The 268,205-nt window shown below is 38.4% G+C and overlaps 1 protein-coding gene, 1 long non-coding RNA gene and 1 other non-coding gene across 4 annotated transcripts; 1 reads left to right on the top strand and 2 right to left on the bottom strand.

The window, feature by feature from the left end:
• Window positions 1-25,484: 25,484 nt before the first annotated feature.
• On the bottom strand, window positions 25,485-209,870 carry LOC134675440 (uncharacterized). Of its 2 annotated transcripts, XR_010099741.1 has the most exons (9): window positions 209,631-209,870; window positions 95,343-95,504; window positions 88,272-88,388; window positions 64,264-64,360; window positions 61,088-61,194; window positions 59,092-59,196; window positions 38,285-38,383; window positions 27,195-28,651; window positions 25,485-27,054 (listed from the first exon to the last, which is right to left on the bottom strand). XR_010099741.1 is itself a non-coding variant. In XM_063533708.1 (8 exons), exons 2-8 carry the CDS (start codon window positions 95,501-95,503, stop codon window positions 28,531-28,533), a joined length of 807 nt encoding a protein of 268 aa, XP_063389778.1. In that variant the 5' UTR covers window position 95,504; window positions 209,631-209,870; the 3' UTR covers window positions 25,485-28,530. The 2 variants fall into 2 exon arrangements, 1 of the variants encoding a protein (XP_063389778.1); XM_063533708.1 differs by having other exon boundaries at window positions 25,485-28,651.
• Trnar-acg (transfer RNA arginine (anticodon ACG)) lies at window positions 62,429-62,501 on the top strand. The gene has a single exon. It is a non-coding gene; the product is annotated as a tRNA-Arg (tRNA).
• Window positions 209,871-247,258: 37,388 nt separating the features above from the next.
• LOC134675538 (uncharacterized) lies at window positions 247,259-247,676 on the bottom strand. Its single transcript, XR_010099761.1, has 2 exons — window positions 247,410-247,676; window positions 247,259-247,366 (listed from the first exon to the last, which is right to left on the bottom strand). It is a non-coding gene; the product is annotated as an uncharacterized LOC134675538 (long non-coding RNA).
• Window positions 247,677-268,205: the final 20,529 nt, after the last annotated feature.

Below are 268,205 nucleotides of genomic sequence, written 5' to 3'. Positions count from 1 at the left end.
TTTTTCAAGCCATTATTGATACCTGCAATAGAGATATTTTTAGACACGCCATACCAGCGTTAGATTCAGTGCAATAGTTTATTTTTTAAAACAATAAATAAGTCGTCCCGAAATGTTTACACTATACATGATCATTCGTAAATGTAGTTTTTAAACATTTTAGGACGAATCATAACCCAATATAAAAGTACAGTCAGTCAAGAAAGTGGTTTACCACTTTTCGACTCTATCAATCAGATAATAGAGTCGAGAAGTGGTAAACCACTTTCTTGGCCGACTATACAGATGTACTGCATAATTATTATTCATCGTTTTTTCACGGAAACGTACGAACGTGTCTTGCAGTCCGCCAGTCAGTGTCGGTAAAAAATACCGGGCAAGTGCGAGTCGGACTCGCGCACGAAGGGTTCCGTACCATAATGCAAAAAAAAAAAACAAAAAAAAAAGCAAAAAGAAACGGTCACCCATCCAAGTACTGACCACTCCCGACGTTGCTTAATTCTGGTCAAAAATCACGTTTGTTGTATGGGAGCCCCATTTAAATCTTAATTTTATTCTGTTTTTAGTATTTGTTGTTATAGCGGCAACTGAAATACATCATCTGTGAAAATTTCAAATGTCTAGCTATCACGGTTCGTGAGATACAGCCTGGTGACAGACAGACGGACAGACGGACAGACGGACGGACGGACGGACAGCGAAGTCTTAGTAATAGGGTCCCGTTTTACCCTTTGGGTACGGAACCCTAAAAAGTACTGAGGTTGAATGGATTAGCATGACAAATACGAACGTTTCCGAGAAAATACGATGGAAAACGATTATGCACTATATCTGTATGGAAATAGATAGTAGTATTTTTTTTCTATGAATCGGAGTGTGAATTTCTTATTCCTATTAAATCAAGTTTATGGTCCAGTATTTTTTATTGTAATGTAATGTAATGTAATGTAACTATTATACATGTGAAGACTGCTTTTTAGTGGTTTGTCAATTAAGAAGATTGTATATTGGATTGCGTACTTACCGCTTTACCGACTGGCGACTGAGGTCATAATGCCATCTCTTTCACTCTTAGTTGGTCTTAACAAGGGTAAAGGAGATAGCATTATGATCTCAGTCGCCAGTTGGCATTGCGGTAAATAGTCGTGGCAGTTTTACTATGAAAAAAAAACAAGGATTTTTGAAAACGAAATGATGTAGGGGTAAATACATATTACAGTTAACGATACAGTATACCGTATTTACTCTTTACGTGAACAGTCGTCACCATTTATATCGGAGCGGTCAAGGCGCTCACAAATATGTGAACACGCCTATTGTTAAAGTGCTTATTACGCCTATTGTCAAGGCGTTAAAGTGCTTGTTCAGATATTTTTGAGCAACTTGGCCGCTCCAATATGTCTGATAGCGATAGCGACTGTAATAAAGAAAACATGCGCAGTACCATGTATTACTCTGTGTTTCTACGTTGCCCTTCGAAATAACATTGTATTACTAACGAAACATGACTCAATTTCGTATGGCAAGCCAATAATATTATAGTAAAACTGCCAGGTCTACACGTGTTATGTTAAATGAAGGTCGCAGGTTCGTCCCGGGCCTGCACACGGCGGTGTTGTGGGTGTTAGTGAAATATTACGTATTAGGTAGGATACGGCTTTAGTGCGAAATGCGTAGAGCGACTTGGTGGAGCAGAAAGTTAAAAAAAACTGATAACTTACCTGAGAGCCACGGAATGCATGCTCTGAAACCAAACTGAAGGCCGGGGTCGTAATTACGCCATCTATTTTTGACGATTTTTGACCCCCCCCCCCCCCCCCAAGATCATCCAAAAATCATGCTTCAAATGATCCCATTTCCTCCTACTTCATACTACCATCATCCGATGTCCAGACCCCCCCCCCCCCTAATTTGAAATGACGTAATTTATGAATAGCCCCTAAAGCATCTCACTCACACTTGCGTAACCCAAGATCATCCAAAAATCATGCTTCAAATGATCCCATTTCCTCCAACTTCATACTACCATCATCCGATGTCCAGACCCCCCCCCCCTAATTTGAAATGACGTAATTTATGAATAGCCCCTAAAGCATCTCACTCACACTTGCGTAGTCGTAGGACGAGTGAAAAAGAAGAAGTGAAGGAGTGAGTGGAGTGAAGTGAGCGAGTTTGGTTATATGATCTCGGTCGCCATTTTGGTTTGCGGATAGTTATAATGCCGAGCACCATTCTTCTTCTTCCTGGCGTTAATCCCGGCATTTTGCCACGGCTCATGGGAGCCTGGGGTCCGCTTGACAACTAATCCCATGATTTGACGTAGGCACTAGTTTTTACGAAAGCGACTGCCATCTGACCTTCCAACCCAGAGGGGAAACTAGGCCTTATTGGGATTAGTCCGGTTTCCTCACGATGTTTTCCTTCACCGAAAAGCGACTGGCAAATATCAAATGATATTTCGTACATAAGTTCCGAAAAACTCATTGGTACGAGCCGGGGTTTGAACCCGCGACCTCCGGATTGAAAGTCGCACGCTCTTACCGCTAGGCCACCAGCGCTTATCCAGCCGAGCACCATTAATATATAAAAAAAAAAAATTACAATATATTTACACGGCATTACAGATAAGCCAAGCCTATAAAACCAAGAAATAAAACATTGCAAAATATACAGTACCGTACATATGTTTTAACCAATGTGCCGATCGGCGTCAGGCTCGGGGTTTTACAAAAATTTGTATGGAACCCTAAAATTGGATGGCAAACCTTTATTGTATAGTATTTCCACTCCTAATTCTTAAAAATAAATCTTGATTTTGAGAAAAAGTTAAATATAACTGTTCGTGGAAACGCCTTGGAATATTTATTATTTATAGATGTAACAGGAAAAACAGATTTCCTATTCATAAAAAGATTACTAAGCTCTTTTGTGATTTACAAAAGATTAATCCAGCTGACGCATCGAAAGATTATAGTATTTTATACAATCGTGATATAATAGAGAGCTTTTCAGTCGAGTACCGTGTACTCAGCAAGCTTCGTTGCCTACTGGCATCTAGACATTCTACAAAAACCGGGCAAGTGCGAGTCTGACTCGCGCACGAAGGGTTCCGTACCATAAAGCAAAAAAAAACAAAAAGAAGCAAAAAAGAACGGTCACCCATCCAAGTACTGACCCCTCCCGACGTTGCTTAACTTTGGTCAAAAATCACGTTTGTTGTATGGGAGCCCCATTTAAATCTTTATTTTATTCTGTTTTTAGTATTTGTTGCTATAGCGGCAACAGAAATACATCATCTGTGAAAATTTCAACTGTCTAGCTATCACGGTTCGTGAGATACAGCCTGGTGACAGACGGACGGACGGACGGACAGCGAAGTCTTAGTAATAGGGTCCCGTTTTACCCTTTGGGTTCGGAACCCTAAAAACAACTGTTAGAGAGGTGGCGATAATAGGTAAGTTCAATTTACTTTCTGTTCACAAGTCTCTCTAATGCATTTCGATATTGGATGTCTCTGTCTAACTGTAAACGAGTGAGCGAGGCGGGCGATGTTTGTGCGACCGACGTGCCATTTAGCTTAGCTTCGTAGTTAGTTCAAAATATACTCATAGCTATAGTTTATTTCAAATCGCAGTAGATAAATACAATAATCATTGAAGTTAGTTAATATAATAGCGTTTATTTGCCGATAAAAATCATATATGGCCCAGGACTGTCTCTTTTCAAACGTAAACTGAGAGAATCATACTGTCTTTGTCTTACGCTAGTACTAGCACCCAAAAGAAAGGGATGAGTATAGTTTTCCTGGTTCTTACTCACTGACAAGTTGTTTGCCAAACTATATGTTTATTATAAGGATTTATTGATGCTACGCCTTAAATGCTCGTACGTTACGATATCAGATTTCTTATAAAAATGCTAGTTCAATTTTATTTTATCCATCCTAAAATAGCGTCCAGATAATTAAAAAAAGATAGATAATTTCTCATTTGAACTGAAATATGAATCCAGTAGTTTTGTGAAAAGCTAAGCAAGTCAATAAATATATAATTCATTCATGTATTTGTTTACATAGAGTCAAAACACAACACCAAAAATGATAACACGATTCTATGAACAGCTGACAAGGAACGGTGAGAAAAACTAGAAAGTGTAATCATTTTCAATCGTAATCTGAGAACAAGAAATGGTTACTGTTTTTTCAATCACCTGGGGTCCTAGCCAAGATGAAAAGCTTTAATAAAAAACGCCAGTCGAAAGTTAAACCAATGTATGAAAAAAAATGTATTTATTATACAAAAAGGTTAATGGTATATAAATATTCATACAAAAGTAACTTAAATCTCAATATTAAAATATTTTAGTCTAAAAGACCTCCGCGGGCTGTACCGGGTGCAAAGGTGCCCATGATACTTGCCGCGTTACCACGTTGGATAGCGATGGCCAGCCTTTGCACCAGGTACGAGCCCGCGCGAGCATCAGAGGTCCTTGAATGAAAATATTCACGTGACTTTTCTTCATCTTCCCCGATTCCTCATGACTGAGGGTCTTTTGTGCACCAAGGCTCTCCATTCAGGCGATTTCCCGCTCTTCTAATAAAAGGCCCCTGTGTAGATCCCTGGCAGGACTTTCCAGTGTCCACCCAGCGGGTTGGTGACGTGACTTTTCTAGCGTCTGTCTTTCAGATACATTTTTTCTTTTCTATTGGCGTTTGTCTATACAGTGTGGAAAGATAAGTCGGGCCCTGGAGGGAAACTACCTTAAATCCTTAAGCTGGCTCATTTTACTTAAAGGAGACATTCCTTTATTTTTAAAAAGAAACAACACTGCATCAAATGTTTATTTCTTCAATTAGGCTTGTGTAAAAAAATCTTGAGTACTAATTATTAGATTTTATGGATATTTTGTATGACAGACGAGTGTAAGAGCTAATGTTTCTTGGAGAAATGATATCATTAACATTAACTGTATCTACTAATAGAATAAAATTGCGAGTGTTTATTTTTTGTAATTTTTAGTCGGTTCGAGTCCCGGGCGAGGCAAGTGAGTTTTAGAATATCTTTAAATGCAGTTTTGTTTCTTTTTAAAAATAAAGGAATGTCTCCTTTAAGTAAAATGAGCCAGCTTAAGGATTTAAGGTAGTTTCCCTCCAGGGCCCGACTTATCTTTCCACACTGTATACGATAGTCATTTTGGCTAGGTCTTTTGATGATGTGTTTGGCTCTTGCATAGAACTAAATAGTGCCTTCATAGTTGCGTTTTATTATTGAATGAATCGCGCAAACATCCCGCCGGACGTAACCAAAGAACGATAGGAGTCATATGGACCTGTGTCTAACACTGCCGAAACGTCGAGGTGAATTGAATATTTGTATGCGATTGAGTTCCGTTAAAACTAAAACCTATGTAACATCCTACTAGGAGCAAAAAAGTGCCTTCAAATTTATATACACTTTTCCTTCCTTTCCGTTACCGTCATACAAAGTTTATGAGAATGGTAGCGGAATGGACATAAAATCATGGACACGATTTTTCTCCTATTATGATCGAAAAAGCTCGTGATTTTGAGTAGAAGGGCCCACTGATTAACAGTCCGCCGGACGGTATCGGCCTGTCAGTTGTTCGGAACAGTCAAAATTTTGTTCTGGCAAAACTGACAGGCCGATACCGTCCGGCGGACTGTTAATCAGTGGGCCCCTTAACAAAAATATGTATTGTACATACTTAGACTCCCACCACGTTAAGTTTGTACAGACATAGCAATGGCAAGGTAGGAGCGCCATACTTGAGGTAATATTTTACATACACGTAACATTCTCGGCTTAGATAAAACCTTATCTAATAATAATTTATTTGCTTACAAAGACTATTTGTTAATTTGCCGATGGTCGGCCGATGCTACGGCATAAGGACTGCGTCAAGCGAGACATGATCTCCTTCAACATCCCGGTTCATAAATGGGAGGAGCTTGCCGAGGACAGAGATAAGTGGCGCAAACTGGTGTTCGATGGTCGTAAAATCCACGATGACGCTTGGTTTAAGACACTCGCAAGTAAGCGAGCCAAGCGTCATCAGCCCGACATCTGTTCGCCACGGGCACACTACACCTGCCAGTTTTGCGGTCGTGGTTGCCGCTCCCGTATTGGCTTATACAGCCATGAAAAACGTTGTCGCCCTGCCTGACACTGTTTGTATAGTCTGCTATAGACTGAAAGGCCTATGATGACTATTTGTTAACTACAAAAACCGGGCAAGTGCGAGTCGGACTCGCGCACGAAGGGTTCCGTACCATAATGCAAAAAAAAAACAAAAAAAAAGCAAAAAAAAAACGGCCCCCATCTAAGTACTGACCACTCCCGACGTTGCTTAACTTTGGTCAAAAATCACGTTTGTTGTATGGGAGCCCCATTTAAATCTTTATTTTATTCTGTTTTTAGTATTTGTTGTTATAGCGGCAACAGAAATACATCACCTGTGAAAATTTCAACTGTCTAGCTACCACGGTTCGTGAGATACAGCCTGGTGACTGGTGACAGACGGACGGACGGACGGACGGACGGACGGACAGCGAAGTCTTAGTAATAGGGTCCCGTTTTACCCTTTGGGTACGGAACCCTAAAAAATTAGCACCAATTCATTGGCGTGAACAGTTGCCACTAAATTCCGGCAAAATCTGCATTTTGGCACACGCTCGGTATCAGTATGCAACACAGTGTAATGTCTCACTGAAACCGGTTAGGCCAGTTTGGCACAACTTTGCCTCATTCAACGTAGTTTTGAATTTTAAGCGGCTTGGAAGGGCGCCAATAGGTGCGCTTACCCTAACAGTAGTTAATGTAACTTTTGAGTGGACTAACGTTTTCATTACAGTTGTTTTCAAATATTAATAAAATAACACTACGTTTTACTCTTCCTCGCATGGCCGCAACTTAATCGGCTTGAGGTAAAGGAGTTCGTGTAGGATTTTGATTGTGATTGTGAGGCTTATTCTGATTGTAATACATGGTTATGAATTTGATCTGGACTAGTTATGGATTTCATTAACCAGAAATGTCATTGACAGTCATTGTTGACAGCTGACATCATATCAATAACAAATCCAGATGAAATTCATATCCATTTATTATAATATTTATAATCAAAAGAAGCCTTAGTGTTTACATATCATTTTAACATTTTATTTTAATTCACAAAACTTAATGGAACTTTATCGTGTATTCATAAGTGTTATAAAATATTCCATTACACATTGGGTCCTTATGCTTTAAATACATAAGTACCCTTCTCTGACGGAAAGCCACATATATATAACCTTTTTTGGTCGAAGGTTGGCTAGATAAACACAGTTCGATGTTGCTTCTGCTCTGTGTAGGATAAGGTCGGAGAATGTAATGTGACCGCTATTTAAATATACTATAGTGTAAGTGTAATTAATGTAATTATGTTTACTAACGAGACCGTCTTCTGGACACAACCTTTACACTGTATATTATAATTAATATTGCTATTATTCCACGAATACTTAGGGCGACCCCACACTAGCGTCTTCCGAGCGTCGGCGTCTAGCTAACTATCGCTGCTGCTAGACGCAACGTTGGCGCAACTGTGTGACGCCATTATCCATAGCGCTGACTACACGCCAACGCTCAAGACTCTACTGTGGGGTCTCATAATGGTAGTTGGCGCTTACGTTAATAACGTAAACGCCATTCACATAAGGTTCTTTCAGCGATAGGCGAAATTGTCTTGTGTAAAAAAAACCTTCGTGTGAAAGATCAATTGTCGTACTTTTTCATTATATTACATATCGTTTATACAAGGTTATTTGGTAAATTGAGCCAAGTGAAGTGCCATCCTATTTCCATATATCATCACATCCTATCCTCTGACTTCACTCATCATCATCATCATCATCACGCATCATCGCATGACTGAAACTTAAAAATATTGATAGTTTAAAAGCGATGCCCTTAACTTTATTCGAAATTAGGTAACCGATGCTGCTGTTCAATCGATTCCTGGATCAAAAGTTGAAATCAGATACACAATATCTCTTAATTAACAAATTGTAACGATCTCTTTGATTTATCGGGACTGGTCGGGTACCTGCAACTTTTATTATTTATCGAAATTCGCGTAAGTGTGAATTAGTCTTTAACCTTTTGAGCGCTACGCCTATCGTACGCGGCGCGTAATCGTGAACTTTGTAGGAATGCACGAAGTTCAGTTTGGTGGTCAAAAGGTTAAAGTCAGGTTGTGCTCAGACGGCCGGGTGAACTTCTTCGTATTCGTATCTGGCTCAAATTGTCGTCTCTAGGTAAGCGTTGTACACTTTTTTTGAACAGTGAGTACCGTGGTGTGGGAGAATGGAGAAATGATATGTGCAAGTTTATTAAAAGGTACTATGAATAAATAAGAAAAAACTCGTAAACCTACAATCTGAGAAAAGAATGCTTGGGTAAAGTAGATACTACATACTTACATGTTACTGTATACTGTATGTTGTGATTGTTATACGTTAACTACAACCACCAACACGCCACTTTTCGGATGTTTGGTATGTCTTTTATTTTCATTGCCAGTCTAATTTTGAATTTCATTTAAGCAGAATAGTAATAAGGATAGACTATATATCTGTTTCTCACTCTCCCATCCGCAGTTGTCTGTGTAATGTTTAAATCATTCATTGTTGACTAATACGATCAGGGTAATCATGCAATCATGGAAGTCCCTCATGTATTACTAAGTTGTATGCCCAATGCTCGATCACGGTCGCCCGTTAGCCAAGGAATTAGTGTCAGCAAAGACATATGTAACTTCGTATAAGATGAATAACGTCTAAGGAAAAAACGTGCCTCGGAAATCAAGAAGAAGTCATTCTCGGATAGATGCCGCACACACCTTTAGCCTATGCTCGGCTAGATGGCGTGACGACACCGTTTCATATTTAACAATTTTAATTTTAACACATAGAGTGAATGAACATGGATCAAAATTATAAAATCATTCATCCATATATATACATTTTTGTTGATAATTTTACATGTTTTCATTTTGAGTTTTAGTCGTGTGTCGATAGACGGCAGTAAATTTACTGTGACTACAAAATTCACAATGACAGGACCCCTCTATACTAGGACCCCTCTATCTATTCTTTTTGGTGTCAGTAAATCATCTTTACCTTGCTTTTCCACCGACACTAGTTACTCATTGTTAAAAAAAAGAGAAGCACTATGATGGCTGGGAAAAGGTTTTGAGAAATGTAAATAAGAGTTTTAGACGACATGCATAATAAAATAATGAATTTAGGTACACCTATGTATTATTATTGGGAGCCTGTTGTGTCCCGATGCTGGGTAAAGGCTTCCCCACGTTTTTTCCATTCTTCCCGGTTTTGAGCAGTCTTCGGCCATTCTTTTAAAAACCACCACACACCTATGTCATAATGACTGAAAATTCAGTTTTTTTTTCTACCGATACGATACTAAATTTCTTACCAAATAAATGTTGACTACCAAAAATACCTGCATCACTCATATGATTTTGGATTTCCAGTTGCAATTTCCATAAGTACAGTGGGGTTCAAAAGTGCATGGATAGATGTCGACCGTAATGCTTTAATGTTATGGTTGAAACATCTACATGCACTTTTTAACACCAGTGTACCTCTCAAAACCTTAGGGGGTGTCGTATTTACACATCTGAAGAGAGAATTAATGATTTGGGACCAACGGCACCCGAAGTATGTTTACTTGACCTAATTCTTGACTGACGGAAGATCGAACTTCAACTTCTGTGCAAGTGTGTGTGTATTTAGTAGACACTTGTGTCTTAAATTTATTGGGCATTTTTTACAGATCGCTAAGTTAGGTATATACCACAATATTATCTGACCAAGTATACAAACATAAATTAAAATGAAATTTTGACACAATTACGGACGCTTCTTCAAACTTTTTCGTATTCTTTGTAATCGTTGTTACAGTGAAATTAGTTTGAATTATGGGTCACTTTATAGTCTTGTTATATTATTATGTGGAATTTTGTTTAAAATGCCTTAAGAGAAGTTTCTTAATGGTTCTTCTGTTAATTGTGATTGTGAAAGGTATATTATGGTCCTGAATTCATATTAATTGACCGTGTGTCTTATTTATTTTCGTCACTCTAGATGTGTAGGGCATGTAAATAATTGTTTAGATCAAATATACTATGTCAGATAACATTGTGTTATTTAAAATATGGTCAGTGTTAATAAAAACTGGTACTTTGGCTCTTGTATGTAATTTTTGCTAATTAGTCGAATTCATTCAAAAACTAATATTTCATATGGTGACAGTGGCACGACCAGTTTTGGACACTGGTATAGTAAACTACTACATAAACGCACAATTAATGTTTTTTTGTTTGTATTCACTCAGTGTTTTGAAGTAAAATGTGTTGCGTCTAGTTTAAAAAAGGGAACTTATTTAATGTTTAATCTCTATAATGCGCTTTGGATATTATGTCTCGTTCCTCATAAAAATTGCAGCAAGGGTCATTGGCGCTTACGTCAATATAACTAACGTAAGCGCCAAAAGTCCTAAAGGTCCTTTTTATGCCATACGAAATATCCAAAATGCCCTAATTATTAAAATAAAAATGTTCCATGTTGTATGTACGCCCGAGAGTGTTGCTAGTAGGTTGTAAGGTGTAAAAATGTTGCCAGGTTAAAAAAGAAACCTAACCTATATTACCGCCTCCGTACTATTGTGCCAATTTTTTAATACTTCCCTACCGAAAGAGCATTCCACTTTATGCCAGTTTATTTTTAAGTACAGTCTGATACATTCTTATTTTACTCATTAACACATGTAACTGATTTGTAGTTGACTGTATACTCATGTTTCTTTATTGTGTTTCTAGTTATGCATTGTGTAGAGTCGCGTTTAATATTATCAGAAAATTGGTTTTCAAACATGGTGTACTTGACACAATTTTAAGCTGATAATATTAAGTCTGACTGTACGATACTCAGTTATTTACACGCATTTTAACGCTTTTACGTTACGACATTTATTATCTGTTAGATTTAGTTGACTGTACTTTTATAGTGTTCCATTTCTGGGCCATCATGACAATTACATTTAGGGTAACTGAATGGCAGGCATTGGTAATAATTATTTTCAATTATATCTGTGTTTGGTTGCCAATAACTGAATGAACTGAAGTTACCCTATGTTGAATTGTTTGCAAAGCTATTTTTCTTTTCAAGTTGTAACTTAATTAAAGAGGAGTTTGTGTGTATCTTTCTTGAATTCCACCATTAATAAATAGGAAAAACCATGCAATATTTGATGGATGAAGAAATGATTACTGCAACAAATTATTTAAATTCTTATGCTGATACACGAAATACCGGCTTAATTTTAGTTAATAAGAAATCTATTATTTAATATAAGTGATAAAGTCACTTGTGAAGTAACTTCTTAGTGATAGCACAAATTTATCGAAAGAAATGTTTAAACTACAGGATTATGCGTAATTTTACGGCCCTCTATAGTTTATCAATGATATGAAATAGCGATGATATTTATTTTCATTTGAACGATTTGCACAATAAGGATCTTAAAGTGGATTGGCGCTTACGCCATGTTTAATGATGGTCCAATGACGTAAACGCCAATCCGCATAAGGTTCCTTTTTGAGGTATTGACACATTTATTAAAGTAACATGGCTAGCTGATATAAATATTTATAATCTTTTGAGGACTTTCATACAACGCAATATGCCTTCTCTTGTAGTTGACAGAAATGTTTTCTTTTCTCTCGCTTTAATATACGGAATTTCTATTTTTTTTTCATACTGGTACTGTTCTATTAGTCCGTTCAGTAATGGGCACTTTACGTGTCATACTGTGATAGTTATGTTAAAAGGACATTATACATGTAGCTGGTAGAATATTGTTTTTTTTTTAATACTTTATGTACATTGTACAGTAACGCGTATTAGATTAGTTATTTTCTGGCATTTTTTGTACATCACACGTTTGAACATGTAAATCATACGAAGACTTATTTATTTATTATGTAACCGCCTGTATTATTACCTAATTCGAATGTAAAATATATAAGAAATTATCTAAATCTGTGTTTTTTTTCTATCCTTTTTCTAAATTCACACCCGCTAAATTCATTCATTAGGTACCTAACCAATTTACCTTACCTTACCGAAACATAATAGTCGATATTTAAAACATGCTGCAAACATACTGCCGTCTTGTAACTTGAAAATGACAACAGGTGGAAAAAAATAATTCTCGCTTAAAATTAAAAAAAAAACCTAGCAAATTTTTTTTGCATATGTAGTGTAATAGTTATTTACAGTACATATGGTCCTATTTTCCCGCACTAGTGCGTAAAATAGCACTTTTCGTGCGATGTCAAAAATTTTAAGGGCCATATGTACTGTAAAACGTTGTACGATACTCGTGCGAATAGATAATTCGCAACTCGTGTCGATTTAAAACACTCCCTTCGGTCGTGTTTTAATTTATCGCCACTCGTTTCGAATTTCCTCTTTTCCGCACTTGTATCGTAAATAGCTATTACGATTCAAGTGCGGAAAAGAGGAAATTCGAAACGAGTGGCGATAAATTAAAACACCTTTTCGCACGTGTATTGTACAACGTTTTACAGTAAATATGGCCCTTTTGACATCGCACGAAAGATGCTATTTCATGCACTAGTGCGGGAAAATAGGACCATATGTGTTGTAAAATATTGTACCTACTCAAGATCAAGTCATGTTCATTCAACCCAACACAAAATTCCTACTCCCCGAGGGGAAATTGCGTCGCGGAAATGTACGGCGCGGCGATAAAATAACGCGGAACAAGGTGGTTACATCAAAGGCAATAGGTATTTTGCGAAACTATGTGAGAATATCTTGAATATCAGATAGGGTAAGTGCGTAACAAGATATTGTTGAATATGTTGTGAATACGAAGGTATTCGTGGCGAGGCAACCTGTGTCAAGTGAAATTAGGTAAATTGTAATTGTAGTTTATTTGACATGACAGGCATTTAAATACGAGTGTTAAAGAACCCCCCAGCAAATTCGGCCCAATTTCATCTTCCCAGAGAAACGGGAGTTTCGTTCTCATTTTAAAACTTGGAAACGTGTTGGATTGTAATAAAACTATGCATTTACAAAGACATATCTAGTCCTGTAATTAATTTATACCGGGTGTGGCCGGTAACATGAGCATTAAATAAATATTATCTTCAATGGACGCCATCGCCACGCCATATTGTGATTGATGTAGCTTGTCACACCTTAAACATAACAAAATTCGCAATACATTGCGTCTTAGAATAAACTTTAAAGTGTATTAACAATCAAACCACAAGTTATTTTTAAAAGTCGCTGAACAAATGTGGGTCAGTATGAGGAGTACACCCTACAGTTTAATTTTTTGCTCATATTTCAGGCCACACCCGGTATAGTTCCAGTTCATAGAGCGAACGAAATAGAGCAAAAATAAGTTTTGTATGAAAACTTTTAGCTGTATTTTTTTTAAATATGGTATTTGAAGCTACAAAAATTAGTTACAGGACGAGATATACCTTATCCTATTGTAAGTACAAAGTTTCAGAGCAATCTATTCAGTCGTTTTCAAATGAGAGCGTAATTACGTTTGTATGGAGAACAGTGCTAGCTGCGGAGACCTAGTAAAATTGCTTACCTGACTTACTCCATGAAACCGCCGATCCCGGCGAAGAACTGGAAACTTAGGACAAGGCCATCCGTATTCGCTGCGGGGACCTGCCTCAACAAATCAGTAATATGCACCTACTAGACACACCACATATATAGTTCGTTTTTTTAGCATTAGAAAGAACTCTACAGAAGCAAGCGTGCAGTTTTGATCAGGCTCTTTAATTGTTAATAATTATTGAATTATTATTGAGGCCTATGTTCAGCAGTGGACGTCTTATGGCTGAGATGATGATGATGATTGAATTATCTAATGTAGCATGGTCAATACATATAATTTACTTCAAATTATTACCGCTAAAAGTGCCGGATTCGGAACCACAAGCTTACTTCTGCGAAGTTTTTTCTAATGCTAAAAAAACGGACTATAGCTTCTATTCAACAAAGAGCAACCGGCCGCCAGTATTTCTAGCGAGGACCGATTGACTCACACAAATGATACAAATTAAACTTGCTCCGGATTCTTTTTAATGAAACGAACGTGTGGCGAAATAAGCCCCAAAGGGCCGATTTTTGAAGTTCGATCGCTCGGTTTTGTGTTTTCCTTTAATAATATCTCCAATACTAAGTAGGCATTTAAATTCTACTACTAATTTCCATTGCTCGTATTTCAAAAATATTATATACTGATTTTTGACTGACGAACGGTGACACATAAGTAATTTGTGTTTCATGTCAATAGAGTTGAATCCTCAAGGTCGAAAAGGTCCAAGGTCACTGTCACACAAATATGGAAAAGTGATAGAGAGACACAAAGCGATTCGACGGCGAAGCGCAAGCGATCGTCACCTTGGCTAGGCCGCCAGTATCCTATATCCGTAGGGTCGGCTATAAAATCTCATTTTCAATATGTTCTATGAAAGATGCCCTTATGGGGGGCTAAAAATATTCCAGCGGTGGGCGGCACGTCGTCCATACGTGATGTCTAAGGGTCGCTCACAGTGAAATCTATATTATCAGTACCTTAACTGCTTGACCAGTAGGCCGAGCACATGATTGACGTGACAGTATCTCGCGGCGAGATAGACTACGCAGCTTTTTCTATCAGCGCGATTCAGGAAATTAATTAGAGATGCACTAGATATGAAATAGTAAAGAGATGTGACGTTCCACGGCAAAAGGTACCATATTGCCCCAGCTGAATATTGGAGCGGCGTTAATAATAGCGTAAGCGCCAGCCGCCATAAGGTACCTTTTTCTGTAGATCGTCGCATATCTTTACTATTTCATATCTAGTGAATGTCTAATTCATTTCCCAAATCGCGCCGTATATTAATAAAAGAGAACGGGTAGTCTATCTCGCCGCGAGATACTGTCGCGCATATCATCTGCTAGCCCGGCAGGGGCCAAATTCGACATAATAGACCCACGCCGAGTTTAGAGTTAAGTTTTGGTTGTACCAAATGATATGTGACGTTATCTACGAAAAGGGACTTTATTGTCGATGGCGCTTACGCCATTATTAACGATGCTCCGATATAAATACAATGTCGCGCGACGCTGTGCGGCGTAAGCGCCATCGACAATAAGGTCCCTTTTCATAGATAATGCCCCATATTGATAGAATCAACATGCAATAAAATCAACTGTTGGTTTGTCGTGGATGCAAAATCTGACTGTTGTACAGTCAACAACAGAGCTATGACTACAGGCAAAGTGTCAAAAATATGTATACAGAACTTTATTGCCTGTACATTAAGGTCGTGTATACATATATTTTTGGCACTTTGCCTGTATTCATAGCTCTGTTGTTGACTGTACAACAGTCAGATTTTGCATCCACGACAAACCAACAGTTGATTTTATTGCATGTTGATTCTATCAATATGGGGCATTATCTATGAAAAGGGACCTTATTGTCGATGGCGCTTACGCCGCACAGCGTCGCGCGACATTGTATTTATATCGGAGCATCGTTAATAATGGCGTAAGCGCCATCGACAATAAAGTCCCTTTTCGTAGATAACGTCACATATCATTTGGTACAACCAAAACTTAACTCTAAACTCGGCGTGGGTCTATTTGGTTTGGTTGTCACCTGCGGATTGCTGATGTCAAATTTTGACATTGTACGTATTCGAGAACTTATGAGTTTTCCCAAATCCACGGGAGATCAACACGATACGACAAACGTAGCTTGTCGAGTAGGGGTCCAGCACTCGGCTGCAACTACAATTCGATTCAAAGAATCAATAGTAGTCACATAATCATCCACATTCACACAAACAATCAGCTTGCGACGAACTGTTTAAGCGGAACCTAAAGTTATATTTGTTTATTCTCTCTTTCTCTGACTGCAGATCGTGTTCGTCCCTGGATAATCTAAATGATATTTATGATTTTATTTTATTTTGTATGGTCTGATATTTGTCTCCATCGGGTTGTATGCATCAACGCTTTACAACTGAGCGAAAGTTTAGTCGTTCAACTGATATGTCGATCTGTACGGATATGATGGTTGTTTTTGTCTACGTGACAACGTGATAAAACGGATCACTTTCTATCCCGCGATGTAAAAAAGTGACAGTTATTTTATCACTTGGGTAAAATCAACCATAATTCGCCGGCGGCTGGTCAAAAAAAATCGGCCACTATGCTCGCCTTCTGTTGTTGTGGTTGTTGTGGTAAGCCAGCCATATTAAACGTGGCAGTTGTTCAGCCTAAATAAAGCCCAAGCACAGGCCAAAAATATAAATTTCCTGTCTAATAAATAAACTACCTGCTTACTGTGTGAATTCACAGTAATGTTAACGATACCATTTTAAAACTTGCAACTTGAGAGTGATTTTCGCAAATTGTATGAAGTCAATGTGCTGGTTATTGCAGTATCGTGACGAGGGCGGATAGGATCAGTAATTTATTCTCTAGTGCTCTCAATTGATGGCGTATTGTTATTGGCTACAGTATTACCTCACTTTTATAAATGTAGAAGCCGTAATCGATATAGAGATACAGCATACAAATTTTTGACAATGTTGTCAAGTGTATTGAATATCTATCTATCTGTCGGCGGCCGATCGTAAGATCAGGCAGATCGTAATGTTCCTGTGTATTGTTTTGAGGATAGTCACATTAAACCAATATACATATAGGTAAGATAAGTTTGTTAGGTTGCCTCAGATGCCCGAAGGGTAAACTGCCCAGAAATAGGAGCCCCAAAGAACGACTCAAAGATTTTCACGTTTCACGATATGCCTAGGAATTTCACGATATGCCTGATCTTACGATCGGCCGCCGACATATCTATCTAATACCTTTAAACGAGTAATTCTTGTTTATTTACAGGTGTATATATTTCGGGGATCTCGGGTCTATTTCGATGAAATTTGCTATAGAGGGGATTAGGGGGCGACAAAGCCATCTAGCTAAATCTAAATAGGTCTTAGCTCTGGGAAAATGCGCATTTTTGAGTTTTTATATGTTTACCGAGCAAAGGTCTGTCTCCCAGATTTTAACTGTAAACTGGCATTTAGGTATAGGCACTGCACTGGTCCAACCGCGAGCTAGTAAGCTATGAGCTATCGGCTATAAACACGAACAAAAGATAAGCACTCCCGTGTAAATAAAAGAGACACGGCGATATTTATAGTTACTCGCCCAGCGGTGAGCTATAAATATCGCCGTGTCTCTTTTATTTACACGGGAGTGCTTATCGTTTGTTCGTGTTTATAGCCGATAGCTCATAGCTTACTAGCTCGCGGTGGGACCAGTGCCGTAGGGTGCATTGTTGTTGTCCACCTACCACTGATCCTAATAATTATAGCGATTTCCCAGTTGAATTTCTAATTTTTTTTCAATCGTGGTTTGCCGCTCACATGCTTTTGGCAACTGTAGTTGCCAGCTGCCACCCTTATTTTATAATAATAAAAGAGGTCACTGAAAATATCAATCATGTGGCCAGCCACATGATAACCAGGTTATTAAAATCAGAATACGCCTGTCAGTCTCGTGTTATGTTACCTTTACCTTTGGCACTAAAAGCCAAGGTAGCACGAGTTTGAGTAACTAATAGGGTTGTACAGTTATGACCGAGTTTACCTAATAACGCGTCACGTGCAGGTTTCTCAAGGCGCTTCAGAGCCAAGGTTATTCTAAAGTTTGGGATATACTTACTTGTTTAGTTGGATATTTAACTTGGACATAATTTACTGAATATAGTTATATTAGGAATTTCACGGACGTTTGTTAGCTTCCGGTATGCCTGTAACTAGAAGATCCCTCTTAGGGATAAGTTCGCCTTTGTACTACACATTTATGTTTTATCTGATGTAACTAGCAATGCAACGAGGAGAAGTTTCTTAAGTTGCGAAACTTCTATGAAGAATATTCTCTGGAACTTAAATTCAATAAACAATCTAATCGTGTCAAGACCGACGTAGACACATGCCATTTTAAATATTTCGCCTGCCCGCTTTACTGTTATGTGGCGTGTAATATTATACATATATGTATTACACAAAACGTTAAAGTTCTCATTGGAACATTCTCACAGAGAACTTTCTAAGTTTCTTTCATGTAATTTCTCTGAAATTTCCGAGAACATTTCTGCAATTTCTGCAATTTGTACATTGCTAGATGTAACCCATATTCCTTTCTATTCGTACAATAAAGTGATTATTTACTTACTTTCTAAAATGTAACAACAAAGAGTAAAAGTTAAATTAATATAACTGTTTGCCTTATACAAGAAAAGCAACAGTAAATATTAAAAATTGTTTAAAAAGCATAAGTTAGACTCAAGAAAAAATAAAAATGTGCATGTGATGGGACTCCCACATAGCCAGCTTTTGTGCTTCTTCTTTTTCATTAAAGTGCTAAAATCTATTCAGAAAGCGACGCCTACGCTTCTGCATCACTTAACCGAAGTGCCACAAAAACACCTGAAAAAAGACGTGCTGCCGTATTCGAACTTCAAGATATTCACGAGAGACAACACGTATTAGATCCATTCTAGATACGTTACAGTTTAGATATCAACTAGTTCTCTTTTGCAGCGCAATTCGGGCAACCAATGTCAATTTTACGTTAGATAGACTAAGATATCTATTAGATGTGAATTGGATCTCTAAGTCAGATCCTGTGGAAATCGTTCAAGAGTATCTCCAGAATCGCGCAAATGTCAAATTTGACAGGTTAGATCTTAAACATATCGTTATCGTATCTTGGTGATGTCTAAAAGATATCTAATAGATGTCTATTTTAAAATCCGAATCGGGCCCCTATCCAATTTAAAGTGTTCGTCTAGACAGTTTTAAGACTATTACAAATGAAGGAAATGGGAGGCTTATTCCGACCTTCGCACGTCCGGTCCAAGTTGTTTTTTTAACCTCTTTTCTGTACCATCTCCCACACTGTTAACTGTCCATAGAATAGGTGGACCTTATGCCTTTTGTAATAAGGTCTACCGATGTACAGCTGTGTTGTTGTTGTGGATGTTTGTATATGATAAGGATCCCGTAGTCAATCAGTCTCACTTTTTTACAAATCACCAGAGGACTCCGGCATATAAAATGTATTTATGTAATAAGTACGAGTATGGATATTATACAAGTATTATAATGAAGTATTCTAGAAATCTGTAGGTATGGATGTTCTCCTTCTTCTACGTAGCGTTATCCCGGCCTTTGCCAGGGTCCGCTTTCCGACTTGCTTTCCTCCACTTTGCGCTCCTGGGCGTCGTCTCGTGTGAGCCCGTTCACGCTCATATCTGCTTTCACGACATCAAGCCATCGCTTTTTAGGGTTCCGTACCCAAAGGGTAAAACGGGACCCTATTACTAAGACTTCGCTGTCCGTCCGTCCGTCCGTCTGTCACCAGGCTGTATCTCACGAACCGTGATAGCTAGACAGTTGAAATTTTCACAGATGATGTATTTCTGTTGCCGCTATAACAACAAATACTAAAAACAGAATAAAATAAATATTTAAATGGAGCTCCCATACAACAAACGTGATTTTTGACCAAAGTTAAGCAACGTCGGGAGTGGTCAGTACTTGGATGGGTGACCGTTTTTTTTTTGCTTTTTTTTGGTTTTTTTTTATGCATTATGGTACCCTTCGTGCGCGAGTCCGACTCGCACTTGCTCGGTTTTTTTTGGTCTCTCTGGATCTGGATGTTGTCTTATGAATTTCAATTATTCATAATTATCACTGTATCTGCTTTGCACCATAATAACACGACGCGGGCGGACCCATTAAAGATGAGTCACGTTAGACCAGGCCGTGTCCGGGCCGGAGCTTCCGGCGCATCGTTTTCTATGGAAAGCATCACGTGATCACCTGTCATGTCATAGGAAAGTAAACCGCCGGAAGCTCCGGCCCGGACACGGCCCGGTCTAACGTGAGTCATCCTTTACAGCCAACAACGAGTCTAACCATAATACGTCTCTTGGTTTCAATTTTGCTTGATTCCTGAAATAGACAAATCGATAAGACTTACAAAAACAATTTAGAAGTTTATACCAATATTGTTACTGTAAAACTTTCTGTGAACTAAATTCTGCCTGACGGCCCGATTAGAACTTTAAGATACGTCGATTAATAGATCTATAGTTCGTTTTTTTTAGCATTAGAAAGAACTCCGCAGAAGCAAGCGTCCAGTTTTCATCAGGCTCGTTAATTGTTAATAATTATTGAATTATCTAATGTAGCATGGTCAATACATATAATTTACATCAAATTGTTACCGCTAAAAGTGCCAGATTTAGAACCACAAGCGAACTTCTGCGAAGTTCTTTCTAATGCTAAAAAAACGGACTATAGTAACGATATGGATTATATATGTGACACTTCACATGTGACGTTTCTTCAAACAAAAACGTCACTTTTGACACTGACACATCTAATTCATATCGTTTCTAGATCTATTAATTGACGTAGATCTTGAAGTTCGAATCGGGTAGGTATTTCAAATTATTTTTAGAACTTCACTAGAGCCTATACAAACACCAAGATTTGGTAGCTATTTTACTTTTAAACATGCGAGTAACAACACAAACATGGGACCTATTGCATAACAACTTGTAACTAATAGTATTAGCGAAAGTCTCTGTTTAATCAAAGGAATTGGAAAGAGACTTCCGCTAATATTATTAGTTACAAGTTGTGATGCAATCTGCCCATGGTCGTAACTGAATTTAATTTAGCTTCTATCCATACGACTACTTTTTTCCATTAAAGTACAGTCGCCATTAGATATATCGGAGCGGCCAAGATAAATAAATATCATAAGACATTTTTACACAAATTGCTCTAAGCCCCACGGTAAGCTCAAGAAGGCTTGTGTTGTGGGTACTCAGACAACGATATTATATATAATATATAAATACTTATATATGTATATAGAAAACAACCACGACTCGGGAACAAATATCTGTATCATCATACAAATAAATGCCCTTACCAGGATTCGAACCCGGGACCATCGGCTTCATAGGCAGGGTCACTACCTTTTAGGCCAGACTGGTCGTCAAGGTGCTCACAAATATCTGAACACGCCTCTATTATCAAGGCGTTAAAGTGCGTGTTCAGATATTATTGAGCGCCTCGACAGCTCCGATATATCTGATGGCCATATGAGGAAAACATGAGCCTCTTCCATTTGTAAACGCGATTCTCTCTGCTTCCCTAAAATACCTGATTTTCTAAATTTAGTAACTGCCTTATTCGAACTTCAAGATATTCACAAGAAACGACACGTACTAGATCCATTCTAGATACGTTATAGTTTAGATATCACCTAGTTCTCTTTTGCAGCGCAATTCGGGCAGCCAATGTCACTTTTACGTTAGATAGAGTAAGATATCTATTAGATGTGAATTGGATCTCTAAGTCATATCCTGTGGAAATCGTTGAAGAGTATCTCCAGAATCGCGCAAACGTCAAATTTGACAGGTTAGATCTTAAGCATATCGTTATCGTAACTTGGCGATGTCTAAAAGATATCTAATAGATGTCTATTTCAAAATCCGAATCGGGCCCCTAAAATCCTGATTTTCTAAATTTAGAAAATCGAATTCGTTACTATATTTTCATAATATAATTATGAATTACTGTAATGCCTTTGATTAAATCGGCGGGTAATCAAGGCCCGTCGTTCAGAAAACTTCGCAAACTTTCCCAGGGCTATAACCGCGAAAATCGAAGTTCGCAAATTGCGAGCATTTTTCTCTGTCACTCTTATTGCGGCTTCATTGGAGTAAAAGAGAAAGATCCCCGCAATTTGCGAATTTCGGTTTTCGCGGTAGCCCCTCTGGGCCCATATTGTCGCCGAGTTTTCCCAATAACATTGATTTGTTTTGATACCGGCCCGCGTGGGTCGGTTTAGGGTTCCGCGAGGGATCTGCGATACCTACTGGTGCAAGCGAGATGCACTGTGAGTGATATAACCGACGACCGGTCTGGCCTGGTGGGTAGTGACCCTGCCTATCAAGCCGATGGTCCCGGGTTCGAATCCTGGTAAGGGCATTTATTTGTTGATGATACAGATATTTGTTCCTGAGTCATGGTTGTTTTCTATGTATTTAAGTATTTATATATTATATATATCGTTGTCTGAGTACCCACAACACAAGCCTTCTTGAGCTTACCGTGGGGCTTAGTCAATTTGTGTAAGAAATGTCCTTTAATATTTATTTACTGATTTATACTGAAGATTCCTCCTGTGATATTGGCACCGTTGCTTCAATTTCTATGTCTAACTAATATGAATTTTGTCTCACATTTTGCTTAATGAGGGAAGAGAAGCGCTGGTGGCCTAGCGGTAAGAGCGTGCGACTTGCAAACTGGAGCTCGCGGGTTCAAACACCGGCTCGTACCACTGAGTTTTTCGGAACTTATGTACGAAATATCATTTAATATTTACCAGTCGCTTTTCGGTGAAGGAAAATATCGTGAGGAAACCGGATTAATCCCAATAAGGCCTAGTTTACCCTCTGGCACAGAATAAGTAATAGTATTATCATACCTCTGGGTTGGAAGGTCAGATGGCAGTCGCTTTCGTAAAAACTAGTGCCTACGTCAAATCATGGGATTAGTTGTCAAGCGGACCCCAGGCTCTCAGGAGCCGTGGCGAAATGCTGGGATAACGCGAGGAAGAAGAAGATTTTGCTTAATGAGGGAGTGAGATGCAATGACATTGGACCAAGATATTGGACACATGGAATACCACCCCTGGCTCCTCTTCACGTTGGGCCAACGCCAACGCCAACGAGGGACGCATTATGCGAGGGAGCAAGTGATTTTGCTATCTCATTCTACCGTATGGCTGCGTCCCTCGTTGGCGTTGGCGTTGGCCCAACGTGAAGAGGAGCCTTTACGGAACTTTCGATACCTACGCATACCCGACTGACGCGGCCTAAATTGTGAAATGTCACAGTTCACAAGGAGTCATGGCTACGGAAATATACTTATTATTTTTAGGGTTCCGTACCCCAAGGGTAAAAACGGGACCCTATTACTAAGACTCCACTGTCCATCTGTACGTCTGTCTGTCACCAGGCCCCAATTTCACATCGGTGACAGGTGCGACGAATTGTAAAATCACTGTTGCTGACGTCACAGGCATCCATGGGCTACGATTACCACTTACCATAGGGCGGGCCGTATTCCTGTTTGCCACCATCATTGTATTATTTAAAAAAACTTTATTATATCGAAAAAAAAAACAGATATTTCTCTTGCGAAGTTTCTGACAATTGTCAAAGATTTAGAAGAATTGTAGGTAATTCTTGACAGGTAATGAGTTATATGTCGGAATTTCGTGACAATTGTAGTGTTTCTTGTCATAAACTTAGCAAGAGAAATATCTGTTTTTTTCCGATATCATAAAGTTTTTTTTAATAATACAATGATGGTGGCAAACAGGAATACGGCCCGCCCGATGGTAGGCGGTAACCGTAGCCCATGGATGCCTGTGACGTCAGCAACAGTGATTTTACAATTCGTCGCACCTGTCACGTTGGTGAAACAGGGGCCGGCTGTATCTCATGATGCATGAGTCATCATTGCATAGCTAGAGTTACATAACAACAGTTGAAATTTTGACAGATGGTGTATTTCTGTTACCGCTATAACAACAAATACTAAAAAGTACGGAACTCTCTGTGGACGAGTCCAACCCGCACTTGTCCGGTTTTTTTAATCGCAATTACGCCATTTGTATTATAATATTTATACTGCTTAACTACGTCCGCAAAAATACGAGTAAGTACCTAGTCATGAATAACTTCTTAAAAAAAGCAGCCACTTGCACAGTTTTTTTTTATACCACATCGGTGGCAAATGAGCTTTTGTTTTCATATTTTTCAACTGTAAATGTTAGGTATACTTAAGCGTTTTCAATTCTGTTTCGATCAATCCAACTTTTTGTTATAGGTTGTCGCCAAGATGTGTCATATTTATTTTAACCGATTATAAGTTAGTTTGTAACACTATCATCGCAATATTACTTTTGCCCGAGTTGACAAGGGGCCCTCGTTAATCAACTTGTAAACCCGATTCGAACTTTAAGATACATCAATTAATAGATCTAGAAACGATATGGATTAGATAATATCTAATCCTATGTCAGTGTCAAATGTGACATTTCTTTAAACAAAAACGTCACTTTTGACACTGACATATCGAATATCGTTTCTAGATCTATTAATTGACGTATCTTAAATTTCAAATCGGGCGGTATGATAAATTATTGTTAAACTCGCTAAGATACTGCGCGGCTACGGCGTAGCACATTCGTAGCAGCTGCTACAGTTCTTGAATGGCACATATTGCGTGCAATGCCATAGTAAAACGAGTAAGTTTTCGTACACAAAAAGAATATGTATTAATAGTTATTTGTTTTGCAAGGGGAAAAAGTTGTTGTTTCACTCCTCCCTCATACTTATATTGATTATTCCAAAATGAAAAGTGGAATTTTGAACTTAGCGAGGGTTACAAGGCACGAGGGTCATACAAACTTTGCTACCAAATGAAATACAATGTTTTTCACTACACCAGGGCCAGCATAATAGTTAATACAGCAAATCAAATCCAAATGAACTCTCTTAATTATTTATCATTTAAAATCATCACTAAAAGTCATTTAATTTCCCCAGCCAACATGAGGAAACAATTCATTACTCCTAATTACGTTGGACCCTTTTTTGGATGAATGCAACATTCTCATCAGTTAATAAGAACTATACTTCGTTTTTCTTTAGCATTAGAAATAAGGTAAACAATCTTGATGTGTCTTTTTATTGAAAAACACGTTTAAAAAATAAGTCACGGCAAATATGTAACAATTATGAATCTAATACGATCATTTATATTCTTCTGCTTTCATAAGTTATCGTTACTGATTTTTAAAAAGCGTTTTTCAATTAAAAGACATGTCAAGATCGCTCCTTCTTGCAAGTTCTTTCTAATGCTAAAAAAAACGAACTATATAATGTAACTATAAACAGACATCGTAAATGTTATAAGTACTATAAGTATAGCATTTTTGGTGCAGCAGAGTGGTGTTAACGGAATTGGTATAGATAATTACTACTGAAATGGTAAATTAAGGTTAATATTAACGCTAATTAATTATTAGGGTTGAAATTGTTTATACCAATTCCATTAACACCACTCCGCTGCACCGAAAATGCTATAAAATTCACGATGTTTGATTATAAAACAATCAAAATGGAATAAGGTAAAGGGATCCGTTGGTGTCAAACACCAACATTAATAGATCATTCTGCTCTGGAGTAACTATCTTTATTTTCAAAAAAACCACCAATTAATATAGTTACATTTCAAAACATTAAGTATTATGGATAGGTTACGTGTACATCTATTCGACAGTGGCGGTCTGGCGCAAGATCTTACACTAACAAAGGTTCCCCTTTGAGTTATTGTCGATTATTGTCCTTTTAAATTATTGTCCCTTGTCGAGACCGCACTGGATATTTAGAGTAACATCTATTTATGTTTAAATAGCTAATTTATCTTTTGTCCAGTTATACAGAGAAATACTGCTTTATTAATTTTATCATCTTTACTAGATCAAGGGTTTACATCCAAGACAGGAATGACCTTTTTCAATTTCCCTTTTAGATATTTTTATTGTCATATTTTACCAACACACGCGTCCTTGATATACTTATTTGTATATTGATATACGTCATATGATATGATTATTAAATTTCATATGCTACTTCATGATATTTCGCAATAGTCAAATTAATGACGTCACTGTGTTTTTTTTTAACGTAATTACAGTTAATTTTTGTGCGAATGCGGTTTTATGATATAAGCCGGCATTCACCCAAAGTGAAAAATCTTTATACGATATTTTAAGTTCCCATGATTATAAGGGGTACTCGGTATAGACGAAATGTGTAGTTTTCTATTTGTAGTGACGTCAGAACAACGCAGCCATTGCAAACTGCGAAACCTCTACTCTTACCGAAATGTTCAAGATTACATAATTAAACACCTATTCAAATTGCAATACGCATTCAGTAAACACTACTCATTTGTATTATACGCTAACTACTTAATATGAGTTTTAAAAGACAATAAAATAATTTGTAAAACTCTACAGAATATTGTTAGAAAATTATATAGTAATGTTTCGCTAGTTGTAACATATAGGATAGTCGAGCGGAGCCGGGCCGAGCTGTATTCGGCCGAACCTGGTCAAGCCTTTGAGCCTTTGGCTAAGCCTTCAAAAAGGTTGAGCCTTGAGCCGAGCCTTAAGGTCGAGCCGAGCGAGGCCAAGCCTTAACTCGCCACAATAAATAGAAGTTAATGAATTCATTGACTCGCTTAAATCCATAATACATGTGTAATATATTTTAAAGCCAAATTTTATAGTCTGTGAGGTTAATCGACGTATCGCGTCGATACTTATCAAGTCGATAGATATAATAAATATAGTACACAAATAGGTAACAACTTCCTTAGATTACAGCCTTGTCTTTCAGTGCGAAAAACGGTATAGGAATCATGTCAACTAAACTTGAGCGTTTTAATAATACATGCATTTATTGTCAGGACTTTTACAATTTGAAATGTAGGTCCGATCAGGGCAGCCATCGTGACCACATTACAGTACATTCCACAGATTAGATTTTTTTTCACGTCACCTTAGGCTGCGTACACCTACACCTAGGATACACAGATACTAAAAAAGCCGCGCTCGCACGAAGCGCCGATTGCTAATTTACAATATTTACTATTACAATAAACATGAAACATTTAATTGTAGTTAAAGCATTTATGTGTCGGACCTCGGAGCTAAACGTAAGTGCACTCAAAGAATTTAATCTCCGTACCATTCTGTTCCTTGTCACAGTGACAAATTGACAATCAATACGAGAGTCCCTTGGGACCATTCTATTGTCACTGTGACAAGGTACAATATGGAATTGAGATTAAATTCCTCGAACCTGTTACTCGAACATTACATCGACATCTGATTTGTCAAAATTTACAAACAATTTTTAAATGGCAAATTGTGATCATAAAGTTATGCTCGAGAAGAGGATGTTACTGCATTCAACTCACTGGGACCGACTAGCCGTCTTGAAGGCTTTTGGGATATTATACAAGGTAACGATATACTTAGCTCTAATCACAACGATAAATTATACGGGTAAAACGTTATAGGACTACAGTACTTTAAAGAATTAATTTAATTATGCTTCACAGATATTTATTATGGAATTCTATTTGAAGAATCTATGGGAATTAACGGGATTAGTCATTTATTTTAATACTTCAAGGAATTACTTGTATACTCGTACGTTGTGTTGTCATTTTGTAATATCTGAGACAATTTGGTAGGCAACAAACATGTACGTATTACGAATTAATATTACAAAAGATATATGTACATAAATTGTAAAATATACGTATAATTAACAAGCTACTAAGGTACTACAGCGATAAATTACAAGTAAAATAGTATCTCTTAACTTATAAGATACAGATGAGCGTGTGGCTCGAACAGAGATCAAGGTATGAGGCCGTCGGGCTCTGACTGTACCTCCTAACACAGAAATAATAGTACTAGGTCCACAAGACTCACTCTTTAACAAAACGCGTCTACGATCAGGACAGATACGCTAGGCGGCGACAGCGCCACGCGCGGCTTATGGCTAGCCACCAAAATTGGTGTGGAACCGATGTACTTTTAGCAATCTGTCGCAAAGCGACGAAATCGCGGAGTGAGCCACGCCTGCTCCTAATAAAAGCATTGCGCGAAATTCGCGACTGTAGAAAACATAGATTACAATGCTGACGAGCAACGGCTGTTGCCGATTCCATTATCATACCTTAATATAATAAGGTTAAATCTTCTAATACTTAAACTCTAAACACCGATTGTAAAACATACAGATTTATTGTCAGAATATTCCATACTATGTTTTTTATTGTCAAATTCGTTACAATAGGGAATTGACGGATAAAACGTTAATTGCACCTGTATATAACGTGCCGTTATTGTCGTTTGGAAGTCCTGTAATATAAGATTAAAGGCCGCCTACCGCGGCCGAGTAAATTCCAAGACCTTAAACCTATCGAAAAATACTTGATTATTCAAAAAGGGTATATTAAAATGGAAAGATTGCGTATCTACATCGCAATAGGAATTTATAAATATAAAAATATTGCGGGTTAGCTAGACAAGCTCGCGAAGCGGCGTAGATATGCTCCTGATATGGGGAAGAGTTAAAGCCCGAGTGTTGTACGTTGCGGGGAGGCCCCGTGGAATGTGGAGTTCTAGAAGGATCTAGAAGTTCAGTACGCGTAGGGCAGGGGCACGTAGTCCAGGTAGGGGTAGGCGCGGCGCGAGGGGGGCAGCATCACGTCGGAGTAGCGTGAGAACTGCGACACCTGGCGGCTGCCGCTTTGCGGTTTCCTGGGAGACAACATTAACAGTTATTATGAGTTATATTCGCCTAAAATCTAAGATAAATATAAGGTAAGGTAAACGTACTGGTACTCGACGCGGTCCCAGTACATGTCATCTTAGACAATTAGGCCATTTTTGAAGGGCTCTAGCGCCTTAAAAAACAAAAATATCAAAAAAAGCAAAACGGTCCGACACAGATATTGACAATATTAATCTGTGTTGAAAAAATCATTGCTCTAGCTTCAAAAACCACGGAGGAAAACGTGAGTACGTTTGTATGGAGGAGTGACTACTCCTGTTGGCTCTTAAGTCATTGTCAATAGAGGTGTCATCTATTGGACATTAGCATGTCAAGCACTAGTACGTTTACCTTACGCCAAAGTAGTCTGCCATCATGGCAAAGTAGTCTGTGGTAAATCACTATACAAATTGTCAATGTTTTGGATTAGCAATTTTTTTAAAACATTACTAACGATACATGTATAGTTTGTTCATCTACCAAATCATACATAAAGGATAACTCACGTTAGACCGGGCCGTGTCCGGGCCGGAGCTTCCGGCGCATCGTTTTCTATGGAAAGCGTCACGTGATCGCCTGTCATGTCATAGAAAAGTAAGCGCCGGAAGCTCCGGCCCGGACACGGCCCGGTCTAACGTGAGTGATCCATAAGTCTTCTTCTTCCTCGCATTAGCCCGGCATTTTGCCACGGGCCCACGGCTCATGGGAGCCTGGGGTCCGCTAAGTCATACATACATAAGTAATTTACGTAAATTATTAATTTATATTTTGGTTGTGTGCCCGAACCAGGAAAAAATACGCAAATAATAACGAAATGATTACAAGATACATGAGTTATTCCCAGGTTCGTGATTGAATTTAATATTAGATAGATAATAACCTCTATCTGCCCAGAGGCCTATAAAAAGGTCTCCCGTTCCATTGTAATTTGAATCTTTATTTTGACAAATCTAAATTGCATTTGACCTGGCACGTTTTGACGTCTGGGCGGCTACAGGTTAAAGGTAACATAAACATTTTACCGAGAAATAAGCGTGCTAAAGAGTTCTTGAAGATATTGCCATATTTCTAATAATAATTTATTTCATGCTCCGGAAATAGTCAATTGATCATTATTACTTCTAGACAGTTCTGGGAAGTAAGGATTATACGCATTAATCCCTGTTTGGAAGAGTTGTCCGATTTATCCAACGGGTAAAGGTGAATCTTCTGTGAAGATCACAATTTATTAATATTAACTCACATTTATAGACGGGTCTAACGCGAATAATATTCAATAACCTTGATTTACCGACGTTTCGACACAGGTTTCACTGGTCGTGGTCGCGGCTGACTGATGTCCCAGCAAAATGTCAAAACAGAGATTATGTGAGTTAATATGTGTTCAAAACGCGAAAGTTTAAAATACAATTTATTAAGTTGTCATTTTAGTCTATTGCTATGAACAGGGCCGTCTTATACTATGCTGGGGCCCATGGGCACACAAGAATTTTGGGAGTAAAAAAACGAATTAAACTAACATTTTTCTACTATGATCTATTTATTATGGGTAGTCAAATATACTGTTATTGTCTGTCCTTCGGGGCCCCCTGAGGATGGGGGTCCTGGGCACGGGTCCCATGTGCCCTTATGCTAATGACGGTACTGGCTTTGAATTGGAACAGGGCATAAGTATCGGATCTACTGTAATGCTGTGTAATTCTGAATAAAATAATTTTGACAATCTTTTTTAAATTATGTTTTATATAATTTATCGACTTCTTGATGTTGAAAAATTATTCTGTCAATCTATTTTTTACCCGACTACGGCAACGCAAAAGGAGGGTTATGATTTTGACCGGTATGTATGTGGGTATGTATGTATGTATGTATGTATGTTCATCTGTTCCCTCATAACTTCTAAAGTACTTATTATATTTTAACAAACGATGTGTCATTCGAATCGTCTTAATCGTCCGCTGGTTATAGGCTATATGGCGTCACAAAAAAATGAACAATGCGCCCTCTAGAGGTCATAAAGTCACGAACCAAAAAACTAAAATTAAGTAATGATGATGTGTTATACATCATTGGAAAGAGCTCAATTAGCACATTTCAAATATATAAACATTGTTAGCTTTTGCACCCAGCTTTGCTTGCATGAGCCAGATAAAACATTAATTTATCGGTTAGGTGATTCGAACTATGAATCTACATGCGCTCTGGATTCTATCCGCGTGTTACGCGACTACGGCGATACAAGAAGGTTTTTGCAAAAGAAATTTGTTTGGCTGCTATACATGGTGTTTTTTTAATGTCCTGCAACATTTTATAACGTGAATAGGTATAGAAGTCCTGATCAGCAAAAATGTACGAGTATGAAACTGTCAATTTTTTTACAAGATACGTACGCGTTCCGAAGCCGGGCGCCTTCGGCGCCCTCATACTAAAGGAGTCGGGCGGAGCCCGACGTACGCGTTCCAAAGCCGGGCGCCTTCGGCGCCCCCATACTAAAAGAGTCGGGCGTAGCCCGACGTACGCGTTCCAAAGCCGGGCGCCTTCGGCGCCCTCATACTAAAAGAGTCGGGCGGAGCCCGACGTACGCGTTGCAAAGCCAGGCGCCTTCGGCGCCCTCATACTAAAAGTGTCGGGCGTAGCCCGACGTACGCGTTCCAAAGCCGGGCGCCTTCGGCGCCCTCATACTAAAAGAGTCGGGCGGAGCCCGACGTACGCGTTCCAAAGCCGGGCGCCTTCGGCGCCCTCATACTAAAAGAGTCGGGCGGAGCCCGACGTACGCGTTGCAAAGCCGGGCGCCTTCGGCGCCCTCATACTAAAAGTGTCGGGCGTAGCCCGACATACGCGTTCCAAAGCCGGGCGCCGAAGGCGCCCTCATAATAAAAGAGTCGGGCGTAGCCCGACGTACGCGTTCCAAAGCCGGGCGCTGAAGGCACCCTCATACTAAAAGTGTCGAGCGTAACCCGACGTACGCGTTCCAAAGCCGGGCGCCGAAGGCGCCCTCATACTAAAAGAGTCGGGCGTAGCCCGACGTACGCGTTCCAAATCCGGGCGCCTTCGGCGCCGTCATACTAAAAGAGTCGGGCGTCGCCCGACGTACGCGTTCCAAAGCCGGGCGCCTTCGGCGCCCTCATACTAAAAGAGTCGGGCGGAGCCCGACGTACGCGTTGCAAAGCCGGGCGCCTTGGGCGCCCTCATACTAAAAGTGTCGGGTGTAGCCCGACGTACGCGTTCCAAAGCCGGGCGCCTTCGGCGCCCTCATACTAAAAGAGTCGGGCGGAGCCCGACGTACACGTTGCAAAGCCGGGCGCCTTCGGCGCCCCCATACTAAAAGAGTCGGGCGTAGCCCGACAAACGCGTTCCAAAACCGGGCGCCTTCGGCGCCCTCATACTAAAAGTGTCGGGCGGAGCCCGACGTACGCGTTCCAAAGCCGGGCGCCTTCAGCGCCCTCATACTAAAAGAGTCGGGCGGAGCCCGACGTACGCGTTGCAAAGCCGGGCGCCTTCGGCGCCCTCATACTAAAAGTGTCGGGCGTAGCCCGACATACGCGTCCCAAAGCCGGGCGCCTTCGGCGCCCTCATAATAAAAGGACGCAGTAATATAAAGTGACTTCAAAAAGTTAGTAACGAAATCATAACCCCAAAATTAATTAAATAAATAATAAGTTCAAAAACTAAAACCCGACTACTGCAAATCGCGCTCTAAAAAGTATGAAACAAGATAGAATTCTTATCTAAAATTATCAAGCAGGAAATATTATAATTGTTACCATTTTTTTATATAAAAATACAACATAATATAATTTACTGATTTTTATATATTTACAGAGATTCAGAGGATCGCCGTGGTCGTATGCCACGATTATAAACTTAAAAGTAATGTGGCATACGACCACGGCTATCCTCTGAATCTCTGTAAATATATAAAAATCAGTAAATTATATTACGTTGTATTTTTATATAAAAAAATGGTAACATTTATAATATTTCCTGCTTGATAATTTTAGATAAGAATTCTATCTTGTTTCATACTTTTTAGAGCGCGATTTGCAGTAGTCGGGTTTTAGTTTTTGAACTTATTATTTATATTTGTAAAGTAATGTGAAGAATTTTTGCATATTTTTATATTTCATACACAATTAATACTGGTTATGAATACCGAGACGAGCCAAATACTTCCCACGTGAATCCACGTATATAAGTTATTAATAACTCAGGGGCTTTGACTTTCTGAACTCACAGTTCAATAACCTTGGAATTAATACATGTAATACAATGATACCAAAGACATAGGCATGTAACTTCGTATAAGATGAATAAAGTCTAAGAAAAACACGTGCCTTGGAAATCAAGAAAAAGTCATTCTCGGATAGATGGCGCACATACCTTTAGCCTATTCTCGGCTAGATGGCGTGACACCGTTTCATTTAACACATAGATATCAGTGAGTGAACATGGGTCAAAATGATATAAAAATAATAAAATCATTTATCCATATATATTCACGTGTTTATTTTGAGTTATAGTCGTGTGTCGATAGATGGCAGTAAATTTACAGTGACTACAACATTTACTATGACAGGACCCCTCTATACTATCTATGCTTTTTGATGATACTATGACCAGTAAAAATTAATTAGTTCCACTGTTTTTGAATACTAACTTAAATTAATAATGAGTCCTACAAGCTTGCCATTATTGCTAGAATAATATTTGGTATTGAAAACATTAATCAAACGTCAATTGATTATAACTATTCAGTTCAATATAATTTAAGATTTATTGTTACAATTATTACTTACTTACATTTCAAAGGGATAAGTTCGCCTTTGTTTTCTTACTAATTGTATGTTATTTTTAGTATGTCTTTTTGTACAATAAAGAGTTTACTACTACTACTACATTTCAATTTACTTAAGTCAAGTCAAAGTCAAGTCAAGTCAAAAATACTTTATTCATGTAGGCCTAGTAACAAGCACTTATGAACGTTTTACATAATAATATATTATCTTAAGCTAATTATCAGAGCAATTTATTGAAGTTAATATTATTCCATAGTAATATTGGATTATTATACAGATCAAATTTAATACTAAGAATTTCACAAAAAGATCGTCGAACATAAAAAAAAAATTGTATAAAAAATACTAGTCTAGAATGTTTCTAGAATAAAATCTAAATGTCAATAACAAATGTCAATAAAACTTAACAAAGAAGTACATACATTGAATTATCTATTTCGAGTCACAATTAATCCCACGTTGTTTTATCACTCATGTAGTCTTGTGTGGTATAATAAGCTTTAGAAATAAGTTTACGCTTTACATAATTTTTAAATTTATTAATTGATAATTCAGTAATATGGTTTGGAAGTTTATTATAAAATCTTACACAATTACCCATGAATGATTTTTTAATTTTATGGAGCCGTGTGAAGGGCACTGCGAGCTTATGTTTATTTCTAGTATTAATATTATGAATGTCACAATTTTTCCTAAAATTAACAATATTTTTATGTACATACAGAATATTCTCATAAATATATTGACAGTGCACTGTCATTATGTCAATTTCCTTGAATTTATCTCTAAGTGAGTCTCTATGGTTCAATTTATATATTGCTCGAATAGCCCGCTTCTGCAGAACAAAAATGGTATTTATCTCTGAAGCACCGCCCCACAGTAAAATACCATATGCCATAATGCTATGGAAGTAACTAAAATATACTAATCGAGCTGTTTTCACATCAGTTAACTGACGGATTTTGCTCACTGCAAAAGCTGCAGAACTCAGTCTACTCGAAAGAGTAGCAATATGGGGACCCCACTGAAGTTTAGAATCTAAAGTTATACCAAGAAAAACTGTACTATCAACTAATTCCAATTCCTCATCCTTCACAATGACACTTGTTTGCACATGCCTTACGTTACTACTAGTGACAAACTGAATACATTTAGTCTTTTTCTCATTTAACAATAAATTATTAACATTGAACCAATTTACTACCTTTGAAATAGCATCGTTTACATCATTGTACGCTTGTTGCTGTCGTTTGACTTTGAAAATAAGTGAGGTGTCGTCTGCAAACAATACTATGTCATGGTGGGTCTTTACAAGGAATGGCAAGTCATTTATGTAGATAAGGAACAGGAAAGGCCCCAATATTGACCCCTGTGGTACACCCATAGAGACCAATGACCCCGGTGATCGCTGTCCACTCACATCGACCCTTTGTATTCTACCATTTAAGTAGGACTTAAGTAAATTCAGTGCCGATCCTCTAACTCCATAATAGTGTAGTTTCCTGATCAATGTTTCATGACAAACGCAGTCGAACGCCTTAGACAAATCACAGAAGACACCTAAAGCATCTCGTGACTCCTCCCAGGCATCGAAAATATGCTTAATTAGCTCAACACCAGCATCGGTTGTTGAGCGACCCCGTGTGAAACCAAACTGCTTATTATGCATTAAATTATTGCCGTTAAAATGTCGTACTAATTGTGAAAGAACTAATTTTTCAAAAATCTTGCTGAATGTTGGTAGCACAGATATCGGTCTAAAGTTAGTGGGGTCAGAGCTGCTACCAGATTTAAACAAAGGAGTTATTTTACTATGTTTCATTAAATCAGGAAACTCGCCGCAATCGACACTGTTGTTAAATATAACTACCAAGTCAGGCGCTACAATTTCTACTAAGGATTTGACAGCATGGACAGAGACTCCCCAGAGGTCATTCGTTTTTTTGACATTAATTGATTTAAACGCCTTTATTACATCTGAGGTACAAACATGTTCAAAATGAAGGTCTCTACAACACTCTGGAGCGTTATCTTTTAATAATGTAACAGCAGATGAGGGTGATGAATTTAAATCCTTAGTTGTGGATACTGGTACCTCGGTGAAAAATTTTTCAAATTCAGTAGCTACTTCTAAATTGGAATCTATAATTTTGTTATCAATATTTAGTTTCAGTTCTTTCATTGTGTGTTTCGAGCGACCAGTCTCCACATTAATAACTTTCCAAGTTGCTTTAATAATGTCCGGACTATTTTTAATTTTCTGACTTAGATAATTCCGCTTAGCTATATGACAATCTATTTTAAACTTCTTCGAATATTCCTTGACATGTTCTTTAAATTCATCACTCGTATTAAACCGCCGTTCCTCATACAAAGCATACAGTTCACGTCTCCGTTGATGTAAGTAACTTAAATAATTCATCAGTATCTTTTTATCAAAGTCAAAATACAAATATCAATCATCAGAGCGGTCTCTCTAAGAATTAGAGGATCGAGAAGAAGAATAGAAAGATTTGGATCTGTAGACGGCTGTGGAATACCCATCCTTGAAGATTAGATCTCTCTGCTTTCTATCGCACAACTGTTTTTTAAATACGTTTAAAATTGTATTATTTAACGTAATAAATGTGTTATCTCTCAGTATCTATTTTGTGTTCTTTATTAATTTACATTAACTGTTGTTATTTGGGGAAAACAGTAAATATTTATTGTATTGTATCTGTTCGCGTTTATGTCAAGACACTCTGTATAAAGTATCACTGTGTACCTACTATATACAGGTCGATTTTAACCGTAAGCTATATTTCTAGGTGAATACGTCAGACGGAATATGTCGTATAATGATATAATGAACGACTTTTATTGCGGGTCCATGGAAATCGCAAAAAATATCGGAATACTTACACCATGATTCGAAGAAAACTAATTACATCTCATATTACAAAAAATATTTTACACTATCCATTACCTGTCAAATACAGCGAAACCTTCAAAGATTTTAATATTCGAATTACGCAGATGATCGTAATCTAGCCTCAATTTAGGCGATACCGAACTTTGCAGTCTTAGGCAAAATGTCCTATCTTTATACGAATATAATGTGAGTTACGACATTCTTAATTTATCAGTCTCGTGTACATAATACCGTACTTACACAAAATGCGTTATACCGGGTGTGGCCTGTAATATGAGCAAAAAATTAAACTGTAGGCTGTACTCCTCATACTGACTAACAATTGTTCAGCGACTTTTAAAAATAACTTGTGGTATGATTTTTAATACACTTTAAAGTTTATTCTAAGACGCAATGTATTGCGAATTTTGTTTTGTTTAAGGCGTGACAAGCAACGTCAATCACAATGATATGGCGTGGCGATGGCGTCCATTGAAGATAATATTTATTTTGTATGAAAAATAGGGAGTCTAAATAATTCATCATTTTTAAAAGTTGTAGAACAAAAGTGTCACCGTTTGAGGAGTACAATCTATAATTTAATTATTTGCTCATGTTACAGGCCACACCCGGTATTTTGTACGAAAAAGCCGTGACTTACGTCGTTCTTCATTTGTCAGTGTCATTCGAGATTCAACTGACGACTGACAAGGGTCGTCCCGATATTCTAATACGCGGCCAATTTTGACGGGCTGATTAAGACGGCAATTGATGTCGATGCCGAAATTATTTCGACAATTTTGTAAATAATCTGATCTGATCTTGATTTTGTGTCTATTAGATTGTCGAGTTTTATTCGTATTTGAAAAATGTAAATAATTTAGTTATGGGGGCGAAACGAGTACGAAATGTTAATCTAATTTTATTGTTTAACTCACGTATTTTTTAAAATAAAATTAACTTTTGTCACCAAAAAAAAAAATATAACCACTACGTTTTTTGTAGGTAACGAAGAAGTTGACACAATGTCAGATATCGGATATTTAGAGTTGCAATAAGAATAAATGAAAAAAGTTTTGCAATTAGGTCATGAAAGGATGACTAACGCTCGCTTACACTAAAAGAATAAGTTACATTAATGTTATTACGAATAGCAATCGCGTTCTATAGAAAACGCTGTAATCGATATTTATGTAATCACAAGCACTGGTACATTTTTGCCCCCGAAATCCCGGGCTATGTGTATGACTTACTTGTTGTGCCTGGTGCTGGGATCGTCTCCGTACTCCGCCTGTAGGTTCTGTAGTAGGACGGGTACTGATTCACTGTATGACGTACTCTCGTGATTGATTCACTGTACACTTACTTGTTGTGCCTGGTGCTGGGATCGTCTCCGTACTCCGCCTGTAGGTTCAGTAGTAGTACGGGTACTGATTCACTGTATGACATACTCTAGTGATTGATTCACTGTACACTTACTTGTTGTGCCTGGTGCTGGGATCGTCTCCGTACTCCGCCTGTAGGTTCAGTAGTAGTACGGGTACTGATTCACTGTATGACGTACTCTAGTGACTGATTCACTGTACACTTACTTGTTGTGCCTGGTGCTGGGATCGTCTCCGTACTCCGCCTGTAGGTTCAGTAGTAGTACGGGTACTGATTCACTGTATGACGTACTCTAGTGACTGATTCACTGTACACTTACTTGTTGTGCCTGGTGCTGGGATCGTCTCCGTACTCCGCCTGTAGGTTCAGTAGTAGTACGGGTACTGATTCACTGTATGACGTACTCTAGTGACTGATTCACTGTACACTTACTTGTTGTGCCTGGTGCTGGGATCGTCTCCGTACTCCGCCTGTAGGTTCAGTAGTAGTACGGGTACTGATTCACTGTATGACATACTCTAGTGATTGATTTACTGTACACTTACTTGTTGTGCCTGGTGCTGGGATCGTCTCCGTACTCCGCCTGTAGGTTCTGTAGGCCACGTTGCTCCTGCTCGCCGTAATAGTACGGGTACTCGTCATTGCTGCAACAAATAAGAATATTTAATGTTTGTCGTCCCCAATATTATAGGCGAGACTAAGGCTCACCGTCTTCGCTGGCTTCGCGTTTTGAGAATGGAGGAGGATCGCGGCGCTAAGCCGGCATACCTGGGACGCCCGGTAGGGCGGAGGCCGATCGGACGTCCCGGGTACCGCTGGGGCGACGCGGTTGAAGCGGATTGGCGCGATCTCCATGCCGATAACTGGCGGGAGATGGCACAGGATCGAGACAACTGGCGTGTACTCGTGTCGGAGGCCAAGACTCTTTTTGGGTCGTTGCGCCATTAAGTAAGTAAATAATGTTTGTCGTCATAATAACATCAATGCTTATTTCAATATTTTAGATAGATAAAATTTTAAAAGTTAGAGGGAGTAAAAGGGTCATTTAATCCATTCTATCCCGAATGATGTACCCTTTACATTAGGCCCTAATGTCAATTTCGTTGTGTGTGTGATTATTAAGGTGTCATACAGAGCACTTTTTAACTAAATAGGTAAGCGTTCAAACATGGTAGTGTATTAACCAATCATATCACTGTCTATGGAACGCCAAATCGAAAATGCATTAAACGAAATTACAGTAAATACGTTTTTGTTGATTATAAAATATTCGAAAGCGCAAAAACATGTATGATCTATTGAGTTTGATTTGATGATTCTGTAAAATAATTTATTTTTTATATAGCAACCCTGCTGTATATTAAATACACCAATTGCCGATATGTCGGTGTCGCTATCAACATTATATTGCTTAATTTGAAAGGCCTACAGCAGCGGTCGGCAACCTTTTAGCAGCCAGGGGCCACATAGTAGTTAAAGAAGTTGACGCGGGCCGCACTTTGTTAATATTTATGACTTTATCAGACATAGTCGTTTGTCAATATTACATGCAAAATAGCCAGGGAGGCTCGCGGGCCGCAAGTGAGAAGTTCGCGGGCCGCATGTGGCCCGCGGGCCGCTTGTTGCCGACCGCTGGCCTACAGTCAAACGGAAGTGTTTCAAACAATTGTTGATTTTAGATACTTCAGATTAATTACCAATTAGTGTCGAAAGCAGTCGGCTTTGATCGCAATACTTTGAAGACTGTTTTTCTTATTCCAAACAAGAAGGTCGTATCTCTATATAGGTTTTGTAGTACTTTACGACTTTCCACTGTAGGTCGATGGACTTATATCGCTAATTCTCTCAAATTTTGTGTTCTGAAGTAGCAAAGTTTTTGAACAATGAGGTAAAAGGCTGCTTGTTCAGCGTGACAGATATTAGGATTGTTTCATTAAGGGTCCTTTAAAAAGAGCTTACATTAAAAATAACTGCCTAAATCACTTTTAAAGTTTTCTTTATTAGTCTAAGAATAAACATTAGCAAGTCGTTTTTTTAGGGTTCCGTACCCAAAGGGTAAAACGGGACCCTATTACTAAGACTTCGCTGTCCGTCCGTCCGTCCGTCCGTCCGTCCGTCTGTCACCAGGCTGTATCTCACGAACGGTGATGTATTTCTGTTGCCGCTATAACAACAAATACTAAAAACAGAATAAAATAAAGATTTAAATGGGGCTCCCATACAACAAACGTGATTTTTGACCAAAGTTAAGCAACGTCGGGAGTGGTCAGTACTTGGATGGGTGACCGTTTTCTTTTTGCTTTTTTTTGTTTTTTTTTTTGCATTGTGGTACGGAACCCTTCGTGCGCGAGTCCGACTCGCACTTGCCCGGTTTTTTAATGCTTAAAACGGAAAATTAGGTCGCGCAGTCGGTAAAGTCCGTAAACGTTTAGAAAGAGTTATGTTCCTAATGTTCCTATTCTGAATTGAACAGTGAACGCATATATTTAGTATGGAAACCGCCTTTAGGAACATTACCGTTCAAATTCTCGGGCCAAATTAGCACACATACAAAATTACGCCTACATTTAAATAAGACGACGCGTTTACAGAGCCTGTAATCAAAGCTGGTAAACAAAATAATAGTCATCTTTTTTACACTAATGGTACATATAGCTAAGTGTAGATGAAATGCATATAATGTCAATAACTACCAATCAGCGACATTAATCCGCTAATAACCTTCTTGCTATACGTACTGGCCGCTGAGAGTTTGCGGTTCATATTTGATTAGAATATGACTTGGACAGGGATAGGTTTATGCCATACATTGAAGAACCAGTCAAATAATACACGTATAATAATTTAATGCAGATTAAAAGATAACTAGTTAAAATGTTGTTGTGAAATGACAGACTAACTCAACATAAGTAAATAAATCATTGTTGTATAAATGTATTCCGCTATAATAAGTATTTTGTATAATAAGTATTTTATTATCAATTTGTATGGCAGTGCGAAGTCACATTCAGGTATAGTCTGTCCGTTTTTCTAAGATCGAGTACGCCATTGTAAATGTATGGTAAACTTGATCTTAGAATTCGGACTGGCTATACAGCCTGCAAAATTTACATGGGTAGGTACACGAATCGGGTCAAAAATATTGAATAGGCGGAGTCACAATAAATCCCCACTTTCAGTTCCAATGGAAATATTTTATATGTATATAGCCGCTCAAGCAAGTTTGTCAGTAGAAAAAGGTGCAAAATTAAAATTTTGTATGGGACCACACCCGTTCGCGCGCTTACATTTTTTAAATTTGCAGCTCTTTTCTACTGATGGAAATGGCTTGAGAGAGAACCTACATATATGTGACGGTAGAGGGTGGATTCGAATGATCAACATTTTCAGATAATGTGTGTATTTGTACAATTAATTCAGTGGAAGTGTATCTACATATAGAAGACCGGGTATGATTATCTCACGAATTATATCTCATGAATAGAACATATTCTAGATATCTTTCCAGGCATCCACTTAATTTCATGTCTCTCTAATTGGACAGCTTTTTTCCATAGTTCTCTGCGAATAGCATCTTGTGAAAATCTGAATGGAAAGTAATGTAAAATGATAATATCAAATTTGATTATTAATTTGAAATAATTAGGTAGTTTTTTACAGCTCCATTTCATGAATTAAAAAAGGAAAATACAAATCTGTAAGAAAGAATTCATTACTACATTTATAATTATATAGAAAATACCTAAACCAAGCACAAGTTAATAAAATAGTCTACTTCATTTGGCATAACACCATCCCTATTATCCTCGCAATTTAAAAAGTCGTATGTTGTTATGAAAGTCGTATGCAGTTATTACGTTTTAGCTTAGCACGGTAGTATTGAAAACAAATCGTTATGTTTATTCCAAATTTTACTGAAGTTATCTGTTTACTACAAGTGAAAAGTGATTCCACTATCCTTGGTATGAACTAAAATAACTTCTGCACCACTTCACGACACATGAAGACATTTTTAATTACAAAAAAACGTTGATTTTATAAATCAATTTAGCCATCCGTCACTGACTGTCATCTCGGACGAACTGAAGTTGCGAATCGAATAGTTTGTAAGCACCGCCTACAATCGAATAGTTTACGTTGGGTCATAACTGAGTGGACAGAATACTTCCATGTATATCAGTTCGCTGGAATTGAAGGATTGTGTCGCTTAGTTTCAAACTCGGGTAAATCTATTACTTTTTGTTATAACTTAAAACCAAAATCGCATAACCTTTTACCAGAGTTTGAAGTTAACACATTCACTGCCCCCGACGCACATGTGCGTCCACCGTCATACAAGTTGGTTCCCAGGCCACGCCCCCTGGCAGTGAATGCGTTAAGCGACACAATTGTGAAGAAATTCGGTTGTGTCATCGCTCAGATGGTTATCCTTATAGGAATACACGCCAACCAATAAGTAATAATTTCAACCAGACTAAGTTACTTGCGCCTAAGATGGCCCATCGTTATTATTATTTTTTATTTTGCTTATTTTTAATATCAACTTGCACTTTTGTCTATACTAAAGCGAACATAAAATAAACACAAAATTTTAACCTATCTCTTATAAAAGTATGAACTTTTGAAATTAGGCAAACTTAAGAACTGGGCCATCTTTCTTTCTGATGGAAACGTCCTTATATGCACATGAAGCAGTGAAAGCCACATTTTGCTATCTGTACGTGATAGTGAGGAAACCTGCATACATCTGCGAAGAAATTCAAAGGTGTATGTGAAGTCCCCAATCCGCATTGGGCTAGCGTGGGGACTATAGCCCAAGCCCTCTCGCGCTCGAGAGGAGGCCTGTGCCCAGCAGTGGGACGTATATAGCCTGAATTAGTATATTATTATAACGTGCACACTAGCACCGCTAAATAATAGTGATTATTTAAATTTAACGACAGGTATTTAAAAAGGGGGGCCGCTAAGCCGCTATGGACTATATTGCATGCGTCCAAAGTTAAAACGGCCGTTTTTGTTTTGAGTTCATAGATCGACGAATCCAGCAACATAAAAACTAGTTTGATGTATTCAAAAGGTACTTAAATACACAATACAGTACTTAGCGGCCTCCTTTTTTAATACCTGTCGGTAAATTTAAATAATCACGATTATTTAGCAGTGGCGCTAGTGTGCACGTTGATGGGCTCTTGAGCTAGAGCTTAGTGAATCCTACGCGGTCGGTATCGGCAATTAGTCTGAGTGTTCGTGGACGTGTCTATGATTAGAAATCCGCCCACGTTAACATTATAGGCCTTATAGGGTCGTACCGGAGATATAATCGGCTTAAGGATGACTCACATTAGACCGGGCCGGAGCTTTGTTTTCTATAGAAAGCAGAGCGTGATCAGTTGATCACCGATCAGCCGTCATAGAAAATTACATGTCGGACGCCTCGGCCTGGGCACGCTCCGGGCCGATCATCCTTTATGGCTCCTCTACACGATGGGCCAACGCTGGCCACTCCAAGGGACGCAGCCATGCGGTAGAATAAGATAGCAATATCACTTGCTCCCTCTAACGCATAAATGCGTTCCTTGGAGCGGCCGGCGTTGGCCCATCGTGTAGAGGAGCCATTAATGGCGTCCGCTAGCTGGCGCGGGTGCACGGAACGGAACGGGACGCCGCAAAATTTCACAGGAAAGAAAGGAAACTTTCATTTTGAAAATGGTTAATTTAAATTCCCATACAAAAATATACCTGACCACACATCCAGGATAGATTGAGGATAGACGTACGAGGAGGCCCGACCCCAGCGGATCTGGGAAATGGGCTGGACAAAGAGAAGAAGGAGGAAAATTTATGTTTCCGAAATTCTGCAAATTTATATTGGCACATCAGTAGTTTTGCCGTTTCATAATAAGTAGGGGAGACCGAGGTGAGTTGTGACAGAGGCGAGTTGTGACATCGTCGATTTTTTGGAATCTACTAACTAAAATCTAGGTCGCAATAGCGTGCGTTTATTAGTTCAAGTTACGAGCTGACAAACGCGTCACAACTCTTCTCTGTCACAACTTACCTCGGTCTCCCCTACCTAGCTGATTTGACTCGATAGTATTTAGTATAATAGCCTATTCCACCAATAAATTATCTTGACTGTACAGTAACTTCAATGAGACGTTAACAACAGAACACTGACACTTGGATAATTATGTAAATAGATGAATAATTGGCATAGTTTCGGAGACGCCTGTAATCAGTTCCTAAGCCCTAAAACAGATGGCGTTATGAAATACTTTTGGTCGCTATTAGCAAAAAGAATAGATAGTATAGAGGGGTCCTGTCAAAGTAAATTTTGTAGTCACGGTACATTTACTGCCATCTATCGACACACGATTAAAACTTAAAATAAAATTGAAAATGTATAAATGAATTAAAATATGTTTACGGATATATGATTATTAATTTTTATTGTTCCACAATGACCCATGTTCTTTCACTGATACGTGTTAAAATTGTTAAATATCAAACGGTATCGCCAACGCCATCTAAACGACAATAGGCCAAAGGTGTATGGCGCCATCTATTCGACAGTGACTTTTGCTTGACATCCGAGGCACGTTTTTTTCTTAGACTTTATTTATCTTATACGGAGTTATATATATCTCTGCTATTAGCTTAGCGGATTTTAGCCCTTTACCAGGAATGATATATGTATATTTTCCACATACAGCACTCCAAACATTTGCTCTACAGGGTCATTAGGGTTCCGTACCCAAAGGGTAAAACGGGACCCTATTACTAAGACTCTGCTGTCCGTCCGTCCGTCTGTCTGTCAGCAGGCTGTATCTCACGAACCGTGATAGCTAGACAGTTGAAATTTTCACAGATGATGTATTTCTGTTGCGGCTATAACAACAAATACTAAAAACAGAATAAAATAAAGATTTAAGTGGGGCTCCTATACAACAAACGTGATTTTTGACCGAAGTTAAGCAACGTCGATCGGGGTCAGTACTTAGATGGGTGACCGTTTTTTTTTGCCTTTTTTTGCATTATGGTACAGAACCCTTCGTGCGCGAGTCCGACTCACACTTGCCCGGTTTTTTTTTAAACGTCAGCCTGGTAAAGGGTTAACCTTATATCGCGTATAATGAATTTTAAAAGTTTTATTTCATGAGTAACTATCGTGGTAACCTAAGAAGACAATACAACAATAACCATTTGCTAAGTAGAAAAGGTGAATACGTTAAATAATATTCATATAAAGCTTAAATTAGTTTAGATCGATCGGATCTTGGCGTATTTAATCATATTATTTTTACTTTTTATAATATTTATTTGTTCGTTGTAACACTTGTAAACTTATGGGCCACAAAAAAAAAAGACTTGTATGGAGGCCCATACAAGGAAGGGCCTCCATACAAGTCAACTTTTAGGCTAAACAGAACAGACATTAACTTATATGTGGTGCTTAGTTTAATATCTATTCTGAATTACAAAGTACGTGTGTACACATGCGGGCCATTTTGAGGCCGATCCGAGCCCGAAAACCTTGGAGACGATCGTCGATGATCGTTATTATCAAAGGAAGATCAAAACCGTAACAAAATAATTTAGTTACTGTTTTCCTAATATTTCCTACAGGGATCATCCATTAATTACGTCACACGAATTTCTAGGTTTTTGACCCCTCCCCCCTCCTTGTCACACTAGATCACATTTTGTAAACCCCTCCCCACCTGGTGTGACGTCACATTTTAGGTAATTTTGTTTTCAACGAAATCGGCAATACTAACTATGCATTATTAAAAAAAAAATTTTTTTGGTTAAAGAAATATTAGTAATTTTATAACAGAAAACCAATTAGGAACGAAAATTGCCTACTTCCAAAACCTCATTATTTAAATGTACATCGAATAAAAAAATATAAATTAATTTTCAGTTACTCATATAGTGATGAAGTTAAAGTGACGTCACAATGTTTGTGACTCCCCCCTCCCCCATGTCACAACATGTCACATTTTCTTAACCCCCTCCCACCCCCTAAACGTGTGACGTAATTAATGGATGACCCCCAATGTGAAATATCATACGGTATTCATTTTGGGAAATAAATATTTTTAATCTCTGCTAAGTCTCTGCCTACCCCTCCGGGAAATAGGCGTGATTATATGTATGTATGTATGTATGTATGTAAATATTTGTAAAGTCGTCATCACACTCCTTACATATTTAAAAAGTTTGAAGCATTAATAAATAAGTTTGAAGTTAATGTATGGGCTTTCAAGCACTTGATGTTTAACTTTTACCTTCAAAGGTGAAACTTAAGACAAAGTAGACAAAGCTTTATTAAGTTAATCCTATAAATCAGCTTAAGTAGGCGCCGAGATAAATGTGTTCGCTTATATTAAACACATGATAAAACGTAGGTATAAGGTTTAGAAACGTCTCGAATTCTACACCGTGCCATAGAGAAATATACATACTAAGAAAACCGGGCAAGTGCGAGTCGGACTCGCGCACGAAGGGTTCCGTACCATAATGCAAAAAAAAACGGAAAAAAATGCAAAAAAAACGGTCACCCATTCAAGTACTGACCACGCCCGACGTTGCTTAACTTTGGTCAAAAATCACGTTTGTTGTATGGGAGCCCCACTTAAATTTTTATGTTATTCTGTTTTTAGTATTTGTTGTTATAGCGGCAACAGAAATACATCATCTGTGAAAATTTCAACTGTCTAGCTATCACGGTTCGTGAGATACAGCCTGGTGACAGACAGACGGACGGACGGACGGACGGACGGACAGCGAAGTCTTAGTAATAGGGTCCCGTTTTACCCTTTGGGTACGGAACCCTAATAGAGTACTCACTCCATACATCAGTTTTAATACCAAAACGACTATTATTTTCACAGTCGACATCTAGCATCGAGTAGCGGAATTATCAGTACCACTACTTGATACTAGAATTCTCTAGTGTCGCGACTCACGAAAATTATATTGAACAATAAATATTAACTGAAAATTGTTGAGCATTCGACTTTTCGGTCGTCGGAGCATCTATTGTTAAGTAGCAGTACTCATAATTCCGCTACTCAATGCTAGATGTCGAATACGAAAATAATAGTCGGTTTAGTACTAAAAACTGATGTATGAAGTGAGCACTCTATGTATTTTTTTCTCTATGACCGTGCTAAGAAGTGGCGTCACTTCTAAATAAGTAGAAGTATTATTGAAACGTAAATGAGATTAGATATGTACCATTATATACCTATCTAAAATTCCTAAAACAATAAGATGGAGAAACCAATGTAATTTACCTATCGAATTATTATGTACCCCATGAATCATATGATGCAATATTATTACAATTTCCAACTTTACAAACATTTCATAAAGGTAGCATACGCACAGCAATTTATACGTCATAATTTCCGGCTCGATTCGGGAAATGAATTAGAGACTCACTAGATATGAAATAGTAAAGATATGTGACGTTCCACTGCAAAAGGTACCTTATGGCGGCTGGTGCCGCGATTCGGGAAATAAATTAGATATTCACTAGATATGAAATAGTGAAGATATGTGACGTTCCACAGAAAAAGGTACCTTATGGCGGTCGGCGCTTACGTCGCATAGCGCCGCAATAAAATTGGAGCGGCGTTAATAATAGCGTAAGCGTCAACCGCCATAAGGTACCTTTTTCCGTGGGACGTCACATATTTTTAATATATCGCATCTAGTTAATCTCTAATTCATTTCTCGAATCGCGCCGTTCATAGAAGTTTGACTTTTAAAATAACACTCTTCTTTTTTTCTTCTTTTTTTCTTCTTCTTTTTTTTCTTGGTCTAACGCTGCTCGTAGACATACTGATAAGTATATTTTATTTAAGTATACACTCAATAGGTGAACATAATCCTACCTTCTTTGTCAATGCGATGGAAAAATTACATTAGGCACATTCATAAGCGAAAAAAGGTTAAATCAAATAACTTTCTTATATAAAAGGATTATTAATTTTAAGCAAATATTTTAATTAATCGATCGTACTCAATCTTTAAATCCCTGTTGAACGTGGGCGCTTAATTAGAAGAAGATTAATATCGAAATAGATTTGCAATAACTCTATTCTTGTAATAATTCAATCAATGTTGTCTTGAATAATCTATGGCGTGGGTTTCGGTCAGTGGTCGGTATAAGTCTTAGAGGATAACCAAACGGAGTAGTCATAAACAGGCGTTCCCCTCTGTCGCAAATAATTGTATGGACTGACGTTTATCTGACATGCCTACTCGTTTTTTACGTTACCTATGCATTTGACGTAAAAATCGGCAGACTGTTTTATACTGAAAATTGCAGACAAGGCGTCTCCGTTTGGTTATATCCTCTAAGATACAAGTGGGTCGTAAAGGAATTATATATAATATACTAGCGACCAGTGGCGGCGCGTCAAACATATTCATAGGCAAGCCGGGGCTAATTTGGCTTACATATTTCCTTTACAACTCTGCATAAACGTCCAAAAACAGGCAAGCCGGTGGAAATCGGCTTTTATGGACGCGCCGCCACTGCTAGCGACCCGCCTCGGCTTCGCATGGTTCACACAAAATCTTAACAAATTAAACACCTAAACATTCCTCAAGAATCATTTTATTGATACGTGAAAACCGCATGAAGATCCGTTCAGTAGTTTTCGAGTTTATCGCGAATATACACACAAACAGACAGACGCGGTGGGGGACTTTGTTTTATAAGGTGTAGTGAAGATTATACGATTAAGGATGACTCACGTTAGACCGGGCCGTGTCCGGGCCGGAGCTTCCGGCGCTTACTTTTCTATGACATGACAGGCGATCACGTGACGCTTTCCGTAGAAAACGATACACTGGAAGCTCCGGCCCGGACACGGACCGGTTTACGTGAGTCTTTATTCAGAAATTATGTTATAGATTTTTTGTAAGTACGAGTTTTTAAGAGCCCATCAACGTGCACACTAGCGCTGTAAAATGAATGTCAATATCGAATGCCAATGAATTGTCAAGGAATGTCAAATTATGTCAAATGTAAGGAGAGGTGCCGAAACACCAACGAAAAGATGTCAAATATAAGAAGCGAGTTTTTACTGCAAGGTTAGAAATTACAATGAATACAAAATGTTGATCTTATTAATAATTACAGCTAGGTTGAGTGGGAAATTGCGATGCGTGTGCAAGATGACGCTCTACTTTTTGGACAAAGTACAGATGCATCGTTTGCACGGAGATGTTGTTTTGGGTCAGATCATAGTGCACATGCATAGCTGCAGAAAATGTACATCTTTGTACATAGTGGCGACTCAGAAAAGGGGCGCTAAGTTAATAACAAACAGAAGTCAGGTCGAACTATATAAGTTAAAATACATGCATATAAAATCTAGGTAATATGTAAATCTAGAGTCAAATATAAAACAAATAAGGTTTGAGTACATTTAAACACAAATTGAATGATTTAATTATTAACTATAGGTAGACACTTAAAGGTTCGTACTTGAGTCAAAAACCACCTCAGTCGGGGCGGTTGTATGTTTTCGCGCACTTGGTACTGGTTCACTATACACACATTCACTTTTTTCACTATCACTTGTTTCTTTTTTGTCAAGCGGTTGCTGCCGTTCCAATCTCCAGGTTCCCGTTCGGTATTTGTAGTATACGTACAAAATAATGACGAGTATGGGTATGCTGATGATTAATGATGTTCCGATGGTAATGTATTGGTATCGGTCATGAGAGGACATCTCTTCAAATCTGGATTGGGACTTAAGCAGTTGTATCTCACGATGAAGGTGTTGAAATTCTTGTTCATGCGTTTCATTATTGAATGTCATGTGAATGATTGATGTATTCAGTACATTATTTAGGGGGGATAATTCTAATAAGATATTATGAGGTTCTAAGTCAATAAGTGTTTTCTCGATATAATCTTTGTTAGCATATAGCATAAAAGTGTCACCTTTCAATACACAACCTTGACCGAGCTGAATCAGTCCGTTGTTATGAAGTGCTTTCGTCGCCAGGCCGTCTGGGCATAAAATGCGAACTAAGCATTCTTCGCAGCAGGCGAATAGCCATGTGTTTTGTTTATGCAATTTGTACCATCTGTCGGCGCAGGGTTTTGTTTCCGTGTGGCAATAGGAGTCATATTTCTTGTGATGATTTAGGATTTCTGTGTTACAAATAGATTTGCCTTGTTGTACGTCATAGATGGGATTGTTCAAGTGACATAATAACTTTTGTTCGTTCATTTGGAGGCATGTGTTGATATCAGTGAGTTCCATTGGGATGAACGTGTCTTGATTAATGTTAAATGCAATTAGTTCGGTTCCGGGAATGACCTGTATGATGTTGTCACGTGATGCGTGTTGCGGGACACTTATTAATCGGTCAATTTCATATACTTCGTCGCTTAGTAAGGGGATTTTGACTTCCATTATAAGATATTGGTCGGTTATGCGAGCGTGAATTTTAAGTAACTTGTATAAGTTGCGTATATTGTCATGAATCTCAGGAAGGGCTAATTTGCTGGCTAGGTGGCGAGCTATTTTATTTAATTCAGTTTGCAATTGGTTTGGAGATAGAAGATGGACGTCGACTTGTCCGTGATACATATTAGTTAATGTATTTATAACGGTTTGCTGTATGTTTTTCAGATGTTGAAGGATTCCGTTTGCTGCCATAGAAGATGTCATAATGTACAATGCATTTTCGTGTTGAGTATAAACATGTGTTGTTTCCGTTGATAATCTGTTTAGGTGCTCAGTAAGAATTTGAAATTGCTTGCTCATAGTATGTTCGTTGCGTTTTAATATATTGCCTTCAGCTTCGATTATGCTAGTCTGATTTTTTATTAGTTGTAGTAAATGTTGTTCGTTGTTTCGTGTCATTTGGATGTCATTTTCATATTTTTCGGCGAAACGTTGATCCAATACCCCAAATAGGGAGTTTGCAAGGTAACCCACTCCGTCAGCTAGCCCTCGCCTGTACCGAGGATTTTCCATAGGTTGATTTTTGAGTAACGTGTTGTAGTAGCGTAGTTCTCGCATGTCTTGGTCCAGCTGATTAACAATAATATGAAATTGTTCTAACATCTCGGGCCGTATCGAACGTTTAATCTGTGTCACATATCTATTCAACGCGTCTATATTTTGCCAGTAATTTGTCATGTTATAATATAGAACGATTTTCCAATCATCTTTGATTTCTTGCATGTCAGATATCCTGTCGAAATATAATGTTCGATCAGAGTCCAATGAAGTTATTTTGAAGGTTCTTGCATCGGCTTGAGTAACAGGAGTGAATAGTGTCATCATTAGTAATAGAGAGTAACATAAAAGTGACATCCAGGACGTCTTGCGGGATCTCGAGGAGGGGTTTGCATTGATAGAGGGGGGCGATGAGTGGTTATCGTTGTCATTTCTTGTATTGTCATTTGAATTAGTGATAAGTGGTACGAGTTGCACAATGGGCCGCTTCATGATGGCGTTTTCTGTTTTTAGGGTGACCACTCTCGTGTGTCCATCTTTTCCAGGGTGGGTGTCAATAACTCGGCCTAAAGCCCATCGTCCAACAGGTTGATTGCTTCGAATGCACACAATATCGTTCAACTGTAGATCGTCGGTTGGCTTCTGCCATTTATTTCTCGACTGTAATTGTTGTAAATATTCTCTAGACCAAACCAACCAAAAGTCACGGGTTATTTTTTGTACTAGTTGCCATCTCTTTCTTAGATCATAGTCCGAATCGATGGGTTCAGGGATTGTCAGGTGGGCGTCTCCCACGATTAGGAAGTGACCCGGTGTGAGGCACTTCAGATCTTCAATATTTTCAGTCAGGGGGCACAATGGTCTTGAGTTAAGACATGCTTCAATTTGGCACAGCAAAGTCGAAAATTCCTCGTAAGTCAATTTTTGTTCTCCAATTACCCTTTTTAAATGGTATTTAGTACTTTTAACACTTGCCTCCCATAGGCCGCCTGCTGAAGGCCAAGCTGGGGCGTTAAAGTGCCAGGTTGTGCCCTTGTCAGTAAGACAGTTTATTACTGTTGTATCCATGCTTTGTAATATTTCCTTATGTTCTTTTTGCAGTTGCCGATTAGCGGCTACGAAATTGGTCCCATTGTCGCTGTACATGTCTTTTGGTGCTCCACGTCTCGCACAGAACCGGCGGAATGCTGCCAAGAATGCACTGCTGCTGAGTTCTGATACCAATTCTAGGTGTACTGCTTTTGTTGCAAGACAGACAAATACGGCTATGTAGGCCTTCAGTGTCTTTATCCCTCTGCCCTTGTTTGCTTTAATGTCAACAAATCCTGTAAAATCTATTCCCGTGTGTAAGAAGGGGCGGGATGGTGTCACTCTCGGTCGAGGTAGGTCTGCCATAATTTGTTGTTGTTGTGCGGCGTTGAATCTCCGACACGTAACGCACTGGTGGAGATATTTTTTGACTGCTTGGTATCCCCCTACAATCCAGTATTTGTCGCGTAGGTGCACTAGGGTTAATTTAGGACCACCATGAAGGTTTTCTAAGTGTGCTCGTTTTACTAATAATTCTGTCAATCTGCTATTTTTTGCAATAATCATTGGATGTTTCGTGTAGTCATGGAGAGAGGAGTTGTTCAGCCTGCCTCCTACTCTCAGGACATCATTGTCATCTAAGAACGGATTGAGTTTTAAAATGTTACTTTTCGTACTGACAGTTTTGGTTGCACGTAACTTCCTTATTTCGTCGGGGAAGTCGTAGTGCTGAATGTGCTTGACAATGACCTTTTCTGCAGTTAGTAACTCGGCCACTGTTAAGTAGAATAGCTTAGCTTGCATAGTCCGCATTCGTGTTATTGCAATAAAGCGCAAAATCCATGCTAAGACTCGAGTGATATGAGTCATGTTGCGATGTCGGCTTAGTAATTCCATTATTAGCGACGGTGGCTCTGATTGCACAACATTCGCTTGTTTTGGTTTGACTTCACAATCTGTCGAGGGTATCTTGTTGTCAAGCGATGTTTTGTCAAAATTTTGTAACCATTCTGGACCTTGCCACCAAAGCGAGTGGGCTTTCAAGTTAGATACGCTAAGACCTCTTGTGGCGCAATCTGCGGCGTTATCTTCTGATTTGACGTGGTTCCAATGCGCGCTAGGAATAACGTCGAGCACTTGTTTGACTCTGTTGCTGACGAACGTTTTCCATTTCGTAGGGTCGCCCTTGAGCCAGCTTAGCGTAATCATAGAGTCTGACCATGCAAATGTGTTGTCAGGTAAGCACTCCCACTTAAGAGCTTGAATCACCTTTTTCATGAGTTGTGATAAAAGTACCGTGGCACAAAGTTCTAGTCGGGGCAAAGTCTGTTTTTGACTTTGGCTTATGGGGGCTAATCGGGATTTAGCGGCGATAAGAGTTACGACGGTTTTGTTCTGCACGTCTGTCGTACGGACGTAGATGCAGCATGCGTAAGCCTTTTCTGACGAATCGCAAAATCCGTGTATCTCGAAATCGTGTGTCATGTCACCCAACCATCGTGGTATTTCTATGGTTTCTATGTCACGTATGTCAGTGGTAAATTTGTACCAATCATTTTGTACTTGTTCGGATACTGTATCATCCCAGTTGCAGTTAGATTGCCATATAGATTGAAACAGTATTTTAGCCTTTATTGTCAAGGGGGTCAGGAATCCTAAGGGGTCGTATATTTTTGAAATTTCCGATAGTAGGGTAAACCCTCCAGTGAATGAACACCCCCCAGTGAATGAACAAAATCACGTTTTTTGTCTAAAATAAGAAATATAGCAATTTCTTCCACTTGCCTTATTTTTTTTCTTATTAACAACTCTATTTCCTATGCAATGACTACCCGTAATAAATTTATTTTCGACCAGTTAGGATGTGACTGGCGTTTGAAGTTTACGTATTTCTGGATTTGAAGTTTTGTATGGAAATATTAGATCCCAGATAAGAGCAGTGTACGTTTGGAGCAACATATGAAGTGCTTATTTAATCTTTACCAGTACAAAGTTTAGTTATTTGGTTAGATTAAGAGTTGAACCTTCTATTTATGTACACTTTGTCGGCATATTATGCGATTAAGTCTTTATTTTTTATAGTTCCATTACTGGCTCATCAAATGTTCTGAAACCAGTAAATGAACAGTGTGTTCATTTACTGGTGTCGCGTAGATTTCGTTTTTTCCCCAAATGTATATATAAACGCAATCGTATTGAGCTTGTTTTTTGTGATTCTGCATAGAAAACGATTCTGATTCATTTAGCCAGTATTGGAACAAACCAAATTTCTATAGTCCATTTACTAGATTTGTCATGCCTATGTATGAACAATACAAAATTTGGCTTGTTCATTTATTGGATTTCTACTAATTCTATGTATGAACAGTGTAATCACGAATAATGCAGTGACAAGTTTATTATTTTAAGCATTATTTGGTGAGCATGACCCCCTTTAATCAAAATATGCACGTTGGTTCTTATTTTAATGGTTAATATATTTTTTTCCTTTTAATATGTAACGGGTTTCTATGTTATTGGTGAATAACCATCATTTTATTACATTCTAATCGATTCAAAGTCAATATGGAGGGATAAAAAGATATAAACGCTATTGCTATACCTATTAAAATAAAATTAAGAGCCGGAAACGGTGTTTGTGATAAAAATGATTTTATTATGCTAATTAAAAAGAGTTAAATAATGTTCATTCACTGGGTTTTTCGGTGTTCATTCACTAGTTTTTATGTTCATTCATTAGGTTTTTGGGTAGTTTTTGGTAAATTCTGTTATAATTCAAAAACTATGAAAGTAATTAAAAATCGCAGAAATTACTTTCTTATTCATTAAATGAGGATTGATTTAATTGCAGTTAATCATTCCAATTATTAATGAATGCTGAACAATGATTTTTCAAACTTGGATAATTGCTTAAGTGTTCATTCACTGGTGGTCTTACCCTATAATGCGTTTTGTAAGTTTCCCCTTGGGTTTGTCATTGAACGTGTTTTTAAACGAGAAAGTGTCACGTGCGGGATGCCATTGTAATCCGAGCGTTTTAGTCGCATGGGCATTGTTGAAATCGATGACGGTGGGACTAATGCTGTCGTCCGGGATATTTTCTGGCAATGCTTGCGTATTGCTCATCCACTTCCTTAAGTTAAATCCGGTTCGAAGGACCAAAATTATGTAAAATGAATGTCAATATCGAATGCCAATGAATTGTCAAGGAATGTCAAATTATGTCAAATGTAAGGAGAGGTGCCGAAACACCAACGAAAAGATGTCAAATATAAGAAGCGAGTTTTTACTGCAAGGTTAGAAATTACAATGAATACAAAATGTTGATCTTATTAATAATTACAGCTAGGTTGAGTGGGAAATTGCGATGCGTGTGCAAGATGACGCTCTACTTTTTGGACAAAGTACAGATGCATCGTTTGCACGGAGATGTTGTTTTGGGTCAGATCATAGTGCACATGCATAGCTGCAGAAAATGTACATCTTTGTACAAGCGCCACTGCTAAATTATCGTGATTATTTAAATTTAACGAAAGATATTTAAAAAAGGGGCCGCTATGTACTGTAGTTTGTATTTAACTACCTTTTGAATATATCAAACTAGTTTTTATGTGGCTGTATTAGTCGATCTATGAACTCAAAACAAAAACGGCCGTTTTAACTTTGGACGCCTAGATTGACGAATCCAGCAACATAAAAACTAGTTTGATATATTCAAAAGGTACTTAAATACAAAATAAATATTTTTCGTTAAATTTAAATATAAATATATGTCGTTGAATTTAAATAATCACGATAATTTAGCAGTGGCGCTAGTGTGCACGTTGACGGGCTTTTAACATGAGAAGTTAAGAAAGACAAGTTACCAATACCAAAAAGAATATATAGTATAGAGAGGTCCTGTCAAAGTAAATTTTGTAGTCTCGGTACAATTACTGCCATCTATCGACACAGGATTAAAACTTAAAATAAAATTGAAAATGTATAAATTAATCAAAATATGTTTACGGATAAATGATTCTTAATTTTTATTGTTCTATACTGACTCGTGTTCTTTTATTGATATGTGTTAAAACGTTAAATATCAAACGGTGTCGTTAACGCCATCTAGCCGAGAATAGGCCAAAGGTAATGGCGCCATCTATTCGAGAATGACTTTTTCTTGTGGTCCGAGGCACGTTTTTTCCTTAGACTTTATTTATCTTATACGGAGTTATATATATCTCTGCCAATACCAATCTACCAAATCGTTTATTCACATATTTGACATTATATATGTACATTCTATTGTAGTTTGCGTTTGTAACAGCGCCATCTCTTAGGAAATTTGGATATCAAACATAAGTTTTGTCATAATGTCCCGCTCTTCGCCTGTGTTCTGTAGCAAGCCCAAGCCTCTAAGCTAAGCCAACTTAGCGAGTATTATAGTGGATCCAACTTTGTCCCCTGTGCCCGTCATTAGACTTGATAGGTAAACCCGCGTAGGAGCCTCCAGGGCACGCTTGCTAATTAACTAATGGCATTTCAAAGTTAGTAAATACCAGACATTTCAATCTCACCTCGCCCTTTGTGATCTTGAAACTTCATGCGGTCTAAGGGCCCCCCCACATCTGGCGTCTTTCGAGCGTCGGCGTCTACAATTCTATGGCCGACGTCGACGCAACGTCGACGCAGCGTCGACGCAACTGCGCAGCGACATCATTTTCCATAGCGCTGGACCGACGCCGACAGACGCCGACGCTCGAAAGACGCCAGATGTGGGGGGGGCCTAAGTGCCTGCCTACAGTCAGATACAGAGACTTCCAAAACACCTCTAGATATACACGGTGTAACATGAGGAAACCGAATAATTTTAACCACGCATTTCCGAGGTCAAAAGAAGGAAAAAATTAATATAAGTTTAGGTCAAAATTTCGCGAAATAAAATTTCTTTGTTGTTTTTTTTTTTTAATTTTTTGAATGTATTTGAACATAAAAAAATAAATGTTATTGGTAAACTTGTCACTTAAAATTGATTTTTACATTTTTTTTTTCGTAAAACCTACTTTTTGCAGTGTTACTTGTCACTTTTTGACATCTATCAATAAGGATATTTAGATTACGTCCCGTAGCAGCAACATCACCATCAAAAAGGCCTTTTACACTATGTAACAATAAAAAAACTTGTTATTTTTTAGACGAATTTCAATAAAGTTTATAGGGCATTTTTGTCTCTAAATATGATCAGGACAGGAATATGCTTTTAAAATTATTCGGTTTCCTCATGTTACACTATGTATTCTAAAGAGGGGCCAGGTATTAGATGACAAAAGATATGTATGGTGAGCCGCGGGAAATTTGCGAGGGAAGAAATGGTGATCGCGGGGATTTTATTTTAATTTTAATTTCTCTGAAAATATACCTTTGTTTAAAATTTTGCTCGTCAGACTATCACTAGTAGCTATTTTATATTAATAGTATATTGTTGTTTATGCAGTGTAACGATATACAATTGAAATAAATGCAAAATTAGACATGTATTCGTGTTTCTTTATACATATAGAGACAATTTTAATTTAGCAAGGTTTTGCTGTAATTTAGTTTCTGTGTGATTGCTGATTATTTTAGATGGCAAAAACATGTAAGAATTCAATATAAAATACTACAATTTTGCGTAAGCCTGATATAATAAGTTTAGTACCTACTTTTATTTTTATCTCTTTAAAAAAAAATCTTTTATTTCAGACAAAGTCCATATCCACATAATAAATTAATAACTAAGTACATTAAAATTATAATTAAAAAATTACATAAAATAAAATACAAATTCAATTAAAAATAAAATACAAATTATTACTAACTATTATTTACACTAATAATAAATGTCATACACAACCTTATAGTTATGCTGGGCCATACAACAATGTTTCACATATGCGCAGTAAAACCTGCTCGCAATCATTTTCAAAATGCTGTTGGCGCTCGTTTAAAGTTTCTTTAAGACAACATTTGAAAAAATTCCAATCTATTTCAAACCGCTGCTCTAAGGCTTCAGGATTTCACTACTTAGATACCAATATACCTAGATTCTCGTTAGCCTAAACTATTCTGATATAACTATGGAGAGATACTTCGACAGCACTCCCAAAGTTTTGGAGCAGGTTTTCAAGTTTCACGGTTCGGAGAATATGAGTTTCCGACTGCTTATCGTTTAATGCATTTCTCTAGTTATATTAGTAGAATACATATCTTAGGAGGATTTATTCAACGAGCTACCCGAAATGGGGTCCCTTTGTTTCCCATAAAGTTTTAAGTCATAATGTCTTGTTAGTCATATTATCAAATAGTCATAAAACTGAAACCGTTAACTTTTCAGGATTTTCGTTAGGTTAACCTATATATATGTCGGCGGCCGATCGTAAGATCAGGCATATCGTAAAACGTGAAAATCTTTGACTCGTTCCATGAGTCGACGGCGCCCCGCTACGCGGGGCTCCTATTTCTGGGCAGTTTGCCCTTCGGGCATTTGAAGCAACCTAACGAACCTATCCTACCTATATATTGGTTTAATGTGACTATCGTCAGGAGTGTCTCACTCCGCGATTTCGTCGCTTTGCTACAGGTACCTAAAAGTATATCCGTTCGGCCTCAATTTTGGGGTTTGCCATAAGCCGCGCGTGGCGCTGTCGCCACCTAGCGGCCATATCTGTGCTGATCGTAACAGACGCGTTTTGTTAGAGAGTGAGTCTTCTGTACTTAGTACTATTATTTATTCTGTGCTATCGTCAAAACATTACACAGGAACATTACGATCTGCCTGATCTTACGATCGGCCGTCGACATATTATATATATTAGGTTAGTTTGTGTTATGGCAATCCTGAAAAGTGGCGCGTTTCTAAACCAAATAAATTATGACTAACGAAAATGAAGGCAAACAATACATTATGACTCAAAACTTTTTGAGAAACAACCCCCCTGAAATACTTACTACCTAGCGCCTCTTGTACCATCCCACTAACCCGGGATTAACCGGTTAAACCTGGTGTTACCATGGTTACCAGTACAATTTAACACTGGGTTACATTGCGGACTGTTGGTTACGTCCAATTCAACCGACCGATCAAACACCGCAATGTGATGAAACTCGCATGCGAGTTCTCGCATCGTCTAAATGAACCCTTAGCGGCTACCGCGAAAACCGTAATTCGCAAATTGCGGGGATCTTTCTCTTTTACTCCAACGAAGGCGTAATTAGAGTGACAGAGAAAAATCCCCGCAATTTGCGAACTTCGATTTTCGCAGTTATAGCCCTTATCCTAGTCACTAGGACCTAGTGGTTACCTGCTGCGCCCCGTAGCCAGCTCCTTCTGTTTTTGTTCCGTCTCGTATTTCCTCTGCAGCTCACGAACGTGCTCTTGTCTGATCAGCTTCTTCAGGGCCTCGAACCTGCCATCAGATAGAACGATTTATTTACAAACATTTTTACAACATAATAAAAACACTAAAACTTATAAATAAAAAATTTGCCCTAAGCAGGCGTGGCTCACTCCGCGATTTCGCGCGCGCTAAAACTCCATCCGTTCGACCCCAATTTTGGGGTTTGCCATAAGCCGCGCGTGGCGCTGTCGCCACCTAGGGGCCATATCTGTGCTGATCGTGACAGACGCGGTTTGTTAGAGAGTGAGCCTTCTGTACTATTATTTATTCTGTGCCTTAAGTCGTAGTCCGTAGGTGTGGTGCCCAGAAGGCTAGGCCTGGCCGCATTGCCCCGCTGGATGTGGCAGTGCTGATCCGTTGGGCAAATTATTGGCCAGCCCTCTGGTCACCGGAAGCCTCTATGAGGCGCTTTGACATTGAATATTAGCTTCTCTCTCTCTCTCTCTCTTATGGATTTATACAGAATTTGGCGAGGTCACGAAAGTCGGTTCACACAAATGTATTAAAAGTAAAAATATACATAATGTCAATATGCAGGGAGAAAAATGAGGACTACGTTTGTATGGAGAAGCGGACGGAAGTCATCTATCATCTTACTTAAGACCTCCTTTACCCATCTCTCTGCGGTGGTACCATGAGCCCCCCTTCATGGTGGTACCCGGGGCCACGACGGGCCGGGAGTAACGCAGGATCTTTCCTGAGATGTAAAATGGTGGACAGACTGTTGTTAGGGTTCTGGACACAAAGGGTAAAAACGGGACCCTATTACTAAGATCGGTCTGCCTGTCCGTCTGTCTATTTGTCACCAGGCTGCATCTCATGAACCGTGATAGCTAGACAGCTGAAATTTTCATATATGATGTATTTCTGTTGCCGCTATAACAACAAATACCTACTAAAAAATAAAATTAATACAACAAACGTGATTTTCTTACCGTTTTTTGCGTAATGGCACGGAACCCTTCGTGCGCGAGTCCGACTCGCACTTGTTAGTATTTTTTAGGTACCTTAGTAACTTCTTAGTAGCTTTGAAAAGCTGGTTCTAGTTGGATGCGTCAAAGGGAGAAGAAGTAGAGGCAGGGCTCCAACTCGGTGGTCTGATGCCATACGCGACGCTACGGGCGTCAACATCCAGGAGGCAATACAGCGGGCCCAAAACAGGGAGGTTTGGAGAGCGGTGGTGAAGAACTGCACTCCTGATGGTCACGACCCTCAGCCTTGAGGAACCGACAAAGAAGAAGAAGAAGAAGTAACTTCTTACCTATCTCTCTGCGGTGGGACCATGAAAGTTGGCCCTCGTGGCCGCGACGGGCCGGGAGTAACGCAGGATCTTTCCTGAGATGTATAATGTTCGACACAGGTTTTTCGGTACCTTAGTAACTTCTTACCTATCTCTCTGCGGTGGTACAATGAAAGTAGGCCCTCGTGGCCGCGACGGGCCGGGAGTAACGCAGGATCTGTCCTGAGATGTATAATGTTCGACACAGGTTTTTTCGGTACCTTAGTAACTTCTTACCTATCTCTCTGCGGTGGTACCATGAAAGTTGGCCCTCGTGGCCACGACTGGCCGGGAGTAACGCAGGATCTTTCCTGAGATGTATAATGTTCGACACAGGTTTTTTCGGTAGCTTAGTAACTTCTTACCTATCTCTCTGTTGTGGTACCATGAAAGTAGGCCCTCGTGGCCGCGACGGGCCGGGAGTAACGCAGGATCTTTCCTGAGATGTATAATGTTCGACACAGGTTTTTTCGGTACCTTAGTAACTTCTTACCTATCTCTCTGCGGTGGTACCATGAAAGTAGGCCCTCGTGGCCGCGACTGGCCGGGAGTAACGCAGGATCTTTCCTGAGATGTATAATGTTCGACACAGGTTTTTTCGGTACCTTAGTAACTTCTTACCTATCTCTCTGCGGTGGTACCATGAAAGTAGGCCCTCGTGGCCGCGACGGGCCGGGGTACCGCAGAATCTTCCCCGAGGTGTGTGGCACGTTGAGCATCCCGAACATCTGGAAATAAATAATAGATATAAGTAGGGTAATTCGCCAGTAACTGGCCAATATTAGTAATTGGCCACCCTAAACTAAAAATGAATTCTTTTCACTCATAAGTAAACAGAACTCATTTTGGTATAAGTATGGCCAGTTATTGAAACCTTATATTAAAATAAATTCTATTTATAGGTGAATAGAATTCATTTTTAGTTTAGGGTAGTTAAGATTTATATAGTTAGTGAAAAATTTAAGTTACTTTTATGTAGCTAACTCTTAATGCAATTATGAGGGTTTTGGATTTGCTATTTTGGCTACCGAGTCCTAAAACTTAAGCTAGTATTTTATTTTATATTGTACCAAATTCTGATTATTATCAATTCAATAAGATTTAAAACACTCCAAATAATAAACCCGGCTTATAAAACAATAAAAGTAAATCAATTACTTCATAATGGCGTGAACAAAGGGCGTATAAATAGCCAAGGCGCGTTCGGAAACTCGTAACGAACGAGCGAAACAAAGAAATCACTTCAAAGACAACTTCGAAAGCTGTTCGTGTCGCGATTTTTTTTCTATTATTAAGTTTCTGTAGCAATTTGTTCTGTAAAAGACCGCTTTGAAGCGAAATTCAAATCGTTTTTATTCCTTGAATGGGAGCTTGGTTTATTTTAATGTCGTTTCTGCGTTTCTGCTTTGCACATGTATGGCTGATTAGTTTATTTTAAACTGTTGGCTGAATCGATGGAATATAAAGATAACCAGGTAGGTACGTAAGATATAAACTGTAACACAACTTACACAACTGTATTCCAAAAATACCGGGTGTGGCTTTAAATAGGAGAAATATATTAAACTGTAAGCTGTACTCCTCAAACTGACCAACATTTGTTCAGCGACTTTTAAGAATACTTGTATTTTGATTTTTATTACACTTTAAAATATATTTAAGACGCAATTTGCTATCGAACACACGGATGACAGCGGTCATTAAAAACATTATTTTAATTTGTCTGAAAAAGAGAAAATCGTCAGAAAATCAACACTTCATCATTTTTAAAAGTTGTTAATCAAAAATTATATCGTTTGAAGAGGTGGATATTTTTTATTATTTTTTAAATTAATAATTTATCAATTTTATCATCTTGTAATTTTGTTAATAAGAAGTTAAATGTCACATTAAACAAAAGTATACAGCGGTTATGAAATTTACTTGCGAACGTAACCCACATTTTCAACCTATCTCGCAACCGGCCTTGTGGCGCAACGGATAACGCGTCTGACTACGGATCAGAAGATTCCAGGTTCGAATCCTGGCAAGGTCGCAATATATACTTTTTATTTTTTTATTTTTTCAAGTCACTTATAATCAGGGGTCGGACAAAAAGTGCGGATGACGTAAAAATGACGTAATCTTGCACACAGGATGATGTTTGAGTTTGTATTTAAACCTCCTTGTGACACGTAGTAACTAAGTAGTATTAAAGAAGTAACAAAATAATCGTAAATAAATCCATGGAATTAATAATACAGGTGGTAGGGTGATGTAGTGAATAAAATAAATTTCACGAATAAATGTCTTTTAATATTGCTTACCTTCGTTGGTATATCTTGATTACAGCAAGAGCAGTATACGTGTTTGTCACGTACCTCCAAAAACGGAAAATTGCCACAATATTCGAGTAAAGATGACATTTTAGAGCGTTTTCTTATACATTAGTAAATATAAATTTTAGCTAAATATAATCATGAAGATACAATAGCTAAACAATAACGAAGTCAATTTATTGTTCATCTGATTGACAATGCGTCAGTCAAAAACGTACTTACTCATTTCAAGTGGCGATATCGTTTAATAAAGAGGTTGATAAATGATAAGTGATAATTGTTTATGAAAATCAAAAATACTATTTGAAATCATCCTATAAGTGGTTTGACGTCATCCGCACTTTTTGTACGACCCCTGCTTATAATATTTACATTATATTATAATTTTATAATAAGTAATGGTATTTAAAAAAAAAACTTCATTTAACAAAGTATAAGTGCGAAGTAAATAAACTCAAAAAACGCACTTTATATTCCGTAAATTTTACGTAAACATATTTTGAATAAAATAGGAATAGGTATACTTGGTCAAGCAGATCTTGTTAGTAGAAAAAGGCGGCAAATTTGAAAAATGTAGGCGTGAAGGCATATCGTCCCATAGAAAATTTGAATTTCGCGCCTTTTTTTACTGACAAGATTTGCTTGACCAGCTTATATGTTGACTTTAATTTTGACTCTGTCTACGACTACGGTATGGAATTTATCTGACAATTTGAAATCCGCTAAATAGTATTTCATGTTTTGCCCATGCTGTGAGTTGGCGTAGCTTAGGTGTTTCCCTAGCCAACAGCGAAACAGTCTATAAACTTCGGCCATAAATTAAACGCACGAGGGGCGCCCACGCAGATTAAAGCAACTAATAGTCTATACAAACGCAAATACTAGCAACTCTTTGTTCCACAACAATTATATTAATAAATTAATTTGTTATATAAGTGCAAGTTCTATTTAAGGATTAATTAGGTATTTGGGCGTGTGGGCGACATGCTAGATGAAAATTTGTTGAAATAGTACACCTTTGTTATAGATAAATTAAATAAGAAAATATGCTTGAAGTGTTCACTGAATACCTTCATAGATAGAAATCCATTTATAATAAGTTATGAGCAAGTTTTACTAAAACTTGTTTGTGACTAAATTAAGGCTTAAAAAAGTATTTAGTTTCAAGCGTGTTTCAAACTTATTAAAAATACGTTTTTCCGTACCTCCCTGTTGCACCATTCCACTAAGCCGGGGTTAACCGGTTAATACGTTAACCCAGTGCCAATTGTACTGGTCCCCACGGTAACTCCAGGTTTTACCGGTTAACCCCGGGTTAGTGATTGGTGCAAGAGACCCTAAGAGTCACAACAATTGCTAGTAAGATTTTACTCTCTTCACCGACGCCATCAAAACCGGATCAAATTGTTAAATTAGAATCGACCTCCAGGAGAGAAGTGACTCCAGGGGACAAGTGACTCCAGGAGACAAGTGACTGACCTCATCGTAGTCGGGCGTGCGGACGACGTTCGGCGGCGCTTTGGTGACCACTCGCCCGAACGCCTCGCGCGGCACTGACGGGTACTGGTATCTGAACCTGCAACAACGGGACACCATTATAATTAAATATAATGTTACATACAGGATGATTTCTGTGTCGTGATCCAGAACCACTTTTTCTGACTGTGTAAATGATCCACATTATCATATGGTAGTATTTGATTAAAAGATAATAACTTTAATTATTCTTATTTTTCAAATAAAATTAATGTTATACTAAGTAATTATGGTCACCCTATGACTTTTGACATACGCTGTATGGAAAGCGAGAAGACGTCACTTGAGTAGGGTCACCAAATTGTATGCAAAAATGTTTTTTCCTACTTGTCATCTGGAAAATAATCATCATTATTGGTGATAAACAATAATTAACAACATCATTAGGCTCATCTTTGGATTCTGTATGATGTCTGGCTCTCTTGCTCCACGACCCCGAAATCACCCTGTATAATGTACATATATAGCTAAATCAATCGGCGAAGTCATCATCATCATCATCATTCTAGCCTCCAGTGGCCCACTGCTGAGTGTAGGCCTCTCTTAGTGTACGCCACTTATCCCGGTTCTGGGTTAGTCCCATCCAGCGGGCGCAGTTTGGTTCCGTTTTTATCGCCTTTCACTATGCCCGTCACTTTCACACTTACATACTTGTTAGAACGTGACAGGCATCGTGACAAGCGATAAAAACGCGACCGTGCTACCGCCGCAGTAGTGTCCCGTGGACGCGACGAGCCAGCGGACGCAAGGCGCTTCTCTCATCCGAAAGCGGCCACCATTGGTTGGTATCTGACCGATCATTCATTGGTTGGTATTCAATGCATAATAATAAGCCATATGGCTATTTTCAAAATGTTTAGAATCCTTATTGTTTGCATTTAGGTATACCTGAGGCCACAATCATGGAAACGGCACACACACACACAGCCATGACAGACACGACTAGACTGACACTGACGGCTCGATTCGGAAAATGAGTTAGATTTCTACTAGACTTCAACAAGTTACGATATGGATAATTTAAAGATATTTGTAAGATAAATATGTCAAATTTGACGTTTCCGCGATTCTGGAGATCCTCTTGAACGATTTCGACAAGTTATGACTTAGATATCCAAGTCACATCTAGTCGATATCTAATGTAGATCTAGTTGATCTCTAAATCGTCTCTAGATCTTGTGATTATCTCGAAATCCGAATAGGCTTGTTAGAGTGTATTAGAATATCGATTATCAATCATTCCATTTTGCACGTGAGTAGAATTCCTACCTAATATAATATAATATGTTGCGTTAAATGTTACAAAATTAATACATAACTCCGTTAAAATTGCGAACAAAGTTTAGACCTAAACAAACTTTCATGAGTGGATAAAATGTTTGGTAAATATTGACCGAAATATTTTTGGGTAATATATTTTATGTGCCATTATATTAGGTATTAACTTTGTGTGAAATTATATTTATTGTGGCAGTCGTTTTGTTGTCGCGGTTTGTTAAAAACGAAATAAGTTTTCAGGCAGGTAACTCAGGCAGGCTAACCATAGGTACAGTCAAAGTCAAAAATATCGATACGAATCTATACACTGCAGTGGCGGATTTGCAGTCTTTGCCGCCCTAGGCCCCAGGCCCTGTAGCCGCCCCTTTCTCAGTACCCATCATATTGACTACATTTTGAGTTATTTCTTGTTATCATCAGCAAATTTTTTGTCACAATTTGCTGCCCCCAAAAAGCTTGCCGCCCTAGGCCCGGGACTTCTTGGCCTTAGGGCAAATCCGCCACTGATACCTTAAGGCCGTGTACATATTGTACTTGTGTGGCTCTTATTGTATCTCAAATTAATTATTTACGGAGTTAGATATTTTATTATATTAAATATTTATGCCGCTAGTGCCGCTACAAATGATAGGTATCGCACTGTACCTATTTAAAATAGATTAAACATGTGAAACTAATATAGCGGCTTCCATGAACGCAGTGAATGGACACAGAAATAGTAGTTCATAAAATACCGTTTCGTTTCATAGCACCCACTCTGCAGCTTTCAAATGAAATATTTAATTAGTCACAGAGGGCGTATCCCTCATTCAAATCAAGACTAAAACAAAAGAGCTTATGTCGCTTTGCATCGTTATTGGAAATAAGACCTTTTGGCACTCTGGCACACTAGAGACGTTATTTTATTAGGGTTCCGTACCCAAAGGGTAAAACGGGACCCTATTACTAAGACTTCGCTGTCCGTCCGTCCGTCCGTCCGTCCGTCTGTCACCAGGCTGTATCTCACGAACCGTGATAGCTAGACAGTTGAAATTTTCACAGATGATATATTTCTGTTGCCGCTATAACAACAAATACTAAAAACAGAATAAAATAAAGATTTAAATGGGGCTCCCATACAACAAACGTGATTTTGGACCAAAGTTAAGCAACGTCGGGAGGGGTCAGTACTTGGATGGGTGACCGTTTTCTTTTTGTTTTTTTTTTTGCATTATGGTACGGAACCCTTCGTGCGCGAGTCCGACTCGCACTTGCCCGGTTTTTACATTAGTGAACCGAGCAAATAGGGTATTTGATTTATATAGCAGATTATAAAATTATGTTTCGATAAATTTTACTTTACAGTGTAGACAATAGGCAATATGTCATAAAAAAGGAGATAAAACGTGGAATTTCCCAATCTGAGGCTTTTTAGGGTTCCGTGCCTTAAAAGGAACCTTACCCTCATAGGATCACTTTGTTTCTTCTTCTTCGCTGATAGGGCTCGCCAGAACCCCTAGTGTAAATTTTATTTTCTCAAAAATGGACGGCAAAGCCGACTTTGCCGTCTAAAAAATAGGTCGCGAAGCGCGTAGTTTATGGTCAGTCAAAAATTAAAAAGTTAAAAACATTGCAGTCTCGATTTTGGGACTGTAATGTTGCATACAAATTCCATTATTTGTCGAGTTCCAAACTTTTTAAAAGTTGAAATGGCCATATCAAATGAAGGCGCAGGCCCATTAAACAGCCAAACAGATGATTAGTACCGCGACTATTTAGCTGTCTCAAATAGGTTGGCGTATTTTCGGCAGAAAAATACACTTCTATTTTTTTATAAAATAAATAAAAGGCTCCCAAGGTCGTCCGTTTAAAACGAATCCTCAGCCTGCAAGTAGCTACTTCCGAGCCTCGACAATAATGTACTATTAATAGCGTGACGCTGACGAGCATTCGCGTTTGCGTTTTGTCTATTTTTGTATGGGATTTTGTAGAACGCGCCATGCGGGAGTTTTTGGAAACTAAAATGACACTTAACGCAAAGGGTACGTCGCGCTACTGAATGAAATTTATACTAAGGCAGGCGTGGCTCACTCCGCAATCACGTCGCTTTGCTACAGGTAGCTATATAAGTACATGTACAAGTACGCGTGGCGCTGTCGCCTAGCAGCCATATCTGTCCTGATTGCAACAGACGCGTTTTCTTAGAGAGTGAACAGTCTTCTGTACCTTAGTACTATTATTTATTCTGCGACTAGGACTAAGTACACACCGCCATTTAAATTACATTGCTGTTAAATCTCCGGTTTCAATTTTGCTTTTCGCAGAAGTGAGCTATTTGTGCAAGTGGCGAGAAGGCTAAATTTGGCCGGAAGGATTATTCTATTAATAATACCTAAAGCGGATTCGCGGAGCTTTCGCGAGCAAACACTGTCTTCATTGAGACTGGGAGGGGACATTCTAATTTCAAAATCTAATATTGTTGTGATAAGACTTCGCCATGATTCGCAGGCATTTTACTAACAATAAGTGACAGCATGATACATAAAAATAAAAATACGACTGGTAGTGCGTTTTGCGCGCACCGACCATCGCAAGCGATCTTAACTTTTTTCCTTATCTTTGGTTCCGTACTTCAAAAGGAAAACGCGGAACCCTTATAGGATCACTCGTGCGTTTGTCTGTCTGTCTGTCCGTCTGTCACAACTAGCGATGTGCCGTTACCGGTAAAATACCCAAGGTGGTAAAATACCCAGTAATGTTACCGGTAAGATTCCCCAGAATCAGTAATTTACGGTAATATTCAAATTAAGTAAATATCAACATAAGTTGTTTTACATTAAATCATTACTTGTCAACAAATGCATCATACGAAGCGCAAAAAATCAACATAGGTTTACTTTTCTAGTAAATTCCCAATACTACTGGTAATTTTTCCAATGTTACTCGGTATTTTACCAATATTACTTGGAAGTATTCCCCTTGTCTGAGCAAGCAAGTGGGCCTAGTCAAAACCAGTTCCAGTCAAAACCACTCAATGAGTAATACCAGAATTTTAGTAAAACTAAAAAGAAAATGTAAAAATCACATTGATTTAATAATAATCATCACATTTTTATTATGAGTAGAGTAGGTAAGGTGTAGTACAATGACATTGTTTTTAAGTATATGTTATGTAATAATTTTGTATTGCTTAATAATATTGATATAATGATATTCTTGTTTTGAGCGTGTATATTTTGTTGATTTATTTGTTTTATTTGATTTAATTTATTATTATTTTTAATTTATTTAATTTAATTGATTTTCTTTAATTTATTTGATTTATTTAATTTATTTAATTAATTAATTTAATTTATTAAATTTACTTAATTTATTTAAGGTGTTTAATTTATTTAATTTGTTTTATTTTTTTATTTATTTCCTTTATTTTATTTCGTTTATTGAACTTATTTATTTATATAATTTTTTTTATATATTTTTTAATTTATTTATATTATTTATTTCATTTATTTTAGTGTTAGAAAAACCTTCGTAAGTAATTGACGAACTTTGAATTTTGCGGTTATACTCCAGTACGGGATACAGCGTAATACTATATTGCTTCGCAACTCCGCTAAGATTGAGTGAAAGAGATAGCTGAAGCTACGAGTGGAAGAGACGTAAAGATAATTAAGCCATTTCTACATGTTTTAAATTAAATTAATTCAATTATAACGTAAGCGTTCAAGTACGAGAGTATATTACCCGCTTTTGGGAATATTACCGGTAAGAATGGTAATTTACTGGTAATATTCCCAAATGGTAAAATACCGGTAATGGTATTTTACTCTCGGCACATCACTAGTCACAACCTATTTTCTCGGATACTACTGGACCAATTAAGTTGATTGAAACTTGGTACACAATATGTAAATTAGTGATCCAAAGATGGACAAGTAACGTAAACAAATGAACACAGGGGAACTTTTGGGGGGTTAATGAGAAAGTTAAAAATAAAGTTGTTGCTGTTGAGCCTTGTACTAACAATAATATGGATTTTTAATATTCAAAATAAAAATATTGAATTGAATTGAAATTGAATTGAAAGTTTTATTTTGAGAATTGCAAATATATATTATTTATTATAATTTTAAAATACATAGGTTAGAAGTTATTTAAGAAAATAGGCAAAAAATTACCATTTGAGGATAGATTGTGTTTACTCTATTTTAAATACCTACCTAAAGATATAGACTAGTTTACATCTTATAACTAAACCTTATCAGATTTAAAACTCAGAATACGGCTCTGGGACGTCGGTCCCACGCGGTCTAGGGATATAATCAACAGTAGGAAAGTATTGTAAGAGCAGCCTACGCTACACTCATATAATTAAGTATCCTGAATTGGGATTATACGTCTACCAGTGTGTTCCCTTTCCTTGCTAAAAATATAAATGCGAAAGCAACCATATAGGTATATCCAAGCAGGGTCACCGCTACGCCAGACCGGTCGTCAAGTCTTATACATACTATGTATGTACATATACTATAGGTATTTCTAATTTTGATGCCTATAAGTATTTAAGCATAAGTTTATGTATTTTATAGTGAATTATGCGATCGACAACACAAACGCAATTCTTCTTATTCGCGATTCCCATACAATATAGATTCCACACAACTGCAGTTTACTACATTCGTGATTCCACACAGTTGCTTTTTTTACGCAATCGAGTTTCTTCCTATTCGCGATTCTACACAATATTTTTTCGACGCAATCAGAGTTTACTACATTCGTGATTCCATACAAGCGTTATTTTAATGCAATCGGAATCCTTCCTATTCGCGATTCTACACAATATTTTTTCAACGCAACCGCAGTTTACTACATTCGTAATTGCACTCAGTTGTTATTTTTACACAATAATACCTATAGCGTTTCATCTTAATAAATTCATATTTTTGACTCGGCCGCAATCAAAAGGCGCTGGTAGGTGGGTAGATAGTCTAGCGGTGGGGTCGGGCGACTTTCAACCCGGAGTCACGGGTTCAAACCCCCGGCTCGTACCTACCAATGAGTTTTTAGGTACGTATATATGATTTTTTGATCATTACCAGGTGATTCCGGGTTGAAAGTCGCCCGCTCCCACCGCTAGATTACCTACCCATCTACCAGCGCCTCTTGATTGCGGCCGAGTTAAAAATATGAATTTATTACGATAAAACGCTATAGGTATTATTGTGTAAAAATAACAACTGAGTGCAATTACGAATGTAGTAAACTGCGATTGCGTTGAAAAAATATTGTGGAGAATCGCGAATAGGAAGAAACTCGATTGCGTAAAAAAAGCAACTGTGTGGAATCACGAATGTAGTAAACTGCAGTTGTGTGGAATCTATATTGTATGGGAATCGCGAATAGGAAGAATTGCGTTTGTGTTGTCGATCGCATAATTCTTTAAATCTGCGTTGAAACGTATTTCCAATAGTAATTAGTGTATGATATGGTAATCGGAACACTTTCATGGAGCAGAGTTCCAATTTCCCTGTAATAGGATACACAGTTTCACGAAATAGGGTTACAGCTCACTGGCGTCCAATTATCTTTGTGATGAGAAAATGCAACAAGATTCTTGAGGGGATTAAATCGGCGAGAGGTCCGATTTAGGTTCAAAAACTGATAACGGTTTTGACCTTCACTACACCTTAACCACTCACATGATTGATATTTTTCAGTGATCATTATTATTATAAAATAAGGCCCACTTGCACCATCCCACTATTAACCCGGGGTTAACCGGTTAAACCTAAGTTACCATGGTTACCAGTACCTACAATTTGACACCGGGTTAACGGTTTAACACGTTAGGCCCACTTGCACCATCCCACTAACCCGGGGTTAAGCGGTTTAACCGTCAACCCAGTGTCAAATTGTACTGGTAACCATGGCAGCTCCACGTTTAACCGGTTAACCCCGGGTTAGTAGAATGGTGCAAGTGGGCCTTAGCTGGGTGGCGCAAGTGGCGCTAAGGGTGACAGCTGGCAACTACAGTTGCCAAAAACCTGTAGTGGTGGACCTAAGTATAAAACAGAGTCCCCCGCCGCGTCTATATGTTTGTATGTTCGCGATAAACTCAATAACTACTGAACGGATTTTCGTGTGATTTTCACCTATCAATAGAGTGAGTGATTCTTAAGGAAGGCTTAGGTGTAAATATAATTTGTTAACTCGTGCGAAACCGGGGCGGGTCGCTAGTGTTTTGATACGATTCTGAACTTCGCTCACATTGATTGATGCATGCAACCTCCTAAGGCTGTATGGCTGGGGCCATATAAATGAAAAATCGTTAGTTGAGCGTTTCTTTTATTTTTTGCCATTTTATATATTGTGACCTTTTTGCCACTTTTGTGTTATTTCTAGTCAGGATTCATCCTTATAGGAGAAAAAAAGTGTCATAAAATTTCCATACATTTTTCAAACTTTCCTTTTTGTTACCGCCATACAAAGTGTATGGGGAAATGGTAACACAATAGGAAAAAAAATCTGGGACATTTTTTTATCCCATTAGGATCGAAAGAGCTCGAAATTCTGAATAGAAATAACACAAAAGTGGCAAATATATAGCAAATCGCATGCGATTATCGGTATCGTAGAAGCCATAAGCTGTTGAAAACCCAGTTTAAAATTGGAACAAGTTACGAGAAAATACGGTAAACAAATGAGACCAACGGCTGTTATGGCTGATAAGCGCGGTGGGCAGTAGAGTGCTGCGTTAAATCAATAATAAAACCCTAGTCATGAATAAAGTGCATACATTATTGAAATCCAATTAAATAACGTAGCCTGTAGCGTCAGGTTCTGATTGGTCGTTAATGCATGAGAGAGGCTGATTGTGTTTTAACAATTTGATATGACTTTCATATTATTTTGATACGAAATTTGAGTCGTGACACAGAATAAATGATATTACTAGGTACAGAAGGTTCACTCTCTGACAAAACGCGTCTATTACGAGAGATACAAGTGCAAGCGCGAGCAGGTCCGTTCCATAGCGGTGCGTCGGTGCGCGGCAACTACTACTGCTAGACACCAAAACTGGTGTGGCCGCAAGTACTTGTAGCGACGCGACGAAATCGCGGAGTGAGCCACGCCTGGTAGTGAGTGCTATAACCAGTTCGAATGTTCAGAGGCCTGTATATTTGTGATTTTTTTTCTATCGAACTAAAGTTGTTTAGTCAGGTTTCAAATCTATTAAGTTACCAGAGAGAGGCCTCTTGATCGCGTTTCATATTTTCGGCAACCCAATTTTGACCTAATGAAACGCTACGAATTTTCTAGCTGTACCTATTACTTCACCTTAAAACCATATGTATGTTTATTTTATAGGTATTGATTTAATTTAGGTAGTTTATACTTAGTCATATTAAAATTTTAGTTAACTAATATTTGCGGCGCTTGGAGTGGAAACCTTGGGGCCGTGGGGACCTAGAGCGCGTCGCCTCTATGAGGAGTCAAAGCGCCTCATAGAGGCCTCCGGTGACCAGAGGGCTGGCCTATATTTTGCCCAAATGATCAGCTTTGCCATCCAGCGGGGCAATACAGCCAGCCTTCTGGGCACCCTACCTACGGACCTTGACTTAGGGCAAATTTTTTATTTATAAGATTTAGTGTTTTGTTGTAAAGCTGTAAAAATGTTATTAAATAAAATTTTTATAATAAACATGTTCTGGTACTCTCTGTTCTGGTACTAAACACGTAACTCTGATATGTCCATATATGTACATACAGGGTGATTTCGGGGTCGTGGAGCAAGAGAGCCAGACATCATACAGAATCCATAGATGAGCCTAATGATATTGTTCATTATTGTTTATCACCAATAATGATGATTATTTTAGGATTACTTTGCGGAAATCCATATTAATTAAAACCAAAATATTACTTTGCTAATCCGCGTAAAAAGATAACGTGCTAGTCAATCAGTGCTAACCCGTTATACTTACTTGCGTATTTTTTGCATGCAATTAATTTTCCCACCCTCCCGGTTCCCGTTGCCGGACGTCAGACCGTCAACAGCTCCTGAGGATGCCTCGTAGAGAGGCGAAACACGTGTCGAGTATTATTCTTTTGGTGGTGGTTTGTTATATTTATTTGCGTATTTATTTTTGCGGTGGGAGGGTGGGAAAATTAATTGCATGCAAAAAATACGCAAGTAAGTATAACGGGTTAGCACTGATTGACTAGCACGTTATCTTTTTACGCGGATTAGCAAAGTAATATTTTGGTTTTAATTAGATGACAAGTATGAAAAAACATTTTTGCATACAATTTGGTGACTCTATTCAATGTGACGTCTTGTCGCTTTCCATACAGCGTATGGGTCAATTTCTGAACACGATTTTTTTTCTGTCCGTGATGAAAATCGCGGGTTAGCATCAAATAATACTTACCATTTTTTTTTTACATAAAGAAGCAACACTTTCACACCGGGTTCCATATGAATTCACTGATTAATTGGTTTTTAGAGTACACTTAAAAATACCTAAAGGCTCAAATTACTACTCCCGTGCCCTGTCCGGAATCTACTTTTGAGCATAATGAAAAATCCTACGAAAAATTCTACATTAGTATCACTAATTTAGTGTCAAATACTTAAACTAGATGATATTTACTATCACTGAGCACATACACTATTAACTTCATTGTGGTAAATAACTCGTGATCCAAGTTTAAATTTTGTCCGAGCGCGCGAGTAAAATTTCGTCGGCAAAACTCAAAGGGCTCTCACAGCCGACGTCTGTATCTGAACCGCCTCGTGTCCCGCCTCACCTGTACTGGCAGTATTCGGCTGTTTCTCAAAGCAAGTGGATGTACGTCAAGCCGCGGCGTGTTCGAGCAAATCGCATAAGTATTTCGGAATCCGGGTGGGCGACAATTTTTTTCTAATTTCGATTTTCTAATTTATAAATTTTATTTCCCACATAGCTTTTCAAAAACAATTGTCATATTTAGGCGCCCTTTATGTATCTTTATGTAAGCGATAACATAACAGTTTGGTTAAACACGATTTAAATTTTTGGCGAATTTTTTTATTACGAATTCTAATTTCCGTGCCCTAATTCCCATATAATATTTACCTAAAACAGCTGATTAAGTGGCACGGGAATTAGAAAGTATTACATTTATTGTCAACAAATTTTTAATTGGGGGCACTGTAAGTTAATTGGCAATGTTTACGTCATATTATTATTACATATAAATAAATAAATAAATATTATGGGACATTCTTACACAGATTGACTAAGTCCCACAGTAAGCTCAAGAAGGCTTGTGTTGTGGGTACTCAGACAATGATATATATAATATACAAATACTTAAATACATAGAAAACACCCATGACTCAGGAACATATATCTGTATCATCATACAAATAAATGCCCTTACTGGGATTCGAACCCAGGACCATCGGCTTCGCAGGCAGGGTCACTACCCACTAGGCCAGACCGGTCGTCCAAAATAATATATTAAAAAATAAAATATATATATTGGCATTTAAAATATTTATATTATAAAATATATATATTGGCATTGAATATATATTATATGTAATAATAATATGACGTATATCTTTCTATTTTACATTTAAGGAAATCTCAGAGAATGCACAAAAATCTATGAACGGTTTTTTAGTATAAGTACTATAGTACATACTTACAGGGTGGACCCGAATAACCCGGGCAATTTTAATACGTAAGGTAAGGTGGGGTAAGACGACACTAGGGTAAGACTATCACTTGTATGGAATCCTCGTACTGTTAGTCTTGCGCCACCTTACCTTATTCATTTATCATATTATAATATTAAAATATTATACAAACATAAAACTATTTTTGGAATTATTACATATTATAATACCCGTACCTAAGGTTACATGAAACAAAATGAATCAAATTTACAATGGTTTTATTTTGTAAATTTGACAGCTGACAGCGTAAGCCGTATAAAATTTAAATATCTGGGAGACCGAGCTTTGCTCGGAAAACATATACCTACCTAAAAACTCAAAAATGCGCGTTTTCCCAGAGACACCTAGCTAGATCGTTTTTTCATCCCAGAAAACGCCCATATATGATCAAATTTCATCGAAATCGTTAGAGCTGTTTCCGATATCCCCGAAATATATACAAGAATTGTTCGTTTAATAGATTAGTTGTTATAAATTAGCTTTTCTAATAGGTACAAGAAAAAATAAATATATCCTATTCTTACTATATTATAAATGCGAAAGTATCTCTGTCTGTCTGTCTGTTATCTCGTCACGCTTAAGCCGCTGAAACAATATCATCTTGATAATACATATTTGGCATGGAGATAGTTTGAGGCCTGAAGAAGGACAAAGGATCTGGGGGCACGGAAGTGCCGCCGCCAAGTCGAGCAAAACAAAGTGGCACGGCCGTACCATCAAATCTCAATAACATTCTATCTAAATAACATTTAATTTGAGCATGTAGTCTAAGAATTACAGTGAAACCTGGATAAGTGAGATCTCAAGGGACGAGCAAATTTGTCTCACTTAAAGAGGTTTTCCACTTACCCAGGTTCCCAGTTAGCCAGGTACAGATAAATTTCTGTCTCATTTACAGACGTTTCCATTAATAGAGGTGAGAATAGAGTATATTTCAGTTATAGAGGTGGTTAATAAGGTATTTAATAATTAATATCTTTAAAACTAAATAAGGTAAAATAATCCTTGTCCCTAAATATGTTTTAAGCCTGTTTAAATATTTCTTTGAATTTATTTTGAATGATTCTCCAATGGATAGATATATCAAAATTAAATTAAATTTGATACGGACTTCATTGCGTATTAGAAATTTAATAAATGAAAATTAATTTTTTCGTGTTACTTATCAAAATTTCAGCTTTCGTTTCGGTAGTTTTAGCTACTTAGATAAATTAACTAAATCAAAGTTTGAAGTTGTTTAGACACAATTAGGCAAATGCGGAATTTGTGGATAGACTAAAAGTTAGTAAGAATACGGAAATCGTTCAATGAAGTCCAAGTTAAAGAGGTCATAGATTGACGTTATCTCAGATACAGAAGTCAATTCCCTATAAAATTCTAAAAAACAATTAGGAAAATGTAATCTTATAAATATAGTATCAGTAAAAGAGGTAAAATACACTCTCCGTCTCACTTATAGAGGTAAATGTGACTATAAAATCACAACAACGAATCCCAGTTATAGAGGTTCGTTTTTTCTCAGTAACAGAGGTAATTCAGTGCTAAAGTGTCGGGACCGCACCATGAGTCCCAGCTATAGAGGTTTCTCACTTATCCAGGTCCCACTTAACCAGGTTTCACTGTAGTATCAGTATGGTATGGGTATGTTTACCCGAAAAGAAGGACAGCCTACAAAAAGAGATGGGATCATTTCAATTCATGTAAAAAGATGCAAAAAGAGTACAAACTCTACTACAAAAAAGTTTTGGGATGTAATGTGAAACCAAGTCGGTTATTTTAGTCAGTGCCAGGGGGTATTTTGTAAGCAAGTTTTTTTTAGGAAGATTATGAGATTTTTGAGAAATTACTTAACCAACCTACGCTTTGAAGATTTTCCCGCAGGGCAGGTACACCCCGTATACCTATGTGTAAAGTAAGGCGGGGTAAGACTAACTTAGTTTATTTTGATCGGGGCAAGACTAACAGTATGAGGATTCCATACAAGTGATAGTCTTACCCCGGTGATAGTCTTACCCCACCTTACCTCATATGTGTTCAAACAATTTTTTGGGTTATTAATTTATGAAGGCAGCATATTCGATTTCTTCAGATTAACTTACACAATAACTTCTTCTCACTGTGCCCCTATTTATTTCTTAGTATCATTTCCTATAAGACCATATACCAGATCATACCCCTTGTACCTATCTACATGCAGATACATAATGACACTTTTTAATGAATAGTTTTGTATGTAAAAGCGGACAAGTTTACGAAACTACTCAAAGTATTGTTTTGAAATATGTACATTTTACTAAGAAAGAGAGATTAGTTGCCATTAAAATAAAGGAAAGGATTAGTCATATACGTAGTTTTTAGTGTAACATACTTTCGTAGATTTGTCGTTCGAAACTAATTAAAATTAAAGAAGGTAAATATGTCCGATGCCACTTCAGTATGGTTGCAGTATATTATTATAGATTAAAATATACATACATAATAGTTTTAAGTACCAAAATAAGTTAAGAAAACAATTGCCGTGCCGTGTTCTAATTTCCGTCCTAGTAAAATCTAATTTCCATGGACACACTAATTCCCGTGCCCTGACCAAAATTTTAAATTTAAATAACTTTTATAGTTTTATTAATATTTTTATCCCATAAGAAAAATAATATTTATTATATTTTTTATCAAATTCTCAGCATATTTTTTTTTGTGTAATGTTGGTATTTCAAAATTCCATGGAAATTAGACAAAAATGCTCATTTGGTGAAATTGACCCGTATGTCAAAAGTCATAGGGTGACCATAATTACTTAGTATAACATTAATTTTACTTGAAAATAAGAATAATTAAAGTAATTATCTTTTAATCAAATACTACCATATGATAATGTGGATCATTTACAGAGTCAGAAAAAGTGGTTCTGGATCACGACCCAGAAATCACCCTGTATAATAACACAGTATTCACACAAGTTAGTACTCTTGACACTGCTAATTGTGTTGGTAGCCCTAAGGACAACTGTGTTCCGCCGGGCGTCGGAAATGCATCGATGCAATCTCCAAGGTGCACAATGACGTCGTTACACCCACACGCTCAGTTAAATGCGTTCCGTTCCACGCAGACAATCACGGCTTCACTGTAGGCTGACATCTCTTGACAGCTTTGTAATCATATGTAATGTCATTGAGAAATAACTATTATGGAAGCTTAGTGTTCATTGTATACATTGTTACCATTATTATTTTAGGGGGCTAATTAAAATGGAATAAAGGAAACTAGTACATTACTTATAATACATTTATTTGACTAAACGACAAATATCTAAGTTTAGAAGTGTCAAATGTTAACTTATGACATTATAATATATTAAATAGCCTCGGCTAGCTTACTACAGACTTAACTAAAAATATGAGAGCAAATGTGGGTTTGGCGGCTACATTTCTTATGGTTGGGCACTCTGGGTACGTGGTATAAAAAAAATAAGGAAAATTATTTAAAGTAAGTTGGGCGCCTTGGAGAAAATAATAAATTGGTTGTCTCTGACCTTTTAAGTAGTGACATTAGAAGGAAGGTACCACTGCCGACACACTAATGGAGACTCATGTCGCAGTGCCTCTGCATCCATGGTAGTTGTAGTAATAGCGAACAGGCCCCGACCGCCGGTACACCAAGCTGGCTGGAGCTGCCTTACAGCCAAACTGTAGACTAAGTGGTAGGCCCTGTAACGAGTTACAGGTAGTAAGACAGGGTTCACAGACTTTTGACAAGCTGGAACCTAAATAAAGGAGAAAAATCGGTTCATGATTTAAAGAGCGGACCCCCGCATGGGCGTAAGGATTACGAATTCAAAAACAAGTAATTAACTTACCCATCGAGGAGAAGCGGCATACGTGGCCGGGATTGACCAGCATGTCGACTCGATGAGGCCTCCACCAACACCCCATCGTCTCACACGACTTCCATATAGGATAAAAATCCGGGACTGTGAAATAAAATTCACCACGCTATTATATGGAATCTTATGCACAAAACCCGTCGCAAAAATCACCAAAATACTCACTTAAAAAGGAGATGTCTCCCGATGGGATGTATTATAGCCATTAAACGGCTTTCATACGGCGAAACACCGCAAAAGAAAACGGTCCACGATCTTCATTTTGACAGGAATAATGACAGACCAAATGGCAGAGTTGCCACAGCCCGAACTGGATTCGTGCGATCCTATGAGTTCGAGGTGACTTTGGGAAAAAAACATTACCTTTCTTTTTTAATTTACTTGGACTAATATTAAATAGAAAGAAAAAACAATATTTGAAGACAATTTTAATTTACAAACCCCTTTCGATTAAAAGAAAACCAAAAATGTAGGAAGAAGCCTAAATTAATTTTTAATATAGCAACCGGACCAAGCTTAGTTCGATAGGGCGCTGGGTGAATACGCCTGCGCTCACTAGATGGCGATAAGGGTATCAAACGAAGATGGGTCCCATACTAAACAGTATTGAAAAAATGAAGAATTAAAATTTTGTTGTTACAACATAGAAAAAAAAACGTAATGTTACCATGGAGATCTGTCCATAACGTGATACTTTTTCGTGCATGCTACCGGTGTTCATCGATTTATAAGACGTTATCACGTCAAAAACTTATATATTAAATATATTAAGCGCGAACTTATTTATGTTATTTATATATTTTTGTGAATTTTTGACATTATATTGCAGTGGAAAGACGGGAGGCCCCTGCCCAGCAGTGGTGCACTTTTACCCCCTTATTCATAAACGTTTACTAAAGTTGACAAGCCGATAATAATCGTTTGTCCCTTTCCATCATACCAATACGTCGGAAAGGGACAAACGATTATTATCGGCTTGTCAACTTTAGTAAACGTTTATGAATAACCCTGTTATAGATTAGTCAAAAAGACATCCAGAAATAAAGTGGAATTAGGGTTCGACCACACCGCTGCAAAACCGGGCAAGTGCGAGTCGGACTCGCGCACGAAGGGTTCCGTACCATAATGCAAAAAAAAAAACGGTCACCCATCCAAGTACTGACCCCGCCCGACGTTGCTTAACTTCGGTCAAAAATCACGTTTGTTGTATGGGAGCCCCACTTTATTTTATTCTGTTTTTAATATTTGTTGTTATAGCGGCAACAGAAATACATCGTCGTCATCGGCAAAATTTCAACTATCACGGTTTGTGAGATACAGCCTGGTGGCAGACGGACGGACAGCAGAGTCTTAGTAATAGGGTCCCGTTTTACCCTTTGGGTACGGAACCCTAAAAACGGTGACGTTATGGAATCGCAGTAACGTATCGTAAATGTCACGATTTTATCGTATGTCTATGTCCTCCTAGTGAATTCGTAAAGTTTACGGCATACGTCACTGCTATTCCGCACCGTCACCGTTTTTTAAGCAGCGGTGTGTCGGACCTTTAAGCTTTACGAGTATAAGTATATATAAATAAATAAATAAATATTATAGTTATTAATTTTTGTAAAAATAGATGTAAAAAACGCTTTTAATTCGGTCGATCGCGGTGCTCTGCTAGCAGCGGTGAAAAAAGAACTACCAGACCTCTACAAATATATTTGGCAATGTTACGGAGCACCGTCAAAATTGCTATTTGGAGATAACATCATTTCATCGAGCATGGGCTGCCAACAAGGGGACCCGCTTGGGCCAGCCATCTTTAGTCTAGTCATCCACCCCATCATATCAGGTTTAAAGTCCAAATTCAACATATGGTATTTAGACGACGGATCCCTTGGAGGTGACGCTGTAACTGTCTTAGAAGATTTAATATGTATCGAAGAAAAGTTCTCAGAAATCGGACTCTCACTAAATTATACCAAATGTGAAATTTTTTTCCCTGAACACCTCCCTTCGGACATAAAAAATGACTTTTTGACAAATTTTAACGAAGTTTTACCAAATATTTCAGTTCAGTCAAAATCATCTCTCACTCTTTTGGGCTCACCAATCTTTGGCGAAGCTATCGCACCTGTTGTTAACTGCAAACTAGATCTATTTAACAGTACATCAGAGTTACTTTTCAAAATAAATCCGCATATAGCTCTCTTCATCATCCGTTTCTGTCTATTCACCCCAAAATTTATGTATCTGCTTCGCAGCTGCCCAATTTGGAAGTTTCCCTCTATTCTTTCATCCATTGACACTTCCCTTCAGGCAACGCTATCCAAAATTTTGAATAAATATACAGTTTGATACTAGGTCATGGACCCAGGCGGTTCTCCCAATTAGGTTTGGGGGGCTCGGAGTTCGCACTTCGGCCAGCTCGGCTTTACCTGCTTTTCTGTCTTCCGTGTACGGCTCGCTGTCTCTCATCGGTGTCATTCTAAACCTTCCACAGATACTCGATGATGAGGTAGCGAGCCTCAGGGAGGCCAGAGAAGCATGGTGTCAGTCATGCCCGAGTGCGGACATCCCAGACGCCAGGCACGTTCAACGGGCTTGGGACTCCCCTCGCCTAGAGGTAGTCCATGCCACACTCATAGAAAACAGCCCGGACGACTATGATCACGCGCGAATTCTGGCAGTTTCGGCCCCCGAGTCGGGCCACTGGTTGCAGGCCCTCCCTTCAAAGGCAATAGGCACGGTTCTGGACCCAAGCAGCCTAAGAATAGCAATAGGCTTGAGGCTTGGGTCCAGAATATGTGTTCCCCATACATGTGCCTGTGGCAAGTGCGTGGACCAGCTGGGCCGACATGGCCTATCTTGCGCAAAAAGCGCCGGCCGCATATATCGCCACGGCACTATCAACGATTTGGTCCGTCGTGCGCTTGCCACCGTCTCTGTGCCTGCAGTTTTAGAACCAGTGGGCATGGCTAGAGACGACGGCAAGCGTCCCGACGGAGCCACGTTAGTGCCATGGAAATTAGGAAGAGCCCTGGTGTGGGACGCGACGTGCGTTGACACCCTTGCACAGTCCCACATCGGGGCGACCCGCATCCAGGCTGGTGCTGCGGCAGACCAGGCCCAGATTCTCAAGCGTCGCAAATACTCGACGTTAGTTAACGATTATGAGTTTGCGGCGCTCGCAGTTGAGACTCTGGGACCTTGGTCATCTGACATGAAGGCATTCATGAAGGCTTTGTCGGCGCGGCTGGTCGATTCCACAGGGGACCGTAGGGCTGGCGCGTACCTCTCTCAGCGAATCGCCCTAGCGGTACAGAGAGGTAACGCCGCCAGTGTAATGGGGTCCTTGCCGCAGTCCGAACTGTTAGACGGGGCATATCTGTTATGATTGGGTTAAGTTTTTATACTGTAAATATTCTAGGTAGGTACTAATTTATTATTAATTTTTAATTCTAAGTTAATTTATAGTATTTTTTTTATTAATTTCTATTGTTCCAAATGTTATTATTGTATGTTTAATAATAAATGCAAACTTTTATAGGACAATTTTACACAGATCGACCTAGTCCCACGGTAAGCTCAAAAAGGCTTGTAAAGCTTGTAATATATAATTATGTCATAATTTAATTAAAACCAACCAGTACTGTAGCCATGAATATAATAGAGAGACTCGCAATTCAACGCGGTAACGCAGCGAGTGTGATGGGCATCTTTGCGCCGGGGGTAGCGCGGGGAGGTCTCTTTGAGTAGTTTTTATATTCTTTGTTTTATTTTAGATGTATTTAGGGTTGTTAGTTTTAATTTAGTATTATTTATAGATGTATTTAGTTTATAAGTTATTTATTTGTCTTTCTAAATACTGTCTTTTTCCTATGAAATAAATTTTATAGACAGAGTTAAAACAGTTTCACTAAAGCTTAAAGTAGCTTTTGAAGCACTGCTTTACGTACATACACTAAATACCAAAACGCAGTTCAAAGGGCACTCCTGCACAATCGCATTAAGCCCGCTGCATTCGCGGTGCAATCTGCGACCGGCACAATGACGTCATTATGTGTCGTGTAGCTGCAGATCCGACTTTGTAAAGACAGGCTTTATTCTGCATTCGAGTCAAGTTGGATGAGGTACTAGTTTGAGTTAAGAACTAAGGAGAATTTATTCGTCTATATTGTAAATGCCTCGCTAGCTTGTAAGCGTATTGAATTGGGATCAAATATAAATACCTACATAGGTACCTATACAATTTAATGTTTTTTTTAAATATGGTTCATGCCTTTTCAAAATGTAAGCCAGTGAACGATTTGACAAATATGGTAATAGTACCTACATTATTGTCGAGGCTCGGAAGTAGCTACTTGCAGGCTGAGGATTCGTTTTAAACGGACGACCTTGGGAGTCCGTTTAATTGAATCCGAAGCCAGCCAGTAGCCTTCCAGCCGAGTCATATATAGTGCTTTTCTCAAAAATGGTGCAAGAAATATAAATATCATAGAAATATTTTACAAAAGCAACATTCTTACGTATATATTTTCACAGAACAAAGCCCTTGCCGCGTTTTTATTTTTTTTTATAAAAAAATAGAAGTGTATTTTTCTGCCGAAAATACGCCAACCTATTTGAGACAGCTAAATAGTCGCGGTACTAATCATCTGTTTGGCTGTTTAATGGGCCTGTGCCTTCATGTGATATGGCCATTTCAACTTTTAAAAAGTTTGGAACTCGACAAATAATGGAATTTGTATGCAACATTGCAGTCCTAAAATCGAGACTGCAATGTTTTTAACTTTTTAATTTTTGACTGACCATAAACTGCGCGCTTCGCGACCTATTTTTTAGATGGCAAAGTCGACTTTGCCGTCCATTTTTGAGAAAATATTATTTACTGTTTCTAATCGCGACGGATTTTTATGGAATATCGCTTTTTTTAGTCCTTGTACATAAATGTCATGCTGAAACTATAACATTAAAATCAACATATCTGTATATGTACAGTCACCTGCAATAATATGTTACTCCCCGAAGGCCGCAAAAATATGTGACACGCTCTTATGTCTCCACAAATAAGATCGTGTCAGATATTTTTATGGCCTTCGTTTAGTAACATATTATTGCAGGTGACTGTACATAATCAAAACCAACAATTATTAAATACTTTTGATTAAGGTTTTGTTTATTTCTATTTACTAGAAAAATATTCCGCTAATTTCGACCACTATAAAACAACTGTAATATAACTAACTTTTTTCATTCGTTCTTTATGACCTGTGGCCCAATTATCGACCGGTATTAGACAAATATGATTACTATTATTAGTCCACGAACTATCAAGTTGTATGGGTTACCATGGCAACACACTAATAATATTATACTGGACTTCGAGAAATGGGCCCTGCCCTAAAGGTCATAAAGAACTAATGAAAAAAGTTAGTCAGCTTACAGTTGTTTTATAGAAGAGAAAGAAATTACGAGAAATTTACCCTCTTAGTGCAACTCAGAGCTTTCCCCTTATAAAAAACCTTATTGTGAACACTACCTACAACGGCTACAACGCTGTATTGTGATAACAATTACATTGAAACTGCGCTGAACCGGGACTCTTGTTGACAAACAAAATAATTGAATTTACTGCAATACAGAAGTTTTATCGTTTGGAGCTGTGTATTTTGTGTTTTGGGCCGGTAAAAGATAACAATGATGTAAAGCTTTTGCCTCGAAATTGGGAGTTCTGTTTCGTGTACCTTTTTAGAATTGTGGGGTTATTCTTGGTTTTATTTCTCCATATTTGTTGTTTAGTCTGTAACATGAATGTATTTGACAATACAGTTACCTATTGAAGCAATACCGCCATATAGATAATAACACTAATCAATCTAATCATCCGTTAGCGTTCGCTCGTATGCCTGGCAGCGGGGTTGTATATCATTAACCGTAGTTGTAAAAGTTTATTTTTTAACGTCAGTTCCTCCCGTCCCTGTAGACCCCAGTAGGCCAAGCACATGATTGGCGCGACAGTATCTCACGGCGAGATACTGTCACGCCAATCAGGCAATCATGTGCTAGCCCGGCCAAGGGCCTAGCCAAGATGACAATCGTACATCAAATAACGCTAAACGAAAAAAATGTAAGGATGACAGATGCTAAGAAAAGTTACGTGGCTATTTTTATACAATATTTAAGTCTCGACTGGCGTTTTCTATCATTAATTGGCATCTTGCTTTCTCTATTGAGTCTTCTATCAGCTTATTCAATGAATACGTCAATTTAATTTTACCCATGTATTGAACATTTGGATTCCATAAAAAAACAGGACCTGTTGATCGCCTTAGACTACATAGTCTCATTGATAAAGGCTTCTAAATAAATAACATGAAAAAAAAGCGATAAGATTGACATCATAGAAAAGATGTCAATTTGTGAATTACCCTTGAACCCCATTGAAGTTACTTTGACATAACGTAATTCTTGTTCTTATTAGAGTTCGTAGTAGGTAGACGTCATAGCATCATAGGTTCATTGGCTAAGATAATGCTTTTATTCCAAAGAACCTCACCCTAAAAGCATCCTTATCTCCGCCATATCCGTGTGCCCAAATAGGTTGCCATTTGCTCTAAAAATTTTACGTGACATGAAGTAGATAAATCGAAAATCGCGCACCATTTTTCCCGATCGACAAAGGCGGGTGGATGTTTCTCGAGTGTAACTATATGTGTGTTTGTATACATCTTATACATTTAAACGAGCAGTTCTTGTATATGTATATGTGTTAGCAAATTTGATCAAAATCTTTAACGATTTCGATGAAAAATGCGCATTTTTGAGTTTTTGTATGATTTCCGAGTAAAACTCGGTCTCCCAGATATTCTCTATTTATTATGTACACCATACAGCCGAACCAGCAAGCAAGATGTCATTGGATTTATCTTATTCGTAGTTATTTGATTTGTCTTAGTTAAATTGCAATCCTGCAGTTCTTTTTTTTAGCATTAGAAAGAACTTGCAAGAAGGTAAGCGATCTTGACATGTCTTTTAATTGAAAAACGCTTTTTAAAAATCAAAAACTATTACTTATGAAAGCAGAAGAATATAAATGATCGTATTAGATTCATAATTGTGACATATTTGCCGTAATTTATTTTTAAAATGTGTTTTTCAATTAAAAGACACATTAAGATTGTTTACCTTATTTCTAATGCTAAAAAAAACGAACTATAATTTCGTTGTCAGTTGGTGTCAATAATATATCGTTTGTATCTCCAGTAAAGCATTCAGTAAAAATAAAGTTACCAACAAACTTATTCAATAGGTGGGTGACATTTATGAATATTGAATATAAACGCACTCATGCGAAATATACTGCAGCCGTGTTCATTTCATGTGCTTTAAACTTTAAATTACTTTTGTGGTTTTCATACAAAATGCTTTATTCATGTTAGTGCTTTTGGAAAACTTTGTATGATGGACTAGTTGCTAGGAGAAACCTAACTACCTACTTAATTACTCTACTTCTAAGAAATATTTGGTGTTAATTATCATAAAAGCTTTGGTGGTATGGACATTTAAAAGAGACTTCCAATGAGAAGGTCCAATACTGTTCTACCTTAGGGATGGCCAGGGGGCGCCATAAATCTTCAGTAAGAAGTGCATATACTTGGAAAAATTCGACCTACGCCGCTGTGGCCAGGTGGCCGAATGGCACAGGCACCTGCCGCGATAGCAGAGGACGCTGGTTCAAACCTGGGGCACTGGAGGCCTTGGTCACTTTTTCTTAGTATATGACATTTATTTTAGTTTATAAGAGACTTCCAGAACATAATTACATTGAAATATACCTATCTATATATTCAAAACAAACACGTTTGTTTGATTTTATTTTTATAACTATGACGCGTTTTGGAAGGGTCTAGGGGCCCGATTCGGATTTAGACATCTATTAGATATCTTTTAGACATCACCAAGATACGATAACGATATATTTAAGATCTAACCTGTCAAATTTAACATATGCGCGATTCTGGAGATACTCTTGAACGATTTCCACAGGATATGACTTAGAGATCCAATTCATATCTAATAGATATCTTACTCTATGTAACGTAAAAGTGACATTGGCTGCCCGAATTGCGCTGCAAAAGAGAACTAGTTGATATCTAAATTATAACGTATTTAGAATGGATCTAGTATGTGTCGTCTCTTGTGAATATCTTGAAGTTCGAATACGGCAGTAGGTATTTAAAAGGTACCTTCACACGAAGCTGAATTTCAGTGACGTTTTTAAGTTTTTTTTGTGACATGTTGAATTGCCGCTGTCAAAACGTCTTGAATAAATTTTATTCTATTCTATTCTTATTTAAATTCCTGTAGCCAGAGGGAAAGGCCAAATGGGACGTGGATGGACTTAATTAAGAAGGACCTTGAGTGCTGCAATATTTCTGACGTCACCACATCTAACATCGAAAAGTGGAGGGCAAAAATTTTCTTCTACCTACCTTTAGAATATCCCATCAGATGGGAGCAATAATTGCCAAGGAGAATAAGAGCATATATAACATTGCTTTACCAATTTAAGTGATTATGGTACTACGAAATGACTACGGAATCTTGTGCAAAAGTGGGTCCGGATTTCGTAAAAGTGCCGCTTAGCCGCTGTGTATTAATCCACGAAATTATTCGATCTTTTCGCAAATGGATCCCGAAAATCGAGCTAGCGGTTCATTCGCACCGACCTCGCGCCGACCTCAGGCCTGCTGCGAAAACCGAAAATTGTATTTTTGTTATCTGCCATTTATCATTCTTGTTTATTCGAGCGTTAAAATGCAATGAGATGAACGAACGAAAGAAATGGTTACTGGTAGGCCCCAGAGGTAGATGTACCGAAGTGTTTTAACAACAAAAACTTTAATGATAATGATAGTTTATTATTCAAGTAGGCATATTACAATGCACTTATGAACATCAAATAAAGCGACACCGGCTCCAACCCTACACTTCTGCCTCGAGAAAATTGAAATCCCCCCTCAATTGGAGGAGGGTATCCCAATACGGGACCGGCAGCAAACTCGGCGGGACACATCTTTTCAAACGAGTTACGAGACTTACCTCGGCGCTGCCCTCGGGAGGGCGGTGTACGCGGGCCACTCGTTGTACATTAGCGGATCACGGTACGAATTCACTTCGTTCATGATTTCCGGCGCCCGCGCTTGCCGCTTCGAAAATCTGCGGGAAAAAAATTGTAATTTATTTTTTATTTTTTTAATGGTTATTCATAAAATGAATATAAAAGTAAAATATAAAAACACTTACAAAATAATAAATAATACATTATAAAAAACCTAACCTAGGGTGCCGCCGGCAGCGGGGCCTAGCCCAAGCTGCCGGTGCGTGGTCAGGGCCGCAGCCTCACTCTGCGGCCCTGACCGACGTACTAATATACGCGCCGTGTCCAAAATTCCCGCCTTCTGCATCAGACCCTTGATCCAACCACCCAGCGAGAGTCTCTCTAGGTGTTGGTCGAGACTCTTTGCTATGAGACCGTTCGCTGACATTTATTGTCATTTATTTTTATTGTTAGGTGTTAGGTCAGTGAAGTTATTACGTATACCATCAACTGTCAATTATCAAGATGATGATGATACATAGATGGCGCTACTGCATCCCCTCTTCATTTTAGAACTCTTTTTCAACGGATTTTCATGTAGCCTAAGCAAATTAAGCCGAATTTGGGCAAGCTGCGGAAATAATTCGTGTAGTTTTGAAAATTGGTACAGGCATACCTTGTGGTGTCCAAATAAACATACTAAAAGTCCTCGAGGGTAGGGGGTGTGCTGGGGTGTAGTGGGGGGTTGAAGGTACCTTTTTTCATATATTTGCTCATATCTCGAATATCTGTACGAATAGCATTATAATTACTTCGGACAAAATTTACTGCAAATTTGGCTATGTTTATTTTTACTCTGCGATCAATACTTTAGGAGCTACAGGTTGTTGAAGTTAAATAAGAGATAAAAAATAGGCGGTTTAAAAAAACGTCGTATTTTCGTATTGTTCATCGTAAATAAAAAATTTAGTTTAGAATAAGCAAGCTAAGCGACACGAATTATTTTATTATTATTTATTTATTTATCTGTACATTTATTGTAGCATCTTATGTGGGTATCTGTCACATGATGTTATTGACAATTGATGATATCTGCGTAGTAGGCTCTATAAAATTGTACTGTCAGTTGCATAAATACAACTTTTAGCTAACTTTTATTGGATATCGGTTCCCAAACATCACCCACGCCTCAAGAGTGAGCTTTCAATTACCCTCTTATGTGTGCGACCTTCCTAAGATACACGACGTCATAACGCAAAAATCAGCAGCATTGCAAAGATTTTTTTTTTATTAAAGGACAATTTTATACAGATCAACCTAGTCCCACAGTAAGCTCAATAAGGCTTGTGTTGTGGGTACTAGACGACGATATATATAATATACACATATATAATATTTATATACATAGAAAACATCCATAACTCAGGAACAAATATTTGTGATGAACACACAAATAAATGCCCTTACCAGGATTCGAACCCGGGACCTCCTGCTTCGTAGGCAGGGTCACCACCGACTAGGCTAGGAGGCCGTTTATTATGCAAAATATGTCCTCTTTAGTCCAGCGCCTTCTTACCCTTTGAGCTTGCTCTATAAACGCATTTCCTCAAAAGCTTTATAATATTACGGTTCAAAGTTGCACACATGTGTGGTATGCATGTATGCATCGGCATAGCTGACGCGCCGCCAGTGCAAAATACTTCACGTGCCTCGTCGCCTCGTTGCCTCGTCGTTGGCATTCTGATTGCACAGCTTTGTGAGGTGATGCCTTTGAAAGCGCGTTACACATGTTTCCAGCCAATACATTCGATGTTTGCTGTTTAGATTGCATATTGCGTATATTTTTAACGACGATTTTTATTGATAGGATTTTCAAATACCTTTATCTTGCGTCCAACCGAAAGCCGAAGTCGAGTACCAGGTGGCCGATGGCCGTCTGGACGCCCTAGGTAGGTACCGCTAGAGAGACGAAGTGCAGAAAGACAAAAACGGCTTTGGACAGAGTAGCATGGCGGTCTTTGGTGTCGGAGACCAGGATACACTTCAGGTCGTTGGGCCACAGCAGTAAGTAAGTTCATCTCGCGTCATCAATGCGATGGATCACATGAGATAATTTTAGGCCCACTTGCACCATTCGACTAACCCGGGGTTAAGCGGTTAAACAGTTAACCCAGTGTTAAATTGTACTGGTAACCATCCGGTTAACCCGGGGTTAGTGGGCCGGTGCAAGTGGCTCTTAGTGGGGTAAATGAAGTCCTTAGCTGTAGCGTATTTTGTCTGTCCTTTTCTCTATCCTAATTTTCATTTGATTATAATTTATATTATGATGGAAAGATTTCCTTTTCTTCTGCGACAAAATCGTATACTAGTAGGGCTCATTTAGACGATGCGAGCACTCGCATGCGAGTTTCATTACATTGCGGTTTTTGATCGGTCGGTTGAATTGGACGTAACCAACAGTCCGCAATGTAAAGTTAGACCAAGAAAAGTCTGCAGCGGTTTTGATATCCCGCGCAGTGCAAGTGTTATTTATATGTCATAATTTCGTAGACTTTTGACGTTTAAATAACACTTGCACTGAGCGGGATATCAAAATAGCTGCAGACTTTTCTTGGTCTAACTAAAATCGTATGCGGGTTCGCACGCCATCTAAATCAGCCCTAAAATGTATCCAGCATTTATTTAGCCTTTGTGTATATTTGTATGAGGCTTCTTTGTCGGATTTCTTTGCAGCCCACATAATAGAAGATTAGTCAAATTGATATTGGGTTGAAGTGGAAACATAAAAGGGTTGTTTACGGTCCGTTCCGACCAATTTGGTGATTATACGGCGTTTAACGTGGGCGTAAAAATTGATACAATGTTTGTGGTTGACGCAAATCGAGTTTGATTTTGTGGATTTTCATGTAGCTTTTGTTTGGTTCTAAAAAGGTCTTTATCAAATATCGGTGTTTACTTATTTTTAAATTTTTCATTCTTTTTTGACTGTTTGATAAAAGTTTAATTTAATTATAAACAATTTTGGTGTCCACGTGACCGCCTCCATACATGTCGCGGGGAGAAATGGGAATTATTATGGGAACACCTATTATCTGTGTATGGTAGGGACAGATGCGTATACACAACTATTTTAGTTGCTAATAGTGTACTAGAGTTAGACCAAGAAAAGTGTGCAGCGATTTTGATAGCCCACGCAGTGCAAGCGTTATTTTAAACGTCAAACTTCTATGAAATTATGACGTATAAATAACACTTGCACTGCGTGGTCTCTCAAAATGGCTGCAGACTTTTTTTGGTTTAACTCTATCGGCTCGATTCGGAAAATGAATTAGATATCTACTAGACTTCAACAAGTTACGATATGGATAATTTAAAGATATTTGTAAGATAGATATGTCAAATTTGACGTTTCCGCGATTCTGGAGGTCCTCTTGAACGATTTCGACAAGTTATGACTTAGATATCCAAGTCACATCTAGTCGATATCTAATGTAGATCTAGTTGAGCTCTATATCGTCTCTAGATCTTGTGATTATCTCGAAATCCGAATAGGCCTGTTTGGCGGTAAAAATACGAATTTGACACTGATATACCTAATTGTCAAGACAAGATAACATACCTACAGCAAATATTTGTCAAATATGTTTTGGAGGTTTTTCCACATTTACCATTCACGAACTTTGCCGGCCCCTTTTACGACGCGCATGAAAGTTGGACGTCCAACAGGCCGGCAATATGCAACTTTGCGACCACAATTGTCACTTTACGACCACAATGTAACTTCGCTCTACGTGTCCGTTTCCGCCTACGCCTGTTGGGATGTTAGTATTCAGTCATGTGATTACTTTGATCATTTATTTAAAGCTCAGAAACTGTTACAGTGGAAAATATTTAATTAGACAAACGGGTCTACCGCGATATAATTTCATTGTTTCATTAAACATTAACGGGTAGCTGCAATTTCTTTGTCTACCCCGAACATGTTGATAAACTAATTTCGGGTAGTTTAGTGGTGTTTTATTAATATCTCCGTTGACATTTTGTTGGGACGTCAGTCTTTCCGTGAACACAGCTGGTGCAACTCAGCTGAAACGTCAGAATTAAAGGTAAAAACAATGAAATTATATCGCGGTAGACCCGTTTGTGTAATTAAATATGTTACAGTGGAAACCGTGGGAATGGTAAAACAATTATTTCTAGCGTGGGATGCGTTGAACCGTATAATTAAATTAAAATTTCTCCTCAATGCAATGGTAACCAAAGGTTAAATGCTTGAAATAATATATTCTTTTGTTGTAACTTTTATAAGAATTCAAATAATTTAAAACTATGTGATAGTGCACTACCTGAAAAATCACGGTGAATTTTGTTACAAGTTTTCTTTAGGAGTCCTGTCATTGTAAATTTTGTAGTCACAGTACATTTACTGCCATCTATCGACACACGACTAAAACTCAAAATGAAAACTTATAAAATTATCAAAACAATTTATGTATACGGATAAATGATTTTATTATTTTTATATCATTTTGATCCATGTTCATTCACTGATATCTATGTGTTAAAATTGTTAAATATGAAACGGTGTCGTCACGCCTTCTAGCCGAGGATAGGCTAAAGGTGTGTGCGTCATCTATCCGAGAGTGACTTTTTCTTGATTTCCAAGGCACGTTTTTTCCTTAGACTTTATTCATCTTATACGAAGTTACATGTGTCTGCTTTTAGTTTTTACAATTGTTTTATATTACTCGTTTTAGACGTGGGAAGTAATTTATTGAGTAAACACTCAGCCTCGTGGCTTCATAAACTTTATAAACTGTTAAGGCAATTTGTTGAGCAATCAACATCCACAACAATATGTTGGTTATTGGATTATGATTGATTAAAAAGCCGTTAGGTGGCAAATATCGATAGAGTTACACCAAGAAAAGTCTGTAGCGATTTTGATAGCCCACGCAGTGCAAGTGTTATTTTAAACGTCAAACATCTATGAAATTATGACTTATGAATAACACTTGCTCTGCGCGGGCTATCAAAATCGCTGCAGACTTTTCTTGGCCTAACTTTACATAACTTTTGAGTGGGCTCCAAGCACGCTAACTTTAAAAATGAGCTGATCCTCTACCATCAGTTGGCAGAGTATTTTTCACTTACTTTCAGTGAATAAACGTGCCGTATGTCACGTTTTACGTTTCTTTACGGTCTTATGTGCCTAACTTCACTCCACTCCAAACGATACTGTCCCTTTCTAAGTATACTAAAAAAAAGAGCAAGAATTATTATTTAATTAGTACGAGTGAACGGTAAATTACCTATCGAAAGTAAATTGTGGTTAAAGAATTTATTTTCTCATAAAGAAATTTCATATTTCACTTAAATAGAGAAAATACAGGATAATTCATAAAATATGAGTGAGCAAATAAGAAATACGTTCATGATAGCGTTTATGTCAATGCCAAACTGACGGTAGCCGTGCTGGTCGCAGCTGTGGTCACTCTTGGGCAGCAGTCCATCGTCGGTATAATTAATGAATTGGCCTCCCCAATTCCCCATTGCCTTGAGCTGGTCGCAGCTGGGCGCACTCGTGGCAAAGAGAATAGAGTGTTTAGAGGCGGATTGTCAAAGTAAATTATGTAGCCACCGTTCTGCTATCTTTCGACAAAAAAAAACTGTTAGAACGCCATTTGACTTTGATCCTTATTCTTTCACTGATATGTGTTAATTTATTAAATATTCATATTAACGCCACCTACTCGACTATGGGCCAAAGGTATGGTGCAATCTTTTCGAGCGATGGCGCTATAACCTTCAGCCTACTCTTGAGTAGATGGCTTACTCTTGGGCAGCAGTCCATCGTCGGTATAATTAATGTATTGGCCTCCCCAATTCCGCATGGCCTTGAGCTGGTCGCAGCTGGGCCCGTCACTCGTGGCAAAGAGAATAGAGTGCTTAGAGGCGGATTGCCAAAGTAAATTATGTAGCCACTGTAAATTTTCTGCTATCTTTCGACAGAAAATAAAACTGTTAGAACGCCATTTGACTTTGATCCTTATTCTTTCACTGATTATGTGTTACTTATTAAATATATTTAATTACACAAACGCATCTACCGCAATATAATTTCACACACATTTTTATAAACTTATTTCGGATAGTTTAGTGGTGTGTTATTAATATCTCAGTTGACATTTGTTGGGACGTTAGTCTTTCCGTGACCACAGCTGGTGCAACTCAGCTGAAACGTCGGAATTAAAGGGGAAAACAATGAAATTATATCGCGGTAGACCCGTTTGTGTAATTAAATATGTATACAAAACGCGAGAGTTAAAAGTGTTACTTATTAAATATTAATATTAACGCCATATACTCAACTACGGGCCAAATGTATGGTGCAATCTTTTCGAGCGATGATGATATAACCTTCAGCCTACTCTTGAGTAGATGGCGTTAATATTAATATTTAACAAGTTAACACATATCAGTGAAAGAATAAGGATCAAAGTCAAATGGCGTTCTGAAACTTTTAATCTTCTGTCGAAAGATGGCAGTAAATGTACTGTAGCTACATAATTCACCATGACAGTAACTCTCTATTTCAAATTCTCTTTGCTCGTGGGCAGTCGGTATATATATGTCGGCGGCCGATCGTAAGATCAGGCAGATCGTAATGTTCGTGTGTAATGTTTTGACGATAGTGACATTAAACCAATATATAGGTAGGATAGGTTCGTTAGGTTGCTTTAGATGCCCGAAGGGCAAACTGCCCAGAAATAGGAGCCCCGCGTAGCGACTCCGTAGACTCAGGGAACGGGTCAAAGATTTTCATGTTTCACGATACGATATGCCTAGGAATTTCACGATATGCCTGATCTTACGATCGGCCGCCGATATATATAAAGTACTGTCAGCCGAGTTTCTGAACGAGCCGAGCGCGGCTGTCATCGGAGCGGGCTGTCAAAACAAGATGGCTTCCCGCGCCAACGTTAGCTTCGTTTTGACTATTGTCGAGTATGCAATGTAACTCAGAAAAAAAAAACTTAAGACCTAGTGCTTTTACTGTTATTAGTACTGACCTCCACATGGCCTTGAGCTGGTCGCAGCTGGGCTCGTCGCTCTTGGGCGGTTCGCTGACGCGCACGCGCGAGCCGCGCGGGAGCAGCCCCTCGTTGTCGCGCTGCGCGAGCACGGCGTACGCGCACAACAGAGCGCCCCACAAGCGCCAGTACCACGGCATCCTGGGGACAAGGGGGTGGGGTTTAGTTGCTGGCTGCTTTATTCTCCTGGGGGCTTGGGTGGGTGTATGGACCTCTAGTCGTGAAATAAAAAATTTCATTCATTCATTCGTTCATTAATCCATTAATTCATTCATTTATTCATTCATTCATTCGTTCATTCACTCATTCATTCTTTCATTCATTCATTCTGCTCCTAGCCATGATGAAAAGCGCCAAACGTCGACAAACGCCAAACGTAAAAAAAAAAATGTATGGGGACGACAGATGCTACGAAGAGTCGCGTGACTTCCATACATTACTTAAGAATATCTGGGAGACCGAGCTTTTCTCGGAAAACATATACCTATTAAAAAACTCAAAAATGCGAGAGGCCGTTTCCGAGATCCCCGAAATAGATGAGCCTTTTCTAACAACAATTATTGATCTTGGCTGCGCTTCCTGTGTAGTATTTGGTGTTTTAATGATACTTTGGTGTTCCTCACACTTCATATTTTATCATTGTAAAAATGCTTACTACAAGTTCATCTCGTATTGCTAGATTAGGGCAAAAAGTGCTGGGATCTTTTGTGTAATTTTCTGACAGTCCAGATAAAAAATTTAAGGTGCCTACGTTCGGAAAAGTTCTATACCTACCGCAAACTTTTCAATACTAATCTGCGGGCTAGAGTAGGTATAATAATATTTTATTAAAACCGCCTCGAGACACTTTCAAAAGCAATATCAATTATTTTTCATAGGTATATCGAGTTGTAACTCTACTACCGTTTCCCATAAGGCATAGTACTATACAGTCCACACGTGGACACTCACACTGATGCTTGTAAAAGTTGAACGAGTCTGTAGCAGGCAGCGTATTCTCATTGATGTTTACTTTCCAAGTTAACTGCTCAATCGAACCAGAACCATATTCAGTACTAGCGACCCGCCCCGGCTTCGCACAGTTTAGGGATTACTCACGTTAGACCGGCCCATGTCCGGGCCGAAGCTTCCGGCGCTTACTTTTCTATGACATGACAGGCGATCACGTGATGGTTTTCCATAGAAAACGATGCGCCGAAAGCTCCGGCCTGGTCTAGCGTTAAGGGGCCCACTGATTAACAGTCCGCCGGGCGGTATCGGCCTGTCAGTTAGAACAAAATTTTGACAGTTCCGAACAACTGACAGGCCGATACCGTCCGGCGGACTGTTAATCAGTGGGCCCCTTTACACAAAACCTTAAAAAATAACATACCTAAACCTTCCTCAAGAATCACTCTATTGATAAGTAAAAACCGCATGAAAATCTGTTCAGTAGATTTTAAGTTTATCGCAAATATACAAACACACAAACAGACAGACGCGGCGGGGGACTTTGTTTTATAAGGTGTAGTGATAGTGATAGACGAGGTATAACGCGGGAAATTAGGTTCTCAATCGATCCCGCTTTTCTTGGTGAGTACCTACCTATGAATAAAATGCTTCAAACAGTAATAAAAAAGCGTATCATTTACTAAGCTTATTTGGCCCATTCACAATAACTTTTACTTATTTCAACCCTTAGCAGTTGTACATCGATTGTTAGAAAGGGAAGCCAGCAAAAGGGGTAGAAAAACTCTTTTTGTCCTCATCCAAATCCGTTTACGAGATTACCATACACAAGCGCGGTTTTCCATCAACAGAAACACACTGTTAAATAGGGGGTATTACTGCAATGTTCTGCCGCCAGAGTGCAGCATTAGCACCTATCGTAAACCATAGAGTAACTTATACCAATATACCTACTGTGCCTATTATACAGCTTTTTGACAAGTTTTCATAGATAATAAAATAATTATGACATTGACGTATCAAGGCCGTTTCTTTTCTCTACAGAGAGTCTCCCGGGAAACGTGAAAATCGAAATTTAATTATCTGCCTCTTTATCGATCGAATATGCCAGAGTGATAAATACGTTAGATAACGAAATTTCGATTTTCTTGTATCGTGGTAGACCCTCCGAGTGTGACAGTGGTACCTACGCAGAGTATCGCGTAATAACCGACGTTTGAACAAAATAAAGAAAATATTAATTTTACCGCATTGAAATTTTCTGGCGTTTATTGGAATGGAAATTTCTTGAATTGTATTTTCTCTTGAGCCATTGACTCGGCTGCGATAGTGAAGCGAGTGGAATGACATTTCAGAGAACCTTCTCACAATGCGGTTTATCCTACTCCTACTGACACAAAGTTCTATTTGAAGGCTGACAGCAACATAACTTGTTATTTATTCTATCGTGCAATATGAGCGCCATTGTGAACGATTGATACCTATTCTATGTTACATGAATAAAATAATTGAATATGTTGTGAAAATACACTTGAAAGGAAGTTTTGCGTTAATACTATAAAAGGTTGATATTATAGATAAATTAATTCCACTTAAACATTTAAAAAATTCTAAATATCCAAAATGGTTCTCCCATGCACTTATTAGTACTTTAAATAGGAAAACCAAATTATGGCGCAAATGGAAGATCTATCATTCGCTTGCTGATTATCGGGAATACTCGCTTCTTCGCACTCGCTGCAAAACATTAATGTTGGAATCTTTTAATACCTTTACTGTCAACACGGAAAAGTCTTTAAAACATAATATCAAGGCATTCTGGTCCTATGTGGCATCCCAAAGAAAAAGTCTGTCTAGCTACCCTGAAACTATGTTCTATGAGAGTGAATCCGCATCGACGCCTAAACAAATTGTAGATCTATTCTCCAAGTTCTTTTTCTCTGTATTTGAACCGAAGGGTGACATTAACCATGAAGTTCTGACAAACCTACCACAGCGTGAGGGAGCACCTAACTTATCAAACTTATATATTAAGAAATCTGATCTTTTTAAGAAACTCGCAAACGTCGATACGAATAAGGGAATCGGGCCTGACAAAATTAGCCCTATACTTGTTAAAAACTCTGCTAAGGCGCTTACTAATCCATTATATATTTTATTTAATAAATGCCTGAGTTTAGGTGTCTTTCCCGAGCAGTGGAAAACTTCTAATGTTACACCAATTCACAAAAATGGGTCACGCGCAGATATAACCAATTATCGACCTATATCTGTGCAATCTTGCATCCCTAAAGTATTTGAGAGTTTAATACATGACCTTTTGTATCCCTCGCTTGTTAATGCTATAATACCAGAGCAGCATGGTTTCATGAAAGGTAAATCTACAATCACTAATCTTACACTTTACACAAACTACCTATTTGAATCTATGGATAAAAGAATACAGGTTGACGTGATATTAACCGATTTCAGAAAGGCTTTTGACAAGGTGGACCATTTACTGCTTTTAGAAAAATTGGCTTACAATGGCATTCGGGGAAACCTCCTACGTTGGTTTATGTCGTACCTCTCTAACAGAACCCAAGTCATTGCCTTGAATGGGTTTAGGTCTAACCTCACAACGGTATCTTCTGGGGTAATACAGGGTTCTATTTTGGGTCCCTTGTTGTACATTATTTTTATAAATGACATTAAAGAGTGTTTTAAGAACTGTAGTATTCTAATGTTTGCAGACGACCTAAAGATATTTAAATCAGTTAAATCTCGTGATGACATTCACTTAATTCAAGATGATATCAACAATTTTACCTCGTACTGTCATAAGAATAAACTGCAATTAGCGGGTGATAAATGTTTGCACATGTGTTTTACTAAAAATAAAAAAAGGGCTATTGACACTGAATTTAGAATTGGCAATACGGCCATTACAAAAGTATCGTCTGTACGTGACTTAGGTATATTATTTGACAATAAACTTGATTTTAACAGTCACATTGAACGAATTATCTCTAAAGCATATCAAATGTTAGGATTTGTATTAAGAACAGCAAAAGTGTTTAAAAAATCATCCACGTACATTCTATTATACAAAGCTCTTGTTAGACCGCATTTGGAATATGCATCAATTGTGTGGAACCCATTTTACTCCAAGTATTCGAACGCAATTGAAATGGTCCAAAAAAAGTTTTTGCGGGCTACACATAGACGCTTAACTGGCAAACGCATGTCCTATTGTAATTTATTAAAACATTATAAGCTACCCTCCCTCGACTCAAGGCGCATGTGTTCTGATATGATGGTTCTCCACAACATCTGCCATGACAGGTACGACTGCTCAGAGCTGCTTGACAACATTTGCTTTAGGGTCCCCTCACGCAGTACCGCCCGCTCTAATGCCTTGTTCGCCGTCCCAACTTGTTCATCTAACGCTGGGATCCGCGCACCTTTGCGCCGCCTTTGCAATACTTACAATAAATTATTCACGGCCGTGGACATTTTCAACACAAACAGAGCACGATTCCAAAAACAAATTCTTGATATTCTAGCTGAGACAACATAATTTCTTTGTATATTTAGCTGGTTTCATTGCATCTTGTCGCTAGTGTGCGTTAGCTTAGTTAAGTTTACCGTAGCATACCTTTACCTATATTATGTATAGTTCTAAGTGAGAGCGTTTTAGGAGGTAGGTGCACATCTTTTGAATTATATAACTTACCATTAACTATTATGTACTTACTTCTGTTGTTTCTCCAATAAAGAAAATAAAAAAAAAATAAGGAGCAATGAATTGGTGCCTTTAAAGTTAATCTATTTAATCTAATACATTTAATACCTTTAAACGAGCAATTCTTGTTTATTTATTTATTTATATGTATATTTGGCCCGATTCGGATTGTGAAATAGACAATATCTATTAGATATCCTTTATCATCACCAAGATACGATAATGATATGTTTAAGATCTAACCTGTCAAAATTGACGTTTGCGCGATTCTGAAGATACTCTTGAACGATTTCCACAGGGTATGACAGAGATCCAATTCACATCTAATAGATCTTACTCTATCTAACGTAAAAGTGACATTGGTTGCCCGAATTGCGCTGCAAAAGAGAACTAGTTGATATCTAAACTATAACGTAGGTATCTACTTAGAATGGATCTAGTACGTGTCGTCTCTTGTGAATATCTTGAAGTTCGCATACGGCAGTATATTTCGGGGATCTAGGAAACGCCTCTAACGATTTAGGTGAAATTTGCTATAGGGTAAAGGCACCAGTAGTCAGCCTTATAACGACTTTTTTAAGTTTGAACGTTCGGCATTTCTACAGGATTAGTCGGATAATTAAACAAATGACATAGTTAGATCAATTGTTTATCATAATTTTAAAACAGAATATTTAAAAAAATAACAATTCTCTTTATAATATATGTAATTAAGTTAAAACAAAAAGTGGCACTTTTCTCCAGTAGTCAGCCTCCAAAATCCAGTAAGCAGCCTCTGTGTACCCAGTACTCAGCCTTTATAATATTCATAATAATTTGATCAAAATCACATATATTTATATCATAACCAACAATATGATTATCATTATTTTTTCTTATAAGTACCTACATACAATTCTTATGACACGAAATTTGTTAGTTAAGTATACTATGTAGGTAAGTACTTCTTAACTAAAAAAGTTGTCAAGTGGACCCCAGGCTCCCATGAGCCCTGGAAAAAATGCCGGGATAACGCGAGGAAGAAGAAGGTACCTATTCTAGGTAACTTTCTATGCAGATCTAATTATCATTAATAAACAAAGTCATATACCTACCGGGAAAAAGCAAAATGATAGTTATGTATAGTTAACGTCATAACTATGTATACACTTTTGAACCTTATTTCAATGAGATAGAGTTTAAAAATGTGAACATATTTTTGGCGGCGACGCACCAAGCAACGGCAATGGCTGAGTATTGGATCCGCGAAGTGAAGTGTAGAAGTTCCAGTGGTCAGCCGCATTACAACGTAATTTCAAATGCGGCTGACTACTGGATTTTACTTAAAATTGACTAGGGCATGCCTAACTAAATTTGAAAATGTAAATTTAACGGTCCCAACGGTCGTATTGGCTCAAAAATAATAAAATAAACGAATAACCCAAAGGTCAGCCGTGGGGGGCTGAACACTGGATTTTTTGGAAAAAAGTGTTATCCAGTGGCCAGCCCCCTCAATTTATAAGTGAAATATTGATATTTTCATCAAAAGATGATCCAATTTAAAAGATAAACTAATAAACAAACCAATCATTAACAAAAATAATAACTTATAACATTAAAACATAGTTTTTCTTGCCTGTTAAGAGAACACCACGTGCAGTAAAAAATATGGCGGACATGACACTTTTGCACTTGTCGACAAACAGCACCTGTATGAACGAGTATATTTCTTCCCCCCGTTCCCTCACCGCACCTGTCGTATGACGTATTAACCAATAAGGAATCAAAGCTCCTATTCGAGTACTCGCGATTTGTTTAAACGAATATACCAGATATTTATGACCAATAAACGACTCAAAAGGCTGACCACTGGTCCCTGGCTGGCCACTGGTGCTGTTACCCTAAGTATGGGGGTTTTCGGGGGCCATAAATCGATCTAGCTTAGGTCTTATCTCTGGGAAAACGCGCATTGTTGAGTTTTTATATGTTCTCTGAGCAAAGCTCGGTCTCCCAGATATTAAAAATATTAAAATAGTATAGTCTAGCAAACCAAATTTGTCAGTACAAAAAGGCACGAAATCTAAATTTTCTATGAGTGACCAACTCGTCACGCCTACCTTTTTTCAAATTTCCCTCTCTTTTCTACTGACGGAAATGGCTTGCCGGACTATTTATTTATTTAGAAATTTAATTCAGGCAACAAGGCCCATATTACAAAAACCTTACAGACTAACATACATAATGTATTTTATGAACTTAAAACTAAACACTATTTAGTCGACAAAACGGCGTGGCTCCGTTGCATCGGCTGCTCTTGTGGTTGTTGACTACATTTGACCTCTATGATTTGGGACCTTTTGTTGTCCGACGCCTTCACACTTTAGCTTGTGGAGATAGGTACAACTAAATTTAATTATTTAATTATTTATTTATTTATGATATAAATAACTATAGTCCGACAAGAAATTGTACAAAATTATCGAGGGCACCTTCTGAGGGCGCTTCCTACACATAACTGTCTCATTTTCAACGTAAATAAACAACAATTTAGTAAGGATTTTTTATAGTTCCATTTTATTTAATTTCTACTATTTTATGTCACGCTATAACTAAGATTCAACAAAAACCACGTGACCGGTTCGCATTTTCCCATTTTTAGGGTTCCGTACCTACCTCAAAAGGAAAAAAAAACGGAACCCTTATAGGATCACTCGTGCGTCTGTCTGTCTGTCCGTCTGTTATTCAAACTATATCGTGTTATATATCAGATGAAAGAGCTCCTTTTGAGAATTTCAAATACATTTTTTTTTTATAATTTTATAATACATATAGGTATATACCATTCCCCCCGCTTTATCTCCGAAACTACTGGGTCTAAAATTTTGGAAAAAATCCTACCCTAATTAGTTTTTTACCTATAGATGACAGGAAAACTAGAAGGAAGGAAGAGGAATTAGAAATGTACAGTCAAGCGTGAGTTGGATTTAATGTACGGAACCCTTTGAACGCGAGTCCGACTTCCACTTGGTCGGTTTTTTTCGCTACTCACCAAAAACAAAAAGGCCCTGATTGGCCGTACGGGTGACTGCACTGACGTGTTTGCTAAACAGGAAAACACCTCTTTCCGGCCGTGGGCAAACAAAATGTGGACGAGCTTTATTGCCCGCCGCGCCGATAGACGTGTTAATGAAAACGGTGAAAGTCTGCAGTTTATTCGAGTTTTTTTTTATACTGTATCAATGCAAATAAATCATTTCTGATTTCTGAAAAACCGGGCAAGTGCGAGTCGGACTCGCGCACGAAGGGTTCCGTACCATAAAGCAAAAAAAATGCAAAAAAATCGGTCACCCATCCAAGTACTGACCACGCCCGACGTTGCTTAACTTTGGTCAAAAATCACGTTTGTTGTATGGGAGCCCCATTTAAATCTTTATTTTATTCTGTTTTTAGTATTTGTTGTTATAGCGGCAACAGAAATACATCATCTGTGAAAATTTCAACTGTCTAGCTATCACGGTTCGTGAGATACAGCCTGGTGACAGACGGACGGACGGACAGCGAAGTCTTAGTAATAGGGTCCCGTTTTACCCTTTGGGTACGGAACCCTAAAAACGGTGAAAGTCTGCAGTTTATTCCAGTTTTTTTTTCTTTGGAATGTATTGTAACATCCTCATACTGTATCAATGCAAATAAATCATTTCTAATTTCTGAAAAACCGTAATTTTATAATTTTGATTTTTTTTCAGAATTTTAAGTTTCCTATACCTATGGTGATACGGTATAACTGTTTGCAGGATGGTCAACGAACTTTCTCGATCAAGACCCAAATTTAGCCATGTCAGTGACACCCTCAAAATATGTCGATATAATACAAATATCTACGCTATTTTGGGCACGTCTCGTCTCTAAGTACTAAGTACGCAAGTCCGACTATTGTCTTAGAGAAGCCGGCCAAAGTTTGTACTTGTAAATTCGACTTTAAATTTGTATAAGGTAGGTTTACTTTTGAACTACTGACGAAATGTACAGTTATTTAGCAAGATTCTCTGAATTTACGGTGAAGGCATGACTTGCTAAATTGTCCGAGTCTGGGTGGCCCGTGACGTCAATGGTCAGAGTTTTGACCCTCGCACATTGTTTAAACGTACTATTGTTGGGATCATTTGCACAAAACGTAAGGAAACTATTGGGAATAGTTTGAAATGAACTCGGGGAATTCAGGAATTGCCAAATACTGGTATATCATGTCATTGATCTGGCCTGATCCTATTTTAGCAGGGGTCAGCTAACGAATCCTAAAACTTTTCTTAAGGATTCCTTGTTGAGAAACAACTGTCTGCATTCTTTCACAACGATTACTTTGAAACCATTATACATAGATGGGAGAGTAATAGAAAACTAGGCTCGTTAGATCTATAATACTGAATAGGAACAAATGCAAGTAAATTAATGGTAAAATAAATATATAAGTCTAGATATAATGCCGTAATTTACAAAATCTTGAACTAAAAATGGCCCCTGTGGCTTGGTACCAAAGATGCTGGCAGCATTTTCTTGTAAGATAGTTTGCGTTCGTTACATGCATCAAGCGAGATACAGGGAAGGTCTCGGGCCCATTCGGGATGACGTATTATTAGATAATAAGTGTGATGAACGTAGGAAGATACCAAATACTTATACTTAACATATTCACTGCCAGCGACCAGTTAAGCGGGATCTTTGTTCATAACCATGGGCCCGATTCGGATTTTGAAATAGACATCTATTAGATATCTTTTAGACATCACCAAGATACGATAACGATATGTTTAAGATCTAACCTGTCAAATTTGACATTTGCGCGATTCTGGAGATACTCTTGAACGATTTCCACAGGATATGACTTAGAGATCCAATTCATATATAATAGATATCTTACTCTATCTAACGTGAAAGTGACATTGGTTGCCCAAATTGCGCTGCAAAAGAGAACTAGTTGATATCTAAACTATAACGTATCTAGAATGGATCTAGTACGCGTCGTTTCTTGTGAATATCTTGAAGTTCGAATACGGCAGTATATTTCGCTACAAAGCAGAAAATCGGCTACAAACGTAGCGCGTAGCTCGCGCCGACAGCGTATGCGTTTAACGAAATCGACAAAAGTTATATTTTTTAAAGTTATAAGTTTGGCTGAACAAATTCTCGAAAGACCAAAGCCAGAAACGTACTAAAATGCTAAGCAATTATGCTACGAGAAATGAAAAAGATATAAAGTATTTCATATCCATGATCCAACCAGTTGTTACGAAAGCGCAATCGCAAAATCGCATCACGGGTTGCATTCTCAATTTCCTTCATAGGTATTACTCGAGGGGTGAAGAATTGTCCAGTGTTCTCGTTGCTGGCTGGCAGGAGAATGTTCGACTCATGGTAGTCAGTGGAAATTGATGATGATTGAACTCGTAAACAATAGCAGCAGTTTATAATTTTAGGTAATAATTTATACATACAGACTAAATAGAATAGAAATAGAATATATTTATTTGGCGTAAAAACATACAAGGTAAACCAAATTAAATGAAGAAACGTACACCAAATTGCCGTTCAGCATAAGCAGTGTCTGTAATACACGGCGCTGGTTTTCAGGGCACTACTAAATAAATAATAAATAATTTGTTTATTTATTTACTACTACGTGACTACTTAAAAAAACACAAATGGAAATATTTATTCAAGTAATTTGATTTGTTCTCAAAGTTGAAAAGCACCAGTCTTTCGGAATATTAGGTGATAAAATTATGAGTAGTATCATTTGTTTTAGCAGTTCTGTCGGCCTAGCCATGGTTACAGTCGCTATCGCTTCGACAACGAAAAGCTTTATGTCTCTCTATCACCCTTCCATATTAGTGCGACAGTGACCGTTGCGTTTCGATCGCTACGGAGCGTAAGTGATTGGCATCTTGGCTACGCGGCCTGAGCGTCTATCGCGCTATCTATGGAGTTGCACTTCCAACAACTTTCTCACCAGAATCAAATTCTTTCGTCCAAATCTCAGACTGTTGCGACATGGTGGAGGCGGATCTGGGCTATAACCGCGAATATCGAAGTTCGCAAATTGCGGGGATCTTTCCCTTTTACTCCAATGACGGCATAATTAGAGTGACAGAGAAAAATCCCCTGCGCGAACTTCGAGTCAACAATTGGCGAAAGGTCGCACAGGACCGGGAAGTGGCGCTGTCTTGTGTCGGAGGCCGTCTCATTTTGGGTCGCTGAGCCAACGGAGTAAGTAAATCTCAGACTCATCCATGAACTCAACCTCATCATCAGGCTATATTAGTCCACTGCTGGACATAGCCCTGCCCTAAAGAGCGCCAAAGCGACCTGTCTTCAGCTTGCCGCATCCAGCATCTGCCTGCAGTCTTTCGCAGATCGTCATCCCACCTGGTCGGAGGGCGTCCTACACTACGTTTGCCGAGTCGCGGTCTCCACTCAAGAACACGTTTATCCCAGCGGTTGTCGGTTCTTCGTGAGATATGGCCAGCCCACTGCCACTTCAGCTTGCTAATTCTTTGAGCTATATGTCGGTAACTTATTTAATTCAACCTAGACAGAAAGAAGGCTTTGAAGCAAGAATAGGAACCGCATGGACCGGACCGGCCGGAACGGTCGCAATATCCGGCGTCCGGACGATAAGCTCTATTGTTTTACCGGACAAAGGCTACCGGCGCGATTGGGTTGTTGGGCTCGATAGATTCCAGCTATCTTTTTTAAATTTTAGTTGATTTGAAACAGCGTCCGAAAGTTAATAATTGTAGATACAAATAAACAAAATATTTTAAAAACAAGTTTGGCGTTAGGAAACTTTATCATTTCGTTTAAAGATACCCCTGAAACTGAGTGTTGAAACTTGTCGAGTGTTCCCTTGAAACTTACTGAGTGATGAATCACTTTTTTCAGTTTCAGTTTGAAATAATATTTTGCCAGACTTCTTTAGCACACGAGTGAATAGGTAAAATACAGTATACGAGTAAATAGGTACAAAATACAGTATGATTATTTTTTTTCCTTTACTAATTTTGTAACTTTAAACTACGTCGAAGACCACCGGTGGACGGGCAGCAGCGTCCCTCAAATTCGGTGTACTCGACTGCGATCGCCAACCCGCCTGCCAAGCGTGGCGATTATGGCATTCACCCCCCATCATGCAGGTCTAAGGGGGAGGCCTGGGGGAGGTCTTATGGCTGAGATGATGATGATGAACTTTCTTTAACACACTAAGTAAATGCTATTTTCCAAAGAGTAGAGACTTGTCGTGTTGGTTACTATTTAGTACCTATTATGGTGAACGCTTCAAAGAACCTTTAAATTTCCATGCAAGTTTTATATTTACTAATTTGTATTCACTCCATACATCAGCATACCTTAGGTACTTAATAAAAAATAAGTTATTAAATTGCACAACGCGACTCAATCGCGTATTTAAGTTTTAAATAATAAAACCCGTTGTGAAATTTAATAATGTTTAATAATCGTGAAAGTTTAAATAATAAGTTGTATGGGAGTTATATTAAAACGTATTATTATTATCTTTTTAGAAACAAATCATTTATTTACATACAATATACAGTGGTACTACTAGTACTAAACGAAATTAATAACTAGCTTAAATCTAAAATAGGCCCCTGAGGCATTGTACCATTGCCATTGTACGTATTATTAATAAGTTACCTATACAGGGTGCTTCCTGTAACAGGAGCAATAAATTAAACTAAACATTTGTTCAGAAACTTTTAAAAATTATTAATCCTTTAGACTTCCTCTTTTTCATAAAAAATAAATATTGCCTTCAATGTACGCTGACATCAGTGATCAGTGTGTTTGACGTTACTTGTCACGCTTTTAACATAACAAAATTTGCAATACATTGCGTCTTAGAATAAACTTTAAAGTGGGCTTTATTTGAGCTCTCTAAAGTTACTTATTTGTCTATCTATGGTGCGTTTTATTTTTGGATAGTAAAGCCACGATATATAGGGAATATTAGGCAAAGCTCTGCGTAGGTGGCACCTTTGTAGCACATACAGTAAACAAACCACATTGACACATCACACGTCACGTCAATCACATGGCCTACCGCGAAACAAAAAAATCGAAATTTCGTTATCTAATCTCTCTATCACTCGTGTATATTCGAGCCATAAAGAGGCAGATAACTAAATTTCGATTTTCGCGTTTACCGGTAGGCCCTTGTTAACAAACCGCCTTGATGCATCAATGTCATATTTTATTGTCTGTGAAAACTTGTCAAAAAACAGTTTAAGGCACAGTATGTATAAGTTAGTCTATGAATTTACTAGAGTCGGAGTGCTGCACTCTGGCGGCAGAACATTGCAGTAATATCCCCTATTCCGATCAGAAGGTAAATATTACAATCAGATTGGTCTATACCAATATATCTGTATGATTATCCAGGATCGATTTTTATGACTGGCCCCGGCGTAATTAACCCTAAAAATAGGCCTTTTATGAACACTTACAACAATGGACTAATTGTAGGCTCGCCTGACATTGTCCAGTAGGCAAATTATCTATTTTTAGGCGTCGGCCATCCCCGATAAAACCAAGCGTGGGTGTTACAGGGCTATATTTAGACGTGTAAAGATTTCGGGCCTCTTTATATAAACTTCGGCGGAGACACTTAGCGTCTTTTCTTAATTGGATAGGGAACAAGATATATTATTGCTTATAACCAAAGCGAGCCGTACGCTAAGGTGGCTTTAGTACAGGCGCAGGGCGGACACGCCATACATCAAAAATCATTTGCGTTTATATGTGTGCGCGGCACGTATGTACACGCGTCATTGTGTATGTGTGGGTAAGTCGCTTTACTGAGAGGACGAAGTCCGGCAGATTCATGTCGCGGTCAGTCGCGGGGCGAGGTAATGCGAATCGGGGCGGGGCGGTGCGTGGCCGTTCTGTATGATAATACTATTACTTATTCTGTGGCACAGACCTCCTTTCCTGCGCGAGCGGGCTTGGGCTGTAGACAAAATTTTTAGGAATATCTTTTACAAAGTGTCATTAAAAATTAAAACTAGTCTTTAAACTGAAACAAGACGTAGGGTACCTATTGTCCTCCTGTAGCTTTGATACATAAACGGAAGTAAACCTCTGTTGAATTTATTAGCAATACGCACTGAATCTTGTAAGGCCCAATTAGTATTACAATATACAGCCCGTTTCAATTAAATTAGAACCTTTTATTATATAACCGAATAAAGTAGCATCTCATTTGTCTCGTTCCCAAACGAAATACATCCCAATTTATTGAACATCAAGGTTCAAATCAAAAGTAGAATAGGTAATTATGTAAGGTGGCCGAGTACAAACCACCCTGTACAAAACATACAAATCAATATCGTTGACTGTTAACATAAACCTAAATAATGTCTACGTAATTTATAATGTTCACGGTAATCAGTAAGTTTTATGAATAAACGCAGGGATTCGTATGACATGGTATATAAATGAAAGTTCCTAAAATATCGATTAAAATACGCAAATTCTAATTCCCGCGCCGCCCGAATACAGAGAGCTGATGAAATTAGGACCAAAGATCAAAGTAATTTTGAACTTTAATGGACTGGTGCAGGGTTCAAATTAAGCTAACAACTTGTGATTTAACCCAAAGAGGGTATCGAAGTTCAGGAATTGGCATTTGGACGAACTGAATGTTATTTTCTAAAGGGTCATTTACACGGTATGAGTTTCCGCCGCTCTACACAATTTAATGAAATACATCATCAAATGGGGTACACATACGATAGGTAATAAGTTTATGGCAAAAATTCATTTTTGGTACAAGCTTTTATCGCTGACTGTACTTTTCTTACGACAGACAACTAATACTCATCGCGACAATTCTAAAAACCTCAAACACAATTAGGTTGCTATGTTTCATCACAGAGTTTTCCTATGGCCGCCTCCTGTCTCTATCATCAGATCAGCTCGATGGTACCATAATATTGCATTGTCATCCGATTTATACATGCATGCAAAATTTCAGCTCAATCTGAAACCGGGAAGTGGATCAAATTTAACTTGCAAGATTTGATTACAGACAGAGAGACAACGGTCAGGTGAAAGTAAACAAAAGCTTGTAAATAACGATATTACATAATTAAAAAAAATGATCGTAATGAGAAAGATCGTTTTGAATTGATTGATAGCTTATTTGAAGTCGGAAAAAAGTATTCTGCTATGTAACTTAAGAGGGCGTAGAGGAGGGTAAATTTTCAGATTCTGTCAAATTACCCCATTTCACACACAAACGCAGCTCACGCACACTACCTCAATTTACTGGGACAGGTCAGTGACCCCTAATGTTTTTTTAAAGGTGCTGTTTCGAGTTTAGTGTTAACTACTGACCTCCTTTGAGGAATTAAAACTGTCAAACTTTCCTTTGTGAGAAGACAGAGAAAAAACACTTTTTATATATAGCTTTCCTTGTTTGTTCATGTCATGTCATAGGTATGTGACGTATTAGGTAATTATTTATTTTCGTTGTTGACTTTTGTATTAAGATAGGTACAAACGGCGACGCTCTTAACTGTCCATCGGTAGACCTTATGCCTTTTGTAATAAGGTTTACGAACTGTCAGTTAACAGTGTGGTGGTGTGCGATGGTAGGTATGCGGTTTGTAGACATAGACCAAATTAAAACTAGGAGTTTTATTATTAAAGATATAAGAAATCGTCTATTTTACCTACTCGAAGTGAACTACTTATATCTAAAATTATCCCTTCATTAGTTATATATAGGTCTTGTAACATATTTTTACAACTAAACACGCTTATTATATTTTACTTATAACTTAATTTTTAAAGCTCTATTGATAATAAGGCTTTAAAAACATTTAATAGAATGCAGGTACTACGCTTATACTTTTATAAGTCAGTAAGTGATGCTTACTTAAAACTCATCAGGAAATCAAAAAACTCATAATTACCTATATTAAAATATTTAAATTTACTATTCCATCTCATACGTTCAATAAGGCCCGGGACCGGGCCTTGTCACCTGCACTGACAGAGGGCCTTTTTAGCCCCACATAATATTAAAGAACTGTGTCCCGGATAGTATGGGTTCTGGGCCATGACCATGACGCGTCCCGAAGTAACTTATACAGGGCGTAATCGTTAAGTGTAGCCAGGCTATAATTTCGTAAATATAACAGATATCAGAAAACTTCAAATTGTTATCGAAAGTGCGTTACCCAATGAGTAAAATTACATTAAGGGGTCATCCATTAATTACGTCACACGTTTTGGGGGGGAGGGGGTCAAGAAAATGTGACATGTTGTGACATGGGGAGGGGGAGTCACAAACACTGTGACGTCACTTTAACTTCATCACTATTCATCAGTAACCGAAAATTAATTTATATTTTTTTATTCGCAGTACATTTAAATAATGAGGTTTTGGAAGTATGTAGGTAATTTTCGTTCCTAATTGGTTTTGTGTTATAAAATTATATATATTTATTTTACCAAAAATATTTTTTTTTTTAATAATGCCGAGTTAGTACTGCCCATTTCGTTGAAAACAAAATTACCTAAAATGTGACGGCACACCAGGTGGGGAGGGAGTTGTAAAATGTGACCAAGTGTGACAAGGAGGGGGGGAGGGGTCAAAAAACCTAGAAATTAATGTGACGTAATTAATGGATGATTCCTAATAACTTTTTTAAATAAAAGCAGAAATATCCCAAACATTAACGTCAAACCCTCCCATACATTTAGTACGACGACTCACTGTAATAAAATAATAAAACTACCGTTTATGAAATAATAAATCTATTATTTCATAAACGGTAGTTTTATTATTTTAAATAATAAATCTATTATTTCATAAACGGTAGTTTTATTATTTTAAATAATAAATCTATTATTTCATAAACGGTAGTTTTATTATTTTATTACAGTTTATCATCGCAAATAATGAATCTCAAGCAGTTTTATCTCTTACGACACCAACGTTCTTTGAAGGGTGAGTCGTCGTACTAAATGTATGGGAGGGTTTGTGAGTTAATGTCTTAGAGTAGAGTTAATGTCTGGGATATTTCTGTTTTTATTTACAAAAAGTTATTAATGTAATTTTACTCATTGGGTAACGCACTTTCGATATCAATTTGAAGTTTTCTGATATCTGTTATATTTACGGAATTATAGCCTGGCTACACTTAACGATTACACCCTGTATATCATTAGATAGTTCATAGCCTATATCTATCGAATATATCGTTCTTATGAGCGTATTTGGTGGGCATACCTTATAAGTTTCAGTACAGGAAAAAGTACATATGAGCTGTACTTTTAATTGTTAGTACAATCGGTATCAAATAGATAGTGACGGCCAAAGTGACCAAATATAGCTATAGGATCTAAATGTGAACGAATAGGGTTAGGTGAGGCATATAAGGCCCACCTTTATTTTAACTGAAATAGTTTTATAAATAATCAGGATATTATTACCAATTCAATTCAATATAGATTTCTCATTTGTTCATGTTTCTTCATATACCAAAATAGTTATAATAATATTCCGGCGCTTTTGAAAAATACACGTTTTATAAAAAAAACCATACCATGTTGGTTCGGAGCCGGGCCTTGTTACTTGCACTGTCAGTGTCAGTGTCTGAGTCATAGTACAAGTTCAAGAATAACAGAGAATATTACCGGGCCTTATTACCTTTTATCATGAATTAATTTCATCTTTAATTTAAATGGTCTAGTAAAATAAGGCCTACATGAGTCATGGAAAAACAAATTGTATTTTATTTAGAAAGTACCTATATGTTGTTCATAATCTTCAGTAAGCTGACCTCTAAGAGTCTATCTATTATAATAATTAATGTAGATTGACAGTTTACTTAGCAAATTGTACTTTTACCTTTAGGTTTTATGTCGGAAATATCTCACCCAATTTGTAATTAATGATGTTTACTGATTGTTAATCTTAAATATACCTACTTAATATTATGAAGGGCACTTATATTATTTTAGCGGACCGAACGGATGTATATTATTGTGGACCACTTTTTTATTTAAATAATTAAATTGTAATTCATTTCAAAAAAGGTTATTACAATTAGGGATATAAGTAGATACCTCACCTATCTTATTACAAAGCATTACAAAAATGTCCAAAGGCCAAAGCCACGCTGATAAGACATAAGACCTTACCTATAAACGACCTCATAAATATAAACGTTCACTGAAAAAAACCAAAGGCATTTCTCATAATTTTATTTCGTTACTGAGTTATCGTTTTGCACCGAATATCAATGAAATAAAAGCACGTTGTTGTTTGATAGATACATTTATATAAACATCGTCACATGAAACCAATATAGGTACTCGTAAAACAGACCACTGCTGGTATTGGCTTTAAATATCGTTCTTTCAACTGATAATATAGCCACAAAAACTCGCTGAGACTGCAGGTCGAGTCTTGATTTCAATTTCTTGATGATATATCATTGAATTAACTTTCAGAGCTCGTGATAGCTCTTAGAATAGCAACAGAACTAGTTGAAACTAAGAATTTTATTGCTGAAATTATGTGAACAACATTGCTCCGTCTTCATAAATAAAATTTTAATAATTTATATTGCTTAGGCTAAAATGTGAAGAATTTTGTTGATAAATTGTTTATCTAGTATATTGACATTATGTCATATATGTTTTTAAAATGACGTAACATGAATACCAGCACAATGAAAATTTATTCCAATAAGAAATAACAAATCTTCAAACTTTTTTCATTTTAAGTGAATTAGGAAGAAGCTAATTACACTGATTTGGTTGTATTCATATATTTTATTAAATAATTTGTTATATTTTTTAAGTATTATGACTTGTGAATAAAAAGATGTCGAAATTTTAATGCCTCTAGATCTCCGTGTGACGTTATTTATTTACCCTATTTATTTTGAACACAGTTTTTCACTGGTATCATCATTCGTATACGGATATGAATTTCAAACTGTCAAACTGGGAGATCCTGGTACGCGTCCGCTTTGAACCAAGCCCAGCGGGCATCTGATTGAAAGGAGAATTTGACAGATATGGCGGATGTATGGAAATTTTACGAAAGTTTACGTTTACGATTGAATTTCTCTGTAGCCTTTAAGAGGAAAAATAGGAAAAGCCTGATTCGTTGTAGTCCAGTTATCTGGCTTTCGAAATCACTCGATTTTATAGCATGAGCATCGTTTTTTTTATACAAATTTTACTAAACGCTGACACTCGTTCATCTCGTTTTAGGTACAACTTTGCATAAGTGTATTTATTATATTGTAAAATATTTCAGATTTTCAAGGGTGATTCGTTGTAAAAACACTCTTTGGGATAGTAATGACATTTATTATAATTTTTTTTATCAAGAGATGTGAACGCTAGCGACTAAACGGTGACTGCCTTTTTCGCTGATTTTGCTCGATGCAGTCTTAACGGTAATATTGGATATTATATAAAATTGCTTTGGGAAATGAGAAAGTTTACTTAACGTAAATCGCGTGGGCGGTAAACGTCAAAAATAGGAAATAACTTTCCACGCTCATTTGGGGCATAAACAATAAATTCTCAGCAAATTTTATTTGGGGCATGAGGCAAGTAACGAAAACAACATCTTAACTATCCAATGTAGTGATGATGATGATGATGATCTGATCCTTCCGGCCGATTTCGACCAAGGCGACCACTTCGACTCCTACTGCCGTATTCGAACTTCAAGATATTCACAAGAGACGACACGTACTAGATCCATTCTAGATACGTTATAGTTTAGATATCAACTAGTTCTCTTTTGCAGCGCAATTCGGGCAACCTATGTCACTTTTACGTTAGATAGAGTAAGATAGCTATTAGATGTGAATTGGATCTCTAAGTCATATCCTGTGGAAATCGTTCAAGAGTATCTCCAGAATCGCGCAAATGTCAAATTTGACAGATTAGATCTTAAACATATCGTTATCGTACCTTGGTGATGTCTAAAAGATATCTAATAGATGTCTATTTCCTAATCCGAATCGGGCCCAGAGTTTCCGCCGCTCTACACACTTTAATGAAATACATCATCAAATGGGTTACACATACGATAGGTATTAACGATATTACCTAATAAAAAAATGATCGTAATGAGAATGATCGATTTGGAAGCGCTGGTGGCCTAGCGGTAAGAGCGTGTGACTTTCAATCCGGAGGTCGCGGGTTCAAACCCGGGCTCGTACCAATGAGTGTTTCGGAACTTATGTACGAAATATCAGATGATATTTGCCAGTCGCTTTTCGGTAAAGGAAAAACATCGTGAGGAAACCGGACTAATCCCAATAAGACCTAGTTTCCCCTCTGGGTTGGAAGGTCAGATGGCAGTCGCTTTCGTAAAAACTAGTGCCTACCTTAAATCATGGGATTAGTTGTCAAGCGGACCCCAGACTCCTATGAGCTGTGGCAAAATGCCGGGATAACGCGAAGAAGAAGAATGAGAATTATCGATTTGAATTGATTGACAAATTATTTGAAGTCGGAAAAAAGTATTCTGCTATGTAAATTAATGGTAATATTGATTATTGTATAAAATTGCTTTGGGAAATGGGAAAGTTTGCTTAACGTATTAAATCGCGTGGGCGGTAAACGTCAAAAATAGGAAATAACTGTTTTTCCACGCTCATTTGGGGCATAAACAATAAATTCTTAGCAAATTTTATTTGGGGCATGAGGCAAGTAACGAAAACAGTATCTTAACTATCCAATGTAGTGATGATGATGATGATCCTTCCGGTCGATTTCGACCAAGGCGACCACTTCGACTCCAAGTTAGCTCGGCGCTCGCTCATGCGCCCGAATATGGATGACGTAGCCGATCTTTGAGGTGAACCGCGCACATTGAGGGCACGTGAGAACACCAGCCACGTAGTGGTAGTGAATGGAAGCGCCTGCTTCCATGGCGTGCCTTCAGCTCATCGCGTTTAGCGTCGAGGTCAACTTTACCGTGGCTCCTCGAAATCACGCACGCACCAGCCTGCGCCACTCAGAGCAGCTACCGCGAAAACCGAAATTCGCAAATTGTGGGGATCTTTCTCTTTTACTCCAATGAAGGCGTAATTAGAGTGACAGAGAAAAATCCCCGCAATTTGCGAACTTCGATTTTCGCGGATATAGCCCAGGACGCTGTGCTGCCAAACCTCCCAATTCAGTACAAGAGTATGGACTTAATAATTTCTGGGATAAATTCGTCAGTTCTTAGACTAGTTATGGGAGCACTGATTAAATAGGACATTTTACAAAAAAATATCCAATAAGCCTTAAGAGTACGATCTCAAAGTTGCTAACGAATAAAAAATAATGCAACTATAGTCTGTATGGATCGACCTCAAGGCCAATTCAAACTAACATTTTCACATAAAAATTATGTCATTTTGTTATCATTCACCCGCTCGCTCGCGCCAATACGTGTACGGACATGGACGAGATACTTAATTAAATTACATAATTTAAAAAATAGAATTTTGCTGTCAGAATTAAGTTTGAATTGGATTCCTACTTTCCATTGATTGCTGCTGTCTGAAGTCAGAAAACTGGCTGCAATACATGAACTGCGTCGGCGTAGGCGAAATGAAGAACTTACCACCAAGGCGTAAAGCTATGTTGTTATAATCGCTTAATACCACTCGCGAGTCAGATCGGAATCAATGTAAACGTGCTTTAAAAATTATTAGGCGAAGTTAGGAACGGTTGGCGAAGTTCGGGTATATTAATTATTGAATTTTTTTACTTGGGCGAAATGACAGCAGCATAGCCGTAATTACCGTAGCATTACGCTGAGTCAATCTAATTTATTTCTTGTATGTAATTAACTTGTTTGGTTTGATATGACGTAAATAAATGTATGTTCTTTCTTTCTATTCTTTTTTTTTCTAAATCAACGATGAAGTTGGGGTTTCCCACGGTAGATTGTTTTGCCACCCCGAATTTTAAGGCTATTGTAACTTTGATAACGGGGTTTGCTTAAGAATGACTCACGCTCGACCGGGCCGTGCCCGGGCCGAGGCATCTGACATGACATGTCAAATCCTATGACGGCTGATCGGTGATCACGTGGTGCTTTCCATAGAAAACGAAGCGACGGATGGAATGGAAGCTCCGGCCCGATCTAGCGTGAGTCATCCTTTATTCTACAGACTGTACAAGTGTCTAATGGTTCCTCTACACGATGAGCCAACTCCAAGGGACACGTTCCACCACTGCGTTCTGGTTAGCAGCAGGGTTTTACAGCGGTACCTACGTTTTATTCTCAACGCTGGCAGAGTCCCGGCGAATAGGGTATTTGACTGTACGTGGGCCATACTGAGTTTCTGGATTCTGATATATGAGACGACTTATTTTTTCTAAGTGGCCAGTTCCAGAAATTTTCAGTATGCCCTAAGTATTTAAAATAAATTATTTTACACCATGCATGAAATAAAGCACCAGAAAATTAATAGAGAAACGTAGACAGGAGTTATTTTTAGACACAATTTCTATTTTAGAACCCGTATAAAACTATAAAGAGTAGGTAATTTGATTGTAACGTCAGATGCTAGTGTTTCATATAAATTCCATAAAAAAACTGATTTGACTAGTAGTCGAATATCCTATTATATGATGATGACCCGCTGACAGCATACACCAGTTAATGTAAAATTACTTGATTAGTAGTTATACCGGTAGAGTTAGACCAAGCTATGTTGGCAGCTATTTTGATCCCCAGACGTCATAATTTCATAGAAGTTTGACGTATAAAATAACACTTGCACCGCCTGGGCTATTAAAATCACTGCCAACTTAGCTTGGTTTAACTCTACCTTCATATTTTGCTTAGTTTGGGGCTCTATCTGTGTAAGATGTTCCGTAAAAAACATAAAACCTTTTCAATTTACATAGTTCAATTATACTTAACAAGACGGTAAAGCTTGTAAAGAAATTTAGGCCAAAGAAATTGTATGACAAAACGGCAATTTCATTCTTCAGCGCGGAACATTATTAAAGATTGAACATCACCAACAATTTTATTTCCGTGCAGCCCGGAGGCGGAGTTCTAAAAATAGTCACGTAATTTATATTTCTGACTCACCGATAATTTCAGGCCATCAATTATATCGTGAAAGTGAAATTTCATAATAAAGATTGGTGGGGCAGAGGTTAATACAGGCACCTTTACCCTATTTCAATGTTATAGCTGTCTAACTGGGCATTTCTAAAGAGGATAGTAGAAAATTTAGGTGAAATAAGCGTGGCAGTTTTAATTTCCTAATTTGAATAAACAATTGTATTTATTCTGACATTTTTTAGAGTTCTATAATGTAGGTACTTCAGTTAAATCTTACTTTTCTGCGGCATCTGCCTAATAAATGGCGAGCATGTTTTATTTATGAAGTCCGTTAAATTATTTTTAGCATTTTAAGCTAAGATAAGAGGTACCATTATGTCATTCGTATTCTTCGGGATACTTGGAATTACCTTCCATAATTTTATTTCAAAATTGCGGAGCCGTCAAAGCGCCTCCTAGAGGCTTCTGGTGACCAGAGGGCTGGCTAATATTTTGCTCAACGGACCAGCATTGCCATCCAGCGGGGCAATGCGGCCAGCCTTCTGCAGGGCACCCTACCGAGTGACTGCGACTTAGGTAATTTATTTATTTATTTAATCTTTATTGCACAAAAGAAAAACTTTATAGTACAAAAGGTAAGTCCGCCTTTTGTACTTATTTTATAAAAGCTATGCATGCTTAATTTTATAAAAGTGTTATTAAATAAAGGAATCATTATATTTTTTAATCGTAATATCGAATGATCATTTTGTGGATTATTATTTACAAAAACGGGACTTAACTAATCGCGCGGGACTTACGCAGGGAATTGCAAAATCAGGGGGTCTAGCCAAGATGACAGTCTTTGATAGAAACAGCTTATGGTTATGGTTATGGTTTAAGAATTTATTTCTCCAAAAGAATTATCAAATCAAATCAAATACCATTTATTATCAGGCAACTAAGGCCCATAGATACATACCTTACAAACTAACATACATACAATAGTAAAATCTTACAAGCTATAAAATTATTTAGGCGACACGGCGGTTTTTAGTTGTGTGTGCGGCATGTTCGGGTGTAGAATTTGGCAGATTCCCACGGATCCGCCGAAACACCACACCCTTCGGCCAGAAGTCCGCGTTAGCGATGGTTGGTTGATTATAATTCACTTACATCAGAGAAATATAAACAAACATTATGTAGGTACATTATTTACAAAGTGCACGAATAACATAAAATATAATCTAAAACAAAACAAAGCGACTTATTTATCGATAATTTATTAATGTAAGCGGGATTTGAACAGTTTTGGTATTCGGACCAACGATTGGGATAAACGCGTCGAGATGAGATCCGAATGGCGTCGTAACATCAAAACGACGACTGTCTGGAGAATCTAAAGCTGAAAAGTCTTCGTCGTGCTCTACCTCCGTGCTACACTTCCAGCGGACTCGCGTTTTGTGTGCGATCGATGTGGCAAGAAATGCCGCGCTACTATAGGTCTCTAATAGCGATCGATGGCGACCCCGTAAACCCACAAGCTCGGCAACAAACATCTATAGGAGCATTCCACGGGCTGCCCCGTACAAACGCATTGTATTTCCTGTGTTACGACATTTTTTTGACATTTAAAGCAGGTGATTATTTTTCTGTGCATATTTTTGACCATATGTCATAGAAAAATAAAAACTCTTATATCTGCAGATCTTCAGAAAATTCGCGTTTGTACGGGACAAACGCTAGACGATTTCATGGAATGCTCCTACTACGTCTATGCTGTGGCCAATTATGATGTCATCATGTCAATACATGTTTTTCCTTCCCTTCGGCGTTTGTCGATGTACGATTGTCATCTTGGCTAGGCCCTCAGTAATACACTTTGACAGTACAGACCTTTTTCACACGCTAACGTCGTCCTGATGCGAAAGGACTCCGATTTCCGGACCCCATTGTGAAGATACATACTTAAATAACCCTTTCCGAACGGATTTACCTTGTATCTTGTTTATTTTTTTCCTTTTCCTCCAATATGGCCTTTGTTTAAGTTGAAATACGGCTCGATTCGGGAAATGAATTAGAGTTTCACTAGATATGAAATAGTAAAGATAACTATGTGACGTTGGCAAAAGGTACCTTATGGCGGCTGGCGCCGCGATTCGGGAAATGAATTAGAGATTCACTAGATATGAAATAGTAAAGTTAATTATCTTTACTATATTGTATCTAGTTAATCTCTATTTTATTTCCCGAATCGCACCGATAGTTTCTGTGTAGTGTTTGCAAAGACTGAACACATATTAATTCCATAAGTGATTTTCATTCATTTCATGTCCCGAGAGTGTTATACAGTAATACTCTCGGGACATTTTATCCATCTATTAGATATATTATTATTGTAAGTACGAAATACCATTTGATATTTTACCAGTCGCTTTCCGGTGAAGGAAAACATTGTGAGGAAACGGGACTCTTCCCAATAAGGCCTAGTTTGCCCTCTGGGTTGAAAGGTCAGTTGGGATTAGTTGCCAAGCAGACCCCAGACTCCCATGAGTCAATTAATGTATTCATTCATGGTCAGATCACGGAGCAAAGCTGGGGACGGACAAATATTCTTAGCTGTTTCATACGTTTCGCCTGACCAGACGGCTAAGGTTAAAAAAACTCCTTGCGTATTTGTGGTAAAGATGTCTGATTTTTAATTTTTAGCAAGCAGAAATGTCTGCGAACGATGCTATTAAGCTTAGAAGATGGGAGAGAGGACGCAGCCTCATTTGGGACGCGATGTGCGTAAGCACATTTGCCCCTTCACACCTCAGCTACACGGTACACAACGCTGGCGCTGCTGCCGAAAACGCCGCCAAACTGAAACGGGTTAAATACTCAAATCTGCAGCCGACCTTCGATTTTGTACCAATAGTCTTAGAAACCAGCGGGCCTTGGTGTGCTGATGCTAAAAAAAATATTAGAAAATTAGGTCAACGCCTACGAGAGAAAAGCGGCGACCCTAGGTCTGGCGCATTTTAAATCCAGCGTATTTCGCTAACCGTGCAAAAAGGAAATGCCAGCAGCGTGCTAGGTACATTTAGCCGGATACCGATTGGCCTAATAGCATGTAATACCCTTAATTACTGTCTTGGATGAGACTTGAACTCACGGCCTCTGGATCGATACTCCAGCGCTCTGCCATCTGAGCTACCAAGACCTCATCCATAGCCAGCAAATCTATCCACTTTTCTTTAATCTTTCTTTCTTTTTAAATTTATTGTAAGCTTAACTAAGCTAAGTCTGGTTAACAACTTTCATGAAAACTAACAGCAAATTACATTTTGCTCACGAACTTAGTTTCTCATTTGCTAAAGAGCATACAACTTACTCTGGTCATTCTAGTCGCTAACAGAGCAGGAGCGAGCGTTAAAATTAACCCAAGATACTCATGAAAAAAAGTTTTGAACGAGTAACGTTAGTTATTGCTGAGTTTTCTACAAAAGGGGGTTTTTATTACAGTTAATACGGGCTAAGTATTATCACAATAATTTATCATCATCATCATAATAAAATAGCCCAGTCAGACGGGCGTAGCTTCGGTTTGGTCCTAGGTAAATTAAAGTTAGCCCGAAAATTAAAATTATTAATTATTTCCCCGAAATTTTTTTTCCGTAAATTAATTATTTCTGTAAATATTATGTAAACCTGTGTTGTGTGCAATAAAGTGATTACTACTACCACTACTAAAATTTATATCTGTGTTGCTTGTGAGATCACTCTGCAATATCACCATTTATTTTATACCTTTTAAAATGATACTGCTATAGTATGCAGAGTAACGATATACAACTGAAAATAAATAACTCAATACATTTTCGTGATTAAAAAAAAAACTTTTTTACTTTTTAAGGCTTTGGTTAATCTGCCCTTGAAAATATAGTCTAGATTCCGTGTGACTTTTTAAGGTAGGTATAAAAACTAGTTATGCTTTAAGCCTCCTACTATTGACCTATTATTTAATTACAAAATCAAATCCTCTTTCTCTAGTAGTTTGTTCCAGATCGTCGTCCGGTACTGGCCATAATTTTAGCCAAAAATTTTTTTTGTGTATTTGATTCAATCGGTCCTCGCTAGAGATACGGTTTGCTCATTGTTTCAGTTTTAGATAGGGAGGTATTCGCCATGAAGGGCAGCAGAACTGCTTCAAACCAGGTAAGGGTTACCTACCTATATTATATTTTGTTGAAATTCTTGAGAGTATCTATTTTCTGTATATTATAGCCAAAGATTTCAACTCACCCGCGTTAGTGTGGAGGATCGGAATAGTTAATGTACAGAGCCTTTGGTATCAACTACATTAGCAAGTTGCCCTGTGAGTTGCGGCCAATTTACCGCAGCGCAAGTTGGTAACGACGAGATGTTGAATTTTAACGACTTTGTTAAATCAGCGAAAGCTTGGTATATATTGTTATGCGAAATGTGTAAATTGTGGCGATATCTCGGCAAGCTAATATGCAACTAGTACGCATTGGGGACCTTAATGATCAATCCAACGATGAAAAAACTGCCGGAGATAGGTTGTAGAATCCTTCACAAACGCTTTTGTATTTCTTCGTAGGCTGACGGCCAGACAGGCACGAGTGATCCTATGAGAGTCTCGTTTTTTTTCCCTTTATAGGTACCTTTTGAGGGAGTAGGATAATAGACATTCGTATAATATTTTTCAAAGTCGATAGATTGGATGACAGGTGTTATCTCCATATAATTATAACCGTCTGGTTGACGTAACTGGTGACCGAAGAGCTGGCGGCTACCTCGCACAACGTATCAGTATTGCGATACAGCGGGGAAATGCCGCCAGCATCCTTGGTACAATGCCTCAGGGGCCTATTTTAGATTTAAGCTAGTTATTAATTTAGTTTAGTTTTACCACTGTATATATATTGTTTGTTAAAAAATAATTAAAAACATTTTAAGATAAATAGTGTTGTATTTATTATAACCTAAAAACGCTAAAAATAATAATAATTCAGCCTATATAAGTCCCACTGCTGGGCAGAGGCCTCCTCTCGAGCGCGAGAGGGCTTGGGCTATAGTCCCCTCGCTAAATCTCGCAAAATTGTATTGAAATGTCAGTGGTCATCCTACCCATCGAGTTTGAATTATAATACTGATATCAGTAAATTAGTGCTTCATCTGTCCCTATGCGCTGTGACATCGATCGCAGGTGACGCCCGATCTGCCTATGTGAGACATCCCGGGTAAATAAAAACTCCACCAACCATGTAACACCCACGCCTTGAGCCGGGTTGGCAAGTTATAAGCGAGGGCGGTGACACAAGTGATTCTGCACACAATTATCAGCAGACATCGTAAATTTTATAGCATTTTTGGTGCAGCGGAGTGGTGTTAACGGAATTAGTATATAGATAATTCCAACTGAAAAGGTAAATTAATGTTAATATTAACGTAATTAACGCTAACATTAGGGTTGAAATTGTTTATACCAATTCTGTTAACATCACTCCACTGCACCGAAAATACTATAAAATTTACAATACTTGATTATCATGCAGTCATATTGCCAAAAAGCGTGCACTACCTTGACATACCTAAGTAATTAACTGATTAGAACTTTAACTTACGTCAATTAATAGATCCAGAAACGATATGGATTAGATGTGTCAGTGTCAAAAGTGACCTTTTTGTTTGAAGAAACGTCACATTTGACACTGCCCTATCCAATCCAAATCGTTTCTAGATCTATTAATTGACATAAGTTAAAGTTCGAATCGGGCCGATAGGATCTCCATAACTACCCTTCCTGAGTCCTGTGCTGCCAAAATAGGAATGTGCGCGTTAAAGTAAAACAATATTTGATAGTGTTGTCATATATCCCTGAGCCACTGGTGTAAATTTCATTCGATAGCGTGACGAGCGTTCGCGTTTGTGTTTGTGACAACTGAAACTACGTACGTACGTAAAGAAAAATATATAAAACCAAAAATCAACCTATGGGTTTGGTACTACTACAGTTCACTGTCGTTCTGAACTTTTGCTAATTAGTGAATTCTGTCACCTGACCTTGCCGGGTATAACTATTTAGTTCCTGTTTACTTAATTTCTATAAGTGGGTAAATATTTAGGTACAAACGGCAACACTTTTAACTGTCCATCGGTGGACCTTATGCCTTTTGTAATAAGGTTTACGAACTGTCAGTTTTTACCAGTGTGGGCGATGGTACATAGGGTACTTATGACCATATACTTACTGTACTCTTTGCTTATGACATTATATGTATATTTTCATAATCTACCCGCTTCCGCCTGTGCCTCCGCTTCGCGCCCTCATAAGAGGGCGCTCACGTCTTATTTTTAGACGATGCCTACTTATGTACTCTTTCAGACCAATTCGAACATACACTGATATCAGAATGACATCTAACTAATATCACGTAGTGCATTTCGCTCGTACTTGTTCGTACATATGGGCATTTTCACTTAAAAGTGTACCATTTACTTTTTTTCGAAAATCTATCAATATTTGGGTTATTTCTAATCAGAATCACGAGAACAATCGATTTAAAAAGAAAAAAAATGTGTCCAATAAAATGTCAGTTATGTAACGCATTTTCACATACATTGTATGGACCGTTACAAAACTGAAACCCAAAATTTGTGTGAAAAACTCGGGAAACTTTTTTTCTTTGTCTCAAAACCCCAAGTCTAAATAACCCAAAAGTTGATGGTTTTTGGGAAAAAGTAAATGGCACCATTTTTCCTGAAATCCCTCATATATAGGCGCGGGCAAGACGCACGACAATGAAATAACATGTTTCAAATATCCTTCTGATGTCAGTGTACGTTCGAATTGGCCACAAATTTCTTCCAAATAAGTTTTAAATCATATAAGACGCGAGTTCAGGGCCTATCGTAGTTTATAAAGTGTGAAACGAAAGCTGCTTTTCTCACAGGAAAATCATATTTCAATAATTATTTTGTCTGTCATTTCGATGCGGTAAGAAAAATCCATTATAGTTCAAGGTTGGTACGTTTTTTCATTTTCGATTTTGTCCGATATATTTATAGCAAATTGGCAAGATAAATGCTTATATTTAAGGACAAACATATAATAGAATATAGGTTGAAAGGTTATTATTATGTATAGGGCGCCTGGTAGAGAATGCTTTATGGCATTAAGTTCGTCTTTTGTACAGTGTATTTTCTTATGTGCAATAAAGATTAAATAAAATAAATTATTTTGAAGTGGAAATTATTTCAAGTATTTTAAGTACTATTTAAATTAAACTCGCGGCGGCGCGATTCGGGAAATGAATTAGAGATTCACTAGATATGAAATAGTAAAGATATGTGACGTCTTACGGGTAAAGCTACCTTATGGCGGTTGGCGCTTAATTAAGCTATTATTAACGTCGCTCCAATATTATTGCGGCGCTATGCGACGTAAGCGCCAGCCGCCATAAGGTACCTTTTGCCGTGGAACGTCACATATCTTTACTATTTCATATCTAGTGAATCTCTAATTCATTTCCCGAATCGCGCCGTAGAGCGCACGCATTAAGCAGACACCGCGCGATTGAAAGAGACACTGTCATTAACTAGGTAGCTTTCTTTTCACGTATTCAAATATTTTTATAAGTAATCTCTGTTGGAGTACAAAGAGCACATTATCCCGCGTTCGTCAGGAGAGTGCCGGTACCGCCCCGGCCGTGTCACGGCTCGGCAACTCGAAAATTCTTCGTTATTACGGTTCGCACCCTACGCGGCTCATAGAGGGCTTACCGCGAACCAAGGGGACTACCGCGAAAACGCTCTTCGCGTATTCAAATATTTTTGTAAGTAATCTCTCTTCTCTCTTACTCCTTGGAGTACAAAGAGAACATTATCCCGCGTTCGTCAGGAGAGTGCCAGCACCGCCCCGGCCGTGTCACGGCTCGGCGACTCGAAAATTCTTCGTTATTACGGTTCGCGCCCTACCCGACCTCACTGGCTCTAACGTTATCGTATCTTTCTATACATATACATACTGCCGTATTCGAACTTCAAGATATTCACAAGAGACGACACGTACTAGATCCATTCTAGATACGTTATAGTTTAGATATCAACTAGTTCTCTTTTGCAGCGTAATTCGGGCAACCAATGCCACTTTTACGTTAGATAGAGTAAGATATCTATTAGATGTGAATTGGATCTCTAAGTCATATCCTGTGGAAATCGTTCAAGAGTATCCCCAGAATCGCGCAAATGTCAAATTTGACAGGTTAGATCTTAAACATATTGTTATCGTATCTTGGTGATGTCTAAAATATGTCTAATAGATGTCTATTTCAAAATCCGAATCGGGCCCATCGTATTTTTCTATAGATATACATACTCATACTTAAGTACAATTTTTTTCCGTTGCGTAAGTAATCCTTCGTTAAAAGTCCATCTAAACAAATTTTGCAACAAATCATTTATTTACATAAAAAATATACAATACAGTGGAACTATTAAACGAAATTAATAACTAGCTTAAATCTAAAATAGGCCCTTGAGGTAGTGTACCAAGGATGCTGGCGGCATTTCCTCGCTGTATCGCAATGCTGAAACATTGTACGACAAAATCCGCCAAATTATATGTCATTATAAATGTCACATTTTCTTTCAAATATTTCCATATAATTATAGTATTACTTATAATATGCAATTTTAGAAAAGATGTGAAATATTAAAAGTCTCATAGTCATCTAAAAATAGAACGGCCTAGTTTTCTCACAAAATGTTATCAAGTATAGACTCATAGAAGTATTATTTCGGCGTCTTTTAAACGTCACTTAAAACTGACATTATCCGAGTTACTTCACTCAAAAGACTCAAGCAACATGGTCTGTCAGCTCTGCCCATTACGGCCCGGCAATTTAAGCGGGAGCCTTCCGGCCAAAACAAATCCCCCTTTTTGTTATATGCAGCTTATCGCCGCAACAGTCTTCTTAATCTGGCCGGATTGCCGTGATTAGGGATGTACTATGACTGACGAGTTCTAAGTTTTATTACAAAGGTATAAAGTCCACAGTTGGTCAATTAAGTGTTGCTTTTAGTACACGTTTAGAAGGACGTAAGTTTAATGGTAGATTTATGTATTTGGGCTGTTTTTGGTATTTGTGCAACAAGTGGTGTAAGATAATCAGGGGTGGAGAACGTGTTGGTTAATTTGTTTGAGTTTTATGAACGTTTTTTCTGATGAAAAAGGCGGGATTTTTGCAAAATATCTGTAGTATGATGTGAGTCCTTTATTTCGTCGTCGCCTGTATTCTGCCTGGAATGGTGTCTGTTTTTGATGGCTTCAAGTTGTTTTGTTTTTTAGCGTTAGCTGCAGCGTTTGTTATGTTATGAGGAAGAAAAATGAACGAAAATTGCTTATTAAAATCTGTACGGATATGATGGTCGGTTTTGTCTATTAAGTGACAGCGTGATTAAACTTTCTATCTCACGGTGTTAAAAAGTGATAGTTATTTTATCACGTGGATAAAGATGGATAAAGCCATCCATAATAAGCTGGCAGATGTTGATTTGATATAATTGAAGTGCAACTTGTTCTCAAAGCATACACTATAATACAAAATATTACTTAATTTTAAACTTTAACTGCTCATAACCCTTTACAGCCACTGAAAGTGTCGTTTACGGCAACATCGGTATTAAAACATGAAGATAAACCCAAGTTAACCCTTTAAAAATTTATTAAGACATAAGTCCTAGGTTAACCCTTTAAAAGTTTATAGGCCGGCAGCACTGGACATAAATCTCTTAGTGTCACTATACTTTAACGGTCGCGGGAATGGCGCGAGTGAAATCATTTTACGAACCACTAGTGTTAGACCTAGCTAAGCTGGCACCGATTTTGAAACTTGATTTGATTTTGATCGTATCGAATAAAATAATCCGACGAAATGTGTTCGTTTCGCTAAGCACGGAGACTAGATAGTATAGTATTATAAACTAACAGCCGTATTCATAAACAGTTAGAGCATTGATCATCAATTGATGATAACCGGATGTCACAAAACGTGATCCATAAACATATACATACTATCGCTAAACAGTTGATCATCTCTTTATTAAAACCTCGGTAAGGATACAATTTTTATTTATTTTTCTGACCTACCCAAAAATGTACAAATTAATTGTTTACTTTCATTGCTGACTCGTTTCGGCTGTGATAAATGTTGGCTTTCATTTGCGCGCGTGTCATCCGAAATTCAGCGGGACTCCTCGCTGAGGCTCGCGGGATTATGGATTAAGCCGTGTTCCTATAGTCGCGCGAGTGAACACCGCTTGGTACCGTAAAATGGGGTGAGTTGGGTGAAATTTGACTTTCAAACCTCGATAAAATTTTATTTTTACATGTGAAAACTGAATGGTGTATATAATAAGTGTTTCGGACGTTTGTATTTTATTTTGGGTAGTTCCATTTCATAACTTTGACGATAAAGAGGAAAACCCACCTCACCCCGTAGTGCCTCGTATTTGGAGTGAGAGGGTTTTTCATACAAAGGTGATTTTGGAAGATTGTTGGATCGATTTTTTATTATTATGCGTATTACTATAGCCCTATTTTAAATTGGAATACATTATTTTTGTAGCAGAAGCCTTAAAATCCCTTCTCACCCCCCTCTCAAACCTTCTCTCCCCATTCATAACCCAACTCTCCCCGCGAAACCTACTCACCCCGTTTTAGCAAAGGAATTCAAATAATTATTTATTTAAGTATTTGTGGCGCTGCAGAAACAATACAATACTAATTAGACTATTTTTGAAATTGCTGGCACATCGAAATCAATATTATGAACGTTCTTACAATTTTAATCCGAGATGTTGATTACGTCACGAATAAGGTAGTACTAGTGCTTGACATGCTAATGCCCAATAGATGACACCCTGCTGTTACCTCTATTGACAATGACTTAAGTTTCAAGATGACATGTACTGGGACTGATTGGAAAGGTGCTAGAGTGTATGAAAAGACCGAAAAAGAGTGGACGACCCTCATTTACATGGATGTCCGTAGTTAAGAAAGACTTAGGGCCACCTGCACCATTCACTAACCCGGGGTTAACCGGTTAAACCATAGAGTTACCATGGTTACCAGTACAATTTGACACTGTGTTAACAGTTTAACCGATTAAGCCCGGGTTAATGGAATGGTGCAAGTGGGCCTTAGAGAATTAGAATACATAGACCCAACGATGACCCGGAACAGATATAACTGGAGAAGATTGATCAGGAGAGCCGACCCTAAATAAAAGTGGGATAAGGCCGGGAGAAGAAGAAGATGACATGTACTGGGACCGCGTAGAGCACCAGTACCACCACCTTACCGTATTTTAAAAACGTTCCATATCCTCGTACTGGTTGATACGAGCGATTAACTCTAAGCTTTAGGAATAATGGCTTGGAGCTGTCGGGCTATAATTAAAGCCGGTTTTAATTATGTGATAAGGTCCGTCTAGGAAGCCGCTAGCTAATTATTCAAAGAATCTACTACGTAAAATAAATAACCGTAAGTAAACGTGTTATGTAGCAGTGAAATCTTAAGAATTTACTTTTTTAGGTGATATTGAGTGACCCGTTTTAATATATTAAATATTATAAATAATAAGTTCAAAAACTAAAACCCGACTACTGCAAATCGCGCTCTAAAAAGTATGAAACAAGATAGAATTCTTATCTAAAATTATCAAGCAGGAAATATTATAAATGTTACCATTTTTTTATACAAAAATACAACGTAATATAATTTACTGATTTTTATATATTTACAGAGATTCAGAGGATAGCCGTGGTCGTATGCCACATTACTTTTAAGTTTATAATCGTGGCATACGACCACGGCGATCCTCTGAATCTCTGTAAATATATAAAAATCAGTAAATTATATTATGTTGTATTTTTATATAAAAAAATGGTAACATTTATAATATTTCCTGCTTGATAATTTTAGATAAGAATTCTATCTTGTTTCATACTTTTTAGAGCGCGATTTGCAGTAGTCGGGTTTTAGTTTTTGAACTTATTATTTATTTAATTAATTTTGGGGTTATGATTTCGTTACTAACTTTTTGAAGTCACTTTATATTACTGCGTCCTTTTATTATGAGGGCGCCGAAGGCGCCCGGCTTTGGGACGCGTATGTCGGGCTACGCCCGACACTTTTAGTATGAGGGCGCCGAAGGCGCCCGGCTTTGCAACGCGTACGTCGGGCTCCGCCCGACTCTTTTAGTATGAGGGCGCTGAAGGCGTCCGGCTTTGGAACGCGTACGTCGGGCTCCGCCCGACACTTTTAGTATGAGGGCGCCGAAGGCGCCCGGTTTTGGAACGCGTTTGTCGGGCTACGCCCGACTCTTTTAGTATGGGGGCGCCGAAGGCGCCCGGCTTTGCAACGTGTACGTCGGGCTCCGCCCGACTCTTTTAGTATGAGGGCGCCGAAGGCGCCCGGCTTTGGAACGCGTACGTCGGGCTACACCCGACACTTTTAGTATGAGGGCGCCCAAGGCGCCCGGCTTTGGAACGCGTACGTCGGGCGACGCCCGACTCTTTTAGTATGACGGCGCCGAAGGCGCCCGGATTTGGAACGCGTACGTCGGGCTACGCCCGACTCTTTTAGTATGAGGGCGCCTTCGGCGCCCGGCTTTGGAACGCGTACGTCGGGTTACGCTCGACACTTTTAGTATGAGGGCGCCTTCAGCGCCCGGCTTTGGAACGCGTACGTCGGGCTACGCCCGACTCTTTTATTATGAGGGCGCCGAAGGCGCCCGGCTTTGGAACGCGTATGTCGGGCTACGCCCGACACTTTTAGTATGAGGGCGCCGAAGGCGCCCGGCTTTGCAACGCGTACGTCGGGCTCCGCCCGACTCTTTTAGTATGAGGGCGCCGAAGGCGCCCGGCTTTGGAACGCGTACGTCGGGCTCCGCCCGACTCTTTTAGTATGAGGGGGCCGTAGGCGCCCGGCTTTGGAACGCGTACGTCGGGCTACGCCCGACACTTTTAGTATGAGGGCGCCGAAGGCGCCCGGCTTTGGAACGCGTACGTCGGGCTACGCCCGACACTTTTAGTATGAGGGCGCCGAAGGCGCCTGGCTTTGCAACGCGTACGTCGGGCTCCGCCCGACTCTTTTAGTATGAGGGCGCCGAAGGCGCCCGGCTTTGGAACGCGTACGTCGGGCTACGCCCGACTCTTTTAGTATGGGGGCGCCGAAGGCCCCCGGCTTTGGAACGCGTACGTCGGGCTACGCCCGACACTTTTAATATGAGGGCGCCGAAGGCGCCCGGCTTTGGAACGCGTATATCGGGCTACGCCCGACTCTTTTAGTATGAGGGCGCCGAAGGCGCCCGGCTTTCGAACGCGTACGTCGGGCTCCGCCCGACTCCTTTAGTATGAGGGCGCCGAAGGCGCCCGGCTTCGGAACGCGTACGTATCTTGTAAAAAAATTGACAGTTTCATACTCGTACATTTTTGCTGATCAGGACTTCTATACCTATTCACGTTATAAAATGTTGCAGGACATTAAAAAAACACCATGTATAGCAGCCAAACAAATTTCTTTTGCAAAAACCTTCTTGTATCGCCGTAGTCGCGTAACACGCGGATAGAATCCAGAGCGCATGTAGATTCATAGTTCGAATCGCCTAACCGATAAATTAATGTTTTATCTGGCTCATGCAAGCAAAGCCGGGTGCAAAAGCTAACAATGTTTATATATTTGAAATGTGCTAATTGAGCTCTTTCCAATGATGTATAACACATCATCATTACTTAATTTTAGTTTTTTGGTTCGTGACTTTATGACCTCTAGAGGGCGCATTGTTCATTTTTTTGTGACGCCATATAGCCTATAACCAGCGGACAATTAAGACGATTCGAATGACACATCGTTTGTTAAAATATAATAAGTACTTTAGAAGTTATGAGGGAACAGATGAACATACATACATACATACATACATACCCACATACATACCGGTCAAAATTGTAACAATAAAATTTTAACTCTGCATTTTTTCAATACTGTTTAGTTTGTGACCCGTCTTCGTTTGATACCCTTACCGCGATCTAGCGAGCTCAGTCGATAACAACATGGTCCGGGTTGCTAGATTAAAAATAATTTCGGTGCCTTCCTACATTTTTGTTTATTTTTTTAATCGAAAGGGGTTTGTAAATTAAAATTGTCTTCAAATATTGTTTTTCTTTCTATTTAATATTAGTCCAAATAAAGTAAAGAAGAAAGGTAATGTTTTCTTTTCAAAATCATCTAGGATCGCACGAATCCAGTTCGGGCTGTGGCAACTCTGCCATTTGACTTGTCATTATTCTTCCTGTCAAAATGAAGATCGTGGACCGTTTTCTTTTGCGGTGTTTCGCCGTATGAAAGCCGTTTAATGGCTATAATACATCCCATCGGGAGACATCTCCTTTTTAAGTGAGTATTTTGGTGATTTTTGCGACGGGTTTTGTGCATAAGATTCCATTTAATAGCGTGGTGAATTTTATTTCACAGTCCCGGATTTTTATCCTATATGGAAGTCCTGTGAGACGATGTTGTGTTGGTGGAGGCCTCATCGAGTCGACATGCTGGTCAATCCCGGCCACGTATGCCGCTTCTCCTCGATGGGTAAGTTAATTACTTGTTTTTGAATTCGTAATCCTTACGCCCATGCGGGGGTCCGCTCTTTAAATCATGAACCGATTTTTCTCCTTTATTTAGGTTCCAGCTTGTCAAAAGTCTGTGAACCCTGTCTTACTACCTGTAACTCGTTACAGGGCCTACCACTTAGTCTACAGTTTGGCTGTAAGTCAGCCCCCAGCCAGCTTGGTGTACCGGCGGTCGGGGCCTGTTCGCTATTACTACAACTACCATGGATGCAGAGGCACTGCGACATGAGTCTCCATTAGTGTGTCGGCAGTGGTACCTTCCTTCTAATGTCACTACTTAAAAGGTCAGAGACAACCAATTTATTATTTTCTCCAAGGCGCCCAACTTACTTTAAATAATTTTCCTTATTTTTTATACCACGTACCCAGAGTGCCCAACCATAAGAAATGTAGCCGCCAAACCCACATTTGCTCTCATATTTTTAGTTAAGTCTGTAGTAAGCTAGCCGAGGCTATTTAATATATTATAATGTCATAAGTTAACATTTGACACTTCTAAACTTAGATATTTGTCGTTTAGTCAAATAAATGTATTATAAGTAATGTACTAGTTTCCTTTATTCCATTTTAATTAGCCCCCTAAAAATAATAATGGTAACAGTGGCGCCCAACGCGGGGCTTTTCTTTTGGCGAGCACCCTTTAGTCACATATAAGTTAGCTAAAGGAACTTATGGTTGGACATCCTGTTTGCTTTATTATACCTACCTTTGTTTACTGCAATATTCAAAATAATTAACACTATTTAATTGTGGTTAGGACAGCCACATGTTGTCAATTATCTACTTATATACTTATGTTGAACTGTAAAGGAGTTGTAGTCTAATTACTTATTCATTTGCTGGTATTTAAACTCCAGATGTTATTAACTTAAAGCAATTTTAGACAATTGTCATAAACACAATTTATTTTATAGATGTATTTCCTTAGTATCTCTTAATGTTAAAAGTTTTACTTCATAAAAGACGTTGTAGTTTACCGGATAGCAGACACACTATGTTTTGACTATTGTATTTTTTTGTGATTTATATCATGTTTTACCGGAGAGTCACTCACAAAAGGTTAAACCCTTACCGGGTAGTGAGGTACTTAAGTGGTTAAACTTTAATTTACTTTTTACTTTCAATTTTTTTTGGTGACTTGTTTTCAAACAAAAGTTTATAATTTACTGGAGGGTTAGTAGTAGTGTTAAAAATGTAATACCTAATTTCCATTGTTTTTTTTTATATACTTGATGTGAAGGATTAGTTACTGGTAATTGTACTACTATGGTAATCTTGTTTGAAAGGATGGACCGCATTATAAATTTATTACATAATGTAAAGGGAGCAAATTTGGAGGTTATAGTGAAGTACAGTCAGCAAGAGTTTACATTTATTAAATTTATTACGGGATGTTTGGAGTTGAAGTTTAAAATAAATAAAATTAATATTAAATAGTTTCTTGACGTGGTTGGGTACAGTCAGTCACAATTATTGTTGTTGACTTACGTTTTTTTTTTTAAATAACTTACCGATATTCAAATAGCGGTTTACCTTTAAGGTCGAATCTTATTGTAGTGGTTTTTGAAAGTGGTTTCGTACGGGAGTTATGTTTATTACCTACTTTTCCTTATCTATTGTCTCGACTTAAATCGAGTTTTTTCCTTATTGTTGTTACCTTCGGTGAAGTAAATACTTACTTATTAGTTTAATATCGGTGATCGCGCAGTTTTTTTTTGTTGTTGATGTTTCGGTAGGAGTTTTTTTTTATGTGTTGCATGCAGGAGTTTTGTTTACGTATTACTTTCTTTCGATCGTGTCTGAGCAAACGTAACTCAGTCACGTGGTTTGTTTGTTGTGGGTGGGCGAAGAGGACGATTTAAAGACTCTTCGCGTGTTTTACCGGGGTGCTGGCGTTTTAAACCAGCATTCCAATCGGCACTGGCTGGTCGGGTTGGCGGATTTTAAACCGTCAAGCTCTTAATAGCAGTGCCATCTTGTTTGTTAACGCTTTGCGGTATGACTTAAACCATATGCGTGAACGTTAATGTTGACGTTAGGGGGTTGTTATGCGGTACACGCCTTAAAGCGTTGTCCGCAAACATCGGATTTTTGTGTGTCAGACTGACAGACTTGCATTGCCTGAAATGGAGCCTGTACAGTCGACTTCCTTGTGTGTCTCGTGTTGTTTCGAACGTTACCGTCTGCCTGTCGTTTAGACACAGCTGGTCAATGTATCATGGTTGTTGTGTTATTGTTTGATTTCCGCGTTCAGACCTGTGTCGACTTAAGGCACGGCCTGATAAATGCGCGTTACTTGAATGGTGTAAAGTAGCAGTCACCGATATTAGTTAGTTAAATTTCATTGGCTATAAGCCGTCTATCCACAGTGAGCGTTGGCAGTGCAGGGCGAAATCCCTGATTTCGCACTGCAGGGCCAGTGTTCCTGTGAGGAGTGTCGACTGCTAGCTCAGTGGCTCTTTAGCCGAGCTATCAGACACTGTCCTTGACTCATATGGGTAATTGACTGTACTCAGTCATTACCGCAGATTATTGAATAATCTGTTACCTTACACACATTCCGCCATATAATTTGGACGTGCAGCCCGCGACCCAGGTCGCTCGCTGCGCCGCCAAGATATACAGCGATGCAGTGCGTAGGTAGGGAGCTTTGCAGCTTCGCTTATTAGCGTTTAGTTTCGTTTAGGTTAATATACGTTTAGGGTATCGTAGTGTAGATTACAGTACAGTAATATTATAGTTTGTAATGGGTAACTTGTGCACAGCTCGGCTGTGCTTATTTTTTTATTATAGTTTAATGCGTGGGTTCGAATTGGGTGGTCGTTGGTTTCCTTTATGCCTTTGGCGTCGATTTTTTTTATGGGACTTCGTCTAGAAAATAAGAGGGTGGTTTTGCGAGCTGGGGGCCAGCTCAAAATTTTGCCGTAGTCAAAATTTTCTTCGGGTAGGGGAGCACTGTAACAATAAAATTTTAACTCTGCATTTTTTCAATACTGTTTAGTTTGTGACCCGTCTTCGTTTGATACCCTTACCGCGATCTAGCGAGCTCAGTCGATAACAACATGGTCCGGGTTGCTAGATTAAAAATAATTTCGGTGCCTTCCTACATTTTTGTTTATTTTTTTAATCGAAAGGGGTTTGTAAATTAAAATTGTCTTCAAATATTGTTTTTCTTTCTATTTAATATTAGTCCAAATAAAGTAAAGAAGAAAGGTAATGTTTTCTTTTCAAAATCATCTAGGATCGCACGAATCCAGTTCGGGCTGTGGCAACTCTGCCATTTGACTTGTCATTATTCTTCCTGTCAAAATGAAGATCGTGGACCGTTTTCTTTTGCGGTGTTTCGCCGTATGAAAGCCGTTTAATGGCTATAATACATCCCATCGGGAGACATCTCCTTTTTAAGTGAGTATTTTGGTGATTTTTGCGACGGGTTTTGTGCATAAGATTCCATTTAATAGCGTGGTGAATTTTATTTCACAGTCCCGGATTTTTATCCTATATGGAAGTCCTGTGAGACGATGTTGTGTTGGTGGAGGCCTCATCGAGTCGACATGCTGGTCAATCCCGGCCACGTATGCCGCTTCTCCTCGATGGGTAAGTTAATTACTTGTTTTTGAATTCGTAATCCTTACGCCCATGCGGGGGTCCGCTCTTTAAATCATGAACCGATTTTTCTCCTTTATTTAGGTTCCAGCTTGTCAAAAGTCTGTGAACCCTGTCTTACTACCTGTAACTCGTTACAGGGCCTACCACTTAGTCTACAGTTTGGCTGTAAGTCAGCCCCCAGCCAGCTTGGTGTACCGGCGGTCGGGGCCTGTTCGCTATTACTACAACTACCATGGATGCAGAGGCACTGCGACATGAGTCTCCATTAGTGTGTCGGCAGTGGTACCTTCCTTCTAATGTCACTACTTAAAAGGTCAGAGACAACCAATTTATTATTTTCTCCAAGGCGCCCAACTTACTTTAAATAATTTTCCTTATTTTTTATACCACGTACCCAGAGTGCCCAACCATAAGAAATGTAGCCGCCAAACCCACATTTGCTCTCATATTTTTAGTTAAGTCTGTAGTAAGCTAGCCGAGGCTATTTAATATATTATAATGTCATAAGTTAACATTTGACACTTCTAAACTTAGATATTTGTCGTTTAGTCAAATAAATGTATTATAAGTAATGTACTAGTTTCCTTTATTCCATTTTAATTAGCCCCCTAAAAATAATAATGGTAACAAAATCATAACCCTCCTTTTGCGTTGCCGTAGTCGGGTAAAAACGGGTCTGTGTCTCATAGCATCAAATAAACGCATCAGCAAAAATATATACCATTTTGTAATAAAATAACGTAGCGTCGTTACAATAAGGCATGTGTAAATTTTATGAAAAACAAGAGGATGGCAGAAACTTTATCTCAAATTGTACAACTGTACCATTATAACATCAGCATTTCCAAAAGTCGACAATAGTCACCTTTCACACAACCCCATTCGTCAGCTAGAAACATATTAAAGTAGTAATGAATACGGGCAAAGGATTTTCGATTACCAAATAAATCTACGGTATTACGGCGTCCTATTTCTAGAACATGACTTAATCCCCGACCAGATGGATTATATAACACACGTGTTCCGATTTCGTCTTTTACATATGTAATATTAGGATTATAATTGAAATTTTGTGAAAGTCACAATTATGTGGACGTAGTATTTTCAGAAGTGAAGTAGTTAAGTCACGTTACATACAACTCTATTCATTAGTTTAGTAGGTATTAGTAGATCGTTTTTCAGCATTAGAGAAAAGGTAAACAATCTTGTCGTATTTTTTTTAATTGAAAAAGTCTTTTGAAAAATAAATAATTATGTGACAATTATGAATCATATACGATTACATTCTTTTGCTTCAATAAGTAATAGTTACTGGTATTTAATAAGGGTTTTTCAATTAAAAGACACGGTAAGATCGCGTCGTCTTTTAATGTAAGTATTGAAGTAGCAAGGGTAACTTTTCGATTACCAAATAAATCTGCTGTACCGTGTTTTATTAGAACACGACTTAAGTTAAGTAATTGTTAGGACTGTAATTGAAAGTTTTGTGAAAGTCACAATGACCTGAACGCAGATTAGGTATAAACTGTACCTATACATAACTTAGTTTCTGAGCATTCAGGTTTTTACCATTCTTATTCTTATATAATATTCCTATTCTTATTATTATATAATTCTGGTTCTTATTCCGATAAGAGGTATCACTTCGACTTCAGATCTACAATCAAAGAGCGACTAAATTCAGAATCATGTCAATTATCATTGAAACATTGAATTCAGAAATAATATGTAATTGCGTGAATTATTTGCTTTTGTATTCAAAGATATCGCCTACCGTATCTCCTCAATACAGATACTAATTTCCAGTCTGCCAACCTTAGTTTTCGTAACGGCCGCTAGCGGCCACTGTGGAGCTCAAAACTGGTCACGTAGTGTGCTTTTTCACACTCATAAAATGTTCATATCCGTGATAGCTTCCTATTTGCACATTTTAATTATCTTTACAATACATCGTGTTACATTACGTCACCGGGTGCTATAATAAGCACATTACGCAACTACGTCGGAACTTTAAAGGGCCATATGTACTGTAAAACGTTGTACGATACACGCGCGAATAGTGAATTTCCTACTTTTCGCACTTGTGTCGTAAATAACTATAAACCGTAAGCGTCTCTGGCGATCACAGTTGCGGATTTGTTTGTTGTAAAACTCGTAACATGTAAATTGCCCTAATAATAATAATTACGCTGGTTAGCATACATTACAAAGTCTTTAGAATTAAGTCTTCGCATAACCAAAGGCGTTAAGTATGTAACAAAACAAAACACGTACGGTGTTATTTAAGAATTTCCCGGCCGGGCCGCCTGAACGCGCTCAATGAAGCAATCTTGGGTAGGTTATGCAAATGCGGGGTTTGTACCGACCTCTAGCGACGTACTCTTAAGTACATGTATGTTGTAACATGGATTGACCCTTTTAGGGTTTGGTTAAATTAATAAGTAGATATTTTTCTATATTTATAATGGTGTATTTATTTTTGTCAATAGCTAATAAATATAAATATGTAGGTAGTAGGTACAATACTTAAATATTTATTAACAACAAAAAAGTAAACAAACATAACACTACTTAAATATAAATATAAACTAAATAATAATGACAAAGAAATAAATTAAACTAATAACTAAAAATACTAAACTAAAACTACCTAAAAAGTGAAAAACCTACAAATAAAAAATTGGCCCCAGGTCTGTGCCCTCCGGTAGGGTGCCCAGAAGGCTGGCGGCGTTGCCGCGCTGAATGGCAACGCTAATGCGTTGGGCGAGATAAGCTCCAGCCTTCCGGTCACCCGTCGCGTGTAAATTTTTCTATATGAAGCATTTACAAAATATATGTATACGTATGCATGGGCAATAAAGATATTTATTTTATATGTAGTCACCAGAAGAAGTTGTTAAGCTAACCAGGTGTTAAAAATGATCTTGACGCGACTTTATTGTTAAGAGTACCTATATGAGCGTGTCAAGGTAATTTTGAACACCTCTTCCGCTTAGAACTTCTGCTGCTGATTCTACATGATTGATACAGAACAGTATTCTTTCAAGCTTGATACAATTCCGCCTTACAAATGGTACCTTACCTATAAGTACTTGGCATTTACCGTTTTTAGTAATTTAGGATCAAAACCTGAAAAAATCGTTATGGAAATGTCAATAATGGTGATTGAAAGTCGTTTGTAAGTAATAGTTTGCTTCATTTTGCAGGTTAGTGTTGTTTTGGGTTAGAAGTAGGTAAGTTGGTTTGTAGTAAAAATATTACTTGGAAGTAACTTTAAATTTCATTAAGCATCCTCCTTTTAGTTTTCTAGAAAACTTGGTCTGGTTTTGCAGCTTGGCGGAAAGCTGGATATTTAAAGTTTTTGCTGAGATTAACGGTAGAGTTATGATAATTAAATTTGGGATGAGTTTCGAAACGGGGACTTTATTTAATTGGCAAAATGCCTTCGTAATATATATTTTAAAACAACCCTATTTATTATTTCAGCTGCTAGTGATTATTTTTAGATACCCGAAGGATTCATACCTCCCGGGACCCGGGTATGTCCTTAAACTATACGTCCAAGACCACCGGTGGACGGGCACTCGGTGTACTCGACTGCGATCGCCAACCCGCCTGCCATGCGTGGCGATTATGGCATTCACCCGCCCATAATAAGGGGGAGGCCTATGTTCAGCAGTGGACGTCTTATGGCTGAGATGATGATGATGACCCGAAGGATGACAGATTATGTCGTTTGTCTTTGTCACAATGATGGGATGTCTCAAGAACTGCAATAAATAAATACAGTTGAAATATATGCATAATGTGAATGTGTATTCTATCTCAAATAAAATAATACAGGCTGCGTAGCCAAAATGCCAATCGCTTACGCTCCGTAGCGATCGAAACGCAACTGTCACTGTCGCACTAATATGGAAGAGTGATAGAGAGACACAAAGCGTTTCGTTGTCGAAGCGATAGCGATTGTAACCTTGGCGAGGCCGGCAGGAATATATTTTTTTAAATATACATATAGTACCCAAAAATCTAAAAATCTGCGAATCCAACCAGCTCCTGTTTGTCAGTTCCTTCGAGCAACACGGAAGGGAGGCGGCATTCGCACTATTTCCCCTCTGCCGAGGTACAAGATTAGCGCGTCAATCTAATCTAGCGCGGGTAATAAAACTAGTTGCACTTGGAGTTTTCACTAGACTGAGTCCAGACGCGCGCGTGAACACTGCTGCACAAAAATGCCTGTTTGCTCGGTTTTCTGTTCTAAAAAGAGGTCGGGGACATCAAATTTACAAAAAGAAAGTGTTACATTTCACATGTAATATTTTTTTTACATATCATACGTTTAATTACATTTAAATAAAATTATTATATTTTAGTCTCAAGTAATTGTTGGATTTATCGATTTTGCTCGCTCAGTACAAATTGCGGATCGGTCGAGCGACAAATCCGACTTCTCATCTCTCAGAATACAATGACATACTTCAACGAAAATGTGTTAGTGTGCGTGTTGTGACACTAGTCACTCGTCCGTACACAAAAAGAGATCGAGGTTTGCAAGATTTGTCTTTGACGTGTGTCATTTTCTATGTATTTGTGTCGTCATTACAGATTGGATTTTGTATGTAAGTGTGTGAGAAGTGCGACTGTGTGCACCTTTCCCCCCGCGAAAAATGGCAGAAAGAGTACGGTGAGATATCGCTTGGGCCCCTCCCTTCCGACGTGTTGGAAGCCGGTGTTGCTCGAAGGTCAGTTCATCCGAGTACAAACAACTTAATTTTTCCCCCACACCACCCTTACTACACCCATACTAAACCTTAAATATGTAGTTTTCTAGACACCCACAATATTTTCGATACACTTCTCACACACGATCTTACCCCCCCAAGACACGTGTAGGGGAGTAGTACTGTAATAGTATTTTCTCAAACATGCAATGAAATATTGATGTTATGTTCCTTATAATAGGCTGCGAAGTATGACGTTTCAGGTTCGGCTAGGACAAGGGGTATTTAATGGAATTTCATACAAATCTTGCAGGCCTAGGCCGGCAAAGTCCTCTTTTTTAATTTCCATTTCACAGATATTTGTGACACAGCATCGTGGCATTCAGCCATTAAAAAAAACTAAAGGCAGTATTTGCTTTATGGTTCGTAATGACACTCTGCCACTACGCCTATAAAAAAAAAAACAAAAAACATTGTTTGCTACAATTTGCAGTTTTATTTGTATAAAATCAACATGAACTTAATAAATAATACATTATTAACCAAAGTCTGTAATTTTAAATAATAAATTTAACTACACAAATAAATACATTCAAAATATTTCATCTAAACGTTAGCGGTAAAAAGGTCTACTCAAACACGCGTAGTTATTTTTTTAAATTGTTATGGAGGCAAAATTGAAAAATTTTTATTCTGTATTTCTGTTTTATTGGATTTATGGTGCGTTGTTGATTTTTTTACTTTAATATGAGTCCCGACAAAATAATGAAATTAATTTTAATTGTAATCGTAGGAGTTGGAATTGGCAGCGTAACCGGAATTGATTTTAAATAACTTGCTGCCTCTGCCGCCAAGTCAAAGACGAAGTATCTATATGGTTGCTTATGGCAATTTTATTATTTTAGAATCTAAGAAAAATGCCTTACAGTTTATTAGAAACAGTTTTGTGGCATATTTTAAAGAAATGAAAGTAACTACAAAATAGTGAACACTGGAAATTATACTTATTTTCTCCATGCATAAAGCAACGATGTATGTGAAACATGATATCAACATGAAAGACTTTGTAAACTTATGTGACGAAAACGACAGTCAGACGGATACAAGGCGAAAAAATCAAAGATACATGAAAATATACGGGTAGTAAAAATACACGACTCGTGTAAAACATACGCGTGATAAAGATATAGGTACGTGTTTAGTTATATTTTGGTTGTAGTTTACTTTTAGTTTTTTCTATAAATAAAACTTGGGTTTCGTGGATTTTTTATTTTATTTATTTCATTGCATGTTTGAGAAAAGCACTATACATACCTCGGCGGGAAATGGGGTTGCCCGCGCTCAGACCTATCCGGCCTCGCTTCGCTCGGCCGTCTATATGTCTTCGGCCGGCAACCCCTTTTGTCCCGGCCTCTGTAGTAATGTACTATTTTATTAGATTTATTTCATGGTTTGTCAGTCTGGGTCTTGTTTGGTAAACATTACAATCCGTGTGTGAACAACCGACAAAGTTGAATGGTAACAATATGGGCCTTATCCCACAAAAATTAATTAAAATGTGACAAGTGCCATAGGAGCTTTTAATGGTTTGTATGTAATTTGTCTGTATGGAGGAGCTGTCGTCCACTATCCTCTTAAAGTGTTTGTTACTAAGTACACTACTGCTATTTACTAAAATACTGCTATTGTACTACCAAAGAGAATAGAGCATATAGAGATGGATTGTCAAAATTATGTAGCCACTGTAAATTTACTGCCATCTTTCGACAGAACATAAAACTGTTAGAACGCCATTTGTCTTTGATCCATATTCTTTCACTGATATGTGTTAACTTATCAAATAGTAATATTGACGCCATCTGCTGGACTATGGGCCAAAGATATGGTGGAATCTTTTCGAGCGATGCCGCCATAACCTTCAGCCTACTCTCGAGTAGATGGCGTTAATATTTAACAAGTTAACGCATATAAGTGAAAGAATCATGATCAAAATTAAATGGCGCTCTAACAGTTTCAATCGTCTGTCGAAAGATGGCAGTAAATGTACTGTATCTACATAATTTATCATGACAGTAACTCTCTATTTCAAATTCTCTTTGGTACTAACGGAACCCTAAACAGGGGGAGCAAACATCAATCTAACTTTAGCTCGCAAATTCATGAAAGCTAATTACTATAATTGGCCCCAATTGGCAGCTGAAGCAATTATGCACCGGTAATGGACTAATGAGATCCGGTTAACCGGGTTCCGCTAATTAATTAGGTCATAATAAATTTCCCGGGAAGGATTATAAATGAGTGAACACACGGATCAAACATCAAACTAGATGGAGCAAATTCTTGTACAGTTAACATCAAATATATTATTGCTGTAAAAGTGGTCAAATAGTTCGTCACACCATATACCGGGTGGGGCCTGTAACACGAGCAAAAAATTTAACTGTAGGCTGTACTCCTAATACTGACCAACATTTGTTCAGCGACTTTTAAAAATAACTTGTGGTTTGATTTTTAATACACTTTAAAGTTTATTCCAAGACGCAATGTATTGCAAATTTTGTTATGTTTAAGGCGTGACAAGCAACGTCAATCACAATGATGTGGCAAGCGTCCATTGAAGATAATATTTATTTTGTATGAAAAATAGCGAGTCTAAATACTTCATAATTTTTAAAAGTTGTTGAACAGAAGTGTCACCGTTTGTGGAGTACAATCTATGTTTTAATTATTTGCTCGTGTTACAGGCCACACCCGGTATTTAGTACGGTGTGAGTGTGACGAACTATTTGGCCAGTTTGGTTGCTACAATATATTTGACGCTGACTGTACTTTGAATGTGTGTAATAAGTAAATTTAAAAAGAAAGTGAATGTTTTTAGACCAATCATTATCTATGGAAATATAGTTTTTAAAAGTATACGTGTCTTTGTTTCATATTTGTCTATCGCAAAACTTATCTAGTGACCTATGTAATATATTTAGATTTAGTTTAGTTTTATTTTATTTTAGAATAGAAATAGTATTTAGTTTAATTAGTTTAATTGTAATTTTAATTTATCTTTATTTATTGTTTTTTGGCCTGTTTTTGTACCATATATATGAATAAATGGAAAATATATTTAATATATTATTAGCCCGATTCGGATTTTGACATAGACATCTATTAAATATCTTTTAAATATCACCAAGATACGATAACGATATGCTTAAGATCTAACCTTTCATATTTGACATTTGCGCAATTCTGGAGATATTCTTGAACGATTTCCACAGGATATGACTTAGAGATCCAATTCACATCTAATATATATCTTACTCTATCTAACGTAAAAGTCACATTGGTTGCCTGAATTGCGCTACAAAAGAGAACTAGTTGATATCTAAACTATAACGTATCTAGAATGGATCTAGTACGTGTCGTCTCTTGTGAATATCTTGAAGTTCGAATACGGCAGTATCTGTGTATCACGGAAGTTTCCTGTATGCTCACGCTTCCGTGCTGCCGGCTTACGCCCCCGCTCTATAATTGGAGAAGGGATTATGAGCAAATGGTTTCAGTAAGAAGTTAAGCACGTTTGGCTCACATGGTCGAATGCACCGCGAGCCAGTGGCAGATTATCACAGCTAAGTTTCTTCCGTACGATAATTTGTGAAATGATTCAGCGACTCATGTGGCTATATATAAATATAGCCACATGAGTCTGTCTAAGCTAAGTTTGCACCGACTTGAAGAGGACCAAATGAGGGAGTGTTATTATAAACGTCATATTTTCATAGAAATATGACATTGATAATGACATTACAAGTGGAAAAATTACTGCCTAGGGCGAGACTTGAACTATGCAGAGGCCGTGAGTTTCGTGAATTTTATTCTAAGTTTAATAGTTAACATTGTTCGCAGGCGTTTCTGCTTGGTAATCAGTAGGTAATTAATAATGACATTGCTACATTATCATTATACAATTGTCTACGAGATATATGACTCGAAAGAACTGACAAAAAATTAATATGTATTACATATTTTTAATATGTATTAAATCATATCTCTTAACAGGGTTATTACGAACCTATTTTGTTTTACGTTTCGACGCAGGTTAGACATGACTTAAACATAAACAAAATAAATACGCGAGAATAATATGAAATTTCTAGCCAGCTCTTGGACTAGTATATGTACGAATGTACGTTATTGGTTTTGCGGGTAAGTGCCAGTAATTCCGCTCGAGGAGTTTGATCGAATGAAATGGATTTGATGGTTAGGCTATTTATAGCAAACAAAAGCTGAACATTAGATATAACGCGTTCGTGAGGGCTTACTGCGAACTACGTTCGGAGTGTTGCCTGTCTGTCTCACTTGTAAATTCGTACGTAAGTGTGACAGGGAGGCAACACTTGGATGAACGTGGTTCGCGGTAGGCCCGCTAATCGAAGCGAAGTCAAATGATTGACTTCGCTTCGGTTCGATAGGTTAGGTAGGCTTCGGTAGGTATATATATATGAAGGCTGCGAATGTTTGGTTTGTGATTTTATTATGTGTGTTTACAAACTCGCGTTATCAATGGTGGCTTTTAGGTTGGGTTGTTTGATAACTAACGGCCCGATTCGAACTTTAATATACGTCAAATACGTCTAGATATGATATGTAAGGGCTGATTTAGACGGCGTGCGAACTCGCATGTATTTAGTTACATTGCGGACATGACGGCCAATTCAACCGACCGACCAAAACCCGCTATGTAATGAAACTGGCATGCGATTTCTCGCATCGTCTAAATGAGCCCTTAGTGTCATAAGTGACGTTTTTGTTTGAAGAAACGTCACTTGTGACACTGACATATCTAATCCATATCGTATCTAGACGTAATATTTGACCTATCTTATAGTTCGAATTGGGCCGTAAGTTTCTGTGGCTAACTTAGGTGTTAAATCAGCTCTCGGTGATAATAATATTGCATTGCCAGCAGTCTTTCATAAGTACCTATGCCAAATATTATCTCAATCTTCCGATTGGTGTCCAACTGTGCACCAACGAATGATAAAAAATAATTGGGTGTGAAATAATCTATTTTAAGTAGAGGATAACCCGGTGTTCTTATAACCCGGCAACCTTCAAATCGTCTGTGGCCATGAGTAAGCCCATTCATAATAAAAAAAAAGGAAAGTCTACTTAAAATAGATTATTTCACACCGTGCACTAAGTAAAGCACCAGATCATTATTAGAAAAACATAGCAGTTATTTTTAAACACAATTTCTATTTAATAAATCGGATGGAAGTATAAAAAGTATGTGAGTTGACTGTGACGTCACTACACACGTTTTCATATAAATTCCAATTAGCAAATCGTTTTGACAGTTCTAAAAAAGAAGCTGATTTTACTAATATGAAAGTAGCCAATTGACAAATTCTAAAGCCATCTATACCATCATCTATTTAAGTACCTACCTACTCACAACACAAGCTTTATTGAACTTACTCTGTGACTTAGTCAATTTGTGTAACAATGTCCTAAAAAAGCATACAAACATTACGAGTTAAATAAATCGTTTAAAGGAACATTATTTATCTAAGTCCTAATCCTTTCGTGCTCTCCCTGAAACTCATGGTTGTTATGGCTACCTTGACATATATAGGTATCGGCAAAAAGAATAGATAGTATAGAGGGGTCCTGTCATTGTGATTTTGTAGTCACAGTAAATTTACTGCCAACTATCGACACACGACTAAAACTCAAAATGAAAACGTATACAACTATCATAAAAATGTATATATATGGATAAATGATTTTATTATTTTTATATCATTTTGATCCATGTTCATTCACTCATATCTATGTGTTAAAATTGTTAAATATGAAACCGTGTCATCACGCCATCTAGCCGAGAATAGGCTAAAGGTGTGTGCGGCATCTATCCAAGAATGACTTTTTCTTGACTTCCGAGGCACGTTTTTTCCTTAGACTTTATTCATCTTATACGAAGTTATATATGTCTTTGGTATTATGTAGTTATATATAATAGTAATTTGTGTAGTGTATGATTTATTGTATAATTGAAGTTTATGTATTTTATTATATTTGCTAATTTTATTTTTCCACCACCCGTACACTTAACTATGTTCGCTGATTCGCTATCTGTAGGTTGTCTGGAAGAGTATCGCTATTTAGCGATAAGTCCGTCTGTTGTTGCCTACACCGTTAAACTCCTAGCCGTTATTATAAAAGCTAATAAAAAAATGAAATGATTATAAAGTTTTGTGAAATATAGCCACATTACTAGATATATAAGTACATACCTAGTTTGTAAAGTAGATCCGAAATTTCTCTGTATCGTCCTCGTAACTCAACACTGAAATATTGGGGATACGACATGAATGGCGGAGTAGGGCTGTCACATTCCTTTTGCAATTTCGTAAATGGATCGTACAGAGACAGAAAAAGTAAAAATGTCCTTTCAGTACTTCGAAGTTAACCCCTTGCATGATAAGGATCCTGACCGAATTTTTAGTCATCTTGTTGCATTGCCAAGTATTGTATATCTCAAGGGGCCCACTGATTAACAGTCCGCCGGACGGTATCGGCCTGTCAGTTGTTCGGAACTGTCAAAATTTTGTTCCAACTAACAGGTAGGGGCCCCCCTTAAGTACGGGCCTTACGGGCACTAAGAATGGTGCTAGTTTAGCGGTGTCACTCACGAATTCGAGCCAATTGTGCGCTCTAACGCAACTAGTTGTGACCAATCGCGTCCGTGATGCGAATTTATTAACCAATCGCGTTGTGGCGTTAAACTGCACGATTGGCTATAATTCGGGTGCGTGACACCGCTGTACTGGCCCCATTCTTATTGCCCGTAAGGCCCGTCCTTAGATATGTCTGTCTTTTTGCATTTTTTGAGCGCGCGCTACGGATTTTGAACAGTTTGCACTTTGTGCATCGGAAGCAACCTAACGAATATATCCTACCTATCTGTTAGTTTAATGTGACTAAAGTAAAAAAGACCTCACTGTGGGAGATACCTCATATAAAGGCGTGGAGAGGTTCAAATATCTTGGATGCATCGTCACGGATACCAACCAGAGAGAGGGCGAGATACAAGTCCAGATCCAGAATGCTCTACGCTGTGCTGCTGCCCTGCACAAAGTGTTAGTGTCCAAGCTTATGTCCAGGAACACGAAACTTCGAATATATAAAACGGTCATAAGGCCAATTCTTATGTACGGATGCGAAGCCTGGACACTAACACAAAAAGAGGAGCGCGCGCTGCTGGTAGCTGAGCGGAAGATCTACCGCAAGATGCTGGGACCCACACGCCGAGAGGACGGAACTTGGAGACTCCGCAAGAACCAGGAGATTGCAGATCTGGTGTCCGAACCGAACATCATTGGAGAATCGAAGGCCGCTAGACTCCGATGGCTCGGGCACGTAGTCCGGATGGGGGAAGATCGCGCAGTCTGGAGGGCGTACTCTGGAGTACCAAGTGGCCGAAGGCCGTCTGGACGTCCTAGGTACCGCTGGAGAGACGAAGTGCAGAAAGACCTTAGCGAACTCGGCGCCGTCGACTGGACGGAAACGGCTTTGGACAGAGTAGCATGGCGGTCTTTGGTGTCGGAGGCCAAGATCCACTTCGGGTCGTTGCGCCACAGCCGTAAGTAAGTAAGTAAAGTATAAACATTAAATAGGAACTTTACGATCGGGCGGATATTGCGATCGGCCGCCGACTTATATATCCTTGTTTAAATACCCACAACACAAGCCTGAGCTTACTGTGGGACTCAAATTTGTGTAATAATGTCCTATAATAATAATTTATTTGTCTGTCTTTGGAACAATGCCTGCGCAGAGCCGAAACCAACACGTAGATTCCCTTTCGACATTTCGTCTTCTTCCTCCTGGCGATATCCCGGCATTTTGCCACGGCTCATGGGAGCCTGGGGTCCGCTTGACAACTAATCCCATGATTTGACGTAGGCACTAGTTTTTATGAAAGCGACTGCCATCTGACTTTCCAACCCAGAGGGTAAACTAGGCCTTATTGGGATTAGTCCGGTTTCTTCACGATGTTTTCCTTCACCGAAAAGCGACTGGCAAATATCAAATGATATTTCGTACATAAGTTCCGAAAAACTCATTGGTACGAGCCAGGGTTTGAACTCGCGACCTCCAGATTGAAAGTCGCACGCTACGAATTATTCTTTATCACGAACCTGTAGACAACCCTAAGCGGTGAGGGGTAGCCGCCCTCGCTTACTCGGTTTTTAAGAGTGCATATTTACCGCTCGGACGGACGTTACGAGAAACTTTCGATAAGGTTATTATTAAATTTTTAAAATTAAGACTGAAAATATCGGCTTACGAAGTCAGCGCGGTATTGAATATATAAGTGGAATATTTTATAAATGACGCAGCGTACTACAGTAGGCGAACAACACGCGAACGCGAAGCGAAGCGATGTGGTGCGGGGTGAATCAATCCTTTGATACCTATAGAAGTGTCCTACGTGGGCGATCTCGTTGCGAACGCGAACGCCTTGGGCCCGCCACGCCGCGCCGCGTCGCTTTCGCGAATTATTCGCTTACGTAAGACGCAGCGATATAATTTAAGATATATCGATGCACGATGTTATTATAAATTTATTGCTTCAACGGTACATACCTACTTACTTAGGTTAGAAGTAAAAAGATTTTTTACTGTTATATTATGACATTTAACAGGGTTATTAGTACATTACTACAGAGGCCGGGACGAAAGGGGTTGCCGGCCGAAGACATATAGACGGCCGAGCGAAGCGAGGCCGGATAGGTCTGAGCGCGGGCAACCCCATTTCCCGCCGAGGTATGTATAGTGCTTTTCTCAAACATGCAATGAAATAAATAAAATAAAAAATCCACGAAACCCAAGTTTTATTTATAGAAAAAACTAAAAGTAAACTACACCCAAAATATAACCAACACGTACCTATATCATTATCACGCGTATGTTTTACACGAGTCGTGTATTTTTACTACCCGTATATTTTCATGTATCTTTAATTTTTTCGCCTTGTATCCGTCTGACTGTCGTTTTCGTCACAAAAGTTTACATAGTCTTTCATGTTGATATCATGTTTCACATACATCGTTGCTTTATGCATGGAGTAAATAAGTATAATTTTCACAGTGTTGATGAATTTGTAGGTACATTCATTTAAAATATGCCAGAAAACTGTTTCTAATAAACTGTAAGCCATTTTTCTTAGTTTCTCAAATAATAAAATTACCATAAGCAACCATATACATACTTCGTCTTTGACTTGGCGGCAGAGGCAGCAAGTTATTTAAAATCAATTCTGCTTACGCTGCCAATTCCAACACCTACGATTACAATTAATATTAATTTCATTATTTCGTCGGAACTCATATTAAAGTCAAAAAATCAACAACGCACCATAAATCCAATAAAACAGAATGAATATTTTTCAACTTTACCTCCATAACAATTTAAAAAATATAACTACGCGTGTTTGAGTAGACCTTTTTACCGCTAACGTTTAGATGAAATATTTTAAATGTTTTTATTTGTGTAGTTAAATTTATAATTTAAAATTATAAAATTATAGAGTGTATTATTTATTAAGTTCATGTTGATTTTATACAAATAAAACTGCAAATTATAGCAAACATTGTTGTTTGTTTTTTTTTTATAGGCGTAGTGGCAGAGTGTCATTACGAGCCATAAAGCAAATACTGCCTCTAGTTTTTTTTTATGGATGAATGCCACGCTGCTGTGTCACAAATATCTGTGAAATGAAAATTAAAAAAGAGGACTTTGCCGGCCTAGGCCTGCAAGATGTGTATGAAATTCCATTAAAGACCTTTTGTCCTAGCCGCACCTGAAACGTCATACTTCGCAGCCTATTATAAGGAACATAACATCAATATTTCATTGCATGTTTGAGAAAAATATATTACTTATGTAAATAAATATAGATGTAGGTATCTATAATTGTTTAGTCGTAATAAATATTCATTTCTAGCCTAGGTAAGGTAAACGTACTGGTGCTCGACGCGGTCCCAGTACGATCATGTCATCTTGAAACTTAAGTCATCGTCAATAGAGGTGACAGCAAGGTGTCTGGGCATTATCATGTCGAGCAATAGTACGTTTACCTTATGTAATATGAATGAATATCGACAATTTACATAAATTACTGATTAATTAGACACTAGTAACACTTCATTCACCACTGTACAAAACGGGAGCGTCAAAAGGTAGCCAAATACAGCTGTCTCGGCGCCCAATACGAATTCGTCGCATTTGGCGTCGAGACGCTTGGTTCGTGGGGCAGAGGCGCACAGATGCTCCACAAGGCGCTCGGGAAAAGGCTGAGGGAGGCAACGGGCGACCTCCGCGCGGGCAGCTTTCTCGCGCAGAGAATTGCCATCGCAATTCAGCGCGGGAACGCTGCCCGCGTGTTGGGCACCCTCCCGAAGGCACCAAATTTTGATAGGTATTTTTAATTTTTAGTTTTAGTTATTTTAATTGTGGTTAGTTTTAGTTTTATTACTGTTTATGTCTTTTAGTAATTTATATCAATAAATACATTAACATTATGCAGCATATACAATTCAAATAGGTACATCATTCTGAAATCATTATACAGTACAAAACTGCAAGTATATTACTTAAAAAATAGAGTCAACGCCTTCAAGACAGAATATTCTCGTAGCCACCCACGGTACTTTAACGACACAATAACTGCCATTTTTGCCATAAATCCTTTGATACCTATAGATATAAATATATAAAAACAACCTGGGATATAAAAACAACCGCGGACCCTTTTGGATATGAAAATAGGACAGGGATCAAGTAGTTTTTACCTACGATGATCCGGATACTTTATAACAAAGAGATAAAGGTGACCCTAAGCCCTCTATATTTTTAGGGTTCCGTACCCAAAGGGTAAAACGGGACCCTATTACTAAGACTTCGCTGTCCGTCCGTCCGTCCGTCCGTCCGTCTGTCACCAGGCTGTATCTCACGAACCGTGATAGCTAGACAGTTGAAATTTTCACAGATAATGTATTTCTGTTGCCGCTATAACAACAAATACTAAAAACAGAATAAAATAAAGATTTAAATGGGGCTCCCATACAACAAACGTGATTTTTGACCAAAGTTAAGCAGAAATGAGAGTAAGGCCATTAGATAGATATTTCTATGTACTTCATTTTGTTCTATGGGCACCAAGCGGAATTCCATTGCAGAACTGAGATATTGGTATTATAGCCAAAATGTCGTCACCCTTATTACCTAGGCACTACCAGGCTCCCAAAAATTGTATTAGGTACCTACTTGAAAATAACGGCTCGATTCGGATAATGAATTAGATTTCTACTAGACTTCAACAAGTTACGATATGGATAATTTAAAGATATTTGTAAAATAGATATGTCAAATTTGACGTTTCCGCGATTCTGGAGGTCCTCTTGAACGATTTTGACAAGTTATGACTTAGATATACAAGTCACATCTAGTCGATATCTAATGTAGATCTAGTTGATCTCTAGATCGTCTCTAGATCTTGTGATTATCTCTAAATCAGAATACAGCCATAAGACAGCTGTTTCTGTGTTCACTACGGAGGGTCCAGTTGTTTTAGGGTCTCTTTATTGAAAACGCTTTTAATCCCTTCCAGTAAACGATTTATGGTATAATTAATTTGGATTTATTACGGCTTTCATTTTACCTCATAGAATTTATAATTGGATTTAAATATGATGTCTTTATTTAATTTTTTAAGGCTCTGATGACATTTTCAGTTATCAGCATGCATTTATATGAGTCTGATAGGAATCTGTAATTGTCAATACTCTTTTAAGTTAAACATTTGATATTACTAAGTTGAAAATATTTATGTAGTTTATTACCTGGGTACATGTTATTATATTAGGTAGGAACATAATATACATAATATCTAAAGCTTAAAAACTAAATCTAAAAATAAATAATGCATGGTGCCGTAGATGCTGGCAACATTTCCTCGCTTTACCGTTAGACTAATAATTCTTTGATCGAGGAAGCTGCCAGCTCTAGCGCACGGGTTAACAAATTATGAGAGATGCACCTGATATTCGGTTACTATGTTTTAATGTTTATTTGGGCACAAACGGTACAATAATGCTTACAGATATTAATATTATGCAACATATGAACCAGTGAAGTTGCCACTAACTACTAACACGTATACAAAAATAAACTACGGTATATTTACAGAGCAATCAAACATTTGTCGGCATTGTACCATCCCATTCTACCATCGGAATTTTAGACGCACGGCCGGTTTCCATCCTTACTTGGTAGATATTCCACCAATTCGCACGAAGCGCTTTGCTTCTACTTTCCTTATGCGCACTGCCAAGGAATGGAATTCCTTGCCGGCGTCTATATTTCCGTGTTCTTATAACCCGGCAACCTTCAAATCAAGAGTGAACAGGCACCTTCTGGGCGAGCTCGCTCCATCGTAGGCCACGTCTACGCCTCAGCTAGTCTGTGGCCATGAGTAAGCCCATTCATAATAAAAAAAAAAAAAAATGTTAATGAATTTAAAAACAAAATAGAATAATGAGAAAAAAAAACAGTTAAAAGTTAATACATTCTAAACATTAGTATTCAAAGTACTAAAAACCTCATGCTTAAACTTAACTAACGGAATGTTAAACATATCAATGTGTGAGAAAAGATTATTATTACACTTGCACGCTTTATCAATGAAGGAATTCGCTTTGTATTTTTTTCGCGTAAAGGGGATGTGAAAGAGTTTGTGATGTCGTGTGTTCAAACGAGGAGTTCTAAAATTAATTTTATTTATTAAATAAGGGGAGTCAATATGATTTGTCAAAATTTTATATAAAAAAGTTTGATCCTTTAATCCTTTAATGTGCGCCGACCTTCGAGCGAAAACAAATTTCCGACGTTTGGCGGTTGATTAGATTTGTAGGCTTTATATTTTAAGTGTTTAATTAGTTTTTTCTGGATTGCCTCAATGCAGTTGATGTAACATTTATAGCTAGGATTCCAAACGGTGGATCCGTATTCGAGAACTGGCCTGACTAGAGAGTTAAACAACATCCGTAAAGTATCAGCCTCCTTGAACTCTTTAGTGGTTCTTAAAACAAAGCCGAGTAGCCTAAGTATATGCCCTATTTGTTATGTTCTCTATATGGTTGCTAAATAATAATTTGCTGTCTAAATGTATGCCTAAATCCTTGACATTAGAGACTCTACGTATTATTTCATTATTTAAATGGTAATTAAATTCTATAACCTGTCGTTTTCTGGTAAAAGTTATAATATTACATTTTTTTGTGTTTAAATGTAGGTAATTTTTTTGACAATAATTATACAATCGTGTCAAATCAGCCTGTAATGCAAGACAGTCATCTTTATTTTTAACTACTTTCAATATTTTTTTATCATCTGCATAAAGTAAGCAGGTAGACGATTTAAAAACTGAAGTAACGTCGTTTATAAAAATATTGAAGAACAAGGGTCCCAAATGCGAACCTTGGGGGACGCCAGAAGATACAGGGATAAAACTGGAACAAAATCCTTTGACTGCCACTGCCTGACTACGATCGCGAAGATAAGATGTAACCCAGCGCAAGAGATTTCCATGCACTCCAACTGACTCTAGTTTCTGTAATAGTAGAAAATGGGATCTTGTCAAACGCTTTGGAATAGTCGGTGTATACGACGTCCACCTGATAACCCTCGTCCATGCCACAAAGGACTCTGTCTATGAATTCGCATAAATTTGATTCAGTGCATTTTTTATTGACGAAACCATGCTGTTCCTGGACTAAATGGGTTCTTAAAACTGGAAAAATCTGGTCATATATAATCTTTTCGAGCAATTTGGGTATTATATTGAGTTTCGAGATGGGTCTATAATTATGGACATCATGCTTATCTCCACTTTTAAACACCGGAGTAACAAACGACTGTTTCCAGAGTATTGGCATAACACCCGATCGTAACGACTTATTAAAAAGTGCGGCGATAGGTTCCGACAGTTGACTACGACACAAGCGCCAAAAAATTGGTGGAATTCCATCGGGGCCTGCTCCTTTCTTGGTATCAAGTTTCCTTAAGTAATTACACACTAAATCTGAAGTTAAATTTACATTGCTCAAAACTACCGGGTTAATGGCTGCGGGATAATCTGAAAAGGTACTAGCTAATGGTAGGACCGCAGGTTCAAAAACAGATTGGAAATAGGTATTGAAAATGTTGCATATACTGTCTCCACGGGTTACTTTTTCATTATTATAATTCATTGAATTGGGTAAACTATTGCAATCTCTTTTAGATTTGACGAAGCGCCAGAAATATTTACTATTGATTTTTATTTTCGTTTCTGCTAACGCCAAGTATTTTTGGTAACATTTTTCTTGTACTAGTTTTTGTCGATTCCGTAACAATGTAAAAGTGTCATAATCCTGTAACCGACCGTATGTTTTCCATTTTTTGTGGTATTTAAGTTTTTCGGACACGATTTTGATTAGAGCCTTTGTATACCAGACTGGATACCTGTTATTTGTGTGAACAGTTTTTGTCGGCACATGATTACATATTATTTTATTTAGAATTTCATAAAAACTTCGCACGCATAAATCTATGTCATTTATATTTAAACAGTTATCCCAATTTACCTGTGCGAGCGCAGAATTTATAACGTCATAATCGGCAGCAGAGAATAGACTAACTTTACGGGGCGGAGGGCGAAGTTCCAAAAAGCTTGTACTTAACAATTTAATTTCAAGAGCTGGATGATGTTTGTCTTCCGGAATTAAGGGCATACCAGAACGCGTGACTTCGCATCTCATGTTGGCCATTACCAGGTCTAACAGTCTTAAATTATGGTTAAATATGCAATTAAATTGGTTTAAACTATTGAAGGAAAGGAAGGCTCTGAGAGTTTCCACAATTGTACAATTATTATTGCTTGTGCCAGTTAATAGTTGAACAGATGAATCCAAATTCGAACAGTCAGTTGACCACTGGGCCTGGCTAATATTAAAATCCCCAACAATAAGGAAAGAGTCTCCATCATTTTGGATTATAAAATCAGATGTGGATTCAAAAAATTCAGCTTCAACGTCTAACAAGTCAGAGCAAGGTGGAAAGTAACAACAAAAGAGGTGACAGCGCACCTTTCGAGACCCTTCTAAAGTACATAGTGACAATCTGAGAAGATTAGCGGAACAGTTACGCGAGGGCACACAGGCGGTACTTTCAATTTCTAGACCATTACGAACTGCGATCAGGACACCTCCTCCAAGGGTATCACCTCTCGTATGATAATCTCTATCGTTTCGGTAAACAACATAACGAGAGTCAAAAAGCTCCGAGTCCAAAATACCCGGAAGTAGCCAAGTCTCTGTAAGACAAATTATATCAGCATTAGTATACAGAAGATTATTATAGAGAACGCTAGTTTTCGTACGAAGGCCACGCACATTTTGATACAATACTGTTAGGTTATGGAACGTGTACATATATCTATAGTTAATATAATTACTACTTTTTTGAGGAAAACTCCCGATATTATATTAAAACTGTAAACAACGTTAAGTTGATCACACGAACAGACAAACGCGATGCGATTAATTAAAATATTTGTAGTATCCGTGACTTTCAAAAAACTTAAATATACAAAACAAGCAAGAGAAAAAGAAATAAGGATAAGGTTAAGATATATCAAATACGCTGCTCTTATTTGATCTTTTTTAAATCTTCACTACTGATAATGTTCAACACTGGACCTGTGTCATCTCGTCGCACCATAATACAGCAGTTTCTAACCCAAACCCATTTGTAACCATTTTCTTTAGCAGTTTTCTTGACGTCTTTGAGAAGGATCTTGTTGGCTCTTGTCAGGTGGTCATTAAAGTAGATAGGCGAGTTACTTCCTGCGAAACCGGCGTCGCATGCCTTAAGGTCTTTGAGCTTTCGCAATCGGCTCAAGCAGTCATCTTTTTTATAACGGGCTAGAAAACGTACAACGATGGCCTTAGGTTTTTTTGTATCGGAAGGCATAGGGGCGACGCGGGTAATGAAGTCAATGTCCGTGTCCACATCGACAGGGAAATCTGCAAGCTTTGTAAGATTTGTAAAGATCCGAAGAAGGTTTTCATTTTTAGTTTCAGGGATACCCTGAATTTCAATATTGGAGCGCCTGGACCATTGTTCCTTCGAATTTAGTTCCCGGTCCATTTTTGAAATTGTAGATTTAACTTCTTTCAGGTCCATTTTTGAAGATCCAATTGCGTTTACCTTTTTTTCCATGTCATCTATTCTTTTATTTAAACTATCACATTTGGCATCTACAAAGTTCACAGAATCCTTTAGCTTGTCAATTTCAGCTTTCAGCGGAGCTAGTTCCGTCTGAATTGTAGACACTAAGTTTACTCTCATTTTTTCCAGTTCCGTTTGAAGAAGTTTCTTAACATCATCCAGCGTAAAAAGGTTGCTGCTAGGAGTGGGCTCGCTGGCGTTGCTCGACTTCGGAATAGATGCGGGCTCTGCAGGAACGGGGGCAGTTTTTTGCTCAGACGATGAACACAGTCCAAATGGTAAATGTATGCGCAACCCGCATTCGAGCACTTAATGCGCTTGTGTGTTACGAGCACAGGCTCCTTGCAGCAAAAACAATTTGCCATTTTTGAAGAAAAAAATAAAATATGAAGTAATATCAATAAAAAAAAAAAAATTAAAATAAATTTTGTAGTCGAATTGGTAAATCTAGGGTTTGAACCGGCGGCCTTCGGGTAACAGCCGTGGTGTAGCGCGCACAGGCCAAAGCGGTGATGACGTAGAATAGCGAAATATAGAATCACTCTTGGCGAGGCTAAGTCACTGAGTGGCCTTTGGTAATGAATACAGTTGTTTAGAGGGTAAGTTCACAATTTAGTATGCAACACTATAAAGTTTTTCTTCAAATTGTACTTAAATCACAACACTCCCATACAACCATTTCCAGTCGCCGTTACGACGCGGTGTAGACACATCTTGTGTCGACACCGTCTGTTTCGGTCACAATTCCAGTCGCAGAGTCGTCGCCGTGTCGACACAGTTACTAGAAATGGGGAAGGGTCGACACATGACACAAAGTGACATAAAGTGTGGTCGCCGTGTGCACACATTGTTACGAGTTTGCGACTACTTTATGCCAAAATCATTCGTTCATTCGTTCATTTTGTTCCTGTCAAATGGAAACTGTCAGATGGAAAAATAGTTAAATAAAAATAAGTGACATTAATACGCCATCTCTAAAACGAATTACAAGACGTAATTATATATTGTTTGCATTTATATTACAATAGGACTTAAATTATTATGGGGAATTAAACTGCTCGAGTGATTTGATAAACTAAGAGTAATATAATCAACGCGCCACCACATTGTTTTAGTTTAGCCGGAAATGAAATTGTTTACTTCTCAGTGCCTGTGTTCATAACTATATTATTTGATGCATTTTTAGTACTTCGATGCGTATACTATACTTAAATAACAGAAATAACGCTTTACATACTACGAAACTTGTTAATTATGATGTATAAATCGTCGGTATACTTCTAAAACATGATAACTACCTGAAACATAGTTTCGAGAAAACGCGAGTTGAAAGTTTGATCCTCAAATGTGGGAATTTAGAAACGCGTTTTTACAAATTTAGTTTAACATTTAAAATTTTTGGATATTAAAATTGTCTATAAAGTGATATAAAACTGATGTTTTTGAACCGAAAAATATTAAATATTGGCCGACAAAAACATGGGATGTGTTAGTTATCATGTTTTGCCTGTATAAAAAATGGACTGATATTTGCCTATTAATTTATAATCATATAAAAAATAATTATATATAATTAAAAATAATGACAGTGATAAAAATACTAGTTCACACGGCATTATAAGTAAATTCTAAAAACTACCGTTAGCAATAAAAGTAATAAATTACATACAACATGTTATTATTTACAGGTAAACAGTTATAAGTGATTCTAATATTACAATTTTTGACTTTTCCCTCCTTAATTGAAGAAACATGTGACAATACACTCCTTATTAACTAAATTACTGCAATAAATTATGTAACTGATTTTTTTAGCGTTTAACGAGCATTATGTTAATCAGTTTAAAGTGAATTTAATATTGTCTAGTTGTATAATAGATCGCGTATTGAAAGAAATGTCTACAGGTAAATAGTAATGAATAATGTTATAATGTTTTACCAGTTGCTATAACTAGGTTCTTAATTATAGGTACATTCAGGTAAAAAATGTTAACGTTACTTTATATATTTTGCGTGACCAGTTTTATGAGATAAGGTAGTGTTAAATACTCTTATTGTGTTTTACGTGTACATTATATTTAATTTCCTGTCTGTTAGTACTTTTTTACACTGTGTAACTTTGTAAATAATAAACATAATTTAAAAAATGTCACATATATATTTAAAGCAATAAAATTTGAACAAAATTGTATAAATAACTCATTTTTGACCATTTCGTCAGTTATCATGTTTTTGAAGTATACCGACGAAATATGGTTTAAGGCTGAGAAATATTGCAGTCACAAAGTAGTCGCAAATGTTTCGACTTTGTGTCGACTCTGTGTAGACACATGACACGCGCTGTCAAAAGTAATAACAAAGTTACTGGATTTGCAAAATGGCTCCTTGTGTTCATTCGTTTTCAAATATTCTCAAAGTTAAGAGCCATGCCGTGGTCAGAGATGAGGGCATTAATCGTCTAACCCCCTTATTCATAAACGATTACTAAAGTTAGCAAGCCGATAATAATCGTTTGTCCCTTTCCGACGTACTAGTATGATGGAAAGGGACAAACGATTATTATCGGCTTGTTAACTTTAGTAAACGTTTATGAATAAGGGGGTAACTGTTTATTCGACTAATTAATGGAATGAAAAAAGTTAATCCTCATATTTTAATCGCGATTAATTTAGTCGACCTAACATAGATTGAAATTGCATTAATCAGAATATTAATCGAATCAATTATCGATTAAATCTCGATTGAAAGTTAACAGGGGGACATTTTATTTTTGTACGTAAATGGAATAGGATTTGCATGTAAATATTTCCCACCTTTTCGGGGCGGGGACAAATGGGAACACACAATTTTTGGATGTATTCCCATTTATTCCCGCAGGGAACAGATGGAATAGGATTTGAAAGTAAATATTTCCCATTTTTTCCCACCTTATCGGGGTGGGGACAAATGGGAACACACAATTTTCGGATGTAATCCCATTTATCCCCGCAGGGAACAGATGGAATAGGATTTGCATGTAAATATTTCCCATTTTTTCCCCCCTTATCGGGGTGGGGACCAATGGGATCACACAATTTTTATATGTAATCCCGTTTATCCCCGCAGGGAAAAGATGGCATAGGATTTGCATGTAAATGTTTCCCATTTTTTCCCCCCTTATCGGGGCGGGGACAAATGGGATCACACAATTTTTAGATGTAATCCCATTTATCCCCGCTGGGAAAAGATGGCATAGTATTTGCATGTAAATATTTCCCATTTTTCCCACCTTTTCGGGGTGGGGACAAATGGGAACACACAATTGTCAGATGTAATTCCATTTATTCCCGCAGGGAACAGATGGAATAGTATTTGCATGTAAATATTTCCCAGTTTTTCCCACCTTATTGGGGGTGAGAACAAATGGGAACACACAATTTTCAGATGTAATCCCATTTAACCCCGCAGGGAACAGATGGAATAGTATTTGCATGTAAATATTTCCCATTTTTATCCACCTTATCGGGGTGGGGACAAATGGGAACACACAATTTTCGGATGAATTCCCATTTATCCTCGCAGGGAACAGATGGAATAGGATTTGCATGTAAATATTTCCCATTTTTTCCACCTTATCGGGGTGGGGACAAATGGGAACACACAATTTTCGGATGTATTCCCATTTATCCCCGTAGGGAACAGATGGAATAGGATTAGCATGTAAATATTTCCCAATGTTTCCACCTTTTCGGGGTGGGGACAAATGGGAACACACAATTTTCAGATGTAATCCCATTTATCCCCGCAGGGAACAGATGGAATAGTATTTGCATGTAAATATTTCCCATTTTTTCCCACCTTATCGGGGTGGGGACAAATAGGAACACACAATTTTCGGATGTAATCCCATTTATCCTCGCAGGGAACAGATGGAATAGGATTTGCATGTAAATATTTCCCATTTTTTCCACCTTATCGGGATGGGGACAAATGGGAACACACAATTTTCGGATGTATTCCCATTTATCCCCGCAGGGAACAGATGGAATAGGATTTGCATGTAAATATTTCCCATTTTTTCCCACCTTATCGGGGTGGGGACAAATAGGAACACACAACTTTCGGATGTAATCCCATTTATCCTCGCAGGGAACAGATGGAATAGGATTTGCATGTAAATATTTCCCATTTTTTCCCACCTTATCGGGATGGGGACAAATGGGAACACACAATTTTCAGATGTATTCCCTGGCGTGACAATGTGACGTAACGTGACAGGTGCGACATTTGGACAAGTCTCATTGTTGCTGACGTCACAGGCATCTATGGGCTACGGTTATCGCTTACCATCGGGCGGGCCGTATTCCTGTTTGTCACCATCATTGTATTATTTTTAAAAACTTTATTATATCGGCAAAAAACAGGTATTTCTCTTGCGATGTTTATGATGATAATGATGAAAATTGTCACAAGATTTCAAAGAACTTTCGGTAATTCTTGAGTTGTGTCGGAATTTCGTGACAATTGTCGTATTTCTTGTGACAAATGTCATTAGCTTCGCAAAATAAGTACTTATTAACTGGCGATATAGTGGAGTTTTTTTTAAATTAACATGTTGGTGGCAAACAACCACACCGCCCGTCTGATGGTAAGCGATTACCGTAGCCCATGGAGGCCTATGACGTCAATTACAGTGATGTAGACAATTGTTGGACCTGTCACGTGATCACGTCCTAAAACCTATAAAACGATATTCATGACGACTTTTATGACAAAATGCGTAGCCACCATCTTGGATTATAAAATGGTCATCATTTTCGAATTCTGCACTCCCTAAAACCTATAAATCGACATCCGTGACGACGCAAGTTATCTTTATTTTCAGAACTAACCAATTGCTACAGAATACAAAGGACAAAAAAAGAAGCAAGGAGGCAATGAAACAAGCAAAAATACTGATGATTCCTCGACGCAATTGGATGATTCTTAAATTGTGTCCAGATTTTATTGTCATAAAAGTTTTTATTTTTCACATATAACTCACACAAGCTCCGTGACATTTCGACCTTGTAATTTTTTAAATGTTTTTGTTTATCTATGAGTATCTCACTAGAATAATATAATCAAGGTATGTTTATGTTTGATGATTAAAATAGTAACTCTAAAAATTATATTTGTGTCTTATATTCCTGCCGAAGACTTTTATTTTTCCTTTTCCTTCTACACAAGTTAGGCCAAGTAATAAGAATTTAGGGCTCTCAATTTTATCTTGACTCTACATCAGTAAAGCTACGAGGCCATGTTTGGTATCGTTTTCGTATAAATTCACAGTACCAAATTTAGTTATGGTATCACATTGACACCATTCCGAAGTAAAAACATATAAACTTATTAAAATACTTTCTTTTAAACTCCTCTTCACGCTTAAACTGCTGAACAGTTTTAATAAAAAGGTACACATATATTTTGAGTCCCGAGACAGGACATAATAAGTTATCTCAAAAATAATCCTTTAAAGGTGTGAAATGTGGTGCAGGGGGGAATTCAGAATTGAATTCTCGAAGTTAATACTTACTGTTTAAGTTTAGGTTTGAAGTCATGTTTTTTATCATTTTCAACTAAATCAAAGATGTAGAATTGTAGACCATCCCAAATTTCATATAAATCGGTTCAGCGGTTATTGATTTTCCGTACAAATCACGCCACTTTTCACACCTTCAAAAGATGATTTTGGTTATAAGATCTATCCTATGTCCTGTTCCGGGACGCAAACTATTTCTATACCAAATTTCAACGAAATCGGTTCAGCGGTTAAGCGTCAAGAGGAGTTTAAAAAATACCAAGTGCGAGCCGGACTCGCGTATTAAGGGTTCCGTACATTAAGTCCGCCTCGCGCTTGGCTGCACATTCCTAATAGGTTTTCCTGTCATCTTAATAATCGTGATAGGTAACGGACTATTTTGTGTATTTTTTTCAAAATTTAAGACCTAGTAGTTTCGGAGATAAAGGGGGGGCCAATGGTAATTTTTTGGGTATAAAATCAATTTGTTTACGTTACATGTCCGTCTTTGGGTCCCTAATTTACATATATGTACCAAATTTCAACTTAATTGGTCCAGTAGTTTCCGAGAAAATAGGCTGTGACAGACGGACAGACATACAGACGCACGAGTGATCCTATAAGGGTTCAATTTTTTCCTTTTGAGGTACGGAACCCTAAAAAAATTGTTTTTAAATTTTGTGGAACACGGCCTAGCACCTTCACTGTTGTAGAAATCAAGATAAAATTGAGAGCCCTAAATAAAGTTTCAAGAGCGGATATCTCAAAAACTATTCAATATATGGAAAAAATTGACTAAATAAACTTGTAACAAATTAAATTAACTTTCATTTTGTATAAGTGGCCATGTCGCTAAGATGCATAGTTTCCGAGATATAATCGAAAAACCGGAAAATGGGACCTTCAAAGCCCCCTCTCTCCCCCCCGCTCAAGGGCTACGGCCAAGGACTTTTGATATGTTCACCTCCTAACTTGTCCAAACCAAGTTACGGAGTCAAAAATTGTGTTCCGAGCATTCTTTTTTGAGCATTCGTTGCCTGACCTAGTAGCGTATTGGATTTCTTTAAAAACTTTTCTGTAAAAGGTTGACGGGTGTTGGGTGTTTATATGGTTTTGGTCGATTTTTATCATTCGCATCGCCCATGATGACTTACTAGAATTACGAGCACACGAGACACTAATAGTAGTTTGACAAACCTTGGTTTTCAAGAGGTATTTTATATTGACATTTGCTGTCACAAATTTGCTGTCAGATTTAGTCGCAATTCAAACCGCACGCAAAGTGCACACAAATGTGTCGACACCTTGTTACGGAAAAGTGTACACACGGCGACGACACTTTGTTTCGAAACAATTCTAGACACATTGTGTGGACTCTGTTACGACACATCTGACATTTAGTTACCACTTTGATGATTCTGCGACTGGAATGGTTATATGGGCTGGCGTTGAAACAATTTTGCGTTTTTTATGCGGATCACTTTAAAGTCAAATTTGGAATATATTTCACATGATTGTAGCCGTTAAAATCACTGCTATGGAATATTTTATACAGCACTGCCGACAGACGATGTTAGCGTAGGTAGAGCTACCCGATGTAGGTAGAGCTATCCGGTCGAATACCGGATAGTAACCTACTATCCGGCCGGATACCGGATAGTAACATTGCTTGATTTTGGAGTAAACAAATTGGATTTAAGAATCAGACACGGTCATAATCGTACTTGTTTATTATTTTAACACAATTTAAACATTTCGAACTTAGGTTAGACATGTGTCCGCGTGAACGTTCACTAGGAAACACTCGAGGAAACAGGTCAAACCTGCAGAATGCGCACCTGAATAACCGAAATGTACGTATAGTTCTGCCGGCCGAATATTCGGCGGCCGGATACTAGATATTCGGCCGATGGTCAGGCCGAATATCCGGTATCCGGTATCCGGCCTAACAACTATCCGTTGCAACTCTACAAATTATACACCAGTAGTTTTGGAGTTCATCGCGAATAAACATACAAACACACAAACAGACAGACGCGGCGAGGACTTTGTTTTATTAGGTGTATTTATTATAGTATTATCTCATATTCAGCAATAGCCGTAAACGTGGATACAAATGATGTCATTATCCTTGAACACGCTCTCTAGTGATAGAACCGTTTTGGGCCCTGACATAACAATTAACCCTTACTATTATTGCAAAAGCCGGTACATAATACCTAGTCCATATATTATAATAGTGTCAGTTATGAAACAAAGTTATATTTGCGGTTGTTAGAGATGGGTTGGTATGGGGAAGTGTTCCGTACATTTTTTTAGGCGGATTCGGGTAAGTTTGTAGAACGGTCTAATTGAACAACTTAAATGTTTATAGTAATATTGGTGTAAGTAATGAGAAATAACTATAGTTGGAATAAAATACTTCTTTAAATAATCTTGTAATAATAATATACCCTAAATATGTACAACATTTTTGTATTGTAGATAATAACTACTGACAGACAACGAACAGCCTAAACCGTAGAAGGTACCTAAGACCTTGAAAAATCATCATACCGGGTATGGCCTGTAACATGAGCAAATAATTAAAACATAAATTGTACTCCTCAAACGGTGATACTTTTGTTCTACAACTTTTAAAAATTATGAAGTATTTTGACTCTCTATTTTTCATACATAATAAATATTATCTTCAATGGACGCCATCGCCACGCCATATCATTGTGATTGACGTTGCTTGTCACGCTTTAAACAAAACAATATTAATTCGCAATACATTGCGTCTTAACTTTAGAGTGTATTAAAAATCAAACCACAAGTTATTTTTAAAAGTCGCTGAACAAATGTTGGTCAGTATGAGGAGTACAGCCTACAGTTTAATTTTTTGCTCATATTACAGGCCACACCCGGTATAAGTAATTTACGTAAACGTTGAAGAGACAAACAATGAACGGATTTTTTTTTAATTCGACCCTCAATTGGTTGTAAATAGGCGTTGAAGATGTTTCTGAACGTAACCACATAATTGACCGAATTTTTATTTATTGACCGAATGGTTTTATTCGTGTACATCCATTTACAGACTCACTCATTCTCTTCTTTCTCATTAACTTCCACGGTTAACATTCGCTCTGTAATAAATTAAGATTTTTATGAAAAATACACATTTTTCTTCGATAAAAAAGTGGCTTTTCATCATCCACCAACAGAAGGTCTTTAACAACTTTTACGCGTTTTTTCGTTGTTTTACAAATACGAGTATTAAAAGTACCTATTTGAATTTGAACCTACACAGACGAAGTCGTATGCGATGGCTAGTAAATATATAATTTTTATGTTATGGGTCTGAATACACCTATTCGTTGACACTTTTATTCTATATTCTTAATTCACAGCCATCGATGCCAAAAACAGGACAAATCAATATTGATTGGGTGTCAAATATTGGGACGTTTTCCTTACCTCGTTGTATGAAAAATATAAGTAGACCGTCTCCCACGCAAGCGTAGGCCGGGAAATGGGATCTCGAAAATATCGTGTAGGCGTACCTGAAAGTGACAAAACGGAGATGGAGATAAATATGAAATATGAGATAAGTTAAACCGAAGCAATGGTTCCAGTTTTTTTAGCCTTCAAAAGCAAAGACGCTTATAGGATGTACATACACCGTTAATCGGGTTATTCGCAGACGGTCTAGAACGCAAAATAACTAGTTTATTATTTTGCCTACATCACTTTTAGTCAACATCGCGAACGGCCCAGAACGCAAAATGCCTACATCATTTTCGTCGTTTTATCTTTACGTTAGCTTCGGCCATTTGAAGATAACTAACGATCCTAACCTACCTAGTGATATAAAAAAGTCGTCATTTTGCGTTTTAAGTAGACCGTTCGCGAATGTAAAAGGGATATAGGCAAAATATTACACTAGTCATTTGGCGTTCTAAACCGTCCGCGACTATACCCTTAAATCAAATAATGTAAATAATTAAAACATTTTGATTTGTGTGTGTGTTTTTTCTTTCAGATGAGATTTGTATTTCAATATAAAATAAAAAGTTAATTAGTAAGGGTGGAAGCGGATCTGCGCGAACTTCGCTTCGAGTCAACAATTGGCGAGAGGCTAAGTCTCATTTTGGGTCGCTGAGCCAAAGTAGTAAGTAGTCAGTTAGGTATTTATAACTGAAGTTATAACCTTACTTTAAGTTATATATTTAATCTTAGTTTAAGGAAATGTTTGTCGTACCCTTTTAGGGTCCATGAGGTACTTACTTGCATAAATGTTGTAACATCTCTTGTTTTAAAAAACATGGTGCAATAAATTATTGATTAACTTTAAATCAGATTTTAAAATAAAAAACTCGTTTGTCTTAAATTAATAACTTTAAAAGTATTTTTTATTTAGACGTCAAGTTGCCTTTCTTTAACACAAGTGTTACACACATAACATACATACTTGTGTTACATGTAACACAAGTTACATTTATTATTTATTAATATCTGTTGGCATTTTTATTTTAAATGTAACCTAAGAATTAAACATTCAACCGCGTGTTAAATAGTAGATTGTTAACCAAGGGTGGAAAGTGAACCATTTCACCCGAGATATTTTGGCGCTCGAACGAAGAGAGAGCGCCAATAGTTCGAGGGTGAGATGGTTACTTTTACCCGAGTTAAACACTCTACTTTTCATTTCGACTATGAGGAAAGTCAAACACGAGAAATGTAGGTTTATTATTGGTAAGTATAATTCTTTAGAACAATTTATTCACAGATATATAGGTAAACCACATAACTATAAGTTACTCGAATCACTTGAAAATGTAAACGGCGCCAATTTCAGTCATGCGGAAGCTGATATGAGAGCTTATAATATGGCATATATTGCTGTTAGCCGTTGCTTGAAGTAAAAATTAAAAAAAAATTGTTTCCACCCTAGGGTGGGAAATGCAATTTTCCACCCGGTTATCAGCTTAGGAAAGGTAAACTTTCCGAACAGGAGAGATGAAAAATTCTTTTTGCACCAACAATGCGCGTCAATGTCTTTAACATTGTCTGACGCCTGACACAGTTAATATTCAAACAACTTGGTTCACAGGGCACGAAAGCAATTACTGAGATGGCTGCTAGACGCTGAGGCTATCTTTTATACCCTCCCACAAAAAGCACTTTGTTTATACTTAAACTAGCTTTTGCCCGCGACCGTGGAATTAGTAACAGTAGCTATGGCGCCTGGATAAAGTGTAATAGCAATCATTCAATTTGATAAGCTTAATGCTTACTTCAATTATTAGGCAATTTATTATTAACTCTCTCAGTGCCACCCCCCCTTTTCACTTTCTTTAGGGATGATTCCCGGCAAAAAAACTATCCTATGTCCTTCCCCGGGGTTCAAACTATCTCTATACCAAACTTCTATCTTCTTCTGTACCAAATTTCAACTAAATCGGTTCAGCGGCTTAAGCATGAAGAGGTAACAGAGAGACAGACAGACATATTTTCGCCCTTATATATATTAGTATATGGATTAAGGCATTTATGATCTTATGTCACTGAGTATTTTCGTTCATCAGTTTGGCTAAGCGTTGACGTTGAATTTTTCCTTACTGCGTATGCGATTATTTCGATTAATTTTTTCTTTGAGCAAGAATTACGTGCCGGCATTTAAGTGCTGGAGGATTTGAAGTCGTTGAAGGCTTTTCCTATTATTTAGTAACTAGCTTTTGCCTGCGACTTCGTCTGCGTGGAATTAGTGACAGCAGCTAAAGTAGGTATTAGCGCTTGGATAATGCTAATAGCAATAATTTAATTCGCGCATTGCTTAATTCAATTATCAGGCACTTCATTAACTCTTTCAATTCCACACCCCTTTGCACTCTCTTCAGGGATGATTTCCGACATAAAAACTATCTTATGTCCTTCCCCGGGATTCAAACTATCTCTATACCAAATTACAACTAAATCGGTTCAGCCGCTTAAGCGTAAAGAGGTAGGTAACAGCAGACAGACACATTTTCGCCTTTATAATATTAGTATGGATATCAACGGACATTTAAACAAATCGATCAAATCTAGTGGCGGCGTTTTTCGCAAGAGACCGTCAGTGTGCACACTACCTATGAAACCATTTTGTGGAAAAATGGTGATGTATTTATAACAAAAAACAACGTGAAGTTGAACAATATTACGTCATTTCCTATAACTTGCTATAACAGGCAGGTATTAAAGCATTCAGCATTCGAGAACAATTGACACCTGTAATTGCTTTCTTTTCACCTTTGAAACATTTGTTCCTTAACAAATGTCCTTTTGTTAACCTAAATGGAAGCTGTTGACACGTTTAAATAAAGGTGCGGATCAAAGGAAGCACTTAAGTGGTGGGCGTTGCTTGGAACATTGTAACAAACTTTTATTTCACTTGAAATGTAGGTATGTAGGGGAGACCGAGGTGAGTTGTGACAGAGGAGAGTTGTGACATCGTTGATTTTTTTGAATGGATTAACTAAAAACAAGGTCGCAATAGCGCGCGTTTGTTCAAGTTACGAGCTAACAAACGCACACTGTTGCGAGCTCGCTAACAGTCATTAGATTCCAAAAAAACAATGTCACAACTCTCATCTGTCAAAACTCACCTCGGTCTCCCCTATGTAAGTTCTGTTTAAAATTTGTAAGCTAAATTATACCCAATTCGTATTATTTGATAGAGCTGAAACTTCATCTTCATGTAAGTTGGGTGACAATGCAATTATGGTACCGTCGAGCTGATCTGATGATGGATGCAGAAGGTGGGGAGGTTACATGTAACATCTAATAGCTCCACTTTCTTTGTATTACAATTTCTAGACGATCTATACAAAACTTAAAACCTCTCGCGTTTTGTACACATATTTAATTACACAAATATAATACAATTAAATAATAAATGAATGTATATTTCATTACAATGAAATTATATCGCGTTAGACCCGTTTAATTTAATGTGGTTTAAATATGTATACAAAACTTGTACTCTATTTTATTTCTTTGGCATTTTCGGCAGTAAGTAAAATTAAACGTATACCAGACATAGATGTACATATTATTTAAATTTCAGTACTATGTCGTTATAAAATAGTAAAAGTTCGATGCAAGGGTAGGTATTGTAGATTTTGTATTTTTTAAGTCGATTGACACTAAATCGAAACCTACCTTTTACTGTTTATTAAATCTGTTTTTTCGCCGAATCTGTTGCCTCTTCGGCTTCTCAAATGGCTTAAACTCCCTCCCACTTACCTCCCCCTACAGATAAGTTTAACAATAACTTTTTATTTGTGCCGTTTTGCTTGGCCGCTAGTGATGTACTCGTGATGCAATATCGAATATCGATTAAAAACTAAATGTTTAATTTACCCGACCACTGCTAACTAAAAGGGTTATAAAACTAATGTGGTGTACCTATACTATATTTATTTACATATCTTCATTTCACAAAATAAAGCTAAAAGGACAACAGGAGAACTTATAAAGGAAAAAAAGAGATAAGCCATCCGTTTTATAGCAGGCAACTATCTGCTAGAGCAGCTAGAGTAAAGGATAACTCACGCTAGAACGGTCCGGGTTCGGCGTCCAATACTTCGTTTTCTATGAAACTAGAAACAACACGATATTTCGTCATCAGTAGGATCACGCGCTGGTAAAAAAAAGGTAGTAGGTATCGGACGTCTCGGCCGGCGGGTTTTAGCGTGAGTCATCCTTAATACCAGTGTCATTAACTCTGGATTCCCTATTGCGGAGTATAGTTCGTAGCTTTGTAATAGAGCCCGGCGGCTAATCCTATTGTCTATTGTTAAGTAAAACCTGCTACTTACCTGCAAAAAAGAGTCACAATTATTCTATTTGGCACCTGAGCGCGAGCTAGTCCAACGCTCAAAAAACCAGTGTAGGTGCGCTCTCCGATAACGCGTCTTTGTTACGCATCTCGATGACACATTTTAGACTGGTTCTGTAGTGTTCGACTCTCCGGCACTCAGTAACCGAAGTACTGTACTTTTTATGCAAGTGGTTGCGACACGTGGCACGAGCGGTTTTACTTAACAATGGACAATAGGATTAGCTCGGGCTCTATTAGAAACCTACGAACTATACCTATTATGAGATTTTTGTTGTCAGGTTGATATTATCGACACTTTTGTCTGTCGTCGCACATCCCTACTTCAGGCTAAACGATGTGAAAAGTCTTTCCTATTTGGCTTCCAGTTTCGTAATGCTTTTAACCGTCATTTTGTTTTCTCTGTAAGTATTAAGTAAGTAAAGTTGAGTAAGCCATTAGCTCTTCAAATGAATCCTTGAAATCTTTGTTAAAGCGGGTTTGTTCTGAGAAATTACGAAAAGATTAGACTTGAATAAGAATACCTTTAAACGAGCAATTCTTGTATACCTATATGTATATACGTGGGTTTTGTCGTTGCCAAACTAAAATGGAATTGGGCGGGACATGTTGCTAGCCAGAGTGATGGCAGGTGGTTTAAGATGTTAACAGAATGGTGGCCGCTTTCAAATGAATGAAGCGCCTGGCGTCTGTTCGCTCGTTGGGTGGACAACATCTGGAAAATTGCGGGTCACTTCTGGATGAGATTAGCTCAGGACCGGGACAAGTGGCGTACTTGAAGAGAGGTCTATGCTCAGCAGTGCACGATAAAGGGCTGATATGATGATGATGTATATACATGTTAAGATTTCACTCAGATTAATTCGAAGGCTCAGGCCTATCTTTATAATTTAGCAACATTAAGTTATATTTAATACCTAATATTATAGGTAAAAAAGAAAACCATAGTTATATTCGGTCTGGCCATGTCGGTTGTTTGACCCTGCCTATGAAGCCGATTTTGTGACAAGCCTCGGCGCACTACCACCTATCGTTAGGACATAGTGGGAACGCGGCCTAATGACGGGATTCCACCAGTGTGCGACACTGTGTTGCACGAGCATATATTCAGTACAAAAATGCTTGTGCCGCACAGCGTCGCACACTGATGGAATCCGGCCTTAAAGGTGACAGTCCATTTCCAACGACAGCAGCACTACCATTAGTTTTACTATGGAAATTGACAATAACACCGATGCGTTTGTACTAGTAGCAACTGCGGTCAGAAATGGAATATTTGTTTATTGTTTATTTACAAAAAATATATATTAATATATACAAATAACATTATACAAATAGATATTACCCTAAGCAGGCGTGGCTCACTCCGCGATTTCGTCGCTTTGCTCCAGGTAGCTAAAAGCACATCCGTTCGACCCCTATTTTGGGGTTTGCCATAAGCTGCGCGTGACGCTGTCGCTACCTAGCGGCCATATCTGTCCTGATCGTGACAGACGCGTTTTGTTTGAGAGTGAGTCTTCTGTACCTAGTACTATTATTTATTCTGTGCCCTAAGACACATGTGTGGTAGTTATGTTGTAACTGACGCACGCGACTTGTGCGTCACCACTCGTAGTAAAAACGTCCGCGTGCGTCCACGTCAGCTGCACGCCCTAGCGGATTAGCAACGTCTACAACTCACCACACTAACTCAAATCCTACCTTATCCCACAGACAAAGAGTTTAAATTCCATTAACACATAGTAATCCTTCCATCCTGGATTACCCCCACGCAACTGTTATCGAGTTAAAAATGTGCTGATTGAATTTAATACTTGTTGCGTTGAGTTAAGGTCGTACAGGGTGAGGAGAAGATTCATTGATGATACTGGCTATCGATAAGCATAAATAGAAGCCGTAGATGGATTAAGTAATTTCGTTTTCGAGTTTAATATCCTTATTAAGTATTAAAATAAGACGCGGAACGACTTCTACTAGGTCCCAGATAATTTATAAATGAACTGAACTTATTACTTTATTATTTGGTTATTTTGGGGTAGTGATCTTAAATGTCAAAAATGTGTTAAGATGGTTTTATACTTAACTCCCCGTGGGATTTACTACAAAATTGCTTACATCCAATGATTTCTTAGATCTAAAATGAATACATGACAACATTTGACGAGGGTTTAAACATTAATTTTGCCCCCTTGTGGAACAAATAACTATTTAACCCCTAATGGTCTAGACCTAAAAGTAGGTAGAGTTAGACCAAGAAAAGTCTGTAGCGATTTTGATAGCCAACTCTTTTTAACAACTTCTGCGCGGACGAATTCGCGGATGGAGTCTAATCTAAACCCGCCGTCTGAAACTCCTCAAAAGGATTAAAATTTGCTAAAATACGTTTTAAATGTTAACAAAAAATTTCAGTTTCAGCATCAAGCCCTAATCCGTTAAAGCCTTAACTACTAAATAAAACCGCCTCAGAGCCTTAATAAATTTAAAAAGCCATTAACGGGAAATAAACGTCGAGGCTCGATAAAAAGTAAACGGATTACAAATTGGAGCCAGATTCAAATTTTACAACTCGTTACGGTTTTGATCTCATTTTGGTATGACCTTGATCGCTCACGCTGATTCGTGAAGGGGGTGTTACTGCAATGTGAGTGCAATGCAATACCGTAAAACGGGGTGAGTAGGTTTTGCGGGGAGAGTTGGGTAATGAATGGGGAGAGAAAGTTTGAGAGGAGGGTGAAAAGGGATTTTAAGGCTACTGCTACAATAATAATGTATTCCAATTTAAAATGGGGCTATAGTAATACGCATAAAAAAAAATCGATCCAACAATCTTCCAAAATCACCTTTGTAAGAAAAACCCTCTCACCCCAAATACGAGGCACTACGGGGTGAGGTGGGTTTTCCTCTTTATCGTCAAAGTTATGAAATGGAACTACCCAAAATAAAATACAAACTAAAATAGAAACGTCCGAACCACTTATTATATACACCATTCAGTTTTCACTAGTAAAAAAAAATATTTATCGAGGTTTGAAAGTCAAATTTCACCCAACTCACCCCATTTTACGGTACCGCCAGAGTATTTTATCTAGCATGAATGGAAAAACCCAACCTTACCTAAAATTTATCCACAATTTCACGCTTAAGAGTACCAGTATCGGAAAAACTACGGCCCGTAAAAGAGTTATTTCCATACGGCAAACTTTTATTGCAGGTTCTTTATAACGAATATTTGTGGCAAGGGAACCTATCAAATTAATGAAGGGATTCGGGGTCTTTTATTGGAATAAAAATCTGTCATAATATTTCTATTACAATTTTATATAGATGATGTCTTACTAAGTGATCCGTTTCCTTTCCGTTGAGTTAAAACTCACGTTCAAGTTTATTTATATGTCACTGACCCATTTGAAAGTGAAAAAGTGCAATATATTTAGTTACCTTTACACAAAAATAGGACATGCGAACTACCTATGTTTTACTTACCTGTTAGAAAATCGGTTATAGGATATTCAGCAAAATACTGTACCGTAAAACGGGGTGAGTAGGTTAAGCGGGGAGAGTTGGGTTATGAATGGGGAGAGAAAGGTTTGAGAGGGGGGTGAGAAGGGATTTTAAGGCTACTGCTACAAAAATAATGTATTCCAATTTAAAATGGGACTATAGTAATACGCATAATAAAAAAAATCGATCCAACAATCTTCCAAAATCACCTTTCTATGAAAAACCCTCTCACCCCAAATACGAGGCACTAAGGGGTGAGGTGGGTTTTTCTCTTTATCGTCAAAGTTATGAAATGGAACTACCCAAAATAAAATACAAACGTCCGAACCACTTATTATATACACAATTCAGTTTTCACATGTAGAAATAAAATTTTATCGAGGTTTGAAAGTCAAATTTCACCCAACTCACCCCATTTTACGGTATACAGTATTTCGGCTCGACAGTTAGGCTAAATAGTAGTAGCGGTTGACCAAAATCAGCTGCAAATGGTGTTAAAGGTATGAAAATCGGCACGATTAATCTTTAGGCCATTTGAATCAATTTGACCCGTAGCACCAAAAAAAAACAAACGGAAAGGAGTTATGACGTCATCTTTTTTTGTATGGAAAAATAAAAAAAAATGTTCAGTAATCAGAAAAGTAAATTAATTTCTTGGGGTTAGATATGAGGATATTGGGTATTACTTGAGGTATATTTTGCAAAAAATAATTCAACGGTTTCGTATCTGGAGGAGCCCAAACTTGGTATGTTTTGAAAATTATTTTTATTTTAATTGAATGCAAGTGACGGAAATATAATATTGTGATATATTTTTAGAACCGGCTCAAAACGCCCTTTCATCGCCACACACGATAGGTTTCTGAACAATTTTTTTTATTTTTCCATACAAAAAAAAGATGACGTCTTAACTCCTTTCCGTTTGTTATTTTTTTTTGGTGCTACGGGTCAAATTGATTCAAATGGCCTAAAGATTAATCGTGCCGATTTTCATACCTTTAACACCATTTGCAGCTGATTACCGAATTTCAGGCTGTACCGCTATCACTAAAATATATTTTTCAGCGAGCATCGAAGCCTAAATTAATTTCCGAGAACTTCAACTTCGCCTCTCAATATTTCTTAAAATAAACTTGTTACCAGACTATATTGTTGCAAAAGTTATCAAGGTGAAATGAAAATAACTTGTTGTCAAGACAAACAGAGAATAAACTCGGTAACTTCAGCAAATTGAGATATATTTTCAATTGAACAAGCAAACAGACCTACGAGCAGGGTCATATTTTGCCCAAAGGCTGAGCTTGAGCAGCGGGCAAATGCGGCCAGTGTCCTGGAGACTATGCCGCATGTGACATTAGGTTTCTTCGAAAATTTATGAAATATTGTAAACATTATATTAAATAAAATAAAAGAAGCAAACATACACTATTACAAACAAAAGTCTTGTCTGCACTAAAGCTTGTGTTAGAGGCTGCAAAATTGAATTCTTGGTTGCGAATAAGCCAGAGGACTCAGTGAAGTAGCGCTCCAATAAGCGAGTAGCGGTTATACTTTTCTTATTAGGTATGTCTTTCATTTTTAGACAGTCAGTAAAGAGGTAATACACCTTATAAAACAAGCTCCCCCGCCGCGTCTGTCTGTTTGTGTGTATGTTTTGCGATAAACTCAAAAACTACTGAACGGATTTTCATGCGGTTTTCATCGCGGTATCAATAGAGTGATTCTTAAGAAAGGTTTCAGGTGTATAATTTGTTAATGTGTAACCGGTGGGAAGCCGGTGCGGCTCGTTAGGTAATAGTTTTAGAAATACAAGCAAACAATTGAAAAAAGATACCGCCGACACCCACGGGCGCCTCATCTCCCACCCTCAGGAACCTGATTCGGTCTGATTGACTAGTTTTGGGTTACTTTCCTTATACTAATGAAATCTTCAGGTTGTGTAACACCTAACTCATTGAGTAACACGGAAGGGAGTCGGCATTCTGACTATTTCCCGTCTGATGAGGTACAAGATCAGTTAATCTTGTACAACACACATGCACAGTTGTGCATGCACACAACTAGCGCGGTGCGTGAGACTCATGCGTACACAATAAAGAGATCTAGGCCAAGCAATAAGAAGTTATAGAGGGAAATGCTAGGAACACAATTTTTGACTACGTAATTTTGTTTGGACTAGTTAGGAGGTGAACATATCAAAAGTCCCCGGCCGTAGCCCCGGTGCTGGGGGGTAGAGGGGGGAAAGAAGGTCTCATTTTTCGGTTTTTCACTTATATCTTGGAAATTTTGCGTCTTAGCGACATGACTACTAAGACAAACCAAAAGCTGATAAAATTTGTTACAAGTTTTATTCAGTCAAGTTTTTCGATATCTTGAATAGTTTTTGAGATATCCGCTCTTGAAAGTTTATTTAGGGCTTTCAATTTTATCTTGATATCTACATTAGTGACGCTGCTAGACCGTGTTTCGTATAATTTTCGTATAAATCGGGGGTGCTGAATTCAGTTTTGGTATCACATTGATACCATTCCTAAGAAAAAACATATAAACTTTAAACAAATACCTTTTTTTTTAAATTCCTCTTCACGCTTAAACCGCTCAACCGATTTAATTGAAAGGAGAATGGGCAATTTGTCCCATGGATGTATACTATTGAGACATATCTCGTTTGAAAGGGCTTACACATAGCATTAATTTATTGTATGACACCAACTTTGGATAACGTGCAGGGACTGAGCTATTTAAAAAAAAGGGTGACGCATACAAACCGGATTTTTACAGTATTCTTGTACAGTAGCTAGTTGTTAGGTATTTTATATGAAAGTCCATGAGAAATAGTACACTTCTGTATACCAATACCTACGTTTAAGTACGTAAAGGGCAGGAATTAATTGATAAAACATATGCTTGAATAAAGAAAAACTGTAATTAAGTACTTAAGCTTGCTTGTATACACAAGCCATATATAGGAATTAAAAGGCATTTTTATAAGGTATTTTTAGAAAAGTAGACTTATGCTTAAATGCTTGCAGGGGCAGAGATAAAACTAGTTTATTAATTAATTAGTTGTTTTAAATGCCGCTTTGATTGTTCTACCTGACACTAGATGGAGCTTTTGTGGCCGAATGAGCATTTTTACTATTGTTATTCATAAATGATACATATCTTATTTGGAAGGTGTTTACTTTAGCATTAATTTCTTATATGACACCATAGGCCGAAAGTAACCAGGGAAGATACTATTAATTATTTTGATCATGCACTGCGGCGTAAGTTGGAACTAAAAACTGTCACTCATCTAGGGCTCCTTTTCTAACTATTTACATCACTTCGCATGCCTGAAATATAAAGTTATTGCATTTAGGAAATAATTAATGATATTATTCTTATATTTTCGTATATAATCAAGTTGCACTAAACAACTTAAGTATGTATTTTCAAATCCTCTCTAGTACTGACATCTTGCGTGCAGTAGAAGAACCAAATAAGCGGCAAATGCTGGATCCACATAGCCGCATTTAAACGCTCAAAAATATCACTGAGACATAAGAATTCATGACATCACAAGTTTGTTTAAACCTGAACGTTGACAATAAAACGAGAGGTCACCATGAACATCGTAATAAGTTTCATATATTTGTCTCATTTTGTTGCTCTTACATATTCGAGTGATAAAGCAAGATAAACGAGACATAAGTTTCGAAGTTTGCGGTGGGGATATAACCCTGGAGGTCAGGATAGGCTATAGTTAGAACCTAAAGTCGGACTGCAACTTGTAAAGGAACTGCCCGCCGACTGCACGCCAACTTTGCAGTTGGCGTGCAGTCTGTGTGCAGTTTTCATACAGATGGTAGTCGGTTTGCAGTAGGTACTTGCAGTCCGCCTATATCGGCGCTATGAGATACCGTCGCGAGTCGAAGGCGTTTCTTTCGTTTGCCTTAACGGATTCACTGCCACCCTCTTTTTCTGAACATTCACCAGGTTCACCAGGTGCCGCACTTTGCTGTCACTATATATTATGAACGCGTCTGGGCGTCAAAGGTACAGGGTGAAAGCCACGGTGACGCATATATGCGTCGGTGGCAGTGAATGCGTTAAAAAGCACGATAAAATGGTAGCTGTATGACATAAATAATATAAGTCGGTATATATAATGTATATTATCAAATAAAACCTTTCAAAACTTTAAGTATAAATGTATTTATTTCATGCAAACTAAGAAATATTTCACGACATTCATTTTCTTGACGCATATTAGCAGGACGAGTCAACAATACAAGCATTGGGAATAAGTGTGAATAAGTACATCAAGATTTGGGAATGGCTAGTGCGCAAAGCTCGGATCATTTGCGAAAGGTTCGCTAAGGGCGTCCTAGTGGGTGCCATCGTAAGTAGATAAAATCCGTCGCATTCAAACATTCCATTTCTGACCGCAGCTGCACTACTGCTCCGAACTAGCATTGTAGGTTATGCAGATGACAGTACGGTTGTTGAGAGATATTTGGCTAGTGCAGGGGACAGCAGGGAGGATATACGTTCACAGAGAGAGGCCATGGTTGAGCGAATGAACTTGACCCTTAGTCTCGTTTCCCAGTGGGGTGATGACAATCTGGTCACGTTCAATGCCTCCAAAACGCAGGCGTGTCTATTTTCCGCTAAACGGAGTCCATTCGACCTGACTCCTTCTTTCCGGGGTGCATCTGTACCTATTGCCGACAGCCTGGAACTCCTCGGCATGGAGCTGAGTTCAGTCCTCGGCTTCGGCAGCTTCATTGAGTCTAAAGCACAAACTGCGGCCAGAAAGCTGGGCGTCCTAAATAAGGTGAAGCGATACTTCACACCTGGACAGCTTCTAACACTTTACAAAGCTCAAGTCCGGTCGTGTATGGAGTATTGCAGCCACCTGTGGGATGGCTCAGCTAAATACCAACTCGCCGCTTTGGACTCAGTGGAGCGCAGAGCCAGGAGGATGATTGGCGACAAGAAGCTAACGGCTAAGCTTCAGACTTTGGCCCATCGGCGGAAAGTCGCCAGCCTGTCGGTATTCTACAGGTTGCACTTCGGGGAGTGTGCCCAAGAGCTACACGAGCTCATTCCACCGTCCCCATTCTACCATCGGACTTTTAGACGCACGGCCGGTTTCCATCCTTACTTGGTAGATATTCCGCCAATTCGCACTAAGCGCTTTGCTTCTACTTTCCTTATGCGCACTGCCAAGGAATGGAATTCCTTGCCGGCGTCTATATTTCCGTGCTCTTATAACCCGGCAACCTTCAAATCAAGAGTGAACAGGCACCTTCTGGGCGAGCTCGCTCCATCGTAGGCCACGTCTACGCCTCGGCTAGTCTGTGGCCATGAGTAAACCCATGCATAATAAAAAAAAAAAAAAAAAGAACTACTGCAGCGACCCGAACGCATTGGTGTTATTGTCAATTTCCATAGTAAAATGTATGACGTTACCGACTGCACGTAGTATGGTGATTTTAACGCACTTCTGACCGCAGCTGCACTACTGCTCCGAAACGTCGGTGTAATTGTCAATTTCCATAGTAAAATTAATGACGAGACCGACTGCACGAAGCATGCGTATTATATTGCACGCTGCAGTGCAACGAATGTCTTTGGTCACAGATATTAGTAGTTCCAAGCAAAGAGGATATATAACCACTACGTTCTAAGGAGTTTATTACACCCAAGATGTTTGGAAAGAAATAGCATAGTTTATCTCTGTCTATTTGTGTTACGACATTACATAGTTGCTAGAGTCAGACTAAGAAAAATCTGCAGCGGATTTGATAGCCTACGCAGTGCAAGTATTATTTCAAACGTCAAACTTCTATGAAATTATGACGTACAGTCATCAGCAATAGTATCTTACACAACGCTCTTATTGCGCTCCAAATAAGAACGTGTCACATATTTTTGCGGTCCTAGTTGTGTCAGATACTATTGCTGATGATTGTACCTATACGCAACACACACAACATTAACACTGCGAGGGCTATCAAAATCGCTGCAGATTTTTCGTGGCTTAACTCTTATGTTATTTTAAACGTCAAGCTTCTATGAAATTATAACGTATTACGTACGTACCTTCACTGCGTGGGCTATCAAATCCGCTGCAGACTTGTCTCGGTCCTACTCTACTACGCAACCATAGTAGATTACATTTTTGTATCGGCTACTATGGTCGCACACTGTGCGGTTAAAGAGGAATTTCCTTCCGTGCGCGGATGCTGCGGCTATGGAATGAGCTCCCTATCGAGGTTTTCCCGGGGGTCTATAGAGTATGGGGTTCTTTAAAAAAAAGGGTACCTACAAGTTTCTTAAAGGGTCGGCAACGCTAATATAAATACCTCTGGAGTTGCAGGCCATAAGCAAGGTGACTTACAATCAGGCGGGCCGCGTATACTTGTTTGCCATCGACCGAAAAAATCTTTCAGTCATACTCGTATGAGGATCAATTTCTGAATATTCAGGTGGAATTACTGCAATGTTCTGTCGCCAGAGTGCAGTACTAGCGCCTATAGTAAACCAAAAAGTACCGTAAACATACTGTGCCTTAAACTGCTTTTTGATAAGTTTTCACAGACAATAAAATACTCAGAGTAATAGCAACCGACTCTTCTCTTTCCGCACAGACTCTACATATAATGTTTATTCTGCCATGGAGTGCTCCAGAACCATAATGTAATAAAATCAATGAAGCTAGCGTACCTAGTGATATAGATATTTTTAAACTAGTCTAGAATTTGCCATCTATCCAGTACGATCCACTATCTCGAACCACCAGTGTGTTGAATCGCACGTTGAAGTTCACTGTGATCCACCATTTGGCTCGGTGGATCCTGTGATCCATCCATCTCTTAATATGCTCCACCAGTGGATCGAACAGAATTCAGGGAGTTTGGTAAAATTCACCACTGATTTCAGCGGAACTTGTCATATATAATAATTTAGATATATGTAGTACAGGCTCCACTGGAACCTTACCTTACCTTACCTTATACTTTTTTGTTCTATAATATAAGTGTGTAAACGTACACCATGCCGAAAATACGCTACCAAAGAGGCGAAACAAGACAAACGGTTTTCAATGGCATATTAGGCTTAGAAAATGTGTATGAATATCGCCATTAGTTATTATATCTAAATTAGATTCCAGTGAAGCCTATACTAAATATATAAATTATATGACAGGTTCCACTGAAATCAGTGGTGGATCTTACCAAATTAACTCCCTGAATTCTGTTCGATCCACTGGTGGAGCATAATTATTGAGAGATGCAAGTACTTAATCACAGGACCCACCGAGCCAAATGGTTGATTACAGTGAACTTCAGCGTGTTATTAAATCACACAATACAATACACGAATCTGCCATAAAAATAATCTGCCGTAAACAGAATCTGGCGTTACCAGAATCGGTCCTTAACCGAATAAAGGGATTCCTATCGAACGGGCGGAGTCGACGCGCGTTTCACATTTAAACTGCCGTAAACCGGTCGAGTCTTCGCGGACGCGGACGGCTCCGGACGAACTCCATCGCGTCTGCCATACATAATTACTATTGTATAGGCACATTGAAGATGAGCTCCGCCGCGACCCGACCACTACTGTCGGTGGGAATCGTATATTAACCCTTTACCGGGCCCCTAAGAACTATACCTATATATGTATTGTAAACCTTTAATAGAAATCAGATTTCTCGTCCCTTAAACGAGCTATGCTCAAACTACGGTCCACCCACCAACCAGGCGGTCTAGCATGAGTTGCTTTCTCGCGCGCGAGTCTATACCTTAAGTCGCGTTAGATGTATGTTTTTAAAAAAACACATGCATTTTACTTTCCTCGTATTCGGAATGAAAAGTAGAGTGTTTAACTCGAACTATTGGCGCTTTCATGTTCGAGCGCAAAACTACCTCGGCAGGAATGAGCATCGTTCATCCCTTGGTTAACAATCTACTATAGTTACAGTGGTCTGGTTAAGTTATAGATTATAGGTATAATGTATATAGGTTAAGTAACTTTTATTATATTGTGTTTTCTGTGTTCCCTGTTATGGCAATAAATACAACTTCTATATATCTAAAGATCTTTATGAACGATCGTGTGTAACACATTATGTCCTTAATTGCATAATGCACCGACTGTACTATAAATATTCTGTGGTTAAATAAAATATTATTTGTAAATAATTTCTGTTTAATATATTTATGTCCACTTGCTTGTTCCCAATGCATCTGGAAGTAAAATATGTCGATATTAGAATCTTCTCCTAATAAAGTTTTAGGGTTGTAAAAGAAATACAATTGGTAAATTATTTCGATTACTATTATAGAAGGTACTACAGATTTCATAGGTCCAACCTGACCTGACGTTAGCGAGCGCAGCGTCGTTCCATATTTATCGTCTGTCGCTAAGGTTTACAGAAGTACACTGAAGGTACACTATAACTACATACTTGTAGTGCGGTATAATCCAAAATTTCACAGGTCCACCCGCCATTCAGACGTCAGAATGGCGGGTGGACCTTTTTTGTTAAATATCTCGTTTCCGGGAGAAGTACACTGAATTATATTAAAAGTACACTAAAGTACACCGAAGGTACAATATGTTTATAAATATTTCGTTCAAATTCGCTGAGGTGTCACCAGATACCTCGGGTGAAGTGCCGCAACGTTGCCGGACTTAGTTCGAAATGTCGGGCGACATTGCGCGACTTGCATTATTATAATGTCGCCGGACAAATGTCGGTTAAGTCCGGCAACGACGCGGCATTTCACCCGACGTGTTGCTGGTGACAGATGTCCTGCTGGGGCTACTGTCCCGTCTACCGCTGGCTTAGCACTAGGCCAAATCGAACATGCACCTGACGTCAAACCGACAAGAATAATATTGGAATCGATAACAGTTAGCTCAACTTAGCTGTAAATTCACGCGTCTATTTCGATAGGACTTGTCCGCACAACTGATATGATTCCAATATTATTATACTATCGGTATACTCGTATTGTCAGGTGCACGGTCAAATTGGCCTGAGTGTCTCACTCGCACACCAAAGCAGCGTGGCGTGAGGATTCGCTCAGACAGCCCGCAAACGTGCATACGAATTTAGTTAGGTACTTACATGCAATAATATGTTACACAACGAAGGCCGCAAAAATATCTGACACGATTTTATTTGTAGAACCATAAGAAAGTGTCACATATTTTTGCGGCCCTCGAAGAGAAACATACTATGTATTAAACATACAGATGACTGTACATAGCGTAAGGGCATTCGCTTATTGCCAGTAGTTACGGTGCGGTTGCACGGAACGGGTGAGCGGGTTAACAAAAAATAGTATGACATGGATTTTTCCAACAAAATGGCACCCCCTTGCGTGCGTCTGCTCCGTGCACCCACGCTTCGTCCATGCTTAAATAATCATCCAAGAGGACTTGGATTATAGTAGGTAAGTACTGGATTAGGTCCTACGGTAGGAACCGTTAGTAATCAAAACACAAAGACAGAAAAGTTTCAAAGTATCAGTAGATAAATACTGTTGACTGTCAACAGTATTTAATACAATAATTACACTAAAACAATTCATGTACATTAAGAATACAGAACCTATGAATAAAATGTACAGTCAACTGTAAAAATATGGAACATTCTTGAAATGATTTTGTGCACCTATATTTTTACAAATGACTGTGAAGGTACCTACCTAAAATAAGTACCTAACTACCTAAGCATGTATCAATGAAATATAATTGAAAAGCTACAATTGAAAAATTATTATATTACTACAAGTAGTACGATCTATGCACCTAATAGTTTTGATGTTCAAACCATTGGTTCTGTATTCTATGCACATTGTGATTTATTTTTCAACCTTACATATCTACCAACTCAACATAAGTAACTCAACATAACACATTAAGTATTATTTGCTTTTTTCTTGAACTATGCTTGATTTTTCTTGTTTCGATGCATCCTTGTTTTAGTGTCGTATAGTCTCTGAAATTATAATTAACAATTAATATCTTGTTTACCGACACGGTAGAAAAGTTGGTTTCTTTTTTTAAGATTGATAGTTTTATTTACCATTTTTTATTTAAATAATTACCGTCATGTGGGGTAGCTAAGAGTAGCTAGGTAGCATTTGTCTCCAATGGGGACGACTAAGGGCGGTGGGGAAGGTGCGGGCGCCGACCCCGACGCCCTTAGTGGTCCCTCCCCGTCGCCCCGTACCGCGCAGGCGAGACCTCTTTTAAGCGGTCGGTCTACCTAAAGACATTTTTTTACTATCTATCTACCTACCCAGTTACTTAGTGACTTTACCAACAGGTATTTCTTATGAATGACGCAGCAATTTGCAAGACTCGTTCCTGTCTGGTCAAACAGTGACGTCACTAAACAGTTTTGCCTTTCGGGTACATTTGATCAAGATTTAGAGAATTCCATCAATTTAATTTTGTATCAAGCAGTATTGTCTGCGAACGATGCTATTAAGCTTAGAAATAAATTAAAAGTTGAAATATTCCTGTCTTGGGTAGTACTTGAACCCACAACTACGTTCGTTGGGTGGGATGTGATGGTGGGCTGGTTCAATTTTTCATGGAACCTGAAGCACCTGAACTGACACAAATGTTTCTTAAAAACGTGTATGCCTATAAGATTTGAGGAGTTCCCTCAGTTGAGATTAGGTAGCTTATAAAGAAAAGAAACGGTCGAATTTATATAACCACTTCATATAGAATTCGGTAAAAAATTAATATCTTCATAGCACCGTCCTTTTACAAGTACTAAGAATGGATAACTATTACTTACAACTTGTGTATTGCGTACTTACTTTTGGTTTTAGATTGGATAACCTCGTTGCCATTCCGGGCGGAAAGGGATTTCACCGCATGAAAAAGAGACACATACTGAATTATTGTTCTAGCAAAACTGTAACTATAGTATATTTTTTAGTTTATATTAAAAACGAAGGGCACGGTGACAGTTTACACTGTATACGCTCTTATCCATACAATTTATAACCTTAAAATGCCAAATCTCGCAAAATTGTAACTGAGAAGACATATCATCTTCTAAGTACTCTTCCTGTTTGAATGATACTTTATATAATACATTACGCAGTGTCATTTGTGATTTGACTTTTTGAGTTAGGTTAGGTAAAGATTCATTAAATAATGGTCAGGCTATACATCAGCCGCTCATCAGAACTCGTCCTTGACAAAAATATTCCTACAAACATCTTACTTGCTAAAGACTTACAGAAATAAACATATCGCCAAACGTGAAATTCATGTCATTGAAGAGTTCCATTTTGATCTACATCAACTGTCCCACTTCATTAAGTGTTACTTTTTTAGATAAAATGCTTGAGGAGTTAATGAAAATTCAAAAGTAACTACATAAATGTAACGTACAAGATTTGAGGAGTTCTCTCGATTCCTTGTGGAATCCATCATCAGAACTGGTCTTTGGCGCAAATGTTACTATAAACATCTTACTTGCAAAGACTTACAGGAATAGATTTGAGGAGTTCCCTCGATTCCTTGTGGAATCCGTCATCAGAAGTGGTCATTGACACAAATGTTACTTTAAATATCTTACTTGCTAAAGACTTATAGGAGAAGACATATCGCCAAACGTGAAATTCATGTCATTGAAGAGTTCCATTTTGATCTACATCAACTATCCCACTTCATAAAGTGTTACTTTTTTAGATAAAATTGCTTGCGGTGTTAATGAAAATTCAAAAGTAACTACTTATATGTATATGTAACCTATAATATTTGAGGAATTCTCTCGATTCCTTGTGGAATCCATCATCAGAACTGGTCCTTGGCGCAAATGTTACTATAAACATCTTACTCGCTAAAGACTTACAGAAACAGATTTAAGAAGTTCCCTCGATTCCTTGTGGAATCCAACACCAGAAATAGTTCTTAGCGCAAATATTACTATAAACATCTTACGTGCTAAAGTCTAACATAAATAGATTTGAGGAGTTCCTTCGATTACTTGTGGAATCTATCATCAGAAATGGTTCTTGGCGAAAATGTTACTATAAACATCTTACCTGCTAAAGACCTACAGAAATATATTTCAGGAGTTCCCTCGATTCCTTGTGGAATCCATCATCAGAAGTGGTCTTGACGCAAATGTTACTATAAACAGCTTACTTGCTAAAGAATCACAGAAATAGATTTGAGTAGTCCACTCGATTCCTTGAGGAATCTATCATCAGAAATGGTTCTTGGCGCAAATGTTACTATAAACATCTTACTTGCTAAAGAAATAGATTTGAGGAGTCCCCTCGATTCCTTGTGGAATCCATCATCAGAAGTGGTCTTGACACAAATGTTACTATAAAACATCTAACTTGCTAAAGACTTACAGAAATAGATTTGAGGAGTCCCCTCGATTCCTTGTGGAATCCATCATCAGAAGTGGTCCTTGACACAAATGTTACTATAAACATCTTATTTGCTAAAGACTTATAGGAGAAGACATATCGCCAAACGTGAAATTCATGTCATTGAAGAGTTCCATTTTGATCTACATCAGCTGGACTCCCATTTCAGTAAGTGTTACTTTTTTAGATAAAAATGCTTGAGGTGTTAAGGAAAAATAATGAAAATAAATTAGTTACTACTTATATGTAACCTGTAAGGTTTGAGGAGTCCTCTCGATTCCTTATGGAATCCATCATCAGAAATGGTCCTTGACACAAATATTACTATAACCATCTTACTTGCTAAAGACTTACAGAAATAGATTTGAAGAGTTCCCTCGATTCCTTGTGGAATCCATCATCAGAAATGGTTCTTGGCGCAAATGTTACTATAAACATGTTACTTGCTAAAGACTTACAGAAATAGATTTGAGGAGTTCCATCGATTCTTGTGGAATCCATCATCAGATAGGGTTCTTGGCGCAAATGTTACTATAAACATCTTACTTGCTAAGGACTTACAGAAATAGATTTGAGGAATTCCCTCGATTCCTTTGGAATCCGTCATTAGAAATTGTCCTTGACACAAATGTCAATTTTCTCAAAGGTTAGCTGGAAGAGATCCCTTTTAGGGATAATTTCGCCTTTGTACATAACATTTTTACTTTTGTTTTGTTTTTGTCCATTTTATGTAAACCTGTTTATGTGCAATAAAGTGACATACATACATACATACATACATACATGTTACTATAACCATCTTACTTGCTAAAGACTTACAGAAATAGATTTGAAGAGTTCCCTCGATTCCTTGTGGAATCCATCATCAGAAATGGTTCTTGGCGCAAATGTTACTTTAAACATGTTACTTGCTAAAGACTTACTACATAAATAGATTTGAGGAGTTCCCTCGATTACTTGTGGAATCCGACATCAGAAATTGTCCTTGACACAAATGTTACTATAAATATCTTACTTGCTAAAGAATCACAGAAATAGATTTGAGTAGTCCACTCGATTCCTTGAGGAATCTATCATCAGAAATGGTTCTTGGCGCAAATGTTACTATAAACATCTTACTTGCTAAAGAAATAGATTTGAGGAGTCCCCTCGATTCCTTGTGGAATCCATCATCAGAAGTGGTCTTGACACAAATGTTACTATAAACAGCTTACTTGCTAAGGACTTACAGAAATAGATTTGAGGAGTTCCCTCGATTCCTTGTGGAATCCATCATCAGAATCGTTCCTTGGCGCAAATGTTACTATACACATCTTATTTGTTAAAAACTTACAGGAATAGGCAAATAACCAAACATCAAATCGTCCTTAAAACCTTGTATCTATATTACTATGTGTACCTATGTTTTTAAGATTTGAGGAGTTCCCTTGTGGAATCCATCATCAGAACTGGACCTTGATTCATTTGTTCCAAAAGTGCCTTACTTGCGTAACAACAGTTGGGTCGTGTAATAAATCTTTCAACTCTAACTTTTTTACAATAGTGCTCGAGTTGTTGATGAAACCCCAATCCTACTATATTATGTCCTATAATAAAGTCTAAATAATGAGCTGAACTTCACCTACTCCATCTTAATGCCGCCAGCTTGGACCTTCAGTAGCCTCGGTGTCCGACGTCCAACTAAAAATGAAGAAAGTGCGCTTTGGATTGGACACGTCAATTGCCGCTTAACACACCGAGACATCTGGTTCACTGCATTTATGTATTTGGTGCTGATATAATACCTGCAACATCACCCGAGTACATTAAGTAAAATAGCAATAGCGGTGGCTGCAATTGCAAGGTCGTTACTAGGATGTGTTAATAGATACTGACAAGCCCTGGGCGACACCCATGGGTGCAGCCAACGGGTCTGACCTGACTTGGCCCCCATACCCTACCGTGGCTATACAAGCCTATCGCTGCACGGCACTTCTTGCCGCGTAAGTCGCATGTGTGAATTTGTTGAGCCTCTGGATTTGATACCAGAGCACCAGCCTGATGACGCCTGTGCCTTTTATGTCTCAAGTTTTCCAGATACACTTCGTCGAGCTTCTTCGCTCCCACGTATCGGTCTCTACGCCTCTCGGGTCTCATTGCAGCACGTTCCTCCCAGCCGTACCCAGCGGCACCGATGCCAAAACATCATAGATGTCGCGCTTGCAGGAGTCCCTAAATCTTAACATCGGGCGCTCCATGGGTCTTATTGCATGTGCTATCACAAATCACAACTAATCTAACAACATCTATACGTATTACCCTGTACATCTATACGTTTAGCCGTTTATTTACTTACCTAGTGAAAGATCATCAAAGAGGTACTCGCTGAGATATGTACATCGGGTTTAAAATATATCAATGGAATGTCTTTCATTGCACAAAATTCTAGCGCATTTAAAATACGCTATTTTGTAAAGACCTTGTTCATTATTTTAAATTGCACATTTAAAAAATTATTGACAATTATTTGACAATGTTACATTGAGCGTCATCTTGACATTACTTTAGAAAGTCCATAGACATTATTGGTCAACTATCTATATTTTTTAAAATGATGGAGTAAGACTGTCGAGATTACCGCAATTTAGAAATGCTTTACGTCAATTTGAATTTAGACTTGTTGCGACATCTAGCGGTGAGTAGAAAAATTACGGCTTAATTAACTACCATTAATTAACTCATTAAATGGATTTATTTCGATTCCTGCAAGCGTATGACCGCAGCTATGTTATACGAAAAATAGCTTATAAAAATACTTTTCACATGATATATATGGCATGTGTATACACTCTTATTCCGCTGTACAGCAAGTAATTTTTAGTATGACGATTTTGTAAAACTGTAAACTCAAACCCTTTAAATACTTTATCGTTGATGTTAATACAAAAACCATAAAGCATTCTTCATATTCTTTCTATTAAAATACGCTACAACTTATTATATCAAGCGTATTATGAAAATTAACTGCTTATGTGCGCAACTTTTTTTTTGTATATAGCTCGGTCCCTGCAAGTTGTCTAAGGTTGGTGCCATACAATAAAATGATACTACGATTAAGAGCTTTAAAACGACATATATCTCAACAGTATACATCCATGGGACACTGCCCATACTAAAGTGCCCATTCTCCTTTGGTATGCAGATATTTCGAGTCCCAAGACAGGACATAAGATACTTTTTATCTCAATAATCATCCTTTAAAGTTGTGAAATGGAGTATGGGGGGAATTCAACTTCGTCGACGAAACTGAATTCCTGAGGTTAATACTGCTCAAGGTAAGGTTTGAAGTCATGTTTGGTATCACTTTCATCTAAATCACAGATGTATTCCGTCCTAAATTTCATCTAAACCGGTTCAGCGGTTATTGACTCCCCATACAAACTTCCACCCCACTTTTCACACCCTCAAAAGATGCTTTTGGTTATAAAAACTATCCTATGTCGTGTGTCGAGATTTAAACTATTTCTATACCAAATTTCAACGAAATTGGTTCAGCGGTTTAAGCGTGAAGAGGGATTTAAAAAAATATTTATTTTTAAATTTTGGTTTTACTTCGGAATGGTGTCAATGTGATACCATAAATGAATTCAGCACCCCCGATTTATACGAAAATGATACCAAACATGGCCTAACAGCTTCACTGACGTAGATATCAAGATAAAATTAAAATCCCTAAATAAACTTTCAAGAGCGGGTATCTCAAAAACTATTCATGATATCGAAAAACTTGACAGAATAAAACTTGTAACTAATTTTATCAGCTTTCGGTTTGTCTTAGTAGTCATGTCGCTAAGACGCAAAGTTTCCAAGATATCAATGAAAAACCGAAAAATTCGACCTTCTTACCCCCCTCTACCCCCCAGCAGCGGGGCTACAGCCGGGGACTTTTGATATGTTCACCTCCTAACTAGCCCAAACAAAGTTACGGAGTCAAAAATTGTGTTCCTAGCATTTCCCTCTACAACGTTTTTTGAGCATTCATTTCTTGACCTAATCGAGGTGTGCAAGATTTGTCTTTGACGTATGCATTTGTGTCATCATTACGGATTGGATTTTGCATGTAGTGAGTGAGAAGTGCAACTGTGTCCACGTTTCCCCCGCAAAAAATTGCAGAACGATTTGTATGGTAAGATATCGCTTGCGCTCCTCCCTTCCGACGTGTCGAAAGCCGGTGTAAGGGTCTCCCCAAATATATCGACGCGCATTCGGCAAAAGCCGATAGGAAAAAGATTTATGTCCGCGCGTCGTTCGGCTCGGCTCGCATCGGCCGGCACCTGCCAACGCGTCGACGGGTTTTTCGCTCTTATTGCGCGGACATAAAGCTTTTTCCTATCGGCTTTTGCCGAATGCGCGTCGATATATTTGGGGAGACCCTTACTCGAAGGTCTGCCAGAAGAATTTACTGACTCGCCCCGCTGTACGCCTCGCTTCGCCTCTCTACACGCGCCTAGTACTATATCACAGTCTGCCCGAGATGAGATCTCCGTTGTTTATACACCTGATGGGTTTACTGGCCTCGGGATGAGCAAATATACTAGTAATCAAAAATGATGTTGCATTTTCTTTGGAGAAATTCATTTCGCCAAGTTTCGTGAAAGGCTCTTCATCTTGTTCAAGGATTCGGACTTATTGAGTTCGTAAGACACGTAATAAAGTGAATCTAACAGTAAAATACCCATGCTATAGGCCATATATAGGTTTAAGGTAGAAGTACTAGTGCTCGACGCTGCACTAGTATTCGACATGGGCACTTTATGTCAAAGTGACAAGGATTAAATTTGAATACAGAAAAATCTTTGCCGTTCAAATTTAACCTACAGGGTGGAAAGATAAGTCGGGCCCTGGAGGGAAACTACCTTAAATCCTTAAGCTGGCTCATTTTACTTAAAGGAGACATTCCTTTATTTTTAAAAAGAAACAAAACTGCATTCAAAGTATTTTTCTTTTTTTCTTCAATTTGGCTTGTCTAAAAAAATCTTAAGTACTAAATATTAGATTTTATGGACATTATGTACGACAGACGAGTGTAATACCTGATGTTTCTTTGAGAAATGTTATCATTAACATTAACTGTATCGACTAGTAGAATAAAAGTGCGAGTTTTTATTTTTTGGAATTTTTAGTCGGCTTGAGTCCCGGGCGAGGCAAGCGAGTTTTAGAAAATCTTTGAATGCAGTTTTGTTTCTTTTTAAAAATAAAGGAATGTCTCCTTTAAGTAAAATGAGCCAGCTTAAGGATTTAAGGTAGTTTCCATCCAGGGCCCGACTTATCTTTCCACCCTGTATATTACTTTGACATAAAGTTCCTATGTTCCTATGTTCTTAACTAACATAGCCTTTTTTAAGTTTGTAATATAACTAACATTTTTATGGACTTACTTAGTCTGAAATAAACGATTTTTTTTTATGTCGAATACTAGCGCAGCGTCGAGCACTAGTACTTCTACCTTATACAAGTATATAATAAGCTCCAAATAGATATTAAGAACGAGACTAAATTCAACGTGTAAAGGAAAAGGCTGAAGACCTTCTTAATCTATAAAGCATACTACTCATTCGAAGAGTTTATGACAGATACAGATTTATGATTTGACCTAAGAATTACGCCTTTGTTGAATGAATTCCAAATTTTTACTTGAATGCTATAATTTTATTTAGTAATTAGCTTTAGAATATCTGTTGCTGCAATGCCCTGACAGGGTAACCATGCATGCACTTAATACATTTTAAAACATTAATGTAACCATGGTTCTGCAATAAATATATAAAATTAAATAAAATGCATCTTCACTACATGAATAGACGCCTAACTTGAGATTTCTAATAAAATGTTTCCCTCGCAGCACTAGACTTTTATGCAATTTAATATGTCACACTTTGTCAAATAAATGTTGCTTCCATTTGAAAAGAATCTCCAACGAACTATACGCGTAAAATAATTCTTTGTGATATGCATTAAACTTGCTCGCCGAAGTCCATTCGTTTAAGAAAAAGAAAAAAAAAAACAATCTGCATACAGACTTTCAAACTCCTTTCAGAATTCTCGACGCCGAGAAAAAGAAAAACTTTTCAAGTTTCTGCAGTAATATAGAACTTTATGACGTTGTGATTGAGTTTATTTTTGCTTGGTCCGAGAAGGTGTTAGTCTCGGTTGATTAAAAAGGTTTCATTTACTCGAAGTAGTGGCACAGTTCATTTAACACTTCTTGTAAAAGTATTTCTCGTGTTATTAATTGTTCTTTCTTTCGAACGAATGTAATAAATTTACTAGTTTATACTTGCAGTATCTATTGTGTTTAAAGGATGACTCACGCTACACCGGGCCGGGGCAGGGCCGGAGTTTCCGACATGTCATTTTCTATGACTTCTGATACGGCCACGGCCTGGTCTAACGTGAGTAATCCTTAACACGTTCCCTGTGTACCAAGGAACCAGAAATTAAGTCCTCACGTGCAACATGTTTTTTTGTCAAAAGGTTCATAGCCAGTATGTGCATGCAAATAAAAAAGACCTAGCTCACACGTGTAAATTTTCGCAATGCTTTAAGTTTATATGGGGTCGTGCATCATTAGTGGTGCATGCACGTATCATCTGTACCCTAAAATGCTACACATATGATGCATGCACAGGGAACGTGTTAATACATTATACGTGGCATTAATTATTTTTTAATCTCAATTGCATCGCTCGTACTTTAATGCTCGGATTGTGATGCATCATATCATAAGTAATTTCAAACCAATATCTAATCATGATAAAATTAAAGTTGCTCCCACAAGAACCTTACAGGTATATCTTGTTTATTACATTATTTGTGCTAATCAAGCGAGGCCCTGCCATAAGTGGTTCTAAAATAGACTTAATTAAAAGAGAAAACCGGGGAAGTGAGGGTAATTGAGTACCCTCCAAGTGAGAGCAGAATATCGCCGCATTTATTCTTATAATTGAATATGTGAACAATTTCACACAAATTAAAACGTTTGAAGTTAGGTTATGATATTTAACTGTATTTTCACCACACCAGCTCGGAAAGGTTTACTTTGCACTTCAAAAACCGATAGCAAAGTTGCATTTTATTCACATGTGAGGCAAAGTAATCAAATGCAAATTTTGAGTTGTTTTCTCATATTTGCTGCTAGAATTGACTTTTTAATGATGATTTTGGATGATAAATACTTAATAACATTCATTTGGATTTGATTCGGTTTGATTTTGTTTGATATTTTACATTTAATATTTGCTTCGGGTTGGTGTGGTGAAAAATTTTGTGTTTCACTCGGGGGCAAAATTTGTTTAACCCTCGTGCTTTGAAACCCTCGCAACGCTCAAGATTCCATTTTTCGAACCACTCGCGACGCTCGTGGTTCAATTTTGGAATCTTTCGCATGCTCAACTATCAATATTAGCACGAGCGGTTAAACAATAACTTGGCCCCCTTGTAGAACTAATAACTATTAATTAGATAGGTATTTTTAAAGCTACTAGAGGCCCTCTTCTCTAGGAAGCGCTGGTGGCCTAGCGGTAAGAGCGTGCGACTTGCAATCCGGAGGTCGCGGGTTCAAACCCCGGCTCGTACCAATGAGTTATTCGGAACTTATGTACGAAATATCATTTGATATTTACCAGTCGCTTTTCGGTGAAGGAAAACATCGTGAGGAAACCTGCATACATCTGCGAAGAAATTCAATGGTGTATGTGAAGTCCCCAATCCGCATTGGGCTAGCGTGGGGACTATAGCCCAAGCCCTCTCGCGCTCGAGAGGAGGCCTGTGCCCAGCAGTGGGACGTATATAGGCTGAGATGATGATGAGAGGCCCTCTTAGCGCCACTTGCCCCATCCCACTAACCCGGGATTAACCGGTTCATCCGTTAATCCAGTGTCAAATTGTACTGGTAAACAAGGCAATTCTAGGTTTAACCGGATAACCCCGAGTCAATGAATGGTGCAAGTGTCCCTTAATTTATCACCTGCGTGAGACTTGATCCGTGTCATTTTACCCCCAATTTTATAGATTTCCGAAACTTAAGTATCTTAGATTTTTAAGATTTATGGGGTTTAATGTTTAAGTCGCTTTTTCACAAGCCGAATTTCACCAATACCTACAGGTTTTGTACCTGTAAAAAGGTAATGGCTCCTCTACACGAAGGGCCAACGCCGGCCACTCCAAGGGACGTATTATGCGTTAGAGAGACCAAGTGATATTGCTATCTGATTCTACCGCATGGCTGCGTCCCTTGGAGTGGCCAGCGTTGGCCCATCGTGTAGAGGAGCCATAACAGAGTAAAAGCGTGTCTTTACCATCACTACACCTTATAAAACAAAGTTCCACGCCGCGTCTGTCTGTTTGTGTGTTTGTTTGTATGTTCGCGATAGACTCAAAAATGACTGAACGGATTTTCATGCGGTTTTCACGGTTATTGCAGCATAATTCTAAACGACAAATTCCTTTCGATAAAGCTAAGTTATGTTTTTTTAATTAAAATAATTGCTCAAACGAAGTTTACGACCTTGTAAAATCCAAATTCCGTGATTAATATTCTAAGAACAAAATAAATTAATTATATCGGGTTGTGATTAATATTGTCTACAGCACAATTTTCGTAATAAACGATCTTTTATAATCACTCGCTAGGGTCCTCTACTAATTACAAAATTTCGGGTCGTTGAAAACATAAGAACAATTTCTTCATATAATTAATTATGATTTACACGTGTATCCTTACACGAGCACCAATGAGGGACCCAGGAAAATGTGGCGTCATTGCTTTTTGCATCGGCCCTTAGATTCATCGTGTGTCCCTAGTAGAGATGAAAATGGCGAAAGATTCATGTTGTTTCTTTCGAATCTTTGTATCTTTCCTATAAAATACATGTAACATTCGAAAAAAACATAACTGACGTTTGTCTGACAAATACAATCATACACGTATAATACCTGTTTTATACTGTGTATTTTAATTGTCAATCTTGTCATGCCTTTGAGGCAAAATTGACTTCACGTTCATGTCACATTAGATTATAGATTAACGGTTCCAATTTATAAGTATTTCGTCATAATTGATAATTTCAACCTCTTTAGTTAACTGATATCGAAATATAGTCTGAGCGGAATGAAAAGTCACCTGGTTGTATGAGAGCCAATACGTTCCGAGTCACTATTCACAATATAATATAATAATGCGAAAAATACACGTAATATTTTACACGTAAAAAACTTAAACTTGCGAAAGATTCAATTGAATATCCGCAAGGAAAGATACTGTATTTTATTGAAAAATACAGGGGCCTTTGAAAGATACATGTATCTTTCATCTAATTTTCATCGCTAGTCCCTAGTCACAGAATAAATAATAGTACTAGGTACAGAAGACTCACTCTCTAACAAAACGCGTCTGTCACGATCAGCACAGATATGGCCGCTAGGTGGCGACAGCTCCACGCGCGGCTTATGGCAAACCCTAAAATTGGGGTCGAACGGATGGAGTTTTAGCTACCTGTAGCAAAGCGACGAAATCGCGGAGTGAGCCACGATTTAAGACTGTTGTGCCACGCCTGCCCTAGTGTAATTTTCATTGGATAGCGTGCCGTGACGTACGCTTTTGCGTTGTAATTACTTGTAATTTTGAGATTCCAAAAGGTCCCGCTTGACGCGCTTTTCAAAATCTCATACAAAAATAGACGGGTCTCTATTGTTTCCCAAATAGTTTTAAGTCATAATGTAATGATTCGGTTAAATTATGTTCTAATGTATGGGCAAGAAAAACGAATTATAGCCAGTATTCAATGAATATGATGAGTCTTACCAAAAAGTTGTATATAACCTTTTTTGTTTAAAATTTATTAAGGATTATTTCTTACCTTGACACTTTTTTCCTAACTCTAATACTTTTCTCAAAAATAAAAAAAAACCGTAAACCGGGACATATTTCAAGCTAAAAGGGGGGGGTTGCGTCAGGGGGAGGGGGAGGGACGCTAGTGTGCGTAAAGCACCATACTACATTCATAGAATGCTGGCTATAATTAGTTTTTCAAAAAACACAATTTGACCGAATCATAATGTAGGTATGTGTTTGCGCGACTATGCTCGGTCTAGAGGATTCCTAGTCTATGCTATCGAATGAAATTTACACTAGGGGGTTTGATATGTTAATTACAAAACTTCCGTGAAAAGTATACGTATTTAATACTAGTCACCCGTCCCGGTTCACATAAAACCTTAACAAATTGTAACGCACTACACGTTTCTCAATAAGCACTCTTTTGAAAAATGATCGCAATACAAAAATCTGTTCAGTAGTTTTTGAGTTTATCGCGAACATCTGCTGGAAAACTATTTTGGGTACCTACCACGACGGTGGACGTGTGGACGAAAGTCCTATCAAAACCTAACACTTACCTAACAAAACTTCCGTGAGACACAGACATATTATAGTATTTTATGCAACCGTTGTTTAAGAGAGGTCAAAAAAGGCGAGTGGCGTGAATTACAATTTGAGGCGAAGCTTAAAATTGTTAATAAAGACGCCACGAGTATTTTTTGACTCAGTTAAACAACGTTGCATACAATACTTTTTCTACCACCAAGCACTTACTTTGAAATAAAATTGAAAATTTAACATATCTTTTTAATTCAAGAAGTAGCAAAAATGGAGGGTACGGGCGGGAAAAGAATGAATGAATTAATGAAATTAAAAAAAAACATGTCTATGGTTCACTTATTTGTCAGAGATGACATTTAAAATAAGGTTGGCAACACTATTTCATTCAATATTTTATGCGTGTATGCACAAATTCTTTTTTGGGGAATAGATTAAACATTTGTCTTGACAACTGTAAGGTAGGGTTTTAAAGGTGTGTGTACGACCCTTTAAATGACAAATAAAAGTGCGGGAGTAGAAAAAAAATATTAAAAACGAGTCACTCACGTATTTTAAGTCGAAAAACTCTCGACATGTTTAACTCTGTTTTTCGACTTTATTTCATAATATATTTAATATAACACTTACCTAATTTAAAAGAAAAGCTCGACAAACGTAAACAATTAACAAAAACCCGCTTAAAATTTAAGCAAAAGCCTGTCAAAATCCCGCTCAATGTAAACGATTTTCTTAAAGAAGTTTAACCCAGATATTTTAAATGCCACACCTTAAGAGGAAAGTGGAAAATCGCTTCCCCATACAAATGTTGTCCCCGTTTACTTCCGTTAGTTACTTCTCTGTATTAAATATTAAATATTATTGAGAGGTGATAGGAGTAATTTATTAACAATCAATTAATATGTCAGTACGGATATGATGGTCGTTCTTGTCTACGTGACAGCGTGATAAAACGGTATCCGTCACTTTCTATCCCATGGTGTTAAAAAGTGACAGTTATTTTTTCCCGTGGATAAAGATGGATAAAGCCATCCATAATACGCCGGCAGGTAAATATTTTTAAACAATACACAAAACTGAAAACTAAATATAAAATATCTCTCCAAAGCTACCCGCTTCTGGAATGGAACCTAGAATGCTGGCGGCGTTGCCCCTTCGAAGCGCCAGCTCAATCTTTGTGCTAAGAAGGAGCCCTGTGCTCGCCCGAGACACCTATTAGTCTGACCGATACTTCCTTTACGAATTGTTTTGTGTCGGTCGACCATGGGCCCAGTGTTTCAATGGCAAGCGCCACAAAATCGTATTGGTCCTTGGTCCGTTAGAAACGCATATTTGCGGCGCTTTAGTGTCTGAGAAACCGCGTATCTGACTGTGCCAGACAGTCTGCCAACAGGGAGAGATGGCGGGAGATCGTGCGAAGAGCTGTGTCCGCCTCTACTACCGATGCGGACGCCTCAATGACCACGACCGCTCTGTCAAGAGCGATACGACAGAGAAGAGAAGAGTGTCTGGGCCCGGTCAGCGGCAGTCCCGGGCTTCCGCGTCGATCCCTCAACGTGGGACGGTGCTAGTATATATCGACGCAGGTAGCGTCCCACGCTAAAGGACGGCCAATAACATAATTTGATTTAATGCTTATTTTACCGTAAACACCCGTTTACAGCGATTTGCATGGTTAAGACGGGTTTTTATGGGCTTTTATACCTATTTTAATATCAAATGTAATTATTTATATTTGATTTTAAAACATAAAAGGTAGAAGCTTCCATAAATATGCTCACAATTATTTATCGCTTTTAACTCATTATTATGACAATAAAAAAAAATATATCGTGTATTTTTTTCATAACCATAATCATTTATTCAATCATGGTATTTTACAAAGGTGTTACAAGTCTAATCAAGTACAAACATGGACCCTACCTACAATATCAATATCCAGAGAGGAAAATGGAGACTACGTTTCTATGTAAAAGCTGTTTCCCACTTTCTTTTTAAACGGCACCTTTAATCCGGCACGTGGACTAAGACAATGGAACGGGATTCCATTTGTCGACTCATTCAGTGAATGATTCACTCATTCACCCATTCACTGAATTGAACGGATTGGAACAAAGAACCGGATTGTTTTAAAACGACTTTTCCTGGCGTTTAATTTTGTTTGCAGATTTCTTTGATGGTATCTTTGTGTTCTTTATCTTTACCTATATTAAACGTTTTCCCGGTTAAATACTAGTTCGTTTTTTTACATACATACATACATACATATAATCACGCTTATTTCCCGGAGGGGTAGGCAGAGACCACGGATTTCCACTTGCTACGATCCTGACATACCTCTTTCGCTTCCTTCACATACATAACATTCCTCATACACGCTCGCCGGTTTAAGGTGCTCTTGACCTGGCCTTTCTTCAGGATTTCCCCGATCTGATCAGAGAAAGTCCGCCGAGGTCTACCCCTTCCAACTCCCCCTTCAACTTGTCCACTTCGTTTTTTTAGCATTACATAAAAGGTAAACAATTTTCATGTGTATTTTATACGGATAAATGATTTTATTATTTTTATATAATTTTGACCCATGTTCATTCACTGATATCTACGTGTTAAAATTGTTAAATATGAAACGGTGTCGTCACGCCATCTAGCCGAGCATAGGTAAAATGTGTGTGCGCCATCTATCCGAGAATGACTTCTTCTTGATTTCCGAGGCACGTTTTTTCCTTAGGTACACTTTATTCATCTTATACGAAGTTACATATGTCTTTGAAAGAAGTGAAGTAAAATATATCCAATGGCTGTAGGTACGTATACTAACCATTGGCATTTTTATTGCAGGATCGTAATCAACATTACCTCGTAACAATCCAATTATAAATAGGTTTACCCTACATTGTTTAATCCTATTTGTAGAGTGATAAAAGTTTAAGTGCATTATACATACTGCCGTATTCGAACTTCAAGATATTCATCAGAGACGACACGTACTAGATCCATTCTAGATACGTTATAGTTTAGATATCAACTAGTTCTCTTTTGCAGCGCTTTTCGGGCAACCAATGTCACTTTTACGTTAGATAGAGTAAGATATCTATTAGGTGTGAATTAGATCTCTAAGTCATATCCTGTGGAAATCGTTCAAGAGTATCTCCAGAATCACGCAAATGTCAAATTTGACAGGTTAGATCTTAAACATATCTTTATCGTTTCTTGGTGATGTCTAAAAGATGTCTAATAGATGTCTATTTCATAATCCGAATCGGGGCCCCTAGTGTTTAGATCAAGCGCATTCAGGTTGCTAAATATGATTGTGATTTGATATTATTACTAGTCACTGTAACCGACACATAAGTAAGTGCAATTAAGATGCACTGAGATCTATCCAATTAAGATTACATTTTTAAAACTAGAATGCGTCTCAGCTTGACATTTTATCACAGTTTTCTTATCTTTCTGCGCTCATTCTCTATAAAGACTGCTGCAGTGCTATTAAGTTCTTAGCACTTAAGGTGCACTCAATTAAGTATAAGTACAGTCAGCAGACAACGCTTAGACGAGTACAGTGAGCGGTAGTTGATAAGCGGGCGGGGTATTAAAATATAACTAAATCTAAATGTAATAAATGAAATAAGAGCGTGTAAGTATAGACTAAAATAGTCATTTTAGACACCTTATTTGCTTAGTCACTTTTGCTTACTGTACTGTGGCGTCTCCTGTAGTTGTCACTGTCGACTTTGTGCCACAAGATTCTTACAGATGTCGTTAGGGAGCTAGCTAGAGCGCTATTAAGCGTATGTTTTCTACGGGATGACAGCTGCCATCGCCATATTTATGTTGATTAGTTCGTTGATCGTTCGTGTATACTAGCGACCCGCCCCGGCTTCGCACTGGTTAAATATTTATAATATACACCTAAACCTTTCTTAAGAATCACTCTATTTATAGGTGAAAACCGCATAAAAATCCTTTCAGTAATTTTTGAGTTTATCGCGAACAAACAAACAAATACACAAACAGACAGACGCGGCGGGTAACTTTGTTTTATAAGTGTAGTGATATGAAAAGGAACATTATGCAAAAGCTCCCCAATAAGGGCCGGTTGCACCTAACCATCAGTCAACGTCAACATACTTTATTAAAGCTTGTCTGAAAACTTTGACAGTTTTCTACGGAATGACAGGTGCCATCGCCATATTTATGTTGATCGTTAGTGTATACTAGCGACCCGCCCCGGCTTTGCACGGGTTAAAAATTTATGATATACACTTAAAACTTCCTTAAAAATCACTCGATTTATAGGTTAAAACCGCATGAAAATCCTTTCAGTAAATTTTGAGCTTATCGCTAACAAACATACAAACACACAAACAGATAGATGCGGCGGGGGACTTTTGTTTTATAAGTGTAGTGATATGAAAAGGGACAATATGCAAAAGCTCCCCAATAAGGGCCGGTTGCACCTAACCATCAGTCAACGTCAACATACTTTATTAAAGCTTGTCTGAAAACTTTGACAGTTTTCTACGGGATGACAGCTCTGCTGCCGTCGCCATATTTATGTTAATCAGTTTGTTGATCGTTAGTGTACGACAGCTTAAATAATCTATGTGCGCGAATACAGGTACAAAAACGAAACTACAGTAGAGTTAGATAAAGAAAATTTTCCAACGATTTTGATAGTATACGCAGTACACACTTGCACTAGACCAACAAAGGTCTACAACGATTTTGATAGCATACGCAGTACACACTTGCACTAGACCAAGAAAGGTCTACAACGATTTTGATAGCACACGCAGTGCAAGTGTTATTGTAATAGTCAAACTTCTATAAAATTATGACGTGCAAATAACATTTGCACTGCGTGCGCTATCATAATCGTTGTAGACCTTTCTTGTTCTAGTGCAAGTGTGCACTGCGTATAAGCTATTAAAATTGCTGAGTTGCAGACTTTTCTTGGTTTCACTCTACTGTCAAAGACATATGTAACTTCGTATAAGATGAATAAAGTCTAAGAAAAAAACGTGCGTCGGAAATCAAGAAAAAGTCATTTTTGGATAGATCACGCACACACCTTTGGCCTATGATCGGCTAGATGGCGTGACAACACCGTTTCATATTTAACAATTTTAACACATATAGGTAGATATCAGTGAATGAACATGGGTCAAACAAAATGATTTAAAAATAATAAAATCATTTATCCATATATATTCATTTTTTTGATAAATTTTATACGTGTTTATTTTGAGTTATAATCGTGTGTCGATAGATGGCAGTAAATTTACAGTGACTACAACATTTACTATGACAGGACCCCTGTGTACTATCTATTCTTTTTGCTACTATTGTCACTGTGACAAGGTCCGAAAGGATACTGTAATTATATTCCTTGGCCGTACGAGCGAGATTACACCATGCAATACATTTCGCGCGCACTAACATGATTTAGATTTAGATATTTATTCTCATAATATTATTCTAGACGAATCTACATGAATTTATATTATCTCGTCATTCATATTTACATAATGTAATAATGTAATGTGTAACATAATGTAATGTTTATGTGTTATCATATCATATCATGAATAGATTTTAAATTCTGGATACTTCTTTAAACAGGTCAACTCTCATAACAATGCACCATTTGATGAATTTCAAATAAATTGGAAATCGTGATCGCGACTCGTTAGGTTCCAATATTGCCACGACCCAACTTTTATATTTCATTGTACATTTGTATCTCTTATATTTTATTTTTCATGCGTAAATCTAATTTACACTATTTTACAGCTCACTGGCCACTCCATTATCCAGAGGTCAATGGATATGCCTTTTCTTTTTAAATATTTAATTTAATAAAAAATAAGTTCAAAAACTAAAACCCGACTACTGCAAATCGCGCTCTAAAAAGTATGAAACAAGATAGAATTCTTATCTAAAATTATCAAGCAGGAAATATTATAAATGTTACCATTTTTTTATATAAAATACAACGTAATATAATTTACTGATTTTTTTTATATATTTACAGAGATTCAGAGGATAGCCGTGGTCGTATGCCACATTACTTTTAAGTTTATAATCGTGGCATACGACCACGGCGATCCTCTGAATCTCTGTAAATATATAAAAAATTCAGTAAATTATATTACGTTGTATTTTATATAAAAAAATTGGAAAAATTAATAATATTTCCTGCTTGATAATTTTAGATAAGAATTCTATCTTGTTTCATACTTTTTAGAGCGCGATTTGCAGTAGTCGGGTTTTAGTTTTTGAACTTATTTTTTATTTAATTAATTTTGGGGTCATGATTTCGTTACTAAATTTTTGAAGTCACTTTATATTACTTTTGCGAGGGCGTCCTCAGTACAGAAATGCACGCAGAGCGGCGCCTATATCGGGCTACGTCCGACTCCTTTAGTGCCTATGAGGGCGCCGATGGCGGCCGTCTTTGGAACGCGTACGTCGGGCTACGCTCGACTCTTTCAGCAGAGGGCGCCGAAGGCGCCCGGCTTTGGAACGCGTACGTCGGGCTCCGCCCGAATCTTTTAGTATGAGAGCGCCGAAGGCGCCCGGCTTTGGAACGCGTATGTCGGGCTACGCCCGACACTTTTAGTATGAGGGCGCCGAAGGCTCCCGACTTTTCAAAGCGTACGTCGGGCTCCGCCCGACTCTTTTAGTATGAGGGCACCGAAGGCGCCCAGATTTGAAACGCGTATGTCGGGCTACGCCCGACTCTTTTAGTATGTGGGCGCCGAAGGCGCCCGGCTTTGGAACACGTGCGTCGGGCTACGCCCGACTCTTTTAGTATGAGGGCGCCGAGGGCGCCCGGCTTTGGAACGCGTATGTCGGGCTACGCCCGACTCTTTTAGTATGGGGGCGCCGAAGGTGCCCGGCTTTGGAACGCGTACGTCGCGCTACGCCCGATACTTTTAGTATGAGGGCGCCTTAGGCGCCCGGCTTTGGAACGCGTATGTCGGGCTACGCCCGACTCTTTTAGTATGAGGGCGCCGAAGGCGCCCGACTTTGCAACGCGAACGTCGGGCTCCGCCCGACTCTTTTAGTATGAGAGCGCCGAAGGCGCCCGGCTTTGGAACGCGTATGTCGGGCTACGCCCGACACTTTTAGTATGAGGGCGCCGAAGGCTCCCGACTTTTCAAAGCGTACGTCGGGCTCCGCCCGACTCTTTTACAGATTTGAAACGCGTATACGCCCGACTCTTTTAGTATGTGGGCGCCGAAGGCGCCCGGCTTTGGAACGCGTATGTCGGGCTACGCCCGACTCTTTTAGTATGGGGGCGCCGAAGGTGCCCGGCTTTGGAACGCGTACGTCGGGCTACGCCCGATACTTTTAGTATGAGGGCGCCGAAGGCGCCCGGCTTTGGAACGCGTATGTCGGGCTACGCCCGACTCTTTTAGTATGAGGGCGCCGAAGGCGCCCGACTTTGCAACGCGAACGTCGGGCTCCGCCCGACTCTTTTAGTGTGAGAGCGCCGAAGGCGCCCGGCTTTGCAACGCGTACGTCGGGCTACGCCCGACATTTTAGTATAAGGGCGCCGAAGGCGCCCGGCTTTGCAACGCGTACGTCGGGCTCCGCCCGACTCTTTTAGTATGAGGGCGCCGAAGGCGCCCGGCTTTGGAACGCGTCACTTTTAGTATAAGGGCGCCGAAGGCGCCCGGCTTTGCAACGCGTACGTCGGGCTACGCCCGACATTTTAGTATAAGGGCGTCGAAGGCGCCCGGCTTTGCAACGCGTACGTCGGGCTCCGCCCGACTCTTTTAGTATGAGGGCGCCGAAGGCGCCCGGCTTTGGAACGCGTCACTTTTAATATAAGGGCGCCGAAGGCGCCCAGCTTTGCAACGCGTACGTCGGGCTCCGCCCGACTCTTTTAGTATGAGGGCGCCGAAGGCGCCCGGATTTGGAACGCGTACGTCGGGCTCCGCCCGACTCTTTTAGTATGAGGGCGCCTTCGGCGCCCGGCTTTGGAACGCGTATGTCGGGCTACGCCCGACTCTTTTAATATGAGGGCGCCGAAGGCGCCCGGCTTTGCAACGCGTACGTCGGGCTCCGCCCGACACTTTTAGTATTAGGGCGCCGAAGGCGCCCGGCTTTGGAACGCGTCACTTTTAGTATAAGGGCGCCGAAGGCGCCCGGCTTTGCAACGCGTACGTTGGGCTCCGCCCGACTCCTTTAGTATGAGGGCACCGAAGGCGCCCGGCTTTGGAACGCGTACGTCGGGCTCCGCCCGACTCTTTTAGTATGAGGGCGCCGAAGGCGCCCGGCTTAGGAACGCGTACGTCGGGCTCCGCCCGACTCTTTTAGTATGAGGGCGCCTTCGGCGCCCGGCTTTGGAACGCGTATGTCGGGCTACGCCCGACTCTTTTAGTATGAGGGCGCCGAAGGCGCCCGGCTTTGCAACGCGTACGTCGGGCTCCGCCCGACACTTTTAGTATTAGGGCGCCGAAGGCGCCCGGCTTTGGAACGCGTCACTTTTAGTATAAGGGCGCCGAAGGCGCCCGGCTTTGCAACGCGTACGTCGGGCTCCGCCCGACTCTTTTAGTATGAGGGCGCCTTCGGCGCCCGGCTTTGGAACGCGTATGTCGGGCTACGCCCGACTCTTTTAGTATGAGGGCGCCGAAGGCGCCCGGCTTTGCAACGCGTACGTCGGGCTCCGCCCGACACTTTTAGTATTAGGGCGCCGAAGGCGCCCGGCTTTGGAACGCGTCACTTTTAGTATAAGGGCGCCGAAGGCGCCCGGCTTTGCAACGCGTACGTCGGGCTACGCCCGACATTTTAGTATAAGGGCCCGAAGGCGCCCGGCTTTGCAACGCGTACGTCGGGCTCCGCCCGACTCTTTTAGTATGAGGGCGCCGAAGGCGCCCGGCTTTGGAACGCGTACGTCGGGCTCCGCCCGACTCTTTTAGTATGAGGGCGCCTTCGGCGCCCGGCTTTGGAACGCGTATGTCGGGCTACGCCCGAATCTTTTAGTATGAGGGCGCCGAAGGCGCCTGGCTCTGGAACGCGTACGTCGGACTACGCCCGACAATTTTAGTATTACGAGGGCGCCGAACGCGCCCGGCTTCGGAACGCGTACGTATCTTGTAAAAAATGGACTGTTTCATACATTTTGGCTGATCAGGACTTCTATGCCTATTCACGTTATAAAATGTTGCAGGACATTAAAAAAAACACCATGTATAGCGGCCAAACAAATTTCTTTTGCAAAAACCTTCTTGTATCGCCGTAGTCGCGTAACACGCGGATAGAATCCAGAGCGCTTGTAGATTCATAGTTCGAATCACCTAACCGAAAATTTAATGTTTTATCTGGCGCATGCAAGCAAAGCCGGATGCAAACGCTAACAATATTTATATATTTGAAATGTGCTAATTGAGCTCTTTCCAATGATGTATAACACATCATCATTACTTAATTTTAGTTTTTTGGTTCGTGACTTTATGACCTCTAGAGGGCGCAGTGTTCATTTTTTTGTGACGCCATATAGCCTATAACCAGCGGACGATTAAGACGATTCGAATGACACGTCGTTTATTAAATTATAATAAGTACTTTAGAAGTTATGAGGGAACAGATGAACATACATACATACATACATACATACATACCCACATACATACCGGTCAAAATCATAACCCTCCTTTTGCGTTGCCGTAGTCGGGTAAAAAGAGCTTCAATTCATCTTAAAATTTTCTTTGCCCTGTGTAGAGATTAGCTAATTTCATTTTCATTCAGTAGTACTTCAAGCAAGTCTATTTCGAAGGCGCAGTCGTTGTTAATATACCTAATTAATTAAGAAATATAATCAAATAATGTACCTACTATTGTGACACTATTGCAATGTATTTTCCAACTTGTGGTGTCCACCATTTTCATTCGCATGGTTCTACTTACCAAACTATGTCGCTATAATTATTAATTTAGCATAAGTGGCGACGCAAAACCACTGTACAGTCAGCATCAATAATAAATCATCGGGTGACAAGCAAAAGTCACTAAGTACTATCAAAAAATTAAAGTACTCGTAACAATGCACTTTATTACACTTGTAACACGGTTTATCGTCCAATAATTTCAATGGTGTTAGTTAGTGACTTCTGCTTGTCACCCGACGAAATAGTGACGGATAACACAACGCATCAAAAGTACTTAATCTCACATCCTGGAATACTTTTCCAAATAGAGATACGTATATCTCTACAGTTTGCGTTCAAGTATTCTATTACAATGTTCTACATAATCGTTTTTCTTTTTATTCTTTTTGTCAAGCAATTAGAGAATATACTTTTAACGCGTATTCCGATTCGCTACTTTTGATGCTGTCTATACATACTATTGGCCGTTGTATTAAAACATCCCCCTTTTATTCGCCATGTTTATCGAAGAAATTTTGATGAACAAAAATATATATTTGGTCAGCTGAAACTGATACTTGGTCAGCAACTTTTGGTAGGCAAGTATTTCTAAACCAGTTAGCAATTAATGTCATACTGAGCTGCTTTAATTATTTTGGTTAGCAAATTGATTATTTGAGCGGCAGTATGCGATCCACCATTAATATTTGTCAAGCAAGCAGTTGATAAGCGAATTATTTCATTTTGGATTACAGCAAAACGATATTGGTTTATAATTTTGACCGTCTGTGAATTATTTGCTGAACATGAGTTGTAACTCGATTTTTATTTATTGCCAGCAAAATATTTGTATCCTGTCCAAATGGTTTAGTGGTAATTTTTTTGCAGAGCAGTTTTAAAAATCCTTTAGTACCGTTTGGTAACTAAAAATTGGTAACCAGCTTCGAAACGGGAAAGAAATACCAATTCGTAACTAAACGACTGATAAACCTACCTATCACACTTTTTACTTCATTATTATTATTATATCCTTGAGAAATTGATTTGTTCTAAAAATGAATCCTAGCCGTATCAATGTATTTTCTTAGAATCTTATAAGAGCTGTTTAGTAAATACAAATAATGTTTCTTTTTAACTATTAAAGCATTAATATTAATTAAGGTTTCACGTCAAAGACCAAATTAATCGTTCAATTTGAATCTTAACTAGGTACAGTCACCATGAATATTAGCAGATGAAACAATAAGGTAAGATAAAATTTATTTAATTGAAAAATATAAAAAAAATTAAACAATCATAACACAAAACACCGATTTAAACTTTCACGATTGTTACACATTTTTAAATAGTACAATAAGTCTTCTCCGAGACCACGGGGACAACGCCGTCCTCGAAAGTTGGAGGTAAATCTTAAAACTTAAATACGCAATTAACTCCCGTTATACAAATTAATAATTATTATACATACGCTTAAATGTAGTAAATGATATAATCTTTATACGCATCTAAAGCAAAAAGTATGCAGCAAAAGTATCTACCACCCTCTAAAACTTTTCCAAATTTTGAGTCAATTTCTCGGTCGAAAGTATTTGTTACACTGTAGCAAATATATCCAATCGAACCATGTAAAACGACGATCTGTCTGGCCTAGTGGGCAGTGAACCTGCCTATGAAGTCGATGTCCCGGCTTCAAATCCTGGTAAAGGTATTTGTTCGTGTGTTGTGTAGTGTACGGATATATTTGTTCCTATAGTTCGTTTTTTTAGCATTAGAAAGAACTTGCAAGAAGGTAAGCGATCTTGACATGTCTTTTAATTGAAAAACGCTTTTTAAAATTCAACAACTACTACTTATGAAAGCAGAAGAATATAAATGTAAATATATTAGATTCATAATTGTTACATATTTTCCGTAACTTATTTTTAAAATGTGTCTTTCAATTAAAAGACACATCAAGATTGTTTACCTAATTTCTAATGCTAAAAAAAACGAACTATATGGTCTATATGTCATGGATGTATTCTATGTATTTATACATTATATACACAATACACAAAACAAGCCTTATTGAGTTTACTGTGGGTAGTAGTCAATTTAATGTATTATGTCCTCTAATATTTATTTCTATTTGATAAATAGAGATATATAGAGATAAATCGAAGCCAATATTTTGTTTTATGGTAGCTTTAGTAAGTTATGTTAATTTTATTTCAATAATAAATTAGTAAACAAGCAATACCCAATAAAATTGATTATTTTGCTTACTTCTTTTTGCGCGTAATTCGCTAAGACACATAAGAAATAGGTAATTTTAATACTTTTAACATTTACGTTTTAGTAGCCGCCATAAGAGTCAGATTATTTTTATAAATAAATTATCCTTATTACTAAAATTACAGGAAATCTATTCAAGAAAGAAAACGAGACATAAAATAAACAGAATGTAACCACGAAATTCGAATCTTCATTTGTCCGTAAGATATTCCGAACCCAAAAAGTGTCCTCAGAAGGCACTCACCTGTTGTACCCGACGATAACCTCACTCACTCGCACTGTGGCTTACAATATATACAATACAATTAAATCAAAAAACAATCAATCAGTCAATTATTATTGTCAACTGTCCAATAAAATCCTCGAAAAAAACAACCGTCAAGCGATCATCGCCGGCTCAGACATCGATTTTTATAGCGCGTTCGAATTTCAAAATTATTGTCGTTTTTTTTTTAATTTACTGTCGAGGGAGCGTGCGTATACCGCCGCGTCGGGGGTTAGACTGAAATTGTGGGCTGAAAACGGGGTTGTATACTTAGCTCAATGTGAGTGGGTGTTTTAGAGAGGGACGCTCATATAACTTAATGTGGGTGTGGGAAAGAGTGCGTGGAAGTGCGGTGAGGGGGATTTTGCTCACGTACAAGCTCTGGATGCCAGGAATTTGTAGGCGTCAGTAATTGTACCTCTGATTAGGGTTTCCGAATTTAATAAGTTGTCTTTGGTGCTGTCTGCGGTTGATGGGTAGTCGTTGTTATTAGAGACAAGTTCAATGTCGTGTATCGGCGACTTAAGAGGAAAGTGGAGGATCCGTTCGAAACCGCCTTTTCATACAAACGTAGTCCGCATTTTCCTCTGGATAATAATATTGTTGAAAATATTTTGATACAATTTGTTGCATATCAACCACAGTCATAATTTAAACTCATTTATTGTATAATAAGTGTTATAAAATGAATATAAAACAAAAAATAATTACAATTAAGAAAACCAAAGCTAAAAAATTAAAAATATTTATCAAAATTTTGCGCCCTTGGTAAGGTGCCCATCACGCAGGCAGCGTTCCCGCGCTATTGCTATGGCCAATCTTTGCGCGAGAAAGCTGCCCGCGCGAGGGTCACCTGTGGCCTACCTTAGGCGTTTGCTGAGCGCCTTGTGGAGCCCCCGAGCTCCCCTACCCCACGGAGCTAGTGTCTCTATGCCAAAGGCTACACATTCGTAGTGTGCGCCGAGACAACTATATTTGTCAGTCAACCACAGTCGTGTCTCTACGTTTGATTTTTTATTAATTTAGGAGCATTTCAAATTTTGTATGGAATCGGTTTTTCGCTCCTTATTTTTTATAATAATCAAAAAAATCTCAAACGTACCCTACGTTAGCATACATAATTTGGTGTATATTATATTAACCCAGTATAGTATAGCTATGGTTAATATCACAGACTTAAAATAAAAATAGCCTTTATTTCTACTATTACCTTACAATAACTTGACTTACAATCTAGTATTTAGTTACTTTATCCTTTAGCAGTTTTAATTACTTATACATATATATTATTAAATTAAATTAAACTTTAACAATTATTTATAATACACTGAGAGAAAAGTACAACAAAAAAACACTTAGAATTACAAAAATAAACTTAATCCGGGGACAAGGAGAGTTAACTAATAGGAACAAATTGACTTTTGCAATTTCTATTAGTTCTTGCAATTTCTATTATCTGTTTGTTGAAATTATATTTGGGATTACTGAGCTGCTTGTAGAAATAAATTTAATAAGCTTTACAGAAATAGTGAAACGTCCATAATTATTACTAAAACTTCACTTTTTCCCCCAGTACAGAACTGTTTTTAATTCCTGGTGATGATTTTTCTCTCAGTGTAGTAGTCGCCTCTGTGGCGTAGGCCTCCCCCATTATCAGACTTAATATACCTACATCAAATTATATAACTGGTTTACACATAAGCGGATTATGACGCAAGTAACGATGAATGAAACGTCTGCATAGACAATGGGCTCGATTCGGATTTTGAAATAGACATCTATTAGATATCTTTTAGACATCACCAAGATACGATAACGATAAGATCTAACCTGCCAAATTTGATGTTAGCGCGATTCTGGAGATATTCTTGAACGATTTCTACAGGATATGACTTAGAGATCCAATTCACATGTAATAGATATCTTACTCTATCTAACGTAAAAGTGACATTGGTTGCCCGAATTACGCTGCAAAAGAGAACTAGTTGATATCTAAACTATAACGTATCTAGAATGGATCTAGTACGTGTCGTCTCTTGTGAATATCTTGAAGTTCGAATACGGCAGAATGTTGCCCACTTACGCAGATACTTGTCTCTGCCTACGATTTCATCCAAGTAGAAGGTAACTTACAGTGTACTATTTTTTGACCTCCATTTTGTGCTGGACGATTCATGGGACACTATTAGAAATATTACAACAACATAAATTATTTTCAGAAAGTATACATTTAATCAAATACAAATACACTACATAATCTAAACATAAAATTAATTAAAAACTAAACTTAAATATAAATATAAGCAAAATAAGAAAGACAAAAAAAATTAACTAATTAACTTGAACTATCAAAAAAAGTAAAAGACCTACAAATAAAAATATGTCAGAAAACATTTTAACTGGCTGTGTCAGCCTGGGGCACTGGAGGCCTTCGTCACTGTTTCTTAGTACATAATATACCATTTATTACAGTTTATGATTCTTGTTAGGCACTTGTCCCACAAAGAGCGAGTAAGCGATTAACTATCGGTGATTTTCTCGCCCAAGAAACGAACAAAAGATTAGGATCCTGTGTTAGTATATTAATAGTTCATCGCTGGCTGTTCACACTGCCGGCGAGAACACTCGCTCTACTAGTTTGTAGCCGCGATAAGATAAAACTAGCTCAGCGGTACTCGCTCGGCGATGCTCGCTTCGTAGTTAGAACTCATGCTGCGAGACCAATCAGTCTGCGTGTTCGGCTACGCTGCAACGCCCGAGCGAGTGACGCGAGTAATAGCCCGTCGCACTCGAACACTCGCCTATAGCCGAGCGACAAAACTATTGGAGCTAACACTCGCTTCTCGCCGCTTGCCCACTCGTTTCTAGTTTATCGTTCTACTCGCTTATCGCTCATCGTCGGCGGTGGGACAAGTGCCTTACAATTTAGGTTTGACGCTAAGTTAGACTAAGATAAGTCTGCAACGATTTTAATAGCACACGCAGTGCAAGTGTTATGTTAAACGTCAAACTTCTATGAAACGATGACGTATAAATAACACTTGCACTGCGTGTGCTATCAAAATCGTTGCAGACTTGTCTCGGTCTAACTCTATCTATATATTTCCAGGTCAATCAAACACCAGAATATCCAAATACGTGACAATAATATGTCTAATAAAATGTATAAAATGTATTGATATTTAAAGGATATTTTTAGATACAGTAGGATAATTTGAGCCCTTTCTTAAAATATATATCTTTGAAGTATTTAACAAGTTGATCTAGGCATTTTTAACGTGCCTAGCGTTAAAACTTATTTATTGCAGCGAAGTTTCAGGCGGTGTTGATTTTCTTATATGTGTTTTACACTCAAAATCAGGCATCACTTTGTAAGATTTTGTATTAGTATTCTTTAATATTTTAATTATCTATAACAGATAAAATTTATTTGCTTAGGCCGCTGAGTTGGAGGTACCTCTGGAGTTGCAAGCATCCATAGGCTACTGTCACTGATTACCATCAGGCGGGCCGTATGTTTTTTTGCCACCGACGTAGTATAAAAAAAGTTCAAAGCATTGTGGTATCGTTTGTAGACGGTTCTGCTTAATACAAAGTGACATCCCACGGGTAAAGGTACCTTATGGCGGTTGGCACTTACGCTATTATTAACGCCGCTCCAATATTATTACGGCGCCATGCAATGTAAGCGCCGGCCGCCATAAGGTACCTTTTTCCGTGGAACGTCACAATTAATTACGTATTTAAATACCTATCAACTGCGTAATATATAGTACAGTCAGCTGCAGAAGTTGTTAAGCGGGCGAGGTGTTCAAAATTACCCTGACACGCTTTTATTCTCTTAACAGTGTGATATATGTATGTATGTACATTGTATATATTTTGTTTCTACATAAGTTCTCTTTTGGTTTTCTAATGCACCGCCTACAATATTTTCTGCTTGGCCTTAAGGTTGACTGGTAGAGAATGCCTCATGGCATTAAGTTCGCCTTTTGTACATTAAGTTATTCTTTTGTGCAATAAAGTTTTAAATAAATAAATATGTGCTAGTATAAACAGGGATGAACCAAACAAATAAAATAAAAAAAATCCCCTGCAAATGACATCGCTGAGATATATCAAAAAATTCGGCTCAGGCGTTGACATTTTAAAACACTGCTAAACCTAAACCCATTAAACGTGTTCGTTGGAAGAGGAATATCACCCGTATTCTACCTTTTTTGCACCTGTCTGATGGATGCCTACGCAGCTTTGCCAAACAGAAGCATTCTCTTTGCTTGGAGAGGCGGCGTTCACGGCCAAACGACACCTCTTGTGGTTAGACTTTTTCTTCTTTTTGGTCGTGACCTGCCAGCACTGCGTGTTGGACTCCTTCTTCTCCTTCTTGGTCTGGGAGACGTGACTCCTATGGGGTATTCTTCCTATCACTGCTCTCCAGGCCTCTCGATCTTCGGCCATCTGCATCGTTGCCTGGAGCGAAGTCTGGGTAATATTTTGGACCACATCTAACCATCTACTGGGTGCACGCCCTATATTCCTTCGTCCGTCGTGGTTAGACAGTCACCTGCAATAAATTTATATTACATAATATGTTAGTACAACGACGGCCGCAAAAATATCTGACACGATCTTATTTGTAGAGCCATTAGAGCGTGTGGCCGTGTCACAGATTTCTGCGGCCTTCGAAATATTTTTGCAGGTCTAGTCATCACCTGCAAAAATACATGAGATTTTTATTAGTTTATTTTTATTTTTATGGAGTTTAAGTACAAAGAATACTTAAATTTTGATGGGATGGGCCAGTTTCTCAAGACACTAAATTTCATAGATTTTTATTAGGATAAGAAAAAAGTATCACCGAAAAATAGAAAATTCTCATGTTAACGGCCTAATGAACGGTTAATGAACAGGATCTCAGCGCTTCTCGTTTCAAGTTACATTGGTTGGTTCAACTACTAGATTCGCTCAGCCAATGAGAATACAGCTGGGTTTACTCGCTTCAGCGCTGCGTGTTGAAACAGTTAATCAACGGGATCTCAGCGCTTCTCATTTTAAGTTCAAATTATATTGGTTGGCCCAACCACTCGACTCGCCAGGCCAATCAGAACACAACTGGGTTTACTCGCTTCAGCGCTGCGTGTTGAAACGGTTAAACAACGGGATCTCAGCGCTTCTCATTTTAAGTTCGAATTATATTGGTTGGCCCAACCACTCGACTCGCCAGGCCAATCAGAACACAACTGGGTTTACTCGCTTCAGCGCTGCGTGTTGAAACGGTTAAACAACGGGATCTCAGCGCTTCTCATTTTAAGTTCAAATTATATTGGTTGGCCCAACCACTCGACTCGCCAGGCCAATCAGAACACAACTGGGTTTACTCGCTTCAGCGCTGCGTGTTGAAACGGTTAAACAACGGGATCTCAGCGCTTCTCATTTTAAGTTCAAATTATATTGGTTGGCCCAACCGCTCGACTCGCCAGGCCAATCAGAACACAGCTGGGTTTACTCGCTTCAGCGCTGCGTGTTGAAACGGCTAATAAACGGCATTTCAGCGCTTCTCATTTCAAATTCAAGTTACATCGGTTATCCCAACCACTTGGCTCGCCAGGCATATCAGAACAAGGCTGGGTTTAGTCGCTTCAGCGGCCCTGCGTGTTGAAACGGTTAACGCGGTGTGGGCTGCGAGGGTTTTCGCTGCTTATAATTGAAAGCTCGTGTGGGATCATTATTGCTTTGATCTCATTTTTATTTCAAAATTAGAAAAATGTTAGAGAAAAAAGGTACAGTGAGACAGTTGCCACCTTGAATATTTATTAGGTACCTACTTGTGGTATCTAACCTACATTTATTTATTTTAAACTTTATTGCACAATATAACAAATAAAGTATAAATGGCGGACTTAATGCCTAAAGGCATTCTCTACCAGTCAACCATCAGGTTAAACAGAAACAGTACAAAATACAAACAAACACAACAACAACAAAACAAACTCAAAATAAAAAGTAACAAGCAAGCTAGAGCTTTAGAAACATGATTTAGCATAGAATTTCTTGAATTACTCTGCTGAAAAATGACAACGCCTTATTTTACTTAGATTTTAGACATAATCTTATAAAAGTATTAAAAATATTATAAATTGTGTAGGTATTTAATGAGAAGCATTTAGGCCTAAACATCTTTAAATTTTTTAAATGAATAATTAATTTCGAATTTCAGGTCACATAACTTTTAGCGGTATTTCATAATATTCAGCCGTAAAAAGTTCAGTGATTCTCGTATTTTACGAGTAATTTTGAGAGCGGCTATTTCCATAAATTATATCTAATATTAGGTCGTGGCTGGAGGGCGTCGGGCCATTCACGAGCCGCCTGGCTGTGCTGAGTTCTGATTGGTTTTGAGTTCAGGTAAGTCGAGTTGTGGAATGAACCAGTCTTACGGCTGATTTAGATGATGCGATTATCATACCATTGCGGGTTTTGATTGTTTGGTTGAATTGGACGTAACCAACAGTCCGCAATGTAACTAAAATCGCATTCAGGTAAGTCGAGTTCGCGCGTCGTCGTTCTAAATCAGCCCTTAAGGCTGATTTAGACGGCGCGCGAACTCGCATCCGATTTTATTTACATTGCGGACTGTTGGTTACGTCCAATTCAACCGACCAATCAAAACCCGCAATGCTATGAAACTCGCGTGCGATTTCTCGCATCGTCTAAATCAGCCCTTAATCTTGAGACAGCTCTGTCATAGTTTTAGTGCAAATAACTTAATTAAACTACTGCAATATGTTAATGAATAATCATAATAATACAATATTAAAACTAAAGTTAAACTAGAAATAAAATATAAATACAAACTATAAAATATACTTACCTACAAAACCTAAACCAATTACAAAGAGGATACCCCTTCTAACAAGTTGGACTGCGGCGACCCCAAGACATTGACGGCGTTACATCAAAAAAAACCCGTACTCACCAATATGTTTCCCTGCGTGCGTTTCATTACCAAAACATTTACATAATGCTAAGATACAATTGTCCATTTTCATCATGAGTAGAGCGAATTTTCCGTCGGACGTAACATTTTTGACTAGGTACTTACAAGCAAAAAACTGAAGAGCAAAATTTATACACACCTCTTGGGATTGCCCAAACTCGGATTACACGCAATCAGGACCAAATTGAAGGCATCAAAACGATTTACTGATACTGAGGCCCTACCGCGAACCACGTTCGACGTGTTGCCTCTCTATGGCACTTGTAAATTCATACGTAAGTGTGACAGGGAGGCAACACGTCGAACGTGGTTCGCGGTAGGCCCTCTGGTACGCATAAGAACGATTTACTGATACTGGTACGCAGAAGTGCTCGACACGTCACGGCGAATCATTGGAATAACATATCAGGCCCTTGATTTGTGAATGGAGGGGCGGCCCGCAAGGTTCCGGTGAGTGGACGGTTTTAGGTCTAAACGTTTAGCGGTGTGGATTTTTGGTCTCATATATTATATAAGCCAGGAAATGAAATAAAATAGCCCATACTGGTCAGTACAAGAGGACACGCCATACACCAAAAATCATTTGCATTTGTACGTGTGCGCGGCACGTCTGTATAAGCGTCATTGTGTGTGGGTAAGTCGCTTTACTGAGAGGACGCCAGAAGTCCGCCAGATTTAGGGCTGATTTAGACGGCGCGCGAACTCGCATGCGATATTAGTTACATTGTGTACTGTTGGTTACGTCTAATGCAACCGGCCGATCAAAAGCCGCAATGTAATGAAACTGGCATGCGAGTTCTCGCATGGTCTAAATGCGGCCTTAGTCGCGGGGCGAGTTAATGCGAGTCGGGGCGGGGCGGGGCGGTGCGTGGCCGTTCTGTATGATAATACTTATTCTGTGACAAGAGCTTGACACCCCACGACATATGACGCTCTTGGTTTGTAAATGAAGGTACGGCCCGCGATGTTGCTAGATTGCAAGTTAAACAGAATGTACCTAGTGTTATATTCCTGATGGTAAGTAAGGATCATTAACTGTAAGCTCGCAAGCTCCCGGCCTTCCATAGGCTGCGGTGACTGCTCAACTCCAGGCGCGCCGCTGTTTGCCGCCCTAAAATTAAAAAGCACACCTTTATAAAACAACACTCAGCGTTTTCACTACAACAAATAAAGTTGCTGTATCAAGTTCGCGATATCTTAAAAATGCTAAAAATCAATGTTATTCATATCTCAAAAATGCTATGACGTTTATTCTCTTCTTCGTCGGTATCACTCTTGACAGAGTGGTCGTTATGAAGTTTATTAACTGCTTAAAATAAACCAAAAACAGCTTCAAAAACTTTGGAATTTCTCAACTTATGGAGTGTGAAAAAATTAAAAGTTGGCGTTATTTTTGACTGTTTTCCTTTTGCAAAGTTGAAATATTGAAAGTATTGAGATTTTCATGTGCTAACCTTGGCTGTAATTCGTACCGCTTACAAGTTAGTAATAATCAATTCCTAAGTAATAACCATAATCATAATATATTGTGATTATGATTATAATTGTGTGTGGGACATTTGACTAAACACGAAAATTGATTTTAACTAAGACTTATTTAGCAAGGTGCAACGCAATCGCAACAACCACACAGAACCGCCTTCTCGTACGGAATACTACCAAATGACAACAAAATGGCATTATTTATTTATATACCTAATTTTGATGTCAAAATGTGATGATGATGATGATCCTTCCGGCCGATTTCGACCATGGCGACCACTTCGACTCCTAGTTAGCTCGGCGCTCATACGCCCGAATATGGCTGACGTAGCGGATCTTTGAGGTGAACCCCCGCGCATATTGAGGGCACGTGAGAACACCAGCCACATAGTCAACATTTCAAAATGTAAGATCGCATTGGCTACAGGTTACGTTAACACTGGCTTTTCTGCGTAGCCTACTCGCCCCGTTCCCACAGTATAATGGTATGGCCTTTGCCGAGTTGAGAAAACATGGAAACTTATTCAAAGTTGGCTTTAACTTGACAAACAAAGCATGTAGTTTCCTGTGGCCGAGTTAAATTATTTCATAATAGAAATACGTTTATGTATTAGAATTATTTCACAATGGAAACACGTTTTGGGTACTGAGAAACATTTGCAATCTAATTCAAGAGTTTTTAACAATTTCGTGACACACTGCAGAATCGACTCATCAGCGTAACAGTCAATAAAAGATATGATTTGACAATTTGATTGATTTTGAAATAAATATATCCAAACTATAAAAAATATGTTTGAATTTAGAATTTGTTGCACGAGGATATGGTAAATGATGATTCACGTTAGACCGCGCCGTCTACGCTTACTTTTCTAGACATGACAAGCGATCACGTGGTGCTTTCCATAGAAAACGATGCGCTGGAAGCTCCGGCTCGGACACGGCCCGGTCTAACGTGAGTCATACTTAAGAGCCCCCCCACATCTAGCGTCTTTCGAGCGTCGGCGTCTGGTCAGCGCTATGGAAAATGACGTCGCTGCGCAGTTGCGTCGACATGTTGCGTCGAGCAGCGGCCATAGAGTTGTAGACGCCGACGCTCGAAAGATGCTAGATGTGGGGGGCCCTAACTGCAACGATTACTATAGAATAGACCTGACTAGACCTCAAAAGTGACTCTACGGGAATCATACTGCGAGCGACTCAATTGTACTGCGCGCGCAGGCAACGACAAATATTGCAATGCCGCGTAGGAGGTTTGACTTATATAATTTTATTTTAGCCAATCAAAAGTTTTATTAACTAATTTCATTTGTATAATGGCGGGAAATTGTGTATTATGTAATATCAAAGCTGTGGGTGGGGTATTTTTATGGAGAACGTATTGTTATGTGTCAGATAAGGGTCAGCCATATGGCTCGTTTTCAGAGTTTTTCGCTCCTAACTTTTATAATAAATAAAAAATTTAAAGGCAAACAAAGAGGCATATACTCGTAGCTATGGTTAATATACCTACAATAAATTGTATAATACCTTTCATAAAATAAAACAAACATACAATAAAGTGTTTACATAAATACATACATACATAATGTCAGTATCCAGCGAGTAAAATGAGAAGTAAGTTTGTATGGAGTTTTATGTATATGTATTATTTTAAATTACATAAAATTAAATGAATTTTCGTACGACAAATCGATAATAATTTGTAGAGGTCGTGTTCTAATATCAATTGAGATGCCTTGGCAAAAAAAAACTAGTCACTGCCCTGCTTGTAAGAGCGGGAGGCAGTTATCTACGATAATGAGAAAACAATACCTTTATTAAATCTTAAAATAAAACCTGACACTGAAATAAATGTTCGCGTAACAGTACTTAGTAGTTATTACTACTTACACAAAAAATGTGTACCTGTTATAGACAGACCGCTTAAATGAATTCTCGCCTGCGCGGTACTCGTACCTGCGGGGGCGACGGGGTAGGACGACTTAGGCCCACTTGCACCATTCCACTAACCTTGGGTTGTCCGGTTAAACCTGGAGTTACCATGGTTACCAGTACAATTTGACACTGGGTTAACGGTTTAACCGCTTAACCCCGGGTTAGTGGGATGGTGCAAGTGGGGCTAAGGGTGGCGGGGAAGGTGCGGGCGCCGAACGCCTGATGCCGCCGTACGACTGTTAAAGTCTGTATCTTTAAGGTATTTAACTAATAGTAAAAAAAATCTACCCTCAAATGGCTCCTTAAGCCAGTTGAGGGTAGCTGAAATCATTACATGATCAAATAATGTAGGTTAAAGTCAGGTCGTTCAGTGATAGATCCAGGCGCTTTTGTATTTGGTTGGTTTGGTTAAATGTTATAACTACCCGAAAATGTAACAAATTGTTTGTTTACTTTTATTTAAATACCTAAAGATACAGCTATGGGACCCGGGTATGTCCTTAAACTACGTCCAAGACCACCGGTGGACGGGCAGCAGCGTCCCTCAAATTCGGTGTACTCGACTGCGATCGCCAACCCGCCTGCCAAGCGTGGCGATTATGGCATTCACCCCCCATAAAGGGGGAGGCCTATGTTCAGCAGTGGACGTCTTAAGGCTGAGATGATGATGATGGTGATGATGATGATGATGACAGTAAGTACCTATAGATTGTTTCCCAGAAGCGTAAGAACTATTTAAATCTGTGCCTGAAATCTAAAAATATTATTTCACGCGAACTACTAAACGAATCCTTTGCAAGTACTTACCGGAAAAAACTAAGTTTTTGTTAAAATGTTTTTCTAACTTTAAATCTCATGATTCTCGGTAGCTTTTTAAAATACAAAAATATTAAGGTTTAAGGCCTGTGCACACCGGCTGCGTGTGCGTGACGTGCACGTGCGCGTGCGGCGTTGTAGCATACAGATCCTTATGAGAGATGGCACACCGCTTGCGTGACGTGTGCGTGTGCTGTTCCAACATTTTAGCGCACGCACACGCGCACGTCACGCACACGCGAGCCGGTGTGGCTCGGCCTTTAACGTAGTGAGGGAAAATCAGAAAACAATGGTCAAAATACTAATTTATTATATAATATATTTAGGTACTTATACATATATAACACGAAGTAACTATTTAGTCAAACGCGTTCTTTAGCGCTTCCGGTGCAAAAATGCCCATAATGCTCACGGCATTAACCCGCTGGGTGACTATGGCTATTTATTTTAACCCACGACGCAAATAATGGGGTGTTATGTGTTTGATGCTAATATCTGGGTATATGGTGGTGTCGTAGCGTACCTAGCTTTCCAATGGATTGGCAGATCCGATTTTGATGCGTTTTCTAATGAAAATGAGTTTTCTTAGGGTATCAGCTGTTTTCCAAAATATTGTTAACGGCTTACCTGGAGTACCTACTTGCGAAAAATAAGAAATTTCATCGCATCTGGCAAGATTCGAACCTGAGACCTTTTAGAACACCGTTTTATTAGTTAATAAATATGTATTAACGTTATCAAGCATTCAAAAAAAAATGATTTGATTTGTGAATATTTATTTTTAATGTAGGTACCATAAAATGGGGTGAGTTGGGTGAAATTTGACTTTCAAACCTCGATAAAATTTTATTTTTACATGTGAAAACTGAATGGTGTATATAATAAGTGGTTCGGACGTTCGTATTTTATTTTAAGTAGTTCCATTTCATAACTTTGACGATAAAGAGGAAAACCCAACTCACCCCGTAGTGCCTCGTATTTGGGGTGAGAGGGTTTTTCATACAAAGGTGATTTTGGAAGATTGTTGGATCGATTTTTTTTTATTATGCGTATTACTATAAGCCCCATTTTAAATTGGAATACATTATTTTTGTAGCAGTTGCAGTAGCCTTAAAATCCCTTCTCACCTTCCTCTCAAACCTTCTCTCACCATTCATAACCCAACTCTTCCCGCGAAACCTACTCACCCCGTTTTACGGTACTTTAGTTTCAATTGTTTTAAATTGTAATATTTAATTCTATAAGATTTTTTTTATTCAGACCCTTTTACTTTGTATTTACTTAAGCAAAGAGTCTGAGTCTAAGCTAATAAAAACCTTTTTCTCAATATGTTTCCAAGCTAGCCGGCTGGAAACTTTCTTGGACCGAAGTGAATTAGGAAAATTGGTAATATACGACATAGTTCCACCAGACTACATTTTACTGCAGTCAACAGGGACACGATTTCAAGCTGCTTTCTTAATGTCTTTAACCTTTGTATGTCTTTAATGTGTTTTGTGTGTTTTTTGACTTTGTTTTTGTGTGTGTTTTTTAATGTCTTTTGTACAATAAAGAGTTTACTACTACTGCTACTGCTTTCTTGGGAACCGAAATAATAAAGAATAAATGAATATTAAGAATAACCTGCTGCGATAGCAGAGGACGCTAATTCAATTCTAGCCTGGGGCACTGGAGGCCTTGGTCACTTTTTCTTAGTATGTATGTATGTATGCATTTATTTCAGTTTATAATTTATATAACTAGTAGTTTTCTAATATAAATAAAAAAAAACTAAAATATTTTCATATAATATTTTCATATTCATAATTTAATTTGTTCTAATACTTCTACAGGTATTTTGTGGTAGGTAATTAATAACACACAATACAAAAATCTTAGGGAGCATAATAGGGAATATTCATAAAAATTATTATAATTATTTTTTCTACCAATTATCACATTAGGGCCCCCCACATCTAGCGTCTTTCGAGCGTCGGCGTCTGGTCAGCGCTATGGAAAATGACGTCGATGCGCAGTTGCGTCGACGTTGCGTCGAACAGCGGCCATAGAATTGTAGACGTCAACGCTCGAAAGACGCTAGATGTTGGGGGACCCTTATTCTTGCCGCAGAAATGAACATTCGGAGGTTTTCTCGAGACACTATATCATGGGTTCATAAAAAAGAAGTGAATAGTTTGAAAAAGCCGACAATGCGTATGCGACACCTCTATAGTTACAAGCAAGTGATAACTCTTTATAGCTACCGATGTAGTGCAAAAAATCCCATTTTACTTTTATTTCACACTTTTATTATGGAAATTAAAATTTTATTTCTACTCACGAGTCATGTCTATGTTGATCGGTGTATTTTGCGCTTAGCTGCTTACAATGTGTTCATAGCGCTTTGTAGCCATTTTTCATGGCAACATAATTATATTATTGGAAGGCCAACTGTAACTACGCGGTTGTAACTAATTTATATTTTGTCCTGTTTTCCTGAAGTGCGTACAAAGTAGGTACCGTAAAATGGGGTGAGTTGGGTGAAATTTGACTTTTAAACCTCGATAAATATTTATTTTTACACGTGAAAACTGAATGGTGTATATAATAAGTGGTTCGGACGTTTGTATTTTATTTTGGGTAGTTCCATTTCATAACTTTGACGATAAAGAGGAAAACCCACCTCACCCCGTAGTGTCTCGTATTTGGGGTGAGACGGGTTTTCATACAAAGGTGATTTTGGGAGATTGTTGGATCTATTTTTTTTTATTATGCGTATTACTATAGCTCCATTTTAAATTGGAATAGATTATTTTTGTAGCAGTAGCCTTAAAATTCCTTCTCACCCCGGTCTCAAACCTTCTCTCCCCATTCATAACCCAACTCTCCCCGCGAAACCTACTCACCCCGTTTTACGGTAGCTATCGTCGTAATCGTAATGAACGGAATGATAAACGGTAGTGTTATCCGCAATTTAATTAATTTTGTTGAAAATAATACCTATAGCGGTGGCCTAGCGGTAAGAGAGTGCCGGCTCGATTCGGAAAATGAATTAGATTTCTACTAGACTTCAACAAGTTACGATATGGATAATTTAAAGATATTTGTAAGATAGATACTGATAAGGTAAATGTACGCTTCACCGAATGCTTAAGCCCTAAACTTACGTTTAATTTTTTTATTAGTTCTGATATTTTCTTACGAATATGTTCAATACTAAAATAGAAACATAGATAAATTTGTCCTCATTTAAACATACCTATAAATTACTGAAATGATTGGACGTGTATTAAAAACATTTTTAAAGTCATTTCTTCCAATTTCCTTGTTTGTACCGTTTACCGAACTAAGAAACGTGATTTGCACATTATACCGAATAGGTAGCCCGCATTACCGAACTAGGAAATAATTGTATGAAAATATGGTGTTGAGTGGTGCTCAAACTTCAGTAGTTCACTATTAAATCCCTACTATGCTTCGTTTTTTAGCATTATAAAGATGGTAAGCGATCTTGACGTGTCTTTTTTATTGAAAAATACTTTTGAAAAATAAGTCAGTAAGTAAGGTACGCAACAATTATAAAACATGTACGCATGTGTTTAAAAAAATTTGGCTGTTTCATAAATTTTGGCTCGTCCATTTTCTATGGAAGGGTAAATTTTTTTTCACGATTTCGGAGTTGGTCCCATAGTAAAAGTTGCTCAGTATAATCCCAAAACCTCCCTGGGAATGGGAATGTAGTTCATTTTTAGCCACCCTGTATGGGAACCCCGGAATTTCATAACAAAAGATAAAAGTTTAAAAAATCACAATCGCCCACGACGAGAGGAATCTAAAAAAAATTTTTGGACATCTAGGTTCGGACCACCCTGTATAAAATATTATTGCTTCATTATTTTTATTATCCTATTCAGTTTTTTTGTCCACATTCCAAGACTATTATCAGGCGTCCAATAAGTATGTCTAAAGTTTGAAAAGCGCTGGCATTGAAATAATGGTCACAAAAAATAAACATATAAATATCGACCTAGCCGTTATCGTAATAAGGATTATATTCTCATGAACGTCGAATAGAAACATGGCCAACGCAAACATGAGTTCGGTAGCAGAGACCATGGGTACCATTTACCGAACGGCCGTTCGGTGAACGAAACATGGAAAATATGTGGAACCTATTTCGCGAACGGATTTTGAAAATAGTATTTAAATCGTAATCAATGTGGTATAACTACAAATCTATCATTAAATTTAATACTTGAATCCATTACAAAACCGTACATGTGTAAAGTTCTTGCTAATACTGACGTAAAATATCTAAAATTATTGTTTGATAATAGTCTTGCCAAAAACCTTATTTTGATGCCAAAAAGTCGTAAAACATGAACATTTCAAACGCAGTTTTATAATAATATATATAGGTTATTGTTGTTCGGCAATTGCTCATAAAATTACAAATACATTAAGTTATTTGTGAAATTAGGTAGTTAATCTAAATAGTTCGTAATCAACCATTAAAAAAATAATTTCATAAACATACGCTTTCCCTGATTCCGGACGCTGTTCGATAATACCTTCCAATCAAATTGTCGGTGTACTCATCACCAAACTCACATTAAGCTTAATTTCTGATAATATGACTGCACTAAATTAATTAAATTGACTAAAATACACAAACTAATTGAGTAGTCACACTGAAAAACCATACTTTGAAACACAGAAATAAATTTAAAAGGTTTTATGACCTTAAGAAATATACGCAACTTCTTACCGATTTCTTTAAGGTTGCCCATACAAAGTGGCAATCGGCAGCAACGATCCGTTTCGATCAGTTGCCACGTCCCAACTGCGGGACAAATTGGCCGACTCTGAGGCATAGTGGAAGAGATAGGTATTTAACTCGTGGAAAAAAAATACGCAAGTAAATATCAGCTGTAAATAATCGACTTACAGCCTAAAATAGAAGAAATTCGGTAATACGGACGGATATTGAGCGTTCGGTGGAGCGTACTTTTACCTTATATCAAATTTGACGTTTCCGCGATTCTGGAGGTCCTCTTGAACGATTTCGACAAGTTATGACTTAGTTATCCAAGTCACATCTAGTCGATATCTAATGTAGATCTAGTTGATCTCTAAATCGTCTCTAGATCTTGTGATTATCTCGAAATCCGAATAGGCCGGTGCGACTTTCAATCTGGAGTTTTAAGCCCCGGCTCGTACCAATGAGTTTTTCGGAACATAATTATGTACGAAATATCATTTGGTAGGTATTTTTAATTTCTAGTTTTAGTTCTATATTCCTCTTTATGTCTTTTAGTACCGTAAAATGGGGTGAGTTGGGTGAAATTTGACTTTCAAATTTTATTTTTACATGTGAAAACTGAATGGTGTATACATATAATAAGTGGTTCGGACGTTTGCATTTTATTTTGGGTAGTTCCATTTCATAACTTTTACGATAAAGAGGAAAACCCACCTCACCTCGTAGTACCTCGTATTTGGGGTGAGAGGGTTTTTCATACAAAGGTGATTTTGGAAGATTGTTGGATCGATTTTTTCCATTTTAAATTGGAATACATTATTTTTGTAGCAGTAGCCCCTTCTAAAATCCCTTCTTACCCCCCTCTCAAACCTTCTCTCCCCATTCATAACCCAAATCACCCCGCGAAACCTACTCACCCCGTTTTACGGTAATTTATATTAATAAATGGTTATTTGGTATTTGGGCATCTTCACCGGTTAGCAATCGTTACAAAACTGACAGTCATGTCAACTGACGGTTAGACGTTACTGAAACACGACTTAAGCACGCTTTAAAATACAAGTTAAATGAAAATGCCCATTTACCAAAAATAAATTTTTGGTAAAAGGAAAACATCGTGAGGAAACCTGTCTAATCTCAATAAGGCATAGTTTCCCTCCGGATTGGAGGGTCAGATGGCAGTCGCTAGGGCCTCGTCCATTTTTAGGGTTCCGTACCCAAACGGTAAAACGGGACCCTATTACTAAGACTTCGCTGTCCGTCCGTCCGTCCGTCTGTCACCAGGCTGTATCTCACGAACCGTGATAGCTAGACAGTTGAAATTTTCACAGATGATGTATTTCTGTTGCCGCTATAACAACAAATACTAAAAACAAAATAAAATAAAGATTAAATGGGGCTCCCATACAACAAACGTGATGTTTGACCAAAGTTAAGCAACGTCGGGAGTGGTCAGTACTTGGATGGGTGACTGTATTTTTTTGCTTTTTTTTGTTTTTTTTTTGCATTATGGTACGGAACCCTTCGTGCGCGAGTCCGACTCGCACTTGCCCGGTTTTGGGATTAGTTGTCAAGCGGATCCGCGGCTCCCATGAGCCGATACGTGGCAAAATGCGGCGGATAAAGATAACATTCCATTTCTAACCGCAGCTGCACTACCGGTACTGAACGCGTCGCTGTCATTGTCAATTTCAGTTGACAGTAGTGCAGCTGTCGTTGGAAATGGAATATTACCCTAATGCGAGGAAGAAGACAAATTAATTTTGTTGAAATTTGTAGTGTTTAAGATCAATGTGGTTGTGGGTAAGACGGTTTATAAGGAATAACCGCCTACAAGATCTTTCGTCGCTTTTCACTTTTGCGTTTGTAACACATACGTGTATGTGTGTGTACACACATTGATAATGATTAAAAAAGAACTGCCAAAGCGTGCAATATATTGAGTCTTCCATTGAAACGGGATTTTAAATTTAACAACAAAGCAGATAAATCGCAGACGAACTGGCAGTGACAGCCACCATTGTTCGATATGGCCCCAATTTTCGAGGAAATTTGTGTGGTTTGAAGTTTTTTCCATATCAATCGATTCTATATTTTATGAGGATCAATGTTAATTTTGCTTCATAGCATTACAGCAAAATTACGATCAAAGTAAGTTCTTAGAGATGTATGAGAGCGTCTGGACCTGAATGATGCAGGAAATCACTTAGCTATTTTTCCAATTCGATTTTTAGAAAGAAAGTATCAAATAATTTGAGGAAGAGGAAATATGGTTATGAAACTAACCACCCAAACTCAAGGATAAAATTTTCATATAAAGAATTTCTCTTTTGCAAAAACGATAGGTAGTAAAGTTCATCCACAGAATGTTTACTTAGGGCCACTTCCACCATTCACTAACCCGGGGTTAACCGGTTAAACCGGTATATTACCATGGTTGCCAGTACAATTTGACACTGGGATAACAGTTTAACCGGTTAACCCTGGGTTAGTGGGATGATGCAAGTGGTGCTTAGATAACCAAACTTTAATTAGAGAGGGATATTCATTCTTTGTCTAAATTATCAAATCCCATTTCGTATTATTCTTACATAAAGATGACACACTCACCAACAATGAACAGGGTGACTTTTTTTTTATGTAATAGTCAGCAAACGAGCAGACGAGCCGCCTGATGGGAAGCGGTCATCGTCGCCCATGGACATAAGCAACACCACAGGAGCCAGTTAAGCGTTACCGACCCTTGAGAACCCTAAATACCCGCTAATAATAATACTTATGGTAATACTTTACACTCTGTATACACCAAAAATGTCCTAAAGCGACCCATTTTGTTTGCCCTTGAGTCTACTTCATTTCGTAGGCGTTTCGATCCTATCTCGGTGACCTTTCGCTTCCCCAAAGCACCAAAGGTCTTTATGAGACGGCGAAGTACGATACTGTATGATTTTGGGATCCCGAAGGTTAAAATGTATTAAAATGGTCATATTGAACAAGGTTTCCCATGAGGCTGATGTATACATTTTGAAAAAAGTTACTCGTTGGGCATACGTTACCACAGAAGAAATAATAGTACTACCGTACAGAAAGGACACTTCCTACAAATCCGAAGTTTGACAGCGGTTCAGGGTCGAATCATGCTATCCCTTTCTAAGATATGGCACTATCCCTTTCGGCTATTTAGGGTTGTCAAAATTCAAGTTATTATCTTATCTGTGGTCGTGCACGCAAAAGGAAGTCAAGTGGTGCCAACCCTAATAATTGCTCGGAGCAATGCTGAACCGAACGGAGCCGAGCTCGACCGAAGTCAGGAGTGTCTCCCCACTGACGTTACCATAAAGTATAATTCTATAGAACTTGCTAATGTGAACAAACCGCTAACATATGTGACCCGCTCTTATGGCTTTTAAAATAAGATCGTGTCACTCGTGTCAGATATTTTTGCGGCCTTCGTTGTGTAACATATTATTTGTACACGCCTAATACTACGACATTTTGTTAATAAAATAGATTCTTGGTAAATAGCGGTGGGTGGTAAATCTTGTGTAGGTTGAGACTTATACCGGGTGTGGCCTGTAATATGAGCAAAAAATTAAACTGTAGGCTGTACTCCTCATACTGACCAACATTTGTTCAGCGACTTTTAAAAGTAACTTGTGGTTTGATTTTTAATACACTTTAAAGTTTATTCTAATACGCAATGTATCGCGATTTTTTTTATGTTTAAGACATGACAAGCAACGGCAATCACAATGATATGGCGTGGCGATGGCGTCCATTGAAGATAATATTTATTTTGTATGAAAAATAGGGAGTCTAAATACTTCATAATTTTTTAAAAGTTGTTGAACAAAAGTGTCACCGTTCGAGGAGTACAATCTTTGTTTTAATTATTTGCTCGTGTTACAGGTGTAAGGTTTTATTATATTTAGAAAAGAATTTAACATTAATTAGTAGGTACATTGACTATTCTGGTGACGTCATGTCCGACGGCGGCAAACGGGAGGGAGGTGACTTGGCGCACAGGGACATTCTTGGCCGGGCGACGGAACCGAACGGACGTCTGATCATAAAATAAGTGGAGTTATCTTATCCGTTAAGTTGTTGTTTTGTAATTTAAATAACAGCAGTGAAATATATTTACTTTTATAAACTACATGGTGTTGGTTATTTCCGAGGTTGTGTACAAGTCAGCCAGTGGGATAACGAAATTCCGTAAGTACTCGCTCACATGTATATTTGTTATAATATGATAATAAGTAATTTGGATACGAGTGTATAGTCAAGTTAGCTAGTATGGTGTAAAATATTTAGATGTAGGTAATTGAGTATATATTATTCTAGAATAAAATATTTTTATTTCGATATACTTCGGGGTAAGTTGTGACATTACCGGTTCCGATATTTTCCGTTAGTGGCATGATCACGTGGTGCAACCACGTGTTTAACCAAGTGTTTTAACGTAATAATCACGTGTTTTATAAAACAACATTCTGAATTACGCCTGCCACGTGGTAGTTTGACATGCGAGTGATACCGTTGACTTTGGGTTTCTTTCTTTTTTTTTAATTGCTGTGTAGGTGTGCCTCAAGGTACTATACTATCTACATGAAAGTTGTAAACACTTGGTAATTTTTGAAAAACTGAAGATTTTCAAAATTTTTGCTTTGCTAATCGTGAGGCCTAGGGTCCATGGGGGATATGAAGGGGGGCTAAATTTTCATTAGTTTTGCGCTAGGACGCACCGTTTTCGAGATATTTAAGGAAACAAGAAATTTTAAAGTTCTAGTCTCTCAAAGTTATTCCCTGTATCCCTTGTTGAAGTACTAATGTTACTATGTATATAAGACGAGTTTCAGATAATGAATCAAGAAGATGGGAAACGCCGGAGCTTAGTGACTCCAGGGCGTGACCGCTCCCGATCGAGGCGCAGTGAGACGAACCTGCGTCACAGGAGTCGCAGCCGCAGCCACAGCCGCCGTTTGAGGGAGCGAGAGCTGGCTCTAAAGAGAGAGCGAGAGCGCATTCGACAGATGGAAGAGGATCTGCAGAAAGAAAAGGACGCCGAGCGCCGCTCACGGAGGAGCGAACGCCAATCGTCGGCAAGATCGAGCCGCGAGCGCCGCAGCCGCAGCCGACTACCGAGAGCCGGGACCAGCCGCGAGCCGCGCAGCCGCAGCCGAGAGCGGGGTCCCAGAGCAACACGTGACCGGGCAGGAAGGGATTCCACGAGCGTCGATCGACGGCACAAAAGGTCATGTAGTCCTTCCTTCTCTTCTAATGATATTGTCAAAATAATCAAATCTATTAAAGATGTCTTACCGTCTCAGCCGACAACACAAAATCAAATTCCGATTAACCGAAACATCGACCATAAAAACATTATTCCAGAATTTAACCCATCCGAAAAAAATCAAAGGATAGATGTTTGGTTAAAGAAAGTCAACGAGTGTGCGAAAGTTTACGGCTGGGACGAGAAGACGGTTATAATTTTTGCTATGCAGAAACTGACAGGGTTAGCTAAGACTTGGTTTGAGAGCCTTAATACAATTTTGTTTTCATGGGATGAATGGCAAACTAAATTGGCTAACGCATTTCCATCAGAACAAAATTACGGTCAGTTACTAGAAGACATGTTGAAACGTAGGAGTAAGTACCAAGAATCCATTGAAATTTACTTTTACGAAAAGTTAGCGTTACTAAACCAATGCGAAATTACGGGTAGGCGGGCAGTCGACTGCCTTATTCATGGCATAGGTGACAGGACCATGCGATCCAGTGCTTTAGCTTTACGATGCGAGGAACCCGATCAGCTTCTCAAATTTCTATTAAGTAATAATAAAGAATCATCCATAAATGTTTCATTGCCTAAGGATAGGAGCGTAGCTGGGACTGATGATAAGACGTCTAGTAAAGCCGGCGCGAAAGTAAATCCTAACATATTTTGCTATAATTGCAAGGAGAAAGGGCACATTTATTCTCGCTGTCCTAAGCCTTTAGTTAAATGTAGTACGTGTCAAAAGGTGGGCCACAAACCAGAGATGTGTAAGCTAAAGTCAGACTCTAGTTCGACAAAGGCTGACACTGTACCCAGAGTTATGCGCGTATACGGATTTAACCCATCCGACAAATTTCGGAAATCAGTACAAGTTAATGGTGACACAATGGGAGCTTTTGTCGACCTAGGAAGTGAAGTCACTCTTATACGAGAATCCAGTTTCTCTCGTCTTGGGCTTTCTCATGATTGCATTCCTAGTACGATGATAAGGTTCGGCGATAAGCTTGTGCAGTCTTTAGGATCGGTAGAGTTGTCAATAACTATTGATGGCGTGTCCGCCACCGTTATGTGTAGGGTAGTTAATGATAGACTTCTTGAGAAGGAGATGCTCATAGGTCAGACTTACTCTGAGCAACCACATATTGTGGTTTACAAAGATGCAAATAGGTTGCAATTTTTACACATAGGTACAGAGCTTCCTAACTTACAAGCAAATGTTGTGTTGATGAAAAGTTAGAGAGAGTAAGAATTGTAGCACGTAATAAGATATATGGGGTAGCTAGCGTAAGAGCCGCCACTGGGACAGAGTTTAGTGGTAACGTTGTGTTAAATACAAAAGTGGTAGGGAAACCTCGAGATCAGTATGTAGTTTGTGGCGGGGTTTATGAGGTGAAGCAGGGTAACCTTTTTGTAATGGTCATGCCCTGTGCGTCGTCTTGCCACCTACAAGAAAACTTTGTGTTTGCGCGAGCAGAACGTGTAGAGGCGGTGTATAGACTGTCGGATATAGGTGCAACAGTATATATGTCAGTACAAAAATGAGATAACTGTAGAGGAAGTCGCGTCATCACCGTTTGATGAGAAACAACTTCACCTAGGTAAAAATGTTACCGAAGATGATAAAAACAAGCTCATTAAACTTCTCAATCGTTACAGAGATTGCTTTGCTTCTAACTTGTCCAGCCTAGGTTGCACTAATACGACCGAAATGAATATAGAGTTAAACAGTGAGCGGCCGGTCGTATATAGACCCTACAGATTGTCACATCATGAGCGTGAGAAGGTCCGTGCGATGATAGATGAGATGTTACAAGCCGGTATAATCAGAGAATCCGTATCTAATTACGCTAGTCCTATTATACTCGTCCGAAAGAATGATGGCGGAGTCAGACTTTGCGTCGATTACAGATTACTTAATTCGATAACTGTTAAGGAACGCTACCCAATACCGGTGATAGAAGACGAGATCGCTCGTCTGGCCGGCCAGTCGTGGTTCATCACGTTGGATTTGATGTCCGGGTACTATCAAGTACCAATCGCAGAAGGTAGTAAGCATTTGACAGCGTTCGTCACGCCGGATGGCCAATACGAATATAATCGTATGCCGTTCGGCCTGGCGAACGCGCCAGCGGTGTTCCAACGTATGATGAACCGTGTGCTGGGACCGGCCAGATTCGATAAAGCTACCGTATATATTGACGACCTGTTAATTTTTGGTAATACTTCCGCGGAATGTTTAAGTAGGTTAGAAGAAGTCCTTTTGTCGCTCAAAAGGGCTAATCTGAAGCTTAACTTATCGAAATGCAGTTTCCTACAAAACGAAATCAATTACTTAGGGTTCGAGATCAGTTCGGCAGGAATGCGGCCGGGAAAGACAAAAATTCAAAGTGTGGTCGATTTCCCACGACCCGAAAATGTGCATAATGCTAGACAATTTCTTGGGCTCGTGAGTTATTTTAGAAAATTTATACAAGGCTTTGCTCAGTTAGCCCAACCTATAACAAAACTACTAAAAAAGAATGCCATTTGGGAGTGGGGAAACGACCAAGAAGAGTCGTTTAAAAACTTGAAAGAAAAGCTAGTCGATAGACCTGTACTAGCGATCTATGATCCTACTGCAGAGACCGAACTGCACACGGATGCGACTAGGTTAGGCGTAGGCGGAATTCTCCTACAACGACCCGCGGGGAGTGGGGGTTCCTTTCATCCTGTGGCGTATTACAGTCGCCAAACTACTCCGGAGGAGAGGAACTTCCACTCCTATGAATTGGAGACATTAGCCGTGATATGCTCGCTCAAAAAACTGAGAGTGTACTTATTAGGTAAACCATTTAAGGTAGTCACCGATTGTAGTGCCCTCCGCTCCACCTTTGAAAAACGCGATCTTATACCTAGGATCGCCAGGTGGTGGTTAGCACTGCAAGAATTTCAGTGCACGGTAGAATATAGGGCAGGAACTAAAATGGCACACGTCGATGCGCTATCTAGAAATCCCATTACTGATTTAGATACCGAATGTCCCGAGCAATACCCTTCTGTCATGACAATTTGCGATGATGACTGGCTTCTTACGCTACAAATGGGTGATTCGGAACTGTCCCGCATCCGCGATATTATTAGTAGCAATCTAGACCCCAAAGGCGTGGAGTACATTAAATCGAATTACGTTTTACGCGACAATAAAGTATTTAGATGCATAGGCGGTGATAAAGAATGTTTGAGGTGGGTAGTGCCGAAGGGCGCAAGATGGCAAATATGTAAGCGTAATCATGATGATATAGGTCACGTAGGTTTTGAAAAAACACTAGATAGAGTTAAAAGAAATTACTGGTTTGCAAAGATGAAAAAGTTTATAAAGAAATATGTAGGAGCTTGCATTGAGTGCGCGTATGCCAAAAAGGGTACACACGCAAAGGAAGGCCTTTTACATCCCATAGAAAAGATCGAAAAACCATTTCATACGCTGCATATAGACCATCTTGGGCCCTTCGTTAGATCAAAGACAGGACACACTCACATATTAGCCGTAGTAGATGCATTTACGAAGTTCTTATTTATCTATCTAAAAAGACATACAAAAACAATAAAAATCTCACATAGAAAACGAAACATAAAACCCTGGATTACACCAGGTATCATACGTTGTCTCAAGCACCGAGACAAACTTCACCAAAATCTAAAGCGTGACCCTAACAATAATATTATCAAAATAACGTATAAACGATACAGAAATACTTGCAACCGTATGCTCAATGAGGTAAAGCGAGCCCATCAGAGAGCATTAATTAAGGAACATCAAACTAATTTAAAAAAGCAATGGTACATAATAAAACAAATCTGTAATTTTACCAACACTACTGATAATGAGAGCCCTCTTCTTACATTAAAATCATCCCCTCGAGAATCGCTTAACAACGTAAATACATATTTTGTGAATATAGGTAAACATTTGGCAGATAGTGTGATCAGTGACTCAAACCTAACTGAAGCTGAACGAGTTAAAAACATTAACTCTGTTGTAACCCCCTTGAATTCTATGACTATATTACCGACAGACGAGCAGGAAGTAAGGGCCACAATTCTATCACTTAAAACTAGTCACTCATCTGGCTGGGATGGTATTTCATCATATTTCCTAAAGCTCGCTCTTGATGTGGTAGCTTTTCCAATCACCAAGATTTGCAACCTTTGTATTAATAATGGCAAATTTCCAGATGCTTTAAAAAAATCTGTCATTACACCTATTTATAAATCTGGAGACAGAAACTCGATTGCTAATTACCGACCAATATCACTATTACCTACACTAGCCAAGGTTATAGAAAAAATAATTAATAAAAAGTTAAAATGTTTTCTGGAAAAAAACCATCTTTTAAGTAATAATCAGTATGGATTTAGAGAACGTAAATCGACTCATGACGCAGTATCACAATTAACTAACTTCCTTGTTGATAAACTTGATAAAAGCAAAAAAGCACTAGGTATATTCCTTGATTTAAAAAAAGCTTTTGATACTGTGTCTGTCCCAATATTGATAAAAAAGCTAGAAAATGCAGGAATAAGAGGTTTACCTTTACTCCTTCTACAGGACTACCTTACAAACAGAAAACAGGCAGTAAGGGTGGGAGATCACTACAGTGTAGAAGAAAATATCAACTACGGCGTGCCACAAGGCAGTGTACTTGGGCCAACGCTTTTTCTAATCTATATAGATGATCTTTGTAGAATGGTACTCAAGAACGCTCAAGTGATAACGTTTGCTGATGACACTGTACTGCTTTTCCATGGAAACTCCTGGTCAGATGTTAATACTATAGCTCAAGAGGGATTTAATATGGTTATAGAATGGTTAGGTACTAATTTATTAACACTTAACTTATCTAAAACTAAATTCATAAACTTTAGTGTTAGAAATAAAAACCGACCATCAGAAGACACTTTTATAATTAAAGCCCACACATGCCAAAATCGCACTAACTGTAATTGTCCCTTAATCACTGAAGCGGCATCTATTAGGTATTTGGGAGTTCAGGTGGATAAACACCTCAACTGGCAAGAACATATTAGCAGTCTTACGGGAAGAGTACGAAAACTGACCTACATTTTTAAAACATTACGACATGTTTGTGACACAAAACTATTACTTTCTATCTATTACGCGTTGTGCCAATCAATTACAAGTTACTGCATAAATATTTGGGGAGGTGCCGCCAAAACATCACTACTAAAACTTGAAAGAGCCCAAAGGATTGTACTCAAAGTCATGACCTTTAAAAACTATCGTTATTCAACTACAAGCTTGTACAGTGAAATTTCGGTACTAACTGTCAGACAACTATTTATTAAGCAATTGATCCTCATACAGCACAAAACTTCACCTGACTTCCTCGATTCAAGACGAAGAAACGATATTGTATACTCCATTCCGAAACATAGTACTAAGTTTGCCAAACGATTCTCTATGGTTTTGGGCCCAGTAGTCTATAACAAAATTAGTAAAACTATAACCCTAAGAAAACTTACATCATATTCTTGTAAGTCGAAATTAGAAGAATACTTAAAAATGCTGAGCTACGACAGCACTGAATGTTTAATAAAATGAGTAAATGGCTTACACACATATTATTACTTACATAATAAACACACACCTATAGACACTTACCCACTCACACTCAACAACGCTAACACACACCTATAGATTTAAGTAAATATCATAGCTGAATATGTACAACTTGACACATCAAATAAAGCTATTACATAAGTTTCATATACCTAAATATAAGTATTAGTTTTCACGTACATAATTATGTACCTACATAACTACCTATAGAATTGAGTAAGTATAGTATCTAATTAAAGTTATATAATAATCGTCTTATCACACCAATCTAAAAGTTGTAAAAGTATTAAAAAAAAAGGGCAAAATATATATTGTTATAATACTAACTAACAAATCACTATGCCTATATACATAAAAACAAACCTAAAATGCATCCTTACATATATTTAAGTAATTTAAGATTAATGTGTTTCTTTTGCATATACTACATGTTTACACTTAGGACTGCAACTACATCGGAATGCGGTTTTTTTGTCAAGCGACCCACGTGCACGGGTAACATGCATTTATTTAACTAGACTGATAAAATAAATGATGCTAATTATTGACTGTTAAAATATTCAAAATAGAGGATGGCGAATCCTGTTTCCACCGTGATACAGTTTCATACTAGTACGGGGAACAGATGTAGCTTACTTCATTCATAAAAATCATAAAATGTTATATATTTTATTGTAATCTTTAATACTAGTGCAGTTAACTGACCAATTGTAGACCTTATTCTAACGACTTAGGGGTTAGGGTTGGTCACTGAACTGTGCGGTATCTATGTCATTATTATCTTTGCACTTAGCGGCTAAGGTTATTAAACTATTATTATAGTTGTGAACTAAAATGTAAGCCAAAATTGTGTTCTTTATTACTGAATAAAGATATTTGTATTTGTATTTGTATATAAAACCGGTCAAAAACACGAAAACTCAGAACGTAATAAGAGTATTGCAGGATATATTCGACACTTTCCGGGTGCCTGATCGAATCATTAGTGATCGTGGGTCATGTTTCACTTCCCATGCGTTTAGAAGGTTTTGTTTAGACAGAGGCATCAAACATGTTCTGAACGCAATGGCCAGCCCGAGAGCAAATGGCCAAGTCGAGCGATACAATAGAACGATCCTCGACTCGCTGACAGCTCAGGGCCTTGGGACGGATGAGAGAGAATGGGACAGGGAATTAGGGAAAATTCAGTGGGGACTAAACAACACACTGCAGAAGACGATCGGTAGGGCACCAGCTGAAGTTATGTTTGGGGTTGAAATGACAAGCGAATATAATCCTCTGTTAAATCAAGTTTCAGATAAGGCACAAAATAAATCGTCCCTAACGTCTATTCGCAGCGAGGTTAAGGATAGGATTGACGAGGCTCAAGACGCTCAAAAATTACGTTATGACCAAGGTAGGCGCCCTGCGCGTTCTTATAAGAATGGTGATTTCGTAAAAATTACTAAAGTTGCATTCCAAAACAATGGCAAGAGTACCAAACTTATGCCTTCATACGAGGGCCCTTTTAAAGTCGTTAAGGTACTAGGTAACGATCGTTATAAGGTTGCTCCTATTTCTGGATATGAAGGGATGAAGAATAAACGAAAAACTACAGTGGCTGCGGACAGAATGCGTCCGTGGATCCATATAGCCTCACTAGAAATCGATAGCGATAATGAAAGCGATAACGATGTTTCTTACATAGAGGAGGTAGACAATTCAGAAAACTAGATATCGCAAATGTATTTTGTTTTGTCTCGTTTCAGGTCGAGTGCTAGAAGACGCGGAAATGGTTGGCGTGCTTAGCTTGGCCTGGAACGAGATGAATGAATTTGGATATATGCTCGATTGCATATTTGGTTACAAGGATATTTGGTTACAAGGTTACAAGGATATTTGGTTACAAGGTTACAAGGTTATTTGGTTACAAGGATATTTGGTTACAAGGTTATTTGGTTACAAGGTTATAAGGATATTTGGTTATAAGGCTACAAGGATAATTGGTTATAAGGCTACAAGGATAATTGGTTTCAAGGCTTTTTAGTTATGATTTTACTGGATTATTGGTTATATAAATAGTTTCCATGATAAAGAGTTAAATAAATATATCTCTACTCGAATTAATGAGAAATCATTAATAATATATTTAGTATTTCAATGGAGAATTACTTGAGCATAATGTTAATAATATAAAAGGCAAATTGATATTAAAATAGATACTTATACTTAATCAAGAAGATCCATTGGATATGTAAATTTGGAACTATAGATTGCTATAGATACTAGTTTTATATTCGTTACAATTGGTGAGATACGAATAATAGAATCATGAATTTATGTTTACATAGATTGTTTGATAATTTATATAGTTTTCTAGAATATTATCTTAAATATAAAACTGTTTTCTAGGTCTGGAATGTCCTTGCTCGCCGAGTGTAAGGTTTTGGTTTCACCAGATACGTGCCTGGGGACATGCACGTCATCAGGATGGTCGAGTGTAAGGTTTTATTATATTTAGAAAAGAATTTAACATTAATTAGTAGGTACATTGACTATTCTGGTGACGTCATGTCCGACGTCGGCAAACGGGAGGGAGGTGACTTGGCGCACAGGGACATTCTTGGCCGGGCGACGGAACCGAACGGACGTCTGATCATAAAATAAGTGGAGTTATCTTATCCGTTAAGTTGTTGTTTTGTAATTTAAATAACAGCAGTGAAATATGTTTACTTTTATAAACTACATGGTGTTGGTTATTTCCGAGGTTGTTTACACAGGCCACACCCGGTGTAACTTCCTGTGAGGGTAGTTGCGTTGCATTTTATTTGAATAAAACGCAGGAAGGATAGGCAAAAAGGTTCCCGGGATTACATGTGTCAGTGTCAAAAGCGTCGTATCTAACCCACATATCTAATACACATCGTTTCAAGATCTATTAATTTATGTATCTTAAAGTTCGAATCGGGCCGAAAGTTCTTTTGAAAAGTGTTACGTTGTGGACAGATCTCCATGGTAACGTTGTGGACAAATCTCCATGGTAACGTTACGGCCACGTTTTCTTATGACGTTCCTATCAAAAAATATCGTCCTTAAACCAACTTTACTGACAACCAGTTTTTTATGGTAAAAAGGACGGAAATCTGTCATCCTTACATAGAACCTTACCCTGAAACACAGATTCTTGACTAAAGCCTATAGAGTCGATTCGGGAAATGATTTAGACACTCACTAGATATGAAATAGTAAAGATATGTGACGTTCCACTGACGTCACGCTGCAGACAATTCTAGTGTCTTATTGTAGCAAATTTAGTCTACTTTAAAAACGCCCTAGGAAGTTACTATCAAAAACTAGTACTTTAGGGTTATAATCGCCCAAACCTAAAAAAGATTGCGGTTTATTCGAATTTTGACAAAGTTGCGTTCGGCGCTCGAGGTCACAAAGTTGGATTATTCATTGGGCCAACATCAATAAACATGCCTGCAAAAAATCAGAACTACCAGATTTGACGCAAGCGCAAAATGTATAATTTTACTGTATTATAAGATGTATATAGGTATTTTATTTACTTAATACTAAGTATGTAGTATTATAAAGGTAGTAGGGATTTCCCGAGTATTAGAGTTAGACCAAGCTAAGCCGGCAGCAATGTTGATAGCCAGGCTGTGCAAGTGTTAATTAAATGTCATAATTTCATAGAAGTTCCGCTTGCGCAGTCTGGACTAAATCACTGCCAGCTTAGCTTGGTCTAAAGGCTCGGCCACGACATTGAGCAACTGGCTACGGCGGCAGCGACAACCACGGGTGGGAACGAAAGGCCCGATCGCTGTGTCTTGCTCCAACTTATGGTTATCGCTGCCGCCGTCGCTCAATGTCGTGGCGGAGCCGTAACTCTACCTACTTATTCCCAACAACAACAACAACAGACTTGAGGTCAGACAGGAGGACAACAAGAGTAAGAATTATATTACAACAAATTTTAACCGTAAAACTATTTAATTACATTTCAAAGTTCTCAATTTTAGTCCAAAACAAACTACTATTATTTAATTACTGCGAAATTCAATAAACAGAGAAGTTAAAGAGCTGAGTGGACCTTTCCATATTACATTAATTTAGTCAAACGTTGAAATATTTATTTAGTGTTTAATTTTGGAGGTTTTTGTTATAAATAAACCTTCTCTTCTGTTAAATCTTCTAGAGGCAGAGGTGTAGGGTTGGAGCCGGTGTAGCTTTATTTGAAGTTCATAAGCGCATTGTAATATGCCTACTTGAATCAACTATCTGTATCTTTAATAAGCGGCTCTTTACATTATACACCGTGTTTTTTTTTATTTCAGTTAATTTCAAGGGTGCATTCCTGAGCTTAAATCAAGTAACTTTCTCAAAGATACCGATATTCTAATTAACTCCATTTCGGAGATAATCAATTTTTTTTTTCCTATAACGCCTCTACAAGCGTATACACTTGCCTTAGGGCCGGTTTACATATTAATTAGTGTTTAGAATGAGTTCATACATTTGCTACTAAACTTAAGTACAATCTCGGTCGATCGATGTTTGAAATAACATTGATATGTCACAGATTTCAATTGTTTGGTTGAGTTAAATGTAATGCCCGTGCTACAACAACGCTATATGCTACATTTAATTACTTTTTAAAATTATTTTTTTTTTACAAAAAAAGCAAAAAATATTTTTTGTTTGTGAATAAACTATGCCATTTAGTTCTCTTAAACGTACTTCACCATACCCGAAATTAACGGAATTCAATAAAAACACGGCGTAGAAACATTAACTTTTCAACCACTAGCCCCAAAACTCTCGCTGCTATGATGCTTTAGTTGTACATATTAACCTTTCCTTTCCTCTGCCCAATTCCAAACTTTTCACTAGCTTCTAGTGGTTAATTGAGGTTTCTAAGAAATCCTGAAACTCGCTAAGTTCCCCCACAATCCTGACATAGGACCAAAAATCAGGATTTTTGGTCCAATGTCACGATTGCGGACATATCAGGACATTGGACCAAAAAATTCTGACATGTCAGGGGAACTGCTGCCCTATAGAAACCCCCAGTTAGTGGATCAGCGGACTGGTGTCCATGACCCGCGAGGTCAAATCTCGCCCGAGGCAAAGAATTTATCCATTCTTTTTTTTCTCAAAAATGTAGCTTTTTTCGTATCGTACCTATAAATAAATATGTACATATTTAGTCAGAATATACCAAATTTTCATTGATGATAAATTCAGAAGGACTAGAGGTAAACATTCAGGCCCTAATCGATCCCCCGATAAATATCATCCGGGTTGCGCCTGGCATACCTGACTAATGCTATTCACTTTGATTATACATATAAGCCAGGGTGAGTAAAGTTTTTGGTCGCCAGTGTAACATGAGCTCAGGGTCCGTAACAACTAATTGTTTTTGTTTTATCTTATTGAGCGTTTCTTTTATTTTTTGGCATTTTTATATATTGTGACCTTATTTGCCACGTTTGTGTTATTTCTAGTCAGGATCGCGAGCCGTTTTCATCCTTATAGGAGAAAAAAAGTATCCTAAAATTTCCATACATTTTTCAAACTTTCCTTTTTGTTAGGTAACAAAAAGGAGACCGCGGTATCCATACAAAGCATATGGGGAAATGGTAACACAATAGGAAAAAAACTCTGGGACATTTTTTTATCCCAGTGCCGTGGAAATTAGGAAGAGCCCTGGTGTGGGACGCGACGTGCGTTGACACCCTTGCACAGTCCCACATCGGGGCGACCCGCATCCAGGCTGGCGCTGCGGCTGACCAGGCCCAGATTCTCAAGCGCCGCAAATACTCGACGTTAGTTAACTATTATGAGTTTGCGGCGCTCGCAGTTGAGACTCTGGGACCTTGGTCATCCGACATGAAGGCTTTGTCGGCGCGGCTGGTTGACTCCACAGGGGACCGTAGGGCTGGCGCGTACCTCTCCCAGCGTATCGCCCTAGCGGTACAGAGAGGTAACGCCGCCAGCGTAATGGGGTCCTTGCCGCAGGCCGAACTTTTAGACGGCGCATTTCTGTTATGATTGGGTTAAGTTTTTAGACTGTAAATATACTAGGTAGGTACTAATTTATTATTAATTTTTAATTCTAAGTTAATTTATAGTTTTTTTTATTAATTTCTATTGTCATCGAGTGTTATTATTGTATATTAAATAAAAACTGTAAGGTCTAGTAATTTGATGGTACTACTTATTTGCAGGTACATCGTATCCCGAATACTGGTTCCTCTAGTTGTTCGACTCGGCCGTTTCCGATTGGAATAAAATCCTGAATGCCTGGCGTGCCCGCGCCATAACAATGCCACCGGTATCTGGAATTTTCCATCGCTGTGACGTCAGGCGCTGACTTATGGTTAAATTTTGGAAGGTAACCTATAGTAATAAATATGAAGGCAGTTTCAAAGTGGTGTAATTTTCCGTCCTAATCTCTCTAGTTCCGTTCTAATAAATGTGTGGTAAAATTGCGTAGAAATTTTTTCTTGTGCTAAAAATATTGCGGCGCTAATATTGAAGTTTTAAAGCTTGGAAGAGAAACATTTTCTTGAACTCCGACATTACCTGACAATCTGAGATGAGAGATGGATAAGCTTATTCTGGGAAAATATTGCAAAGCTCGTTTCCAATGAAAAAGCTATAAAAAAGTCGCTCAATAGTGACGGCCAAAGTGGCCAAATACGATATCGTAATCGTAACACATCAATAACAACAATTAAACCTAAACAATAAACCAACAACAATAATTGTTGTGTGTTATTGTGGTGATGCGGATGAGGGAGAGCTCAAATCTAGCATCCGAGGCACTTGTCCCACCAAGAGCGAGTAAGCGATTAACTATCGGCGATTTTCTCGCCCAAGAAACGAACAAAAGATTAGGATCCTGTGTTAGTAAAAGAGACACATATATTAATAGTTCATCGCTGGCTGTTCACACTGCCGGCGAGAACACTCGCTCTACTAGTTCGTCGCCGCGATAAGATAAAACTAGCTCAGCGGTACTCGCTTGGCGATGCTCGCTTCGTAGTTAGAACTCAAGCTGCGAGACCAATCAGTCTGCGTGTTCGGCTACGCTGCTCCGCCCGAGCGAGTGACGCGAGTAATAGCCCGTCGCATTCGAACACTCGCCTATAGCTGAGCGACAAAACTATTGGAGCTAACACTCGCTTCTCGCCGCTCGCCCACTCGTTTCTAGTTTATCGTTCCACTCGCTCCGCGGATATACCGACCTTCATGTCTTACGACCTATAAAATAAGTATTTTCAAGTTTTAAGTTTACTAATGTAGTTTTATAAGTGTCCTGTAACTAACAATCTATGGATCTGAGGAATCTGAAAATAAATAGGTAATTTTTTTATTTTATAAATTCGATGTATTGCCTACTTTGGTAGTCACGATCTATTTAAAGCTGACTGTACTATGCAGCATGTTGATCTTGTTTTTGAGACCGAAACGTTGGCGAAGGTTTTATTCTAAAGCAAAATGCCGGATGTTCTCCTTTACAGGTCGCAATTTTCAACCGATTCTCCTGAAATTTTGTGACTAGATTCTGTGATTATAAATAGATTTTTTCGGTCGATCTAGGGTTTGGAAATTTTTCAAAATACGGAATTAGGCATAAATGAATTAAGCGCCAATAGCGTTTATGACGCTTAAGACTATTGTGAGTTCAGTGTTATAGCGACTCAACAAACTATAGTTCGTTTTTTAGCATTAGAAAGAAGGTAAGCGATCCTGAAATGTCTTTTAATTGAAAAACGCTTTTTAAAAATCAGTAACTAGTACTTATGAAAGCAGAAGAATATAAATGATCGTATTAGATTCATAGTTGTTACATATTTGCCGTGACTTATTTTTAAAACGTATTTTTCAATTAAAAGACACATTAAGATTGTTTACCTTTTCTCTAATGCTAAAAAAACGAACTATAAGTATTTTTTACTTTTAAATTGTTTATGCTTAACACGAAGTCTACAGCTCACAGAGCCACTAGTTTATATACACGGTGTAACATGAGGAAACCGAATAATTTTAACCACGCATTTCTGAGGTCAAAAGAAGAATGAGTTTAGGTCAATTTCGCCAAAAAAAATTTTTTTTGTTTTTTTTTTTCAATGTTTTGAATGAATTTGTACATAAAAAATAAATGTTATTGGTAAACTTGTCACTTAAAATTGATTTTTACATTTTTTTTTCGTAAAACGTACTTTTTGCAAAGTGTTACTTGTCACTTTTTGACATCTATCAATAAGAATATTTAGACTACGTCCCATAGCAGCAACATCACCATCAAAAAGGCCTTTTACACTATCTAACAATAAAAACTTGTTTTTTTTTTATTAATATTATCTCTGAAACTAGGCGAATTTCGAAAAAGTTTATAGGACATTTTTGTCTCTAAATATGATACGCTGTTAAAATTATTCGGTTTCCTCATGTTACACCGTATATAGAAAGAAACCCTAAACGTTCATCTGTACAATAATTTTCTCAAAAAAAATCTTTTCTTCAATAATTTTTTGGTTTTTTATATTTAATCCGTGGTTTAGTTTAGTTTTAGTATAAGTTAGTCAGTAAGCTAGATTAGTTAGTAGTTTTATGATCATATTGTATTGAAAATTATTGTATTGACATAATTTTTTATCGCTTGATAAAATTTAACGTTGAAATTTATAATTTTCTATAATAAGTCTCTCGCTCATCGGATTAAGGAAAATACTTACTACGAACCCGTTTCCTATGAAAAAGCAATTATGAACAAGTGGCCCAAATGATTGATGAAGCAAACAGCCCGAATACTCTCTACTTTACTTCAACTTGTTTAGTTTGGGATCTTATGCTTTGAGTTCTCAACTTCCTGGTTTTTTAACCCCCGACGCAAAAAGAGGGTTGTTATATGTTTGACGCTCGATTCGGAAAATGAATTAGATATCTATTAGACATCAAGAAGTTACGATATGGATAATTTAAAGATATTTGTAAGGTAGATATGTCAAATTTGACGTTTCCGCGATTCTGGACGTCCTCTTGAACGATTTCCACAAGTTATGACTTAGATCTCCAAGTCACGTCTAGTCGATATCTAATGTAGATCCCAAAAATCTCTAGTTCGTCTCTAATCTTGCAATTATCTCGTTTCCCGAATACGCCTGTTTGTCTGTCTCTCGGCGCGATTAGGGAAATGAATTAGAGATTAGCTAGATACGATATAGTAAAGATATGTGACGTCCCATGGGTAAAGGTACCTTATGGCGGTTGAAGCTTACGCTATTATTTTAACGTCGCTCCAATATTATTGCGGCGTTATGCGACGTAAGCGCCAGGCGCCATAAGGTACCTTTTGCCGCGGAACGTCACATTACTTTACTATTTCATTACCTAGTGAATCTCTAATTCATTTCCCGAATCGCCGCACCAGCCGCCATAAGGTACCTTTTGCTGTAGAACGTCACATATCTTTACTACTTTATATCTAATGAATCTCTAATTCATTTTCCGAATCGAGCCGTGTGGCATTATAGCTAACGGATGGGCGGACTTCGACGCGGTTTTTAAAGTGAATGCGAGTTTTTTTGCAGTTATTCTTAGGTACCTATGTTTCATAAAAATCGATTCAGTAGTTTGAGGAGTATCAGCTCTTTTTCAAAATGATGTAAGGTTTGGCATAAAAATTGACTTTTTGGGTAGGGGGTTTTTTAAAATTTTAATGTATTTCTAGGGTCTCCTTTAAATCCCAAATGGACAGTGTAGTTTCCATATGGTTGAATGAAATGAATGAAGCATAAACATTACATATCATATTATTCAATAATGACATGACATCCATTACAAAAAAGATATTGAACGCTAGACACTGGCTGATTGTGACGCATTTTATGTAATTTAATGACCATTTGTATTTTGTATGTACGTAAAAGAAACCTCATTAAGAGGAAAGGGGAAGACTAATTCTCCATACAAAAGTAGTCCTCATTTTCCTCCCTGTGTAATGACATTATGGAAAATATTTTTACAGATTTTTATGTATTTTAGTCATAGCTATATGCCCGACGGTTTGATTTTTGTCGTTTTCGAATTATTATAAAAGTTAGAAGCGAAATATAGGTTACCTACACACAAATTTTTAAATGCTCCTAACTCACTCTTATAATAATGGAATAAATCGAAAAAAATCAAACAGTCAGGCATAGGATTAAAATACCTACATACAATTGTGTTAAAATATTCTCGCAGGCCACCTGACTACGTAGGAAACATATGCCTTAACCTAGCCCTTGACGGCCCCCGACCCCAAGGCAGACTAAAAAAGCGATGGCTTACTTAATGTCGTGAAAGCAGATATCAGCGTGAACGGGCCCACACGAGACGACGCCCAGGATCGCGCAAAGTGGAGGAAAGCAAGTAGGAAAGCGGACCCTGGCAAAGGCCAGGAAAACGCTAGGTTGAAGAGAAAATATTTTTAATAGTTGTAATATCCAGAGAGGAAAATGGGGACTACGTTTGTATGGAGCATCGGCCGTCCCGTTTCGTCTTGACGCCCACATAAATGGGGCGTCACGCCAGTTTTGACAGAAGCAATTAAGGAGACGATCGATTTAGGGGGGAATAACGGAATATATTGAACTTGATCGATGTGTTCGCGTGACATTTACTAAAAAGCGGGCAAGTGTGAGTCGGACTCGCCCATGAAGGGTTTATGCAAGTAACAAAAAAATGCGGATTACGGTTTATGACGTATTAAAAAAACTACTTACTAGATCTCGTTCAAACCAATTTTCGGTGGAAGTTTGCATAGCAATGTACATCATATATTTTTTTTTAGTTTTATCATTCTCTTATTTTAGAAGTTACAGGGGGGGGGGGGGGACACATTTTACCACTTTGGAAGTGTCTCTCGCACAAACTATTCAGTTTAGAAAAAAATGATATTATTTAGAAACCTCAATATCATTTTTGAAGACTTATCCATGGATACCCCACACGTATGGGTTTGATGAAAAAAATAATAATTTTGAGTTTCAGTTCTAAGTATGGGGACCCCCCAAAATGTATTGTTTTTTTTCTATTTTTGTGTGAAAATCTTAATGCGGTTCACAGAATACATCTACTTACCAAGTTTTAACAGTATAGTTCTTATAGTTTCGGAAAAAGGAAGGACAGACAGACGGACAAAAACATGACGAATCCATAAGGGTTCCATTTTTTGCCATTTGGCTATGGAACCCTAAAAATGTATTTTGAAACGTTGCTTAAATTGTCTGTTTTATCAACACCATATTTTTTGAAATATTTATAAGTTTATTAGCTAAACATAATGGACCTTAATTCAGGGTTTAGGAAGTGTCTTTAACTAGCTATATTATAATACAGATACAGAATCATATTAAATTGGATTATTTTCGTGATTAACAGGGCGCTTATGTGGTTACATTGATAAATATTGTCATTACTTCACTGCTTTGCTAAATGGCATTTTAATACTATGTGGTTACTATTATATAGGTAGTAACCAGGTAAGGTCACCCACCTAGGCTATCAACGTTTCACACTTCAACGTACGGCCCGATACGAATTTTAAGATAAGTACGTTACCAAGTTAGTAGATCTAGAATCGGTATAAATTAGATATATCAGTGTCAAATGTGACGTTTCTTCAAACAAAAACGTCACTTTAGTCACTGATACAGTTTCTAGATGTATTAATTGACGTATCTTAATGTTCGAATCGGGCAGCAAGTTGGTTAATACGTCCGTTTATGGCATCAAATTAATTACTTACGTGCCGTGAACAATCAAAACATTTCAAATCGGTATCATCATAATAGATACCAATATCCAAATATAGAAATATCCAAATATACCAATATAGAAAGATGGAGTTTTGGCCGAAGGGTGTCAAGTTTCGGCGATTCCGCGGCCGGCTCCCTGACACTGCGAGGTTGCGTAATGCATCGCAGCCATAATGTGATTTGTAGTGTTTAGTTTTAAAATATATTTTTATAATATGTATGCTAGTTTTAAGGTATTTATGTATGGGCCACTAGTTGCCTGAAATAAAGATTTTCATTTTCATTTCATTTCAATATCGCAGGGCGATTGGGCCAGTTTTCCCGGCTTGTGGAATTGTAACTCCTTAAGACGAAACAGGAGCTGAGTTTTAAATATTTTAGGTAAATATACCCGTCTCGCTAACGGAAGCGGCTCCTAAAACTAGTGCGATAAGGACAAAGCGATAAATCCTGCGTAAAATTCTCAAAAACCGAGGTTTTGTACTCGACTGTTTCCTCCTCAAAAACTTAACCAATCGTAACCAAATTTGGAAATATAAATGATTATGAAATTATCTGTGTCGGACCGTTTTGCTTTTTGGCTAATTGATATCAGTTTTGAATACTACGCCTCTTATTGCGGCATAGTTAATTAGGCCATTTTGGCCATTTTTGAAGGGCCTTAAAAAACAAAAATATCAAAAAAAGCAAAACGGTCCGACACAGATATTGATAATATTAATCTGTGTTGAAAAAATCATTGCTCTAGCATCAAAACCCACGGAGGAAACAGAAATGTACTCGAACGTTTGTAATGTTTGTATGCAGAAATGACCACTCCTGTTGGCTCTTAATTCATAAAATGCGCGAGTGAGTTTTGCATTTGTATGCTAAACGCAGCCCTCGTTGCTTCCTAATTACAAACTTTTTAAATTCGCTAACGCGTCGTTATTAGCGTCATCTCGAGTGGTGTTCACGTTTATTATTTCATAAAAACTAGCCTAACTTGAGCTGCAGGTATGAATAGGTTGTCAGGGATTTCAAGGCCAACTTATATTAGCCCACGTGAGCTTACATATGAAACGATTTTTTTTTGTAATGGCGGCATTGCATACTGAGCAACTACATCAGAGGAATAATTTCTGGTTTTAAACACATACTTAAGTACTACTAGGGAACGTTGCCTCGGCTCGTCGAGCAGCAAATCTAGGCTTTTCATACATGCGCTAAAAAAAGATAAGATAAGATATTAATTTAACGCATTAAACACGCTTTGAGTCGCATAATTTTAAATTTCACCGGAAGGTCCCTAATGAAAATCATTATACTCGGAAAGACGGAGAAGATGGAGGATTTACGTTACCTTGAATGCTAAATTAACCTAATGGAGATCCCTTGACCCTTGAATAAACAAAAATGCAGAATACAAAATTTATCTCATATTTTGGGCTCTGGGAATACGAAAAACCGGCCAAGTGCGAGTCGAGATGTTATAATATAACAGGATATAGTCGTATATAGTCGTTCTGGCTGAAGGGTGTGGTGTTTCGGCGGTTCCGGGGCAACCTGCCGAACCCTACGCCGAGTCAGACGACGCTACGGAGCCACGCTGTTACGTCGCCGCCCAAATCTAATGTTTAGTTAATTTCAGTTTTATGTGTATTATTTTTCTTTGTCTTTTCTTTTATTTTGTAGTTTCACAGTGCATTGGTTTTATACTGTAATGCTGTATTACTTATTTGATCAATACATAATAATGGATAATAGCTTGCAAACATTTTTTTTTTCATTTTCTTATATCTTCTCCGATGGTAAGATAAGATTTATTGTATAACTGTGTACAAAGTTGTATTGTATAACTATACAGTTAAGAACCATCAGTTTTCATACATTCAAACTCAAATCTGTAAGCTTTTGTACCAAGTGTTTGCCAACTTCAATATTGAATAACTCCAAAATGCTATTTGTTTTCGCGGCCTTAAATTAAATATCCCGAGCTCATAATGTTACAGCCGTCGCGTTCAACTTAGCCGTTTCATGAATAAATTTGTCATTTGACTTTAAAGCTTATTTCATGGAGGGGAGAGTTATTTTTGGCATGGGATTTTATTCTAGCAATGTGGCTAAGTTGGTTGCGGGAGGATAAGCGTAATAGGAGAGATTCGGCTCGGCATGAATTATTTTCTTAATGTAAAGCGGCGAGGCTTATGACTGAATGCCACGGAGTGGAAAAATTTATTCCTTTGAGTTCTTGGGAAAATGATTTTAATACTCTCCGCTAATAGTAATCATTTAATATTTTATTTTATTGCTTGTGCGGCTTGTGCCGCAAAAGAAGCAGAATTAGCGTTAGGATGATGTGTTCAAAATTATCAGTACACGATCTTATTTGCGTAACAATAAGGTAGAGTTTAATAGTATATTACGTAGGGCATTAAAGTATTTACTGGCGAGGTATGTATGTCGGCGGCCGATCGTAAGATCAGGCAGATCGTAATGTTCCTGTGTATTGTTTTAAGGATAGTCACTTAGGATAGTCATTATACCAATATATAGGTAAGATAGATTCGTTAGGTTGCTTCAGATGCCCGAAGGGTAAACTGCCCAGAAATAGGAGCCCCGCGTAGCGGGGCTCCGTCGACTCAGGGAACGAGTCAAAGATTTTCACGTTTCACGATATGCCTAGGAATTTCACGATATGTCTGATATTACGATCGGCCGCCGACATGTATACTATTTTTCTGTTCAACGGAGCTGGAAACTCGTTTAGCGCACGGGGCCGAAAGTTGACGCTTTCCGGCGGCAGAAAATAATATTGAACAATCTTTGGCTATTTTGCTACTAACTGTACATTTTCTTTGCAGAATTTATCGAAATGATTCAATTTGAAGAAATTTAAAGGTGTGCTAAGTCTAGAGTTTCCTATTTTTCCTTAATAACCACAAATAAGTTCCTCTTAAAACACCCTGAAATATCGTTCTTACTGAAAACAACTGAAATATCTTGTAATCATATTTCAGATCACTGTAACTTTCCAAGTTAAAAAAAAAGATTTTTTCTTAACCCGCGCGTTCTTTTTCCTATAGAAGGTAACTGTTACTTGAATGGAAATCAGATCTAAGTTCACATCGGTTAATGATATCTTTTATCTAAGAACAACGACCCTTTTAATGTTCCTTACTCAATTTTGAACTATACTTCACGGTCTTAGAGTCGCTTTTCGTCTATTTTCAACATTGAATTAGGAAGCTTGGGGCATAGACGGCCAATTTCCCGTCTGTCATCGATCACGCGGGTTCCACCCACACACTACAAATAATCAGTCACGTGACACTGAGACAGTTGTACCTATGTAACGACTTCTATTATATGGACACACCATTCACAAACACCCTCTATTCTTCCTCGCGTTATCCCGGTATTTCGCCACGGTTCATGACAGCCTGGGGTCCGCTTGACAACTAATCCCATGATTTGACGTAGGCACTAGTTTTTACCAAAGCGATGCCATCTGACCTTCCAACCCAGAGGGTAAACTAGGCCTTATTGGGATTAGTCCGGTTTCCTCACGATGTTTTCCTTCACCGAAAAGCGATTGGTAAATATCAAATGATATTTCGTACATAAGTTCCGAAAAACTCATTGGTTCGAGCCGGGGTTTGAACGCGCGACCTCCAAATTGCAAGTCGCACGCTCTCACCGCTAGGCCACCAGCGCGTCACACACCCTACATTCACAAACACCCTATGGACCGTAAACAGCATCATATCACCATAAACAGGTTCTTCCCGGGCGATAGCTGGTAAAGTATCAGTCCAGAACTAATGACTAAACCCCTTATTCATAAATTTTAGCAATCTCTTATATTTATATAGCTCCTCTACATGATGGCCCAGCGCTGCGCCTCTACCTTTGATGTGCGGACAGAAAACCGACACCGCGACCATCCCATCGCCATTCTCCGCGCCATAAGCCATCCGACACCACTACCCTCACTACATGTTGGCCACTATGATGGGCCATCGTGTTGAGGAACCATTACAAATTTATATTCAATTTAATCTCTTTCTAACAAACAGAAATGTCAAAATGACGGATAGGGACAAACGATTATAAACAGTTTGTTAGATTTGACAAACGTTTATGAATAACGCCACATTTTTTTTCACGCACCAACGTAGCCGTACCTGACCTTCACAAGGCTTCATTACCTAAAAGTAATAAATAAATAAATAAATAAATATTATAGGACATTCTTACACAGATTGACTAAGTCCCACAGTAAGCAAATAATAATAATAATAATAAGCCCGCAGGGCAGCTTGTGGCGAGCTGTTGGGGAGTAACGACCCCACGGACCCGAGTGCTCCCGAGAGTCGGTCAGGGTCTCCGTCTCCGGCGTGTCTTCGTCGGTCGGAGTGGACCCCAAGGGGACCCGCAGGACTCTCAGCTCTGGCTTGCCTTCATTGGCCGTCCAGAGAGGAGTCGCTAGAGCTATATGCTCCAGGGGTGGAAGTGAAAGATGCATAAGACGCGAGTTGGCACAGTGGCTGTTAACAGTCACTGGGTAGAAAGCGGCGCACACCTCTCGACACCCCTGAGCCGCTCACACCGATGTTGCTCCTGGTCGTCTTCGTGACGGCAGTTTCAGGGGCCCATCTAGTCAGCGGCGAGTCACCACCTGCCTCGATGACAGTGTTAACATTGTTATGGCAGGTGTCCGGACCTCTTTTACAATAGCCCAGTCTCATTGTCCACCCAAACATCAATCCATAGATCGGTATACTGTTCACTTTTTCTACAATAGTCCCAATGCCTGCTGCGACCGGTTCATGGGTGTCTATTGTTGCGCCTGTGAACGGGTTCCAGCAGGCGTTCTACATGACATTAAAGCTCTCCAAGGGGCCTCTACGTGTTGGATCTATGTCCCCACGCAAGCCTATCAAAAGACCGGGATTTATAGGCCCGTGAAATCCAAAAGGAGACACAAAATAATAATAATAAGAATAAGAGTCACTCAGGCATATTATCTCCGGTTGTTCTCATCTTGCTAACGGCGAGTACTTGCACAGACATAATCTCGTAGCCAGAATTATTCACCAGCAACTTGCCCTCCTATACGGCCTTGTGGACCGTGAAGTGCCGTACTACAAGTACTCACCTGCGCCAGTTCTCGAAAATGGTCGTGCCACGCTCTATTGGGATCGATCTATCATCACTGACAGGACTATTGTAGCCAATAAGCCTGACATCGTGCTGATAGATCGATCGCAGCGCCGGGCCGTGCTCGTCGACGTCACGCTACGTCTTACGTAGGCGAACAACGCGCGAACGCGGCGCGGCGCGGCGCGGCGAAATCAATCCTTTGATGCCCATAGAAGTGTCCTACGTAAGCGATCTCGTTGCGAACGCGGTGCGGCGCGATTTGCACGCGAATGTCAGGCGGCGCGGCGCGGCGCGCCGCGGCGGCGGCCGCTTTCGCCGCGCCGCGCCGCGCCGCGTTCGCGCGTTGTTCGCCTACGTAAGACGTAGCGTCACCATCCCCCATGATGAGAATCTTGTGAAGGCCGAGAAGGACAAGTCCAGCAAGTACCTAGACTTAGCTCACGAGATAACCGCCATGTGGGATGTTGACTCGACGATCATTGTTCCTATAGTCGTGTCAGCGAACGGTCTCATAGCGAAGAGTCTCGACCAACACCTAGAGAGACTCTCGCTAGGTGGTTGGATCAAGGGTCAGATGCAGAAGGCGGTAATTTTGGACACGGCGCGTATAGTAGGTACGTCGATTCCTCACTCTGCGGCCCTGACCACCGGCAGCTTGGGCCCTGCCCCGCTGCCGGCGGCACCCTAGGTTAGGTTTTTTATAATGTGTTTATAATTTTTTTTTTTATTGTTTGTAAGTGTTTTTATATTTTACTTTTATATCCATATTATAATTAACCTAACTTAAGAAGAAAAAAATAAATAAAGAAGATAATAATAAACCCGCGGGGGCAGCTTGTGGCGAGCTGACGGTGAGTGGCGACACCGCGGACCCCTATTCCAGAGGGCACTTTCATCTGGCCCTCGCCTCTGTGCTTGACTTGACTGGCCGGCCAGAGTGGAGTCGCAAGAGCGGGACCTATGCTCCAGGTTGGAAGTGTAAAATGTCATAACGCCGGCGGCCTGCTGAACGGATCACCGGGATCTGCTTACCGCAGACTCACCTCTCGACAACCTTACAGCCGCTCCGAAGTGTTGCCCTATTGTCGCACTGTGCGTGCGGCCGTTGTAGGGCCCACTAAATGAGTAGGCGAGTCACCACCTGTCTTACACAATTTTGAGACTGATTGTCACGGCAGGTGTCCGCTAGTCTCTCCCATAGCCCATTATCCAGTCCATCCAACTTTCAAATCTATAACCTTAGTTCCCATCACAGCACAAAAGTGCTGCACTGCAATAGTCTTTGCACCTGGCGGGGACCATCTCCGGATGTATCAGATTGTGCGTTTGGGGATGGTATCCGCCATGTGTATCCCTTGCTTTTAGATTAAAGTGTCTTAAAGGGCCTCTGCGCTGTTGGCTTCGGCCCCACGTACGCCTCCCAAAGGTCCGGGACCCCATGGTCCCGAGATATGGAAAAGACATACAAATAATAATAATAGTAATGCAAGAAGTGAGTAGGTAGGTAACTATGATTAAAATTGATGCTGTGATTTTGCTTCGTGGCGTCTGAAAAATCAATTGCAGAAAACCAGAGCCAAAAAAAGTCAGAGATAACTCTAAAAATCAAAACCAATAGAAGAGGTCAAAGTTTTACTAAGGTCTTAATGCCAATAGTCCCAGACAGCGTTGGAGTCCATTTTGACGCCTGTCAGTTGCATAAATTTTGTCTCAAGTTAATTTTTAATTAAATTTATTTTTCGTTTTAAGTGCCCTGTCTTTTATGAATAGTTCATATCTTTGGCATATCTACCCCACAGTAAAAGGCGAGAAAGCTATACAAACTACAAAGGTACCCGGGGTAAAGACCCCGGGACGGGTCAAGACGGATCCCTATCCGCAATCCGGGGCCGATGAGGTTATAGTTAAGCGCCTGAGAAATTGCGGCTATCGACCGAAATTTGAATTCGGACTTAGCCATCTGATCGTACCATAGACTAGGAATCCTCTAGACCGAGTTTAAAGCAATTATTCCATGCAACCGATGATGCCAAAAATGCAGGGGTGCGCGGGACGAGGTGAGCGAAGTCCCGTGCCGTGATTGGTCCGTTCAAAGACACGGGCGTCACACAAAGACACTTTCGCCTCGAACATGGAGTAAAATTACTGTATACGTGGCAGAGGGGGTAGCGCGACTATGTTCAGTCTTGAGGATGTTTTGTCTGTGGTTCGTACATTTAACTTTAGAAGAAGAACAATTACTTTATTCGTAAACAAAAATACAAAAAACAGAAAGGAGAAATTGCCATGAAATGTGACGTTCCATGGGAAAAGGCTGGCACTTACGTCGCAGAGCACCGCAATAGTATTGGAGCTGCGTTAATAATAGCGTAAGTGCCAACCGCCATCAGGTACCTTTAGCCGTTTTCCAGAAGACTAAGGCCCTCAGCACACGGCGTCGTAACGTATCAACCGCGTCAGGCGGCTGGCCGCTCAAATGAACCGTCTAAGCGGCCAGCCGCTAGTGCGTAAGGGCCCTAAGAGACGCGTAAGCGTATCGTAATATGCGCGTAGAACGAGAGCGCCATGAGCAGGAACAAGTTCAAACAAGTCCGCACCCGAAGCGTAGTCGTAGCGTAGCGTATGAGGTTTCTCTCTTAATTACGACAGTCGTAAGCGTAGCGTAAGCGTAAAGAAATTTGATGCAAACAAACGATTACGCTTACGCTACGCTTGGTGCCCATAATCTACGCATCTCGTACTCTTTGCTTTAACTTAAAACAAACGCTCTTAATTAGTTACTCCTATTCATCTGCATTGATTGCATACTAAAGTACATTAAATCACTTACAAGCCCATTCTAAAATCAACTATATCACATGCAAATTAAGTCGACAATAGGAAAACCATGTCCGAGTTGAGATCTTTCGTTATTTCGGAGAGCAGTGGTCATCTATCAGCGTCCGGGCATTCTATTATTTTCCACTTTATCGCGAATGTGTTCAGCGTTAGCGTAATTTATTAAGAAGTGGACACAGTTCGCACACAACTACAGCAGCAGCTACAGATGTTTCGTCACAGGGGAGATGGAACATTTGGCATTGGCTTGCAATCCATCTTGAAGAAGGATTATCATCATCATCTCAGCCATAAGACGTCCACTGCTAAAACATAGGCCTCTCCCTTGGACCTCCATTCGTACCGGTTGGAAGCGACCCGCATCCAGCGTCTTCCGGCGGCCTTAACAAGGTCGTCCGTCCATCTTGTGGGTGGACGTCCTACGCTGCGCTTGCTAGTCCGTGGTCTCCACTCGAGCACTTTTCTACCCCATCGGCCATCTTCTCTGCGCGCAATGTGGCCTGCCCATTGCCACTTCAGCTTGCTAATCCGGTGAAAGAAGGATACCAAAATTAAAACCCGGAATGGAGTTACCGTAAGGCGCGAGTAGGGTCCAACCTGAAATAAGCGGCAGATTCCTGCAGCAGATATGTCTCCACACGTATTGGCTCGCCTTTCCTTTGGATAAGACAGTGAAGCCGAGAGGGTAAGGTATGTGCTGGGCATCCCGGCGTTTCCTTAATTCCGTCCCAGGCGGTGTAATAGTACATTGTGCAACATGGGGCGTAAGTTGAACATTGCAAACGAGAGTAAGTTAAATCGCGACGGCTTGCCGGAGCGATTTATAGACTCGAGTTTGCAATATTATTACTTATTACGCTCCGCATCACACTTGCGATACAAAAATTAAGTGTAAAAACAAAAAACGGTTAATTATGGCACTAGAAACTTCATAACTCCCGAGGGAGAACGCTTTTTCTATAACTCCCGCTAAACCTGCGTGCAATTCCACATTTACTGAGCGAGTGTGATGAAAAGTATAATATTACACCATAATTATAATGTCACGCACACGAATTCGAGCCAATCGTGCGGTCTAGCGCCATAACGCGATTGGTTGATGAATTCGCATCACGCACGCGATTGGTCGCAACTAGGTGCGTTGGACTGCAGGATTGGCTCGAATATGTGAGTGACACCGCTGAACTAGCACCTTTCTTAGAACCCGTAAGGCCTTTAGATATATGTCAATGATATCATCATCTCAGCAATAAGACGTCCACTGCTGAACATAGGCCTCCCCCTTAGGGGGGGTGAATGCCATAATCGCAACGCTTGGCAGGCGGGTTGGCGATCGCAGTCGAGTACACCGAATTTGAGGGACGCTGTTGCCCGTCCAACGGTGGTCTTGGACGTGGTTTAAAGACATACGCGGGTCTATGATCTTATAGGAATTCATTAATATGTGCAGGGATAAAGGAAAACGTGGGCGTGAGCTTAAATATATTTACCCACGCGAATTATTTATTTTTGGTCTTTCTTAAGGAAATACGTCCAATGTAACCTTTAAGGAAAGGCGCACACGAGTCCGATCTTTTGTGGACAGTAACGTAATATACCTACGCATATTCTTAAGGATTAACTGCCGTATTCGAACTTCACGATATTCACAAGAGACGACACGTACTAGATCCATTCTAGATACGTTATAGTTTAGATATCAAGTAGTTCTCTTTTGCAGCGCTATTCGGGCAACCAATGTCACTTTTATGTTAGATGTAAGATATCTATTAGATGTGAATTGGATCTCTAAGTTATCCTGTGGAAATCGTTCAATAGTATCTCAGAATCAGAAGAAAAGATATCTAATAGATGTCTATTTCAAAATCCGAATCGGGCCCTAAGTATATTTAAAGGGTGACTCACGCTATAATTGCTCGGGTCTAGGCCGAGGCGTCCGGCACTTCAGACTTCTATAAAAAGCTTCACGTGATCTTTGCTATATGGGGATTTTCAGGTATTAAAGGTAAGTGAGAAAAGATCTCTGCTGAGAACAATTGAAAACAGAAGGGGAAACATGTTGGGGCACCTGATACGTGCGCACTTTTCCCAGAGATAAGACCTAGCTACAGTCCCTTTTTTTTAGCATTAGAAAGAACTTCGCAGAAGTAAGCTTGTGGTTCCTTAAATCCTTCCCAAAGTAAATTATATGTATTGACCATGCTACATTAAATAACAACAATTAAAGACCCTGATAAAAACTGCACGCTTGCTTCTGTGGAGTTCTTTCTAATGCTAAAAAAAACGAACTGTAGATCGATTTATCGCCCCCGAAAACCCCTATTTCGTTTCCGAGAATAAATAAACAAGAATTGCTCGTTACTTTTTACCCGACTATGGCAACGCAAAAGGAGGGTTATGATTTTTACCGGTATGTATGTGGGTATGTATGTATGTTCATTTGCTCCGAAGGCGCCCTCATACTAAAAGAGTCGGGCGTAGCCCGACGTACGCGTTCCAAAGCCGGGCGCCTTCGGCGCCCTCACACTAAAAGAGTCGGGCGCAGCCTGACGTACGAGGTTCGCTGTAGGCGTTCCAAAGCCGGGCGCCTTCGGCGCCCTCATACTAAAAGTGTCGGGCCTAGCCCGACGTACGCGTTCCAATGCAGGGCGCCATTTGCGCCCTCATACTAAAAGAGTCGGGCGTAGCCCGACGTACGCGTTCCAAAGCCGGGCGCCGAAGGCGCCCTCATACCAGAAGAGTCGGGCGCAGCCCGACGTACGAGGCTCGCTGTACGCGTTCCAAATCCGGGCGCCAAAGGCGCCTTCATACTAAAAGAGTCGGGCGTAGCCCGACGTACGCGTTCCAAAGCCGGGCGCCTTCGGCGCCCTCACACTAAAAGAGTCGGGCGCAGCCTGACGTACGAGGTTCGCTGTAGGCGTTCCAAAGCCGGGCGCCAAAGGCGCCCTCATACTAAAAGAGTCGGGCGTAGCCCGACGTACGCGTTCCAAAGCCGGGCGCCTTCGGCGCCCTCACACTAAAAGAGTCGGGCGCAGCCCGACGTACGAGGCTCGCTGTACGCGTTCAAAGCCGGGCGCCTTCGGCGCCCTCATGGTAAAAGAATCGGGCCTAGCCCGACGCACGCGTTCCAATGCCGGGCGCCTCTGGCGCCCTCATACTAAAGGGTCGGGCGTAGCCCGACGAACGCGTTCCAAAGACGGGCGCCTTTATACCAAAGGAGTCGGGCGTAGCCCGATATATGCGGCACTCTTCATGCATTTCTATACTGCGGACGCCCTCGCAAAAGTAATATCAAGTGACTTCAAATAGTTAGTAACGAAATCATGACCCCAAAATTAATTAAATAAAAAATAAGTTCAAAAACTAAAACCCGACTACTGCAAATCGCGCTCTAAAAAGTATGAAACAAGATAGAATTATTATCTAAAAATGATCGAACAGGAAATATTATAAACGTTACCATTTCTTTTAATAAAAAATACAACGTAATATAATTAATTGTACCATTAACCTTTTGTATAATAAATTTTAATTTTTTAAAAACACAAAAAAAAAATTTTTCGTTTAATTAAAGTATTAGATGTGCTGATGCTACGATTGCCAACAACGAGTTATAAAAAAAGTCTTTATAAAATATGATACAGAACTTTCGCTAATAAATCAGGTTTAGCTACTAATGGCCCTGGATATTTAAGGCTACATTAGACCTAATTGAACCAACATTAACTTAATTACTTCTACATGTCTCACCGTGATATATTTAGAAAGGAGCTGAGAGATAATTTAATATGGCTGCCTTTATACGTGTTATTAGTCTCATTAATGTAGCTGAAAATATTTTACATTAAAACACTTTGGCTTATTAATAGGTACTTACATTTTTAGAGAGTAAGATGAACAACGACTTTACGGGGAAACTCACCATAATAAATAATTAAAGTATACAGTCTATACGAGTAATACAGTGTTTTGCTTTACATATTAAATAATTAGCAAGACAAAAATAAAACTACGGCAAGACCCATTTTTTATTAAAAATAATGATAATTCATTTATATTCGCAAGAAGGATCCCAGAAAAAAACCTGTTAATTATAAATAGAAACAAAAATTTCAATCAAACTTGTACAAAGTTTCAAGGGGATTTTTTTTAATTTTTTCAATTTACAATTGCAAAGCGAAATCATTGCCCAGTAAGGATTTGTGAGGGTTTACTAACGAATGGGCCAAAATCGTTTCCCAAAGTATCACATCCCAAACTATGTTTCCCAAATTATCATTTCCCAAAAAAATGTTTGGCAAAACAACTTATCGCAAATTTTCAGTTAGCAATAGTCTTTTTTGGCAAGTTATTGTTTAGCAAATAATTACTTGGACAAGTTTCATTTTACCAAATATTATTTAGTCAAATGTATCATTAAGCATAACTTACATGTCCCAAAATATTGCTTGGCATACAATTTACATACCAATAAAGTGGAGGCTGCAGAATTTTATTTGTCTAGTATTTAACTGATCATTACATATACATAGTAAAATGTAACGTCAAAAAAAAACATTCTTACTGCCAAAAATATGTAGTAAATGATCACAAAAATTAAAACTCCATTTTAATGTAAAATGACAACCAAATTTGTTACATCTTGCTATACTATTAAAGCAAATAACACCAAAGTAATCATTGTAACCCAAAAATAGTAAATAACCACCAATATTCAAACCACATTTTAGTTTAAAATGTTATGCAATTTTTTTACATCTCGTTATTCTATTAAATTAATTAATCCACTTCGATGACCTTTTTTTAGTACATAGAATTTCGTTTCTGTAAGGACCGCAGTTCTAACCTAACCTAACCCACTTTTCTAATAGCATTTCGATTCTGTGAGGGTGACAGTTCTAACCTAACCTAACCCACTTTTCTGATAGCGGTTCCGTTTTGTGAGGATCGCAGTTCAAACCTAACCTAACCCACCCAAATTACGTAGAATTTAACGTACCTATTATAACATAACAAAAAGTACTTTAAATAGAGATGCCTATTTGTCAAATTTGCGAAGTGACAATTTTGACCAAACATCTTTTTGGAATATAATATTAGACAATAAAAAACGTTTGCTAAATAAGTTTTTGTCCTAATAACATTTGACAAAGTAAAATCATGCCAAATTATAATTTGACCAAATAAATTATATGCGAAGTGTAACTTTGCTAAAGGTTCCTTTGGGAAATGAAACTATTGCGATAAGTTTGTTGGGAAGTGAAATTTGGCGAAATGTATTTGGCCGAAACGAAAGTACACCATTTGTGAGCTATATTGCGTACGGTCCAATGAATGAACATGGCTAAACTAATCAGAAACGAATCACATTTACCGCACTGCTAAAGAACGGTCATGCTTCGACACACTTGAAAATGACCTAAAAAACATTACAATTCTACTTAATTGGGCATTTCTATTTAATTAAAGTTGTACTCCCAAATAGAATTTTAGATTTTGGAATTTTTATATTATTTCCACTCAGAATCACGAGCCCTTTCGAACCTAATAGGTACAAGAAAAAAGTGTCCCTAAAATTTCATACAATTTTTTGTTGTCCGTTTTGTTACGGTCATATAAAATTTTGAAAACCGTAACCAAACGGACCAAAAATTTTGGGGACACGTTTTTTTTCAGTAAAAATGGAAATGGAAGATGGATTCTGACTAGAAATGGTATAAAAATTTTCCAATTCTAACACAAAGCAAGACCGAAGTGATCCCATGTGTTCCGTGAACAAAGTTTTGTACGGAACACTAAAAATTTAGTACAACTACAAATAGAAATGGCCAATTTCGAATTTAGGTGCTTTTAAATTCAGAAATATACAATATTGGTTCGTATCCCAATTTACGACAACGTGACGTCGAGTTTCTGCGCCATTCATTCAGAATCTTTCATTCACCGATGACCTGGAAAGGAATGAGGTCAATAGGGAGGCTGCGCTGAAACATGCGCTGTATGGCGCCGATTTGGGCTAAACCTATTCATAGATTTGAGCTAGCTAAGTATAAAGTGTAGTGTTCTGGAATATTGCCAAATAATTTAATAGGTTAGGACGAAGCGTAAATCGCCACGCGCGATTCTAAGTTAGGTCATTTTCGCTTGAATTTATTTTGACAAAATTTATACAAGGAATAACAATATAAAAAACATACAAAGATAAAAAACTTATAAACTAACCTAGAAATATTATTATATAAAAAAAAAACTATTATAAAATTTATAAACTAAAATTAAAAACTACCTAAAGCTACAAAATTTTATAATAATTGTATTTAATTTTATTGGAACGTCACATATATTTACTATCTGCCGTATTCGAACTTCAAGATATTCACAAGAAACGACACGTACTAGATCCATTCTAGATACGTTATAGTTTAGATATCAACTAGTTCTCTTTTGCAGCGCAATTCGGGCAACCAATGTCACTTTTATGTTAGTTAGAGTAAGATATCTATTAGATGTGAAATGGATCTCTAAGTCATATCCTGTGGAAAACGTTCAAGAGTATCTCCAGAATCGCGCAAATATCAAATTTGACAGGTTAGATCTTAAACATGTCGTTATCGTATCTTGGTGATGTCTAGAAGACATCTAATAGATATCTATTTCAAAATCCGAATCGGGCCCTATTTCATATCTAGTAAATCTTTAATTCATTTCCCGAATCGCGCCGACAGTCAGACAAACAGACGCGGCAGCGGCTTTGTTTTAATGTATTGATGATAGTAGATGTAGGACTCCGGTACTGCGCGCGTTGGCGTGAGTTGACACACAGGCCTATTCGGATTTCGAGATAATCACAAGATCTTGAGACGATTTAGAGATCAACTAGATCTACATTAGATTACGACTAGATGTGACTTGGATATCTAAGTCATAACTTGTCGAAATCGTTCAAGAGGACCTCCAGAATCGCGGAAACGTCAAATTTGACATATCTATCTTACAAATATCTTTAAATTATCCGTATTGTAACTTGTTGAAGTCTAGTAGAAATCTAATTCATTTTCCGAATCGAGCCGACAGTGGACACAGTGAATTATAATCAAACCTTTGGTTACATTAATGAAAAGCTTTGGAATGTGCATCGGACTATACGAGGCAAATACGAACAATTTAGCGACATTTAGGACTATTTATAGAGTGAAGTAGACTAACTACTTGGTTGGTATGTCCGGTTCGTCAGGGTCTAGTGTAGGTGTTGGCCAAAAGCAAATAGTTTTTTTTTCTTTTTTATTTTTATTGAGTTATTAGTTTTGACTGGTAGGCTTGCTTTATCAACAGCATAAACCAATATATTTAGGCAGGTTTGTTATTTTTGGTTGTTTGTGGCTTAGCTCAGATATTTACTTAAATTAATGTGTTTAAGTTTCTATTTAAGCTTGTAGGTAGGTATTGTCATTTGCTCATTTGGTATGTGTACAAGTATTTTTCTTTTTGTGGTAGGTTACGTACCATCGCCCACACTGTTAACTGTCCATCGGTGGACCTTATGCCTTTTGTAATAAGGTCCACCGATGGGCAGTTAAGAGTGTTGCCGTTTGTACTATGGCGAGGATTTTTTATGGTCTCCTTTCCATGGATGACATACAAAATCTGCTCAAAAATCTGTGACTGTTGATGTTAAAAATATTTAATCAATATCATTTTAAGACCAGTCTAAAAAGTGTTTCTAGATTTTTCTCCGGAGTTAAGAAATAAAACTTTGGAGACGAAACCTAACATTATGGGTGTCAGCGAAAGAGTTTGTTTATTTGTTTATTAGGATCACCAGCAGAAGATACAATTTACACACTAAATATAAGTAACATACTAAGAGGGCACATTTATTATTGCTCCCCCACTTACAGGCAATCACAGCATGTATAAGTAGTATAATGTTTAATTTACACATTTTAGTTAACACTCAAGAAAAAGACTAAGTATAAGTTACAATAATTAGAATAAGTTCTTATAAAATACTAATTAACAACTCAATATTAACAATAATTTTTCCACACCACGTAACTAAGGTGAGTTAGACGAGCTTGCTGAGGTTGCCAGCAGATAATAATTTGTTTTTAAATGAGGCTTCACTGTCTTGAAACAGATCCAATGAGGGGACAATGTTAGCATGCTTGTTGTATGGACGAGCCAGGCGAGGCAGAGGGGAGTGAGCTAATAGGTTAGTTGGACTACGACGCACATAGAGTAAGGCACAAGGATAACGTGGCAAACGAGACGGCACTTTTAGCCCTTTAATTTAAGCATAAAACCGGCCAAGAGCATGCCGGGCCATGCTCAATTTAAGGTTCCGTATAGTCGCACCAATAAAAGTCTGCAGCGGATTCGATAGCCCACGCAGTGTAAGTGTTATTTATACGTTATAATTTCATAGAAGTTTGACGTTTAAAATGACACTTTCATTGCGTGGGCTATCAAAATCGCTGCAGACTTTTTACGGTCTAACTCTAGTTACCCTGTCACAATAGGCTGCTATCAACGGAGGCTATCAATACCGCTACCACCAGTTTTGACATTGACATATTTACTCACGTCTAAGTAACTTACTTTCTATGCATCGCTCGTACAGTCACCTGCAATAATATATTACATAACGAAGGCCGCAAAAATATCTGACACGATCTTATTTGTAGCGCTATAAGAGCGCGTCACATATTTTTGCGGCCTTCGTTGTGTAACATATTATTGCAGGTGACTCTACTCCCATATTAGTGCAAGCGAGATGTGTGTTGGCAAGTCCAACAGAACTTTTTATTCCGTTACTATGGTAACCGTAAAAACACTTACTTCACATTTTCACCTTAAACTAACTGTATGTGTTAATTTCCTATATATATATACCGGGTGTGGCCTGTAACATGAGCAAATAATTAAAACACAGATTGTACTCCTCAAACGGTGACACTTTTGTGCTACAACTTTTAAAAATTATGATTTTTTTAGACTCCCTATTTTTCATACAAAATAAATATTATCTTCAATGGACGCCATCGCCACGCCATATCATTGTGATTGACGTTGCTTGTCACGCCTTAAACAAAACAAAATTCGCATTACATTGCGTCTTAGAATAAACTTTAAAGTGTATTAAAAATCAAACCATAAGTTATTTTTAAAAATTGCTGAACAAATGTTGGTCAGTATGAGGAGTACAGCCTACAGTTAATTTTTTTGCTCGTATTACAGGCCACACCCGGTATATAGTTTTGTGGCTACAAGACCGAGTTTTCTTCTTCAACCTCAACTGAACCAGCTACTCCACTTCACCGCTGAACATTGGTCCTTCGAGCCGGATATGAACCAGCGACCTATGGATACACAGTCCACCAGATAATGTATAGAAAGTAATTCACGTATTAGACGCGAGCTAATATGTCAATGTGAAAACTGGTGGTAGGCGTACAGTAAGCTATTGTGACTTTTTGCTACTAAGGTAAAGGTACTGGTGCTCGCCGCGGTCCCAGTACATGTCATCTTGAAACTTAAGTCTTTGTCAATAGAGGTGACAGTAAGGTGTCATCCATTAGGCATTAGCATGTCGAGCACTAGTACGTTTACCTTGGCCACTCAAAACGGCTTAACCGATCATCTCTACTACAACAAAAACATACATTCAACGTCTTTGAACTGTATTTGCACAACATTTTATATTTTTTTCTTTTGGACCGATTATTCCCGAAAATATATTGGCTTTATCAAAAAAATTTTCCTGAGTTTCCTGATTTAATGAAACATAGTAAAATAACTCCTTTGTTTAAATCTGGTAGCAGCTCTGACCCCACTAACTTTAGACCGATATCTGTGCTACCAACATTCAGCAAGATTTTTGAAAAATTAGTTCTTTCACAATTAGTACGACATTTTAACGGCAATAATTTAATGCATAATAAGCAGTTTGGTTTCACACGGGGTCGCTCAACAACCGATGCTGGTGTTGAGCTAATTAAGCATATTTTCGATGCCTGGGAGGAGTCACGAGATGCTTTAGGTGTCTTCTGTGATTTGTCTAAGGCGTTCGACTGCGTTTGTCATGAAACATTGATCAGGAAACTACACTATTATGGAGTTAGAGGATCGGCACTGAATTTACTTAAGTCCTACTTAAATGGTAGAATACAAAGGGTCGATGTGAGTAGACAGCGATCACCGGGGTCATTGGTCTCTATGGGTGTACCACAGGGGTCAATATTGGGGCCTTTCCTGTTCCTTATCTACATAAATGACTTGCCATTCCTTGTAAAGACCCACCATGACATAGTATTGTTTGCAGACGACACCTCACTTATTTTCAAAGTCAAACGACAGCAACAAGCGTACAATGATGTAAACGATGCTATTTCAAAGGTAGTAAATTGGTTCAATGTTAATAATTTATTGTTAAATGAGAAAAAGACTAAATGTATTCAGTTTGTCACTAGTAGTAACGTATGGCATGTGCAAACAAGTGTCATTGTGAAGGATGAGGAATTGGAATTAGTTGATAGTACAGTTTTTCTTGGTATAACTTTAGATTCTAAACTTCAGTGGGGTCCCCATATTGCTACTCTTTCGAGTAGACTGAGTTCTGCAGCTTTTGCAGTGAGCAAAATCCGTCAGTTAACTGATGTGAAAACAGCTCGATTAGTATATTTTAGTTACTTCCATAGCATTATGGCATATGGTATTTTACTGTGGGGCGGTGCTTCAGAGATAAATACCATTTTTGTTCTGCAGAAGCGGGCTATTCGAGCAATATATAAATTGAACCATAGAGACTCACTTAGAGATAAATTCAAGGAAATTGACATAATGACAGTGCACTGTCAATATATTTATGAGAATATTCTGTATGTACATAAAAATATTGTTAATTTTAGGAAAAAATGTGACATTCATAATATTAATACTAGAAATAAACATAAGCTCGCAGTGCCCTTCACACGGCTCCATAAAATTAAAAAATCATTCATGGGTAATTGTGTAAGATTTTATAATAAACTTCCAAACCATATTACTGAATTATCAATTAATAAATTTAAAAATTATGTAAAGCGTAAACTTATTTCTAAAGCTTATTATACCACACAAGACTACATGAGTGATAAAACAACGTGGGATTAATTGTGACTCGAAATAGATAATTCAATGTATGTACTTCTTTGTTAAGTTTTATTGTCATTTGTTATTGACATTTAGATTTTATTCTAGAAACATTCTAGACTAGTATTTTTTTTACAATTTTTTTTTATGTTTGACGATCTTTTTGTGAAATTCTTAGTATTTGATCTGTATAATAATCCAATATTACTATGGAATAATATTAACTTCAATAAATTGCTCTGATAATTAGCTTAAGATAATATATTATTATGTAAAACGTTCATAAGTGCTTGTTACTAGGCCTACATGAATAAAGTATTTTTGACTTGACTTGAAATATTTTTGACGCCCCTATTCGTTTTGAAAGACTTATCCAACGACACCCCAACTTAAAAAAAAAACATCCCCACTTTACATGTAATAATAGGCGTAGGTAGGAGGGAGGGGGAGGTACGATATTTATTGTCTAATGACAGACAACTGTGGGTACGGCAGTACCTCTATCTCTGATTTCTCTCTTTCGAAATAAAATTTATTACGCATCGGTTCTAGGTATTTCTAGGCAATCTAATACAATAGTAAACTTCTAAAATACCGAGAAACATGATTTCCATTCCATTTTAGTTTATATAAATAGGAAACGAAGAAACCACTCATGCTTAAAATATCTCATTCATATTGTTAGATTTACGGGGCATATGAGTATTAGGTACAGTCAGCAGCAGAAGTTGCTAAGCGGGCGAGGTGTTCAAAATGATCTTGACGCGACTT

This window comes from Cydia fagiglandana, chromosome 22, assembly GCF_963556715.1.
Source record: "Cydia fagiglandana chromosome 22, ilCydFagi1.1, whole genome shotgun sequence".
Classification (NCBI taxonomy): domain Eukaryota; kingdom Metazoa; phylum Arthropoda; class Insecta; order Lepidoptera; family Tortricidae; genus Cydia; species Cydia fagiglandana.
The sequence above is the reverse complement of the archived record's forward strand: the minus strand, read 5'-3'. Positions and strand labels throughout refer to the sequence as shown.

Coding starts and splice junctions, on each gene's coding strand:
- LOC134675440 (XM_063533708.1), bottom strand. CDS start 95,503: ATGCCGTGGTACTGGCGCTTGTGGGGCGCTCTGTTGTGCGCGTACGCC. Junction 64,361..88,271: donor CTCCCGAGGGCAGCGCCGAG/GTAAGTCTCGTA, acceptor CCGTTGTTGCAG/GTTCAGATACCAGTACCCGT. Junction 28,652..38,284: donor CCCAGCACCAGGCACAACAA/GTAAGTGTACAG, acceptor GTTGTCTCCCAG/GAAACCGCAAAGCGGCAGCC.